This window comes from Rhinoraja longicauda, chromosome 7, assembly GCF_053455715.1.
Source record: "Rhinoraja longicauda isolate Sanriku21f chromosome 7, sRhiLon1.1, whole genome shotgun sequence".
NCBI classification, from domain to species: Eukaryota; Metazoa; Chordata; class Chondrichthyes; order Rajiformes; family Arhynchobatidae; genus Rhinoraja; species Rhinoraja longicauda.
This window is the reverse complement of record NC_135959.1, coordinates 10,228,022-10,478,400: the sequence shown is the minus strand read 5'-3', so window position 1 is coordinate 10,478,400 and position 250,379 is coordinate 10,228,022. Positions and strand designations below refer to the sequence as shown.

The following is a 250,379-nucleotide window of genomic DNA, read 5'->3' as shown; positions in this document are numbered from 1 at the left end:
GCCAAGTCGGCAAGTTGATGTAAATTTACAGCCGCAGTCTAAACCTGGTGGTGTGGATCATTGCTCATTGTAGTGGTTGGCCTATTTTGATCATCAGTTTAGCTTTACATCCATTCAGAAAAGTGAAAACAAATCCCAATAAGCTCTGAGAAACCAGGGACGGTGAAAATGCGTTGAAAATTAGATTATGTTGTCTGCATATTGGCTTCAATTTCTCAATCATGATCATCAAGTCGTTCAAGGTTTGTTTATTGTCACATGTACCAATTAAGGTACAGTGAAATTCAGATTGCCATACAGTCATGCTAATAAAGAGCAACAAGACACCCAAATAAATTTTGAACATGAACTTCCACCACAGCGACTCCCCCACATTCCTGTGGGGGATGTTATCCCACGCTAATGTTATCCCACTTTTTGCTAATGTTATCCCACTTTTTAAGAAAGGAGGGAGAGAGAAAACGGGAAATTATAGACCAGTTAGTCTGACATCAGTGGTGGGGAAGATGCTGGAGTCAATTATAAAAGACAAAATTGCAGAGCATTTCGATAGCAGTAACAGGATCGTTCCGAGTCAGCATGGATTTACGAAGGGGAAATCATGCTCGACTAATCTTCTGGAATTTTTGGAGGATGTAACTAGGAAAATTGACAGGGGAGAGCCGGTGGATGTGGTGTACCTCGACTTTCAGAAAGCCTTCGACAAGGTCCCACATAGGAGATTGGTGGGCAAAATTAGAGCACATGGTATTGGAGGTAGGGTACTGACATGGATAGAAAATTGGTTGACAGACAGAAAGCAAAGAGTGGGGATAAATGGGTCCCTTTCAGAATGGCAGGCAGTGACTAGTGGGGTACCGCAAGGCTCGGTGTTGGGACCGCAGCTATTTACAATATACATTAATGACTTAGATGAAGGGATTAAAAGTACCATTAGAAAATTTGCAGATGATACAAAGCTGGGTGGTAGTGTGAACTGTGAGAAAGATGCTTATGAGGTTGCAGGGTGACTTGGACAGGTTGTGTGAGTGGGCGGATGCATGGCAGATGCAGTTTAATGTGGATAAGTGTGAGGTTATCCACTTTGGAGGTAAGAATAGGAAGGCAGATTATTATCTGAATGGTGTCAAGTTAGGAAAAGGGGACATACAACGAGTTCTGGGTGTCCTAGTGCATCAGTCACTGAAAGGAAGCATGCAGGTACAGCAGGAAGTGAAGAAAGCCAATGGAATGTTGGCCTTCATAACAAGAGGACTTGAGTATAGGAGCAAAGAGGTCCTTCTGCAGTTGTACAGGGCCCTAATGAGACCGCACCTGGAGTACTGTGTGCAGTTTTGGTCACCAAATTTGAGGAAGGATATTCTTGCTGTTGAGGGCGTACTAGGTTAATTCCCGGAATGGTGGGACTGTCGTATGTTGAAAGACTGGAGCGACTAGGCTTGTATACACTGGAATTTAGAAGGATGAGAGGGGATCTTATTGAAACATATAAGATTATTAAGGGGTTGGACACGTTAGAGGCAGGAAACATGTTCCCAATGTTGGGGGAGTCCAGAACCAGGGGTCACAGTTTAAGAATAAGGGGTAGGCCATTTAGAACGGAGATGAAGAAAAACTTTTTCAGTCAGAGAGTTGTAAATCTGTGGAATTCTCTGCCTCAGAAGGCAGTGGAGGCCAATTCTCTGAATGCATTCAAGAGAGAGCTAGATAGAGCTCTTAAGGATAGCAGAATCAGGGGGTATGGGGAGAAGGCAGGAACATGGTACTGATTGAGAATGATCAGCCATGATCACATTGAATGGTGGTGCTGGCTCAAAGGGCCGAATGGCCTACTCCTGCACCTATTGTCTATTGTCTCACTGTGATGGAAGGCAAAAAAAGTTAAATCTCCTTCCCTTCTTTGTTCTCCCACGGTCAGGGCACTCGGACTTTCTGTTGTCGGGGCGCTCTTGGCTCCCGCAACCGGCGGTCGAGCCCTCCGCATCGGGGCGATCAAGCCTCATTGGGGGATCTCAGCTCCCCACGCCGGCGATCAGACTCCCGAGTCAGGTCCGGTCGAACCTCCTACAGCTTGGAGCTTCCCGATATCAGTCTCTACTCAAGACTACAAACTCCTCAATGTTGAAAACCGCAGGCCGCAGTTGGAGCGTCGATCCCAGGCAAGGGATCGCAGACTCCGATGGTAAGTCCACAGCCCCGCGGTGGGGCTTAAAGTCAGTCTCAAGCCAGGCCGCCAGCTCCATGAAGTTAGGCCGCAGAGCGACCGGAGATACGATCCAGAATAAAATCGCATCTCCCGCAAGGCAAGAGTTTGAAAAAAGGTCTCCCTGATGCTCCCTCCTCCAAAAAACAAATCAGAGAACACAAAAACATATGTTTTTTATCATATGCACAAGTACTATCAGGTACAGGTACAAGGAAAGTCTTGCTTGTAGCATCATAAAATGCACATCGACAAAATACAAAAACATGATATACAAATTACACATCTGTTCTTTAAGACAGTGAAAGGAAAAAAACACTGTAAAAGAGCAAGACATTATTGCAAACAAAATTAGAAATTTTGATTAGAGACCACCATGAGGTGGTCTGTAGTGTTCCATTGCTGAGGTAGGATTAGGGTTGTGTATAAGAAAATAACTGCAGATGCTGGTACAAATCAAAGGTATTTATTCACAAAATGCTGGAGTAACTCAGCGGGTCAGGCAACATCTCGGGAGAGAAGGAATGGGCGACGTTTCGGGTCGAGACCCTTCTTCAGACTGAGGGTTGTGTAGGTTAGTTCAAGATCTTGATGGTTAGAAGAATGCAGTTATTCCTAAACCTGATGGTGTGGGACTTAATGCCTCCTGCCCAACAGGATAAATGAGAAGAAGGCATGTCCTGAATTGGTGGTGATCCTTAGTTCAGTTTAGTTTAGATACAGCAATGAAACAGGCCCTTCGGCCCACCATCCACACTAGTTCTATGTTATCCCACTTCATAAGGTCATAAGTGATAGGAACAGAATTAGGCCATTTGGCCCATCATCTTCTCTGCCATTCAATCATGGCTGATCTATCTCTCCCTCCTAACCCCATTCTCCTGCCTTTTCCCCATAACCCGACACCCGTACTAATCAAGATTCTATCTATCTCTGCCTTAAAAATATCCATTGACTTGGCCTTCACAGCCTTCTGTGACAAATAATTCCACAGATTAACCACCCTCTGACTAAAGAAATTCCTTCTCATCTCCTTCCTAAAGGAACATCCTTTAATTCTGAAACTATGACCTAGAGAGTCCTAGATTCTCCCACTAGTGGAAACGTCCTTCTTTCCTCCACTCTATCCAAGCCTTTCACTATTCTGTACGTTCCAATGAAGTTCCCCCTCATTCTTCTAAACTTCTAATCTTCCACGGAGGCTAGTTGACTCACTGAGTTCTTCCATCGTTCTGGGTTTTTTTTAAACCGCTGGTCTGGTCGCTTATGTCGAAGAAAATTAAGAAAAGTCTGAAGAAGGGTCTCGACCCGAAACGTCACCCATTCCATCTCTCCAGCAGATGTTACCTGCCCCGCTGAGTTACTCCAGCATTTGGTCTCTACCTTCGATTTCAACCAGCATCTGCAGTTCTTTCCTACACAGAATTAAGAATCGACTTGTGTCTGGAGTTTTTCTGGCGAACACTGGGCGTGGTTTGCAGGTTCCTCTGGCCATGTGCTCATTGGTGAATTTGATACATTTTCACGCAAGTTTCAAGATTATTGCCCCTAATATCGAATTAACTTCGTTATTTGCATTTAATTATCCCAACTACTCCCGTGATCCTGGATCAATTGATCGAGCCTCTGTGGGGTTATTTGAAGGCCACCATGCAAAAGCCATCACTCTTTATGATTTGGATTTGACTCCTGGCATCTCTCTCTGGCTGGGCGCCACTTTGTATCAGCCTGCATTAATTTCCCTATTCCCAATGGCCCTAAAGATTACACTACATTTAATTGACTGGCTCTGGTCACGCAAACATTTTTTCCCCCCTCTCCCATTCACAAGAAATAAAATACCAACAAAGAGCGAAGCGAAAACAAAAAAACGAGGTCACAGTGTGCATCACAGCGGAAGCGCACGTTCGCAGTTTGTGCTAATTAAATTGAAATTCGCACACTAAACTAAAAATCGGCCTTGTGACACCCTGGTATTTTTCTTCTTCTGATGAACATTTTCATTTCTGCAAATCGCTTTCACTCCTTGCTTATCGTAATTCTCTGGGTGACAACACTGTTTTCTGGAAGTTTGGTCCTGTTAGGACTTGAAGCGAGATTCGACGAAACTTTCCCACAGAAAGTTCAGGTCAGTCACCTGCTCACATTTAAGGGTGAGCTTAAAAACCACTCATTTCCCTCACTACCCCCTCTTTTAGTCTTCCTCCTCATCTCCACTTTCCTCCCCCTCTCTCGCACACACTCACTGCCCTCCCACCTCGCTTTCTTTCTCACTCCTTCGCCCTCACTCTCTCTGCTGTCTTCCCAATCCAACTCTCTCTCTGTGATCTCCTCCCGTTCACACTCCCCTTCTCTGCAATTTGCCTTCCCGCACTCCCTGGTCCCCTTCCCTTCCACCTTACCATCTCCACCTCTTTGTTCCTTCCTCTGCTCTTTATTTCACTCCCTCATTTCCCCCCTCCGCAACATCCTCTCTCTCTCTCTCTCTCTCTCTCTCCCTCCGCCCCTCCTCAGCTCTCCCCTCCCTCGCACAAACGCCGCCTTTATCTGGGCGGGTTCCTGCTGCAGCCTTTCCACTCCCCCCTTTATTCGGATGACCGTCCCCAGGGTGTAATTTGCTCCTCTCTGCCTTCGGTTCTCCGCCGGCCTGCGAGCCGACAAGGGCCCACCTTAAAGGGGCACCGACGGGAAGAGACGCAGAATGCGAAGAGCAAAGAGGTAACGCAAAACAACCCCACCAAAGAAAAGGCAAGGAGCTGGTGCAATGAAGAGGCTCCATAGCAGGTATCTGTTCGTCATCGCCGCTTACTCTCTGCTGCTGCTGACCATTCCTTACATGCTGGACTGTCACAACGACCGCCGTGGCCCCAGTGAACCGTACCTGGTCGGGGTGGTCCCGAAGGAGGTGGAAGCCCCGAGGCCGAGGCTGGGGCAGGGCGGCAACGCGAGCACGGGGGTGAACAAGAAGCAGCACATTTACTTGCACGCTACCTGGAGGACGGGCTCGTCGTTCGCGGGAGAGCTGTACAACCAGCACCCGGGAGCGTTCTACCTGTACGAGCCCATGTGGCTGATGTGGCAGGCTCTCTACCCGGGGGACGCCGAGAGCTTGCAGGGGGCGGTCAGGGACATGCTGCGCTCCCTCTTCCACTGCGATTTCTCCGTGCTGAAACTTTACTCGCCGCCCGGCCCCTCCGGCTCGCTGACCACCCGCAACGTCTTCGGCTGGAGGAACAACAAAGTCATCTGCTCGGCCCCTCTGTGCGGCGCCTACAGCAAGGACAGGGTGGAGCTGGTGGACGGCGGCGTCTGCGAGAAGAAGTGCGCTCCCAGGGACATCAAGGAGTTGGAGAGCGAGTGCAGGAAGTACGACGTGATGGTGATCAAGGATGTCAGGGTGATGGACGCGGCCATACTGCTCCCGCTGATGCAGGACCCGTCCCTGAACGTCAAAGTCGTTCAGCTGGTGAGGGACCCCAGAGCGGTGCACAACTCCCGGATGAAATCGAAGCTGTCGCTAGTGAAGGAAAGCATCCAGGTCCTGAGGAGCCGGAGATCGGAGAAGAACCAGCGCGCCATCCCCAATAGGTCGCAGAGGGCGGACACCTACGTGTCCAACGCCCTGGAGGTGATCTGCGAGGCTTGGAGCCGAGACCAGACGCTGGTCAAAGGGGCCCCAGACTGGATCAGGAGAAGGTATCTCACCATTCGCTACGAGGACTTGGTTCTGGAGCCGGTGGAAGGTTTACGGACCCTCTACACCTTTGCCAACCTGACGGTCACGCCGGCCACCGAGCAGTACGTGTTGAACATGACGCGGGGGGTCGGCTACTCTTCGGACAATCCCTTCCTCATATCTTCCAGGGACGCCAAGGAAGCCATCGGCGCCTGGAAGAAAAGGCTGAGCTTGTGGCAGATCGAGCAGGTGGAGCAGAAGTGTCAAAAGGCCATGACATTGCTGGGCTACCAGACAAAAAACCAGGACAACACGTAGACCCACCAACCTGTTAGTATTCAGAGGTCGGACGAAGGTAAAAAAAAAAGAGATTCACACCACCCCGTGGTGAAACAGGAATAGAGTGGTGGTCTGTGCTTAAAACTTGATCACACTGTGCCATGTTTTTGTACACCCCTTGAAACAATGTCTGTAAATAAATAGTAATCCAAATCTGGGACTCGATGGGTACGCGTAAAGTTTGCAGTTTTCATTCCATATCTATGTTGTGCCTTACATCCACTTCAAGCGATAGAGGACCTCAAACGTTCAGAACAAGGGGTCACAGTTTAAGGATAAGGGGGAAGTCTTTTAGGACCGAGATGAGAAAGTTTTTTTTCACACAGAGTGGTGAATCTGTGGAATTCTCTGCCACAGAAGGTGGTTGAGGCCAGTTCATTGGCTATATTTAAGAGGGAGTTAGATGTGGCCCTTGTGGCTAAAGGGATCAGGGGGTATGGAGAGGAGGCAGGTACGGGATACTGAGTTGGATGATCAGCCATGATCATATTGAATGGTGGTGCAGGCTCGAAGGGCCGAATGGCCTACTCCTGCACCTATTTTCTATGTTTCTATGTTTCACAATGGTAGCCGATAAAATCTAGGCGCATTGTTTGGATATCAATGTGTAGTTTTCCATCACAACTAAACTTATATTTTGATAACACCCACCCCCCCTCCCTTTCTCCTATAAAGCCTGCTTTTACATTACTTAAAGGAAACCACTTAGAGCAATCTCGGGTAAGCAATGGCTATCTCCTTCAAATAATATTTAAGGGTCTTGGTCAAGTAGCCCACACTATCACTTCCAAATTCAAGAACTTTGAACATCATCTCACCAATTGATGTGTTCCTCAATCATCACTGCCCCCCCCCCCCATCCTAGTCACCACCCACCCCACCTGATCATCACACCCACAGACAATTGCTGACTATCCTCTGACTGCCAGACAGTTAAAATCCTCTGAGCAATAACCCCACCTCTCTGACTGCTGATTATACTCTGTCCAAACCATCACAAACAATTATTACCATCAATTTGCCACTGCTTCCAAACCTGCAACGACTACCACCAAAGCTGGCCAGGGCATCAGGTGCATGAGAAAACAACTACATGCTGGTTCTCCTCCAAAACACACACCTGATTTTGATTTACGTCACCATTCCTTCAACATTACTAATTCTCTCTCCTGGAACTTGACACTGAACGAAACCCTGGGAACACCATAATCAACAGTGGTTCAGAAAGGCAATTAACCACCACCTTCTCAAGAGTAATAGCTGGCCAAAAATTGAGGCCTTTCCAGTGATGGCGACATCTCATGATGAATCAAAATAAAGCTAATGTTTACTGTGTTCCCTGCCAACCAACCTAGGTCTGATCTATCTACTTATCGATCAGACCCAAAACATCACCCATTCCTTCTCTCCATAGATGCTGCCTGTCCCACTGAGTTACTCCAGCTTTTTGTGTCTATCTTCTTTATATTGTCTGATTAGTTTGTGGACTTTCTGGTTCCAGACGAATTGAGGAGCTCGGACTATCAATATCCTCTGACTTCCAGAGGATATTGCAGTCTGGCAGTATCAATATATATATATATATATATTAATATCCTTTAACAATCTTTCATATGCTCTATTTTGGCTCTGGACCAAAGGGTTGTGGGCAAAGACCTGGCACAAGCTTGTGCAAATTTAATACTGCCAAAGTGGACCCAGTTCACCTTCCAACTTCCCTGTCTGTGTAGATCTGAAAATTCTCAGGCATTAAAAAAGCAGGACCTTATGATCTACCCATCATCCAATTCTCAATCAATTCTAAAAACAAATTCTCAAGAAAAGTAATCTGAAATGGTAACTTTATTTCTCTGACCTGCTGGGCATTTCTGGCAATTATTGTTTTTAAATCAGATTTCCAGCATCTCAAGTTTCTTTGCTTTTCATTCTCAAAAACGTCTTAACGAGTCATTACTATTTCTGGGAACTTGTTTTATGAGCTACTCAGATTTGAGTGTCAAAGATTAATTGTCTTTCAGGAAACAATAAATACCTCATGACACAATTCAAAGAAGAACAGGGAGATCTGTAATCCCCAATCAACATCCTTAAAAACAGATTATCCGATTATTTGCCTGATTGGCATATATATTTATCCACATTCACTGTAAAGCTTTAGAATCGTAGAGTGACAGTAATTTACAGAAAGTAGGCATTAAGTCAATTGCGTGCATGCTTGCCAAACAAAAGAACCACTGACTAATCTCACTTTCAAACTCACAGTCTGGAGCCTTGTGAGTCTTGTACGTTATGTGCTCATTCAGGTACCAGTGTGATGAGTTTCTGCCTCAACCATCCATTTTAGTGATTTCCAAATGGCTGGCACAATTCCATTTCATCCTATCCACTGAGGGGAAATAGATCTTTCCTATTCACCCTATCTAAATCACTCGCAATTTTATGCACCTCTGGTAAATCTTCTTGTGGCCTCCAGTGTTCCAAAGAAAACAACATAAGTCTAGTCAATCTTCCCTTGTGAATAAACCTCTCTAACCGTGGCAATATTTTTGTAAATCTCTGAAACCTCTCTGGTGTATTCTTCCACGTGGTGATCTTAATTGTGCAGCTTTACTGCAGCCTTAATGGGTTTTTACGCTGATCCAGCATGACCTTTCTGCTTCAATATTCATATCCTGTACGTTGATTCAGGACTACAAGGTAACAATTCAAAATTTGCAGAAGAGACCAAGTTTGGGGTGCAGCAAGCAGTGAAAAAGACAAAGATAAACTGCTCGAGGACATAGATAAGCTGGCAATTGGTTGGACAAATGACAGATGAAATTTAATACAAAGAAACGTAAGGTGTTCCATTTTGGCAGAAAGAACAAGGAAAGAAAAAATAGGCCAAATGGAACAGTTTTAAATTGTGTACAAGGACAAAGAGACCTGGGTGTAGACATTCATAAATCTTTGAAAGTACCAGGACCTGATGAGAGGGAAGTTAATACATTATTTGGGATTTTGATTTTCAACCTCATTGTCATTTTTCCTGTTCATCCTAACTGGATCTCTGATGAATTTGTAGACCTAAATTAAATCTCTTTGCTTTCCCTTTTCCAGTACCATTCACATTGCCAAAAAGGGTGGTCGAGGCAGAGATCCCGATCATGTTTCAAAAAGTACCTAGAAGAGTCATAAATACAGATCTACTGATTGAGAGTTGTGAAATGGGGATAATCTAAATAATTTCACCCTTGACTGGAAACGATGGACCAAATACCCCTTTTATGAACCACAAATTTCTATGAACTATTTGGTGTACTTCAAGTTAGATGCCACACTCAAGTCCAATTCATGTATACATTTACTGTAACATTTGTTCAAATCTGCCTGAAACCATGTGCAACGTAAGCTACAGTATTTATCCTTTATGTTTGCAGGCACTGCTCCATAATCCTATCTTTATTAGTGTACAAAACCAACCAAACTCTGCTTTTTTGAAAAAAAATTGTCATTACATCCCATTACATAAGTCTGTAAACCATGGGAGATTTGGCTCTGTTTCCCTCCTCCAGGCCTTTTCAAGATCTTTGTCAACAGTTGTAACTTCTGAGCAGGTTGTTGGTTAGCCAGTTGATTGTACATTCTTTGCAAATTAAACACACAAACTCGAGCTTTGATTGGGCCCTTATTTTGTCAGGACATAAACAAGTATTCTCTCCAGGACTGGTTCTAAGCAATTTTTACATGGCATGTTTCTTCCATTTCATTCATTTTAACTCTGCATTTGTGTTTGTTGTCTGCACAAGGCAAATTGCTTTTGACAATGTTGTTACACAACTAGCAGGCATAGAATGAGAGCATCTGTGCTTTTGTGTTTTAAAATGAGGGCATAAACAATTAAGGCATATTCATTGGGGGATTTAGTTTCAGGGACAAAATAGGTTTGTGGAGCACAAATCTCAGGTTCTGGATTCTTAATAGTCTGAAGTTTGGCTTCAATCCATTGGCTTTCTAATGCAAATAGCGTTCATCTTGAACTCTATGAAACATATCTAAATATTCTCTTTTTTGTCAGGATTATCAGCAGATAGTGAATTGTACGGCATCCTTCTGCAAGATAAAAGTTACTTTAAAATGAAACATTTAGAGCATGATGCATCTGATTTGAACCCTATTCTTAAGAAAAGGCATGCCCTTGTGTATTGTGCACTGCATTTACACAGCAACGCAACATGGATGCTCTGCTATGCTATTCATACTTGGGAAGGCAGACTTATCTGTAGTTCACTAAATCCTGTGAGAATGGGAACTTATACAACATTGCCCCCAATGTGTAGGGAGTGGTTGCAAAAGTGGGATAACATTGAAATAGTGTGAACAAGATGGCCGTCGTGAACTCAGTGGGCCAAAGTGCCAGTTTCCATACTGTATCTTTCAATTCAACTCAACTCAACCCACAAACTCTTGGCTGCCGTTCCGAGCGCAGTAATAAGGATTGTTGCACAGAGAGACTATCTTTCAGGCTAAAATAATAAAACCATGTCCACTTTCCCAAGTGAAACATAAAAGATCCATGCCAGCATCTTAAAGAGCAGGTTAGTTCTTTTTTGTACCACCGTCATCATTTCACTATCATAACCTCATAGCAATTATGTACTGTGGCCCTGACCACGTTGGTGTTTGTTTGAGCTTGCTATGCTTAATTTAGCTGACACTTGCCCTTGGGATGAGTTCCTTGCAAGACCTTTTCAGAGGGCATTTAAAAATTAACCATACAAATGGTGTCAGATTTGGAGAATCATTAGCACAGAAGCACATACAAATACACAATGTACAGAGTGAGACACATGTCTTTAGAGTTATCGGGTGATACAGCACGGAAACAGGCCCATTAGCCTAACTTACCCATGCTGACCAAGATGCCCCATCTATGCTAGTCTCACCTGCCCATGTTTGGCCCATATCCTTCTTTACCATGTCTTGTCCGATAAAGCCGTTAAAAAAATGGGATATTGAATCTGCTTTGCTTAAACGACAAGGGCAACAGAACGTAAAGACTGTTTATATTCATTTTTATTTTTATGACAACATATACACAATTTTTTTGTACCATGCACGATGAGTCATGATTACATTAGTACATTAACCTGCACTGCTGTACACATCAGAATTAGGAAAACTACTTACTGACATTTGTATTTGAAACACAGGGTCAAGTTAGCTACCGTTCCACAAACGGATGCTGGTTATTTCAGTATTACTTTGGGTCCATGTGGTCCAGGTAATGGAATAGTTTCAAGGCATCATACCAGACATAGGATTTGTCGTCTTTAGTGGCACAAGCACGTGGATAAGCTCAGAGTCATCACACAGCAACCATTACACAGCGAATGACAACTTGCCAACATGACTGACCTTTGCTGCACTGAGTATTGATGAGATTGAGGCAAATTGCCATGTTCATAATGGACATAGTGCTTCCGCCTCCCCCCCTCCCCCCTATTACTTTTATCTCACATTTTATCAGAGAAAAAAAATCTCCCTTCCTTTCGGGTAATCAAAGCAAACCAAAGACATAACCCACAGTTTGCAAGGCAGACAATCAAACCCAATGCAAAGGGCTGCACAGCAAGGAGTTAACAACAATGTCACCTGGTGTGGGTGACTTTAACATCTCCAAATCTCCTGCACAGCAGAAAAATACAAATATCAAAAATCCAAGAATAAGTACTAAGGTGCAATGGGATTGGTCACAAAGTGCTTGTGATTGCCTATCCCCCCCCCCCAAACCCTCTCATGCTGGGGATGCTATTGGCTGGAATAGATCATCATGGGAGCTAATAAACAAAATCCTGTTGCATCAAATTGGACAGATAGCGCATCTTAAGCATATAAATGTATCCAGTTTTCTTCTCCCTGTTCATTTTGCCCTCCTTGTATAATGGGGTTGAACAGCGACAAGCCTGCCACGAGACTGGCTTCCTACGGCAATGAAGCAGACCAGGATAGAAATGGTAATCTCATTTTGCCTGAGCCCTTCATGAGCTTTTCAACACTCCCTAGAAACACTGGAAATACATTCTCAAAGACAGGAATATATTAGAGACACTAGTGGGCAAAAAAAAGCAGCCTTAGCAGACTTTGTTTTTTCTTCAATGGATGCGGAGAGGCATCAATAATCAAAAGGGTGACAATGGTAGAAATCACAGGAAGAGCACATGGATCGTTACTCTTTCTCCTTTTAATAAATTTGTAAATCGTCTGATTTAAAATCTGCCAATATTGTCTGTTTTTTGATGTCATGTTTCCAAACGATTTCCAAACGATCATATACACGTTCAAAACAAATTAGCATGTTGGAGAGGCAGGTGGGTCCAGGGTAGTTTTTTTTCTCCAATTTTCTCAACAATTAGTTCTGCCTAAGTAAAGGTAATCTCAGAAAATATAGCTACATGCTATTTGTACGTCTATGAACATCGAGGTGTTCCTGCAAGTAAAAGGACGAATTGGAAAAATTTGCTTGCCATATTAATACCTGGAAAAACATGGCAATCTCTGGGTCCCACTGTAAGGAAGCACAATAATGTTTTAAAACAACTGAAGGTAGTTGGTGTGTTGGTGAACGCTAATTAATAAAGGCCCAGGTTGCTAGATAAACTGGGATACCTCTTGACAACCTGAGCAACGTCAGTCAATAGAAGAAACAAATTCCTGGAACAGATACAAAATAAAAATTACACCGTTCCATCAAAATGGGTGTGTGCACCTAGTTTTTAGTATGCTAAGACAACTTTAAAGAATTACTGTCAACAATGATCCTCTCAGGGTGATCTCATGATTTTACAACATACTTGACCTTTGAGTGAGCATCTGACCCAAATCACATCATCACTAGGACTAGGTTTCTCAATATCACCTGTCACCACTCCATCTTTGTTTATCCACTGACACTTTCACCTATGCCCCTGTCAGCTATTCCAATTGTCCCCCTTGCAAGCCGTTCATAATGTATATCATCCAAAACTCTGCTGTTCATAACCTAAGCTGCAATAAGATGGAGGCACAAGAGACTGAAGATGCTGGAATCTTGAATAGAAAACAAAATGCTGGTGGAACTCAGCAGGTTGGGAAGCATCTGTGAAGGGAAATGGACAGACAATGCTTCAAGTCCAGACCCTTCACCTAATCTGTAGAGATCACTTCACTGGCCAACATTGGCTCCTAGTCAAAAGATCTGAAGAAGAGTTCCGACCGCAAACGTCACCCATCCTTTTTCTCCAGAGATGCTGCCTGGCCCGCTGAGTTACTCCAGCATTTTGTGTGTATATTCGGAGTTCTGGAGTTCCTTCCTACATAAAAGGATACAATGTGCCGGAGTAAGTCAGCAGGTCAGGACAGCATCTCTGGAGAAAAAGGATGGGTGACTTTTGAGGTTGGAACTCTTCTTCAGACTCTCCAGATATGCTGCCTGACCTGCTGAGTTACTCCAGCACTTTGTGTCATTTTGTGTATTAACCAGCATCTGCAATTTCTTTGTTTCCACACAATGGTTCCCGGTCCTTCGATAATTCCTCATTTATATCAGTGTATTCAAACCCCATACTGACCATCACATTAACCTCCTCCTTATCTCAGGGAACTGCACATCCTAACAAATGACCTCGCACATCCTTGACTTCTTTCACCCCACCATTGTTTGGCGTTATCTTCCATCTCTTTAGCCCTAACCTCTGCGCCTCTTTCTCTGCCTTCATCAAAACCCACTGGTGTGACCAAAACCCCCTTGGATTTAACTCCTGCTTTGGCTAAGCATGACTACTTGTCAGATTACACCAAGAAATATTTTATAAAGCAGTGCAAACAAATACAACATCAGTATATTAGTGATACAACTTTTCACATCTTTAACTTCTTGAGATAAAGTGGATATTTCCATTTTGTTTTCAGAGCAGGCTAGATTGTGAATTCCAGAAAACAAGTGTCATCAGCAATCAAAATTCTAACAATAAACACAAAATGAAATAGGCTCTGGAATCACAATTTGACTAACAAAATAACAATAATAACTTCATACAAACCACCAGCAAAAAAATGTTTAGCGAGCTTGTGTGTGCAAAAAAAAATGAGAGCCACTCAATGTGCCTGGAGTATGCTCATGATTTACAAGCTCAATGTTCCTGGAAGGTATTGACCAAAGCTGTCGCAATACTTCTGCATCCGGTTCGCTTATATTGGAAACAAATGTAATAGAGCTCTCAGGAAAAGAGATACCAATGTCCTTCATTATCATGACTACAGATACAGCCTGAACTGCGATGTCAAAAAATTTTGTGAACAGTTGTCATTCCGTTAGCTTCCTTTATCCATGCTTCCCTACATGGCTGGGAAACACTCCAGTGCTATCTGATACGATCATGTTCCAGCATTCACTTCAGATGCACGTTTCCAAAAGGTAAATGCTCCACCCTGCTTTTGACTTGGTTCAGCTCCATTTTCAGTGTGCATTATGTTGGTGGAATAGAGAGTAGAGGGAGGGCAGTCACAGAAATCAAGGATCATGTTTATGTCAAGCCAGCTTTCAAGGTTATACATTATTGTGACAATCCATGCCTAGGAAAGGAAAGCAATGTAAACACACTGCAGCTCAGCCACAATGACAAAAATAATGAAAGACACAAAGTGTGGATTAACTCAGGGGGGGGGGGGTCAGGCAGCATCTCTGGAGAACATGGATGGGTGACGTTTCGGGTAGGGCCCCTTTGTCAGGCTCTGAAGTTCTGAAGAAAGGTGCCGACTCGAAACATCACCTATCCAAGCTCTCCATAGATGAAGACCCTTCATCTGACCCACTGTTACTTCAGCACTTTGTGTCTTTTTTGGTAAACCAGCACCTGTAGTTCCTCGTATTGACAGGAATAATGACTTTGCCACACTCATTTACAGCTCCGTGGCAGCTTTGACTATTTTGTTCCCCGAAGCCCTTTCCCCATTTTCCAAACTACATTTGTGTGGGCACTCTTGCACTCCTTGTGAAATTAAAGCCTTTAAAAATCAACTGAAACATCTATAACAAGTCCTTCCATTGAGCTGAAAGATCATAGACACCTTCCCACTTTCATTAACGAATACCCTACACAATCAAAGCAACAGGTTTTGGTCCTATTTTTGGGCCATATTTTGTTAATTTAAATCAACTGATTGAGAACAACGCTCTTTTCCCTCTACATAATAAAATCTTCCTTGATTAAAATGAAACATGCAGGGCCCAGAAAGCCCTTGGCAAATAAAAGAAAACATGAATTCAAGGAATAAGTCTGTCCCGGTAATTCAAAACAATATTTTCCCGGAACTATCATAGACTTTAAAACTTCTTGTTCTTATCTCATGAGCAAATAAAAGTTTTAATGTAACATTCCATCCAGTGCAACTTTTAACTTTTATATAGCATCAAAATCGACAAAATGAAAATAAATAGATCAGGAGGTCTGATTGGGTGATGTCAATGTCTTCCAATTAATGAACTGCTGAACAAAATTGCTGAGAAACTGCCACGAAATGATCAGCTAAACAAACCTGTTGCAAAGGGCAGCAGCACAGTCTGCTGAATATTTGCCACTTTTTCTCCTCACATTATGTCTGCTGTATAAAAACATTCACTTCCTCCAGTCTACGGGCAAAAGAAACTGCCTCCAACAATACAATTTCAGTTTAACATGATATTCTGAACAGAAAGAAGTACATTCCTCAAGTTACCTTCTTCCAATAAAATAAGAGCAAGTTTGGAAATCTTAATCCTGAAGAATTCAATACGCAGCGTTACTTCCACAAATACTGAGACGGGCTTAAAGGACGCAAAGTGCTGGAGTAACTCAGCAGTTGGGCGGCATCTCTGGAGAACATAGATAGCAGATGTTTCTGGTCGAGACTGAAACTCGGTCTGAAGGGTCCCTTATCGTTACTTATCCATGTTCTTCAGAGATGTTTACTGAGCTGCTGAGTTACTCCAACACTTTGTGTCCTTTTGTGTATTAACCACCATCTGCAGTTCCTTCTACTGAGATGGGTTAGTTTGACCTGTGCCAAGGTTAAAAGCAGGTGAGATGTACATTCATTTCTGCCTGGAGAATGAATCAGTAACAACAGCACCTTTATGGATAGTTGATGTGTTCCGGTAGCAATGAGAAACCAGCCAAAAGTATTTCATTCATTTTCCGGGAAAACCCACACCATTATTCAACATTGTTTCATGGGTCCACTCGTCCAAAACAGCTTTGGAATATGGCTCCTTAAAGTGATAAGAAAAGGAATCAAAGGTCTAAATAACCCCGTGTTTGATGTCAGTCATTAAGGAAAAACTTTGGATTACTTGTTTATCTTCTTTGCCACTCCATTGTCCCAATTTATCAGCAACTCACAATCAGCAATCGCCACTTTTCAGAAATGACCAGGAGGAGATACAAATTCTGTACCTCACCACCCTGGGCAGATGAAAGAGAACTGGGAGAGATGGAAAATAAATACACAAAGTGCTGGAGTAACTCAGCGGGTCAGGCGGCATCTCTGGAAGATATGGATGGGTGATTTTTTGGGTCGAGACCCTTCTTCAGAGAAACGGATACTCAGTCATCTGTCCCAGGGTTAACACAACACTGTAAAAATGGGGTTATTATTATGGTGGCACATCGTAACAAAATCTGGTGAATGTAGTTAAATTCATATAATTTCTAAGCCTACATCTCCCATGTGTATCATGTGTCATGAGCTTTGCAGCTTTCTTTGTTTAAAGTAATCATTAGCTAACAGGTATCAGTATTAAGACAGTGAACATCTCATAATGACATTGAAAATATATTGACAGAAGGACACAACAGCGGCCACACAGTCCTGAAGCAAGCACACAGGTGAGCTCTGCTACAGCAAAACCAAAAGCAAGGAAACAATGTGCCTTCAGTGTAAGGAGTAAACTTATAGTCCTCTCTCTTGTCTCGCAGTCATTGAAGGATGAAATTCCATTTCACAGTTCACTGAGGTTTCGATATCCTATTCCTCACTCAAAGATGTTCCTCCTGTAAAGCCAGTAACCTGAAGATGGACCAACATGCAGTGCAGCTTCAACAGTGACACAAGCGCACACTTGTGATCGGAGTAACTGCTCACGTTGCTGGGGGGGAGAAGGGAGGTTAAAAAAAAAGTGCAAACTGAAACATGCGCCCAAAACTCTGCTCACTAGGAACTGAATTAGGTGTTATTTCTAGTGGCAGAGAAGAGAAAACTGACACTTCTCTCTGTGATTTGTCGTGTGTACGGCAGGTACACTTCATGCCCACTCTTTATTACTTTGAACCTGAAGGCTGTAAGGTTGGTGGAGCAGTTACTGTGGCTGCTGCAAGGTGCCGGGACCTGACAGCATCGTGAGACACGGTCGATTTCAGTGCAGTCATGTTGCACCAGCGTGTCTGCACTGCGACTGGGGTATTATGAGAAGCTTCACAGTGTTGAGGCTTATCAGTCAGTCGACGAGCTGATTATACAGCGATGGCACCAACAGTGAAGAGTCACGGCATTGCCATACCCAGGTTAAAGCTTAATGAAATGCCACACATAGATGTTTTCACATTCTTGTACTGTAAAAGCTGAGCCGAGGTGTTTGAGAGAGAGAAAGGGGGGGGGGGGGCGGGGGTGGAAAAAGAAATCACACAAGTAAACCAGTTCAGTCTCAATGCCGAAAACAAAAATAGGCTTTGATCCTTCTTAGGCCGTTCTGTGCCTCACTGATATTATTGTTGTCAAGCATGATCTTCCAAAGGGAAAACTAATCTGGTGCCTCGAGTAATGAGTTCATGGTCTTCTGTGCCGAGATCATGTTCCAGTGTATCTTCCGAGATGCTCTTGGTTCTCTTGCCGTCCGCACTGTTGGATGCGGTGCCCGAGCCAGAGGAGCCGTTAGCAGTCAGTGTACTCCCTCCGTAGGTCAAATTCAAGTCACCATCATTGAGTATGAGATCAGAGTCATCGTCTCGGAGCTGTTCTTGATTCTGAAAGATGAAGAAACAAGGCACTCAGGATGTAACAGGTTAGTAAGCCAACAAAAACTTCCATTTAAAACCATCACATACCGTACTATGTATATACACCAGAAATATTCCTTTGCGATCTGCCATTCAGAAAGAGGTGGGAATGTGGAATGAGCTGGCAGAGGAGGTGGTTGAGGCAGGAACTATAGAATCATTTCGACAGATACATGAATGGAAAGGGTATAGAGGGACATGGACCAATTGCAGGCAGGTGGGACTACCGTAGATGGGACATCTTGGTCCAAAGGGCCTGTTTCTGTGTTGCATGACTCTATGACTCATAAGTATTTCTACACAAGGGCTATGTACAAATAAATCGTCAAAGTGTGCATGAGTGTGAAGGACTATTGGACCAAGATTTCACTCTACTAAGCTGTGTGGTGGCTCCCACACGAAACTAAATCATGCACAAGCACCTTTCACTCTTCATTGTAGTTCAGGATTTGGAATGTCAAGAGCTTCCCAGACAACCCGAACAATGGCAGATCTGGAGATAGTTTCTCTGCTGCTATTGCCTGAGAACTCAGACACTCCCCCAAAGGCCTCATCGGTCACCCGAAAAGCCTCAAAAGTTATCTTAGACTTTGAGGAACTTAACAGCACAAAGACTTTGTGAATCAGGAAGTGAGCATGTATCTCAGAATACTTTATTTGTGTCATCACACAACTGTTTGCCAATAGCGAGCAAATTTCAGTGCCACGACGTTGGCCTATGCAAGATCCTTTACAGTGCATGTGTCCTGCAGCATGTCACAGCTCAGCAGATGGTCCAAAGTCTGGAGGCCCCGTCCGCACTCGCAGTCTGCCACACCATCAGTATATCCCACTTCAGCATGTTCGATTTGCTCCTCCCCATGCCTGTCCGCAGTCTGTTGAGACTGCACCAGGTTATCCACGGTTGTTCAGAACCTGGTGAGAGTTTCTCAGAGGGATCGATTGCCATGTGAATGTCTTCCGGAGATTTCTCCAGTCACTCTTCCCAGAGTTTGAGTCTCTGGACGATGCACTACAGTCCAGGGGATGGACAGAAGAGAGGAAACTTCTGCGTGATTTCAAACGCTGAGGTAGCAAAGGGTGGTCATGTAGGGGGTCTCTTTCATCCTCTGATTGTCTGAGACGTTCTTTTTGATTGGCTACAGCTCTTCTGATTCCAGGAGGAGCAATGCCATAGAGTGGGTAGATGTTGTCAGTCTTGGTAGGTTTCATGCATCCACTGATGCAGCAACAGCTTATGTTTAGCACAGGATCAATCTTCCTTGCCTGAGCTGAGCGCTCCTATACTGTGCAGGCAAACTTGGCAGTGGAGAAGCAGAGAGCCAGAGCTATTGATCGAATGGTCTTAGAATTTGCTCCCCATTTTGAAGTACTCAACTTGCTAAGAAGAGCATTTCTGGAACTGACTTTTCCTTTAAGCTTGGTGATATAGATCCAATAGACAATAGGTGCAGGAGGAGCCCATTCGGCCCTTCGAGCCAGCACCGCCATTCAATGTGATCATGGCTGATCATTCTCAATCAGTACCCCGTTCCTGCCTTCTCCCCATACCCCCTGACTCCGCTATCCTAAAGAGCTCTATCCAGCTCTCTCTTGAATGCATTCAGAGAATTGGCCTCCACTGCCTTCTGAGGCAGAGAATTCCACAGATTCACAACTCTCTGACTGAAAAAGTTTTTCCTCATCTCATTTCTAAATGGCCTACCCCATATTCTTAAACCGTGGCCCCTTGTTCTGGACTCCCCCAAACCTTTTGTAGGTCAGAGGTCTTTTGTAGCTTTTGTAGGTCAGAGATTGATCAAGAGTCACACTGAGATAGACTGGACAGTCTGGACTGGACTGGACCGATAGACAGGTTGACGAAAGCCTCACACAGAGTAGCTTCTGCCTCAAGGAAGTCAGCACTTTGGGTTGGAATGCACAGGTCATCAGCGTAAATGAAACTCCTGGTATTGGGATGGATAGGCTAGTCATTAACATAGATATTGAACAAGGTGGGTGCCAGGAAGCTTCCTTGAGGGAGGCCGTTTTTCTGCTTGTGCCAGGACTTTTAATACTGATCTACCTTCTTAACCACGGTATTTGCTGTGGGTGGTCGATGGTGATCCCCACCTCTCCATTTCCAAAACGTCACTGCATGTCAAGGCAATTGCCTTCTGGTGAAGGAAGTCTTTGCTTGGCGCTTGTATGCTTTACCATCCCAAGCCGGAACATTGTCTTTTCCTCCATGCAGACTAAGATTGGTTATTATCCACAAGGCTGTGAATGGGAAAATTGATTGATAAGGCTGCTGTGAAAAATGGGCCTTGTACAGTGTTTTGGAGAACTCCTGCTTTAAGGTCCTGGGGTGAGATGATTTGCTTCCAATAAAAATCCTGTTCTGTTTCTTGAGAATCACCAGAGAACCAGAATGTTATCATTTCTATTGACTTCAGTTTCAGATCAGATAAAGCGATACCAAAATATAATCAACTGAAACTCAAGTACAAGCGGTAAAGGGAAAGATACAGAGTGCAGAATCTAGTTCTCGGCATCGTAATGCATTAGTTCCACGGATAAAGTCCAATGTCCGCAATAGCGTAGAGGTGAATCGGACAGTACCCTAACACCTTGTTTGGGAGTGAGTTATGGGAAATGGCGGCTGCTACTTACTTCATATGCTTGAGGACTCGTCAGGCACCGTGCGATTGGACCACACCAGCCGGGCAGAGTAGCAGTGAGCGGTGGACCACTGTGTGTTAGGATAGGCTTCAGATAACTGCAGGATTGTCTGTTGAGGAAAAACTCCAAGAAACCAGAAAGACCTCACTATTTACTGAATGCAAGACATTTAACATCAAGTACTTTACGTGAGGTACTTAGGTTCACGAGACGTAGGTTCACGAGACGTATTCATTTACATTTTGGTTGCCTTGGTCCAAATTTCATTATTTTTGTCTGTCTCCGATCCGTTCGAAACTATAAATCTGACACAAACCTCGAGATGCCAGAACTAGATAAAACATCAGGAACTGTTCCTGTGTTTTATTTCCACTCTTCTGTGGTATTGGCACTGGGAATAGGGAGGCATGGTGGCACAGCAGTAGAGTTGCTGCCTTACAGCGCCAGAGACCTGGGTTTGATCCTGACTACGGGTGCTGTCTTTACGGAGTTTATACGTTTTCCCTGTGACCACATTGGTTTTCTCTGGATTCCTCCCATACTCCAAAGATATGCTGGCTTGTTGGTTAATTGGCTTTTGTAAAACTGTAAATTGTCCCTTGTGTAGGATAGTGCTAGTCGGCGTGGACTCAGTGGGCCGAAGGCCCTGTTTCCACACTGTATCTCTAAAGTCTAAATTCGACATACTGGGGACAAGGTGTGGGATGAGGAATGGCTGCATCCCCTTCCAAAGCTTCGCCCTTCAGATTCCACACTGGATTCCGATACTACCTCCAAATAATTCAATATTCCGATATCCATATCAGGGAGGGCCCAGGGAAGGGGGAGGGATCAGGATCTGAACATTCAATGTTCAGCAGCGAAGTAAAGAGCTTACAGGGAGCGGGAGGAACACAGACATAAAATCAAGGCTCTGCTGAGTACGTCAATGAACATGGAGCAAAAGCCACAATATGACTATAAAAAAAACATTTAACTATCACAGATGACAAACAGTAAGGCAAGCATTGATTAACAGGAAGGCAAGAGTTCACTTTGTATGTATTGATGGCATGTAATTAAGGATTTTATATCAAATGTTCATTTGTGTACTGTCAAGTGAGACAAAACCCTCTGGATTTTAATGGGCAGTTGCTGGCTTTTGAAAAGCACAGGAAGCCAAGTGATTCAGTCAATTAACCCACCAGCAGTAAACAGTGGCATGCGAGCTTTTGATGGAACTGACAAACCAGCAAGGAATACAACCCTGTATTAAAGTCGCAAGCTATTGGTTAATTTAGTATCACCATGCGAAAAGACATTGTTTACAGAACAAAGGTTGCTCATACTGAAAGGAAGTCAGAGTTACCATGCGACTCTTCAATCCGGAAACATCTGCAATGCAGCTGTGCTCGTGACAGTTTTCAATATAAATAATTTAAAGACCAGCTGGTTGGAAAACAACTTTTTTCCAGAGCTCTGCATTATTCACACAATCATATTTAGTCGCCTCAAAACTGTGCTTTTCCTTGCATTTGTAAGGGCTTTGAGTAACATTAGGAAAAGATATGACCCCAAACATCTATCGCATTGTTTTAAACATAAAAAACATTGCAGCTCACGGCCATTTTGTACAGATGACATTTTTAGAAGGAATAGTACAGAATGGGAACATGTACTCAACATGTCTCTTTCCCCGGACTCTCAGTCTGAAAAAGGGTCTTGAATCACAATGGCAACTATTCATTCCTTTTCTCCACAGATGCTGTCTGGCCTGCTGAGTTACTCCAGCTTTTTGTGTCTATCTCAACTGGACATGTTCCACGTAACAGAGAACATGAAGTTTGCAACACAATTCAATGTTTGAAAGCAGCAACTTTGATCATCAGTTATCTGTGATGAACAAGTTGAAATTATCTTGTAACAATATTACTTTATAATCAATTGTCACGGTGCAAGTGAAGCATGAGAGAGAGAAAACAAAACATTCATGACATAAGCTTCATATCAATTGAAGTCTATTCTCGAAAGGGAGAGAGTGAGTAGGCTATTTAGCCTACACCCTATTCCTTGGAGCGCAGGAGAATGAGGGGTGATTTTATTGAGGTGTATAAAATCATGACAGGAATAAATCGGGTAGATGCACAGAGTCTCTTGCCCAGAGTAGGAGAATCAAGGACCAGAGAACATAGGTTTAAGGTGAAGGGGAAAACTTTTAATAGAAATCTGAATGATAACTTTTTCCACACAAAGGGTGGTGGGTGTATGGAACAAGCTGGAAGAGGAGGTAGTTGAGGCAGGGACTATCCCAACATATAAGAAGCAGTTGGACAGGTACATGGATAGGACAGGTTTGGAGGGATATGGACCAAAATGTGGGCAGGTTGGACTAGTGTAGCTGGGACATGTTGGCCGGTTGGGCAAGTTGGGCCGAAGGGCCTGTTTCCACACTGCATCACCCTATGATTCTAGACCTGAAGGTGGATAAACATTCAATGTAACTGAACTGGAACACATTATTCAGATGCTAGGAAACAGGACAACAACAAAGATCTTTATCTCATTTAATTAAAAGAGTCACGTGTGCTGCCCAAAGGTTCCCTTTGTTTATCAGATGGTGCTTTCAACAGTGTCAATTTTTATTTTAATATTTTAAACTAAGCCCACTTGTTGCTGTGGCAAGAATGAGAACATATTGAAACCACAACCAGAAACAAGTCCTTTCCAAAGGCTTTTGGAGCGTTACAGGCAGGAGGAGCAAGCCAAGTAGAACCATCTAACGACTCTTATTTTTTTTCCCAGCAACACTTGCCAAAATAAAAGCACAACGATTCACGTCCATGTGCTTTTCCTGAGGAAAGTTCAAACAAATGTGACAAAAGGATGCAGTCTTTAACACATGGGAAAGCTGAGACAAGTCGGAAACAGTTGGTGCTCCAGTCTCTCAGTATTTGCAATCAGCTGCTCCTTTGGGAAAAATGAGTCTCCCCAGAAAGGATCTGTTTCTCCCCCAGAACAAATACCCAGAAACTGACCAACTTCAAAATGCAAACAGATCTGGGTAAAACCATAACACAGAAAAAAAATATTTCAAGGGAGCTCCCCCATTGTATTTAAGCTGATTTTCTGTTTGCTCAGGGATATTGAATCTGGAGCAGCCAGATGAAAATGAATAAGGGAGGAAAATTTAAATTAATGTGTAGTATAGTTTAGAGTAACAAAATGGAAACTGGCACTTTGGCCAACCGAGATCATGCCGACCATTGGTCACCCATTCATAATAGTTCTATGTTATCCCATGTTTGGGATAGAGCTCTTAGGATAGCGGAGTCAGGGGGTATGGGGAGAATGCAGGAACGGGGTACTGATTGAGAATGATCAGCCATGGTCACATTAAATGGCGGTGCTGGCTCGAAGGGCCAAATGGCCTCCTCCTGCACCTATTGTCTATTGTTTGCACCGACTCCCTATACACTAGGGACAATTTATAGAGGCCAAGTAACCTACAAACCTCCACGTCCTTGGGATATGGGAGGAAACTGGAGCACCCAGAGAAAACCTACGTGGTCACAGGGAGAACGAGCAAACTCCACACAGACAGCACCCGAGGTCAGAATCAAACCCGGGTCTCTGGCGCTGTGAGACAGCAGCTCTACCAGTTGCGCCACTGTGCTGCCCACTAAATTTGTAGACAGTTATTCTTTACCTAAATTCTTCGGAGATACCTGCAACGATCTATTTCCATCCTGCAAAAGTGGTTGGTAAAATCCCAATTCAAACTAGACTTCAGTAGAATTGTAAATGCTTTCTCTTTGTTGCAAATATCTAGTATTTTCAAACTTTACTTAATAACATTTTATATTTAACTCTTGGCCAAAAGTCAATGGAAACTGTGTTTGTAGACCTGTAATGCTGTCGCAAGTTAAAAAATTCTGAAGTCTGAAGAGACCAATACCACCCACCAATTGATTGTTATCCCCCCAGGATCCAAGGGAGCAAATGTCAACACAACTGATCAGTGCCGTGCCAGCCCACCGCTCCCCCATTGCAACTCTCCCACCGTTCTCTGAACCTCTCACAAGCTTTTCTCCGTACCTCCGTACACGTGATAATAAACTAAACTGAACTGAAGTCAAACTAAACTGAACTCACTCCCCCCCACAATGCACCAAAAACCGTGCACTGGACATAACACAAATCTTTGGTGAGCTTCGTTGCTGTAAAATCTTAGTTGCTGATCAATATGACGACATTTTAATTGAACTCGCTGTTCTGCAACATGTGGAAACATTCCAGATTTGAACTAGAGTGGGAATATTTTTCTGAAAATTGATGGGCTCTTGGGAATGTTCAGTGCCCAGAGTGCAAGGAAGGCCCACTCCCATTGCCTACCGATGCACCTCATGTTCTATTCACGTACCTGTCTGGTTGGAACCCCGTGACCTGTGGAATGGAAGGCCTCAGTTCCTCCTATCCTTAAATGCCACACATTATATTCTCCGTCCACTTACCTTCCAAGCCAAACATGCCCCTTGCTATCCCTCTACCCTGGCTCTGCATCCACAACTTACATCTCCTAACAACCTTGTCATCTTCCACCTGAAACCTCTTCCTAATCTTTTGAGAGAGACACAAGGAACTGCAGATGCTGGTTTACAAAATAACATATAAAGTACTGGAGTAACTCAGCGGGTCAGGCAGCAGCTCTGGAGGACATAGATAGGTGACTGTAATGTATTCATGCATATTCATGTGCCATGTTAATGAGTGGGTGTTCCTTTAGCCGAGAACGCTGGGTAAATAAAGGCTGGCGCGATTCAGGCCACTAGCAGTGAGTGTACTTTATCTTTATGCCGTGCTGAACATAACAAAATTGGCGACAAGGACGGGATTGTGGAGGAGACAGTTTGTTTTGCATAGCTAGCATAGCTTTTGTACTGCTAAGTTTTAGGTGCTTTGCTACACCAGAACAGGCAGGAAATCTGAGCTTGTGCAAGGAAAAAAACTCTCCTCGTTCCTTTGTTTAAAAAAAAAAGAGAAGGACAAAATGGCCACGTCCACGGGCTACATTGGAAGCCTGGGCATCTTTGACAAAAGTAGAGAGCCGTTCGGCTCCTATATAGAAAGAGCAAACATGTTCTTCATGGCAAACAACATCACGGAGACCAGTGGTGAAGGAGAGGTAGTGGCTGCGACAAATAAGGCCGTTCGTGAACGCATGAAAGCGATTCTGCTCTTGGAGATCGGACCTGAAGTGTACGGCACACTCGTGAATATCCTTGCGCCCATAAAGGCAAAAGATGTGCCTTTCAGTGACATTATAAAGAAGTTGGAGGAGCACTTCAACCCAAAGCCTCTGGAAATTGCAGAAAGCTACAAATTCGGCACGGAAACCAGAAGCAAAACGAGACAATCAGTGAGTACATTGTTGCCTTGAAAAACTTAACGTTGCACTGTAACTTTGGAACCTTTCTTGAACGCGCACTACGCGACAGATTTGTTTGTGGCCTAGTGGACGAAAGAATTCAGTCCAGACTCATGAGCACTCCTGATCTTAAGTTTGAGATGGCATGCAAGATTGCTACTACAATGGAGATGGCATCAAAGAATGCTCGCGAGTTTCGTTCACCACATACTGCAGTGGCCGTGTACACACACAAAGTAGCGCCTATGGCCAATCCAAAAGAGGCAAAACTGAAACCGAAGTATGGCGGGGAGCCGAGTGCAGCCAGTTGTTATCGTTGCAACGGTAAGCACCCATCCCAATCCTGTCAGTTCAAAACAGCTAAGTGCTATAACTGCCAGAAGAAAGGCCATATCGCCTCAGCATGTCGGGCCAAGCTTAAAGTGGGAAACACACGACAACACCAGAAAAGAGTTCACAACTTAGAGATGAACCCGGATGATAATGAACTTGGGTTGTACATCATTCATGCAACTGATGTCAATAAGCCTACAACCAGCCAAGACAAGGACTTTCGAATTAAACTATTGGTTAATGAACAGTTAATTGATATGTGCATTGACACGGCAGCAGACTGTTCGGTCATGAGCAAAGACCTGTACGAAACAAAGTTCTCACAGATACCATTGTCCGAGAATAAGGTCAAGCTGAGAACCTACTCGGGCGAAGCCTTGGAGATGTGCGGACAAATGAATTGCAAAGTTCAGTGTAATGGACAGTCAGTAACACTGCCCATCATAGTGGCCAGCTACAGAAATAAACCAACCCTCCTTGGAAAGGATTGGCTGAGTAAAATAAAATTAGACTGGAAGAACATTTTCAGCATTGATGTGTCCAAATCACGTCTTGAAAATGTCGTAAGCAAACACGCTGAAATATTTGCTGATAGTTACACGGGAATAACAGGGTACTCTGCACACATTCGACTGAAGCAAGATGTGAGACCTGTGTATTGTCGACCAAGACCAGTACCATATGCGCTAAAGCAACAAGTGGAGGAAGAACTCAACAGGTTGGAGCGGAATGGAGTACTCGTGAAGACAGACCAGAGCAACTGGGCAACGCCAGTTGTGGCCGTGCTCAAGGCTGACAAAACTGTTCGACTATGCGGTGACTACAAAGTCACAATCAACCAAGCCGATGACGACGAACAGTATCCTTTGCCAACCTCGCAGGATCTGTATGCAGAACTTAGCGGAGCAAGAGTCTTAACTAAGCTGGATTTGTCTCACGCTTATGCCCAACTCAATGTTGACAAAGAAAGTCAGCAGTGCCTGACCGTCAACACACATAAGGGCTTGTATTCATACACAAAGCTGCCCTATGGTGTGAAATCTTCCCCGAAAATCTTTCAGTCCGTCATGGACAAAATGTTGCAAGGCATTCCGCACTGTGTGTGCAACCAGGATGATCTACTGATATTCACAGTGGGCATGGAAGAACATCTGGAGATACTCGAGCAAGTTCTCACACGATTGAACTGCCACAACGTCAAACTGCGAAAGAGCAAATGTGCATTTGCACAATCAGAGGTAATCTACCTTGGACTCAAAGTAGATTCCAATGGACTGCGCCCTGTGAAGGCGAAAATTGAAGCAATTGTGAATGCTCCAACGCCCAACAATGTGTCAGAGCTATGATCATTCCTTGGGATGGTGCAGTTCTATGCACGATTCCTTCCAGATTTAGCAACCGTGCTAAAGCCACTACATCATCTGTTACAAAAGGATGAGAATTGGATGTGGGGAAAGGAACAACAACATGCATACGACATCTGCAAGAAAAACCTGACAAGTGACAAACTCCTTGTTCACTACGACACGACGCGCGAGATGAAACTTGCTTGTGATGCTTCAAGTTATGGTGTAGGTGCAGTGATTTGCCACGTAATGGATGACAGACAGGAAAAGCCTATTGCTTTTGCCTCCCGCACCCTATCACCAAGTGAGCGCAACTATGCACAGATAGAAAAGGAAGCACTCAGCATCGTGTTCGGAATCAAGAAATTCCACCAGTTTCTACTTGGCAGACCATTCACCCTTGTGACTGATCACAAACCACTACTCACGATACTGGGTCCCAAGTCAGCTATACCTTCCATGGCGGCATCAAGGATGCAGCGCTGGGCAATTCTGTTGTCCCAGTACGACTACAAGGTGGAGTACAGAAGCTCCAAATGTAACGCAGTGGCAGATGCGTTGTCCCGATTGCCCCATGAGAACTCTGATGTGGGAAGCGAGAACTCAATCTACACACTGCAAGTCGTAGATGAAGACTTTCCAGTGACTGCAACAGAAATTGCAGCTGAAACAGAGAAGGACACTGTGCTGAAGAGTGTTTATGAACAGAGATTGAATGTTTGGACTGAAATCGAGAGTGGATCAAACTCGGAACTGAAGCCTTTCTATAATCGACGACATGAATTATCATGTGAGCAGGGATGCATAAAGTGGGGTTACAGAGTGGTTGTACCAGAGTCTTTAAGAAACAAGATTATGTACGAACTTCATGCCGAACATCCTGGCATAGTTAGCATGAAGTCAATTGCTAGAAGCTTTGTATATTGGCCTGGTATAGACAGTGACATTGAGTCACTGGTGAGCAAATGTAGCGTGTGTCAAAATTGCCGCAGTAAACCACCAAAAACACCACTGCAACCCTGGTCATGGCCAAGTAGACCGTTTCAGAGAGTTCATGTAGACTTTTGTGAAAAGGGTAATGATAATTTTCTGGTACTAGTAGATAGTCATTCCAAATGGATTGAGGCTAAGCATATGGGGTCAAGCACTACTGCTGAGCGTACCATAGACGAGTTGAGATCGGTTTTTGCATGTCATGGTTTACCAGAAGAACTTGTTTCTGATAACGGACCTCAGTTTCGTTCAGAACAGTTCAAAGAGTTCATGCAGCGTAACGGGGTAAAACACACACTTGTTCCTCCATACCATCCAGCCTCCAATGGGGCGGCGGAAAGGTCTGTTAGAGTAGTCAAAGAGGCTCTCAAGAAACAGGTTTTGCAGGGTAGTTCAAAGCTCAGCATGAAACGTCGTTTGGCTAGTTTCTTGCTGAAGTACAGAACCACACCACACACAACTACGGGTTATTCACCTGCAGAACTGTTGATGAAGAGAAGGCTAAGAACACGCCTAAGTCTAGTTCAACCCAATTTGGCCTCAAGAGTTGAGCAAAAACAGTTAAGTCAAAAACACCACTTTGACTTCCACAAAAAGGAGAGGAACTTCAAGCCAGATGAGCAAGTTCGTGTGCTCAGTCCTCCCAACAAGTCCAGTCGAGACAAATGGGATGTTGGGAAAATAGTGGAAGTGTGTGGAACAAAAAGATACTTAGTGGATGTTGGAGACAAGATCAAAAGTGTTCATGTGGATCAAATGATTCCAGCCAAAGATGAACCAAAAACTGAGCATGAATTCCTAATCCCTGAGTATTCATCTGAAAGTGAGTTAGAAAAGACTATTGTGGTTGATACACAAAATTCAGTGAGTACAGATAAAGAAACAGACTTGTCTAGTCAAGGTCAGTGTACTAACATAGAGCCAAACAAGCCAACAGTTGAGTCTATACGTCCATCTGTTACGCCTGTTGCACCTGTTACTGTTAGACGATCAGGCAGGAACCGCAAACCAGTAATTAGGTTAAATTTGTGAGTTAGACAACTCACTCTACAACTAAAACGAAAATGTGTGAATATGTAAAATAAATGTATTATGTTTAGCATTTGAAATTTTGTGAATATGGTTAAAGGTATTGGTTTAAATCAAGTATCACAACATCAAAATTGTAACTGAGTACTTGGATTTAATACTTAAAAAAAGGGAGAGCAGTGTAATGATTCATGCATATTCATGTGCCATGTTAATGAGTGGGTGTTCCTTTAGCCGAGAACGCTGGGTAAATAAAGGCTGGCGCGATTCAGGCAACTAGCGGTGAGTGTACTTTATCTTTATACCGTGCTGAACATAACAGTGACGTTTCAAGTTGAAACCGAAGGGGCCCAACCTGAAACTCACCTTTATCCATGTTCTCCAGGGATGCTGCCTAATCCGTTGAGTTACTCCTGTACTTTATATCTTGCTCTTAATCTTTTGACCCATTTAAAATTGTTTGCAAGCATGGATAAAGCACACAGATCAGCCAAATGATAGAATATCACTTCTTTCATTCTGTTATGTGCTTTTATCAATGAAATGCATCCACTGTATTAAATAACACACTATAATGCCTAATGCACCCACGAACATGCTTTTTATCGTTTGATTAACTGTGAGAGTCACAAATGAATTTCCACCGATTCCTTTTCCATTCATTAGGATACAAAACAAGCTGGGAGAAGCAGGTGAGCACAGAGCATTATTCTTTGGTCTTTAGTCCTCAGCAAGAACATTAGATCAAACAAAAAGTCCAGAGATAAAAGTAACATTAGTTAAAATACTAAATATTAGCAATCGTGGAGTTATGCTGCATGGAAACAGGTCCTTTGCACATCGTGTATGTGAATGTGACAAATAAACTTGACTTGAGTGGATCCATTCTTTGATCATATGTCAGTCCCGCCATCCTGGAAATTAACCTGGTGAACCTACGTTGCACTCCCTCAACAGCAAGAATGTCCTTTCTCAAATTAGGAGACCAAAACTGCACACAATACCTCAGATGTGGTCTCGCCAGGGCCCTGTAAAACTGCAGTAGGACCTCTTTGTTCCTATACTCAAATCCTCTCGCTATGAAGGTCAACAGGCCATGTGCTTTCTTTACTGCCTGCTATACCTGCATGCTTACTTTCAGTGACTGATGTATAAGGGCACCCAGGTCTCTTTTCCTAATCTGACACCATTCAGATAATAATCTGCCTTCTTCTCTCATTTGATTTTGGTTTGGCGTTAATTGTAGTTTGCGTAAAGAACATAAAGGGACAAGACACTGAAGTTTCAGAGATGAGTGAATAGTGGGGCAGGGATTTTAGATTTTTTTTTTTAGATTTAGAGATACAGCATGGAAACAGGCCCTTCGGCCCACCGAGACCGCGCCGCCCAGCGATCCCCGCACATTAACACTATCCTACACACACCAGGGACAATTTTTACATTTACCCAGTCAATTAACCTACATACCTGTACGTCTTCGGAGTGAGGGAGGAAACCGAAGATCTCGGAGAAAACCCACGCAGGTCACGGGGAGAACGCACAAACTCCGTACAGACGGCGCCCGTAGTCAGGATCGAACCTGAATCTCCGGCGCTGCATTCGCTGTAAGGCAGCAACTCTACCGCTGCGCCACCGTGCCGCACGATATTACCACAGGTCCCCACAGAAGCTTTGGCAACATATGATTACAAGTTTTTACAAATGGCAAAGGAGGCACAAATATCCTAGATCAAATCCCCCAGTGACAATAAAACAAAGCGGGTAAAAAGTTAATGCCCTCGTCTCCTTCAGCTCATTGGGCAAATGGATTCCATAAAGGTGGTGTGTTTTCTTGTTAATTATCCTGGCCAGCCTCAAGATGCAGCAAGCGGCACCAAGAAAGTTGATTCATTTCTGGATCTAAGCCAGTTATCAAAATACCAATCATAATTAAATAGATCATTAGCAGTCAAAGCTGTGCTTGGAGAAAGAACAACATTTTCAGTTCTACTCTGCAGGAAATCACTTACAATGCTGCATCCTGCCAAGCCAAAATCTATTTTTGCAAAACGGTTCAAGATAACTAAATATTGAATCCACCAAAGCAAATAATCATTCTACTTCCCTGCTGAGCACATCTAATTATGTATGAAAGGATATTTGCAGAAAATGTTGCATAAATGCTTCACGGCTTTGATTATTAGATTCAGGATCAGTTCCTGTGGATTGGAGGGTAGCTAATATTATCCCACTTTTTAAGGATGGAGGGAGAGAGAAAACGGGAAATTATAGACCAGTTAGTCTGACATCAGTGGTGGGGAAGATGCTGGAGTCAATTATAAAAAACGAAATTGCGGAGCATTTGGATAGCAGTAACAGGATCATTCCGAGTCAGCATGGATTTACGAAGGGGAAATCATGCTTGACTAATCTTCTGGAATTTTTTGAGGATGTAACTAGGAAAATTGACAGGGTGGTGTACCTCGACTTTCAGAAAGCCTTCGACAAGGTCCCACATAGGAGATTAGTGGGCAAAATTAGAGCACATGGTATTGTGGGTAGGGTACTGACATGGATAGAAAATTGGTTGGCAGACAGAAAGCAAAGAGTGGGGATAAATGGGTCCCTTTCAGAATGGCAGGCAGTGACTAGTGGGGTACCGCAAGGCTCGGTGCTGGGACCGCAGCTATTTACAATAAACATTAATGACTTGGATGAAGGGATTAAAAGTACCATTAACAAATTTGCAGATTTGCATGATACAAAGCTGGGTGGCAGTGTGAACTGTGAGGAAGATGTTATGAGGTTGCAGGGTGACTTGGACAGGTTGTGGGCAGATGCATGGCAGATGCAGTTTAATGTGGACAAGTGTGAGGTTATCCACTTTGGTGGTAAGAATAAGAAGGCAGATTATTATCTGAATGGTGTCAAGTTAGGAAAAGGGGATGTACAATGAGATCTGGGTGTCCTAGTGCATCAGTCACTGAAAGGAAGCATGCAGGTACAGCAGGCAGTGAAGAAAGCCAATGGAATGTTGGCCTTCATAACAAGAGTAGTTGAGTATAGGAGCAAAGAGGTCCTTCTGCAGTTGTATAGGGCCCTAGTGAGACTGCACCTGGAATACTGTGTGCAGTTTTGGTTTCCAAATTTGAGGAAGGATATTCTTGCTATTGAGGGCGTGCAGCGTAGGTTTACTAGGTTAATTCCCGGAATGGCAGGACTGTCATATGTTGAAAGACTGGAGCGGCTAGGCTTGTATACACTGAAGGATGAGAGGGGATCTTATCGAAACATATAAGATTATTAAGGGGTTGGACACATTAGAGGCAGGAAACATATTCCCAATGTTGGGGGAGTCCAGAACCAGGGGCCTCAGTTTAAGAATAAGGGGTAGGCCTCTTAGAACGGAGATGAGGAAAAACTTTTTCAGTCAGATAATTGGAAATCTGTGGAATTCACTGCCTCAGAAGGCAGTGGAGGCGAATTCTCTGAATGCATTCAAGAGAGAGCTAGATAGAGCTCTTAAGGATAGCGGAGTCAGGGGGTATGGGGAGAAGGCAGGAATGGGGTACTGATTGAGAATGATCAGCCATGATCACATTGAATGGTGGTGCTGGCTCGAAGGGCCGAATGGCCTACTCCTGCACCTATTGTCGATTGTCTATTACACCAGTAGAGGCGACCATTCATCCCATCAAGTTCTTGCTGACTCCCTTACGGAAATCCAGTCAGTCTTATTTCCCTCTCTTTTCTCAGACTGTATTTCCCTAAACTACTCATCCAATTTCCTATTGGAATCACTGATGTCCAATTCCTCATAAGCTGGAGTTCCAGATTGTTACTAAATGAAGAACGTTCTTAATCACATCTCCCTACAAATCCCTTGCCCACAACCTTACACATGAATTCCCGCACACTCCCCCCTCCCCCCGAAGCAAAGGGCTAGAGTAACTCCGCGGGCCAGGCAGCATCTCTGAAGAACATGGATAGGTGATGTTTCGGGTCGGGACCATTCTTCAGATTCTCAGAAAAGGGTGGTCAAGCAGGTATCACAGAGGGGAGCAGTGAGAGAGGGTCTCACAGAATTCCCATTGTAGACCTTCAAATTAGGCATAACTTGAGGAGATCCCTCAGACCTTTTAAACTCACAGGGGGCCGTTTCCCTTGCTCCCTTTAAACTTACCTAGTCCACTGGAAAATGTATTAAACAACTGTGCATCATTTAAAATAATGTAAACTTAAACGTATGTTGGGTATTAATAGGAACATCATCCCAACATTCTCAAGACACTCCATTCACTGCCCCAAGTTCCTCTGTCCTCCTGCCTTTCTCCTTGGTAAATACAGAGAAGAAATGCTAATTGACGACCTTGCCCATCTCCTGTGGTTCCACACAGAGTTGACCGCTTTGATTCCTGAGTGGTCCCACTCTCTCTCTCTAGTTACCCTTTCCCCCCTTATATATTCATAAAATCTCTTGGGATTGCCCTTCATGCTATCTGCCAGAGCTATCTCCTGGCCCCTTTTTGCCCTTCAGTTTTCCTTTTTTACCTTGCTTCTTGAACCCAGCTGCCTATACGTGTCCCATGCGTCCTTCTTATTCTTGACCAATGCCTCAATTTCTCTTGTCAGCCAAGCTTCCTTACGTTTGCCTGCCTTGCCCTTCACTCTAACAGGGATGTGCATATCCTAGGGTTTTGTCAGGACATTTTTTAAAACATCCCACTTGGCTGATGTTCCTGTCCCCTGAATCAACCTGCCCCAATCAACTTGAGCGAGACTTTCGCTCATACCCTCAATGTTGGCCTTATCCCAATTTAGCATTTTAACACGTGGGCCCTCTCTGTCCCCATCCATAACTACCTTAACCCCAATCGAACGGTGGCCACTGGTCCCAAAAGGCTCCTCCACGAACACTTCATTCACCTTCCCAATTTCCCAAGACTGGATCAAGTGTTGCCTCTCACGCTTGGGGCCCTCTCCATGGTGCTGTAGAAAACTCTCCTGAACACCTTTAAGAAATTGCACCCCATTTAAACCTTTCACACTATGGGAATATTGGGAAAGTTAAAATTCCTTACAATAACAACCTTATTTGACTTGTAACTGTCTGCAATCTCCTGGCATACTTGTTCTTCTAATTCCCTTTGACTTTTTGAGGGTCTGTAGTACACCCCCAACAAGGTGATCATCCCTTTCTTGTTCCTCAACTCCACCCATATAGACTCACTAGACAAACCGTTTGTAATGTCACCTCTCACCACTGCCGTGACATCCTCCTTAACCAATAACGCAGCCCCCCTTCCTCTTTTACCCTCACCCCTGTCGCTCCTGAAGCATCTGTGTCCAGGAACATTGAGCTGCCAGTCCTGCCCCTCTCTTAACCAGGTTTCAGTAATGGCTACAACGGCTAGGAGCAGAATTCAGTTACAGAAGCAGAATTAGGCCATTTGGCCTATCAGTCTACACTGCCATTCAATCATGGCTGATCTATCATTCCCTCTCAACCCATTCTCCTGCCTTCTCCCCATAACCTACCCTTACTAATCTAGAATCTGTCAATCTCTGTCTTATAAATATAAATCGACTTGGCCTCCACAGTGGCAAAGAATTCCACAGATTCACTACCCTCTGACTAAAGAAATTCCTCCTCATCTCCTTTCTGAAAGTACATCCTTTTATTCTGAGGCTATGGCCTCTGAGCCTAAACTTTCCCACTAGTGGAAACATCCTCTCTTAGAAGTTATTTCAAATCAATCTACACTAGGTTGGAGTTAAATAGTACAGAAACCGGCCCTTCAGCCCAATTCAACCTAAGATACCCATCTAGGCTAGTCCCATTTGCCTGTGTTTGACCCACCTCCATCTAAAGCTTTCCTATTCATGTATCTGTCGCAACGAATAGGAACTGGCACAAAGCACCACGACTGAAACTCAAAGGACCCTGTGGAATTCAAAGGAGTTAGTTAATTGCCAGTGAAAAGGATACTTGTGGTCAAAGCTGTACCACAGTCTGAAGAGCCATGCGCTTTCCTGCTTTGTCGTGCTGGTCCTTTCAGGATGCGCAATGTCCTGGGAGGAAAGAACAGAAAGAACATTTTCACCAAGTTTAAATGCAACATGTTAAAATGACCCAGTTAATCAACAACCCTCTTGCATAGGAAGTGACCCCAAATGATTTTCACAGAGGAGCAAGTGGGGGAAATGATGTTATCAAGGGTAGCGCCAATGACATCCATCAATAGGGAGTCAATCAAGAGCAGAGACAGTAGGTGTCTCTTGCCCAGAGCAGGGGGACTCGAGGAGCAGAGGACATAGGTTTATGGTGAACGGGAAAAGATTTAATAGAAATCTGAGGGGTAACTTTTTCACACAAGGGGTGATAGGTGTATGGAACGAGCTGTCAGAGGAGGTTGTTGAGGTAGGGACTATCGCTATTGTTTAAGAAACAATTAGATAGGTTTGCGGATAGGACAGGTTTAGAGGGATATGGGCCAAATGCAGGCTGGTGGGTCCAGTATAGATGGGACATGTTGGCCAGTGTGGGCTGAAGGGCCTGGCTCCACACTGTATGACTCCATGACTTTCTCTATGACTCTATGATATGGCCTTCATAGATGGAGTTAGTTCTACTTGACTCATTGGGCTGAGTCTGTGTAGGCAGTGTGGATTGGGAGGGCAAAGACTGAAATCATTCTGGTTTTAGGAATGAGGGCGATGATTTTCTCATCCAAATCAGTGATATGGATGACAACAGCAATGGGCCCAGCACCGAATCCTGAGGCATTCTACTAGTCAGAGGCTCCAGTCTGAAAAGCAACTTTCCACCATCACCCTCTGCTTCCTTCCATGAAATATTGGAGAACAAGAATCCAATGCGGGTCAATAAGGGAAGGTTTTGGGAAGTACTGGGTCAAGGAAATGGCAGAGGTTTAGCCAGTCTGGACTGTTACAGAGTCTGGAGAACAAGGAGGCTGACCGGGCGGGGGACCTGGCTGACCTGGTTTCGGGACAATTGACAACAATCACTGGGTCACAGGGAGAACGTGCAAAGTCCACAAAGAATGCACTGGAAGACTAGATAAAATGTGCAATTAGAGCTGTGAAATGCAGTGGCATTCATTGCACTCCTGTGCTACTACCCAGACGTAGTGAGAGCACATTCACAGATTGTAGTAGTACAAAGAAGTACATTTGACAATAAACTCAACTAGACCTTGAACAGCTCATTAGGTGATAGAAAAGATCAACACCAAGTGCTGGAGTAACTCAGCTGGTCAGGTGGCATCTTTGAAAAAATATGATGGGTGACGTTTGGGGTCCAGACCCTTCTACAGACCCATTAGATGATAACCTAATCAGGCACGAGAATTTGATTTCTATTATCTGCTCAGCAGGTTTACAAACTGTAAAGTTACTGCATTTATGCCTGAGCATACATTTATATGTGGAATGCTTACAGCAGTAAAAAGTTACAAAACTAGAATTGTAAACCTCCCAAGGCAGAGAGGAAGTTAACAGGAAGAAAGAATTACTTATTTAGTTTAGTTTAGAGATGCAGCACGGAAACAGGCCCTTCGGCCCACTGAGTCCGCACCGACCAGCGATCCCTAAACACTAACACGATCCCACACACTAGGGACAATTTACATTTATACCAAGCCAATTAACCTACTGTACGTCTTTGAAGAGTGGGAGGAAACTGAAGATCTCGGAGAAAACTCACGCAGATCACGGGGAGAACATACAAACTCCGAACAGACAAGCACCCGTAGGCAGGATTGAACACGGGTCTCTGGCGCTACCGCTGCACCACCATGCCGCCCAATTGACTTATGAAATAGGTATCAGTGATACCAGATGAAACAGACATGTCTTGATTAAAAAAAAAAAATCCATCTCCAAAGACATACAGGTCAATTTTTTTAGATTTTAGATTTAGAGATACAGCGCAGAAACAGGCCCTTCGGCCCACCGGGTCCGCGCCGCCCAGCGATCCCCGCACATTAACACTATCCTACACCCACTAGGGACAATTTTTACATTTGCCCAGCCAATTAACCTACAAACCTGTACGTCTTTGGAGTGTTGGAGGAAACCGAAGATCTCGGAGAAAACCCACGCAGGTCACGGGGTGAACATACAAACTCCGTACAGTACAGCACCCGTAGTCAGGATGGAACCTGAGTCTCCGGCGCAGCATTCGTTGTAAGGCAGCAACTCTACCGCTGCGCCACCGTGTCGCTATTGGCTTGGTATAAATGTAAAATGTCCCGTGTCTGTGTAGGATAATGTTAATGTGCGCCGATCGCTGATCGGTGTGGACTCGGTGGGCCGAATGGCCTGTTTCCATGCTGTAACTCTAAACTAAGCTAACCTAAATCTGCCTGGTTACAAATTTGAGGTGGATTAAAACAAGATTTTGATTGTAGCCGATCCAACCAACATTCCCAATCCTTGTTGTTTAAAACTTTTGTTGCAAGGATAGAGAAGAAGGAACCATAACTGCTCATTCTATCATCCTACTCAAGTCTACACCAGTTCATAATACAACAACTCTGTCCATCCCACTTCCTTCCTCATTCTCCATGGTCCTGCAAATTATTTTCCCTCAATAATCTATTCCCTCAAGAAACCCCTGACTCATTCTGGACCCACCAACCTCAACGCAGTAAATTCCAGACTGTATCTAACCCTTGCTCAGAAATGTTTTTTACTCCTCAATATTCCCCTTCTATATTTTGCCTTCTTGTCTCCCTGGTCCATGAACCTAATCTTATTGGGAACAATAGGACACAAATTGCTGAAGAGACTCAGCAGGTGAGGCAGCATCTCTGGAGAACATGGATAGGTGTCGTTCTTCAGGTCTAAAGAAGGATCTCGACCCGAAATGTCACACATCCATGTTCTCCAGAGATGCTGCCTGACCTGCTGAGTAACTCCAGCACTTTGTCTCCTTTTGTGTATAAACCAGCATCTGCAGTTCCTTGTTTCTATGCTATTGGAAACAACTTCCTTCTATTTAAATCCAGCTAATCCAGTCATAATCTCATTGATGTTCGAGGTGTAGGTGTAAAGCACACTAGGCTTGGTATTGATACCAAAACTTTGGTAATGAATAAAGTTGGCAGCATAAATATTGCTATTAATTGACGTTATTTGATCTGCTGAACAACAAGTTTAAATCCTTCATTAATGCCAGTGAAGGAACCTGATACCACACCGATAAAGTCACCCAATCCCTCCTTGCTATGTTGCCCTCACGCACTGCGATCTGTCCTTTTGTCCAAGCCAGGCCTTAATCGCTCTGTCATAGTTTCCATGACCGGTCTCAGACCAGCTTCTTTGAACTACATTACACTACTTTCAAAAGCTGCCTCTTGATTCTTCTTCAGGAACAAGGAGCCCCTACATCCGATATCAAATTATGGCACAGCTGATCTAAACATCAACCCAGTAACCTACTTTTGCTCCACAACTGCTTGACACCATCATCCAACAAAATCATGCCTGCACATAGAAAATAGGTGCAGGAGTCGGCCATTTGGCCCTTCGAGCCAGCACCGCCATTCATTATGCGCATGGCTGCTCATCCAGAATCAGTATCCCGTTCCTGCTTTCTCCCCATTTCCCTTGATTCCATTAGCCCTAAGAGCTGTATCCAACTCTCTCTTGGATACATCCAGTCAATTGGCCCCCACTGCCTGCTGTGGCAGAGAATTTCACAGATTCACAACTCTCTGGGTGAAAAAGTTTTTCCTCCTCTCAGTTCTAAATGGCCTACCCCTTATTCTTAAACAGTGGCCCCTGGTTCTGGACTCCCCGAACATCGGGAACATTTTTCCTGCATCTAGCCTGTCCAATCCTTTAATAATTTAATATGTTTCTATAAGATCCCCTCTCATCCTTCTAAATTCCAGTGAATATAAGCCCAGTCGATCCATTCGTTCATCACATGTCCGTCCCACCATCCTGGAAATTAACCTGGTGAACCTAAGCTGCACTACCTCAATAGCAAGAATACTCTTGGTCATTCTTGTACACTCTTGGTCATTTTAATAATGGGTGGGGAGGTGTGATTAAGAATTAATTTTCAAAGAATAATATCCAGGTATTAACCACACTGCACAAAAGTGTGGTTCAGATTCTTTCCCATCTGGCTTTTAGTGTAGCTTCGTTTAGTTTGGAGATACAGAATGGAAACAGGCCCATATCTCTCAGGCCTTTTGAGCTTCAAAGTTCATGCCGACTATTGATCACCTCTAACTTAAAATATGGCAATTCACCACAAGTGTTACTCTCCATCGACCGTATCTTAACAAATTTGAATCTGTCATTTGGATAACCAATAACAGATTTAAGACGAGAGGGAAAATATTTTAAGGGGACCTGAGGGGCAACTTTTACACAGAGGGTGGTGGGTGTGTGGTATGAGCTGTCAGAGGAAGTGGGGGTGTCACTTGGATAGCTTCAGGGATAGGAAACTTTTGGAGAGATATGGGCCATGTGCTGGCAAGTGGGACCAGCCCAGATTGGCAGCTTGGTCAGCATGGCTAGATTGGGCCAAAGGACCCATTGCCATGCTGTACAGCACTTTGACTCCAAGGGACGAGAGGAAAACTTAGCACAGGTCTAGAGCTCATTATGTGATGGGGATCACAGAAGCAGAAACCTCACTATGCCTATTTGGATGTAATCTTCAGGTAAACTTGCTGGAAGCATCTTAACTGGGGCAGCACGGTGGCGCAGCGGTAGAGTTGCTGCTTCACAGAGCCAGAAAACCGGGTTCGACCCTGACTACAATTGCTGTCTGTACGGAGTTTGTACATTCTCCCCGTGACCTGCGTGGGTTTTCTCTGGGAGCTCCAGTTTCCTCCCACGCTTCAAAGACGTACAGGTTTGGCATGGTAAAATTGTAAATTGTCCCTCGTGTGTGTAGGATGGTGTTAATGTACAGGGATCGCTGGTCGGCACAGACTCTATACCCTGAAGGGCCTGTTTTCATGATATATCTCTAAATTAGACCAAACTAAACAGGTAACACCTCAACCTTCACTAATTTCCTCTAAGCTTCCAGCTTTGAAGGCTCTCTTTGCAAAAGGCCTTCTGGCAGTTGGCCAAGTTATAATTTCTGCCCTGCATTTTATGTCCATCTATGGTTACCATAACTAGATTTTCTTTATTCTGGTCTTTCCACTTAAATTTCCCAGTTGTCACAGAGGGATTCGAACTCAAGGCCCCAAATCACTCCTGGCTTCTGGATGCTACAATAATCTTATCCTCATTTTTTTTTGTTTTCCAAATACAGGATTTGAAAGAAAATGGAGGACTCAAAAATATCACAGTAAATGCAACCCATTTTCCAGATCCTTAACCGACGCTCACCCAGGTTGAACTCAGCCTTTGATTTCAGGAAATCTTCGCCAGATATCGGAAAAGAATTGCGTGGAACTATTGATCACGTGAGGAAAAACACCAACTCTCGGTAACCCATCTGCCAGTGATGGACTTGATGATTGCTCTGCGAATACTTACGTCTTGAATCACTTGGAAATTCTCGTTGCTGGGAGCGGGGTCCTGATCTGGATCGACTCCGACTCTGAAAGAGAGACGCACATAAAGAGAAAGGTCAAATGGCGGTGAGGTCAAGTTAAAGACTAGTCTGCAATTCTCAACACTGCACCTTCATTGAACAATGAAGCATCAACTGTGCAGGTGCTGTAGAGGGTCACGGATACTGTGATCTAGTTCTTCATGCACTCCCAGGGACAGTGTGGTTGGTAAAATGTCACATCCAGTACCACAGTCTACACAAAAATTTTAACTTTAAATTCAATTGGGAAAGAAGGACGAACTATGCCATATTCAAGCTAGTTCAGTGCGTCCTGGTGAGTGAACCTCACCTGTGGCAAGTTTGCAGCTGTTTTCTTTGAGACAGAAATGAGTAAGGGGGAGTCTTTACATAAAACAGTACAACACAGGAGCAGGCCCGTCATCCAACAATGACTGTGCCAAACACGATACCAGGAAAAACTAAGCTCATCTGCCTGCTCTGTCTGCACGTGATGCACATCCTTCCATACTCTGCATATCCATGCGTCCATCTAAAAGCCTCATAAACTTGGCTGGCATGGACATGGTGGGCTGAAGGGCCAGTTCAGTACAATCCAGGCACCCACCACGCTCTCTGTAAAAAAAAAAACGTACCCGACACATCTCCATCAAACTTTGCCTTTCTCACCGTAAAGCTGTGCACTCTCATCTTTGTCATTTCCACACTGGGAAAAAGGTTCTGCCCGTCTACCTTATCCATGCCTCTCATAATTCTATATGCTTCTTATTAATTCAACCTCTGGTGCTCCAGCGAAAATAATCCAGGTTTGTCCAACTTCTCCTTGTAACTCATGAACCATTAATCTAGGCAACACTCTGGTAAACCTCTTCTGCACCCTCGCCAAAACCTCCACAGAAGTGAGGTGTGTAGAATTATGAAGTGCCTAAATAGCAGAAGTAAGATGAATGATTTTTTTTAAATTCCCCCAAAAGGGCATGGATTTCAGGTTATTGGCAGGTTTACAAGTGTACAGGTATTGTTACAACTATGTAAGATGTTGACAAGGCACACTTGGAGTACTGTGTGCATTTCTGGTCGTCCTGCTATCTCATCAAAAGAAGGATGTCATTAAACTGGAAAGAGTACATAAAAGACTTGAGGATGCTACCAGGACTGGAGGGTTTGCGTTATAAGGAGAGACTGCCTATGGAACTCACTACCCCAAACCGTCAGAGACTCCTCCTCACTCACCACATTCAAAACATCACTGAAGTCTCACCTCTTCAGCACTGCCTTCAACCACTGAAGGTCACCTCACCTTCTGTCTCCTTTCTCTGTTCGTTTACTTATTTATCTATTTATTCACTTCTCTATGTTCTAGAAATCCCTGTAAAGCATCTTTGAGTGTTTGAAAAGCGCTATATAAATGTAATGCATTATTATTATTATTATTTTCTTTCCTTGCTACAGAGGAGGTTGTCAGGTGACCTTACAGCGGCATATCAAATCATGAGGGGTATAGACAAGGTGAACGTTTACAGACTTTTTCTGAGGGTAGGGAAGTCTTAAACTGGAGGACATAGATTTGAGGTGAAGGGGTAAGATTTTATGGTGACCTGGGGGGCAACTTTTACACAGAGGGTGGTGGGTATGTGGTGTGAGCTGTGAGAAGAAGTAGTAGAGCCAGGTGATCATGGCTGACCATCCAAAATTAGTACCCCGTTCCTCCTTTCTCCCCATATCCCTTGATTCTGTTGATTCTGAATGGACAGCTACATGGATAGGAAAAGTTTGGAGAGATATGGGCCACTAGCAGGCAAGGTGGACTTGCTCAGTTCGGCAGCTTGGTTGGCGTGGACGATTTGGGTTGAAAGGCAATTTCCATGCTATATCACTCTATGACTCTATGCGAGATGAAGAAAATCTGGATGAGGCATAGTCTGGAGCTCATTGCCTGATAAGGTCATAAAGGCATAAACCTCATCATACCTATTAAGTATTTAGATATGAATTGCAGATATATTTGGTTTAGTTTAGTTCATTGTCACGTGTACCGAAGGACAGTGGAAAGCTTTTGTTGCGTGCTAACCAGTCAGTGGGAAGACTATACATTATTACAATCGAGTCATTCACAGTGTATAGATACATGATTAGGGAATAATGTTTAATACAAAGTAAATCCTGTAAAGTCCGATCAAAGATAGTCCGACGGTCACCAATGAAGTGTCCTGAACTGCTCTCCAGTTGTGGTAGGATGGTTCAGTTGCCTGATAATAGCTGGGAAAAAACTGTCCCTGAATTTGGAGGTGTGCGTTTTGTGTCATTGCGTTATGGTACCCGTCACAACTACAATGACTGTATTGCAACCCAGCGGTATAAATATTGATTTCTTTATCTTCAAGTGACCCTTGCATTCCCCTCCCCCTCTCCGTCCCTCCGCCACCCTAGTCATCGTACTAGTTTCACTGTCGTCCTGTTGAGATTCACTGTCCGTATAACGTGTTATCATCTACCCCACATCCAACAATAGATCATTGTGGGCTCCACCTTTCCTTGATCAAAGTTGCTTTTTGCATATCTTTCATTCATTTGTTCTATTACCACCCTTTCCCCAGAATCTCATTTGTCGGCACCGGGCCTGAACTCGCTGGAGTTTAGACGAGTGAGGGGGGACCTTATTGAAACATTCAGAATAGTGAAAGGCTTGGATAGAGTGGTTCTGAAGAGGCTGTTTCCACTAGTGGGAGAGTCTAGGACTAGCGGTCATAGCGTCAGAATTGAAGGACATTTAGGAAGGAGATGAGGAGAAATTTCTTGTCAGACAGTGGTGAATCTGTGGAGTTCTTTGCCACAGAAGACTGTGGAGGCAAAGTCAGTGGATATTTTTAAGGCAGAGATAAATAGATTCTTGATTAATACGGGTGTCAGAGGTTATGAAGCAGGAGAATGGGGTTAGGAGGGAGAGATCGATCAGCCATGATTGAACGGCCGAGTAGACTTAATTAGCCAGATGACCTAATTCTACTTTTATCACTCATGACTCACTGATTTGGTAAAAAGCTTCCACGTGAAGCTCTTTCAAGTCCTTTAGTTGTGATTGAATATGAGGTGCAAGGTGCCACAGAAAACAATTAGTGCCAAATATCAGGTTAATCCATCAAGGGGGAGCCTGTGGCACAAACAGTTCCTTCAATCAGACTTTAATCAATGCAGCAGCAAGCTTCACTGATGTAAACACATGCATCACTGTTCCCATTTCCTCACTGTGTGCAAGACAAAGATCTTGTATTCTCTGCAGCACTTTGTAAAGGTTTGATGTGTAGGAAGGAACTACAGATGCTGGTTTACAATGAGGATGGACACAAAATGCTGGCGTAACTCAGCGGCTCAGGCAGCATCTCTGAAGAAAAGGAATTGGTGACCTTTCGGGTCGAGGCCCTTCATTAGACTGAGAGTCAGGGGGGGAAGGGAAACTAGAGGAGTGAAAAGTCAAAAAGAACAAATGAATGAAAGGTATGAAAGGAACAACTCAAAGCCAGCATAGATGATTAAGGAAAGGTGGAGCCCACTTTCATCCATTGTGGAGAAGGTGATAACGAGTGGAGACAAACAATGAAACTAAGCAGGACTGCAGTGAAACTTGCTGTGTAGAAAGGGGCTGCAGATCCTGGTTTAAACTGGATAGAGACAAAATACGAGTAACTCAGCGGGACAGGGAGCATCCCTGGAGAGAATGAATGGGTGACATTTTGGGTCAAGACCCTCTTCAGACTAGGATAGACACAAAATGCTGGAGTAACTCAGCGGGACAGGCAGCATCTCTGGCGAGAAGGAAAGGGGGACGTTTCGGGTCGAGACCCTTCTTCAGACTTAGGATAGACACAAAACGCTGGAGTAACTCAGCGGGACAGGCAGCATCTCTGGCGAGAAGGAAAGGGGGACGTTTTGGGTTGAGACCCTTCTTCAGACTAGTCAGGGGAAAGAGAAACGAGAGATATAGACGATAATGTAGATAAAGAACAATGAATGAAAGATACGCAAAAAAGTAACGATGATAAAGGAAACAGGCCATTGTTAGCTGATGGTTGCATGAAAACGAGAAGCTGGTGCGACTTGGGTGGGGAAGGGATGGAGAGACGGAATGCCAAAGTTACTTGAAGTTAGAGAAATCAATATTGATTGATACACTGGAATTTAGAAGGATGAGAGGAGATCTTATCGAAATGTATAAGATTATTAAGGGGTTGGACACGTTAGAGGCAGGAAACATGTTCCCAATGTTGGGGGAGTCCAGAACAAGGGGCCACAGTTTAAGAATAAGGGGTAGGCCATTTAGAACTGAGATGAGGAAAAACGTTTTCCGTCAGAGAGTTGTGAATCTGTGGAATTCTCTGCCTCAGAAGGCAGTGGAGACCAATTCTCTGAATGCATTCAAGAGAGAGCTGGATAGAGCTCTTAAGGATAGCGGAGTCATGGGGTATGGGGAGAAAGCAGGAACGGGGTACTGATTAAGAATGATCAGCCATGATCCCATTGAATGGCGGTGCTGGCTTGAAGGGCCGAATGGCCTCCTCCTGCACCAATTGTCTATTGTCTATTCATAACACTGGGCTGATGTTTGGGGCAAATTTGATGTTTACAAGAATGATACATGAAGAGATTGAAATGTATAAAATTCAGTGAGGGGTTGAGATAATTGATTTTGAGATGCTGCCGTTCCACAATTTCGAATCGGATAAGTTCAACTCGAACTGCCCTCTGTAAACTGGTCTAAAACTCTGCTGTGTCCTCACCCACGAATCCCCTTAACCTGTCCCCTTTCTCTCATGCAGTCTGTCAGGATCAAGGATGAACTTACTTCCACACCACTTTCTCTGAGTTGTCAGACCAATGAAGCCAATGCAGCAACTTGCCCACGCCGACCAACATGCCTCATTTACAATAGTACCACCTGCCCATGCTTGGCCCATAACCCTCTAAATCCTGTCCTATCCTGTCCAAACGTCTCTTAAGCGTTATGAACGTACCTGCCTCAACTACCTACTATGGCAGCTCGATCCACATACCCACCACCCTTTGTTTTTAAAAAGTTACCCCTCAGGTTCCCCTTACCCCCTCACCCTAAACCTATGTCCTTTGGTTCTCGATTAGACAATAGACAATAGGTGCAGGAGGAGGCCATTCGGCCCTTCGAGCTAGCACCGCCATTCAATGTGATCATGGCTGGTCATTCTCAATCAGTACCCCGTTCCTGCCTTCTCCCCATACCCCCTGACTCCGCTATCCTTAAGAGCTCTATCTAGCTCTCTCTTGAATGCATTCAGAGAATTGGCCTCTACTGCCTTCTGAGGCAGAGAATTCCACAGATTCACAACTCTCTGACTGAAAAAGTTTTTCCTCATCTCAGTTCTAAATGGCCTACCCCTTATTCTTAAACTGTGGCCCCTTGTTCTGGACTCCCCCAACATTGGGAACATGTTTCTTGCCTCTAACGTGTCCAACCCCTTAATAATCTTATACGTTTCGATACGATTCTCCTACTCTGGGCAAAAGACTTTGTGCATTTACCCAATCTATTCCTCTAATGATCTTGTACACCTCTATAAGATCACCCCTCATCCTCCTGCACTCCAGGAATAAAATCCTTGCCTGCTCAACCTCCCCGTGTTGTTCAGGCGCTCGAGTCCTGGCAACATCCTTGTAAAGCAGAATAAGAGCAAACCGATTAATCACTCTCTGCGATTGTATGGCGCTGAATTTAATACTCTATTCATAGATTGATGTGCAATTAAAACAAATCCAAGAAGTCAGTGTAGGATTTCAGTTGTGATCACATTCTCCTCAAGGTTATGTCTATGAAGCCGATCTTGACCAGTTGTACTGAGGGAGTGGTGCAGTGTTCCAAACAGCATAGACACAAAAAGCTGGAGTAACTCAGCGTGACAGGAAGCACCTCCGGGGAGAAGGAATGGGTGACGTTTCGGTCCGAGACCCTTCTTCAGACAAACAGCATGCTGGCTTCCTATACAGTGACTGATGGGTAGCATTAGTTATCCACCCGATCACCCTTTCAAACAACTAGAATGAACCCCAGAAACCATGCCAAGGTTGTTGCTTTCCTTTATGAATGGCACCATATTCCTCCGAGCTGTCAAGGCTCACAGAAGTCTAATTTAATCCTTTGAACAGTTTCTGTTCTTGGTTGTGTAGGAAAAAAACTGCAGATGCTGGTTTACCAGTCCGAAGAAGGGTCTCGACCCGAAACGTCACCCATTCCTTCTCTCCTGAGATGCTGCCTGACCCGCTGAGTTACTCCAGCATTTCGTGTATTTATTTTCCATTTCTCCCAGTTCTCTTTCATCTGCCCAGGGTGGTGAGGTACAGAATTTGTACCTTCTACTCTTGGTTGGTTTGGTTGGTGAGGTAGAGGAACACAGGGGCAGGATATGGATCATCGCAATAATGGAAGTGCATTAAAGCAAACAATTCAAATTATTAATAAGTGAAGCATTCACCTTTTTCCATTGGATTGCTGATCATTTTGAAATGAATGGGCCACTTTTGGCAAGCCAGCCCTTCATAGTTTTAAACTAAAGGCAAGGGATAAGGAGAACCCCACTCTGAAAGGCCAATTATTACTTGGGTGCTGGACTTAATGAGGGTCTGGTGGCAGAATGAGCTAGCTCGAACCGCACCATTTGGCCACCAGTCTTTGCTTCATCTTCTCACAGAGGGTAGTGGGTATATGGACCAAGCAGCCAGGAAAGAGCATAAGGTCATAACTGATAGGAGTAGAAACAGGCCATTCAGCCCATCAGGTCTACTCAGCCATTCAATCATGACTGATCTATCTGTCCCTCCTAACCCCATTCTCCTGTCTTCTCCCCATAGCTTTTGTCACTGGTACTAATCAAGAATCTATCTATCTCTGCTTTAAAAATATCCACTGACTTGGCCTCCACAGCCTTCTGTGGCAAAGAATTCCACAGATTCACCACCCTCTGACGAAAGACATTTCTCCTCATCTCCTTCCTAAATGAACGTCCTTTAATTCTGAGGCTATGATCTTTAGTCCTAGACTCTCCTACGAGTGGAAATCTCCAGATACTTGAGTTGGGTACTACAACACTATTACACAAAACGCACACCTCCAGATTTAGGGACAATTTCTACCCAGCTGTTATCAGGCAACTGAATCACCCTAGCATAACTAAAGAGCAGTCCTGAACTACTATCTACCTCATTGGTGACCCTCGGACTATCTTTGATTGGATTTCACTGTCTTGACCTTGCACAAAACGTTATTCCCTTATCATGTATCTGTGCACTGTAAATGGCTCGATTGTAACCATGCATGGTCTTTCCGCTGACTGGTTAGCACGCAACAAGAGCTTTTCATGGTACCTCAGCACACGTGACAATAAACTAAACTCAAAACAAAAAATTAAAAAAACATTTGGATAGGTACATGGATAGGAAAGGGTTAGACGTATATGGGCCAAACATGGGCAGATGGAATTAGTCTTGATGGGGCATCTTGGTCGGAGTGGGAAAGGCCTGTTTCGGAGCTTTATGACTCGATTGTCCGTACGAGATCCCAGACATGCCCAAGTGCAAGCAGCTGATGGCCAGTTTTCATTTGACCCACGATTATTGTTCAGTTCTACTCAAGCCGGCAGCTCTTCCCCTTCTCCCCAATGACGTCGATGGAACCACTGATCTTTTCTGGAACTTTCTGTCGCACAATTTGATATGCAGCTGCTTCCTCCTCCACTCCAAACTCACTAGAGCGCTCCTATTACATTACTGACGCAGGTAGAGTCACAGGGCAAAAGACGATCTGCCAGAGGAACTCAGCGGATCAGGCAGCATCTGCGGGGGGCAAGGGGATAATCGAGACACTTCATCAGGACTCGTCAGTTTTGCAAGCATATCTGTGCCAGGACTCAGGCTGATGTGTCGGAAGGAACAGCAGATGCTGGTTTAAACCGAAGATAGACACACAAAATGCTGGAGTAACTCAGCAGGACAGGCAGCATCTCTGGAGAGAAGGAATGGGCGATGTTTCGGGTTGCAGGGAGAACGTACAAACTCCATCCAGTCAGCAGCCAAAGTCAGGATCAAACCCGAGTCTCTGGCACTGCAAGGCAGCAACTCTACCGCTAAGCCACCATGCCGTAACTTCAGCTGTGATCAATCAAATTAGTATTGCAAAACCAGTGTTGTTATATCAGCTTAAAATCTGCCCTGTCATTACTGGCAAGCATTTCTTTGCCACATGGTATGGAGGGAGTCAGCATTACCACAAGTCATGGAGTGTTTCAATGGGCACCCCGCCAGTCATAACAGGGCAACCAACCACAATCAATAAATAACCGGCCCCTGTTGTGTCAACTTCAACAGGAAACACTGGGGAGCAGGTATAAGGAATAACAAGTTTAAAGTACCGCTTCAGATCACCTTACACCTCAAATTGTTGAAGGGAGTTCCAAACTCCTGGAATTCTAACAACACAAGACAAGTGGTTTAAAACTAGTGCCTCACAAAGAGTGCCAATAAATAATTTGACATGTGGTCACTGTTGTAAAACAGTTACCGTGACAACCTAATTGTAAACAATAAGCTCCAAACTCTAATACCCTACGGACATGAAGGGTCTCGACCCGAAACGTCACCCATTCCTACTCTCCAGAGATACTGCCTGTCCCGCTGAGTTACTCCAGCTTTTTTGTGTCTATATTCTTTTGAGCAATACTTGTTTAGGGATGTACTTCGAACCCGACACCAGAGAGAACCACCCAGCGGTCTCTGAAAATATTGGATATAGACACAAAATGCTGGAGTAACTCAGCGGGTCAGGCCGCATCTCTGACCACATTCCTGCTCTCAGAAATTACTGGGTGCTTTTTTGTCCATTTGAGAGACCTGGTGGCCCTGACTTAATGTGTAGGAACTGCAGATGCTGGTTTATGCTGAAGATAGACACAAACTGCTGGAGTATCTCAGCGGGTCAGGGAGCATCTCTGGAGGAAAAGGAATAGGTGACGTTTCGGGTGGGAAGCCTTCTTCAGACTGAAAGATCTGGCATCTCCTGCAGTGCAATGCTCCAGTGGAATTTCAGCTTGAATTTCTTTGCTCAAAATGGGGATTGGGACCGATGATCTTCTGAATGGGATGGGGTTGGGCTACTCAGTGGACCAAAGCTGGCTCTTTATTGGTCAACTATATTTTGCAAGCCACCATTTACCTGTAATGTCCCTTTCCCGAAAAATATTTTTTTGTAAAATAAACTTTTTAAACTGTTTGCTCTCATGGATCAGAAATAACCACTGCTTCCACTTTAAGTGCTGTTCTCCAAATGCCAATAATTGTTTAGACTCTAGAGATACTGTGCGGAAACAGGCACTTCAGCCCACCAAGTCAATAGTGACCACAGATCACCCCATACACTAACACAATCCTACACACTGGGCACAATTTTACAACTTACTGATGCTCATTAACCTACAAACCTGTACGTCTTTGGAGCGTGGGAGAAAATCGGAGGACCCAGTGAAAACCCACGCGGTCACGGGGAGAACGTACAAACTCCGTACAGACACCACCCATAGTCAGGATTGAAACCGGGTCTATTCTGAGTTGGATGATCAGCCATGATCATATTGAATGGCGGTGCAGGCTCGAAGGACCGAATGGCCTACTCCTGCACCTATTTTCTATGTTTCTATGTTTCTATGTCTCTGACGCTGTAGGCAGCAACTCTACCGCTGCGCCACCGCGCTACCCACTGACCAGCCTCATTCCACCAATTCCATTGACCAGGCTCAAACTGTTCACACAGCAGATTTTCCACTTAACATGCAGTTCATTACATAACTGTGAACAAAGAGGGAAGTTTTCTTTCCACGACCACTTCTTTATTCAGTGGCTTTCCAGGATGAAGAACAATCAACTTACTTCCTTTAGTCTTCATTAAGTCGTAAACGTGCCAAGTGTTTTGGATGTCTCCGTGGAATTTGACAATGAGAGTGTCGAATATTTAATCCCTGGCATGAGCCCTGTGTATCTAAACCATTTTTGGTGATAAAGAGCTTCAAATACACCTGATGTTTCTCAGACTAGTGTGGACGTGAACATCAGCCGAGGTCTGTGTTCCTAACTCGCAGGGAAATGCCTGTGACCGTGGCTATGAGAGGGTGGGAGAGAGCACCAGCCACTTCACAGCCCCTCTCCTCGCCCTCCCCCTTCGACATTCACACTCCTCTATCCCAGGAAATTGGTTCCATCTGGGAACATTTATAAAGTGGACACGAGAGGGAGTAATCACAAAGATTCATCCATGGAGGTGGAACCAGGGCGGTCAAGAGAGCAGATGTGAACATACCAAAAATTGTAAATGGCTCCAAATTCAATGCTGCAACTGGGTGCTGCACTGAACCAATGGGTCATAGACTCATCAGCCGTTGCATTGGTCGAGCTCCCACAATTAACAGAGAGGAGTTGAGTATAGGAGCAAAGAGGTCCTTCTACAGTTGTATCGGGCCCTGGTGAGACCGCACCTGGAGTACTGTGTGCAGTTTTGGTCTCCAAATTTGAGGAAGGATATTCTTGCTATTGAGGGCGTGCAGCGTAGGTTCACTAGGTTAATTCCCGGAATGGCGGAACTGTCGTATGTTGAAAGGCTGGAGCAATTAGGCTTGTATACACTGGAATTTAGAAGGATGAGGGGGGATCTTATTGAAACATATAAGATAATTAGGGGATTGGACACATTAGAGGCAGGAAACATGTTCCCAATGTTGGGGGAGTCCAGAACAAGGGGCCACAGTTTAAGAATAAGGGGTAGGCCATTTAGAACGAGATGAGGAGGAATTTTTTCAGTCAGAGAGTGGTGAAGGTGTGGAATTCTCTGCCTCAGAAGGCAGTGGAGGCCAGTTCGTTGGATGCTTTCAAGAGAGAGCTGGATAGAGCTCTTAAGGATAGCGGAGTGAGGGGGTATGGGGAGAAGGCAGGAACGGGGTACTGATTGAGAGTGATCAGCCATGATCGCATTGAATGGCGGTGCTGGCTCGAAGGGCTGAATGGCCTACTCCTGCACCTATTGTCTATTGTCTATTGTATCCCCTCCTCAAAGGTGAATATCGAGGAAGACGTGGTGAACAGGTATCGTTGGTGCATACACCACCACATTTGCGCCTCCTTCACTGCCAGTTAATCTCCAGCTCCATTTCCTGTGACTGCATGTGTGACTACAGCAACAGTGGCAGGGGATTGAGTGAGGGTGAAGGAAGGCTATGGACACAAGGAACTGTAGTTGCCGATCAACTAAAAAAAAAAGACACAAAGCGCTGAAGTGACTCAGCGGGTCAGGCAACATCTCTGGAGAAAGTGATAGGTGACATTTTGGGTCGGGACTCTTCTTCAGACTGAAGGAGGTCTGAAGAAGGATCCCGACCCGAAACGTCACCTATCCGTGTTCTCCAGAGATGCTGCCGGATCCGCTGTGTTAGTCCGGCACTTGCAAAGGAAGGCTTATTTGGTCCAGAGTGTGTGGATTCTATGTCCCCGACATGTATCTCAGCCGTTTGACACTTGGGAAGAGTATTTTGATGCAGAAATTATCCCCACTCTCAAGAAAAGCAGAGGCCGAAGGCAAAGAGAGACTCCACACAGCAGATGGTGGACAGGACAAGCACTGTAAGGAAGCCGTGTGAATGACTTTGCATTAGTTGAGACAGGGTGACAAAGAAAGGACTAACTCATCCAACAGTATAAGAAAATAACTGCAGATGCTGGTACAAATCGATTTATTCACAAAATGCTGGAGTAACTCAGCAGGTCAGGCAGCATCTCGGGAGAGAAGGAATGGGTGACGTTTCGGGTCGAGACCCTTCTTCAGACTGAAGTCTGAAGAAGGGTCTCGACCCGAAACGTCACCCATTCCTTCTCTCCCGAGATGCTGCCTGACCTGCTGAGTTACTCCAGCATTTTGTGAATAACTCATCCAACAGACAGGCCTGGAGATCAGTGCAGAGAACAGGTCACACTCGGCATCTTTTAAGACGGCAAGATACATTTGGGAAAAGCTGGAGAAGCACAGAAAGAAAGCCTCAGTCGGGATTAGAAGGGGATTGAAGATTAGCTGTCACTGGAAAAAGGAGCAGTGTTAATTTAGCAGGCGTTCTGAAGGTCACCTGAAGTAGCTCCAGCGATTGTCGCCCAGATCCTCAGTCGACGGAGGGGAGTCACCGACTCTGAGGGAGTACGTCACAAGAAGGGAAACATCAGAATTATGATAGCAACACCAACTTTGCAGTCCCCAGCAAACGGCTTGGAACAGCTGCAGACACAACTGTTTAATAAAGTGAAGTGGGCACTTGACTATTTATTTATTTTAAATTTAAGAAAAGAACTATTGGATTAAAAAAAAAGTCCATTACCAGTGAATTTTCCTTCCATCTACCCAGCCACATCATTTCATCGCAGGTTTTAAAATGTCGCTCCTGTACTGAGACAGGGCACATGATAAAGTACCGCACATTCTTCCTGTAACTGTTCTTCATTCAGAGTTCTGAAGCCACCAATATTGATGACCTTCAAGATGGCCGCAGCGATGGACGGAGGTAAGGAATGGTGCCAGGTGTGGGCTGGGGTCTCACCTCCCGCACCCTTAAAAGCTCTCTGGGTGTTCCCTGCCTGCTTTCTTTCTCAAATTCCACTATCTGTATCCTTTTGTCTTCTCAATTTAGACTTTAGAGCTACAGCCCGGAAATAGGCCCGGCCCACCGAGTCCATGTCGATCCAGGGGCCAGAACCAGGGGCCAGAGTTTAAGAATAAGGGGTAGGCCATTTAGAACAGAGATGAGGAAAAACGTTTTCAGCCAGAGAGTTGTGAATCTGTGGAATTCTCTGCCTCAGAAGGCAGTGGAGGCCAATTCTCTGAATGCATTCAAGAGAGACCGAGATAGAGCTCTTAAGGATAGCGGAGTCAGGGGGTATGGGGAGAAGGCAGGAACGGGGTACTGATTGAGAACGATCAGCCATGATCACATTGAATGGCGGTGCTGGCTCGAAGGGCCGAATGGCCTACTCCTGCACCTATTGTCTATTGATCCTGCACACACCAAGGACAATTTTACATCTAACCGTATTTTGTCTGGTGCTTACATTACAAACTTAATGGCAGCACAGTGGCACAGCTAATATAGCTGTTGCCTCACAGCACCAGAGACCCAGGTTCAATCTAAGTGGAGTTTGCACGTTCTCCCTGTGACCGTGTGGGTTTCCTCCAGGTGCTCCGGTTTCCTCCCACACCCCAAAGACGTGAAGGTTTGCACATTAAATGGCCTTTGTGAATTGTCCCTAACAGGTAGGGAGTGAATGAAAAAATGGGATAACATAGAACCAGAGTGAATGGGTCATCGATGGTCAGCATGGACATGTGGGCTGAAGGACCTGTTTGAATGCTGTATCTTTCAATAAATCAATAGTAAATGTGACTAGGTAAAACATAGAAATATAGGAAAAAAGGTGCAGGAGTAGACCATTCAGTCCTTCGATCTAGCACTGCCATTCAATATGATCATGAGTGATCATCCAAAATCAGTACCCCGTTCCTGCTTTCTCCCCATATCCCTTGATTCTGTGAGCCCTAAGAGCTATATCAGGGGAAAGGAAAATGGAACGATTAGTCTGAAATGGACACCTGTGAAAATTCTGAAACAATTAATTAAAACAACAGAAAGCTGATATATTTATCCCAATTTTTTATAGTAACTAAATACAAGTGATTATACCAAACAATGATGATGGAACAGAAATGGACAATAATTGTTGGTCGAACCATGACATTGACAACTAACTGGATTTAAAAAACTGACTTGTGGCTTGGTTTAGTTTACATTTTGACTATTTTGCCCCTCAGGACAGTTTACTGCATTAAATATATGATAGAAATGTGAGGAAGGAACTGCAGATGCTGGTTTACACTGAAGATAGACACAAAGTGCTGGAGTAACTCAACGGGACAGGCAGCATCTCTGAGTCTGAAGAAGGGTCTCGACCGGAAACGTCACCCATTCCTTCTCTCCAGAGATACTGCCTGTCCCGCTGAGTTGTTCCAGCATTTTGTGACTATCTTTGATAGAAATGCAACTTGTCTGGGAGTCAACTCCTTAATAGAAACTTGGTAAATTTGTGGACCATCTTCCTATGGAATTCATAATGGTAATCCCAACCAGAAGGGGGACGTATTTTTACTTCGTAAATCACCCAACGTCATTCACTCGATTTACGGTAAATTTACCCCAGATCAGTGCATGCATTAAGCAGCCTTCACACTAATAGATTTCCATACCACCACTTTACATTCAGTTCTTGGACTCTTTATTGAAGGGAAAAAAACCCGCAGATTAAAATGCAAATATACCCCTGATGACTGAACAAGATTAGAAGAGGAAGTTAAATCATTCAGTGACGAACAGCGGTGCCAAATTGAGTGTCATCTTGAGATTAAATGGCTGATTAACGGAAGTGAAGAGTACAACATGACCGCACAAAAAGACATGTTTAAATATTCCAGCTTATAAATGTTTGAAGACAATTTGCTACTGCAAACACCCTGCACGTTAAAACAGCAAGGAAACGGAACCTGTCGCATATAAACCAACATAGTTCCCAGGGAGTTACGACCAAATTAAAACAGCATTTCATTTATCAAAGATGATGTAGCCACTGCTGATTGCGCATAAAAATACACTTTCAGCAAAGAGACAACCCAACCACACAGCTCAGCCGTTGTTCCAAACATGATATTTTAAGCTCTTATCGCCACCTGGTTTTCCTGCAAGGAACTGCAATCTTGACTTAAACATAAGTGTCTGCTATTGCCTGCCTATCTGAAAGGAAGAGGGATGCAGGCAAGGGCAGTCAAGCAGCACATCAGTTTAGAGCCTTTTCTATCCATGTCTAAATCTCTTTGAAACATTGTAATCCTACCTGCCCCTACCACTTCCGCAGCTCATTCCACATACAGATTACCCCCGTGTGAAAAGATTGCCTTGCAGATTAGTTTAATTTAGTTTTAGAGATACAGTATGAAAACAGGCCCTTTGGCCCACTGAGTCTGCGCCGACCAACCATCGTTCGTACACTAGTTCTGTCCTACTCACTGGGGACAATTTACACAAGCCAATTAACCTACAAACCTGCACGTCTTTGGAATGTGCTAGGGAACCAGAGCATCCCACGTGGTCACTGAGTGAACGTACAAACTCCGTACAGCTAGCGCCCATTGTCTGGATCAAACCAGGGGTTCTGGCGCTTTATCTGTACCTCAGTGTGCTTGTGCATACGACAATAAACTCGACTTGACTTCACTATGGCCTTTTAACAGTGAACCAGATCACTACGTTAAAAAAAACCCAAAATGCTTGCTGGCCCATGCAGGACAGGACAGGAGAGCGGAATCAATTTGGAGAGGCTTCTCAAAGGCCCAGCACAGATATGATGGGCCAAATGGCCTCCCCCTCTGATGGATGAGCCTGCGATTTAAACACTCTTAATCTGAGAGTCATAAAGCACAGAAATGGGGCCCTTTAACGCACTCTCTCTGCACCAAACTCATCTATACTAATTGCATTTACCAGCACATGATCTGGAACCTTCCATGCCTTGCTTATTCTGGTGCTCATCTAGCCACCTGAATTTTGTGAGTTTTTGCCTCCAGCACCTTCCAGGCCACCTTGCATTCTAGCCTTCAAGTCTAGCCACTTTCTGAGTGAAAAAAAAAATCTTTATATTCCCTCTAGGTCTCATATTCACTGGAATTTAGAAGGATGAGAGGGTATCTTATAAAAAACATAAAAGGACTGGACAAGCTAGATGCAGGAAAAATGTTCCCAATGTTGGGGGAGTCCAGAACAGGGGCCACAGTCTAAGAATAAAGGGGAGACCATTTCAAACTGAGATGAGAAAGAACGTTTTCACCCAGAGAGTTGTGAATTTGTGGAATTCACAGAAGGCAGTCGAAGCCAATTCACTGGATGAATTTAAAAGAGAGTTAGATAGAGCTCTGAGGGCTCAAGGGATACGGGGAGAAGGCAGGCACGGATTACTGTTTGTGGATGATCAGCCATGATCACAATGAATGGCGGTGCTGGCTTGAAGGGCCAAATGGTCTCCTCCTGCACCTATTTTATATGTAAATCTAAACCTACAGTATGACCTCTAGTTATAGACTTCTCTGCCATAGCGAACAATTTATGACTATCGATGCTGTCTACATCCCTCACCATTTTGTACACGGCTATCAGATCCTTCCTCAGCCTTTTCCACACCAAGGAAAATACATCCAGTCTCTAAGTAACTGAGACATTCCACTCCAGGCAACATCCTGGTTAATCCTCCCTGCATTCTGGCCAGAGCAATCCATCGGCACATTACTTGCACTAAGTTATGACATGGTGTTCGCCAACTGAGGGGCTATGGGGAGAAATTGTGCAAAACGAGCCAATATTCATTGGTGTTCACAAGAATGAGAAGTGGTCCATTGAAACAAGGGAGATACAGAGAGGAGTTGATGTATTAAGAGACTACTTATTCTAAAATCTTTACAAGGGCCACATTCTGGATAAAAGGTCTGCCATTTGAGACTAAAGATGAGGATTAATGGCTTTATCCGAAAAGGGGCAATATTTGGAATTAACTAATCGGATAAAAGCATTCAAGAGAGAGCTTGATAGAGCTCTTAAGGATAGCGGAGTCAGGGGGTATGGGGAGAAGGCAGGAACGGGGCACTAATTGAGAATGATCAGCCATGATCACATTGAATGGTGGTGCTGGCTCGAAGGGCCGAATGGCCTACTCCCGCACCTATTGTCTATTGCATCACCGAATGGTTTGGGAACAGCTCCATCCAAGACCGCAAGAAACTGCAGAGAATTGTGGACACAGCCCAGACCGTCACACAAACCAACCTCCCTTCCATTGACTCCATCGATACTTCACGCTGCCTCGGCAATGCCACCAGCATAATCAAGGGTGTGTCACACCGCGGACACTCCCTCTTCTCCCCTCTCCGATCAGGCAAGAGGTACAGAAGTGTGAAAACGCACACATCCAGATTCAGGGACAGTGTCTGCCCAGCTGTTCTCAGGCAACTGAACGATCCTATCACCAACTAGAGAGCGATCCTGAGCTACCATCTCCCTCATTGGAGATCCTCGGACCATCATTAATTGGTCTTTACCTTGTACGAATCTTGTACTATTCCCTTTATCCTGTATCTGTACACAGCGGACGACGTGTTTGACACCACGTATAGTCTTTCCGCTGACTTGATAGCACACAATAAAAATGCTTTTCACTGTACCTTGATACACGTGATAATAAACTAAACTAACCTAAACCAGAGGCCTGTGATGCTGCACCATATATTATGGTCAAGGTTTATTTTTTAACATGGGAATCAGAGGATATGGAGATCAGGGAGGAGGGTGAATTTGGTTCAGGTGTGGCCATTTTGTTATAGAGTGCTTCACTGCTTCACTGACCTTATCCGTAGCCATGGCAACGTTGGTGTGGTGCCTCCACCAAAGACCCAAACGGTTTTCTCCCCGTTGGATTGCAACCTTGTCGTGGTCTGGGAGCTTGTGTGTCTCAGTGACCCCTAGAGCTATGCCAGCGGGAGATTCGTGTCCTGTTAGGGTTTCCCATGCTGGACAGGTCGAAGGGTAGAGACGAGACGAAGAGCGATCCACTGGTCCTCCAGGTTGGGGGTTGAGCACAGGGCTAACAAACCCGCCTCGTAAAACGAATATGTTACGGAAACAACAACTGAAGGAATCAACACTACTGGGCGTGACGGACTTCCAGGGCTATCGACAGACGCTAGGATGAATGTCAATGGTGAAAGCCGAAAGGAAGAAGAGAACCAGACAGCATCCCAAGAATAGCCCTGCACTGGACACCAGAAGGGAAAAGGAAAAGAGGGAGACGCAAAACCACATGGTGTCGAACTGTAGAGGAGGAAATGAAAACTATGGAATTGACCTGGGGTAGTGTCCAGAAACTAGCCCAGAACAGACAGGAGTGGTGGACCTTCGTTGTTGCCCTACATGCCAGGAGGCATAATGGGCAGTAAGTAAGTAAGTGGCCATTTTGTTATAGAGTGCTTCACTGCTTCACTGACCTGATCCGTAGCCATGACAACGTTGGTGTGGTGCCTCCACCAAAGACCCAAACGGTGAAGAACACGATGAGCAAGGTGGTGGTGAACATCATCTGTCTGGCATACGTCGCGGTGTCTCGGATCGCCAGGGCGAAGGCCATGGCTCCTCTCAAACCTGCAGGAAGGCAAGTACTGCGTTAATTTATTTTAGAACATGGAACAGTTCAGCCCAACAGCAGGCCCTTCGGCCCACCAGGTCTGTGCCAAACGTGATGCCAAGATCATTCTTGCCATTGAGGGCGTGCAGCGTAGGTTTACTAGGTTAATTCCCGGAATGGCGGGACTATCATATGTTGAAAGACTGGAGCGACTAGGCTTGTATACCCTGGAATTTAGACGGATGAGAGGCGATCTTCATATCATATCATATATATACAGCCGGAAACAGGCCTTTTCGGCCCACCAAGTCCGTGCCGCCCAGCGATCCCCGTACATTAACACTATCCTACACCCACTAGGGACAATTTTTACATTTACCCAGTCAATTAACCTACATACCTGTACGTCTTATCGAAACGTATAAGATTATTAAGGGGTTGGACACGTTAGAGGCAGGAAACATGTTCCCAATGTTGGGGGAGTCCAGAACAAGGAGCCACAGTTTAAGAATAAGGGGTAGGCCATTTAGAACGGAGATGAGGAAAAACCTTTTCAGTCAGAGAGTTGTGAATCTGTGGAATTCTCTGCCTCAGAAGGCAGTGGAGGCCAATTCTCTGAATGCATTCAAGAGAGAGCTAGATAGAGCTCTTAAGGACAGCGGAGTCAGGGGGTATGGGGAGAGGGCAGGAACGGGGTACTGATTGAGAATGATCAGCCATGATCACATTGAACGGCGGTGCTGGCTCGAAGGGCCGAATGGCCTCCTCCTGCACCTATTGTCTATTGTCTATAACTCTTATCTGCCTGCACACAATCCATATCCGTCAGTTTCCATGTGCCTATTCAAAATCCTGCAAAATGCCTCAACCACAACCTTTAGCAGTGCATTCCAGGTACTCACTACCGTACGTGTTAAGAACCTATGGGGCAGCACAGTGGCAGAGTTGCTGCCTTACAGCACCAGAGACCCGGCTTCGATCCTGACTATGATTGCTGTCTGTGTGGAGTTGGTACATTCTCCTTGTGACCGCGTGGGTTTTGTCCGGGTCCTCCCGCACTCCAAAGACCTACAGGTTTATCGGTTAATTGGCTTTGGTAAAAACTATAAACTGTCCCTAGTGTGTCAATAGACAATAGGTGCAGGAGTAGGCCATTCAGCCCTTCGAGCCAGCACCGCCATTCAATGTGATCATGGCTGATCATTCTCAATCAGTACCCCGTTCCTGCCTTCTCCCCATACCCCCTGACTCCGCTATCCTTAAGAGCTCTATCTAGCTCTCTCTTGAATGCTGTGTCATGTACAGGGTGATCGCTGGTCGGCGCGGGCACGGTGGGCCGAAGGACCTGTTTCTGCACTGTGTCTCTAAAGTCTAAACATTGCTCCTCTCACCTTAAAGCAATGTCTTCTAGTAGTTGATTTTGCCATCCTGTGGGAATGGGATTTTGACTGTCTACCCTATCGATGCCTCTGATAATTTAATATACTTGTATCAGGCCTCCCCGCCACCTCCGGCATTCCAAAGAAAACCATCCAAGTGTGTCCAGCCTCCCCCTGTAGTTTTTCCTTTTGAAAAGCAGGCTGTGGTAAACAGCGACAATTGGTCCTCATCTTAAATGGATTTCCGTGCAGTTCGGAGCTAATGCTGTGTGTGTGGGGTCACATATCAATTAGATCAGATAGATCTGTGCTTCCTCAAAGGAAATTAAAACGTCGGACAGTATATGATCATCACTAAGCCATCAATTCATTGGAAAAAAAGTCACGGGAAACATTTTTTTTTTTTAGAGATACAGCGCGGAAACAGGCCCTTCGGCCCACCGAGTCCACGCCGTCTAGCGATCCCCGCACATTAACACTATCCTATGCCCACTAGGGACAATTTTTACATTTACCCTGTCAATCAACCTACAAACCTGTACGTCTTTGGATTGTGGGAGGAAACCGAAGATCTCGGAAAAAAACCCACGCAGGTCATGGGGAGAACGTACAAACTCCGTACAGACGGCGCCCGTAGTCAGGATCGAACCTGAGTCTCTGGCGCTGCATTCGCTGTAAGGCAGCAACTCTACCGCTGCGCCACCGTGCCGCCACCGTCAGTTTTATTTATTTAAAAACTGAGGATATTTGTGCAGCATAGTGGCACAGCTGCTGCCTCACAGTGCCAGAGACCAGGGTTGCATCCCGACCTCAAGATGTAAAAATTGTAAATTGTCCTTGGTGTGTATCGTCTGTGTGGAGTTTGCACATTCCCTCCGTGACCGCGTGGCTTTCCTTCGGGTGCTCCGGTTTCCTCCCACATCCCAAAGATGTGCGGGTTTATAGGTTAATTGGCCACAGTAAAATTGCCCCCAATGTGTAGGGTGCCGATGCTAACCATAGATACATAGATCTAGTGTGAGCGGGTGATCAAGGAAAGACATAAAATACTGGAGTAATTCAGCGGGTCAGGCAGCAGCCCGGGAGAACATGGATAGGTGATTGTTTTGGGTCGAGACATTGCTCCACACTATGCCTGCCTGATCGATGGTGGACTTGTGGGCCGAAGAGCTTGTTTCTCTTGCTGTATCTCGAAATTAAACTCTAAACTAAAAACCTCAGGAAAAATCCACAACAAGGGCACGCATGATCCCACATCACAAAGTTAATGTGGGAAACAGCAGACAACTCGGGATTGGAGATTTAAAGACAAAACCAAAGTACAAATTGCAAGGACATGAGAGGCACTGCCCCACTATGGGAGTGTCATCTTCTAAATAGCACAAGGAGGCAAAGCAGTGCAGATTGCAGACCTGTTGCCTCACAGCAGAGACCAGAGTTCGATTCCGACCACAGGTGCAGTCTGTGTGGTTTCCAACACTCTCTGCGACCACATTGGTTTCCTCTGGTTTCCTGCTGCATGGCAAGGCCGTGCAGATTGGTGGTTTAATAATCACTGTAGATTGACCCTAAGAGCGCAGGCAAATGGTAAAATCTGGGGGGTGGGGGAAGAGGGGCTGAGAATGCAGGGAGGATAGGAAATAGGATTAATTCGGATGAACGTGAATGGGTGGTTGATGGTGTGCGCAGATTTGTTAGGCCGCAAAGCCTGTTTCCACGCCGTGTCCCTTGACTGCAGAAAACTTTCAGATGGCCACAAAAACATGTTTCAAAGCAAAAGCACACACTTCCTTCAGTTCGGATCTACGTCGCATACCAAAACCACAAGCACTAAAATAGATTTTGTCACCGTAATTGCATTTGCATTCGTGCTATGAAAATTGGCTGCAACGTTTACTACACTACCAAACAACCACACGTCAAAAGTACTTCTTTAATTGCTGTCTGATATCGTGGGGTAGTGAAAGATGAAAAAAAACCACATATCCTTCTTTAGTGGCATGCTCCATCCGTTTTGGGTAAATTTATTTCTGCTTTAACATTGCATTCTGCATTCGGGGCGGCACGGTGGTGCAGCGCTAGAGCTGTTGCCTTACAGCGCCAGAGACACGGGTTCCATCCTGACTACGGGTGCTGTCTGTACAGATTTTGTACGTTCTCCTCGTGACCGCGTGGGTTTTCTCCAGGTGTTCTGGTTTCCTCCCACACTCCAAAGACGTACCGGTTGTAAGTTAATTGACTTTGGTAAAAATTGTAAATTGTCCCGAGTGTGTAGGATAGTCCCAGTGTATGGGAACTGCTGATTGCTGCTGACTCAGTGGCCCGAAGGGCCTTTTTCCGCGCTGTATCTCCAAACTAAACTAAACAGGAGCAAAAAACCCCAAATAACTTGCATTTGGAAACTTTCATATCCTCAAAGCACCTTGTAATATGGAAAGACTTTCTCACTGCACAGCCCAGACATCGCACAAACCAACCTCCTTTCCATTGACTACATTTACATCGCACGCTGCCTCGTTAAGGCCAGCAGCACACTCAAGGACATACCGCTCTCTGGCCACTCCATCTTCTCCCCTCTCCAATTGGGCAAGTGGTACAGAAGTGTGAAAATGCACAACTCCAGATTCAGGGAGAGTTTCCTCCTCGCTATTATCAGGCAACTGAACATAGAAACATGGAAAAATAGGTGCAGGAGTAGGCCATTCGGCCCTTCGAGCCAGCACCGCCATTCAATATGATCATGGCTGATCATGTAAAATCAGTAAGCCTTTCCTGTTTTTCCCCCCATATCCCTTGATTCCTTTAGCTCTATGAGCTAAATCAAACTCTTTCTTGAAAACATCCAGTCAATTGGCCTCCACTTCCTTCTTTGGCACAGAATTCCACAGATTCACAACTCTCTGGGTGAAAAGGTTTTTCCTCATCTCAGTCTACCCTTATTCTCAAACTGTGACCCCTGGTTCTGGACTCCCCCAACTTCAGTAACATTTTTCCTGCATCTAGCCTGTCCAATCCTTTAAGAATTTGATATGTTTCTGGAAGATCTCCTCTCATCCTTCTAAATTCCAGTGAATACAAGTGCAGTCGACCCATTCTTTCATCATATGACAGTCCCGTCATCCTGGAAATTAACCTGGTTAACCTATGCTGTAACTTTGCTACACGCATCCCTAATTTCCTGCTTGATGCTTTCCCCAACCGCCCTACTGCTGTTTGGTGGTCTGTATACAACTCCAACAAGCATTTTCTGCCCTTGGCTATTTCACAGTTCTATCCATAATGATTCTACGGCATCCGAGCTAATGCCTCTCCTTGCGAATGCATTAATCTCCTCTTTAACCAGCAATGCCACCCCACCTCCTCTTCCTTTCTGTCTATCCTTCCTGAATATCGAATACGCCTGCATGTTTAGCTCCCAGCGTTGGTCACCCTGGAGCCATGTCTCCGTAATTCCAAATATATTATATTCCTTTATTACTAACTGTGCATTCAATTCATCCACCTTATTTTGAATGCTCCTCGCATTAAGACACAAAGCTTTCAGGTTTGTTTTTCTTATCTCCCTTCTACCTTTTGATTCTGTCCTCCTTTTATAGTCCTCTGTCTCCTTGCATTGGTTCCCATCCCCCTGCACTGTTAGTTTAAACGTGGCCATCTGAGACGACGACAAACCTTTTCAACCAGAGTTGTGAATCTGTAGAATTCTCTGCCACAGAGGGCAGTGGAGGCCAATTCACTGGATGTTTTCAAGAGTTAGATTTAGCTCTTAGGGCTAGCAGAATCAAGGGATATGGGGAAAATGCAGGAATGGGGTACTGATTTTGGATGATCAGTCATGATCATATTGAATGGTGGTGCCGGCTCGAAGGGCTGAAAGGTCTACTCCTTCTATGTTTCTGTGCTTCTATCCTACCACAACTAGAGAGCAGTCCTGATCTACTATCTACCTCATTGGAGAGCCTTGGACTATCTTTGATCGGACTTTGCTGGCTTTATCTTGCACTAAACGTTATTCACGTTATTCCATTTTTCATGTACCTGTACAATCTAAATGGCTCGACTGTAATCATGCATTGTCTTTCCGCTGAATGGTTAGCATGCTACAAAAGCTTTTCACTGTACCTCGCTACACATGACTATAAACAAAATCAAGGGGTTTTCGGCTGTGATCTCATGCCACTTGATCCGTACCTGCAATCATCATCATGTGTTGGAAGTTCCAGCCGATCTTGTGCTTTCTGCCCAAGTTCAGGAAAAAAGACAGTGGGTAGATATTTGCGGCTCTGCCCAGCAGGATAGCGATCTGGCCAACGGCAACTAAGGAACTTAAAATGGAGAGACACGAGAAATTGCAGAGGCTAGGATCTTGAATGAAGCACAAAGTGCTGGAACTAACTCAGCGGGCCAAACAGCAAACGTGCAGGGAATGGATAGGCGACGTTTCGGGTCAGGAGCCTTCTCCGGTGCTTACCCTGGCAAAAATGGGTCAATACTGAAGCGCCTTGCGGGGTCCACACTAAATCATTAACGATGCAGCAACAAGGCCATTCAGAATGCTCTGTATCCCAACCCCCTCTCCATACATGGACATGTGGGCTGGTGGGTTAACTGACCATGGTATATATTTGAATTTGTGCTTCATCTGAACCCCCTATCATCCTAAGATAAGACACAAAATGCTGATGTAACTTAGCGGGACAGGCAGCATCTCTGGAGAGAAGGAATCGGTGACGCTTCGGGTCGAGACCCTTCTTCAGACCCTAGGATGTTGCATATCATCCTATGCAACAAAAAAGCTATTCATTGTACCTCGGCACACGTGACAATAAACTAAACTAAACCAAGAATTTCCTCTTGGATTCAAAAATAGGGATTATTTCTGTACCCTTTTTTCATGAAAGTTCAACGCTGCCACTGAAGTTGAATTCTCTTGCACCACGAGTTTGAAAATCAAGCATTCTCCAAGTCTGTTCAGTGGCCTGGGGTTGGAGGGGGAGAAGACTTCTTTAAATATTATCTTTAACATGAAATTCACACAAGTTACAAAGGGAAAGGAAATATCTTTTCATTAAAAAGTACACTTGGCATTTTTCAATAAGGGACCTACACTTCACTGTATAGTTGTGGCTAAGTGACTGCACCTGCTTTACATAACTGACAGGAATTCAGTAAAGGATACAAAAGCCCCCAGAATGAAGATAGGGTTGAAGATGTGATTCTGAAATGTGAATAACGCCAAACCCATGTAGGCAAATATGAAGTTTTCAGCCAGGAAATTCAGAACTTCGAATAACTGCGGAAGAAAAACACAAAAATGCGTTAGGGTGCAAAGTAACACACTTCAGAAATGTCCAGTACTATAATGTACGCGGAGCGTTTGATGGCCCTGGGATTGTACTTGCTGGCGTTTACAAGGATGAGGGAGGATCTCATTGAAACCCACTGAATTATGAAAGGCCTAAATGGAGTGGCTGTGGAGAGGATGTTTCCAGTAGTGTGCATGTCTAGGACCAGAGGGCACAGCCTTAGAATAAAAGGACATACCTTTAAAATGAACGAGGTGGAAATTCTTTCACCAGAGAGTGGTGAATCTGTGGAATTCATTGCCACAGACGGCGGTGGAGGTCAAGTCATTTTTAAAAGCAGAGATTGATTAGTCTGGGTGCCAAAGATTACAGGGAGAAGGCAGGAGAATGGTGTTGAGGGTGAAAAATAGATCAGCCATGATCGAATGGTGGAGTAGACTTGATGGGCTGAATGGCCAAATTCTGCTCCTATGTCTTAGATCAACTGAAGATATTCGGTTTGGAAGATGCTCATTAAAACCTACCACTTTAAGCAAGCTTTTAGTCACCAGTCCTATTATCAACTTATATGCCTGGTGTTAAATGCTCTTTTGATTCATTCTTTCATGGGACATGATGGTGTGTTGTCTATGACTAACGGCCCCCCTAAAATGTGGAGGCAATTGAGCCAAACCACTGGTGGATTTAAACTCACATGCCATGTAGGGCAGCAGATTCCCATCCCTACAGTCTACTACTGAACCAGCTGGAATTCCAAAAAAGTAAATTCATGATTACTAATTACAAGTCTCTGTTCTTAAATTATAGTTGTTAAACTACTTGATTCAAAGTTCTCCAGCTGCAACGGAGGGATTTTAAGGGCAGCGGTAGAGTTGCTGCCTTCAAGCACTAGAGGCCCGGGTTCGATCCTGACTACGGATGCTGTTTGTACAGAGTTTGTACATTCATCCCGTGACCTGCGTTTTTTGTCCCCGGGTGCTCGGCTTTCTTCCCACACTCCAAAGATGTACAGGTTTGTAGGTTAACTGGTTTTGGTAAAAAAATGTAAATTGTCCCTATTGTGTCGGATAGTGAACGTGTACAGGGATCGCTGGTCGGTGCATACTCAGTGGGCTGAAGGGCCCGTTTCTGTGCTGTATCTCCAAACTAAACTAAAATTTTAATATGTTTCCGAATCAATGGTCCAGATCTCTGACTACAGGCCCAATAAATTAACCATTTCACTATCATTCTCCATCTGTATGTTTGATATTGTTCCTATGAAATATTTTACTGTATAAATGCAATTACACATCACAATTATGATCAATGTGCCTTACCCTAATTAGGAACATTAAGGTCAATTATTTTCACGGTCACGGGTAAACTCTGTGCAGACTGGAGTGGAAGTGCGAAGGCTGAAATCAAACTACAAACACTTCGAGAGACACAAGGGACTGCAGATGCTTTAATCTTGAGCAAAGCACAAAATGCTGGAGTATAGAAGTTGGGAGGTCATGCTGCAGTTATAGAAGACATTGGTGAGGCTGTATTTAGAATGTTGTGTTCAGTTCACTGAGGAAGACACAAACAATCTCCCAGAAATACTAAGGGACCGAGGATCTAGTGGGAGGGAGGAACTGAAGGGAATACACATTAGTCAGGAAATGGTGTTAGGTAAACTGTTGGAACTGAAGGCGGATAAATCCCCAGAGCCTGATGGTTTACATCCCAGATTTCTCAAGGAGGTGGCCCTTGAAATCATGGATGCATTGGTGATAATTTTCCAATGTTCTCTCGACACAGGATCAGTTCCTGTGAACTGGAGGATAGCCAATATAACTCCACTTTTTAAGAAAGGAGGGAGAGAGAAAACGGGAAATTATAGACCAGTTAGCCTTACATCGGAAGTGGGGAAGATGCTTGAGTCGATTATTAAAAATGTTATGGCAGCGCATTTGGAAAGCAGTGACAGGATCGGTCAATGTCAGCCGGATTTATGAAGGGGAAATCATGCTTAACTAATCTTCTGGACTTTTTTGAGGATGTAACAAGTAGAATTGATAAGGGAGAGCCAGTGGATGTGGTGTAACTGTACTTTCAAAAAGCCTTTGACAAGATCCCACACAAGATTAGTGTGCAAAATTAATTAATAGAGCACATGGTATTAGGGGTAGGGTATTGACATGGATAGAGAACTGCTTGGCAGACAGGAAGCAAAGAGTAGGAATTAACTGGTACTTTTCAGAATTGCAGGCAGTGAATAGCAGGGTACCGCAAGACTCGGTGCTAGGAACCCAGTTATTTACAATATATATATTAACATTTTAGACGAGGGAATTAAATGTGGCATCTCCAAGTTTCCAGATGACACAAAGCTGGGTGGCAGTGTGAGCTGCGAGGGGGATGCTGAGGCTGTAGGGTGACTTGGACAGGTTGGGTGAGTGGGAAGATGCAGTATAAAGTAGGTAAATGTGAGGTTATCCACTTTGGTGGCAAGAACAGGAAGGTAGATTATTATCTGAAATAGTGTCAGATTAGGAAAAAGGGGAGGTGCAACAAGACCTGGGTGTGCTTGTACATCAGTCACTGAAAGTAAGCATTCAGGTACAGCAGGCAGTGAAGAAAGCTAATGGCATGTTGGCCTTCATTGCGAGAGGATTTGAGTTTAGGAGGTCCTACTGCAATTGTACAGGGCCCTGGTGAGGCTCCACCTGGAGTATTGTGTGCAATTTTGGTCTACTAATTTGAGGGAGGACATTATTGCCATTGAGGGAGTGCAGCGTAGGTTCACCAGCTTAATTCCCGGGATGGCCGGACTGACATACGATGAGAGAATGGGTCAGCTGGGATGTATTCACTGGAATTTAGAAGGATGAGAGGGAATTTTAGAGAAACATACATAAATTCTTAAGGATTGGACAGGCTAGATGCAGGAAAAATGTTCCTGATGTTGGGGGAGTCCAGAACCAGGGGTCACAGTTTAAGACTAAGGGGTAGGCCATATAGGAATGAGATGAGGATTTTTTTTTCCACCCAGAGAGTTGCGAATCTGTGGAATTCTCTGCCACAGAAGGCAGTGGAGGCCAATTCACTGGATGTTTCCAAGCGAGGGTTAGATTTAGCTCTGAAGGCGAAATGAATCAAGAGATATGGGGAAAAAGCAGGAATGGGGTACTGATTTTAGATGATCAGCCATGATCATATTGAATGGCGGTGCTAGCTTGAAGGGCCGAAAGGCCTAATCCTGCATCTATTTTTCTCTGTTTCTGGGCACCATGTTATTGGAAATGTGTTGTTAAACTGGAAATGAGGATGTTGCCAGGACTTGAGGCCTGATCTATAGAGAGGTTGAGCGTCTAGGACTTGGAGCGCAGGAGGATGAGGGGTGAACCTACAGAGATGTACAAATCATGAGAGGAATAGATCCGATAGATGCACAGAGTTTCTTGCCCAGAGTAGGGGAATCGAAAACCAGTGGACATGTTTAGAGTGAGGGGGCAAAGATTTAATAGGAATCTAAGGGGTAACTTTTTCACACAATGTGTGGTGGGTGTATGTAACGACCTGCCAGAGGAGGAGTTGAGGCAGGTACTATCGCAATGTTTAAGAAACATTTAGAAAAGGAACATGGATAGGAAAGGTTTAGAGAGATATGGGCCAAATGCAAGCAGATGGGACTAATGTAGATGGGACATGTTGGTCCGTGTGGGCAGGTGGGGCCGAAGGGCCTGTTTCAACGTCGTATGACTCTAACTCTGCAGGTCAGGAGAATCTGTGGAGGGAATGGACACGCAAAACTTTGAGTCGGTACCCTCTACTTGGAAGAGCAGACAGAGGGGGGCAGTGAGAGAGGGTCTCATGGAACTCCTGTAAGAAAGAGTAGGACTTCTTCAAAGTAGCCATACTTCAAGAAGGTTGAGGCGCAAGAGATTGCAGATGCTGGATTCTTGAGCAAAACAACATTTTTGCAAGTACTGGAAGAACTCAGCGGGTCAGGCAGTATATAATAGAAATACTTCACAAGTTTTTAGAGTAGAATTAGGCCTTTCAGCCCATCGAGTCCACTCCGCCATTCAATCATGGCTGACCTCTGCCTCCTCATCCAATTTTCCTACCTTCTCCCCATAACCCTTGACACCCGTTCTAATCAAGAATGTGTCTATCTCTGCCTTAAAAATATCCACTGACTTGGCCTTCACAGCCCTCTGTGGCAATGAGTTCCACAGATTAACTGCCCTCTGACGAAAGACGTTCCTCCTCACCTCCTTTCTAAAAGATCGCCCATTAATTCTGCGACTATGACCTCTGGTCCTAGACTCTCGCACCAGTGGAATACATCCTGCCCACATCCACTCTATCTGTGCCTTTCATTATTCTGTAAGTTTCAATGAGGTCCCCCCCCTCAACTTTCTAAACAACCAGCGAGTAGAGGCCCAGTGCTGCCGAACGCCTAATTGTCCTGACTGCAAACTAACATTGCAAGTACAAGTACATTGAGGACGGACACCATTGGGACCCCATACCTGTTTTGTTCGATCTCTTGATTCTGGCGACAGGTTGTTGTAAGTATAATGAGCCTGTGTGATACCACAGAACAGAACTGAAACCACACCTGCATGTGAAGAAAGCAAAATTTGTGAAACTCTCTTCATTTTCGAAACCTCATCGGTGAAAACGTCTATGCAGGAAGATAGCAGGTGCAAGATCTCTGTACATGACACTGTCTCACAACAAACAATTCTCATTTCGCTATCTCCAGAACCTCTTTCTAGCGTTTAAATTTTCTCTTCTGGCACCTCCCTGCTTGTACTGTACCTGAAAAGCAGATAGGTGGATTGTTCCATGGTGCAATAATTAAAAAACTATTCTGAAAAGAATCACTCTCCTTTTCTGCATGGTCAGACATGCCACCTTTCGGTTGAAATATGAAACCAAGACCCAGTTCGCCCCGGGAAGAAAATAAAAGATCTCTCTTCACCAAATCAATATCAGGAATTTATGGGGAAATCTTGACAATCATAATGTTCCGAAATGTTTACATTTTTTGCACTAAACGTACACAAAATAAAATCATTGCATTGGAAAATATAACAGTGCACATATTCCAGTGCTAAAACATTGCATTTTAAAATTAAGGAACCATCATTAGAAATTGATTTCCAAAGATACACACTACATTTCCACCAAGCTTCTGACATTTCAGGTCCAACAGTTGGCAGTAAACTGGGACACGAAAGATTTTTTGTTGTGCAGGATGTGTAAGTTTGTAGGTTAATTGGCCTCTGTAAATTGCCCCTACTGTGTAAGGGGGTGGATGCAAAAGTAGTAAAAAATATAGAACGAGTGTGAACGGGTCATCGATGGTTGGCCTGGACTTGGGCTGATGGACCTGTTTCCATACTATATCTTTCAATAAATCATCCGTCGATAACTCTCAGTGTCAAGTGGATCTTGGCTTCAAACCTGCTAATCTCCTTCTGATGTCCCATTTTTTTTTCTCATGTTAAGCTCAGCTGTCAAAGGTTTTTTCCTTCCAACAAGCACAGAAGTGGTCTTATATTCGTGTGATAGGAGCAGAATTAGGCCATTCAGCCCATCAAGTCTACTCTGCCATTCAATCATGTCCGATCCATCTCTCCCTCCGAACCCCAGTCCCCTGCCTTCTCCCCAAATTTGTCCCGCACATCTTTTAAACGTTGCCAGTTTGACCTTTTTAAATGTCATTGCGTTTGTTCTGGGATCTCAGCCGGGGGCGGGGGGGGGGGGGGGGGGGAAGGGGCCTCAGTCTTAATCAGATGTTCGCGTGATGTGCCATCAGAGTGCATGCCTGGATTTTGTGCTGAATTCCCTGAAATTGAACTGTTCATTGAAATGGAAATCGATCTGTTCCTTTGAAGAGCTAAAGATCAAAGGATAGTTTGTCCCCTTGCATTTTACTTTGCAGAATCTGTTGTTGGGGTCCTTGTGTTCATAAGTTCATAAGTGATCGGAGCAGAATTAGGCCATTCAGCCCATCAATTCTACTCCACTATTCAATCATGGCTGATCTATCTTTCCCTTTTAACCCCAATCTCCTGCCTTCTCCCCATAACCCCTGACACCCGTACTAATCAAGAATCTACCAATTCTCTGCCTTACAAATATCCATTGACTTGGCCTCCGCAGTCTTCTGTGGCAATGAATTCCACAGATTCACTAGCCTCTGACTAAAGAAATTCCTCCTCATCCCCTTCCTAAAGGAATGTCCCTTAATTCTAAGGCCATGACTTCTGGTCCAAGACTCTCCCACTAATTGGAACCATCCTCTCCAAATCCACCCAATCCAAGCCTTTCACTATTCAGTAAGTTTCAGTGAGGTCCCCCCTCATCCTTCTAAAGTCCAGCGTGTACAGGCCCAGTGCCATCAAAGGATCATTATATGTTAACCCACTCATTCTTGTAAACCTCCTCTGGACCCTCTCCAGAGTCAGCACATCCTTCCTCAGCTATGGTGCCTAAAATTGCTCACAATACTGCAAATGTGGCCTGACCAGCACCTCTTAGAGCCTCAGCATTACATCCCTGTTTTTACAATCTAGCCCTCTTCAAATAAATGCTAGCATTGCCTCTTCTTTCTACTGGGCACACAGCATTTCCATCCCATATCTATCCTTTGTAGCAATCTCTCCTATTTGACCTTGCCAAAGGCCTGACTGGTCCATATGGGCAACCTCAACCACATTGCCTGCATCAATACACTTCAATACCTCTTTAAATAAAAAACAATCAATTTGATTAGACAGGATTTCCCCTGGGACAGCTGGGTTGACTATTATTGATTAATTCCTGCCTTTCCAAGCGCAGGTTAATCCTGTCCCTCATAAGTATGTTCCAATCACTTCTTTACCATTAACCTTAACGGTGGCACAGCGGTAGAGTTGCTGCCTTACAGCGCCAGAGACCCGGGTTCGATCCTGACTACGGGTGCTTGTCTGTGCAGAGTTTGTACATTCTCCCCGTGACCTGCGTAAGTTATCTCAGAGAACTTCAGTTTCCTCCCACACTCCAAAGAAGTAGAGATTGTACGTTAATTGGCTTGGTATAAAATGTAAATTGTCCCTGGTGAGTGTAGAATAGTGCGGATTCGGTGCGCCGAAGGGCCTGTTTCGGTGCTGTAACTCTAAACTAAATGAAACTAAACTAAACTTAGACTCACAGGCCTGTAAGTACCTGGCTTGTCCCTCCCTGGAGGATCTCAAATATGATGCCTACCATTCATCTGGGATCTCACTTCTGACTTACTTGGGGAAAGGCGAAGGGGTAAGGGTTTCGGCAGATGCGTATAAGAACTAAGATAGCAGCAAAACTTCCAGAGTGAATTCCTTCCGTTTAGCTCCAATGCTCTTCAGCCTAAAAAAACCTGCACCTCTACTATATGTAGTATGACATTGTCAGCACCCTTCAAATCTTGCTGCAGCGGTGACCAAGATAGGTGGACAGTTTAGTGCCAAGGGCTTTGAGCTCTGTCCATGATTCAACTTGATTGAGGTCAACTGTGGGTCCATTGACCCACATATCTCCGAAACTCTAATGACTTTTATCATATAAAACTCCATCAGTCTAATTTTCGAATGCCCCTGTTCCCTGTATTTTTCCTGAGTGTTGCAGCTTTTCACTTTTCCATGTCAGGAAGTGCTTCCCAACTCCTGAACGGTCCAGGTCCAACTTTAAGGCGGCTGTCAACTTTTCCTGGATTCTCCACAAGAGGAAGCAATTTGAGTCTCCGTTTATCAAGTCCGATAATCATCTCAACAATTCAATCAGATCATCCGTTAATCTTCAATGCTTGAGGGAATGCCATGTTTGTTTATAAAAGCTATCCTTAACGTATCAGTAATTGCGTCCTCTGGAGCAACATTCAGACAGCTCAGAGTTAACGTCACAAGGGCCACATGCGATGGTTACTTTTGCTTCATCAGTTTGGAGTTACTCAAAGCAATGCCAAAGCTACACCCAGCCTTAAACCGCTGCATTTCTGGGAGCCTGCTTTAATGCTTGTATACACCCACTGGCTCTGACAAGCTGGGAGCAGAGCTGTAGTATCATAGAATTTGTAATGGAGTGCTTTGGCCTGGTCCTACTTTTACCACGGAATGGATAGAGCACAGAATGCAGACATTCGGCCCATCACATCTGCCCTGGCTTTCTACCAGGCTTTCAATCCCACTGGATCTTTCTCCACAGCCTTCTCATCGAAACATATTCCTCTTTTGAGAATTTCCTCTTGAAAGCCACAATGGAGCCGACCTCCCCCACATATACACGGAGTGCTTTGCAGATTCCTCATGTCATTCTTTATTTTATACCCGTGATCTCTGGTCCTTAACCTCTTGAAAACAGGTACACCCTCTTGGAAGCTGTCGCGACCGAAGACGCTGCCAGTCTGAGCGGCGGGCAGGTCTGCGAGTCAAAACATGGCGCTGAGGCAAAGCCGAAGAGACCGACGTCAGGCAGAGCCTTGGTAGTAGGGGACTCCATAGTGAGAGGTACAGACAGGGGTTTCTGCGGCAACAGGTGGGATTCAAGGATGGTGTGTTACCTCCCTGGTGCCAGGGTCCAAGATGTCACGGACCGATTGCAGGGCATCCTCAAGGGGGCAGCCGGAAGTGGTAGTGCATGTCGGCACAAATGACGTTGGGAAAAAGAGGAAAGAGATTCTGCAGCATGACTTCAGAGAGCTCAGAAGAAGGTTGAAAACCAGGACCTCCAGGGTGGTTATCTTCCAGTTCCTCGTGCTGGTGAGGCCAGGAACAGGGAGATACAGGACCTGAATGTGTGTCTGAGGAGCTGGTGCAGGGGATAGGGATTTAGATTCTTAGACCACTGGGATCTGTTTTGGGGTAAGGGGGAATTGTACAAAAGGGACGGGTTGCACCTTAACAGGCGGGGACCAGCATTCTGGCAGGCAGGTTTGCCACTGCTACACGGGCGGGATTAAACTAACTGGGGGGGGGGGGGGGGGGGAGACAAATTTGAAATACAAGGATGGAGTTAAAGGGAAAGAGAGTATAGGAAAAGTTAAAGACACCAGAATTAACGGGACAGAAAGCTCACGAAGGGATAGGAGAGTATGGCCAAGTGTAATAGAAATCGATGTGAAAGGTGAGGTGAGTAATGGATTCAAAATATTATATATGAATGCGCGAAGTATAAGAAGTAAAGTGGATGAGCTTGAGGTTCAGTTAGAGATTGGCAGATATAACAATGTGGGGATTACAGAGACATGGTTGCAGGAGGATCAAGTCTGGGAACTGAATATTCAGGGTTATGCGTCCTATAGAAATGGGGGCAGGTGGACAGAGGAGGTGGGGTAGCTCTGTAGGTGAGGGATGAAATTCAGTCCCTTGCGAGGGGTAACATAGGGACTGACGAGGTAGAGTCACTGTGGATAGAATTGAGGAATTGTAAAGGTAAGAAGACACTAATGGGAGTTATCTACAAGCCCCCAAACAGCAGCCTGGATATGGGGTGCAAGTTGCAGCAGTTAAAATTGGCGTGTAACAAAGATAATGCCACTGTGGTGATGGGAGATTTTAATCTGCAGGAAGACTGGGAAAATCCCCCAAAAGGGGAGTTTGAAGAGTGCCTCCGAGATGGATTCTTAGAGCAGCTTGTACTGGAGCCTACCAGAGAAAAGGCAATTCTGGATTTAGTGTTGTCTAATGAACCAGATTTAATAAGGGAACTCAAGATAAAGGAACCGCTAGGAGGTAGTGACCATAATATGATAAGTTTTAATCTGCAATTTGAGAGGGAGAAGGTTAAATCAGAAGTGTCAGTGTTGCAGTTGAACAAAGGGGACTATGAAGGCATGAGAGAGGAGCTGGCCAAGGTCGACTGGAAAGGAATGACAGTGGAACAGCAATGGCAAGAATTTCGGGGCATAATCCAGAAGATGCAGGATCATTTCATTCCAAAGAGGAAGAACGATTCAAAGGGGAGGAAGAGACAACCGTGGCTGACAAGGGAAGTTAGCGATGGAATAAAACTAAAAGAAAAGATGTATAACATAGCAAAGTGGACCGGGAAGGCAGAGGATTGGGAAACTTTCAAAGGACATCAGAAGGTAATAAAAAGGGCAATATGGGGTGAAAAGATGAAGTACGAAGGTAAGCTTACCAAGAATAAGCAGAATTAGGCTATGAGGCCCATCAAGTCTATCATATCATATCATATCATATATATACAGCCGGAAACAGGCCTTTTCGGCCCTCCAAGTCCGTGCCGCCCAGCGATCCCCGTACATTAACACTATCCTACACCCACTAGGGACAATTTTTACATTTACCCAGCCAATTAACCTACATACCTGTACGTCTTTGGAGTGTGGGAGGAAACCGAAGATCTCGGAGAAAACCCACGCAGGTCACGGGGAGAACGTACAAACTCCTTACAGTGCAGCACCCGTAGTCAGGATCGAACCTGAGTCTCCGGCGCTGCATTCGCTGTAAAGCAGCAACTCTACCGCTGCGCTACCGTGCCGCCCATCTACTCCGCCATTCAATCCTAACTTTCCCTCCAAACCCTATTCTCCTGCCTTCTCCCTATAATCCCTGACACCCGTACTAATCAATCATTTATCCATCTTTGCCTTAAAAATATCCATTGACGGCGTCCACAGCCTTCTGTGGCAATGAATTCCACAGGTTCACCTCCCTCTGACTAAAGAAATTCCTCCTCATCTCCTTCCTAAAGGTACGTTCTTTAATTCTGAGGCCGTGCCCACTGGTCCTAGACTCTCCCACCAGAGGAACCATCCTCTCCATGTCCACTCCATCCAGGCCTGTGTCAACATCAAATGCATGGTTAATTTACCATTGGCCTGCCACTATCCACAAGGAATGAATTAATAAGGAATTGACTACCGATTCCATCTGACCTAGCACAACAATTTGCACATCTACACTTAGTTTATGTGTAGGAAGGAACTGCAGATCTGGGCGGCACGGTGGCGCAGCGGTAGAGTTGCTACCTTACAGCGAATGCAGTGCCGGAGACTCAGGTTCGATCCTGACTACGGGCGCCGTCTGTACGGAGTTTGTACGCTCTCCCCGTGACCTGCGTGGGATTTCTCCGAGATCTTCGGTTTCCTCCCACACTCCAAAGACGTACAGGTATGTAGGTTAATTGGCTGGGCAAATGTAAAAATTGTCCCTAGTGGGTGTAGGATAGTGTTAGTGTGCGGGGATTGCTGGGCGGCGCGGACCCGGTGGGCCGAAGGGCCTGTTTCTGCGCTGTATCTCTAAATCTAAATCCTGGTTTGCACGAAAAGAGACACAAAATGCTGCTGTAACTCAGTGGGCAGCATCTCAGAAGAGAAGGAATGGGTGACGTTTCGGGTTGAGACCCTTCTTCAGACTCAGGGTGGGAAAAAGGGTCTCGACCCAAAACGTCACCTATTCCTTCTCTCCAGAGATGCTTACACTGACTATATATCCGATTGCCACTCATGTTTGTCGTGCTTGCAAGCTTCTACTTACCGGTGAAGCCACAGGCTTCTGCCAACAGGAAGGTGCTCCAGGACATTAAGAAAAACAGCGCCGTCTCCAGGAGTGGGAAACAATGCAGTTTGGTGAACTTGGTGACGTGAGAAACAGCAGTTAAAGAAAGGTCTTAAAATTTGTAGCGTTCATAGAACCAAGCACAATGGCCCAACTCATCCACTCCAAACAAGTTAACTAAAGATGGACACGAAAAGCTGGCGGTAACTCAGCGGGAAAGGCAGCATCTCTGGAGAGTGATGTTTCGGGTCAAGACCCTTCTTCAGACGAACTAACTAACTTCAAGTTAACTGAGTTAATAGTTGCCTCCGCCAGGCCCAAATTCCTCCAAATCTTTCCGATCCATGGACCTGTCCAAGCATCTTTGAAATGTCATAATTGTACCAGCCTCTAGCAGCTCATTCTTTACATGCACAACTCTCTGCACGAAAGAAATTGTCCCTCACATTCACTTAAGGTGAACAAAGAGCAAACAACTGGCTTGCTTTATCATATTGAAAACAAAAGTGTTGCCACTGAGACGGCTTCTTGCACATTCTCATCAAATGCAGCACCTTTGGAGAGTAGAGACTGCCTCAGTGAGAAGCTAGGGTTCAATTCTGGTCTCAGATGTTGGCTGTGTGGAGTTTGCACGTTCTCCCTGTGACTGCCTGGGTGCTCGAGTTTCCTTGCATATGCTGATGTAGGGCGGCATGGTGGCGCAGCGGTAGAGTTGCTGCCTTACAGTGCCAGAGACCCGGGATTGATTCTGACTATGGGTGCTGTATGTACGGAGTTTGTGCGTTCTTCCCGTGACTGCGTGGGTTTTCCCCGGGTGCTCCGGTTTCCTCCCACACGCCAAAGAAGTACAGGTTTGGAGGTGAATTGGTTTCGGTAAAGATTGTCCCCCCGTGTGCGGGATAGTGCTAGGGGATCGATGGTCGGCGCAGACTCGGTGGGCACAAGGCCTGTTTCCGCGCCGTATCTCTAAACTAAAAAATCGTAACCTTTGGATTTGAAGAAAATATGGGGAGAATAAAAAATGGAATTCAATGGGTTGGCGTAAAAACGAATGGTTGACGGTCAGAGCAGACTCATTGGGCCGAAGGGCCCACATCTGTACGTTATCTCGCCCTGATTCTAAGTCGTTAAAGATCACGATAGGATCAGAATGAAAGACATCTCTAGATGGCATGGTAGCGCAGCGGTAGAGTTGCTGCTTTACAGCGAATGCAGCGCCGGAGACTCAGGTTCGATCCTGACTACGGGTGCTGCACTGTAAGGAGTTTGTACGTTCTCCCCGTGACCTGCGTGGGTTTTCTCCGAGATCTTCGGTTTCCTCCCACACTCCAAATACGTACAGGTATGTAGGTTAATTGGCTGGGTAAATGTCAAAATTGTCCCTAGTGGGTGTAGGATAGTGTTAATGTACGGGGATCACTGGGCGGCACGGACTTGGTGGGCCGAAAAGGCCTGTTTCCGGCTGTATATATATGATATGATATGATATGATGATATGTAATCAGTGTTATTATTAACGGAATATCCTATACCACATTTTGGACTTGTGGAATTACACTCTTAGTGTCAAAGTTTCCGCTTGAAGCCCTGTTACGTTGTTTCAAATTCTACAAATATTGCAACAATTTTGAAAAATATGCTTAGTCCTCCCCTTGGCCAGAGTTCCTGTCCCAAATTCCTTATTATTTTTATTCCCTTGTCGTGTATCTGACATGTAAATGTAAATGGCTCAACTGTAATCATGTATTGTCTTTCCTCTATCTGGTTAGCCACTCAACAAAAGCTTTTCACTGTACCTCGGTACACGTAACAATAACAATGAACTAAAAATTCAAGACAGCTTGCACAATCAGGCTGCATCTTAAAGGAAATTTGCTTTGGAAAGAAATATCCCTCACTGGATACGAATGTAACAAGGTTCAGTGTGATCACATTTTTTCTGCAGTAATAATCATAGTAAACAAACATATTTCAAAAATAATTCACCCTTTATGAATAAACCTTCTTTAAAAAATATATATATATAGTTTTACTGGTTAGATTGAGGCACAGTAAAAAAATCCTCAACTCATTCTCATAAAAAAAGGACAAACAAAAAGTGTATCAATGAGCATCTTTGACCAATACTAATCCCCCACTCAACATCAGTAAAGCAGATTATTTGTGCAGGAAGACTTTGATCAGACATTGACCATCTGCTTTGATCTGTCATTTTCACACCTTAGCCTTCCATATCTCCAGACTCCCTCTCCCCTGACTCTCAAACTGAAGAAGGGTCTCGAACCGAAACGTCACCCTCTCCCGCCGAGTTACTCCAGCATTATAGTGTTGAGAAGCAGATTATTTGGTTGTTTTCAAATCACTCTTAGTGGCAGGTCGCTGCTCACAAATTAGCGGCCACATTTCCTACATTGAAATAGTGCCTACATTCCAAAAGCAGTTCACTGGCAGCAAAACTGAGGGTATGTCATGAAATTATCTTTTCTCTTGAAGTCTATCTTCTTGCCACCACAGGGGGCAGTTTCATTTTTTGGAATGTCTTCTGAGACCCACAAAACCATCCACTCTTATGGGGAGGAACCTACTAACTCTACAATCTTTTAAACGATATGGAAACTTTTATCGTTGAATCGTATTCTGTAACATTTTGGATTAGATAAGCGGATATCGGGGAAATTTTTGCCACAAAAAAAAAAGAAAACCGGCAAGAAAAATCCTGTATCATTTGGGTGACACGGTGGAGCAGCGGTAAAGTTGCTGCCTTACAGCGCCGTAGAGACCCCGGTTCGATCTTGATTACGGGTGCTGTCTATGTGGAGTTAGCACGTTCTCCCTGTGACCATGTGGGTTTTCTCCGGGTGCTCCGGTTTCCTCCCGCACTCCAAAGACATAGTGGTTAATTGGCTTCTGTAAATTGTAAAATGTCCCCAGTATGTAAGATAGTGCTACTGTACGGGGTGATCGCTGGTCGGCTTAGGCTCAGTGGGCCGATGGCCCTGTTTCCATGATGTATCTATAAAGTCTAAAGTAAAAGTCTAATTTGGAACCAGACACAGCGAAATGTCGTTTTATCTTCCCGATCCTTTATGGAGACACAAGGAACAGCAAATAGGGAATCTTGAGCAAAATGAAAAGTTTAGATGGGGCATCTTGGTCGGCAAGGACAAGTCGGGCCGAAGGGCCTGTTTCCCTGCTGCATGACTCTAAGCAATGGAAGCCAGCCTGGCTCAGGTGGTCGCACGAGTCATGGGTCCAAGCCTCTCTCCGACATCAAGTGTGTATTTTCCAAGACGATCCCTCAGGATAGAACTGCTGGAATGCCAGACATCCCACCACTCAGATGAGCCATTAATCTGAGCGTCTGCCTACCCCCTCAGGAGGCTAATAGATCACAGAGAACTACTTGAGAGACAGCAGGATTCCTCCTGTGTAAGAAGGAACTACAGTTGCTGGTTGAGACCAAAGACCATAAGTGGGATATAAATGGAGTCCTTGGAAGGGAGACACAAAATGCTGGAGTAACTCAGTGGGACAGGCAGCATCTATAAGCTAGGAGTGGAATTAGGCCATTCGGCCCATCAAGTCTACTCTTCCATTCAACCATGGCTGACCTATCTCTCCCCCCTAACCCCATTCTCCTGCCTTCTCCCCGTAACCTCTGACACAATAGACACAACAAGCTGCAGTGACTCATCTCCTGTTGTTCTGGCCTCTGTCAAACACCATAAAGTATCATGCTTTCCACAATATTATAGTGTTGCACGCAGGTACCACATGTACACCTCTGCCACCATACTGAAAGGATATTAGAGCGGTCAGCACACCAGTCACTGCTCCCATGGCAAAGGAACCACTGAATATCCCAAGAAAGACTCCCACACACTTGAAGAAAGCAGCAGCATCAAAGGTGTGGCTGTTCTCCCCCGCCGGCTGGTAAGCGACAATCGACCTGAAGAACAAAGACAATGATCGAAAATATTAAACAAACATGGTTTCAATCTTCCGAACAGCTCCATCCAAGAAATTGCAGCGAATTTTGCACGCAGCCTAGACCATCACACTAATCAACCTCCCTTCCAAAGACGCGTAGGAAAGAACAGCAGGTGCTCGTTTTAAATCGAAGGTAGACACACAATGCTGGAGGTACTCAGCGGGACAGGCAGCATTTCTGGAGAGAAGGAATGGGTGACGTTTCGGGTCGAGGCCCTTCTTCAGACTGATAACCTCTCCAGAGATGCTGCCTGTCCCGCTGAGTTACTACAGCATTTTGTGTGTCCCTTTTCCAATGACTCCATTTATATCTCACGCTGCCTCGGCAAGGCCAGCAGCATAATCAAGGACGGGTCGCACCCTGGCCACTCCCTCTTCTTCCATCTCCCGTCGGGCAAAAGGTATAGAAGTGTGAAAACGCACACCTCCAGATTCAGGGACAGTTTCTTCCCAGCTGTTTTCAGGCAACCCAATCATCCTACCACAACCAGAGTGCAGTCCTGAACTACTATCTCCCTCATTGGTGACCTTCGAACTATCTTTGATCAGACTTTGCTGGCTTTACCTTGCACTTAACGTCATTCCCTTTATCATGTATCTCTACACTGTAAATGGCTCGATTGTAATCATATATTGTCTTTCCGCTGACTGGATAGCAAGCAAAAAAAGTTTTTCACTGTACCTCGGTACACATGACAATAAACTAAACTGAAACTGAAATCTACAAAAGCAACACTGTATATTTACGCAAAGGACTGCAAGTCTTGGTTTACAAAATAAGACACAAAGTGGTGAAGTAACATAGTGGGTCGTGCAGCATGTCCGGAAAACATCAATAGATGCCATTTTGAGTCAGCACCCTTCTTCAGACTGTTGTAGTGGGGTGGCGGGGGGGAAGAAGCTGGAAGAAAGACGATAGCTTGCTTTTTTTAAACGCTATAACAGCGGTAGAGTTGCTGCCTTACAGCGAATGCAGCGCCGGAGACTCAGGTTCGATCCTGACTACGGGTGCTGTCTGTACGGAGTTTGTACGTTCTCCCCGTGACCTGCGTGGGTTTTCTCCAAGATCTTCAGTTTCCTCCCACACTCCAAAGACGTACAGGTTTGTAGGTTAATTGGCTGGGCAAATGTAAAAAAATTGTCCCTAGTGGGTGTAGGATAGTGTTAATGTGCGGGGATCGCTGGGCGGCGCGGACCCGGTGGGTTGAAGGGCCTGTTTCTGCGCTGTATCTCTAAATCTAACAAAAAAATCGATTCCCACCCATTCCCAGTCTGACCTTTCTGTTCTGGGCCTCCTCCATTGTCAGGGTGAGTGAGGCCCAGCGCAAATTGGAGGAACAGCACCTCATATTTCGCTTGGACAGTTTACACCCCAGCCGTTTGAACATTGACTTCTCCAACTTCAGGAGAAGTCCCTGCTTCCCCTCTCTATCCCCTCCCCCTTCCCAGTTCTCCCACTAGCCTTCCTGTCTCCGACTACATCCTATCTTTGTCCCGCCCCCTCCCCTGACATCAGTCTGAAGAAGGGTCTCGACCCGACACGTCATCCATTCCTTCTCTCCTGAGATGCTGCCTGACTCGCTGAGTTACTCCAGCATTTTGTGTCTGCATCTGATTTTAACCAGCATCTGCAGTTATTTTCCTACATAATTTCCTCTCTCTCTCACTCACTCTCTCTCTCTCTCTCTCTACTTTTTGTAATTGCTCTTAACAGTTTAGTGTGTTCTTGCTACCAGTCATTACAATATTTCGGAGGTATTGTTATCGTAGTTTATACCTTTTCCGAATTATGGACAAAATTGACGTCAGGATGTCTGTAAAAACAGATCCCATTCATTATCTAGAAGTGACCTTTACTGGTGACTTATCAGTCCCCTGGGGACCAGCATTGAACTGATAACTAACTGACGTCATGGAAGCCTGTATGTGCCTGGTCATTCAGTTGCCAGGGGAAACCAATAGTCCTCTGGTATGTAATGTTCGTAAGTTTATAGGAGCAGTGTTAGGCCATTCGGCTGATTAAGTCTACCCCGCCATTCAATCATGGCTGATCAATATTTCCCTCTCAACACCATTCTCCTGCCTTGATTTGGGCTCCACGGCCTTCTGTGGCAATGAATTCCACAGGTTCACCACCATCTGACTAAAGAAATTCCTCCTCATCTCATTTATGAAAGTATATCCTTTTATTCTGAGGCTGTGTCCTCCGGTCCAAGACTCTCCCACTGGTAGAAACATCTTCTCCACAGTCCACTCTATCCAGGCCTTTCACTATTCGGGAAGGTTCATTGGGGTCCCCCACTCACTTTGATCATTTTTACCATCATCATTCGGACTAGTGCTCCTTCAACAATTCGCGCGTCTGTTCCACCCGTCGCGGAAAGGCAGCGTGGATCAGGCGGTGACAGAACAATTCTGAACAAACGTTGCCCCACTTACGATGAGAGCACAATGGCGACAGCGTCGTTCAGCACACTCTCTCCAAACAGCAGAGCATAAAGGTCAACGTCCACTTGAAGCTCATTGAAGATGGCAAGGACGGTCACTGTAACAACAGGAAACAATGCGAATGGGTGGCTTGAAGCAAAACACAACACCTTGCTTTACATTCAATAAAAAGAAATGAGCAAGGTTTCAGAGCGCAATTTTAGGGAGTTATTTTCTTTATCGTGCTTTTATTGCTTCAATTCTCTCTCCGCCAGCCTCTTTATTTCATCCTCTACCAACCTAAGTGCTTTCCAATCTCAGCAGTTTGTATCCTTTCTCATTCGAGAGTTTGCTGACATACTGTTGCAACAATGCTCCTGATTGAAATTCTCATCGTGTATCCACATTTCACCTTTCCTTCTCTCTCGATCATCCCCAGTTGCAAATCTCTTACAACTCTGCTCTCTTTTGGCTATTCGCACATCTCCAATTCCTTTACATAATCTCTCTGGCTGCTGTATGTTCAATTGTCTTGATTCATGGTCCCAGCATTCTTTTCCAAAACATCGCATCATCTCAAATATGCTCCTTGAAAGGCAACCAATCTTCTTGCCACTTGTCCCAGTATCTCATTATGTGGCTTGGTACCATTGAAGTCAGCACGGAATCTGCCCCTTCGACCCAACTTGCCCACTCTGACCAAGATGCCACCACCTACACTTATCCCACCTGCCTGAGTTTGGCCCATATCTCTCAAAACCTTTTCCTATCCATGCACCTGTCCGAATGCCTTTTAAATATTGTTATAGTACCTGCCTCAACTACCTCCTCTGGCAGCTCATTCCATACACAAACAACCCTCATAAATTCATAACTTTGAGGAACAGAATTAGGCCATTTGGTCCATCAAGTCTTCTCCACCATTCAATCATGGCTGATCTATCTTTCCCTCTCAACCCCATTCTCCTGCCTTCCCCCCATAACCCCCCGACACCTGTACCCTCTGTGTTAAGCCACATACTTTCTCCCGTAAATTATATATCAGGGCTGTATTAAAAAGGTCTGATATAAATGATAATGTTTCAGGAGCCATTTGGAACAAATTTAAACCAGGTTTCTATCTTGTTGACAAAGAAAGATTTATAAAAAATTTGGTTGCTCTTTAGGTAGTGTATCAAATTAAAAGTACCATCAATTAGTGCATTATCTGGTGACAGACCCCAGTTCCATGAAATGAAGGGAATGACATGGAAAACTATCATTGCAGGATCAATGTTTAAGTGCGCTTGTTACAAAAATGGAAAATGTCATCAGTTTTGTTTCCAATTTCCAAGTTCCCGCAGGTTAACCTGGTTCACCACAGCCACTCTCTCTTTCATGCCACTCTCTTTCGTGCTGTGGTCAGTAGCCAAGACAAGCTCACAATCTCTGCGCCTTCACAATCTTCCTTCCGCCCTTGATTCCATTCTCCCAGTTTTTGACACATTTGTTTGGAGACTGCCGCTTTGTACACTGCCAATTCCAATGAGACTTCTTGTCCGCTCAAGTGAGGCTTCTCCTTCTGTCTGGCTAACAGGATCTTTACTTCCTTTCCCTTCTCCTCTCCTCTTTCACCCCGCCACCTTCGGTACTATTTCAAATCCTTTCCGAAACAGAAAGGTTCATGTATAGAGTCACACAGTGTGGAAAAGAGGCCTAACTTCCCCCATCGACACGAGTCCCACCTGCCCGCGTTTTGGCCTATATCCCTCTAAACCTGTCCGATCTATGTACCTGTCCAAATGTCTCTTGCATATGAAATGCAATAGACAATAGACAATAGGTGCAGGAGTAGGCCATTCAGCCCTTCGAGCCAGCACCGCCATTCAATGCGATCATGGCTGATCACTCTCAATCAGTACCCCGTTCCTGCCTTCTCCCCATACCCCCTCACTCCGCTATCCTTAAGAGCTCTATCCAGCTCTCTCTTGAAAGCATCCAACGAACTGGCCTCCACTGCCTTCTGAGGCAGAGAATTCCACACCTTCACCACTCTCTGACTGAAAAAGTTCTTCCTCATCTCCGTTCTAAATGGTCTACCCCTTATTCTTAAACTGTGGCCCCTTGTTCTGGACTCCCCCAACATTGGGAACATGTTTCCTGCCTCTAATGTGTCCAATCCCCTAATTATCTTATAAGTTTCAATAAGATCCCCCCTCATCCTTCTAAATCTCCCACCCGACACCTCCCCCTGAAGGTTGCCAGACCAGCTGAACCTGGCTAGTCACCATGTTAGCCTGGGTTCTTTTTCATTCCAGAGTTTGCTGACCCACGACATAGAACATAGAACAGCACAGCACAGGAACGGGCCCTTCAGCCCACAATGTTTGTGCCGAACATGATGCCACGTTAAACTGGTTTTGTCTACCTGTACGTGATCCATATCCCTCTATTCTCTGCACTTCCATGTGCCTGTCTAAAAGCCTCTTAAACACCACTATCGTACCTGCCTCCACCAGCACCCCTGGCAATCACTCTATGTAAAAAAACTAGCTCCACTCATCTCCATTAAACGTTCCCTCTCACACTGTATAGCTATGCCCTCTCGTGTTGGACATTTCCACCATGGGGGGAAAAAGGTTCTGACTGTGTACCATGTCCACACCTCTTATAATTTTAAATAATTCTTTCAAGTCTCCCCTCAACTTCTGACGTTCCAAAGAAAATGATCCGGGTCCACCTTAGCTCTCCCTGTTGCTGAAACCCTCTAAATCCAAGAAACATCCTGGTAAAACACCAATGGAACGTCTCCAAAGCCTGCACATCTTTCCTGCAATGGGGAGACCAGAACTGCACGCAATACTCCAGCAATGCTTGCGATTTAACGTTCCCATCATGTTATAACAAACAAACAAACAAACAAACAAACAAACAAACAAACAAACAAACAAACAAACAATCTCTCTCTCTCTCTCTCTCTCTCTCTCTCTCTCTCTCTCTCTCTCTCTCTCTCTCTCTCTCTCTCTCTCTCTCTCTCTCTCTCTCTCTCTCTCTCTCTCTCTCTCTCTCTCTCTCTCTCTCTCTCTCTCTCTCTCTCTCTCTCTCTCTCTCTCTCTCTCTCTCTCTCCTCTCTCCTCTCTCTCTCTCTCTCCTTCTCTCTCTCTCTCTCTCTCTGTCTGTTAGATGCAGGAAACATGTTCCCAATGTTGGGGGAGTCCAGAACAAGGGGCCACAGTTTAAGAATAAGGGGTAGGCCATTTACAGCTGAGATGAGGAAAAACTTTTTCAGTCATAGAGTTGTGAATCTGTGCAATTCTCTGCCTCAGAGGGCAGTGGAGGCCAATTCTCTGAATGCATTCAAGAGAGAGCTAGATAGAGCTCTTAAGGATAGCGGAGTCAGGGGGTATGGGGAGAAGGCAGGAACGGGGTACTGATTGAGAATGATCAGCCATGATCACATTGAATGGTGGTGCTGGCTCGATGGGCCGAATGACCTCCTCCTGCACCTATTGCCTATTGTCTCTCTCTTTCTCTCTCAATCATCTCCAGCCTTAAATCTCCAAGGTCTCCCAATTTGCACATCCCCAATTCCTTTACATAATTTACTGGCAGCTGCTAGTCCTGATGGTTGGTTCATTATCATTCTGTGGCTTAGTGCCATTAAGCCACATACTTGCTCCTGTGAATTATATTTCAGGACACTTACTATACCAAAGAGGTCCGATTTAAATATTAATGTTTATGGAGCCTTTCAGGGCAAATTTAAATCAGGTTTCTATCTTGTTAACAAAGAAAAAGAAAAAGAATTAGGTTACTCTGTCGGCAGTGCTTTTAGTTTATTTGATTCCAACATCAATTTGTGTTCCTGCTGTTAATAATATTTTGCACTGTTACTCACCAGGATCAGTTGCAGAAATGATAGCACCAAAAAATAGGCAGTCTGTATAATAGAATTCATCTTCAAGCTGTCCCACTGCATACATTAGCTTCACAATGCCATACAAGAAGTTTCTGTAACAAGAACATGAATTAAAAAACACAACTGTGGAAATACAGGGGTGGAATTCCCACAAAGGCTCTCCCAATCCTCATTATAAACCAACCGCAGTACACTGGTCAATAGTACTTTTTTGTCACATGCACCCAAGTACAGTGACATTCTTTTTTGCATACAGTTTAGTTTAGTTTAGAGATACAGCATGGAAACAGGCCCTTCGGCCCTCCGACCCCATGCTAACCATTGAGCACCCATTCACAGTAGCTCTCTGTTACCCCACTCCCCACACACTAGAGGCAACTTCCAGAGGCCTGCCTGATCTCCCGGTTGCTAAACACTATAATTCCCCTCCCCATTCCCACACTGACCTTTCTGTCCTAGGCCTCCTCCATTGTCAGAGTGAGACTAAACGCAAATTGGAGGAACAGCATCTCATATTTTGTTTGGGCAGCTTACAGCCCAGTGGTATAAATACTGATTTCTCCAACTTCAAGTAACCCCTGCATTCCAATAGACAATAGGTGCAGGAGTAGGCCATTCGGCCCTTCGAGCCAGCACCACCATTCAATATGATCATGGCTGATCATTCTCAATCAGTACCCCGTTCCTGCCTTCTCCCCATACCCCCCGACTCTGCTATCCTTAAGAGCTCCATCTAGCTCTCTCTTGAATGCATTAAGAGAATTGGCCTCCACTGCCTTCTGAGGCAGAGAATTCCACAGATTTACAACTCTCTGACTGAAAAAGTCTTTCCTCATCTCTGTTCTAAATGGCCTACCCCTTACTCTTAAACTGTGGCCCCTGGTTCTGGACTCCCCCAACATTGGGAACATGTTTCCTGCCTCTAACGTGTCCAACCCCTTAATAATCTTATATGTTTCGATAAGAGACCCTCTCATCCTTCTAAATTCCAGTGTATGTTCCCTCTCTCCATCCCTCCCCACCTTAATCACACCAGCTTTACGTTCTCACCTAAGAAACCGCTAACAATGGCCTGTTTCCATTATAATCGGTACTTTCTTGCATAGCTTTCATTAATTTGTTCTATATCTCTCTTTATCACCGTCTATTCCTTTCGTTTCCCTTTCCCTCGACTCTCAGTCTGAAGAAGGGTCTCGACCCGAAATGTCACCTATTCCTTCTCTCCAGAGATGCTGCCTGACCTGCTGAGTTACTCCAGCACCGTGTCTATCTTCTGTTTAAACCAGCATCTGCAGTTCCTTCCTACACGTATCATACAGACCAGCATGTCTTTGGGATTTGGGAGATGACCGGAGCATGCGGAGGAAACTCACTCAGTCACAGGGAGAACGGGCAAACTTCACACAGACACCACCCAAGGTCAGGATTGAACAGGGGTCTCTTGACTCTGTGAGGTACCAGATCTACCAGCTGTGCAACTAGCGGTGCCACTGTGCTGTCCTGTTCAGTGACAATCCTACTATTCATTAGGTACAAAGCCATACATGTACCTAGTCAATGTACAAGAGTCATCATGTTTTAGTGGCCATCCATTACTCTTCAAGTGGGCGGCACAGTGGCACAACAGTAGAGTTGCTGCCACACAGCGCCAGAGACCCGGGTTTGATTCTGACTACAGGTGTTGACTGTGCAGAGTTTGTATCTCCCCATGACCGCATGGTTTTCTCCGGTTGTTCCGGTTTCCTCCCACATCCAAAAGACGTACAGGGTCGTAGGTTGATAGGCCTCTGTAAATTCTAAATTGTCCCTAGTGTGTAGGATAGTGCTAGTGTACCGGTGATTGCTGGTCGGCATGAACTCGGTTGGGCCCGTTTCCAGGCTGTATCTCTAAACTAAACACCGGTACACTCGCACTATCCTACACACTAGAGACAATTTTGAATGAAGCCTGGTTGTCCTGTTTATGAGATTCTCTGGGGTTTCTGGTGATCTTACGCCAAGTTACGGTGGGAGGTTCAGTGGAATTTCTACCTCATTCCCAGGGTGGAAATGTCAAACACTAGGGGGCGTTGCTTTAAGGTGAGCGGGGCAACGTTTAAAGTATAAATGATTTTTTTTTTCATCTTTACCCAGAGAGTGGTCCTATTTACAGCGTTACAAATCCACGATGAGCCACATTTAGTTCATCGTCCGATGTACATGAGGTAGACTGTGCAACGACACAACAAAAATGGACATTCTGAAGCTTGGAGACACTCAAGTGGGTCAAATAAATTTGGAACTTTCTTTAATAATAAAGGAAACCTGCTGATTATTTGCTAACTTTAAATCCGTGATTGTCCATTGGCGTACAAGGCGAAAGACATGCAAAAGACAAGGCAAAAGACAGGTCAGGAATAATTTCACAGAGCAACAAAACTGACTCAAGGGTCTAAATGGCTGGAAGAAAAAGACACAAAGTGCTGGAGTAACTCAGCAGCATCTCTAGAGAATGTGAATAGGTGAAGTTGCCTATCCATGTTCTCCAGGAATGCTGCCTAACCTGCCGAGTTACTCCAGCACTTCATGTCTTTTTTTATAAATCAGCATCTGCAGCTCCTTGTGGCCTGATCCTGATTTCTAAAGTCAGAGAGATTGTTATCATTGTATTCAGTAATTTGAAAATGATCTTCATTTCAATTAGGGCGGCACGGTGGCGCAGCGGTAGAGTTGCTGCCTCACAGCGCCAGAGACCTGGGTTCGATCCTGATTATGGGTGCTGTCTGTATGGAGTTTGTACGTTCTCCCCATGACCGCACGGGTTTTCTCCAGGCGCACCTGTTACCTCCCACACTCCAAAGAGACGTACAGGTTTGTAGATTCATTTGGGTTCTGTAAATCGTAAATTGTCCCTCGTGTGTAGGACAAGTGTCAGCGTACGGGGATTGCTGGTCGGCACGGACTCGGTGAGCGAAAGTCCCTGTTACTACGCTGGGTCTCCAAACTAAACTAAATAAAGCAACACCGGCCATCAACTTAATAAGCATGAATTTGACCACAGAATGGGAAATGTGCTGCAGTCATACTCACCCTATGACAAAACAGGACACTGCAGTTCCGATAAATGCATAAGCCAGGATAGAGCCAAGATTCCTGAAGAAGTGTCTCTGTAACAAAGGAATCACACCGTAAGATGCCAGCATTCATACAACACAAGAGACTTCCATTTGGCCCATTACACCTGTGCTGGCTCTGAGGTGCTTTATTAACTACCTTGTTCTACGCTTTTTATCCACCACACTCACAAAATACTGATCACCGAGATTAAAAGAAGCATTTCTATGTGTAAATAGGGATCCCAGAATCAGGTGGATTTAATCAGCTTTCATTTTATGCCAAATAGTCAGATTAAGCTCAAGGAACAATTTCCTTGTTCCGTTTCAAGACATATGACAGTAAAACACTCTTGACTTGATTTAAGTGGCATTGGAACACATAAAAGTGCACTTTGCTTCCATGTAGATACAGTAGCTAAACTTAAACAATTACACATTGTGAAGTTAGCTTGACTTATTCCATCCAGTTCATCAAGTCAATGGATACCTTTAAGGCAGAGATAGATAGATTCTTGATTAGTACGGGTGTCAGGGGATATGGGGAGAAGGCAGGAACGGGGTACTGATTGTGCATGATCAGCCATGATCACAGTGAATGGCAGTGCTGGCTCCAAGGGCCGAATGGCCTACTCCTGCACCTAATGTCTATTGAGAGATTGATCAGCCATGAGGCGATCAACTGGAAGTAGTTGTGCACGTGGGCACGAACGACGTCGGGAGGAAGAGGAAGGAGGTACTGCAACGTAAGTTTAGAGAGTTGGGTAGAAGACTGAGAAGTAGGATGTCGAGGGTGGTTATCTCTGGATTGCTTCCTGTACCTCGTGCTAGTGAGGGCAGGAACAGAGAGATCGGGGATTTGAATCTATGGCTGTGGGATTGGTGCAGGGAGCAGGGATTTAGATTTCTAGACCACTGGGATCTCTTCTGGTGTAGGGGTGACATGTACAAAAGGGACGGGTTACACCTTAACAGCAGGGGGACCAACATTCTGGCAGGCAGGTTTTCTAGTGTTACACATATGGGTTTAAACTAAGTAGTGGGGGGGGGGAGGGGTTGACAAATTGGGAATATGAAGATGGAGTTAAAGGGGAAGCGAATACAGGAGAAATTGCAAAGGACTCTAGAATAAATGGGAAGGAAAGTTCTAGATGGGATAAGAGAGTAAGGTCAGGGCCAATGAGAGGATGTAACTAGGAAAATGGACAGGGTGGAGTCGGTGGATGTAGTGTACCTTGACTTTCAGAAAGCCTTCGGCAAGGTCCCACATAGGAGATTAGTGTGCAAAATTAGAGCACATGGTATTGGGGGTAGGGTACTGACATGGATAGAAAATTGGTTGGCAGACAGAAAGCAAAGAGTGGGGATAAATGGGTCCCTTTCAGAATGGCAGGTAGTGACTAGTGGGGTACCGCAAGGATCGGTGCTGGGACCGCAGCTATTTACAAAATACATTAATGACTTGGATGAAGAGATTAAAAGTAACATTAACAAATTTGCAAATGACACAAAGCTGGGTGGCAGTGTGAACTGTGAGGAAGATGCTATGAGGTTACAGGGTGACTTGGACAGGTTGTGTGAGTGGGCGGATGCATGGCAGATGCAGTTTAATGTGGATAAGTTAATGAGGTTATCCACTTTGGTGGTACGAATAGGAAGGCAGAGTATTATCTGAATGGTGTCAAGTTAGGAAAAGGGGATGTACAACGAGATCTGGGTGTCCCAGTGCATCAGTCACTGAAAGGAAGCATGCAGGTACAGCAGGCAGTGAAGAAAGCCAATGGAATGTTGGCCTTCATAACAAGAGGAGTTGAGTATAGGAGCAAATAGGTCCTTCTACAGTTGTACAGGACCCTAGTGAGACCGCACCTGGAGTACTGTGTGCAGTTTTGGTCTCCAAATTTGAGGAAGGACATTCTTGCTATTGAGGGCGTGCAGCGTAAGTTTACTAGGTTAATTCCCGGAATGTCGGGACTGTCGTATGTTGAAAGACTGGAGTGACTAGGCTTGTATACACTGGAATTTAGAAGGATGAGAGGGGATCTTATTGAAATATAAGATTATTAAGGGGTTGGACACGTTAGAGGCAGGAAACATGCTCCCAATGTTGGGGGAGTCCAGAACAAGGGGCCACAGTTTAAGAATAAGGGGGATGCCATTTAGAACAGAGATGAGGAAATGCTTTTTCAGTCAGAGAGTTGTAAATCTGTGGAATTCTTTGCCTCAGAAGGCAGTGGAGGCCAGTTCTCTGAATGCTTTCAAGAGAGAACTAGATAGAGCTCTTAAGGATAGCGGAGTCAGGGGCTATGGGGAGAAGGCAGGAATGGGGTACTGATTGAGAATGATCAGCCCTGATCACATTGAATGGTGGTGCTGGCTCGAAGGGCTGAATGGCCTACTCCTGCACCTAGTGTCTATTGTCTACACAAGCACAGAGCTGCAGTGAGCAGAGGAGCTTATCTTGGACAAGACAAGGAGAGGTTAACTTTGATTTAGCTGCGGCATATTACCGCTAAGCTGCAGAGTGAACCTAAAGCTTCTTTAAAGGCACTGATCATGTCTAACATGAATCCTTCCCGAAACCAAACCAAGATAAATTGCACATAGCCAGATTAAATGACTGGATGTGAAGACTCATTTAGAAACAGAGAAGGCATTGCAAAGTTCCTATCAGTATTGATTTAAAAAATGAGGTGTTCATAAGGTCATAAGGAATAGGAGTAGAATTAGGCCATTCGGCCCATCAAGTCTACTCAGCCATTCAATCATCGCTGATCTATCTCTCCCTCCTAACCCCATTCTTCTGTCCCCATAACCTCTGACACCTGTACTAATCACTAATTATCTATCTGCCTTAAAAATATCCACTGACTTGGCCTCCACAGACTTCAGTGGCAAAGAATTCCATAGAATCACCACCCTCTGACTAAATAAATTTCTTCTCATCTCCTTCCTAAAAGAATATTCTTTAATTTTGAGGCAATGACCTCCAGTCCTAGACTCTCCCACAAGTGGAAATATCCTCTCCATATCCACTCTATCCAAGCTTTTCACTATTCTGTATTTCATTGAGGTCTCCCCCCCCCCCTCATTCTTCTAAACTCCAGCGAGTACAAGCCCAGTGCCAACAAACGCTCATCATAGGTTAACCTACTCATTCCTGGGATCATTCTTGCAAACCTCATCTGGAGCCAGAACATCCTTCCTCCGATAAGGTGCCCAAAATTGCTCACAATAGGTGTTCCAGAAAAGTTTTCATTGAGGAAAATAAGTGGAATAGTTTTTTTTAAATGGAAGCTATTGCATGCATGCAGCAGGTATTGAACGTCAATTTTAAAGATTCAGTGGCCTACTTCTGACTAAGCAGCCACTGCCCCAATACATCTGCAGACAGCTCTGGAGTCACAATTTGTTCAATTACTCGTGACTCTCTTTGTTAAAAAAGGTGCTATAGAAATGCAATCTGTGGTTGACAGCGGTTCTGGAATTTAAAAATTATTAATACAATGAATATAAATATAATTTATAATTTAAAAAATAGAGGCATTGGTTTCTCGTTGATGTTTTGTTTAATGATATCAAGACTTTGCATGATTAATTACCAATCTGACTTTCAAAACAACCATTAATTAGGCCTGCAAAACATGCATAGAATTGAATCCAAACACACTCAATAAATTCAAATTCATTGTCTTGTTTGAATTATTTCTGCCAAGTTAAACCAGTTTTTTTAATCTATAACAATAACCATTATGCCCTTGAATTAAAAGAAAGATGTCACAGACATGGAGAATGTGCAAGGAAGATTTGTCAGACTGGTAGTGAGGATGTGACATGTGAAGAGAGTAGAGAAGCAAGGAATTACAGCGGAAATAATTAGGCTGATATAACCAGTGGGTGGAATTATAGTTTATCATATTTAAAACTGGGTCAGGATATTTATATTATATTTAGAATTATATTTAGATTCATGATCTAACTCAAAAGAATCAGAGAGGAAAAAATAAGGACTTACTTTACACAGGGCCTACAATGGTTCAATGGTTCTTTATGATTCAATGGCATATATTATATTTAAATAAAATATAAATATTATATTTTATATTTATATAAAGGTAAAATGCAATCTCTGAATAGAGAATGAAAGCTGATTTAATCGCTGCTTTTAAAAAAAGGAATTGGATAAATAATTTTGTAAAATATTTTATAGCACGGCTGTGGGAAAGGAGGTGCATGCGAGACTAGTTGAATAGTCCTTTCAAAGAGATAATGGACCATATAGCCACCTTCTGTGCTGCAACGATCTATGATTTGATTATTCTGTTATTCAACAAACTAGTTATCATCTCAAGCACTTTTTTTTTAGTTTTAGTCACATTTAACACAGTATTGAAATTTTTCAATCTCATGGTGTCTCTTCATGCCGAGCGTTTGACAGCACTGGACCTGTGCTCGCTGGCGTTTAGAAGGATGAGGACGGACCTCGTTGAAATTTACAGAATAGTAAAAAGCTTGCGTAGAATGGATGTAAAGAGAGAAGGGTCTCGACCCGAAATATCACCCCTTCCTTCCCTGCCTGACCAGCTGAGTTACTCTGGCTTTTTTGTGCTTATCTTGGATGTAGAGGATGTTTCCACTAGTCCAAGAGTTGAGGACCAGAGACCATAGCCTCAGAAAAAAGGGACGTACCTTTAGAAAGGAGATGGGAAGGAATTTCTTTGGTCAGAGGGTCGTGAATCTGTGGAATTCATTGCCACAGACGGTTGTGGAGGACGTTATTAGGTAAGGCACAGATTGACAGATTCTTGATTAGCACGGGTGTCAGGTGTTATGGGGAGAAAGCAGGAGAATGAGGTCGAAGGAAAGATAGATTAAATGGCGGAACGGCCCATCCAAATAAGTTATAGGAGCAATTCTGCTCCTATAACTTATGAAGCAAAGCTACGAGCTTCGGAAACAGATCATCGTGTTTCTCAGAGCTCAATATCCATACTTAAAAATAAAAATGCGTCAATACAACAAATATGCCGTTCTAACTCTGAAGTAAAAGCAAGGTTGAACTCCATGTGATCCGACTTCTGTCCACATCCCAAAGATATGTTGGTGGGTGCATTGGCTATTCTAAATTGCTCCTTCACATAGCTTATTTCCAGAAAGGATTAAAGTGAAGATATGGGAATATGTGGGAAATAATTAGTTGCAGGTGGATGAGGAAATAAGGGGATGGGGAAGAACGAGGCTGAAGAATTATCTCCCAGGGAGCTAGCATGGACACAACAAGGTGAATGGCCTCCACTGTGTTGCTCCAAGAATTACGTTGGGGGATTTGTGAACTTGGAGGTTTTTACAGAAAGGACAAAGTGCTGGAGGAACTCAGAAGGTCAGGTAGCATCTGTGGAGGGAATGGACCAAGGGTCTTGACCCAAAACATTATTTGTCCATTCCCTCCACAGACGTTGCCTGACGCACTGAGCTCCTCCTACACCATGTGCTTTGCTCAAGATTCCAGCATCTGCAGTTCCCTGTGTCTCCACTTTAAAGCAAGGATCTGCCTGTAAAAGGGCCAGTCTCAATGACACAGCAAACTTGCCTGCTGGTCTCGATTGGACACCCTACACATTTGGGATAATTAACCAGCAAACCCTCACGTCTTTGGGATGCGGGAGGAAACTGGAGCACCCAGAGGAAACCTAGAGGAGCCAGCAGTGCTGGTTCGAAGGGCTGAATGGCCTACTCCTGCACCTATTGTCTATTGAAACCTACGCGGTCACAGGAAGAACGTGCAATCTACACAGACACTATTATAAGAGTGGCACAGTGGCTTAGCGATAGAGCTGCTGCCTTACAGCCCCAGCGATCCTGCTTTGATCTGGACTATGGGTGCTTGTCTGTACGGAGACCTGAGTGGGTTTTCTCCGAGATCTTCGGTTTCGTCCCACACTCCAAAGACGTACAGGTTTGCAAGTTATTTGGTTTGGTACAAATGTAAACTGTCCCTAGCATATTTAGGATAGTGTTAGTATGCGGGGATCACTGGTCGGTGCGGACTCGGTGGGCCGAAGGGCCTGTTTCCGCGCTGTATCTCTTACCTAAATCTAAACTAAACACACCCGAGGCCAGGATTGAACCTGGATCTCTGGCACTGTGAGGCAGCAGCTTTACCAGTTACGCCACTGTGCCAGCTGGCCAGCAAGGCTCGGAGGCACCTTGCCCTTTGCAGGCACATCATAAGTGTGGCCACCCAGAAGGCCAGCACAAGACAATCCCTGGTTTAAGTGGAATAACACGATAGTGTTTCAGTTCCCAGAAAACACGTGCAAATTGCATTATAGGCGATAGCAACACACAGCTATGGTGCTCAGAACGATTTGGAGATTAAGATTACAGCTAATAACAATGCAGACTGGGGGGGGGGAGGGGCTGCAGCCTATATTCAGTTCATAATACAATGGAAACAAGGACCTGCAGATACAGTACGGTGACTCTGTGCGAATATCTTTGCCTCTGAGCTGGAAGGTTATGCACTTAAGCCTTCGTAAATTTAGTTTCGTTTATTATTATGGACACGTCCACCGAGGTACAGTGAAAAGCGTTTAGGTTGCGTGCTATCCAGTGAAGACTATTTATATATACATGATTATAATCAAGCCGTCCACAGTGCAGATACAGGATAAAGGGACTAACGTTTAGTGCAAGACTAGACCAAGTGGACCTGTTGGGCCCAAACCTCTCCTGCATTGGTGCAGCACTCTCTCCTCCCCCTCTCCTCCCCCCCCCCCCTCCCCACCCCTCCCTCTCCACCCTCCCCTCCCCCCCTGGCACGTCGTTCATTGTGATCATGGCTGATCATCCACAAATATCTACAGAAGTTCTCTGACGACTCTGCCATCGTCGGCCTCATCACGGGCAACGATGACAGGGCGTACAGAGAACTGATCAAGGAGGTTGTGGACTGGTGCCAGCGGAACTGCCTCCAGATCAACGCGGGGAAAACCAGGGAGATGGTGGTAGATTTCCGCAGGCGCAGCCAGGTCCCCCCGACACCGGTGAACATCCAGGGAATGGACATCGGGAGGGTAGATTCTTATAAGTACTTAGGTGTCTACCTCAACAATAAACTGGACTGGACTGAAAACACCGATGCGCTATACAGAAAGGGCCAGAGCAGACTTTATCTGCTCAGGAGACTCAGGTCCTTTGGAGTGCAGGGGGGGGACTCCTAAGGACCTTCCACAACACGGTGGTTGCATCGGCCATTTTCTATGGAGTGGTCTGCTGGAGCAGCAGCATCTCAGCGGCAGAGGGGAAGAGACTCGACAAGCTGGTCAGGAAGGCCAGCTCTGTCCTTGACTCAGTGCAGGTGGTGGGAGAGAGGAGGGTGATGGCAAAGCTAACATCGCTGCTGGACAACGACTCCCACCCCATGCAGGACACTGTCACTGCACTGAATAGCTCCTTCAGTGACAGACTCCTTCACCCCAAGTGCGTGAAGGAGAGATATAGGAGGTCCTTCCTTCCCGCTGCTGTGAGACTGCACAACCAGCACCGCTCCCAGCAGACGAGTCAACAATAACAGTTAAGAACACAAAGAAAACTGATGACAATTTATGTATCTTATATTTATAATGAATGATCTCTTGCTCTCTTGCTATCCACTTTGCTGCTGCAACACTAAATTTCCCCGGTGCGGGACGAATAAAGGAATATATATTAGTAACCTGTGCCTGCCTTCTCCCCATATCCCTAGAATCCACTAGCCCCTAGAACTCTGTCTAACTCTCTTTTAAATTCATCCAGTGAATTGGCCTCCACTGCCTTCTGTGACAGAGAATTCCACAAATTCACAACTCTGGTTGAAAAGGTTTCTTCTCAACTCAGTTTTAAATGGCCTCCCCTTTATTCTTGGACTGTGGCCCCTGATTCTGGACTCCCCCAACATTGGGAACATTTTTCCTGCATCTAACTTGTCCAATCCTTTTATAATTTAATACGTTTCTATAAATACAGAAGTTAAAGTGTTGTACTTAAATGCGCGTAGTATAAAAAATAAAGTGGATGAGCTTGAGGCTCAGTTAGTCATGGGCAAGTATGATGTTGTAGGGATCACTGAGACATGGCTACAAGAGGACCAGGGCTGGGAACTGAATATTCAGGGGTACACAACGTATAGAAAAGACAGACAGGTGGGCAGAGGGGGTGGGGTTGCTCTGATGGTAAGGAATGATATTCATTCCCTTGCAAGGGGTGACATAGAATCAGGAGATGTTGAATCAGTATGGATAGAAATGAGAAATTGTAAGGGTAAAAAGACCCTAATGGGAGTTATCTATAGGCCCCCAAACAGTAGCCTCGACATAGGGTGCAAGTTGAATCAGGAGATAAAATTGGCGTGTCAAAAATGTAATGCTACGGTGGTTATGGGAGATTTCAACATGCAGGTAGACTGGGAAAATCAGGTTGGAAATGGACCCCAGGAAAGAGAGTTTGTAGAGTGCCTTCGAGATGGATTCTTAGAACAGCTTGTACTGGAGCCTACCAGGGAGAAGGCAATTCTGGATTTAGTGTTGTGTAATGATCCTGATCTGATAAGGGGACTAGAGGTAAAAGAGCCATTAGGAGGCAGTGATCACAACATGATAAGTTTTACTCTGCAAATGGAAAGGCAGAAGGGAAAATCGGAAGTGTCGGTATTACAGTATAGCAAAGGGGATTACAGAGGCATGAGGCGGGAGCTGGCCAAAATTGACTGGAAGGAGGCCCTAGCAGGGAAGACGGTAGAACAGCAATGGCAGGTATTCCTGGGAATAATGCAGAGGTTGCAGGATCAATTTATTCCAAAGAGGTGGAAAGACTCTAAGGGGAGTAAGAGACACCTGTGGCTGACAAGGGAAGTCAGGGACAGCATAAAAATTAAGGAGAGGAAGTATAACATAGCAAAGAAGAGTGGGAAGACAGAGGATTGGGACTCTTTTAAAGAGCAACAAAAGTTAACTAAAAAGGCAATACGGGGAGAAAAGATGAGGTACGAGGGTAAACTAGCCAATAATATAAAGGAGGATAGCAAAAGTTTTTTTAGGTACGTGAAGAGGAAAAAAACAGTCAAGGCAAATGTGGGTCCCTTGAAGACAGAAGCAGGGGAATTTATTATGGGGAACAAAGAAATGGCAGACGAGTTAAACCGTTACTTTGGATCTGTCTTCACTGAGGAAGATACACACAATCTCCCAAATGTTCTAGGGGCCGGAGAACCTAGGGTGATGGAGGAACTGAAGGAAATCCACATTAGGCAGGAAATGGTTTTGGGTAGACTGATGGGACTGAAGGCTGATAAATCCCCAGGGCCTGATGGTCTGCATCCCAGAGTACTTAAGGAGGTGGCTCTAGAAATAGTGGAAGCATTGGAGATCATTTTTCAATGTTCTATAGATTCAGGATCAGTTCCTGTGGATTGGAGGATAGCAAATGTTATCCCACTTTTTAAGAAAGGAGGGAGAGAGAAAACGGGTAATTATAGACCAGTTAGTCTGACATCAGTGGTGGGGAAGATGCTGGAGTCAATTATAAAAGACGAAATTGCTGAGCATTTGGATAGCAGTAACGGGATCATTCCGAGTCAGCATGGATTTACGAAGGGGAAATCATGCTTGACAAATCTACTGGAATTTTTTGAGGATGTAACTAGGAAAATTGACAAGGGAGAGTCAGTGGATGTGGTGTACCTCGACTTTCAGAAAGCCTTCGACAAGGTCCCACATAGGAGATTAGTGGGCAAAATTAGGGCACATGGTATTGGGGGTAGGGTACTGACATGGATAGAAAATTGGTTGACAGACAGAAAGCAAAGAGTGGGGATAAATGGGTCCCTTTCGGAATGGCAGGCAGTGACCAGTGGGGTACCGCAAGGTTCGGTGCTGGGACCCCAGCTATTTACGATATACATTAATGACTTAGACGAAGGGATTAAAAGTACCATTAGCAAATTTGCAGATGATACTAAGTTGGGGGGTAGTGTGAATTGTGTGGAAGATGCAATAAGGCTGCAGGGTGACTTGGACAGGTTGTGTGAGTGGGCGGATACATGGCAGATGCAGTTTAATGTAGATAAGTGTGAGGTTATTCACTTTGGAAGTAAGAATAGAAAGGCAGATTATTATCTGAATGGTGTCAAGTTAGGAGGAGGGGGAGTTCAACGAGATCTGGGTGTCCTAGTGCATCAGTCAATGAAAGGAAGCATGCAGGTACAGCAGGCAGTGAAGAAAGCCAATGGAATGTTGGCCTTCGTAACAAGAGGAGTTGAGTATAGGAGCAAAGAGGTCCTTCTACAGTTGTACCGGGCCCTGGTGAGACCGCACCTGGAGTACTGTGTGCAGTTTTGGTCTCCAAATTTGAGGAAGGATATTCTTGCTGTGGAGGGCGTGCAGCGTAGGTTCACTAGGTTAATTCCCGGAATGGCGGGACTGTCGTATGTTGAAAGGCTGGAGCGATTGGGCTTGTATACACTGGAATTTAGAAGGATGAGGGGGGATCTTATTGAAACATATAAGATAATTAGGGGATTGGACACATTAGAGGCAGATAACATGTTCCCAATGTTGGGGGAGTCCAGAACAAGGGGCCACAGTTTAAGAATAAGGGGTAGGCCATTTAGAACGGAGATGAGGAAGAACTTTTTCAGTCAGAGGGTGGTGAAGGTGTGGAATTCTCTGCCTCAGAAGGCAGTGGAGGCCAGTTCGTTGGATGCTTTCAAGAGAGAGCTGGATAGAGCTCTTAAGGATAGCGGAGTGAGGGGGTATGGGGAGAAGGCAGGAACGGGGTACTGATTGAGAGTGATCAGCCATGATCGCATTGAATGGCGGTGCTGGCTCGAAGGGCTGAATGGCCTACTCCTGCACCTATTGTCTATTGTCTATTGTCTATAAGATCCTCTCTTATCCTTCTAAATTCCAGTGAATACAAGTCTTTCCAGTCTTTCCTCATATGACAGTCCCGCCATCTCGGGGATTAACCTCGTGAACCTACCCTGCACTGCCTCAATAGCAAGGATGTCCTTCTTCAAATTAGGAGACCAAAACTGCACACAATACTCCAGATGTGATCTCACCAGGGCCCTATACAACTGCAGATGAACCTCTTTGCTCCTGTACTCAAATCCTCTCATTATGAAGGCCAACATGCTATTAGTTTTTTTCACTGCCTGCTGCACCTGCACGCTTACTTTCAGTGACTGGTGTACAAGGACACCCAGGTCTCGTTGCACTTCCCTTTTACCTAAACTGACACCATCGAGATAATAATCTGCCTCCTTGTTTTTGCTACCAAAGTGGATAACCTCACATTTATCTATATTATATTGCATCTGCCATGCATCTGCCCATTCACTCAACCTGTCCAAGTCACCCGGCAACCTCCTAACATCCTCTTCGCAGTTCACACTGCCACCCAGCTTTGTGTCATCTGCAAACTTGCTAGTGTTACTTCTAATTCCATCATCCAAATCATTAATATATATTGTAAATAGTTGCGGCCTCAGCACCGAGCCTTGCGGCACTCCACTCGCCACTGCCTGCTATTCTGATAAAGGAGTCATAGAGCCATACAGCACGGAAACAGACTCTTGGGCCCAACTTGCCCTTGCCGACAAATTGACGTGGCAAACATAAACGCCAAGCAACTTTTCCTGTTGAGACTGTGAAATCTATCCATGGAAAGGGTAAAAAATAACAAAATTAAAAGAATGAGGAAATAAGACAGACTGTAATTCGACTTTGCTCGCTTAAAATTTGTCTAGTTTCTCTTCCTCAAATAACAGAAAGAAACCAGCTTGTGAAGGAGTGTTCTTCATAATTTCTTACCTTTTTGAGGCTGTATCCTGCATAGAATATGATTGGAGGTAGCAAAATGTTGAAAAAGACATCCGGGTCAAAGGTTACCTGCAAACAACAACAACGAAAGCAGGTTTGAGGAAAGACAGAACAATCCCTGTCTCACGGCATTTCTACTGGGAGCATTCAATGTCACATGGACAGCAGAGCTAACGGGCAGTCATTGCAAAAACAGGGATCCATATAAAATGCACACACATCATAAGGTCATGTGATAGGAATAGAATTAGGCCATTCGGCCCATCAAGTCTACTCCGCCATTCAATCATGGCTGATCTATCTCTCCCTCCTAACCCCATTCTCCTGCCTTCTCCCCATGACCCCTGACACCCGTACTAATCAAGAAGTACTCCAAGTGATATCTAGAATAGTCATACTTCAACGCAGCGGTAGAGTTGATGCCTCACAGCGTCAGAGACCCGGGTTCAATCCTGACCACGGGTACTGTCTGTATGGAGTTTGTACGTTCTTCCCGTGACCTGCCTGGGTTTTCTCCAGGATCTCCGGTTTCCTCCCACACTCCAAAGTCGTACAGGTTTGTGGGTTAATTGGCTATAATTGAAAATTGTCCCTAGAGCGTGTAGGTGTTAGCGTGCGGGGATCGCAGGTCGGCTCAGACTCGGTGGGCCGAAGTGCCTGTTTCCGCGTTGTATCTCTGAACTAAACTAAACTTGCCACAAGCTCTCCAGATCTCATCCAAAATACTCTCACTCACAATATGAAGGGAGACACAAAATGCTGGAGTAACTCAGCGGGTCAGGCAGCATCTCAGGAGAGAAGGAATGGGTGACGTTTCGGGTCGAAACCCTTCTGCATCTTCCCGATCTGTTCCTCTCATGATTTTATACACTTCAATAAGATTACCCCTCATCCTCCTGCGCTCCAAGGAACAGAGACCCAGCCTTAATTAAGCATGTATGGCCTGATTTGACTGGATTGTACACAAAACAGTATTTTGCACTCTATCTTGGTACACATGGCAATAATAAACCAAAACCAATCCTATAATGGGATACTTAAAATAATGAGATTCACAATGGAGCCCTCTGTGGCTTGATGGGCTCCCGCCCTCTCACAGTTCCTTCGGTCCAACTCATGGATGGCACGGTGGCGCAGCGGTAGAGTTGCTGCCTTACAGCGCTTGCAGCGCCGGAGACCTGGGATCGATCCCTACTACGGACGCTGTCTGTATGGAGTTTGTACGTTCTCCCCCTGACCATGTGGGTTTTCTCCGAGATCTTCGGTTTCCTCCCACACTCCAAAGACGTACAGGTATGTAGGTTAATTGGCTTGGTATAAGGGTAAATCGTCCTGAGTGTGTATAAGATAGTGTTAATGTGCGGGGATCGCTGTTCGACGCAGACTCGGTGGGATGAAGGGCCTGTTTCCGCGCTGTATCTCTGAACTAAAAACGAAAAAAAACTAAACATGCTGTAAATGCCCAACTCAGCCAAGTACTAGAAAATTACCACTTTGTAACTCTATAAGAGCTCTGGGCCAGAAAAAGAGGAAGTTGGTTTTAGCTACTCGTTACGATGCCTTCCTAGTTTCTTACGGACTGTTAGGGGATATCCACTTCCCTTCAAATCTAACTTCTCGTGTAAAAACCCAAACCTCTGGTGATGTGAAACCCCTTGCTTGCCCCAGGTCTTCACAAGATTAATCACCTGACTGCTCTTCCGATACGACAGTGCAGCCAATGGCTCACTCATGGACACTGATCACGAATGAACACATGCACTTCCAACATTGGATGTGAGGGACCCGGGGTCAGGAGGTGGTGGTGGCAAAGAGTAGGCCGCCACCTCCTTGTTCAAGCCTGCCATGTCTGCCCATGATATCGGGTTTCCCCCACTACATTTTCAAGCATGTCCCTTAACATATTTGAATAACCAAACCCAAGAACAAAGGGGGACCTGGCGTGGGAGGGGGGACGAAGAAGTGATGAGTACTTTAGTTTAGTTTGGAGATACAGTGCGGAAACAGGCCCTTCGGCCCACTGAGGCCCCACCGACTAGCAATCCCCGCACATCAACACCACCCTACACATACTGGGGACAATTTTACATTTGCACCAAGCCAATTAACCTGCAAACCTGTGCGTCTTTGGAGTGTGGGCGAAAACTGAAGATCTCGGAGAAAACCCATGCAGGTCATGGGAAGAACGTACAAACTCCATACAGACAAGCACCCGTGGTCAGGACTGAACCCGGGTCTCTGGCGCTGTCAGGCAGTAGCTCTACTGCTATGCTACCATGCCACCCAAACCCGAGAACAAAGGGGGGGGGGGGGCAAGAACCAAAGGGGACCTGACATGGGAGGGGGGGTGGGATGAACAAAGAAGGGATGAGTATTTTTGTAACTTTCTCAGTACATTTGTGGCCACTGTTTTGTGTACTTTGTAGGTAAAAACAAAGAATTTAACTGCAGGTACAAGTGACAAACAAGAATCATCAAGTATCATCATCATTCCCATCAACCTCAGATTTTAGATCAGCAATTAGCCCAGCTACAATTATTAGTTAGGGAACAAAGTTGCAAAGCTCTGCTCTTGCTCCTCCTCCCCACATTCGTAACAAGAACAAAGTCCCCTTTGTCCGCAACTTCTACCCCATCAGCCGTCGCATACAGCATATAATCCTCCAACACTTTTGCCACCTCCAACGGGATCCCACTACTGGCTACATCTTCCCATCTCCACTCCTTTCTGCTTACCGCAGAGATCGTTCCCTCTGACACTCCCTGGTCAACTCGTCCCTTCCCACCCAAATCACCCCCTCCCCAGGCACTTTCCCTTGCAACCACAGGAGATGCAACACCTGTCCCTTTATCTCCCCCCTCGACTCCATCCAAGGGCACAAACAGTCTTTCCAGGTGAGGCAGAGGTTCACTTGCACCTCCTCCAACCTCATCAACTGTGTCCGCTGTTCCAGGTGTTAGCTTCTCTACATCGGCGAGATCAAGCGCAGGCTCGGCGATCGTTTCGCTGAACACCTCCGCTCAGTCCATTTTAACCTACCTGATCTCCCAGTGGCTCAGCACTTCAACTCCCCCTCCCATTCCCAATCTGACCTTTCTGTCCTGGGCCTCCTCCATTGTCAAAGTGAGGCCAAGCAGAAATTGGAGGGAAAACATCTCATATTTCGCTTGGGTGCTTTTCACCACAGCAGTATGAACAGTGACTTCTCTAACTTCAGATAGCCCTTGCTTTCCCTCTCTATCCCCTCCCCCTTCCCAGTTCTCCCACTAGTCTTCCTGTCTCCGACTACATTCTATCTTTGTCCCGCCCCCTCCGCTGTCATCAGTCTGAAGAAGGGTCTCGACCCGAAACGTCACCCATTCCTTCTCTCCAGAGATGCGGCCTGTCCCGCTGAGTTATTCCAGCATTCTGTGTCTACCGTCAAGTATAGAAATTGGGATGTAATGTGGCAGTTCTATTGGACGTCGGTGAGGCTGCACGTGGGGTATCGGAGATAGATACAAAGTGCTGGAGTAACTCAGCGGGTCTGGCAGCATCTCTGATGGGCGACAATTCGGGTTGTGACCCTTCTTCAAACCGACAACAGTGATATCTATCTAACAGAGTGGTTGATGCAGGTATCTAGATCACGAAGTTCATGTTCAAAGTGATTCGCAACACAAAGAGCTTCTGATCTTTTATGGACAATGTGGCAAGACGTTGGAGTGAAATCGCAGTTAACTCCATGTGAAAAGTCATTTTGACCAATTTAAACGCACATTTCTGAACAAGCAGATGGGGCAGCTGCCAGATGAGGTAGTTGAGGCTGGGATTATCCCAACGTTTAAGAAACAGTTGGACAGGTACATGGAAAGGACAGGTTTGGAGGGATATGGACCAAGCTCAGGCAGGTTGGACTAGTGCAGATGGGGCACGTTGGCCGGTGTGGACAAGGTGGGCCGAAGGGCCTGTTTCCACACTGTTTAACTCTATGACTCTATAACATTGAACATACCATTCAGGAACAAACCCAGCTTTCTGCTACAAATTTGATTTTAAAGAAGGGATGAAGGAGAAAAGAGTAAGTGTTCCGGTCAGTGCGTATTTAATAGCAATAGCCAACCACGTCAAATTCTGTTGTTTGGCAGGCTCTTTTGGAATACAAACGTCTCAAATTTGGTTGTGAAAGTTCCCCTTAAGAACAAACAATTTGGGACCCCTTCTTAAAAGCACTGGTTGCGGTAAATAGGGAAGAGCTGCTGCCTCACAGCTCCAGAGACCCGGGTTCGATCCTGACATCAGGTGATGTCCACGTGGAATGTACACATTCTGCTTCTGACTACGTGGGTTTCCTCCAGGTGCTCTAAATGTCCTCCCACATCCCAAAGACGTGTGGGATTGTAGGTTCATTGGCCTCTTTAAATTGTCCCTGGTGTGAAGGGAGTGGACGAGAAAGTGGGACAACATGGAACTAGCTTGAGCGGGATAGTCGATCGATGGTCGGCGTGGACTCGCTGGGCCGAAGGGTCTGTATCTCCAATCAATCACAAAAAAACCACGATGCTCCCATACCCCAAAGAATACAAAACTGCTTACCTTCCTCAACATGTCATCCTGTTCCACGTTGTTTATTTGCGCAGAATTAACTTCCCCTTTCAAGGAATATTCGTAGAACTTCCCACTGACGTTGACCAAGAGTGTGCTCACTGCCTTGTCCTGCAGTGCACAGCCAACAGGAATCTTGCCATGGCTGTTGGTGGATGGGATGCCGTATCTTAGGATCACCCCCACTAGTAGCCCTGAAAACAAAACACAACACGGACTGTTAAAGAGCCTGTGTTTATTACATGGCACATTTTAAAACAAAATGTTTTGTCAAGGCGGCACAATGGTGCCGCTGGTAGAACTGCTGCTTCACAGTGCCAGAGCTCCAGGTTCGATCCGAACTTCGGGTGCAGTCCGTACGGTGTGTGCACTTTCATTAGTTCATAAGATTATAGGAGCAGAATTAGGCCATTCAGCCCATCAAGTCCACTCCGCCATTCAATCATGGACGATCTATCTCTCGCTCTCAAACCCATTCTACTGCCTTCTCCCTACAACCCCGACACCTGTACTGATCAAGAATCTATCTATCTCTTGTCTTCAAAAGATCCACTGACTTGGCCTCCACAGCCTTCTTTGGTGATGAATTCCACTTTCTCCCTGTAACCAGTTCATTCCCACATCCTATGGATGTCCAGGTCAGTCAGTTAATTTGCCTGTAAACATGGAAGAGCAGTTGCCTGTAAACATGGAAGAGCAGTTGGTAGACCTGCTGCCTCACAGTTCCAGAGACCTGGTTTTGATCCTGACCTCGGGTGCTGGCCGTGCGGTGATTGCACGTTCTCCTTCTCACCGCGCACGTTTCCTCTGGGTGCTCTCCTTTCCGTCCACATCCCAGAGATATACGGGTGTGCAGGTTAATTTGCCTCTGTAAACCGCCCCGAGTGTGTCGGGAGTGAATGCAAAAGTGGGATAACAACAGGACTAGCGTGAACGGTGATCGATGGTCGGCGTGGAGTCGGTAGGCCAAAGGCCCCGTGTCCATGCTGTATTTTTCAATCAATGAATCAGCTCTGGGAATGCTTGGGTGTACGTTAGGATTACTACAATAACAGCAACAATACCAATTGCTCCTGTGTCCCATTCTGCAGCATTACCATCAATCTACAGTGCTGATTCCCAAACTTGGGTGGGCCATGGCGAAGAATTGAAATTGTGACAGGGCCCCAAAATATTATATTTCATGCTTTAATTTTGCCTTTGAATGATTTAATCTGATTTTTAATGCTGTAATTTTGTGATTGATAAGCTACAAATTGTACACTCCCCTTCCCAGTCTGACTTTTCTGCACTGGGCCTCTTCTACTGTCAGAGTGAGGCCCAGCGCAAACTGGAAGAACAGCACCTCATGTCATACCTGGTGATATGAATTTTGATTTCTCTCATTTGAAGTAACCCCTGCATTCCTTCTCTCTCCACCCCTCCCCCACCCTAATCATCCTGCCAGTTCTCCTGTTCGCATCCATTTATACCTTCATTACCACCTCTTAGACAATAGACAATAGGTGCAGGAGGAGGCCATTCGGCCCTTCGAGGCAGCACCGCCATTCAATGTGATCATGGCTGATCATTCTCAATCAGTACCCCGTTCCTGCCTTCTCCCCATACCCCCTGACTCCGCTATCCTTAAGAGCTCTATCTAGCTCTCTCTTGAATGCATTCAGAGAATTGGCCTCCACTGCCTTCTGAGGCAGACAATTCCACAGATTCATAACTCTCTGACTGAAAAGGTTTTTCCTCATCTCAGTTCTAAATGGCCTACCCCTTATTCTTAAACTGTGGCCCCTTGTTCTGGACTCCCCCAACATTGGATAAGATCTCCTCTCATCCTTCTGAATTCCAGTGTATACAAGCCGAGCCGCTCCAGTCTTTCAACATATGATAGTCCCGCCATTCCGGGAATAAACCTAGTAAACCTACGCTGCACGCCCTCAATAGCAAGAATATCCTTCCTCAAATTTGGAGACCAAAACTGCACACAGTACTCCAGGTGCGGTCTCACTAGGGCCCTGTACAACTGCAGAAGGACCTCTTTGCTCCTATACTCAACTCCTCTTGTTATGAAGGCCAACATTCCATTGGCTTTCTTCACTGCCTGCTATACCTGCATGCTTCCTTTCAGTGACTGATGCACTAGGACACCCAGATCTCGTTGTACGTCCCTTGTTCCTAACTTGACACCATTCAGATAATACTCTGCCTTCCTATTCTTACCACCAAAGTGGATAACCTCACACTTACCCACATTAAACTGCACACATTAAACTCTTCCACACCCAACAATGGACCATTGTGGTCTCCACCTTTCCTTGGTCATCAGTGCCGGCTCTGATTTGCTCTGAATCTTTTCATACCTCCAGATACCCCCCCCGACTCTCAATCTGAAGAAGGGTTTCGATCTGAAACGCCACCAATTCCTTTTTTCCAGAGATGCCGCCTGACCCGCTGATTTTTGTGTCTTTCTGGGGTAGTAAATGTTGGCTTTGCCAGCGCCACCAATATCCTCAACATGAACTGCAAGGACGAGGAGAAGCAGTCACGCGGGCACACACCGCCCATGACTTGACATCCTCAATGCAGGGGATGGCTTCCTGCCAGGTCTGGAAGAAATCCAAAGAGAAGACAGCTGCGGGGAGCTGACAGATGGCAAGAGCAGCATAAAGACACCTTGCGACATCAAAGGAAAATCTGGCCGGGATGACAGTTTTAAATCTTTAATCGACACAAGATGCTGGGGTAACTCATCAGGTCAGGCAGCATCTCCGGAGAAAATGAATGGGCGGCGTTTCGGGTCGGAACCCTTCTTCACACTGAAGGTAAATGTGTGTGTGAGGGGGGAGGGGAATAAAGTGGATGCGAGAAATCTCTGTCATCTACTTTAGGGTGGCACTTTGGCGCAGCGGTAGAGTTGCTGCCTTAAAGCGTCTGAGACCCGGGTTTGATCCTGACTATGGGTGCTGTCTGTACGGAGTTTGTACGTTCTCCCCGTGACCGTGTGGGCTTTCCCAGGGTGCTCTGGTTTCCTCCACACTCCAAAGACGTGCAGGTTGTGTAGGGAAAAAAACTGCAGATGCTGGTTAAAATCGAAGGTAGACACACAATGCTGGAGTAACTCAGCGGGTCAGGCAACATCTCGGGAGAGAAGGAATGGGTGATGTTTGGGTCGAGACCCTTCTTCAGACTGATGTCAGGGGAGGGGGCGGGACAAAGATAGGATGTAATCAGAAACAGGAAGACTAGTGGGAGAACTGGGAAGGGGAGGGGATAGAGAGGGAAAGCAGGGACTATCTGAAGTTAGAGAAGTCAATGTTCATACCGCTGGGGTGTAAACTAACCAAGCGAAATATGAGGTGCTGTTCCTCCAATTTGCGTTGGGCCTCACTCTGACAATGGAGGAGGCCCAGGGCAGAAAGGTCAGATAGGGAATGGGAGGTGAGTTGAAGTGCTGAGAAACCGGGAGATCAGGTTGGTTAAGACGGACTGAGCGGAGGTGTTCAGAGAAATGATCGCCGAGTCTGCGCTTGGTCTCGTCGATGTAGAGAAGTTGACACCTGGAACAGCGGGTACCGTAGATGAGGCTGAAGGAGATGCAGGTGAACCTCTACCTCACCTGGAAATATTGTTTGGGTCCTTGGATGGAGTCAAGGGGGAAGGTAAAGGGACAGGTGTTGCATCTCCAGCACTTTCAGGGGAAAGTACCTGGGGAGGGGGTGGTTCAGGTGGGAAGGGACGATTGGACCAAGGAGTTTTGGAGAGAACGGTCTCAGCGGAAAGCAGAAAGGGGTGGAGATGGGAAGATGTGGCCAGTAGTGGGATCCCATTGGAGGTGGCGGAAATGTTGGAGGATAATATGTTGTTTGCGATGGCTGATGGGGTGGAAGGTGAGGACAAGGGGGACTCTGTCCTTGTTGCGAATAGGGGAGGGGGGGGCAAGAGCGGAGCTGCGACACGTCGAGGAGACCCTAGTGAGAGCCTAATCTATAATGGAAGGGGGGAACCCCCATTTCCTAAAGAATGAGGACATCTCCTACGCCCTTGTATGGAACATCTCATCCTGGACGCAGTTGCGGCATAGACAGAGGAATTGGGAGTAGGGGATAGTCTTTGCAGAAAACTGTGTGGGAAGAAGTGTAGTCAAGATAGCTATGGGAGTCAGTAGGTTTGTAGACTACATCCTATCTTTGTCCCGCTCCCTCCCCTGACATCAGTCTGAAGAAGGGTCTCGACCCGAAACATCACCCATTCCTTCTCTCCCGAGATGCTGCATGACCCACTGAGTTACTCCAGCATTGTGTGTCTACCTTTAGGTTTGTAGGTTAATTCGCTTAGTAAATTGGTAAAAATTGTAGATTGTCCCCAGTGTGTGGGATAGTGCTAGTATATGGGTTGATTGCTGATCTGCATGGACTCGGTGAGCCAAAGGACCTGTTTCCACACTGTATCGCTAAAGTAATGTCTAGCTGGTTGGGCCAGGCAACTAACGTATTTGTGACACCCACTGCTATTCGAAGTGCGAAGGGACTGCACAAAAGTAGAAACGAGAAAGGGCAAGAGCAGGTTGAAACAATGGATCCATCAGGATGGTCTCACTTACGAACCTTACACGATACTATATGAAAGAACTTTATTTATCCCAGGAGGGAAATTGGTCTGCCAAAGGTCATAAAATACAACTAGGTACATGAAACATGAAATTAAAGTAACGAGTGGAAAGTCCAGGATTGGGAATGTGCAAAGATTGGGGAGGAGGGGGGGGGGGGGGGGGGGGAGTCAGTCTTCAGATCGAGAGTCAGGGAAAAGGAAATTGAGATATATAAATGGTGATAGAGAGAGATATAGAGTCAATGAATGAAATATATTCAAAAACATAATGATGATCAAGGAATGGTGGAGCCCACAATGGTCCATTGTTGGTTGGGGGGGCGAGGTTTAGTTTAATTGTTTAGTTTAGAGAAGAGCGCGGAAACAAGCCCTCCAGCCCACCAAGCCCGCTCCGACCAGCAATCCTTGCACACTAACACTAACCTACGCACACCAGGGACAATTTTACATTTATACCAAGCCAATTAACCTACAAACCTGTACGTCTTTGGAGTGATAGCGAGTTGATAATGTGACAACAAGTTATATAGACAATGAAACTGAACAGGACGACAGTGAAACTAGTACGATGCCTAGGGTGGGCGAGGGACGGAGAGAGAGGGGATGCAAGGGTTACTTGCCGTTGAGTTACTCCAGTGTTTTGTGTATTTCTTTAATCATTGAGTGAGTCTGTTTTTGGAGGGGAGAGAGTTTAAGTTACGAAGGGCGTGCAGCGTAGGATTACTAGGTTCATTCCCGGAATGGCGGGACTATCATATGTTGAAAGACTGGAGCGACTAGGCTTGTATACACTGGAATTTAGAATGATGAGAGGAGATCTTATCGAAATGTATAAGATTATTAAGGGGTTGGACACGTTAGAGGCAGGAAACATGTTCCCAATGTTGGGGGAGTCCAGAACAAGGGGCCACAGTTTAAGAATAAGGGGTAGGCCATTTAGAACTGAGATGAGAAAAAACTTTTTCAGTCAGAGAGTTGTGAATCTGTGGAATTCTCTGCCTCAGAAGGCAGTGGAGGCCAATTCTCTGAATGCATTCAAGAGAGAGCTGGATAGAGCCCTTAAGGATAGCGGAGTCAGGGTGTATGGGGAGAAGGCAGGAACTGGGTACTGATTGAGAATGATCAGCCATGATCACATTGAATGGCGGTGCTGGCTCGAAGGGCCGAATGGCCTCCTCCTGCACCTATTGTCTATTGAAGGAAATAATGCAAGTGCGGGCATTACAACGACGTGCCTGTGTGAGACCCAGTGTCAAGTTTTCAGTCTTTACCTCACTGCCATGTGACCACTATTTGATTTCACTTCCGTTCTAAGAATACTTCCTGCACCATTTACCTACAAAACACCAAAGGCTTACAGACAAATGACGTAACCACCAAGCCTCCTTTGTTTATTCTGACAAAGGAATAAGAAATGTACTTATCACCTGCACCAAACATTTCACACAGACTTTCTCCAGAAACCACATTACTGCTGATTAAGATCCTGCTTGTATCGGGGAGGGGTGGGTACAGTGTTGTGACTTAAAAATGACACTAATACAAATGTATTTTAAGACCCGAATGGGGAGGGCTATCAATCCAATACAGCTCTACTAGCGTCTGCTGTTGCATCAAGTTTAAACCAGCAGATAACTAGACGAGACACAAGAAACTACAGATACTGGAAACGGGAGCTGAACACAAGAGCTGGGGGAGCTGGAGGGTGACACGCTAGTGCAGCAGTAGAGTTGCTGCCTTACAGCACCCGAGACCCTGACTACAGGTGCTGTCTGCGCGGAGTTTGTACGTTTCCCCCGTGACCTGCGTGGGTTTTCTCCGAGGTCTTCGGTTTTCTCCCACACTCCAAAGACGTACAGGATTGTAGGTTAATTGGCTTGGTATAAATGTAAATTGTCCCTAGTGTGTGTAGGATATTGTTAGTGTGTGGGGTTCGCTGGTCGGTACGGACTCAGTGGGCTGAAGGGCCTGTTTCCACACTGAATCACTAAACTAAACTCAGTGCATCAGGCAGCATCTGTGGAGGGAATGGGCAGCTGACGTTTCAGGTCGGGACCCTTCTTCAGATGGATGAGGTTATAAGGTCATCAGTGATAGGAGTAGAATTAGGCCATTCGGCCCATCAAGCCTACTCCGTCATTCAATCATGGCTGATCTATCTCTCCCCTCCAAACCCCATTTTCCTGCCTTCTCCCCATAATCTCTGACACCTGTACTAATCATGAATCTATCTATCTCTGCCTTAAAAATATCCACTGACTTGGCCTCCACAGCTTTCTGCGGCAAAGAATTCCACAGATTCACCACCCTCTGACGAAAGAAGAAGCGGGGGGACGAGAAAGGTGAAGAAGAGAGGTGGAGGCTGAACAAATACAGTGATAGATACAGGCGAAGGGGAAATAGTTGACAGGTAAATGAGTGAAACAGCTCGGTGAAAGAGAACCTCCTGCAGATTCAGGCACTTGTCCTTTCAAATAAAGTCATATCTATCTATCTAAATATTGGGTGGAATCGTGGACTGCGCAAACGTCAGAGCTTGCAGGTGGACTAGGATGCTACCTAAATTTAGATGGATGAGAGGGGATCTTATCGAAACGTATAAGATTATTAAGGGGTTGGACACGTTAGAGGCAGGAAACATGTTCCCAATGTTGGGGGAGTCCAGAACCAGGGGCCACAGTTTAAGAATAAAGGGTAGGCCATTTAGAACTGAGATGAGGAAAAACTTTTTCAGTCAGAGAGTTGTGAATCTGTGGAATTCTCTGCCTCAGAAGGCAGTGGAGGCCAATTCTCTGAATGCATTCAAGAGAGAGCTGGATAGAGCTCTTAAGGATAGCGGAGTCAGAGGGTATGGGGAGAAGGCAGGAACGGGGTACTGATTGAGAATGATCAGCCATGATCACATTGAATGCCGGTGCTGGCTCGAAGGGCCGAATGGCTTCCTCCTGCACCTATTGTCGATTGTCTACCTGAAGTGGTGATTGCTGTCTGCGGGGCATGTGCGTTTTGAACCAGAGATGAACCAGGAGTGGGGTTCTGTTTGAAGTTCACAGAATGAAGAGGGCCGTAGCGAGACTAGAGACGTGAGAAACGTATCGCCTTCGCATAGGTTGCCATAATCGGAGGGCAAGCGCTTCAGATGGCGGGTAAGAGGACACGAATGGGAATCGTGTCAGATACCTTTCCGATTCATTTGGCTCAGTTACTCCCACAACGACCCATGGATCCTCAAAATGCATACAACCAGCTAGACTTTTCAGTCAACAATTCATAGAGAGGAGCTTGAAGACTGGCAGAGTGGAAGAGCAACGTGCAGTTGAGAAAATGTAGTCGTAGAGTCCAAGAGCGTGGAATCAGGCCCTCTGGCCCAACTTGCCCACACCAGCTAACATGTCCCAGCTACACTATTCCCTGCGTTTGGTCCATATCCCTCTAAACCTGTCTTATCCATGTACCTCTCCAACTGTTTCTTAAACGTTGCGATAGTACCTGCCTCAACTACCTCCTCAGACAGCTCTTTCCATACTCCTACCACCCTTAGTGTGAAAAAGTTAGATTCCTATTAAATCTTTTCCCCTTCCCCTTAAACCTATTTCCTCTGGTCCTCGATTCTCCTACTCTGGGCAAGAGACTCTGTGCATTTATCTGTCCGATTTATTCCTCTCATAAGGCCAAAACATTGGGTATTTTTAAAGCAGAGATTGATAGTCATTGCTTAAAGGCTAATCAAACCATGGTTGAATCAAGGAACTGAAATGTGTATTATTATACAGTATCTCCAGTCCATATTTCCCAAGACGGCGCTGGAGATTGTCGACTCTTTGCCTGCTGGTCCCAGAGGATGATCTGATATGATAGAGGATGATCTCCTATGAAATGAAAGGCCTATATAGAGTGGATGTGCAGAGGCTGTTTCCAGTAGTGGGGGAGTCTCGGACCAGAAGGCACAGCCTCAGAATAAAGCCGGTATATTTAAAACGGAGATAAGGAGGAATTTATTTTGCCAGAGGATGGTGAATCTGCGGAATTCATTGCCACAGATGGCTGTGGACGCCAGGTCATTGGGTATTTTTAAAACGGAGATTGATAATTTCTTGATTAGTAAGGGTGTTAAAGGTTACTGTCATAATTGAATGGTGGAGCAGACTCGATGGGCCAAATAGACTCATTTTGTTCCTCTGTCTTGCAGTCTACTACCATCCGGTACAATCCTACTCTCTTTTAAATCTCTTTTCCACTGGTAATTCTAGTAGCATTTTAACTAACAATATTATATTGTGCACCCTGGTATTTTTCTCTTCACTCTACCTACTGTACCTATGTATTGCTTGAATGTACTGACGTATAATATTATCTGATGTGACTGGATAACAGCTTTTCATTGTATCTCGGTACACGTGACAATAATAAACTAATACCAAAATCTGAATGTTAAGTGACTCCATTGAGTTATGAATAAATATAAGAATGCCTGAAAGTATTTACTTAAGAATTAAATTAAAATGATATTTAAACAATTATATTAAAACACTGATCCATTGAGAAAACAGTTGACACAGACTTCAGTAAGGTTTTTGACAAAGTACTGCATGGTTGGATGGTCTCGAAGATTAAGGCATGAGGCATCCAAGATGTATTGGCAAACTGGATCTATTTGGCTTGGTTTATTAGTGATACAGTGCAGAAACAGGCCCTCTGGCCCACCGAGTCCGCGCCGACCAGCGACATTTAGAACTGAGATGAGGAAAAACTTTTTCAGTCAGAGAGTTGTGAATCTGTGGAATTCCCTATGGCAGAAGGCAGTGGAGGCCAATTCTCTGAATGCATTCAAGAGATAGCGGAGTCAGGGGGTATGGGGAGAAGGCAGGAACGGGGTACTGATTGAGAATGATCAGCCATGATCACATTGAATGGCAATGCTGGCTCGAAGGGCTGAATGGCCTCCTCCTGCACCTATTGTCTACACATACTAGGGACATTTTTTCACAATGCCAATTATCCTACAAATCTATACGTCTTTGGAATGTGGGAGGAAACCCAAGATCTCGGAAAAAAAACCCACGTGGTCACGGGGAGAACGTACAAACTCCATACAGACAGCACCCGTGGTCAGGATCGAACCCGGGCCTCTGGCGCTGTTAGGCAGCAACTCTACCGCTGCGCCACCGTGCTGCCCTTGGTGAGAGGCAAAGTGAAGAGCTTGATGCGGAGGAAGGAACTGCAGATGTTGGTTTACCGAAGGTAGACACAAAATGCTGGAGTAACTCAATGGGACAGGCAGCATCTCTGGAGAGAAGGAATGGGTGACCCTTCTTCAGACAAAAAGACAACCCTTCAACGGGTGGTGCCTTACTGTTGCTTCCTTACAGCACTCCCAGCACCGGAGACCCGGGTTCGATCCCGACTACAGGTGCTGTCTGTGCGGAGTTTGCACATTCTCCCCGTGACCTGCGTGGGTTTTCTCCGAGATCTTCGGTGTCCTCCCACACTCCAAAGACATACAGGTTTGTTGGTTGATTGGCTTGGCGTATGTATAAATTGTCCCTCGTGTGTGTAGGATAGTATTAATGTGCGGGGATCGCTGGTCCTTGCGGACTTGGTGGGCCGAAGGGCCTGTTTCCACGCGGTGTCTCTATACTAAACTAAAAAGGTGCAATAGTATAGAACTCTGGAAATACACAATCCCCAGCAACCAATTTCCCGAGTCCAAAACTGCGTTTTGACTGCGATCTTCTCCCATTCTGCAACTCTCCATGATCTTTGTATGATTTCAACTCTTCTCTCTTCAGCCTCTGCCACTTCCTTGTTCCACCAATGGTAACCATGTCTTCGGCTGTCAAGGTTCAAAGCTGGACAATTCCCTTCATAAACCACCCTGTTCGGTTCTTGCTCTAATTCATTCCTTCAAACTAAACTTTCACTAAACTATGATAATTACTCCTTGCATGACTTGAATTTTTGTCTGCTAATGCTTCGAGCAGCCTTGGGCTCCTTCAAATAAAATTCACGGTTAAAATTAAAGAGATAAATTTGTATTTAACCGTTCAACTGGAACAGACACAAAATGCTGGAGTGACTCAGTGGGCGAGGCAGTATCTCTGGAGAAAATGAATTAAGTGATGTTTCAGGTCGAGACCCTTCTTCAGACCTGTAGACAGGGGTGAAGAAGGGTCTCGATTTGAAATGTCACCTATCCCTTTTCACCAGAGATGCTGCCTGACCCGCTGAGTTACTCCATCATTTTGGTCTACCTTCGGTGTAAACCAGCATCTGCAGCTCCTTCCTACAAATTCAACTGGAACAGTTTACCCACAAAAAGAATAATAACATTTATTTTTTGTGAACCAGCTCTGTCCTTCACATGTGGAACCAGGGAGTCACTGAGGGACTTTCCAACGTTTCAGAAACAATAGCACAACCTGGGGATGTTTGTACATTCTCCCCGTGACCTGCGTGGGTTTTCTCCGAGATCTTCGGTATCCTCCCACACTCCAAAACCAAGGGGTAGGCCATTTAGAACGGAGATGAGGAAAAACTTTTTCAGTCAGAGTTGTAAATCTGTGGAATGCACTGCCTCAGAAGGCAGTGGAGGCCAAGTCTCTGAATGCATTCAAGAGAGAACTAGATAGAGCTCTTAAGGATAGCGGAGTCAGGGGGTATGGGGAGAAGGCAGGAACGGGGTACTGATTGAGAATGATCAGCCATGATCACATTGAATGGCGGTGCTGGCTCGAAGGGCCTAATGGCCTACTCCTGCACCTATTGTCTATCCTTTGCAACAAGGAATTTGACTCATTTTAAGTTCAAAAGATCCACTGATAAGTTTGCCTTGACCACCATCACATGACGTTGCATTAGTCATACACAGTTGGCCACAAACCAGAGAAATCGTGAACAGAGAGAAAGTAGTCAGAAGATCAGTGTTAAAATAAATCTGATTCTAAGAGCGATTGAGTGCGTCATAGTCATACAGACTGGAAACAGACCCTTCAGCTCAACCGGCCCACACCGAACAACATGCCCTATCTACAGTAGTCCCATCTGCCTACGTTTGGCCCATATCCCTCCAAACCTATCCTATCCATGTACCTGTCCAAATGTATCCTAAACATTGCGATAGTATCTGCCTCAACTGCCTCCTCCGGCAGCTTGTTCCATACACCTAGTAGTACCCTTTGCGTGAAAAAGTTACCCCTCAGGTTCCTATCAAATCTTTCCACACTCACCTTAAACCTAGGTCCTCTGGTTCTCGATTCCCCTTCTCTGGGCAAGAGACTGCATTTATCCGGTCTATTACTCTTATGATTTTGTAAACCTCTATAAGATCACCCCTCATCTTCCTGTGCTGCAAGACATAAAGTCGTGGCCTGTTCCATCTCTCCCTATGGGTCAGGCCCTCAAATCCTGGCAGCATCCTCGTAAACCTTCCCTGCACCCTTTCCACCTTGACAACATCCTTCCTATAACATGGTGACCAAAATTGAACAATATACTCTCAATGCAGCCTCACTCATTTCTTATATAACTGCAACATGACCTCCCATCTTCTCTACTCAGTATTCGGACTGGTGAAGGCCAATGTGCCAAAAGCCTTTTTGATCGCCCTATATATTTGTGACGTCATTTAAAGCACTCATAATGGTATGTAGGAAGGAACTGCAGATGTGGGTTCACACCAAAAATAAACACAAAGTACTGCAGTAACTCAGTGGGACAGGCAGCATCTCTGGATAGAAGGAATGAGTGACATTTCGGGTTGAGACCCTTCTTCAGACCGATTCCTCACAATCATAAGTGATCTGAGCAGAATTAGGCCATTCTGCCCATCGAGTCCACTCCACCATTCATTCAACCCGACACCTGCACTAATCAAGAATCTATCTATCTCTACCTTAAATATATCCACTGACTTGGCCTCCACAGCCTTCTGTGGTAAAGAATTCCACAGATTTACCACCCTCTGACTAAAGAAATTCCTCCTCATCTCCTTCCTAAAAGAACGTCCTTTAATTCTGAGGCTATGACATCTAGTCCTGGACTCTCCCACTAGTGGAAATATCCTCGCCACATCTACTCTATCCAAGCCTTTCACAATTCTGTATGTTTCAATGTTCAAACTCCAACGAATATAGGCCCAGTGCCGACAAACGCTCATCATTTGTTAACCTACTCATTTTGGAATCATTCTTGTAAAATGGTGTGTTATATTACACACTTTGGGAAATACGTGCTGCACATTTAAAGTTCTTGGTGACATTGCAAACTGGACAAAAAGCAAATATGATGACATTTAGCAGGGAACCGGGGGTCAAATGAGATGGAGGAACTGAGTGAAATCCAGGTTAGTCGGGAAGTGGTGTTAGGTAAATTGAATGGATTAAAGGCCGATAAATCCCCAGGGCCAGATAGGCTGCATCCCAGAGTGCTTAAGGAGGTAGCCTCAGAAATAGTGGATGCATTAGTGTTAATTTTTCAAAACTCTTTAGATTCTGGAGTAGTTCCTGAGGATTGGAGGGTAGCTAATGTAACCCCACTTTTCAAAAAGGGAGAGAGAGAGAAAACGGGGAATTACAGGCCAGTTAGTCTAACATCGGTAGTGGGGAAAATGCTAGAGTCAGTTATTAAGGATGGGATAGCAGCACATTTGGAAAGTGGTGAAATCATTGGACAAAGTCAGCATGGATTTATGAAAGGTAAATCATGTCTGACGAATCTTATAGAATTTTTCGAGGATGTAACTAGTAGAGTGGATAAGGGAGAACCAGTGGATGTGTTATATCTGGACTTCCAGAAGGCTTTCGACAAGGTCCCACATAAGAGATTAGTATGCAAACTTAAAGCACACGGTATTGTGGGTTCAGTATTGATGTGGATAGAGAACTGGTTGGCAGACAGGAAGCAAAGAGTAGGAATAAACGGGTCCTTTTCAGAATGGCAGGCAGTGACTAGTGGGGTACCGCAAGGCTCAGTGCTGGGACCCCAGCTATTTACAATATATATTAATGATTTGGACGAGGGAATTGAATGCAACATCTCCAAGTTTGCGGATGACACGAAGCTGGGGGGCAGTGTTAGCTGTGAGGAGGATGCTAGGAGGCTAGGAGGAAAGACATTCTAGCCTTAGAGGGAGTACAGAGAAGGTTCATCAGATTGATCCCTGGGATGGCAGGACTTTCATATGAAGAAAGACTGGATAGACTAGGCTTATACTCGCTGGAATTTAGAAGACTGAGGGGGGATCTTATAGAAACATATAAAATTCTTAAGGGGTTGGAGAGGCTAGATACGGGAAGATTGTTCCCGATGTTGGGGAAGTCCAGAACCAGGGGTCACAGCTTAAGGATAAGGGGGAAGTCTTTTAGGACCGAGATGAGAAAACATTTCTTCACACAGAGAGTGGTGAATCTGTGGAATTCTCTGCCGCAGAAGGTAGTTGAGGCCAGTTCATTGGCTATATTTAAGAGGGAGTTAGATGTGGCCCTTGTGGCTAAAGGGATCAGGGGGTATGGAGAGAAGGCAGGTACGGGATACCGAGTTGGATGATCAGCCATGATCATATTGAATGGCGGTGCAGGCTCGAAGGGCCGAATGGCCTACTCCTGCACCTATTTTCTATGTTTCTATGTTGGTCAGTAACTTATAATTGTAATTAGTGAAATTGAATTCTGCACATAAAATATGATCTTTAGACTCCAAAAGCCAATTTTTAAATGTAACTTTGTCAAGCAGAAAACTGCTGTAGCCAATATATTTCTACTTCTTAACTTGCTGACTGAAGTGGCCAGTGAACAAGTCAAGAGCCATGCAGTCACATGGAGGAATGCAGCCCAGACAAAGGCCCTTCAGCCCAACTTGTTCATGATTCCCCCTCTATGCCAGTCCCTTTTGCCTGTATTTGACCCATGTCCCTCTTAGCCTTTCCTATGCATGTACCAGTCCACATATCTAAATGCTGTCGATTCTTCCTCATGTTGTTATTAACTCCCGCCTGCAATTGGGGATGAGTAGAAAACGGTGGTCTTTCAGGTAGCACCCACATATCAAAAATGATTTCATAAATATGCTTGATCACAACGCTGGCTGACTCAGTCAGCTGCCCAGAGTTCAAGAGGGCAGCCACTTCAATACTAGCAGGAAAACAATGCAACGATTGAAGCATAATGAGGCAGGGAGCGTCATGCTTCAATGCCACAGTCAAATAGTTTTGTAAAAAATCTGGCCGGACAACTTTGTAAAAGCAATGTGCAGCAAAGGACAACAGGGAAATACACCAACTGCAACCACAAAGAATTGATACCAAAGACATAAGAAACTGCAGATGCTGGAGTCTTAGGATCGTAAGACATAGAAGCAGAATCTAGCCATTCAGCGCATTTGGTCTGCTCCGCTGTTCAATTATGGCTGATCTATTTTTTCCCCTCAAGAACCTATCGAACTCAGCTTTAAAAACATCCAATGACTTGGCCTCCACCACTGTCTGCAGCAATGAATTCCACAGATTTACCACTCTCTGGCTATAGAAAGTCCTCCTCATCTCCATTCTAAAGGTGGGTTATTTTACCCCATTCTCTTGCCTTCTCCCCATAACCCCTGACACCCTTACTAATCAAGAATCTGTAAATCTCCGCTTTAAAAATACCCAATGACTTGGCCTCCACCGGCGTCTGTGGCAATGAATTGCCACAGAACAAGGGGCCACAGTTTAAGAATAAGGGGTAGGCCATTTAGAACTGAGATGAGGAAAAACTTTTTCAGTCAGAGTTGTGAATCTGTGGAATTCTCTGCCTCAGAAGGCAGTGGAGGCCAATTCTCTGAATGCATTCAAGAGAGTGCTAGATAGAGCTCTTAAGGATAGGGGAGTCAGGGGGTATGGGGAGAAGGCAGAAGTCTGGTCCCAGACTCTCCCACTGGTGGAAACACCCTCGTCACATCCACCCTATCTAGGCCTTTCATTATTAGGTACGTCTCAAAGAGGTTCCACCCTCACCTTTCTAAATTCCAGCGAGTGCAGGCCTGGAGCCATCTAACACTCCCGCGATCATTCTTGTAAATCTACACTGGACCCTCTCCAACCCCACCTCATGCTTCCTCAGATATGAAGCCCAAAACTGCTCACAATATTCTAAATGTGGTCTGACCAGCGCCTTATAAAGCTTCAGCATTAGATCCTTGCTTTTATATTCTTCAATTCTGAGCAAATCGCAAAAGTGTTGTTATAACTCCACGGGCCAGGTAGCATTTGTGGAGTGACAGATGACAATTCGGGTTGGGACCTTTCTTCAGACCAGAAGCACTGCCAGTCCATTCATTCCACAGATGCTGCCTGACCTGCTGAGCTACTCCAGCACTGTGTGTTTTGCTCAAGAATTTAACATCGGTCCAGCCTTCATCGAGGCACTAGGCTGCATGTACACACACACATGGTTTAGAAGGATGAGGAGGGATCTCATTGAAACATACCAAATAAAGAAAGGCCTCGCTAGAGTGGATGTGGAGAGGACGTTTTCAGTAGCGGGAGAGTCTGGGACCAGAGGGCAGTTTCAAAATAAAAGAATGGACCTTTAGAAATGGAGATGGAGAGGAATTTCTTTAACCAAAGAGCAGTGAATCTGTGGAATTCATTGCTGCAGACAGCAGTGGAGACCAAGTAATTCGGTATTTTTAAAGCAGAGATTGAGAGGTTCTTGATTAATAAGGGCGTCAAAGATCATGAGTAGAAGGCAGGGGAATGGGGTTGAGTGGTAAAGAGAGATAAGCCATGGGGGGAAGGGGGGGGGGGGGGTGACAGGAGGTGGTAGGCGATAGGTGGAACCATGTGAGGAAGACAGAGGAAGCCATTTGGGGTGGATGGGGCTCCTGGTATTGGTAACTACATCCAAGGGTGGAAACATAGAAAATAGGTGCAGGAGTAGGCCATTCGGCCCTTCGAGCCTGCACTGCCATTCAATATGATCATGGCTGATCATTCAGCTCAGTAACCTGTACCTGCCTTCTCTCCATACCCCCTGATCCCTTTAGCCACGAAGGCCACATCTAACTCCCTCTTAAATATAGCCAATGAACTGGCCTCCACTACCTTCTGTGGCAGAGAATTCCACAGACTCACCACTCTCTGTGTGAAGAAATGTTTTCTCATCACGGTCCTAAACGACTTCCCCCTTATCCTTAAGCTGTGACCCCTGGTTCTGGACTTCCCCAACATCGGGAACAATCTTCCCGCATCTAGCCTCTCCAACCCCTTAAGAATTTTATATGTTTCTATAAGATCCCCCCTCAGTCTTCTAAATTCCAGCGAGTATAAGCCTAGTCTATCCAGTCTCTAAATTCCAGTGAGTATAAGCCTAGTCTATCCAGTCTAATTCCAGCGAGTATAAGCCTAGTCTATCCGGTCTTAACTGGAACCAGTGGTCTCTTGTGTATTGTAGAAACAATACAGATGCTCCTCGATTTACAATGCTTCGACTTACGATATTTCGACTTTAAGACGGTGCAAAAGCGATACACATTCAGTAGAAACCGTACGTCGAATTTTGCATTTTGATCTTTTCCCGGGCTGGTGATATGCGGTACAATACTCTCTCGTGATGCTGGGCAACGGCAGCGAGCCTCAGCTCCCAGTCAGCCACGCGATCACGAGTGTAAACAAACGATAATCTACAGTGTACTGTGTTCCCAGCTTTTTTTGGATTTTGCCCAACTGTAGACTAATGTAAGTGTTCTGAGCACGTTTAAGTTAGGCTAGGCTAGGCTATGATGTTCGGTTGGTTAGGTGGCTATGATGTTCGGTAGGTTAGGTGGCTATGCTGTTTGGTAGGTTAGGTGTATTAAATGCATTTTCGACTTACGATATTTTCGATTTTACGATGGGTTTATCGGAACGTTAACCCCATCATAAAGCGAGTATCTGTATAATGAAGAAGGGTCTTGACCCACAAACGTCACCTGTCCACGTTCTCCAGAGATGCTGCCTAACCCGCTGAGTTACACCAACTCTTTGGTTCATTTTGCCTCTTGTTTAGATTGTATTTTTGTGAAATGGAAATGCAGCAACAGTGAAGAATGGGGACATGAAAGTGAAAGAAGATGGATCCAATGGCATTGGAAGGGATGAGGGGCAAGAGGCAAATAGACCAAATTCATCAATTTCACCACCGAGCTGGAAATTTCACAGTTTGGACTCTGCCAAGAAACACAGCATATTTTGTTCCAAAAAACATTTCTTGAATTAATTTTCGAATAAGGCTGTCTGCAACAGGGCATAAAAATGTCAACATTTTGAGATATGCAATGTATTTTCATTCACACCATTACATAGAGCTACATTGTAATATCATGGCACCTCTGTGTCAGTGCTTGCCCTCAGAAAAATACATAATACATGATTCACAGCAGGCAGTGAAGAAAGCCAATGAAATGTTGGCCTTCATAACAAGAGGAGTTGAGTATAGGAGCAAAGGGGTCCTTCTGCAGTTGTACAGGGCCCTAGTGAGACCGCACCTGGAGTACTGTGTGCAGTTTTGGTCTCCAAATTTGAGGAAGGATATTCTTGCCATTGAGGTCGTGCAGGGTAGGTTTACTAGGTTAATTCCCGGAATGGCGGGACTGTCATATGTTGAAAGACTGGAGCGGCTAGGCTTGTATACACTGGAATTTAGAAGGATGAGAGGATCTTATGGAAACATATAAGATTATTAAGGGGTTGGACACGTTAGAGGCAGGAAACATGTTCCCAATGTTGGGGGAGTCCAGAACCAGGGGCCACAGTTCAAGAATAAGGGGTAGGCCATTTAGAACCGAGATGAGGAAAAATGTTTTCAGTCAGAGTGTTGTAAATCTGTGGAATTCTCTGCCTCAGAGGGCAGTGGAGGCCAACCTTCTGAATGCATTCAAGAGAGAGCTAGATAGAGCTCTTAAGGGTAGCAGAGTCATGGGGTATGGGGAGAAGGCAGGAACGGGGTACTGATTGAGAATGATCAGCCATGATCACATTGAATGGTGGTGCTGGCTCCAAGGGCCAAATGGCCTACTCCTGCACCTATTGTCTATTCCTTACACTGTACCAGAGAACAAAGGTTTGCCTAATTTTGAAGGCCTCCATTCAAAATTCTTTTGCCGGCAACACATACAGAAATATTATCCAATCTTACCATTAACCTGTGCAACAAAAAGATTCAACTGCAATTTTGATTTATTTCTCCAAAAGTTGGCTGCCTTCTTGAGTGTCTCATTTCATTTGACCACTAATAGTTGCTGTACTTAGGTTTGGGAGGCATGATGGTGCAGCGGTAGAGTTGCTGCCTTACAGCGCCAGAGACCCGGGTTCGATCCTGACCACGGGTGCTGTCTGTCTGGAGTTTGTACATTCTCCCTGTGGCCGTGTGGGTTTCTGCAGTCCTCCGGTTTCCTCCCATACTCCAAAGACGTACAGGTTTGCAGACGAATTGTCTTGGTAAAACTGTAAATTGTCCCTTGTGTGTAGGATAGTGTTAGTGCACGGGGTGATCGCTGGTCAGTGCGGACTCAGTGGGCCGAAGGGCCCACTGTATCACCGCTGTATCTCTAAAGCCTAAAGACTTGATGGTCAACTATTAAGCTGCTTATTTTAAGCTCCATATTGTTATCAATTCTCCCTTGATTCTACCACTCACCTGCACACAAGAGGCAATTTACAGAGGGATGTGAGTGAAAATCAAAGGGCCGAATGGCCTCCTCCTGCATCTATTGTCTATTGTCTAAATCAAACCACTCGGAGAGAAAATCATGCGGTCACAAGGATAGCATGCAGATTCCACACAGGTGGCACCAGCGGTCCGGATTGAAACCGGGTTTCTGGCGCTACGAGGTAGCAGCTCTATAAGCAGGCTACTGTGCTGCCGGGACAAAGATAGGATGTAGTTAGACAGGAAGACTAGTTGGGGAACTGGGAAGGGGGAGGGGATAGAGAGGGGAAGCAGGGACGACCTGAAGTGGGAGAAGTCAATGTTCATAACGCTGGGGTGTAAACTGCACAAGCGAAATATGAGGTGCTGTTCCTCCAAATTGGAGGAACAGCACCTCCTACTTGTCTCCTAGACATACTAGTCTTCCTTCTCCTATCTTTGTCCCGCCCACTCCCCTGGCATCAGTCTGAAGAAACGTCACCCATTCCTTCTCTCCTGAGATGCTGCCTGACCCGCTGAGTTACTCCAGCATTTTGTGTCTACCTTTGATTTAAACCAGCATCTGCAGTTTCTTTTCCTGCTGTGCAGCCCCTCAATACAAAAAAAAAAATCAAATATTCTGCACGTTAAACAGATAACTACACGTAAGCAATAATGCCTGGAGCTGGAAAAACATGAGGCAATTCATTCCATTAAAAACCCAGGCTTAGTTGCCAAGAACTTTACTCAGTGTGCCATTTCATTTAATTGCTGCGGACATCCAGATTACTAATAGGTAAACCAGGTCTTCGTGAAAGTTCAAGAACGATCTTGATATACTGAGTGGGGAAAGTCGAGTGCAGTGGACAAGCATTTGATACTGCAGCAAAATCCACCAACAAGCAAGTTAAATTTGGAGACTTTGAGCCACTGATCTACAGTGTTAAAAGAAACTTTAAAAAAAAACGTAGATGCTGGAATTCCGAAATAGAAACGGAAAAACACAGCAGGTCAGGCAGCATCTGTGGAAAGAGAAACGGTTAATATTTCAAGACGAAGACCCTTCAGCAGAACAGATCTACAGGGATTGACACAAAATGCTGGAGCAACTCAGCAGGACAGGCAGCATCTCTGGAGAGAAGGAATGGGCGACGTTTCGGGTTGAGACCTTTCTTCAGACCCAAAACAACAAACGACTATTGATATTGATATTGACTATTGATTGATATTCCTTCTCTCCAGAGATGCTGCATATCCCGCTGAGTTACTCCAGCATTTTGTGTCTATCTAACAGTTTACACCAGCATCTGTAGTTCCTTCATGCACAGATCTACAAGGATATTTTGCTTGAGTATGAATCTAAAGCTGTGACAAGGGAAAGGAAGGCATGAATCTTCATTACACAGTTGCTAACTCAATGGCCTGATTGACGAGCAGAGAAGACAATTTACAGACATCAACACAACAAACTGTTGTAGATCATGAGGATTCCCTTCCCTTAGATTATGTACTCGCTAGACCTCAGAAGGAAAAACATCTTTCAATATGGATTATTTTCAATTCCCAATGGGCACAAAAGAATGTGCCTATTCCTTCAGATAGGCACATGGAAGTGCAGGGAATAGAGGGATATGGATCATGTACAGGCAGATGAGATCAGTTTAACTTGGCATTTCGTTTGACACAAACATTTTGGGGCACAGAGAGACAGGTGAATTTCCTTTGGACTGCTTCCAATTCTACTACATCTCTTTTTAATAGGTAAGGGCCGCACAGTGGTGCAGCCTGTAAGCCTGCTGCCTCACAGCACAGAGACTCGGGTTCGATCCTGACCTTGGGTGTTGTCTGTATGTAGTGTGCATATTCTCCCTGTGACCATGTGGATTTTATACGGGTGCTCCGGTTTCCTCCCACATCCCAAAGATGTGCTCTTTTGGAGGTTAATTGACCTATGGAAATTGCCCCCAGTGTGTCGGGCTTGGATGAATAAGTGGGATAACATCAATCGCAGGAATTCCCCAATATTCTAGGAAGGTTGAGGTGTTGATAAGCTCTCTCTGCGATGACACATGGGATTTACACGTCCAGGAAGTTTAGTTTAGTTTAGAGATACAGCGCGGAAACAATAAGCACTTGGATACATCTTAGTTAGATAAGCATCCCAGATATAGTACAAGTGCATAGCAGTAGTACACTGAGACAGTATACAGAGTCAACAGGGTTGGTGGAGAGAAGTGCTGGGGTAACTCAGCGGCTCTGAAGATGGATGGGCAACATTTTGGGTCGAGACTGACGAAGGGTGCTGACCTGAAACGCCTCCTGCTATAGCTTAAGTGTTTTTTACAATCCTATTCTCCAGAATGTTATTACTGTGGATCGGAGCAATTTGGAAAATGGTTCAGTCTTTGAACTTCCATCAGCAAATGTTGATCAGTCAGTAGCCCACATCCCAAGACAGAGTAAAACATAATAACAAAAAGCAAACCAGTTTGACAGCACTTTGATAGACACAAAATGCTGGAGTAACTCAGCCGGTCAGGCAGCATCTCTGGAGAAAAGGAATAGGTGACGTTTTGGGTTGGAACTCTTCTTCAGACTAGAAGTCTTCATCATTCTGAAGAAGGATTCTGACCCGAAATGTCACCTTTTCTCCAGAGATGCTGCCTGACCCGCTGAGTTACTCCAGCATTTTGTGTCTGTCTATCTTCGGTATAAACCAGCATCTGCAGTTCCTCCCTACACATTTTGACAGCACTTTGAGCCTCGAATTGAAAATTCACAACTTCAGTGCTAGTAGAGAAATTAGAAATAAAATTCTCAACTCACAAATGTAACTTGCATGTTTGTTGATTACAATCTACCTTCCCTTCTGAAGGAGGAGGGTGTTGATGGGCTACAGGTTTACACAACTTTCAGGTCCACAACGAGGAAATTCTCAAGAATATGATTGTGCAAAAACTTAAGCTATTGCAAAAGGGCATTCGGCTCAAAGCAAAACAGCATTGTTCCGTTTAGATCCATTTATTCTACTGATCCAAATTGTCCTTGATTCAGGACGATTGGGGGAGTCCAGAACAAGGGGCCACAGTTTAAAAATAAGGGGTAGGCCATTTAGAATGGAGATGAGGAAAAACCTTTTCAGTCAGAGAGTTGTGAATCTGTGGAATTCTCTGCCTCAGAAGGCAGTGGAGGCCAATTCTCTGAATGCATTCAAGAGAGAGCTAGATAGAGCTCTTAAGGATAGCGGAGTCAGGGGGTATGAGGAGAAGGCAGGAACGGCATACTGATTGAGAATGATCAGCCATGATCACATTGAATGGCGGTGCTGGCTCAAAGGGCCGAATGGCCTTCTCCTGCACCTATTGTCTATTGTCAAAGTCTGTTCTGCTTGAGAGACTTTAACCTATAAACTCAACCTTCTAACTAATAGATGCTGAGCGTATTAAGAGTGTTTTATGCAATATGTCCCGAAGTGGAACAATAAAATTCTTATTGCAGCAGCACAACAGATATGTGAAAATAAAAACAAACAGTAAAAGTGTGTGGGAAGGATCTGCAGGTGCTGGTTTACACCATAGACACAAAATGCTGGAATAACTCAGCAGGACAGGCAGCATCTCTGGACAGAAGGAATGGGTGACGTTTCAGGTCGAAACCCTTCTTCAGACTGTGGAAGTTTGACCCTTCTTCAGAACAATAATAGTGCCAATTTGCCCTCCCAATTATGAGATTCCTCTGCACAAGTTGGAGAAGCACGGCTGTTTTCTCAATGCTTGTTCTTATTTTAAAACTCTGAACCAATATCGCTTAATGGCTTCAAGTAGACACAAAATGCTGGAGTAACTCAACTGGTCAGGCAGCATCTCTGGAGTAAACGAGTAGGTGACGTTTCGGGTCGACCCTTCTTCACTCTTGAAGGAGGGTCTCAACCCGAAACATCACTTATTCCTTTTCTCCAGAGATGCTGCCTGACCCGCTGAGTTACTCCAGCATTTTGTGTCTATTTTCGGTGTAAACCAGCATCTGCAGTTCCTTCCTACACAGATATAATCATGCCAAACTCAAGTACAATAGGTCGACCAAAGGAAAAGACACAGAGCGCAGAATACAGTTCTCAGCATTGTAGTGCAACAGTTGCAGAGATCAAGTCCAATGTCCGCAATGGGGTCGAGGTGAATCAGACAGTGCCCTTACTTATGGAAGGTAGCTGAACTGACCCAAACACGTTTTAAAGCACCAATCCCATATTTCCATTGCTGTTTAGCTTATTAATTTGAGAGTTGGTGTTGCTTAGTTGAGTTTAGAGATACAGCATAGAAACAGGCCCATCGGCCCACCGAGTCCACAATGACCAGTGATCCCAATAAATGAACACTATCCTACACACACACTAGGGACAATTTACATTTTTTAACAAAGCCAATTAACCTACAAACCTGTACGTCTTTGGAGTGTGGGAGGAAACCGAAGCATACAAAATAAAGCCACATGGTCACGGGGAGAATGTACAAACTCCGTACAGACAGCAACCGTAGTCAGGATCGAACCTGGATCTCTGGCGCTGCAAGGTAGCGACTTTACCCTATGCCGTCCTCTATGTTTAATTAATAAAAATATAGAAGATGCCCTTCTATTCAATTTGGTCTCTTCCACAAAATTTGAATTTGTATGTGTGATCACACAGGCAAATGCCGGGTATAACTTTTAGTTTGCTGAGGAAATGTATAAATGTAAACAGTCTGCATATTTAACAGTTAGCTTGTGAAATGGCCTGATTACACCTTGTAAGGGAAAACAATAAGGTTGTGCTAATTTGCTCTGCTGACATTAAGTCATACGATGCAGTCTACCTTGATGGATTCGTATAAATGGTTCTTCACAGTATTTATTGACACGATATGGGTGTCACTTTCAAAGCTAACCCATCCCTAAATATTCTCCCAAGGAGTGGTGACAAATACAATTTTCTCTGCAACTGTGACTGGGTCATGGATCCACAAGTGACTGGAATCCATGGCAGCCATTGTTCACAGGCCATTCATTTTTGTGAGCAATCTGGCAGCCTATTTAATCACGGGCTCGGGTCGGGCATCCCAAGTAAAGCTTAGTTTAATTTTTTCTTAATTTAGAGACACAGCGTGGAAACTGGCCCTTCGGCCCTCCAAGTCCACGATCACCCCATATACTAGTTCTATCCCACACTCCAGAGACAATTTACAGAAGTCAATTAATCTACAAACCTGCCCGTCTTTGGGATGTGGGAGAAAACCGGAGGACCCGGATAAAAATCTACGTGGGCACAGGGAGAACGTGCAAACTCTGTACAGACAGCACCAGTGGTCAGGAACCCGTGTCTCTGGCGCTGTAAGGCAACAACTCTACTGCTGCGCCACCGTGCCGCCCAAAAACAGCTGGTTTCAGCAAAATACAGTAAGCTCTGGTTACTGGGGAACTGCAGATGCTGGTTTACAAAAAAAGAGACACAAAATGGTGGAGTAATTTAGCGGGTCAGGCAGCATCTCTGGAGAACATGGATTAGTGTGAAAAAGGGTCGAGGTTCAAATCGTCACCTATCCAAGTTCTCCAGAGATGCTGCTTGACCCGCCGAGTTACTCTAGTACTTAGTGTGGGTTTTTTTTTAATGGTTACTGGGCAGTGTTCAGTAAAGTGCAAGAATCGCAGGCAATCTTTCCATCTGATCTTGGGGGTCAGAGACCAACTTCTTCATTATCCTTGCATCAAATTGTAGATTGACATTAAATTGCCAATCGAAAAGGTCAAATGATTCTCAGCCAAGCAACTGAGGAACCTTCACAGAACAAAAACCATAAATAATAAGAACAGAAGTAGGCCATTCGGCCCATCAAGTCTAATCCGCGACACAGAACAGTACTGCGTAGGAACAGGCCTTAGGCCTGCAATGTCTGCGCTAACTCTGATCATAAGGTCATAAGTGATAAGAACAGAATTAGGCCATTCGGCCCATCAAGTCTACTCCGCTCTTCAATCATGGCTGATCTATCCTTCCCTCCTAACTCCATTCTCCTGCCTTCTCCCCATAACCCCTGACACACGTACCCATGATGCCAATTTAAACTGCATATCTCCAAAATCAATGGTTCCTAAATCACGGTCCAATCAACAAACTGTTCTAAGGTGACGTGATGACAAACATAGAACATGGACAAAGGGGAAGTCAGTACAAGTACAACAAATGTGCACACATTCCACTGCGTGTGTTCTATTATGGAAAATAGGTCAAAAATTAATGCCCGGGAGAGTTCTTTGCCCTAGGTTCCGTGTCATCTACACAGCTGTAGATATACATTTACAACACAAATAATTGTACCATCACAGAACTCCAGGAAGGGTTGTGTCATTCTATTGTTACTTGTTATTTACATACACCAAACTTACTCCAAGATATTAATATTCATATAAGCCTGTAATATTACTCGCAAAAGCTATATGTCACGGCTGCTGCCTGACGGATCCAGATACCACAGCTCAATCCTGCTCTCCAATGCTGCCCGTGTGGAGCTTGCACGTTCTCCCAGTGGTCAGGTGGGTTTCCTCCAGTTTCCTCCCACATCCCAAAGACATGCGGGTTGTTAGGTTATTTGGCTTCTGTAAAAATTGTCCCCAGTGTGTAGGGAGTGTATGAGAAAGTGGGATAACATAGAACCAGTGTGAGCAGGTGATCAATGGCCAAAGGGCCCGTTTCCATGCAGTTTCTCTAAACTACATTATCAAGTGGATCATGGATGTCCGTTCTTAATAGCTTATTCACTTTGTGAGAAATGGAAGATGCCAGGGATTGCCCACAGAAACCGAACCTACATTTTTCAGTCCATCATTCTGCCATTAGCAATGTTTAACTGTGTCAGGTTATGGTACCACAACAAAGAGCCCAAAGAGCTCTTGCAACTCAAGAATTCAATACTTAAGAGACTAAACTTCAAAGGGAAATTGTCAAAGATATTAATGGCATTCCAGCAGAGCTACTCATCTTGGATAAGTTGGCAGCACTCTCACCTGTGAGTCAGAAGGCTATATTTAAATCCTACTTCGTAAATATTTTAACACAATACTGAGGGACTACTTCATTCACCAAATGTTACCAACTTACAACCAGGACATCAAACGGAGAATCCCATCCTTTTGTACAAAGATGGCCAGAAAAGTTATTCTACTTTGCCAGTCAATATTAATATCTCAATATCTCGAGTGGCACGGGTAACGCAGCGGTAGCGTTGCTGCCTTGCAGCGCCAGAGATGGGGGTTCGACCCAGACTACGAGTGCTGTCTGTACGGAGTTTGTACGTTCTCCCAGTGACTGCGTGGGTTTTCGCTGAGATCGTCAGTTTCCTCCCACACTCCAAAGACTACAGGTTTGTAGGTTGATTGCCTTGAGTTTGTATGCTTGGTATAAATGTAAATTGTCCCTAGTACGTGTAGGATAGTGTTAACGTGCGGGGATCGCTGGCTGGCATGGACACGATGGGCCGAAGGGCCTAAACTAAACTAAATTAGAAGAAAATTAACTACTAAAAGCTCTCATTTTTGATTACAGCCCCTTGCTGCATACATATTGACATCAGCCATTCCCTATATTACAGCAGTCAGGGGTTCAGAAGTTATAGGAGCAGAATTAGGCCATTCGGCCCATCAAGTCTACTCCGCCATTCAATCATGGCTGATCTATCATTGCCTTTCAACCCCATTATCCTGCCTTCTCCCCATAACCCCTGAGACCCTTAATAAGCAAAGAGGTCCTTCTGCAGTTGTACAGGGCCCTAGTGAGACCGCACCTGGAGTACTGTGTTCAGTTTTGGTCTCCAAATTTGAGGAAAGATATTCATGCTATTGAGGGCGTGCAGCGTAGGTTTACTAGGTTAATTCCCGGAATGGCGGGACTGTCATATGTTGAAAGACTGGAGCGACTAGGCTTGTATACACTGGAATTTAGAAGGATGAGGGGATCTTATCGAAACGTATAAGATTATTAAGGGGTTGGACACGTTAGAGGCAGGAAACATGTTCCCAATGTTGGGGGAGTCCAGAACAAGGGGCCACAGTTTAAGAATAAGGGGTAGGCCATTTAGAACTGAGATGAGGAAAAACGTTTTCAGTCAGAGTTGTGAATCTGTGGAATTCTCTGCCTCAGAAGGCAGTGGAGGCCAATTCTCTGAATGCATTCAAGAGAGCTAGATAGAGCTCTTAAGGATAGCGGTCAGGGGGTATGGGGAGAAGGCAGGAACGGGGTACTGATTGAGAATGATCAGCCATGATCACATTGAATGGTGGTGGTGGTGCTGGCTCGAAGGGCCGAATGGCCTACTCCTGCACCTATTGTCTATTGTCTAATCGAGAATCTGTCAATCTCCGCCTTAAAAATATCCATTGACTTGGCCTCCACAGCCGTCTGTGGCAATGAATTCCACAGATTCATCACCCTCTTTCTAAAGAAATTCCACCTCATCTCATTTCTAAAGGTACGTCGTGTTATTCTGTGGCTATTGCCCCTGGTCCTAGACTCTCCCACTCATGGAAACATCCTCTCCACATCCACTCTATCCAGGCTCTGTCCCTCATCACTCTGTCCAGGGAGTTATGCACTCAAGTGTTTTTACTACAATTATTACATTTTAAATGCAATTCATTAGCTCTGGTACGTTCGAAAGACACAAAAAGGTGCTAAGCAAATGGCCTTTCTACATGTATGGAGAGTTCTGCTGAAATGCGTTTCCTTACCTTGAATTGCATATGAATTAGGGAACACTACTTGTATCATGTGAGCCAAAATTGGTTAAAACCAAATTTCGATTGGGAACTCGAAAAGCACTTAAAAAGTTTGTTTAGACAAAAAAAAGCAGAAAAAAACGCAGTGATGCAAAAAAACAAGTGCAGAGAAAGAAAATATTGTTTCGAGGTAACCTCCCTGCAGTAATCATTGTCTCTTAAGAACACAATCTGTCTGTTTCAGAGCAGGTGATGCTTGGAATTTACAAGCAATGGGTTCTAATGACACTTATGCAATGATACTCTATTGAATACCCTTTAGTATTTTTAGCTTGCAGCAACAAAAATAAATTTAAAGCTATTAAAAAAGACCTTCATTTCCGAAAATCTTGCGGGTGGGGAGGGGAATATTTCTTCATGCAAGTCTGAAATTCTTTAGCCCCCTAATCTCATCTCCTCCATTGGTACAATTGCTTTTCTAACACGTGTCAGAACTAAATTATCGCCATAGAGTCATAGTGATACAGCGTGGAAACAGGCTCTTGGGCCCAACATGCAAACACCGGCCAACATGGCCCAGCTGCACTAGTCCCACCTTCCTGCACTTGGTCCTTGTCCCTCCAAACCTGTCCTATCTATGTACTTGTCTAACTGTTAAACGTTGGGATTGTCCTTATCTGGCAGCTTGTTCCATACACCCATCACCCTTTGTGTGAAAAAGTTACCCCTCACGTTCCTATTAAATCTTTTCCCCTTCACCTTGAACCTATGTCCTCTGGTCCTAGATTCCCCTACTCTGGGCAAGAGACTCTGTGCATCTAATTGCACAGAACTGCAGCAGAACTGGCTGCACATCGTAATGTTGCAGTCATCCTAAAATGAATTTGACACGGAGGGAATGACTGGGCTCAAAACTTAAAAACATCATAAGACACAAAGTGTCTTAGTGGGTCAGCCCTCATCTCTGGAGCACATGGATTGGTGACATTTTGGGTCAGGGCACTTCTTCAGACTGATTGTGTGGGGTGGGGTGGGGTGGGTGGTTGGGAGGGGGGGGGGGGGGGAAAGAAAGCTGGGAGAGAGGAGAGGCAGGACTAAGCATGGCAGGAATAAGTGGACACAGGCGAGGCGGGTTTAAAACATTGTAATTTGACAGCATCGTGCAGTTATTTTGTATAAATTTACTTTATCCCTCAGATGCAATGCAAGTCACATTATTCCATCCACTTCAGTTTACAATGTGGACAGAAATATAATACTCGAAGCAAGATAGACAGAAAAATCTGGAGTAACTCAGCAGGGCAGGCAAACTGGTCTGAAGAAGGGTCTCAACCCGAAACGTCACCCATTCCTTCTCTCCAGAGATGCTGCCTGTCCTGCTGAGTTACTCCAGCTTTTTGGGTCTATCTTCGGTTTAATCAAGCATCTGCAGTTCCTTCCTACATAATACTAGAAGCAATGCCAGTACTAAAGGTCACTTTAAAGCAATTCCTTGAATTAAGGAAATAAAATCATCCTCTTTGTCAAATTTCTACCAATAGTCTCTCATGCTGCCCTTTCATTGCATTCTTATCTCACTTTACAATCATCAAAATATATCACTCTTTCAGCCAGGAGAACTGTTGCTTTGGAGCTACAGTGATCTGGGTTCAATCCTGACCTCTGGTATTATTTGTATGGAGCCATGATCACATTGAATGGCGGTGCTGGCTCAAAGGGCCGAATGGTCTACTCTTGCACTTATTGTCTATTGAGTTAGCAGGTTGGTTCTGTGACTGCAGGGGTTTCTTTTGGAAGTAGCCTCTCACATCCGAAAAATGTATCCGTAAGCAGATTAATTGGCCATTGTAAATTCCCCTTACTGTGTAGCTGATGTTAGGTGGAGGTGGAAGGAGGAGGCCTGGGGATCGTTGACAGGAATGTGGGGAGAATAAAATGGGATCAAATGTAGAATTAGTGTTGAATGGTACCTAATTGCTTGTACAAACTCTGTGGGGCAAAGGGCCTGTTTCTGTGCTGTATAATTCGACAATATCTGTACTGCCCCATATCCTGGCTTCTTGAGTGATTGATTTCAAGTAGCCCACTAATAGCTGAGGTACATTCAATTACCAAGGACCAAACTACTGGAATTCCATTTCTAAACCTCCGCAAAACCACCACTTTAAAAAAAAATCACTCAAAAACTCTCCTTCTGCACGGGCGCACAGTGACAAAGTGGTAGAGTTGCTGCCTTAAAGAGCTAGAAACCCAGGTTCAATCCTGACTACAGGTTCTGTCTGTACAGAGTTTGTACGTTCTCCCCGTGACCTGCGTGGGTTTTCTCTTAGATCTTCGGTTTCCTCCCACACTCCAGAAGGCATGCAGGTTTGTAGGCTAATTGGCGTGCTAAAATTGTAATTTGTCCCTCGTGTGTGTAGGATAGAGTTAGTGTGCATAGATCGCTGGTTGGCGTGGACTTGGTAGGCCAAAGGGCCTGTTTCCGCACTGCATCTCTAAACTAAAAAGCTACCAAGGCCCAAATACATCTGCGTCACCACCACTTTGGCCATTCTTTTAAAATTACACCAAAACTCTCCTCTGTGGCTCAGTGATATTTCCCCCTCAATCGGGGAACACTGCTGGCAGATTTATACTATCTTAAATTGTACCCTACAAATGTTAATAATTATTTAAAAGTTGAAATTTCCCCTTCGATGTGTGTAATTCTTTTAACTCTCAGATTGGTTCTTTTGTCAGTGCAGGGTTCACCCTGTTTCTATTTCAGTCAGGCATCTGTATTCAGTGCAATATTAATGACAGTCAAACAGCAGCTTTGTTAAAACATCCAGCCCTAACCAGCCAAGAAACTGGATAGCTTTGAAGGTGTAGGATTACTACGTTATTGGGAAAAGACACCTGCGCACTTTCACTACATCAATCCAGACCTCCCAACATTTGATTTTACAAATTCATAATTTTGATGTCCAAAATTCTGAATTTTACATCAAAAATCATAATATGGAGCATAATGCAACTTTTCAGCAAAAAAAAGTATGCACACCAAACGCGCATACGCGTTGCGCTCCATTCATGAGTGAAAAACGACTATTATTTACAGCAGGCTGTAGTTCTTGGACTACATGTGCAATGTCAGGCCTATCGCGAGTATATTCTGCTATTTATAGAAAGGTTATTGAACAGAAATACTTTTTACAACACAAAGAAAATATTGTTTTGTTTTGTTTTTTTCTTTGTTGCTTTTTCCTTACACATCCCAATTCTCTTGGTATTGAATAAAAGAACAATGATCATAAAATGCATGACTAAGTTATGAAGAAAAAGGTTTCATTTAAAACTGCTCATACCTAATTTCATTGAGGACATACTTGCTCCAGGGGTCTTCAACAGCAAATCACTACGGTCCATCCCCCCTCACAACCCCTGATCCCCCCCAACGACCCACTCCCCCACCCCCACCCCCCCAGCCCCCCACTCCCATTCTACCACTCCACCCCTCCCCCCCACTCACCCTCCCACTCACCCCCCCCACTCCAGCTCTCCCCTCCCCTCCCACTCCACTCCCCACCTCTTCCGCTCTCCCTTCCTCTGCCCACCCACCCCCACTCCCCTCACCCCCACTCCCCTCCCCCCCTACCCCCACTCCCCTCCCCCCCGACCCCCACCCCCCCTGACCCCCACTCCCCCCTCCCTCACCCCAACCCCCCCCCCCAATTCACCCACGCCATCCCATCTCAACATCAACGGGCCTCACGCTAAGCGGCGAGACCAGGCCAGCTATGGGGCGGGGCGAGGGGCGGGGCGAGGCAAAATTGGAATGGCGGAAATGAAATAAGGAAGTGGAAACCTCTCGCCAAATTCGGAAGGGATGGGAGGTCTGTCAATCCCTTACAGTCGTTTTCAATATGCGATATGCTATCAGCCTAAGAAGTGATGGTTTGGCTTAACTCATTGTTACACCTGAAAACAAAGAATATCAAAGAATATCAGGATATTGGTGATTTAAAACATGTTGTTTTCCATTGATCACATTTAGGGAAATTAGTCCTATTTTAATCGGTTGAATTTAATATTGTAGTTTTCTAATCCATTTGAACAACACAATAAAACCTATGAAAAGGTTTTAATTTGCATTTTAAAATATCATCGAGTCATTTACAAATGGTGATAGGGTACTGTTAGATTAATTCAGCTGAAATTCAGCTTAAGTTTACCTTTCTAGCTCAGTGTCTATGCGTAATGAGATTTTAATGTGATGGAAAACGACAGATCGCTGTCATTTGCAGTGATTCCCAGTTAATGGTTCAAAACAATAAAACAATAAAGCAATAAAGATATTTTCTCAAACAATTAAATATCATGGAACATCTTTAGGGGCGGCACAGTGGCACAACAGGTAGAGCTGCTGTATCACAGTGGTAGAGACCAAGGTTTGATCCTGACTACAGGTGCTGTCTGTGTGGAGTTTGCATGCTCTCCCTGTGCCTGTGTGGGTTTCCTCCAGGTGCTCCGGTTTCCTCCCACATCCCAAAAGACTTGAAGGTTTGTAGGTTTAGCCTCTGTAAAATTGTCCCCAAGTGCGTAGGGAGTGCTTGCAAATGTGGGAAAATAAAGCATTAGTGTGGACGGGTGATCGATGGTCTGCATTGACTCGGTGGGCTGAAGGGCCTGTTTCAATGCTGTTTCTCTAAACGCTAAGAGAATGATAAGACAACCTGCAATTGGTTGTGACCGAAAAAAAGGAGTATGACAAAGTTCTTCAAATGGCAACAAAAAACTCGCCATGTGCAATTTTTACACCCAGTGTGTGTAGTAATTCTGTGCACCTCCTTCACTAAAGTGAAAAATGGCACAATACTATTGGAGTTCAAGATTTTCCAATGTTTGGCATTGATTTGGTTGATTAAAATTTTTATTTTTTTTAGATTTAGAGATACAGCGCAGAAACAGGACCTTCGGCCCACCGGGTCCGCGCCGCCCAGCGATCCCCGCACACTAACACTATCCTACACCCACTAGGGACAATTTTTACATTTGCCCAGCCAATTAACCTACATACCTGTACGTCTTTGGAGTGTGGGAGGAAACCGAAGATCTCGGAGAAAACCCTCGCAGGCCACGGGGAGAACGTACAAACTCCGTACAGACGGCGCCCGTAGTCAGGATCGAACCTGAGTCTCCGGCGCTGCATTCGCTGTAAGGCAGCTACTCTACCGCTGCGCCACCCTGATTTGATCTGCTGGGTTTGTGTACACTGGAATTTAGAAGGATGAGAGGGGATCTTATAGAAACATAAAATTAAGGGATTGGACATGCTAGATGCAGGAAACATGTTCCCGATGTTTGGGGAATCCAGAACCAGGGCCAACAGTTTAAAAATAAGGGGTAGGCCATTTAGAACTGAGATGAGGAAAAACCTTCACACCCAGAGGGTTGTGAATTTGTGGAATTCTCTGCCTCAGAAGGCAATGGAGGCCGATTCATTAGATGCATTCAAAAGAGAGTTAGACAGAGCTCTTCGGGCGAGCAGAATCAAGGGGTATGGGGAGAAGGCAGGAACGGGATACCGATTGTGGATGATCAGCCATGATCACATTGAATGGCAGTGCTGGCTCGAAGGGCCGAATGGCCTACTCCAGCACCTATTGTCTATGTATCAATGTAACCTGCAAACTTGCACATTTTTCTGGATGTGGGAGGAAACCATAACACCTGGAGAAAACCCAGTAGTCACAAGGGAGAACGTACAAACTCCATACAGACAGCACCTGTAGTCAAGATTGAATCGGGACCTCTGGTCCTAGATGCTCCCACTAGTGGAAACATCCTCTCTATCCAGGCCTTTTACTAAGGTAAGGCAGCAACTCTTCCGTTGCACCACTGTGCCGCCCTGTTCGATGTTCAAACTGGCAGAATCTCTGCTCTTTGAATTGCTATGGTTGATGTTCATGAGCTCTCAGAGCAGAATTAAGCCACCTGGCCCACCAAGTCTACTGCGCCATTCAATCATGGCTGATCTGTCTTTCCCTCTCAACCCCATTCTCCTATCTTCTCGCCATAACCTCTGACAACCTTACTAATCAAGAATCTGTCAATCTCCACCTTCAAAATATCCATTGACTTGGCCTCCACAGCTATCTGCGGCAATGAATTCCACATATTCCACTCAAGAAATTGCTTCTCATCTTCTTTCTAAAGGTATGTCCTTTAATTCTGAGGCTATGGCCTCTGGTCCGAGATGCTCCCACTAGTGGAAACATCCTCTCCACATCCACTCTATCCAGGCCTGGTATCATGCATTAACCTAAAAGGTCGCTCAGAAAATTGGTTCCAAAGTTTGAATGAAAGCCCCTCCTGTTCACACTTCGTAGAATAAACTTCCCTTCGTAAATGTCAAAAGAGGTCACATGTCGCTTTTTGAGGAACTAGGCATTCCCAGGTGCCGTTAACAGGGTACAAAAAGTAATTCTGAATTTAATCTTTTTCTCACTCAAAAATTACCTAATGTACCTGTAAATCTCAGAATCAAATCACCACCATCTCAAACTGTGGTGGCAGGAAACCCCTGGATAGAATAGAATAGAATAGTTCCTTTATTGTCATTGTAACATGAGCCATGTACAACGAAATTGTAAAATGTCAGCCAGTCAGTGCACCATTCAAACATTTCTAAAAGCTAACGATACATACAAGGTAAAATATTTTAAAAAAGATAAACAACTAAAATAAATATCATGAAAATAGCACGCATAAACACCCAACCCTACATCCTTCTGTCGATTTCACAGTCTCTTATTATGTATCGCCCCTGCGTTCCTTGGCAAGATGAACAGCTTGTGACAGATTTTGTAATTACCACATCACCAGGCTACTTGAGATGGGGAAATGGTGCATACAAAAACACCCACAGACCTATCCTGGGTCACAAAGTGAGAGAGACACAGAGAAACACCCTTTTTGTCTCTACTCGCCTGTACTCGCTGGAGTTTAGGATGAGGGGGACCTCATTGAAGCTTACCGAATAGTGAATGGCTTGGATAGAGTGGATGTGGAGAGGATGTTTCCACTCGTGGGAGAGTCCAGGACTAGAGGTCATAGCCTCAGAATTAAAAGATGTTCCTTTAAGAAGGAGATGAGGAGGAATTTCTTTAGTCAGAGGGTGGTGAATCTGTGGAATTCCTTGCCACAGAAGGCTGTGGAGGCCAGGTCAATGGATATTTTTAAGGCATAGATAGATAGATTCTTGATTAGTACGAGTGTCAGGGGTTAGATTTAGCTCTTCGGGCCAAGGGAATCAAGGGATATGGGGAAAAAGCCGTAACGGGGTACTAATTTTGGATGATCAGCCATGATCATATTGAATGGCTGAAGGGCTGAATGGCCTACTCTTGCACCTATTTTCTATGTTATGGGGAGAAGGCTTGAGAATGGGGTGAGGTGAGGGAGATAGATCATCCATGATTGAATGGTGGAGCAGGTGATGGGCCGAGTGGCCTAATTCTGCTCCTATCACTTATGACCTTATGATTCTTTAAAAATTATAACATGTACGTTGTGACAGAAATATGTTTATGTATCTTTCATTTTCCAGAATCTTTTCCAGTCAATGTACTTTGTAAATATGCCTGACCCGCTTAGTTACCCCAGCACTTTGTATCTTTTTTTTTTAAAACCAGCTTCTGCAGTTCCTTGTGTCGACATTAGTACTGTTATTGCCGGTCTTCAGCGCAAACCAGCATCTGCAGTTCCTTTCTGCATAAAAAGTGCAACCTCCTTGTTTCACATAGGACACAGTGCTGGAGTAACTCAGCATGAAGTGTAGATGGAGTCAATGTGTGTAGAGTAGCTGGTCTGTGTGATAGATCAGGGTACGTCCACAACTCTCTTCCATTTCCTGGGGTCTTCGGAGAGCAGTTGCCAAACTAGACCACGATGCATCCCAGTAGGATGATTTCTACGGTGCAACCGTAGTTGGTATGGGTCATTGGAAACATGCCGAACCTCCTTTGTCTTCTGACTCTTCACACCCCTGCAACAGTCTGTTCGAATTTCTACCATCGGGCAGACGATACAAGGCCTTCTACGCCCGCACCTCCAGACTCAGGAACAGCTTCATCCCCAGGGCCATAGCTGCTATGAACCAGTCCTGCTGAGCCGGATGGTCACATCGCACAGTGAACCGGCACAGACCTACTTGCACTTTATTCTGTTTTAAAACTGTTCTAATTTGTTTCATTGGATTATGGGAGGCGCATTCCCAATCTCGTTGTACCCCTGTACAATGACAATAAAGATATATTGTATTGTATTGGTGTGCGTTCTTGGTTTAGCTTCAATGTGGCTGGTCCACAACAGATTGCTGATGATATTTACACCTTGGAACTTGAAGCTCTGGACCATGTCTGTTTTTCGTTAGTATATATATGGCCCCTTGATTCAGGGACAGTTCCTTCCCAGCTGTTATCAGGCAACTGAATCATCCTATCACAACCAGAGAGCAGTCATGAATTACTATCTACCTCATTGGTGACCCTTGGACTATCCTTGATTGGACTTTGCTGGCTTTACCTTGCTCTGAACATTATTCCCTGATCATGTATTTATACATTGTAAATGGCTTGATTATAATCGTGGACTGTCTTTCTGCTGACTGGATAGCTCGCAACAAAAGCTTTTCACTGTACCTCGGTACACGTGACACTAAACTAAACTGTATTACTGTACTGAACCCTCCCTATCTTCCAAAAAATGTCAGGAGTCTGAGGGTCAGATTTGCACATTTCCTCTTCCTGACCTTGATCCTGTAAACCCCAGAGCTGGGAAACACCTTTCTGACATTACTATGACCTACTCTTTTCTGCAGATTTCAAAGTTTACAACAAATGGGCACACACTAATATGCACAAAAAAAAATCAGTCCAAGCACTGAGACCTCCCTCCTGCAGCAACACCATCATTTATCTCCCTCTCCCCAGGTTCCACCACCATCTATCCCACTCACACCCTCGCACCACCATCACTAATCCCAGTTAACAAGTTAACTCTACCGTCTACCTCCATATCCCCTCTTCAGCAAAACACCACCATCTATCTCCCCCCATCCCTGTGTAACATCGCCGTCTTACCTCCATCCAGTTTTGGAACAATTACAATTATTACAACGTGTGGGAAAGAACTGCAAAGAACTGTAGGAAAGAACTGCAGAAATGCAAATCGAAGGGACACAAAATGCTAGAGTAACTCAGCGGGTCAGGCAGCATCTCTGGAGAGAAGGAATGGGTGACGTTTCGGGTCGAGACCCTTCTTCAGGATCTCAACCCGAAACATCACCCATTCCTTCTCTCCAGAGATGCTGTCTGACCCGCTGTGTTACTCCAGCATTTTGTGTCTACCGACATTTATCACAACCATGGTTTCTAAAAGCATCTTGTCACAAGTACCTACCAGATTTGCCCTTCTACTTGTTGCTGAACAAGGATGCTGCATTTACCATTCACCAGTATTCTCAATGCACATCTAGAAATTATTCCACCTACTTCAACTGAATGGTAGTTTTACTCATGGGTCAGGTTGGACAGAGTTAATAAGTTGGACAAGAGTGAAATCAAGTCTTTTGAAAGCACATTTAATTTAGCTTTGAATCTATAAAAGCCAAATGCAGAAAGAATAAGAAATGTTGTATTTAAAAAGGAATATTTAAGTAGCCTTTCATAGAATTAGAGAATCAAACAGCACTGAAGCAGGCCTTAGGCCCAATTTGCCCATGCTGACTAAGATATCTCATCTACACTAGTCCCACCTGCCTGCATTTGGCCTATATCCCTCACATCTTTCCGATCCATAGACCTGTCCAAATGTTTTATAAATATTGTTTATAGTACCTGCGTCAACTGCCTCCACTTGCAGCTCTTTCCGTATACCCACCACCCTCTGTGTGAAAAGGTTGTCCCTTGGGTTCCTATTAAATTTTTCCCTTCTCACCTTAAACCTTTGCCATCTGGCTCTTGATTCCCCTGCTCCAGTTAAAAGACTCTGTGCATTTACCCGATTTATTCCCCACATGATTTTGTACACCTCTATAAGATTACTGCTCAGACTAATGTGCTCCCAGGAATAAAGTCCTAACCTACGTAACCTCTCCCTATAACTCAGGCCCTCAAGTCCTGCAACATCCTCATAAATCATCTCTGTACTCTTTTCAACTTAATGATGTCCTCCTGAGAGCAGGGTGATCAAAACTGAACACAATAATCTAAACGAGGCCTCGCTTACATTTGTAGTGTGTAAGTGATTATATCAAGCCATCCGCCGAACTCCACAATCATTTCCTTCAGCATCTAGCAAGGGCAATATCTTTAAAGTGGCAAATCATATTAAAGCACATTGGACAGAAATAGACTCCTAACCAAAAAGGTACATGGGTGGGTGGGTAAAGGAATTTCTTAACAAGAGAACGAGAGACATGTGAACAATGTTAAAATGAGAGCAAAGCAACACCAAACTATCAATGTACTGTACAAACTACACCACACCTCTCTGCCTAGTCCGAGTAACTTTGTTCCAACATGAAAAATAACTCTCAGCAGGTCAATTTGTTTCACAGGAGAATGTGGCAGTCAATCAGTAGCAGACCACGGACAGAGCAATTGAACCCAAACAAACCTCATCTCCAGTGCACGCAGAAGACTATTCGTTTTAACTGTAACATTTCTTATTCATTTTGACTTTGTAGATGCAAAACAATATTGAACATGCCCGCGAAAAATTGGATTCCACACATCCAACGTTAACTCTGAAGATAAACTCTTTTGTTCCTTACTTCTGTGATTATGAGTGTTCTTCAGTATTGTAATGCTACATGGCACAAGTGTTTGTCCACCACTTTAAAGTCAAAACAGCTCCACCAAAAGAAAATCTGCTCAAAGATCGTCAGTCAACCCCTTGAGAAACTCTATGAATCAGCCTACCACAATAACATGCTAAGGTTGGCCAACAACATTGTTTCTGACCCCGACCATGTCCCGAACAGTAAATACGAATTGTTACCATCAAATCGGAGGTACAGGGTACCAAGATATAATAAGGTTAAACCGAAGCACTCTTTTGTGCACCAGTCAATCCTGAAACTAAACATAGAACTTAATCCCAGATCAAATGTACGCTGAAGGGTCTTGAATGTGTCATCATTTGTGCTTGTAATGTTATGGTGAATATATGTATCCTCGTTTCTTGTCTTACATTCTTTGTCTTTGTTGATGTTGCAAATGGAGCTACTGAGATGCAAGAAAAAATTTAGACTTGATCTGACAATAAAGTATTATCGTATCGTATAAACACAAAATGCTGGAGTAACTCAACTGGACAAGCTGGAGAACCTGACCCATGAATAAGGCTACCATTCAGGTGAAGTACACAGAATAATTCAAATTAATTGCTTACATTCTGATTTTTCATAAAATGGTAGGTTGTTTATACTCTAATAATATATTAAAGCTTTGAACACAGCACACTTTCTCTCAAAATATTCAACCTATTCAAACTGGCTGCCAAAATTGCTCATTTTGAACTGTGTTGATTAAAAAATCAAACACCATCGTCTACAACTCGATACAATACGTGAAGCAGCTTTCCTGAAAGAAAATAGGAGCGGGGAACAAATAGGAACATTTTGGATAGACATACAATCAGCCAATTTGAACCTCTGCACTGCATTATTTCCCGGGCAATCAAAGTGCAGTGGCACACAGATATCTCTGTAAATCATTAAACATTCAAGAGACAGGGTACATGCAAGTAAACCAGTTACACCCAATTCTCGGGGCGGCATGGTGAGAGAGCATTAGAGTTGCTGCCTCACAGCACCAGAGACCCGGGTTCAATCCTGACTGCGGGTCATGTCCGTACGGAGGTTGTACGTTCTCCCTGTGACCGTGTGGGTTTTCTCCAGGTGCTCCGGTTTCCTCCCACATTCCAAAGACGTGCGGATTTATCAGTTAAATGCCTTCTGTAAATTGCCCTGGTGGACTAGTGTATGAGTTATCGTTGGTCGGTGTGGACTCGGTGGGCCGAGGGGACTGTTTCCACACTGTATCTCTAAACCTAAAACTACTTATTTTGATGAATCTAAAAAAAGCACTGCAATGAGATGAGGTAATATTGAAGGATAAAAGAAATAAATGCCTTGAAAAATCAATAGAAATTCCAGCATAATTGTAATATATTATTTCCAGCTGAGCAGCACCAAGCAGAGTAATTGCTCAGTCCACTTGCTGCAGAGGTACATCACATGCACCTGTTATGCTGTTGCTGACCAGAAGAGTGCATTTAGTTGAGTTTAGTTTAGAGATACAGAGCAGAAACAGGCCCTTCAGCCCATCGAGTCCATGTTGACCTGTACCTGCCTTCTCTCCATACACCCTGATCCCTTTAGCCACAAGGGCCACATCTAACTCCCTCTTAAATATAGCCAATGAACTGGCCTCAACTACCTTCTGTGGCAGAGAATTCCACAGACTCTCCACTCTCTGTGTGAAGAAATATTTTCTCATCTCGGTCCTAAAAGACTTCCCCCTTATCCTTAAGCTGTGACCCCTGGTTCTGGACTTCCCCAACATCGGGAACAATCTTCCCGCATCTAGCCTCTCCAACCCCTTAAGAATTTTATATGTTTCAATAAGATCCCCCCTCAGTCTTCTAAATTCCAGCGAGTACAAGCCTAGTCTATCCAGTCTTTCTGTCAAACAGCAACTCTGCCATCGTACATCCTCCGAGATTTCTGTCTTTCCAACTATGTGTGCATCCCAACTCATATTCTGTACAAATGAATCACTTTACATCAAATATACATTGAAAAATATTTTCACAGTGGCGCAGCGGTAGAGTCGCTGCCTTACAGCGCCAGAGACCCGGGTTCGAACCCGACTAAGGGTGCTGTCAGTATGGAGTTTGTACCTTCTCCCTGTGACCACGTGGGTTTTCACCGGGTGCTCCGGTTTCCTCCCACACTCCAAGTCTGTTGGCGAATTGGCTATGGTAAAAAAATTGTAAATTGTCCCTCGTATGTGTAGGATGGTGGTAGTGTACGGGGAATCACTGAACAAGGCGGACCCGGTGGGCCGAAGGGCCTGTTTCCGTGCCGTATCGCTAACCTAAACTAGACCACCATAAACAAGACTTGGCATTTTTGTTGTACAGACGAAGGTCAGCAAAATCACTGCTGATACTCTGGAGGTGTTACCCCAATCTGGATCTGCTGCAGGAGATAACATGTCCTAATCCAGAGTGCCTCATTTTATGCCAACGCTATGTTAGTTGAACTCATATTCTCACATAATTATCCTTTCTCCTCCACTAACTGAATCTTACAAAAATAGACATGTTAACTTTTCATCCGTTTTTCAGCTGACAGGTTAAACCACGGAGAATCAGTGGATGTTGTTTACTTGGATTTTCTGAAGGCCTCTGATAAGAATAAGCACAGAGGATCTTGGTTTAATCTGTCAACGGAAGAAAAAGCATCACGGACACACTGTAATGTGCTCCTTTCCGTTCCTTTGTAACCCCCTACCCTGCGCGCTCCAATTTCACCCAGCTTCTTTCCCCTCCTTCATATTCTCATCTCCCAAATACAGGTCCTCCATTTCTCTCCCTCCCCCCATTTCTTACCCCTCCTGCATCTCCTTTCATCAACAATCCCTCCCTCCCTCCAACTTTACACTCTTCACTCCTCCTCTGGCGCCCTTTAATCTCCTTTTCATCTCTCACCTTTGTCATAGGGTGGCAAGGTGGCGCAGCGGTAGAGATGCTGCCTTACAGCGCCAGAGACCTGAGATCGATCCTGACTATGGGTGCTGTCTGTACGGAGTTTGTACGTTTTGCCTGTGACCTGTGTGGGTTTTCTCCGGGTGCTCCGGTTTCCTCGCATACTGCGAAGACGTACAGGTTTGTTGGCTAATTGGCTTGGTATAATTGTAAATGATCCCTACTGTGTTTAGGATAATGCTAGTGTGCGGGGATCTCTGGTCAGCGCGGACTCAGTGGGCCAAAGGACCTGTTTTTGCCTTGTATCTCTAATCTCACCCCACTCATATGCCAATCAAACACCTCTCACCTGTAATGGACACTAAAAGCTGGAGTAACTCAGCAGGTCAGTCAGCATCTCTGGAGAAAAGGAATGGATGACATTTCAGACCATAAGAAAAAGGAGCAGAATTAGGCCATTCGGCCCATCAAGCCCACTCCCCCATTCACTCATGGGTGATCTATCGCTCCCTCCTAACCCCATTCTCCTGCCTTCTCCCCCATAACCTCTGACACCTGTACTAATGAAGAAGTACTAGAAGTACAAGGAGGCGAAGAAGTATTAATCATCCAATTTGTCTGAAGAAGGATCTCGACCAGAAACGTCACCTAATACTTTTCTCCAGAGATGTTGAGTCACCCCAGCATTTTGTGTCTATCTTCGGTCTAAACCTGCATCTGCAGTTCCTTCTTACAAACCCCTCACCTGTATCCGTCTATCACTCGCCAGCCTTTATCCCGCCCCACCTCTCTTTTCCAACTTTCTCTCCCCGCTTCCAATCAGTCTGAAGATGGCCCGACCCAATATGTCACGTGTCCATTCCCTCTGCAGATGCTGCCTTACCCACTGAGACCCTCCAGTGCTTTGTTTTACCTCAGTCTAACGTAGTTGTGAATTTACAGCCAAACAATTATTGAAACAAAGAATGTTACTCATTGCACTCATCCAATTTCCCCTCCCCAGGATCTCCATTTGAAACGTTTACATGTCTCTTCCCCATTTAATGCTGTTACTTCTAGATTTTTTTTCTGGACTGTGTTTCATGGACAGTACGGGTGGACTAAAGAATTGAATGTACATCTAACAATGCCTACTTCGAAGGTAGACACAAAATGCAGGAGTAACTGAGTGGGCCAGGCAGCATCTCTGTAGAAAGGGAATAGGTGATGTTTGGGGTTGAGACCCTTCTTCAGACTGAGAGTCCTCCCTCTGCTTTGATCCGATATGCTGCAAGGCCAGAATTCTTTCACTGATTAACTCAAGTCTGTATTGTCTGATATTCCACCACAAAACCATTAATAAAACGCTTTTCCCCTGTCAGAGAATGAATGGCTTTCCTGTCGACACAAATGCTCTGATTTACTATAAAACAGCAAAAGCAGAAATTGCTGGAAATATTCAGCAGCTGATCCGATTTCATCCTACAATTCTTGCGTTGCATTTCACATCCAAGCATCTGCAATTTGTTTGTTTTTTGCTTTTCGAGCTAAAAACGTTTTGCTTTTTGCTGCTACCCGGGCCTCATTGAATCAACCAACAGGCAGTGTTGTGTTTCACAAGCAATGGCAACGTACAAGAACCACCAGGAAATAAAAATACAATTTCCATAAGGTTCGAGTGTGTTAAATCTGCCATAGATTACATTTTAGATTTTTATTCTGCAAACATTAGTGCAGTTTAGTTTAGAAATACAGCATAGAAACAGGGCCTTCACACTAGTTTTATGTCATCCCATTTTGGCCTCCACTCCCTGCACATTAGGGGCATTTTTTTAGATTATAGACAATATTTTTATAGATAAAAATATACTATTTTATACTTTTATAGATATATTTTATAGATATATACATATACAATTAACCTCTCAGCCCGCACGAATTTGGGATGGGGGTGGGGGAAATCAGAACAAACCGACGTGGTCACAGGGAGAACGTGCAATGTCCACGCACACACAAAACACCCGAGGTCGGGATCGAACCCGGCCGGGTTCTGTGGCGCTGTAAACAGCGGCTCTACGCCTTGCGCCACTGTGAAAGGCAACTGTAATATGGCAAAGCAGGCCAGCGAGTTGGATTGCAAACCCGACATGTCCGCCGATCTATTTTCACGATAAACGCTTCGTTAGTAAACAAAAAGGGAGCAGCGCCGTGGGTATGTTTTTTTAATGTGCTATACAAATAAAATAAAATTGACTTGACTTGACATTTGCTGAACGTGGAACCGACGGAGCGCTTGGCTGACATTTGCCGGCAGCCGAGACCAAATCGACCCAGGAAAGACCAATGCAATGGAAACGATGCAGCATTGAAACTCCGCCAAGGTTAGTGGGGTTCAGGCTGCCGGGTTCAGTGTAATTGACAAACACTGGCCATTCACGCACTAAAGTGCAACATGACATTCGGAACAACAGCGGGAAGAGATAGATACATGTGGAATTCCACAGGCGATTGTTCGCGGCTACATTGTTGCAGTATTTATACAACCACAATGGAGCCATGTTGCAAAATCACAAGGGTGGCACAAACTGATACATCGTGTCCTTACCGTAGATCATCCCCAGGCCAGTTTCGTGGATAAAGCGGAAACGGCGGTGTTTGAACAGCCATATAGTGAGGATGGTGAGTGTCAGCAGCAGGATGAAGAGCAGCAGGTTCGCGCTGTCTTGCCGGTGGCTCTCTTCCGCCTCTTTCTCCGTGGTGATCTCCGCCATGGCGTTGTCTGCCCGGGATCGCCAAACCAAGGCGCCGAACAGCCAGAAGACGGCGAGCAGAAGCTTCTGCAGGCCGGCCATGCGATACACCGAATCGCGGCGGCTGCTGCTGCACTTTGCCGGCTCCATTGCTTCCCCGAGCTGGTCTGTATGTGTAACCTCTGGGATTCAAACGCTGTCAAAACTGCGTAGCGTCGGAGAGAAGGGGGCGGGGAAAGCAAGCAGGAGACACCATTTAGCACAAACCCCGCCTTGCGCTTAAAAAGGAAATGCTTATTCTGATTTATATTTATTTACCTAACGCGCCGTGTCTTTACCCCCCTCATTTATGGATTTTATAATCCACCGTGCTCCAACTGATTATTTTTAAACCACTGCACGCTTCAAATTCACCTTTAACCCAAATAGGAACTGTTTCTCGCTGATGTAACGCTTACATTCTTCCTCTGTGCCACCCCCAGTCCTTTGTTCTTTGGCCCATCTCTGCAACTCAAAACATGCTTGTTTTCTAACTGTTCCCACTTCTCTCTAGATGCTGCCTGGCCTGCTACGTATTCGCAGCATTTATCGGTCCGAAGAAGGGTTTCGACCCGAAAAGTCACCCACTCCTTCTCTCCAGAGATGCTGCCTGTCCCGCTGAGTTACTCCAGCATTTTGTGTCTATCGTCGGTGCAAACCAGCACCCGCAGTTCCTTCCTCGGCATAAAGCATTTATCGCTGTTTTTGTGGACCTGGAGTTCAGCGATTACGAATCAGGGTTTGAAACTAGTTTTAAGCAAAATGCTGTGGAGACTGGAAATCTTAAAATTAGAAATAGAAAACAGGAGAGGTTCAGGCAGTAACTGTGGACAGACAAGCAGAATTAAAGTTTCAAGTGCATGGCCATTCACCAAAACCTATTTAAAAATAGAATTTTAACCCTAAATCGTGTATAGGCCTGTTATGTTGTTGGCAAGGTAAGAATTTCATCATTCCATATGACTGTTGAACAGTCATCATGACTCTAATAATGTATAATTAGATAGTAAAAGCTCAACGTCCACAATTTGCCTTCAATTGATTCAAATCCCAAAACAACTTGAGCATTAGCAGGCAAAAACTGAGAGGAAATAAAATTGGAATGATGGTAAATCTTAGGGTGTTTTAAAATGGCAATGAAAAATTATGATATTGGGAATTCTTATTCACAAGCCGTGGAAGGCGAGATCGTGTGGGTCTAATTAGGAGGTGGGATATGGGGGGGGGGGAGAAATGGAGGATATGTGGAGGGGGTTGAAATGGAGGATATGGGATGTGAGGGGGCATGGAGGGATGGAGGGGGTGGGATGGTGTGGGGGATGGGAGGGTCGGGATATGTTGGGAAAGGAGCGTGGTGGGGATAAGGGGGACAGAAGGGAGATTGGGGTGGGATGGTGGGGATTGGTGTGGGATGGTGGGGAATGGGGCAGGGGCATTGAGAGGGAATGGTTTGTGGGATCAGAGGAAACCACATTAATAGGGAAGGTATTAAAAATGAGGCAAACAACTTTAAACTGGAAATCAACAGAACAGGAGGGTTGATTTCTGTTCTATGGAAGGGAGGGGGGTAATATGTATGCTGGAACTGTAAGCAAAGAGATTGGAAAGGCTTTGATCCAGTTGAATCTTGAATACTGTGCTGTGCCAAGTCAGAAGGTGAGATATTGTTGCATGTGCCTTTGACGAGCTTCATTTGGACAAAGTAGGGTCCAAAGACATAAAGACCAGAGTTGGAGTTGAATGGAGAGTTAAGCTGGAGGACAACAGGAAGCTCTGGACTGCCCTTGATGATGTAGTAGAGTTGTTTGAAGAGGTAACAAATCTAGCAAATAGCAGAAGATGCAGAGGACATATTTTTACAAAAATATTGGGAAAGATTGCGATTAGTCTGGGAAAAAGATTCGTGAAACAAGGATGTAATGTCCCAGGCTGAAGCTTGGGAAAGCACTGGTCAGGCCGCATTTGGAGTATTGTGGGCTCCATATCTGAGGAAGGATGTGCTGGCGTTGGAGAGGGTCCAGAGGAGGTCTACGAGAATGATCCCAGGAATGATTGGGTTAACATATGCTGAGCATTTTACGGCACTGGGACTGTACTCACTGGAGTTTAGAAGGATGAGAGGGGGACCTCATTAAAACTTACCGGAAAGTGAAAGGCCTGGACAGAGTGGATGCGGAGAGGATGTCTCCACTGGTGGGAGAGTCTAGGACCAGAGGCCACAGCCTCAGAATAAAATGACGTACCTTTGGAAAGGAGATGAGGAGGGATTTCTTTAGTCAGTGGGTAATGAATCTGAGGAATTCATTGCCTCAGGAGTCTGTGAAGGCCAAGTCAATGGAGATTTTTAAGGTGGAGATTAATAGATTCTTGATTGATAAGGGTGCCAATGGTTATGGGGAGAAGGCTGGAGATGAGAATGTGGTTGAGGTAAAAATAATCAGCCATGGTAAAATTGATGGGCCTAATGGCCTAATTCTACTCATAGAACTTATGAAAGTAGTAATTAAGCACGGGACCACTCTTTTTGGTGTAGTAGTTGTTTGAAGAGGTGACAAATCTGGCAAATAGCAGAAAATGCAGTGGACATATTTTTACAAGAATATTTGGAAAGATTGGGATTAGTTTGGGAAAAGGAAGATTAGGAAAGTAGGAATTAAGCACAACTTTGACTGGAAATGACAAAGCATGTTCAATAGATCTTTGAGAAGGGGAGGGCCGCAACTCAGTACATAAAATGCTTTAAACGCAAGGATATCCCAGAGTTTAACTAGCTGGTAATGGAAGATACTGCTTTTGCATGCACGGTCTCTGTTTCATAATTTGATTAGTACCTTGAGTAGTATGGGTGTCAGAGGTTATGGGGAGAAGGCAGGAGAATGAGGTTAGGAGGGAGAGATAGATCGACCATGTTTGAGTGGCGGAGTAGACTTGATGGGCCAAATGTTCTAATTCTGCTCCCCTCACTTATGACCTTCTATGAACTGGTAATGGCTCAGAGGGAGAAAGACTTGCCTTACATTTGCCATTCTTGCCCTGTCCCGAGGTATTACAGAATCTGTGAACTTGTTGATTTTCTGCCAAATAAAGTGAACAATTTGAAGGCAGTAAGATGCCTGTAATGGATTGTTTACACTTCAAGAGGGAGAGGTAACCTAACTTCAGAGTCACGAGCATTGCACAAGTAATAAAAAATGAAGATGAGGATGTTTATGGAAAAGGCAGAAAAAGGTCAGTGAATGCAAGATCTTGATAAAGTAATTAGTAGTAATTATTTGTAATAATCATTTTTTTAAAATCTTTTATAATAATTAATAGTCACCTAAATGTGAATCTGCTGTAAAAAAGGGGAAAATTGGGTGATAAAAAAGGAGAGCCAGAATTGTTTTTTAATTTATTTGCTCGTTAGGCGTGGACATTATTGATATTTTTTTCATCGCTTAATGTTCTTGAAGATAATTCATCAACTACATTTGTGAGTCCAGAGTCACATATCAGCCAGAGCAAGTATGTGTGGAACAGACTCGATGGGCCAAATGGCCTAATTCTGCTCCTATGGTTAGTTTAGTTCAGTTGAGAGATCCAGTGCAGAAATAGGCCCTTCGGCCCACCGACTCCGTGCCGACCAGCGATCACCCCGTACACTAGCACTATCCTGCACATACTGGAGACAATTTACCAAAGCCAATTAACCTACAAACCTGTACGTCTTTGGAGCATGGGGGGAAACCGAAGATCTCGGAGAAAAAAACCCATGCGGTCACGGGGAGAGCGTACAAACTCTGTACAGACAGCACCCGAGGTCAGGATCGAACCCGGTAGACAGCAGCTGTAAGGCAGCAGCTCTACCGCTGCACCACTGTGCCACCCAACTTTATATCAAAATACAAGTGTTCTATTTCTGAAAGGAGGAGGGTTTTGTGAGGGTTCCTGAAAGATGTCACGAAGCTCAGACCCAACAAATCGCCCGTTTCATGACCTTAGTTAAGGAAATGTAATTCCAGATTTATTTAATTACTCTAATTGAATTCCTCCAGTTACCATGGTGGCATTCAAACCCGTGTCTCTAAATCGATGGACCACAACACTGTCTACTCATTCAGTAACCTAACCACTGCACTGCTGATGTTAAAGTTATGTAGAAACAAAGAACTGCAAATGCAGGTTTATATACAAAAGGACACACAAAGTGCTGGAATAGGTGACGTTTTGAGCCTGGACCCTTCTTCAGACCTATCCATGTTCTCCTGAGATGCTGCCTGACCTGCTGAATTACTCCAGCACTTCGTGTCCTTTAAGGTTATGTAGTTCAGGTTCACAATACAATAAAATTGCACCTTGTGGCAAAGTCTTTAAGATAATATTAATGGAATACTGGGTCTAATGGGAACAATTATTGATATAATCTTTGTCAGATTAGAGTAGAGTACAAGATGTACTTGGACTTCACATTATAGCAAAGCTAATAAGGCAAAACAGACATACTGGGATTTCACTTGCAATGAGAAGATATGATTTTTCAAAAAAGAAACAGACATTTCACAATGGATGTGGACAATTGCTGTGAAACACAAAGTTATGGAGTAAACTCAGTGGGTCAGGCAGCATCTGTGGAAGGTCATTTGCTGCGTTGCTTAAAAACATGATGGTCTCGGATAGCATTTGTGGAAACAAACTTATTGATACTGATTGATGGGTTAAAAATACGGGGATGTAAATAGGAGACTTTATAGAGAAAAGAAAAGCTGCCGTTTCAAATAAATATGTAAAATAACTCGGCGGGTCAGGCAGCATCACTGGAGGATACAGATCAATAGTCAATAGTCGTCAGAGGGGCTCTGACCCAAAACCACCTATTCATGTTCTTCCAGCACTTTGTGTCTTTTTTTTGTAAACCAGCATCTGCAGTCCCTTATGTCTACAAAGTTACTATATAAATAGCTTCTGAGATGTCCAAAGGTGTATTCATATATCATATCATATATAATACAGCCGAAAACAGGCCTTTTCGGCCCTCCAAGTCCGTGCCGCCCAGCGATCCCCGTACATTAACACTATCCTACACAATTTAGGGACAATTTTTACATTTACCCAGCCAATTAACCTACATACCTGTACGTCTTTGGAGTGTGGGAGGAAACCGAAGATCTCGGAGAAAACCCACGCAGGTCACGGGGAGAACGTACAAACTCCTTACAGTGCAGCACCCGTAGTCAGGATCGAACCTGAGTCTCCGGCGCTGCATTCGCTGTAAAGCAGCAACTCTACCGCTGCGCTACCGTGCCGATGTCCAAAGGTGTATTGTGACCAAGGTGGACATAGCATGCTCCTACAATGTGCTAAGACCAAATAATCTGGGACGTTATGAGGTGTTGACTGAGAGCTGAATTGCTGTGAAACATTGACTGTCATGGAGAAAATATCAAGGGAACTTCCTTTTGGAGAATGGAACATCTCACACAAAAGACACCACATCTGACAGCAAAAAAACCCCCAAAATGCTGGAGGTACTCAGCAGGCCAAGCAGTTTAGTTTAGTTTAGAGATACAGGAAATGGGCCCTTTGGCCCACTGTCCATGCCGACTAACAATCCCCAGACACTAGCACTATCCTACACACACTAGGGACAGTTTACAATTTTACCAAAACCAAATTAACCTACGAACCTGTATGTCTTTGGAACGTGGGAGGAAACCGGAGCATCCGGAGAAAACCCACGCGGTCACAGGGAGAACGTACAAACTCCGTGCAGACAGCACCAGTAGTCCGGATCGAACCCTGTAAGGAATCTGGCGCTGTAAGGTAACAACTTTACCACTGCGCCACCGTGCCGTCTCTGTGGATGGGAAATGGAAATGTACAGACAGTTTTAAGTCGAGACCCTTCCTCCTCTGTCCATTTCTCTTCACAGATGCTACCTGGCCTGTAGAATTCCTCCAGCACGATGACTCTGAATTCCAGCATCTGCAGTCTCTTATGTCTCCAACACACCTGACAGTACAGTTCTGCACTGCATGAGCCCCAGCATAGACAGTTGTGCTCAAGTTTCTGAAATGGGTTCGTGTGTTTTTACGACCTTCGGATTCCATGCCACGTGGCTGGTGATTAGTGGGTTTAAAGTGAGGAAACGTAACTGGGGCATGGCTGACTCACCGAAAGATTTTGAATAGATTGAAAGATTAAGAGAAACAGATAGGATTGTAAGTCGGGTGAATGCACTACAGGAGTGAGTGATTGAGTAAAGACACTGTACTAACATTGATAGGCTTCAAAGGAATGATAAACGTGGGAACAAAATGGGCAAATTAAGTTGGAGAAGAAGACACAGAGTGTTGGCTCAGGCAGCATCTCTGGAGAGCTTCCACAATTCTCCAAGACCTCAAGAAATTGCAGAGAATTGTGGACGCAGCCCAGACCGTCACACAAACCAATCTTCCATTGACATACTTCACGCTGTCTCGGAAAGGCCACCAGCATAACCAAGGATGAGTCTCACCCCGGTCACTCCCTCTTCTCCTCTCTTCCATCAGGCAAGATGTACAGGAGTGTGAAAACGCACATTCCAGATTCAGTAACAGTTTATTCCCAGCTGTTATCAGGCAACTTAACCATCTGACCAACAACTCGAGAGCGGTCATGAGATACTATCTACCTCATTGAAGACCCTCACACTATTTTTAATCGGACTTTACCTGGCACTAAACGATATTCCCTTTATCATGGATCTGTACACTGGATGGCTCAATTGTAATCATGTATAGTCTTTCCGCTGACTGGTTAGCACGTAACACAAAGCTTTTCACTGTACCTTGGTACATGCGAGAATAAACTAAACGGAACTAGTGCTGTCGGGGAGGATTTAAACTAATGTGGCAGGGGGATGGGAGCTGGAGCAGAGAGACAGAGGGGTGTAAAATGAGGGTAGAAGCAACAGGTAGCAAGGTGAAAAGTAAAAGTGGCAGGCAGACAAATCCAGGGCAAAAATCAAAAAGGGCCACTTTTCAACATAATCGTACAAGGGGTAAGAGAGTTGTAAAAACAAGCCTGAAGGCTTTGTGTCTCAATGCAAGGAGTATACGTAATAAGGTGGATGAATTAAATGTGGAGATAGTTATTAATGATTATGATATAGTTGGGATTACGGAGACATGGCTCCAGGGTGACCAAGGCTGGGAGCTCAACATCCAGGGATATTCTACATTCAGGCGGGATAGACAGAAAGGAAAAGGAGGTGGGGTAGCGTTACTGGTTAGAGAGGAGATTAAAGCAGTGGAAAGGAAGGACATTAGCTTGGAGGAAGTAGAATCGATATGGGTAGAGCTACGAAACACTAAGGGGCAGAAAACGCTAGTGGGAGTTGTGTACAGGCCACCTAACAGCAGTAGGGAGGTTGGGGATGGCATCAAGCAGGAAATTAGAAATGCATGCACTAAAGGCGCAGCAGTTATAATGGGTGACTTCAATCTACATATAGATTGGGTGAACCAAACTGGCAGGGGTGCTGAGGAAGAGGATTTCTTGGAATGTTTGAGAGATGGTTTTCTAAACCAACATGTCGAGGAACCAACGAGAGAACAGGCCATTCTAGACTGGGTATTGAGTAATGAGGAAGGGTTAGTTAGCACTCTTGTTGTGCGAGGCCCCTTGGGCAAGAGTGATCATAATATGGTAGAGTTCTTCATTAGGATGGAGAGTGACAAAGTCGATACAGAAACAAGTGTTCTGAACTTAAAGAAAGATAACTTTGAGGGTATGAGGCGTGAATTGTCCAAGATAGACTGGCGATTGATGCTGAAAGGGTTGACGGTGGACATGCAATGGAAGGCATTTAAAGGTCGCATGGATGAACTACAACAAGTGTTCATCCCAGTTTGGCAAAAGAACAAACCAGGAAAGGTAGTGCATCCGTGGCTAACAAGGGAAATCAAGGATAGTATTAAAACAAAAGATGAAGCATACAGATTAGCCAGAAAAAGTAGCATACCAGAGGACCAGAGAAATTCAGAGTCCAGCAGAGGAGGAAAGGGAAAATAGATTATGAGGGAAAACTGGCAAGGAACATAAAAACAGACTGCAAAAGCTTTTATAAATATGTCAAGAGAAAAAGATTAGTTAAGGCAAATGTAGGTCCCTTGCAGCCGGAAACAGGTGAATTGATCATAGGGAACAAGGAGATGGCAGACCAATTGAACAAATACTTTGGTTCTGTCTTCACTAAGGAAGACATAAACCGTCTGCCGGAAATAGCGGGGGACCGGGGGTCTAAAGAGATGGAGGAACTGAGGGAAATCCAGGTTAGTCGGGAAGTGGTGTTAGGTAAATTAAATGGATTAAAGGCAGATAAATCCCCAGGGCCAGATAGGCTGCATCCCAGAGTGCTTAAGGAAGTAGCCTCAGAAATAGTGGATGCATTAGTGATAATTTTTCAAAACTCTTTAGATTCTGGAGTAGTTCCTGAGGACTGGAGGGTAGCTAATGTAATCCCACTTTTTAAAAAGGGAGGGAGAGAGAAAACGGGGAATTATAGACCAGTTAGCCTAACATCGGTAGTGGGGAAAATGCTAGAGTCAGTTATTAAAGATGTGATAGCATTACATTTGGAAAGTGGAGAAATCATCGGACAAAGTCAGCATGGATTTACCAAAGGCAAATCATGTCTGACGAATCTTATAGAATTTTTCGAGGATGTAACTAGTAGAGTGGATAAGGGAGAACCAGTCGATGTGTTATATCTGGACTTTCAGAAGGCCTTCGACAAGGTCCCACATAGGAGATTGGTGTACAAACTTAAAGCACACGGTATTGAGGGTTCAGTGTTGAGGTGGATAGAAAATTGGTTGGCGGACAGGAAGCAAAGAGTAGGAATAAACGGGTCCTTTTCGGAATGGCAGGCAGTGACTAGTGGGGTACCGCAAGGCTCAGTGCTGGGACCCCAGTTATTTACAGTGTATATTAATGATTTGGACGAGGGAATTGAATGCAACATCTCTAAGTTTGCGGATGACACGAAGCTGGGTGGCAGTGTTAGCTGCGAGGAGGATGCTAGGAGGCTGCAGAGTGACTTGGATAGATTAGGCGAGTGGGCAAATGCATGGCAGATGCAATATAATGTGGATAAATGTGAGGTTATCCACTTTGGCGGCAAGAACAGGAAAGCAGAGTATTACCTGAATGGTGACCGATTGGGAGAAGGGGAGATGCAACGTGACCTGGGTGTCATGGTGCACCAGTCATTGAAAGCAAGCATGCAGGTGCAGCAGGCAGTGAAGAAAGCAAATGGTATGTTGGCATTCATAGCAAGAGGATTTGAGTTTAGGAGCAGGGAGGTTCTGCTGCAGTTGTACAGGGCCTTGGTGAGACCGCACCTGGAGTATTGTGTGCAGTTTTGGTCTCCTAACCTGAGGAAAGACGTTCTTGCCTTAGAGGGAGTACAGAGAAGGTTCACCAGATTGATCCCTGGGATGGCGGGACTTACATATGAGGAAAGACTAGATAGACTGGGCTTGTACTCGCTGGAATTTAGAAGACTGAGGGGGGATCTTATAGAAACATATAAAATTCTTAAGGGGTTGGAGAGGCTAGATGCGGGAAAATTGTTCCCGATGTTGGGGGAGTCCAGAACCAGGGGTCACAGCTTAAGGATAAGGGGGAAGTCTTTTAGGACCGAGATGAGAAAACATTTCTTCACACAGAGTGGTGAGTCTGTGGAATTCTCTGCCACAGAAGGTAGTTGAGGCCAGTTCATTGGCTATATTTAAGAGGGAGTTAGATGTGGCCCTTTTTGCTAAAGGGATCAGGGGGTATGGAGAGAAGGCAGGTACAGGCTACTGAGCTGAATGATCAGCCATGATCATATTGAATGGCGATGCAGGCTCGAAGGGCCGAATGGCCTACTCCTGCACCTATTTAAAAAAAACAAAAAAACTTGGATAGGTAACATTTTGGGTCCTTCTGTCCGTCTTGGCACATTATGTTAGTGGGTGTGGGGAAGGTTGGGGAGCATAAGATTATGAATACTGTTTGTGTTAAGGATAATCAACATATTCCCAAATGATGATTTTATATAAAATGAAGTTTTTTAATCAGTGGGAGATAGAAATATATATATATATATATATATATATATATATACACATACATATACACACACACACACAGACTTCTAACATTTCACAGAAGACAAAATGAAACTGATGACAAGTAAAGGATTTAGTTTAATTTAGAGATACAACATGGAAACAGGCCCTTCGGCCCACCAAGTCTGCACCAACCAACAACTAGTTCCATCCTAAAACACAAAGGACAATTTTCAGAAGCCAATTAACCTGCAAACCAGCACATCTTTGGAATGTGAATGGAAACCAGAGCACCCGGAGGAAACCCATGCAGGGAGAACCCACAGGGAGAATGAGCAAACTCCGTACAGACAGCACCGAACTCTGATCAGGATCAGGATCGAACCCAGGTCTCTAGCGTTGTAAGGCAGCAACTCTACCGCTGCTCTATGGTGCCGCCCACCTAACATAGTGTCTGATATCTGAGAAAAGAACAACATGATATCATGGCTGTATTCTGAGGGTTAATTCAACACGAAATATAAGTAAGACACAAAGTGTTGGAGGAACTCAGCAGGTCAGGCAACATCTATGGAAGGAATGGACAGATGATATTTCAGATTGGGACCCATCTTAAGACCGATTATTGGTGAGCTCCTTCAGCACTTTACGTTTTGCTCAAGTTTCCAGCATCTACGGTTCCTTTTGCCTCCATATCAAGCTGTCTGTCTCCATCAGCACAGCCGATGGTTGGAATCTATCAACCAAAATTCACCACTGGTAAATAATTTTATTTCGTCAGAGGTTGGTGAATCTGTGGAATTCATTGCCATAAACGGCCAAGTCAATGGATATTTGTAAGGTGGAGATTGACGGATTCTCGATTAGTAAGTGTGCCAGTGGCTATGGGGAGAAGGCAGGAGAATAGTGTTGAGAGAGAAAGATAGATCACCCATGATTGAATGTAGACTTGTTGGGTCGAATGGCCTAATTTTGCTCTTAGAACTTATGAACAAAAGTTATCTCTGTTCTGTCAACGGTTGAGTTTGAAGAAAGGTCCCGACCCAAAACACACAGTTTACGAATAAGGGGTAGGCCATTTAGAACTGAGATGAGGAAAAACTTTTTCAGTCAGAGAGTTGTGAATCTGTGGAATTCTCTGCCTCAGACGGCAGTGGAGGCCAATTCTCTGAATGCATTCAAGAGAGAGCTGGATAGAGCTCTTATGGATAGCGGAGTCAGGGGGTATGGGGAGAAGGCAGGAACGGGGTATTGATTGAGAATGATCAGCCATGATCACATTGAATGGCGGTGCTGGCTCGAAGGGCCGAATGGCCTCCTCCTGCATCTATTGTCTATCACCTATCCACCTTCTCCAGGAATGCTGCCTGACCTGTTGAGTTACTCCAGCTCTCAGTGTCTTTTTTTGGCCAAAGATAATGTTTGGCAATAATCACTGTTGTGGTTGCAAGAATGGGAATTTCCTAAAAAATACCATTCTGAAACAATATAATTTAAAACCTGCACAAGGAAGAGTCCAGGCAAACTGAGGAAGCCAAATATTGACTTTATTTTTAAATTCTCCTTTTTTCCCCCATTTCCTCCAAATTTATCTTTTCTTTTTGTTATAGAATTAGAAGAGTATTTTGCATTTATTAGAACATTGAATGAACAATTGTCAATGCATTGCGGTCTGTTGTCAACATCTTGAAACCTCTTGTAGTACATATGGATGTCAATTTTAAGTTGTGGCTTTCCGATTTGAAATCAATCCATATTAATTAATTATTACTGTCCAAGTCTTGTTGCCAAAACATTCCTATTTTAATTTCATTCACCTCAGGGGATCCATTTCTGAACACCAAAGTGAGATGGAGCCTGGTGGTTACTCTACCATTCTAATTTGATTATTTTTAAAATAATTTCAAAGTAAATTGGGCAGCACAGTAGAGTTGCTGTCTTCCAGCTCCAGAGAGCCTCGACCACGGGTGCTGTCTGTAGGGAGTTTGTACGTTCTCCCTGGAACCATGTGGGTTTTCTCCGGGTGCTCCGATTTCCTCGCACACTCAAAAGACGTACAGGTTTGTAGATTAATTGACATTGGTAAAATTGTAAATTGGCCCTAGTGTGTAGGATAGAGATTCTACAGGGTGATTACCGGTCGGCGTGGACTCGGTGGGCCAAAGCACCGGTTTCCATTTGGGCTGTATCTCTAAACTAAACTAAACAAATTAATTGTCAGTGAGGGAACAAGATGGGGGGGGGGGGGAAATCGGAGCAGGGACTCCAATTAAGGATTTGGGGGTGGGAAGGAGAATATTGTTAAGAGGATCTGATCTTTAGGTGATGTGAAATGAGAGTTCAGGAGACTCAATCAAATTTTTGGATGACTTACTAAAAGATTCACATATTAATTCAATATCTATATGTGCTCTGAAAGAAAATATCCTGCGACAGTTTACAGATAGATATAACATTGATCTTAAAACTTGTATAAAAATTTTCACTCCAAAAAATTAAAATAATGATCTTTTTAAATGACAAGTTCTTAAAGCCACAAATGAAAGAATGAAGTTCTTTTGCAATTACTACATCAACTGAATGACAATGAATACATAGTAGGTCTTTACGTAATAGTTTAGTAGAAAGAGCTGTGGGTTGCTGGATCATCAGTCAGCGATAGAGTTGCTGCCTTACAGTGCTTGCAAACCCGGAGTCCCGGGTTCAATCCCGACTAAGGGTGCTCTCTGTACGGAGTTTGTAGGTTCTCCCTGTGACCGCTTAGGTTTTCTCCGAGTTCTTCGTTTTTCTCCCACACTCCAAAGACGTACAGGTTTGTAGGTGAATTGGCTTGGTATAAGTGTAAATTGTCCCTAGTATGTGTAGGATAGAGCTAATGTGCAGGAATCGCTGGTCGGTGCGGATTCGGTGGGCTGAAGGGCCTGTTTCAGCGCTCTAACTAAACTAAACAAATAGAGCCTGGTGTCACATACAAGCCAGGCAAGAATGGAAGATGTGTTTCCTTCCATAAGACACGACAGTAGGACAAATGAGAATCCCATAATTATTCATGTGTTAGTTCCTCTATGAAACTGCACCCTGAGGCTTTGTTTAGGTTTGGTTTACGTTTAATATTATCGTGTACCAAGGTACAGTGAAAAGCTTTGTTTTGCATGCTCTCCAATCAGATCAGATAATATCATACATAAATGCAATCAAGTCAATTCAGTTTCAGTTTAGTTTATTGTCACCTGTACCGAGGAACAGTGAAAAGCTTTTGTTGTGTGCTAACCAGTCAGCAGAAAGACAATACACGATTACCACCATTGAGCCATTCACAGTGTACAGATACAGGATAAAGGAATAACGTTTAGTGCAAGATAAAGATAGTAAAGTCCGATCAAATATAGTCTTAGGGTCACCATTAGTAGAAAGTAGTTCAGGACGGCTCTCCAGTTGCGGTAGGATGGGTCAGTTGCCTGATAACAGCTGCGAAGAAACAGTCCCTGAATCTGGAGGTGTGCGTTTTCACACTTCTGTACCTTTTGTGTAATGGGAGAGGGGAGAAGAGGGAATCGCCAGGCTGCGACTCATCCTTGATTATGCTGCAGTCAAACTCAAATAGAATAGGTAGAGAAAAGGGGAATATACAGAGGCAGAATATAGTTTTTAGCATTGTAAAGCATCAGTTCCATAGATAAAGTCCAATATTGGCAATGAGTAGCAATAAATCTTATGATAGGACCTTAGCTTGGTTTGGAATAGCTCCATCCAAAACGGACGAAATTTCTGCAGGCTGATAACAGAGGGGAAGAAGCTGTTCCCGAGTCTGGTGGTTCACTCTTTCTGCATCTTCTGCAGGAAGGAATGACCGGGTCGGGACAAGTCTTTGATTATATCTCTTGCTTTGGACCACAACCACATACAAAGCTACCTTTTCCCCTTTTATCCTAACTCACATGTTCCTCAGTATCCTATTCTATCATTGGTAGAATGTAATATCGTAACCATCTATCAATAAAAGCAGGATTTTTCATTCGCGAAATGGTGTACATAGTTATGTGTTATTTCTATGTACACTCTCCATGACCCAAACCACTACAGCTTCTGAGGAATTTAAATTAACTAAAAGAAATCTGGAATAAAAAGCTGGTTAGTCGTGGTGAACATGAATAATCATAAAATTTTCATTTGGTTCACTGTTGTGTTCTCCTTCGACACAAAGAGCAAAGAGGTCCTTCTGCAGTAGGAGTAAAGAGGTCCTTCTGCAGTTGTACAGGGCCCTAGTGAGACCGCACCTGGAGTACTGTGTGCAGTTTTGGTCTCCAAATTTGAAGAAGGATATTCTTGCTATTGAGGGCGTGCAGCGTAGGTTTACTAGGTTAATTCCCGGAATGGCGGGACTGTCATATGTTGAAAGACTGGAGCGACTAGGTTTGTATACACTGGAATTTAGAAGGATGAGAGGGGATCTTATCGAAACGTATAAGATTATTAAGGGGTTGGACATGTTAGAGGCAGGAAACATGTTCCCAATGTTGGGGGAGTCCAGAACCTGGGGCCACAGTTTAAGAATAAGGGGTAGGCCGTTTAGAACAGAGATGAGGAAAAACTTTTTTAGTCAGAGTTGTGAATCTGTGGAATTCTCTGCCTCAGAGGGCAGTGGAGGCCAATTCTCTGAATACATTCAAGAGAGAGCTAGATAGAGCTCTTAAGGATAGCGGAGTCAGGGGGTATGGGGAGAAAGCAGGAACAGGGTACTGATTGAGAATGATCAGCCATGATCACATTGAATGGCGGTGCTGGCTCGAAGGGCCGAATGGCCTACTCCTGCACCTATTGTCTATTGTTATCCTTTCTTCACTGGCTCATATGTGACTTCAGCTCTACTTGTTCTCTGTGATTGTCCAGCAAACCACTGCTCTTTGTATTAAAATACTAGTTAAAAACAACCCCTAGTCATTTATAATCATGTCTTCAACTCACTACCCAACACAACACAAGTTACCTCTTGTCACGTTTCTCCTGATTCACAGCTGGGAAGATCTTTGGGAAGATCCTTTTTAAGAAAAGCTGCAAAAAAAAGTTAAACTTGTCAAAAAATCGTTCTTTGTTTCACTGTGCCCACCTTCTCAATCATAATCCCCCTCTTTCAAAAATGTTTAAACAGTGAAAGATTCGGAAATGTTGTTATTGGAATGACCAAGGGTGTTCTACATAAGTGCAACCTAAACCATAAGTACAAGACTACATGTAATTTTTGACGCCCTTGATTTGTAAGGGAGTCAAAGGTTTAGGGGTGAAGGCAGGAGAATGGGGTTGAGAGGGAAAAGTAGATCAGTCATGATCGAATGGCAGAGTAGACTCAGTGGGCCGAATGGCCTAATTCTGCTCCTATGTCTTATGGTCTGACAAGTTAGTAAAATGAGACATGTAGATGCAGCCTGTCTATGACAAATGCTATGTTGACCGTACCAAAATATTGTGTACAATGCTGGTCATTACCTGAAAAAGGATATGGTTCTATTGAGGGAATATCGCAAAGATTCACCAGTCTGTGTTTGCTTGGATGTTAGTTGGAGAGAGACTGAGTAGGTTGGAGCTGTGCTCTGTACCATTTAGAAGAATGTGCAGTAATCATATTGAAATATAGAAAATACTTAAGAGGTTCGACATGATAGATACAAAATTAGTTATGGAGTAAGTTTCCTTACGCTAAACTCAGTTTCAGTTTAGTTTATTGCCACATGAACCAAGATACAGTGATTAGCTTTTGTTGTGTGCTCATCAGTCAGCGGAAAGGCAATGCATGATTACAATCGAGCATTTTGCAGTGTATAGATACTCGATAGACAATAGGTGCAGGAGTAGGCCATTCGGCCCTTTGAGCCAGCACCACCATTCAATGTGATCATGGCTGATCATTCTCAATCAGTACCTCGTTCATGCCTTCTCCCCATACCCCCTGACTCCGCTATCCTTAAGAGCTCTATCTAGCTCTCTCTTGAATGCATTCAGAGAATTAGCCTCCACTGCCTTCTGAGGCAGAGAATTCCACAGATTTACAACTCTCTGACTGAAAAAGTTTTTCCTCATCTCCGTTCTAAATGGCCTACCTCTTATTCTTAAACTGTGGCCCCTAGTTCTGGACTCCCCCAACATTGGGAACATGTTTCCTGCCTCTAACATGTCCAACCCCTTAATAATCTTATATGTTTCGATAAGATCCCCTCTCATCCTTCTAAATTGCAGTGTATACAAGCCGAGTCGCTCCAGTCTTTCAACATATGATAGTCCCACCATTCCGGGAATCAACCTAGTAAACCTACGCTGCATGCCCTCAATAGCAAGAATATCCTTCTTCAAATTTGGAGACCAAAACTGCACACAGTACTCAAGGTGCGGTCTTACTAGGGCCCTGTACAACTGCAGAAGGACTTCTTTGCTCGATAAGGGAATAACATTTTGTGCAAGGTAAAGCCAGTAAAGTCCAATCAAAGATAGTCAGCGGGTCATCAATGAGGTAGACAGTAGCTCAGGACTGCTCTCTCTTTGTGGTATGATGATTCAGTTGCCTGATTCAGCGGCTAAGGACAAAGAATTACAAGCCATAACCTCAAGAGAGACCGCTGAAGAGAGAAATTCGGAAAAATTATTTCACTCCGAAGATGAAATCTTTGATTCATTTAGAAGCATTTAGTTCTGAATCAAAATATTGAAATTTGATTTGATACCTGCAAAATAAAAGAGCTGCAATCTCCAAGGCAGCATTAAAAGATGGCTGAATTGTTGAAACCTAGTCTTTTATGCTGGATTTTTAAAAAAAATTACCAAGGTAATTCAAAGAAGAACAATAATTGTTCATAATTATTTTTGTTATTCTGCATTGAATGACCAGAAAATATTCAGTTTTGTAAATAACTGTAAAGTTTGAGTTTCACAAATTTTCACCTGGATTAGACATAACCTATGTACAGATCCTCTGTAATAGATTATCCCTAATTGTTTAAAATTGTCAATATAAAGCACCATGTCAACCATTTGTTTCCTACATGACAAGAGCTGTGAAAAGTAAAGTGCTTTCCAGAACGTGAATTGTTTTGGGACATCATGAGAGGGACTATATAAATGCAAGCATTTTTTTAAATGTAGAAAGCATTTTACCAGGATGCATCACAGCTTGGTTTGGAAACAGCTCCATTCAAGACTACAAGAAATTGCAGCGAATTATGGACACAGCCCAGACTATCACACAAACCAACCTCTCTTCCATTGACTCCATTTATGCTTCAAGCTGCCTTGGCAAGGCCAACAGCATAATCACACCCTGGCCACTCCCTCTTCTCCCCACTCCCATAGGCAAAAGGTAAAGAAGTGTGAAAATGCACACCTCCAGACTCGGGGACAGTTTCTTCCCTGCTGTTACCAGGCAACTGAATCACCCTACCACAACCAGAGAGCAGTCCTGAACGACTATCTACCTCATTGGTGATCCTTGATTGGACTTTGCTGGCTTTACCTTGCACTAAATGTTATTCCCTTATCATGTATCGATACACTGTAAATGGCTCGATTGTAATTATGTATTGTCTTGCCAATGATTGGATAGCACGCAACAAAAGGCTTTTCACTGTACCTCACTACACGTGACAATAAACGAAACTAAAAAAGGGTACGTCACCAAACACCAGAGTTATCAGCCAATAATAATTTCCTTTGAAAGGGGCAGAACCAGTTCATTTAAGCAATAGAAAAAATATATATTAAGCATTATTAACATCAACCTGCACGATTGTTCTTTTTCCAGAAACACTTAGTCAAGGGGGTTTTATTGTCATATGTCCCAGAGAACAATGAAATTCTTACTTACAGCAGCACAACAGAATATGTAAACATAGTACTTTGAATACAATATAAATGAGAAAAGGTTCAGTGTGTGTTTATATACACACAACCATATATAAACACACAAAAACATGTATAGACATATAAATACAAACACATACACATTTATTTGCACATATATATACACGCACACACATACAGAAACACACGTATATATAATATATAGACAGTGTAGGAAAGAACTGCAGATGCTGGTTTAAATCGAAGATAGACCCAAAATGCTGGAGTAACTCAGCAGGTCAGGCAACATCTCTGGAGAAAAGAAATATATATATATATATATAAAGAAATATATAAAAACAAACAAACAATAATAGTGCAAAAACACAAACAATTCACCCAAGTCTATGTAGTTTAGAGCCAATTTGGAGGTTGTTGTGTTTAATAGCCTGAAGGGTGGGGGGAGGGGAGGGGGGCTATTCCTGAACCTGACCTTGGGCAGGCATCCAGAGGCGTTGTCATTGTTCTGGACAGGCGTAGATACCAAAACACCAAGCAAGACCTAACACATTTTGTTTTTACCCCAAATATATTATTACACCCTCCAGATTTCATCGATTCTTAATTGCCAATTAAGAATTAGTGGTCTAATTAGTTAAAACTATGCCTCCTTGAAAAAAGAAAAAAAATCAGGTGTTAATGAAAGGAAAAAATATATAGATGACTGTAACCCAGTCGCCCTGGCGCTTGTTACCCTTTCGTGTTGCACTTTCTGCCTGGGACAACATTCCATGAACCCACGCCTTCGGTGGAGAACTCATCCGTCTTGTGATTGGCAGAACCCAAATGAGACGCGCTCTCCAATTGGACGACTTGTCGTTCCGGTGCGTTCCGCTGTGATTGGAAGCCCATCGCCGATTGGTCGGTCGATACTTCCGGTCGGCTGCACCCCCACCGATGATTGGTTCCCAGAGCCCTCTTTTGTCCCATTGGCTGCAACGTTTCCCGTTCTGATCTGCCATTGGTCAAACCGCTGCCAAAAAGTTACATGAAGGAAAAATAATTAATTTTAACATAATTTTTTTCAGTTTTTAAAAGTAGGTAAAATCATTGATTTTAATATGTGATAAAATAATAAGTTTTTTTAAAAAAACGATTAAAAAATAAGATAAAATAAGGAACTGCAGATGCTAGAATCTTCAGCAAAATAAAAACTTCAAAATGTTAGAATAACTCAGTCCACAGATGCACCTGACCCTCTGACTTACTTACTTCTGCACTTTTGTTTTACATGTGCTTATGTTTTAATTATTAATCGAAAGTCTACGTTACGATTGGCATGTTTAGTTCTCGGTGACAGTTAACTTTAACGTGGAGAGGGTGACTGACCAGTTTGAAACACCGCAAAGATTCAATTGTATGACTTATGCAATGTGGGTTTGACTGGTGGAAATTGCACTCCCTGTTAAATATTAAGGGAAGGACAAGACCGCAGTAAGGTTGGTTAATGGGGTCCCTGCGCTGTTGACAGTCAGCAACCTTGTGACAGGCAGCATCTCTGGACTCTGGAGAGAAGGAATGGGTAACGTTAAGGGTCGAGACCCTACTTCAAACCCGAAACATTACCCATTCCTTCTCTCCAGAGATGCTGCCTGTCCCGCTGAGTTTTATTCCAACATTTTATGTCTATTTTCGGTGTAAACCAACATCTGCAGTTCCTTCCTACACAACCTTGTAAATGGCTTCGCCGGAGGTTTGCTAAGCGTTAAAAAATGGTGGGTAACAGCTACCTTGCAGTGATTGGCTTTGTGGTGCAGTAGAACGGAGAAGTGTAGAAACAAGGGACTGCAGATGCTGGTTAATACACAGAAAGACACAAAGTGCTTGAGTTTATCAGCAGGAGGCAGCATCTCTGAAGAATATGGCTAGGTGACGTTTTAGATCGAGTCCCTTCTTGGTGGGTTCAGTTGGCTGTTGCGTTTGCCTTGTACACATTGCCTCGTAGCAATTGGCGAAGAAGGTCTGAGACACGGTGATTTGTCAGCATAAATTTCTGAGCTGACACTAAGTAGGTGTGAACAGGCACTTTAAAATCAGTGAAAATATGACTGCTCCAATTTCCGTGCTGTATGAATCAATGAGGGGGCGGGGCCGGGGCCGGGGCCGGGGGAGGGGCTTCGATGCAGCGATTGGCGGGTCCGCCAGCGGTGATTGGTGTCCGCGAGCCGCCGCTGCCATTGGCGGGGAGGGAGGGTCGGCAGGGAAACGGGAAGCGGCGGCCGCGGGGCGGGGAGGAGGAGGAGAAGGAGGAGCGGCCACTCATTGGGACTGACCGGGTCGTGAGGAGGCGGCGGCTGGACTGTGGTCGCGGTCGCTCGGCCTTACCGTGAGGAGGCGGCGGTTGGACTGTGGTCGCTCGGCCTTACCGTGAGGAGGAGGAGGCGGCGGAGCACCGAACCTGTTCCTCAGCCTGACCGTGAGGCGGTGGCCGCCGAGGTCTGGGAGCGGGAACTGTTGCCCGGCGGAGCGGAGGCTGCCTGTGTACGGGCCGCAGCGACGGCGTTTCGCCGCTGAACCTTGAGGAAAATGGGCTGCCTGTTCTCCAGGGCTTCCAAAGGGAAAAAACAGAAAAAGCCGGCGGAGGAGGAAGAGTCGGCGAAGCAGTACAGCTGGGACAAGCGGGCGAAGGAGGTGAGGGGGGTGGGTGAGGGACGAGCTGGGGCCTGGGGGCGAGGGTGGAGAGCTGAGGGTGGAGGGGTGTCCAGGGGAGGGGGTGAGGGACGAGCTGGGCCTTGGGGGAGGGTGGAGAGCTGAGGGTGTCTAGGGGAGTGGGTGGGGTGGCGAAGGGAGGGTGCGGGGGGGGTGGCGAAGGGAGGGTAGGGGGGGTGGCGAAGGGAGGGTGGGGGGTGGCGAAGGGAGGGTGGGGGGGGTGGCGAAGGGAGGGTGGGGGGGTGGCGAAGGGAGGGTGTGGTGGGGTGGCGAAGGGAGGGGGGGTGGAGGGGTGAAAGTAGGGGTATGGAGGGGAGAGGGTGGGGGGTGTCGAGGGGAGTGGGTGGGAGGTGTCGAGGGGAGTGGGTGGGGGGTGTCGAGGGGAGTGGGTGGGAGATGTCGAGGGGATGGTGGGGTGGTGGAGGGGAGAGGGTGGGGGTGTCGAGGGGAGAGGGTGAGGGGTGTCGAGAGGGGAGGGTGGGGTGTCGAGGGGAGAGGGTGGGGGGTGTAGAGGGGAGAGGGTGGGAGGTGTCGAGGGGAGTGGGTGGGGGATGTCGAGGGTTGGATGAGATTGGTTCGTTTGTTGTCTTTTAAGGTTCAGTATATTCAGGACTAGGGTGAATGAATATTTGGCAGGGGAGGGGGAGAGAGGAACTGTAGACATTTAAAACAAATCAGAAATGAACATAACATGCCAGAGATTGTTAGCAAGTTTGGCAGTGACTGTGGATAGAAGTCGTCAACATGACCAAGACTGTCTTGGTCACCAGTATAGTCATGGGCGACACGTAAAGTGGAGGACGGGGCGAGGTTGACATCTTATTGCTTTGCGGAGTAGACTCTAGGGATAGTTTTTAAACCATAGGACTGGGTCAGAGTAGAGGGAAAGAGGTTTTCCTCTAGAGTTGAGACCTGTAGCATCAGAGTTAAAGAGTCATGCAGCATGATACCAAGCCCTGCAGTTCACCTCATCCATGCCAACCAATTAAGATGCCCCAACTAAGTTAGTCCTATTTGCCTGCCTTTGGCTTGTATTCCACTAACCCTTTCCTATCCATGACCACCTGTCCAAGTGTCCTTTAAATGTTATGTTATATGTCTCAACCACTTCCTCTGGCAGCTCATTCTATATAATTTTTCTTATTTGGTTTATTAATTTTCCTATTTATTTTGGTTGGCGATTGTTTAATTGTTGTTTCTGTGACTGTGTTCAGGTCGTTCATCTAACACTGTTTTTTCTTTATTTTAATATACATTTGTGGTATATGTAACCTCACACAGTTCCAAGATGAGTGAAAATCAGGTAACAAATTTCATGCCTGACTGTTTTGCAACTTTGACATTGTCACCATTTGAAGGCAGAGGCTTTATATAGAAACTGACATTAATTCCCAATTATTGTTTTTGACAACAACTGGATAGTTGCCCACTTTTAACACTCGCTCAGTATTGGCTCAGATATGATGCTATTCCATATCCTGTTTTCTGTAACAAAGCCCAAGGCTAATCTATTAATCTTATTTCCAAAAGACCTTTCCTTATCTTGCAAATAAATAATCATTGGTAAAATAATCCAGTTTCTTTAGAAAGGCTGTTGATAAAGCTCCTTGCTACAGTACTTTTCGGAATTTCAGAAGTGTGTGATATGGTAAATAGTGAGGATGGATATCAAAAATTACAGCAGGATCTTGATCAGTTGGACAAGTGGGCTGAGGAATGGTTAATGGAGTTCAATGCAGATAAATGCAAGATGTTTTTTAGGGAAGGATAATCAGGGCAGGACATTCACAGTGTATGGCAGGGCCCTGGGGACAGTTGTCGAGCAGAGGTGGTCTAGGAGTGCAGGTATATGGTTCCTTGAAAGTGGTGTCACCGATGGTTAGGGTGGTCAAGAAGGCGTTTGGCACATGGGCTTTCATCAGTCAGGGTATTGAGTATAGAAGTCTGAAGAAGGGTCTAGATCCGAAACGTCACCTATTCCTTCTCTCCAGAGGTGTTGCATGTCCCACTGAGTTACTTCAGCATTTTGTCTGTCTTCGGTTTCAACCAGTATTTGCAGTTCCCCTCTACACATGGAAGTTGGGATATCATGTTACAGTTGGTGAGGACACATTTGGAGAATTGTGTTCAGTTTTGGTCACTCTGCTTTTAGAAAGATGTTGTTAAGCGGGAAAGAGTACAGAGAAGATTTAAGAGGATGGGCAAGATTTGTTCAGTGTAGGCAAGTTGGGCCAAAGGGCCTGTTTCCATGCTGTATGGCTTTATGACTCTATAACTAATTATTTAGGAAATACATTTGTTTGTGAAATAATACACTTAACCTTTTTAAACAGTTGCCATGCCTGACCCAATTCAAATTACTTTAAGACTAAGGAAACTAGCTTGTATGTTGCTGAAAGTTTACACTTGTCAGATCAAAGAAATCAAAATTGCTATTTGATCTGTAGTTTATTTTAAAATACACTTGCCTGCTGCAGACCAGTTTGCTCCCATTTAGGGTTTGCTTCAACGGTATTGATGATCCAAAATGATTACAGCATAGAAGGAGACCATTTGGTCCTTCACATCTGAGCCAATTCTGCTTAAGAGCAATCCTGCTTGTTTTTTCGCCCCCACGCTCTCTCCCTGCTATTGTCCTGCTAATTCTGTCCTATATACTTGGCACCACCATTTTGAAATCTACAAGTTTATTTATTTGCATCTGTACTCCACAATTTGAGATTTGAGAAAAAATCGCATGTGATTAAAGTGCACATTGTCAGATTTTATTAAAGGGTATTTTTATATATTTTAGTTTCATCTTGTAGAAATTACAGCTGTGCTTATACATAGTCCCCCCATTTGAGGGCACCATAATGTTTGGGACACACGGCTTCATAGGTGTTTGTAATTGCTCAGGTGTGTTTAATTGCGTCCTTCATGCAGATATGAGAGAGCTCTCAGCAACTCGTCTTTCCTCCAGTCTTTCCATCACCTTTGGAAACTTTTATTGCTGTTTAACAACATGAGGACCAAAGTTGTGCCAATGAAAGTCAAAGAAGCCACTATGAGACTGAGAAACAAGAATAAAATTGTTAGGGACATCAGCCGAACCTTAGGCTTACCAAAATCAACTGTGGAACATCATTAAGAAGAAAGAGAGCACTGGTGAGCTTACTAATCGCAAAGGGACTGGCAGACCAAGGAAGACCTCCACAGCTGATGACAGAAGAATTCTCTCTATAATAAAGAAAGATCCCCAAACACCTGTCCGACAGATCAGAAACACTCTTCAGGAGTCAGGTGTGGATTTGTCAATGACCACTGTCCGCAAAAGACATCATGAACAGAAATACAGAGGCTACACTGCAAGATGCAAACCACTGGTTAGGCACAAACATAGGATGGCCAGGTTACAGTTTGTCAAGAAATACTTAAGAGCAACCACAGTTCTGGAAAAAGGTCTTGTGGACAGATGAGACGAATATTAACTTGTATCAGAGTAATGGCAAGAGCAAAGTATGGGGGAGAGACGGAACTGCCCAAGATCCAACGCATACCACCTCATCTGTGAAACACAGTGATGGGGGTGTTGTGGCTTGGGCATGTATGGCTATTAAAGGTAATGGCTCACTTATCTTCATTGATGATACAACTGCTGATGGTAATAGCATAATGAATTCTGAAGTGTATAGACACATCCTATCTGCTCAAGTTCAAACAAATGCCTCAAAACTCATTGGCTGGCAGTTCATTTTACAGCAAGACAATGATCACAAACGTACTGTTAAAGCAACAAAGGAGTTTTTCAAAGCTAAAAAATGGCCAATTCTTGAGTGGCCATCAATCACCCGATCTGAACCCAATTGAGAATGCCTTTTATATGCTGAAGAGAAAACTGAAGGGGACTAGCCCCCAAAACAAGCATAAGCTAAAGATGGCTGCAATACAGGCCTGACAGAGCATCACCAGAGAAGACACCCAGCAAATAGTGATGTCCATGAAACACAGACTTCAAGCAGTCATTGCATGCAAAGGATATGTAACAAAATACTAAACATGACTACTTTCATTTACATGACATCGCTGTGTCCCAGACATTATGGTGCCCTAGAATGGGGGTATGATGTATAAACACTGCGGTAATTTCTACATGGTGAAACCAAAATGTATAAAAATGGCCTTTATTAAAATCTGACAATGTGCACTTTAACCACATGTGATTTTTTTCTATTACAAATCTCAAGTTGTGGTGTACAGAGGCAATTAAATAAATGACGGGTTTTTGTCCCAAACATGATAGACCTTCACCATTAACCTTGGCAGCATGTTCCAACATCCCTCAGCTCCTGATTTCCACTTGACCTTGTGTGTAAAGCCTGCCTGGAATCTGCCTTTTGGGTACTAATTAGACAAACCAAACACTAGTCTGCACAGAAAATTTGTACATAATGAAAACTCGAGAGACTATTTTTTGTTTACTGCAATCAATTCTAATTTTTGCTCGGACAAAACAAACATTTGCAAAACTGCTACGATGTTTTTGTTAGTTTGTTATTTTGCCATGTAATAAACACACATTTTCTTAGAGTATTTATTTAAATTGGAAGAGAATGATATTTGGACAATAAAAGCAACATTTCACCAACATTTACAATTTTATTTGCCAGTAAAAATATAGGGGCCAAAAATGCAAGACACCAATTTTTTTTAGTTAAAACTTTGCTGGTTGACTCAACTTCAGAATTATGCACATGAAAATTGGAATAAAAATGAATTAAAATAATACAAATAATAATTAAAATAATATAAATAATAATATGGTTAGGATTGTGTTTATATTATCCATCATTTTGTTCTTTGTCAGTGCTTGCAATACAACTAGAAAGGAAACTATCTTTTAGTTTTGATTTTTATCATACAGTTTACAAGTTTTTAGTTGTTTTTTTTTATCCCTATATGGGGATAAATAACATTTAACAGTTCTAAGGTTGTGATGTTTTATTCTTATTTGAAGAGTCTAGCGGTAATGAAACAGCATCTGTCAAAAGCCATAGCTTGCTATTGAGTTTGTGTGCAAGGTCATTTTCTGGTGGAGTTTGTTTCCTGTGTTCAACGGAAAAATATTATCTCTGTTCCTATTTGGGGCACTTGTTTCACAAAGTGCAATAGGCTTGCGCTTACCACACGATTTCCTGCACTCTTCCCCAATTAAGGCAACCAACTGAACATTTGTAACATGTTTATTCCTGACACCAACTGTAATTTGGTCACTCAGTCTAAAATGTGATTTTTATTTTTCTTAATTTCTCACTTCCTCGGAAAAGCAGCCAACATAATCAAAAGAGATGCCTTGCCCTGGTCATTCATTTTTCTCTCTCTTCCCATCGGGCAGAAGGTACAGAAGCTTGAAAGCGTGCACCACCAGACTCGGGACAGCTTCTTCTCCTCTGTTATCATGCTTCTGAACAGTCCTATCAGTTGCGGTACTGTCCGATTCACCCCAACCCCATTGTGGAAAATGAACTTAGTGTATGGAACTGGTGCTTTACAATGCTGAGGAACTATATTCTGCATTCTGTATTTTTTCCTTGCTCCATCTATTGTACTTGAGTTTCGCTTGATTGTATTTGTATCTCATATCTGATTTGATTGGATGGTAGGCAAAAGCAAGCTTTTAACTACACCTTCGAACTCAGGAACAGCTTCATCCCCAGGGCCATAGTTGCTATGAACTGGTCCTGCTGAGCCGGATGGTCACAACGCATAGATCAACTTGCACTTTACCCTGTCTAAAACTGTTACAATTGTTTTGTTGGGTTGCTGTTGTCTAAATCACTTAAATTATTGCATCGTATGGGAGGCGCATTCCCAATCTCGTTGTACCCCTGGGTACAATGACAATAAAGATATATTGTATTGTATTGAACATGTGACAATAATAAACCTAAGCCTCAATGATTTTGCCATGTAGAGCACATTGCTTATTTGTTTTCCTGCTGGGCTGTATTTGAGTCCAAACCAGAAAGTGCATTTCACTTATTTAATAAGACCCTGGTGAAATGTTTAGCAAGTCTCAACCCTTCTGCACTGAGCTGCTTAGTGACACGGTGCAAAATTTGGTTCCTAATAATGGAAAATTGTATTGTTCTAATATTTCTAATCCCATTTGTTCAGTAAGTATATTCAAGAAGTTGTTCATGAGACAAAGTTGAGCATAAGATATATTGGTGATGCAAAAGGATTTGGGGGATTCTGAATGTTATGCTACCAAAATTAACTCGCTCTCTACACTATCTCATAAGATAGTCCTAAAAGCCGACTAAGATTTCGGTTCATCACTTCTACACTGTGTTTTGTTTCACCTTCTGCATGCCTCTGAACTGCCTTGGGATATTTCACTCTACCAAAGCACATCATAAATGCAAATAAAAATCTAAAAAAACTGCAGGTGTTGGAAATCCTGAAGTAAAAGCATAAAAATCTGGAAGAGCTCAGCAGGTTGAGCAGCATCTGTAGAAAGATGAATCCCCATTAATAACTTTAATTCTCTTTCCACAATACATGCAAATCGATCTTCACATAATTTCCTGTTTAACATTGTTTTGACTCTAATCATGCGCAGACTCAATCCATTTTATTCTTTGGACCAACCTTAAGACTTCCTCTGTACCCCTTCCATTGCTCTTTTATTCTACCTTCCTCCCAGGTGAAATATGGATGAGCTATTTTGATCCAGCCTTAATCTGGCTGCATCTCCTATCCACCTCTCTCAGGTTGAACCTAGCTGTGCAAATGAAATGGCACATTCCCCTCCTCTTTTATAAATATAATTGCCTTGTTGGGTGTTTTGCTGAATTCCAATTGAAGAACAGACAGGCCCTGTGTGTGCATCAGTTTATTTTCCCCCTGCAAGTGAGAAACGCCTGTTTTCTATAGCTAACCAAATCATATCACACTGTACACACTTGCTGTAATTCTTCAATTCCATCAAATATTCACCTTAACACTAATTCTTCTCTATAACTATCGGCTATTAAATGCTCCATCCTCCAAATAAACTGAACTACGTAGACTTGGGGGATTAATTTTGTCTTTTTGCACTTTTATTGGGGGTTTTTTGTGTGTATGTGTATATATACCCTTTATTATTTTTGCTTGTTTATTATATTGTTTACGGAGTACTGTGTTTACATAGCACTAAAGCACTAGGTAAACTCATGCCTTTGCAATCATGATCACTGCACCAGAGTATGGATGTGAATGTCTTTGAATGGATGTACCAATGAAGGATTTTAGCTATAAGGTTAGAATGGAGAAGTGGGGTTTGTTCCAAGACTAGTTTGACAATAGATTTATTAGAGATGTCCAATATCTTGATTAGGATTAGCAGAGGGGTTAAATATCAAGCAAGACAGATTTATTTGGGAAAAGATCCAGGGATAACATGCGGGAAAATCTTTGGTTATAGAGTGAATGATTGTGAACGGTTATGCACAAGCAGAAAGTGAACTCAGTCAAGGCTTTCAAAAGGTGTGCTTGAGCACTCATAGGTAAATATTTGCCAGACTGTTGGGAAAGAAGGAATTGGGACTGGTTGAATTGCTGTAAAGAGACTCTCTGTAATGAAGCAATTCTTTCAACAGCATAGGCATTGAAGGATAAATATTGGGATCCACAGGAAACCTTCAGAATGCTACAGAATCTAAATCAGCTGCCTGAGGAGACAGTTGTGGCTTCTGTTTAATATCTATTTCAAACAGCAATGCCTTTTATAGTACAGCACTTCCTCATTGTTGAAGTAATGCAAGCCTGTGCCATGTTATGTTTGAAAATCAACTGTGATTTAACTGACCAAGCTGATATTTAGCTAGCAATTATTTGATTACTGTCTGAATTCTGAAAGTATGACTCGTTGTTTTGATAGCACTGAGTAATAGCATCAGCATTATTAGCACTGAGTAATAGCATTATTTTGATATGTTTATGGGCATATTCTGTAATAGCTCCAATATATCAAACAGACTTTTTGATCTTTACCCAACATGAAAAGCACTCGTAATGAGCCTGTCATTGTCCACATTCAAATCATGCCACTAAAGAGGAGATAGACACAAAATGTTGGAGTATCTCAGCAGGACAAGCAGCATCTCTGGAGAGAAGGAATGGATGACGTTTCGGGTTGAGACAAAGGGTCTCGACCCAAAACGTCGCCCATTCCTTCTCTTCAGAGATGCTGCCTGTCCCGCAGAGTTACTCTAGCATTTTGTGTATCTTCGGTGTAAACCAGCATCTGCAGTTCCTTCCCACACATGCCACTGCATAGCACTGCATTCCTTGCCCCCACCACTCCTCCATTTTGTACTGCCTGGCTGTGATAGACTATTTCAATACAAACTGAATTGAACCAATTTACTTATCAGTTTTCACCTTTTTCTGTAGTTTCCTACATCTAATTTTCTCATTTGCTTAGTTTAGTTTAGAGATACAGTGCAAGTCTATGCCAACCAGCGATCCCCGCATATTAACTCTATCCTACACACACTAGGGACAATTTATATTTTAATACCAAGCTAATTAACCTGCAAACCTGTGCGTCTTTGGATTGTGGGGGGAACCCGAAGATCTTGGAGAAAACCCATGCAGGCCATGGGGAGAACGTACAAACTCCGTACAGACAAGCACCATAGTCAGGATCAAGCCCGGGTCCCTGGCTCTGTAAGGCAGCAACTCTACCGCTGCACCACCATGCTGCCCTTTGTGAAGATAATTAGCCCTCATTGCATAGGATCAGTGAAGATCTACTAATTATTCTTTAATGAGTAAACTATGTAGTCATTTGTGAGATTCTTCAATCCAACCTTGATTATTTTCTTTTTTGGTCATTTACATTTTTATCTAAACCACTAAACAGATATTGTAAATGGCATTTAAACACTTTTTTCCCCTTTACACCTCCAAGTTATACTTACTGTTTTTGTTTTTAGTTAGTTTAGATTATTGTCACGTGTACCGAGGTACAGTGAAAAACTTTTGTCGCGTGCTAACCAGTCATCGGAAAGACAATACATGACACAATCAACCCATTCACAGTGTAGAGATACATGATAAAGGGAATAAAGGGTTTATGTTTTGAATTTGTTGTTCATTATGAAGATAGACACAAAATGCTGGAGTAACTCAGCTGGTCAGGCAGGAGAAAAGGAAAAGGTGACCTTTCGGGTCGAGACCCTTCTTCAGACCCTTGTTTATTACTAAGTACGATGTTTCCATTGCTGGTGCAAGGAAGAAATTAATTGTTCCATTTCAGGACATAAGACTCTCTTGACTCCTTTCCATGTTACAGTTGAGGTCCAGCTAACAATAGTTCCAACCTGGACCTCTTCTTCCATGAGCCAATTTCATTAACTCATTTAAAAAGTGGTGAGGAACAAAGATTTTTCTCCCAAAGAAATCAAGCTGCCTGAAAAACTTCCAAAACTGGTGTGTATATTTGAGCATATTGCCTGTATGCTTTTAAAATAATTGGTGTATTTGTTCCAACAGATTGATGTTAAGGACTATATGCTGGTCGGATTAAAGGACCAGACCGTGGGACGGTTACCCGGTAAAGTTGCTGGCGAGCAGTTTGTCATTGAAGAATGTGAGAACTGCAACATATATATATTTGACCACTCTGCCACCATCACCATAGACGACTGCACCAACTGCAGGATATTTCTGGGACCTATCAAGGGCAGCGTGTTTTTCCGCAAATGCGTAGACTGCAAATGTATCGTGGCTTGTCAGCAATTCCGCACGCGGGATTGCAGAAAGATGGACATCTTCCTCTGCTGTGCCACGCAGCCCATCATTGAATCATCGACGAGCATGAAGTTTGGTTGCTTTCAATATTACTTCCCGGAGCTGGGCTATCAGTTCAAAGATGCTGGCTTGAGCATCTTCAACAACAACTGGAGCAACATCCATGACTTCACCCCTTCTTCAGATGAGAACAACTGGGTGTTGCTGGCCGAAGACGCGGTACCTCAAGATTGTGTTCCTCTTCCTGATTCCGAGGAACTGCAAGCGGTTCGGATCTCCACTGAGTTGAACAGGAGCATTGTTCCGGTCACGCGAGGCCAGAGACAAAAGAGCAGCGAGGAGTCCTGCTTAGTTGTGTTTTTTGCTGGAGATTACACAACAGCCAATGCCAGGAAGTTAATCGATGAGGTGAGAAAATCGTATATCTGTGCAGTGTTCTTTTGCCATAAAGGGCGTGTTCGGAATCGAACTGCAGCCCTGCTTAACGTAACCCGAACCTGTTGACTTTGCAGCATAAGGAAAAAACTATATACTTTGGCATCCTTCCACAGAGCTTGCTTCAGGACAAATTGGCAATCACCGGAGAGTTGCTTGCACTATCATTTGCAAAAGAATGCTGATCATCTTGATTAGTAAGGGTGTCAAGAGTTATGTGGAGAAGGCAGGAGAATGGGTTTGAGAGGGAATGATTGATCAGCCATGATTGATGACTGAGTAAAGTCGATGGGCCGAATGGCCTGATTCCCTCCTATGAACTTATGGAGTTCATAAGAAATGATTGAATGACAGAAATGGCAAATGATATGCTGGGTGCAGATTCCAGTGGAGTGAAAGGTGAGGAAAAAGGGAATTCTATCTAAAATAGACACAATGCTGGAGTAACACAGCAGGACAGGCAACATCTCTGGATAGATGGAATACATGATGTTTTGGGTTGAGACCCTTCAGACTTGGAGTCGGGAGAGGGAAACGAGAGCTATGGATGGATAAGGTGTGGAAACGAGACATCAAAAGGGAAGTTCAAGAAAAATGTAGAATGTAGCATTGTTAACTAGGGGAAGATGACAATGAGGCTTACAATGTAAAATTTAATCAGGAGGACAGTCAGACTGGTCGAAGATCTATGATGGGGAGGGATGGGGAGAGGGAAAGCAAGGGTTACTTGAGGTTCGAGAAGTCAATATTCATATCACTAGGTTGTAAGCTGCCCAAGCGAAATAGCCGACAAGGGAATTCTATCTGTTCGACCTGAGGAGAATGAATGGGGGAAGTGAGAGCAGATTTGCGGAATTGCATGAGGGGAAACCGCATTTCCTGAAGAAGGAGAACATTTCAGAAGAACTGAAAAGGGGAAGCCTCATCTTCAGGACGGATGCTGATTCAAATTAATTTGGTATCCAATCTTACTGAAAAAACTAATGGCAGCTGGGTTGAATTAAGTTGCAGATTTTTAATATGCTTATCTGTGAGAGTTCTTTGAATTATACTGAATCTTAAATTAAATTTGACTTACTGTGTTTGTGCTGCATCTTTGAAAGAGTTACGATTAGGTCTGTTCCATGCAGTCTTGCAAATTACTCAATTTCCAGAATTTCTATTGCTGCCAGCATCTTTTTTTCAGGCGGTGAATGCCACATCTTAATGAATAATTGTGTAATATTACACAAGAATGCTATTATACATTTGTGCGTTAGTTTTACTTTATGCCTTATTCTGAATTCCACTAAAGGTTGTACTTAATAGACAATAGGTGCAGGAGTAGGCCATTCGGCCCTTCAAGCCAGCACCACCATTCAATGTGATCATGGCTGTTCATTCTCAAATTTACTTATCATATCATATCATATCATATATATACAGCCGGAAACAGGCCTTTTCGGCCCTCCAAGTCCGTGCCGCCCAGTGATCCCCGCACATTAACACTATCCTATACCCACTAGGGACAATTTTTACATTTACCCAGCCAATTAACCTACATACCTGTACGTCTTTGGAGTGTGGGAGGAAACCGAAGATCTCGGAGAAAACCCACGCAGGTCACGGGGAGAACGTACAAACTCCTTGCAGTGCAGCACCCGTAGTCAGGATCGAACCTGAGTCTCCGGCGCTGCATTCGCTGTAAAGCAGCAACTCTACCGCTGCGCTACCGTGTTAGAATACTTATTCTTAAATTTTTGCTCTTTCTTGGTAGATAAAAATAAAATTGATAACCTGTTTCCAATTTGTTATTGGATGTTCCTGGCAGTAAAATTAATTGTTTTTCATTTCAAAAGATGGCTGCAAAGGATTTTGCTCTTGTTCAAACCAAAGAAATCTCAATGAGACCAGATGATGCCAACAGGGTATTCAAAGAGAAAGCAGCAGACTTCATTCCATTGCTTCAGCAAGGTAAAGTTATGAGTGGGAAGAATAACCTTAAGCAGTTTTAATTCCTTTGGTACATGTTAAACCATTGAGGTCTTTATTGCAAGTGATGAATGAGGAATTCATTGGATGACATAGTGCACATGGAATGGCGGCGCTGCCCTAGCAGCTGCGGCTACACCTGCGGTCCATTTGTCTTGTGTTTTTGTTGGTTTTTTTTTGTCTTAATTGTAGTTGTGATGTGGTGTTTTTGTGTTGTGTACTATGTGTGTATGTGGGGGGGAGGGGGGGAACTGTAACATTGTAAATATGTAAATATGTATCCCTTCCGAACGGAGACCCGACCTTTGTGTTCTGGGCCGTGTCTCCGTTCCATCTGCGGCCTACCATCGGCCCAACTCCTGGAGCTGGCGGCCTCCAGGGCTCTGGTTCGCAGAGCCCGCGGATCGGACTCACCATCGGCGGATCCGGCCGTCTTCGGAGGCTGCGGGAGCGGCTGCGACTCGCCTTAGGCTCGGGCCGCATGGATGCCGACATCGGGAGCTCCAGCAGCGGCAGCGTGTTCGCCCGCCCCGGATCACGGGGCTTGGGTCGCGGACATTTCACCGTCCGGCGCGGCCTAAGATAGGCCGCGGGATATTTCTCTGCTGGGCGGGGGCTTCAATGTCGGGAGCCACGACCGCTCCGACGTGCAGCAACAGCGGCAGCAGCAGCGTGTTCGCCCGCCCCGGATCGGACTTATCATCGGCGGAGCCGGCCGTTTTCGGAGGCTGCGGGAGCGGCTGCAACGCGACGCGCCTTAGGCTCGGGCCGCTGCGGACCGTCCGGTGCGGCCTGCAACCACAACAGCCTGACTGCGGGCGAGGACAGCAGGAGAAGGGAAAGACATTGTGGCCTTCCATCACAGTGAGGAGAGGACTGGAGGAGACTCACTGTGATGGATGTTTCTTTGATGGATGTTTCTTTTTTTGTGTGTTTTTGGGGTTGGGTAATTTTAATGCCTATTTAATGCTTTTATTGTTGGACTGTGTTTTGGGGGTTTTGGGGTTGTGTAATTTTAATGCCTATTTAATGCTTTTATTGTTAGACTGTGGGTGACCGAATTTCGTCCAATATTGGATGACAAATAAAAGCTATCTTGATCTATCTTGATCTTGATGGAACAGAAACAAACCATTTATCAAAACTTCCATGCCAGCCCTTTTAAGCTAACTGCACTTCTCTCAGCATAACCCTTGTATGACTGTTCAGCCTCCATTTAAATGCATATTTATTATTTACTTCGGTTAATCCCTGTTTCAAAAAGCCACTTTTTTGGGGGGAGGGGGGTGGGGGGAGATCTTCATCTGTTAATTGTTAATCTCACTCCTGCTACTGTCTTGAAGTCAGCTGCTGTTCCACCCTTGTACATTTTCATTGACCCAATGCAGTGCTTCTTTTGCAAATCTTGATAAATGACATCAGCTGCATTATTATGCATGCAGCTGCATTAAATTCAATCAGAATGGGTTTACAATTAATTATAATTACTCATCTGGGTATGTTTTTGTTCTATATTTTGACAGAAATTCCATTATTCATACCATAGATCGTATGGGGCTGCTTTATAGATCCCCGTCGATGATCTAACTCCTTTGAAAAACAAGTGTTAATGAGCCACTAGTCTCCATCTACACTTTTCTCTAATGAATTAATAAAATGCCATAATCCTTCCACCTCTCTACGAATTCTTTTAAAATGTGTGGATCAATCTCCCTGTGCTAAGCCTTTTTGTGTTCCAGCTTATTTTGCGCTTTTTGATTTTTTTTAAATGCACTCTTTTGTATATCATGACACTCAATGTCACATTCACCTGTTCTGTGTCCCTGGTAAATCTTGAAGCAAGATGAAAATTTACCCTTTCCCTGTCATTAATGCAGGTATTGTCAAGAATATTCGCATCAAAACTGTTCTTTAGTCTAATGCTGCTTGACCTGATTAGATTTTCCAGCATTTTCTGTTCCTGTTCTCTTTTCTTATTTTGTATCTATAGAAGAATTTACTACCTTTTTTTATGCACTCATAAAGTTACTGTTCGTTTCAGTGTAGTCACAATGATATAGGCAGTTTTGCCATCTCAGCAGTGATAAAATCTGGGTGTCTATTGAATATAATGTAATCTGAAAATAAAAACTGAATCATACCATTGTCAGTAATTAAATGACTCTGTACTCAAGAGATGGTGTTATCTTTTATATTTGAAGATACAGGAATGAAGCTCTTGTTTATTTTGATGTTTTTGCAGGCCCTGTTGTTGCTTTGGAATTTAATGGAGATGGTGCAGTGGAGGCCTGCCAGAATATAATCAGTTGTGTGTTCAGCACTTCTAAGGTAAAATAATCTTCTGAAGCTTAATATATCGTAAACACTTTTCTCATTATTGGGTAAACCATTCAGTAATCTATATGCAGTCTCAATAGACAATAGCTGCAGGAGTAGGCCATTCGGCCCTTCGAGCCAATGTGATCATGACTGATCATCCACAATCAGTACCCCATTCCTGCCCTCTCCCCATACCCCCTGACTCTGTTACCATTAAGAGCTCCATCTAACACTCTCTTGAAAGCATCCAGAGAATTGGCCTCCACTGCCTTCTGAGGCAGAGAATTCCACAGATTTACAACTCTCTGAGTGAAAAAGGTTTTTCCTCGTCTCCGTTCTAAATGGCCTACCCCTTATTCTTAAACACTGGCCCCTGGTTCTGGACTCCCCCAACATTGGGAACATGTTTTCTGCCTCTAGCGTGTCCAATCCCTTAATAATCTTATATTTCAAAAAGATCCCCTCTCATCCTTCTAAATTCCTGTGTATACAAGCCCAGTCGCTCCAGTCTTTCATCATACGACAGTCCCGCCATCCGGGAATTAACCTAGTGTACCTACGCTGCACTCCCTCAATAGCAAGAATGTTCTTCCTCAAATTTGGAGACCAAAACTGCACATGGTTCTCCAGGTGTGGTCTCACTTGGGCCCTGTACAACTGCAGAAGGACCACTTTGCTTCTATACTGAACTCCTCTTGTCATTAGGGCCAACATGCCATTAGCTTTCTTCACTGCCTGCTGTATCTACATGCTTAATTTCAGTGACTGATGAACAAGGACACCCAGATCTCTTTGTACTTCCCCTTTTCCTAACATTACACCATTCAGATAATAATCTGCCTTCCTGTTCTTGCCACCAAAGTGGATAATCTCACATTTATCCACATTAAACTGCATCTGCCATGCATCTGCCCACTCACACAACCTGTCCAAGTCACCCTGCATCCTCATAGCATCCTCCTCACAGTTCACACTGCCACCCAGCTTTGTGTTATCTGTAAATTTGCTAATGTTACTTTTAATCCATCTAAGTCATTAATATAAGAAAATAACTGCAGATGCTGGTACAAATCGATTTATTCACAAAATGCTGGAGTAACTCAGCAGGTCAGGCAGCATCTCCCGAGATGCTGCCTGACCTGCTGAGTTACTCCAGCATTTTGTGAATAAGTCATTAATATATATTGTAAATAGCTGCGGTTCCAGCTCCAAGCCTTGCAGTAACTAGAAAAATGGACAAGAGGGAGCCAGTGGATATAGTGTAGCTGGACTTTCAGAAAGCCTTTGATAAGGTCCCACATAGGAGATTAGTGGGCAAAATTAGAGCACATGGTATTGGGGGTAGGGTACTGATATGGATAGAAAATTGTTTGGCAGACAGGAAACAAAGAGTAGGGATTAATGGGTCCCTTTCAGAATGGCAGGCAGTGATTAGTGGGATACTGCAAGGCTTGGAGCTGGAACCGCAGCTATTTACAATATATATTAATGACTTATTCACAAAATGCTGTCCAAAATTATACCTCTTGCAGTAATTTCCTTCTAAGCATCTTCACATGGTAGAAAATAAAAACTTTATGACAAATTGTTTTTTTAAAATAAAGCAAATTATTGAATCAGAAAAGACTGAAAATGCTGGAATCTGCAGTGTGAGAAAAAGACAAACTGCTGGAGAAACTCTGGCAACGTGTGAAGGGAAATGGACCGTCGACAACTCTGATGGAGATCCTTAAACCTCTCTGAAAGACTAGAGGGGACATTAAGGTTGCCAACTGTCCCGTATTAGCTGCAACATCCCGTATATTGGGCAAAATTGGTTTGTCCCATACTGAACCGCCCTTGTCCCGCTTTAGGCCCGGGGACGCTGTGGGCCTGGACACAAGGCCCGCACACTATAGGCCCGGGGGCCGCTGTAGGCCCGGACATTGTAGGCCCGGACAGTGTAGGCTAACGGAGTGTGTTCGGGAAGCAGGGCTGAGTTTGTTCGCCGAACGGAGGTTGCGTAGCAACCCGTTTCCCGGCCCGGGCGGCTGCCATTGGTGGCGCGGGAGCACGTGGCCGCTGGCTGGGTGAGGTCACATGGGGCAAGGGCGGTGACGTCACCTTTTTTTCCCTTATTTGGGTGTTAGACAGTTGGCAACCCAGGGGAGATGTAAAGAGGCGAGGTGGAGGGGTAGGTTAAGAGCTGGCTAATGATGGAGTGTTTTCGGAAGGGATATATCCTTCATGGACTTCATCTAAAACTATTCAATTTCCTGTCATACTCAATACAAATGACTTTAATATAGAAAAATAAAAAGATCGCACCTACCACAAAATAACTGGGAAATATTGTTTTTTTAAATTAAATGGTTATAGAATGGTGGTTTGGTTCTGAAGGTAGTTTACCTTTTTATTTGTTATTGCTCGCCACGTGGACATTAATTTCAAATAACGTGCTTATTGTTTTCAAACAGGTGTTTGTTTCTGAAAGCAAATCTTCAGCATCCCAAGATGTGGACAATTTCTATAACTATGCTGATATACAGATGGGAATGTAAAAATGAACCAAGGATCATGTGTGAATACCTGATCTGTAGATTGTTATTTTCCTATTGTAGAATGACTTAACGTTGAACCACTGAATATAATATTGTGAAGTAAGAGATTTTAGCAAAGTTTTTAACATCCTGAATGTAATATTTTCAAGGTAATGCTAGTCAAAATATATAAATAATTTTATGCATTTTATGTATATTTTAAATGTTGCCTGTTTTTGCTGAAGAAATAATTGTTGTAAAGCAAGTAACAGTTTCCTGGAGTATTCATTTTTAAAATTTTGATGTAATTATAGTGTATTACTGTGGAAGATGAAAATATTTGGCCCATTACACCTTTATTGATGTTAATGCCCATTCTGCCCCTTTAAGGTTTATTCAGTTATTTCCTAAATAGAACATTGGCTGAAGAGAATTTGAGTGTGATACAGTGGTGCAGCTAATAGAACTGTTGCTTCATTGCCCTAACAACAAGGTTCAATCCTGATCCTGTGCTCTTTCTGAGGTTCACCCTGTGACAAAGTTGGTTTCGTCCATTTTCTCTGACTTCCTCCCACATCCCAAAGGCAAAGCCGTCAGTTGATTAAATGGGTACTATGAATCTCTCTGGTGTAGTGAGTGGGTTGTTGATTAGAATAAAATGGCGTCACGTAAATGGATACCTGATGGTTAACACGGATCCACATGGCCAGATAACCTATTTCCATGTCATATGAATATGACTTAAAAATAAATGAATTCAATTTAGTTTTCCTTTTTGTAGGTTATGCTACTTTTAGCAGTGACTTGGAGTTCTCCAGGATCTTTAAAGAAAAAGGTAGACTCAAATGCTGGAGAAAATAAAAAGGTTCATCAAAGGTTCACCCAGATAAATGTTTAGAAAACTGTAGGGACTTCAAACTCCTAAGAAATTTTGTTTTAAAATATCCAATAAAAAAGTGCTTATCACTTGGCTTTTCTTGTAGCCTGTGTAAGTATTATTTTTCATCTTTTACAGTGAAGTGATATTTACCTGATATTTGTGGTACTAACACAGTCATCTATAATAGCTTATTGTTAAGAGATTTAATCTTGGTTTAAGTTTTTTTATAATTCCAATTTAAAAAAAAAACCATGACATACTATAAATTCATTTTAACTAGAATGTGGCATTGTTAAGATAGGAGTCGGGGCTATATTATTGAATACTAGCTAATATTTTTAAGTGTTTCAGCTCTGGATGATTCTGGGCACTTTCTGTAGGAAACTCCAGCTTGCATTTATGACCATGTTTATAAAATTAACGCAATCAGCTTTTTTTATGTGATTACATTTTTAGTAAACTGTTCATTGTTGAGTTATTTGTACATGCCATAGGTCAGAAATTGTGGATAGTAGTTAGAACCGAATTCTCTGTGTACATAAGCAAAACACACAATAAAGAATCAAGTGAGAACAAAACTAGGTGGAGAAGGAGTGGTGGTAGAGGTAGAAAACTGCACATTGCAACTGAACAGAGGCCCTCCATATTTGCTACTACTGAAGGAACTCTGCACATCCGGCAGCATCTTTGGAGGGGAATGGACAGTTGTCATTTTGGATAAGACCGTTTCTCCAATCGGAAGAGAAGTCCCAGCCAGAAACACGCCTGTCCGTTTCCCTCCACGAATGCTGCCTGACCCACTGAGTTCCTTCAACAGTCTGTTATTCACTCAAGGTTCCAGCATCTGCAGTTTTTTGTGTCTCCATTTTACTGATTTCTGGTACAACACGAATAAGCCTATACTAAGGAGGTTTTCCCCTTTTTTGTTTTGCTGCAATAATTTGTCCTTTAGTTAATGACCCACTGAAAATTGGCAATTTGTTAACTAGAAACATGTGTAATGAGCAGCATTACAAGGAGACTGGATCTGAACCTCCGGCTTTATTTTGAATACATTTGATTTCAGTGTGATGCCAGATTAAGCACTAAGGTTAATAATTCTTTAAATGCAATGTTATCATGAGTTGACATCGCTGATTTAGCCTCTTCTGGAAGTACTACTTCCGTTTGGTCACAAATTTTTAATATTATTCTGTTACATTTGAGATCAAGCAATCAAACAAAACATATTCCTAATAATACTAATTCAGGAAGCTAGATTGTTAGATGGACATAAGTTGTACATGGAGCTAAAATGATCTGTTCCTCTTGCTTTATACCTTATCCAGGAGACAAATTAAAAAATATTTGTTTGGCTTCACCATAAATGGCATTTTCCCCATTGAATTGGATAATTTCTGGAAGAGTTATGATAGTAATGGTGTTGCAAATGGGGTCTGAAACAATCTTGTATTTGTCCCGACATTGATTCATCTTGTGTCCTTTACTGAAGGAAAGGATAATGACCCTTTTTGTTTTGTTGATGAGCTCTTGCTGCAATGTTAATCCTGAAATAAGTAATGAACAGGGCAAATTCACGATGTATAAATAATTTTCAAGTAATTTCTTACAAATTTTGGAGATTGAGTGTAAAAATCAACTTGCACAATGGTATAATTGACAGCAATAATGCACAAGAGAAATCACAGGCAAATGCTTGTAAGGGAAAAAAATTCTGCCTTACAGCTGTAGAGACCAGGATTCGATCATGACTACTGGTGTTGTGTATATTGAGTTTATACGTTGTCCCCGTGGCCTGCGTGGGTTTTCTCTGGGAGCTCCTGTTTCCTCCCACACTCCAAAGATATACAGGTTTGTAGGCTAATTGGCTTGGTAACATTGGAAATTGTCCTAGTCTGTACAGGATAGTGTTAGTGTGCAGGGATCGCTGGTCTGCATGGACTCCGTGGACCAAAGGGCCTGTTTGCGCACTGTATCTCTAAACTAAACTAAATGTGGTTACAGCACAAAAACTTAGTTCATCTAACAGCCAACATTGCCAGCAAATCTCGTGCCATTGTCCTCCTTGCTTATTACATCACTTAATTAGATAATTGCTTCAAAAATAATTTTCTTTTTAAAGAAATGACACCAGATCTGCAACTGTCTGTGACATACAATCCCACATTCAAACTATTGGATAGCCTGTTGTTGTATAGCTGTCTATAATTATTTGTCATTGTGGTTGGTAGAATTGATGCCTGATTCCGATTACGTAAATGTGGATGCCTTTATTACTTTCTCAAACATTTGCAACACTTGAACTGAAAGTAAATAGCAACTTCAATGGGGAAAAAGTCATTTTATCGTGAAGCTAAACAAATGTTTGTCTCCTTTGTATGACACAATGCAAGAAGAGGAACAGTTTGTTTTGGCTCCATGTTCAACTTGTGTCCATTCTACAATCTAGCTTCCTGAATTAGTTCATAAGTTGTTGGAGCAGAATTAGGCCATTCGGCCCATCAAGTCTACACCATTCAATCATGGCTGATCTATCTCCCTTCTAACCCTATTCTCCTGCTTTCTCCCCATAACCTCTGACATCCATACTAATCAAGAAATTAGGTGCTGCCACTCCCACTAGGTGCTGTCGCTCCCACTATTTCCTACTTTATTTTGGGTTTTTTGTGATGGCACAGTGGTGCAGCGGTAGAGCTGCTGCCTTACAGTGCCAGCCAGAGGCTCTGGTTAAATCCTGACTACAGGTGCTCTCAGTATGAAGTTTGTACGTCCTCCCTATGGTTTCCTCCGGGTGCTCTGCTTTCCTTCCTCATTCCAAAGACGTACAGGTTTGTAGGTTAATTGGCTTCTGTAAATGGTCCATAGTATGTACACTGGAATTAGTGTAGGGGTAATCGTTCAGCATGGACTCGATGGGCTGGTATATGGAAACTATATCTGGGTTGCTTCTCTGAATTTTGTGCTATTGTAATCCTTTCTGGTGGGCTCACCTAGGGGGAAGCGGTGGACAGTGAACCCACACTGGGAATCTGTGGACGTTGCGGGAAGTGTACCCACAATGGGAACTTTCAGCATTGAAAGAGTGAATGGATATTATGCCATATAAAAGGGAGATGTGAACATTGCGGCCTCATTGAGAATTATGTGGAACATCCCCCTCAACCCCATCTCCTGTCTTCTCCCCATAACCCTTTACACCCTTACCTATCAAGAACCTATCAATCTCCACCATAAAAATGTCCATTGACAGCCTCCATAGCCTTCTGTGGCAATGAATTCCACAGATTCACCACCTTCTGACGAAATAAATTCCTCATCTTTTTTCTAAAAGTATGTCCTTTTATTCTGAGGATATGGCTTCTGGTCCTAGATTCTTCCACTACTGGAAACATTCTCTCCACATCCACTCTATCCAAGCCATTCACTAGTATAATTAGGGATATGTTTGTCATATTGCTTGATCACAAATGTAATTGATTAATCCTGTAAACCTTTTGCCCTCCCATCAGTTTTTTAGCCTAGTTTCTGTGATTCTAGTAGGACTTGATTTAATACTTTTGAGTTTATGGATGTCTGTTACCACATATTCATGGACAATGGTAATTAATTTGTCTGTGGAACATGCAAATCTGCTGAAAATCTTTGAACCCCTTTCTGACTTGCTGAACTAATTAAGAATTTTGGAAGTTCAAACCTCGTTGTAAAACAGCTTGGTGTTATAGAGTTTATGTATTTTAGTGGTTGAACAGATTTACTTTCTCAATCATTAACAAGATCAGATATTTACTTGTAAATGTAATTTCCGTCCTTAAACTCTAATATTTGTGATTGTTCTTCATTTTGTAAAAGCAGTGCTGCGTTGCTTAGATGTTCCACAAATATTTGTAGTTATCTAGTACATTTTTAAACTTTTTAAACTTCCTCATTCCTATCCCAGCAACATTGAGAATAAATATGACGTCTGTAAATCTGCAGCAATTGAATTTGACGCTCCTTATTAATGTAATTCACTACTTTGAAATGTTTGGAACCACTAACATTTCTCACTGTTACTGTTGATTACAAAGTGATTTGATTAAAGTGTACCTTGCATGTTACTTTGCAGAATCAATGTCTTTCCATTTAGAAATTTCCTAAAAGTAGACTGAATTTCTTTTAAATCATTTTCAATCCTAATTGCAACTTCTCATTTATATATGCTGTTTTTTTTTTTTTTGGAATGCTTAAAATCAGATGCACCTAATTTCTGGCTGCATCATTTGTAACTGAATTGTAACCATTACTTTGCAAAACAACACATCCTTAAGATGGAGGCCATTGGCCCCATTAATTTGAAACGGTTGTATCAATGAGCAATTTGGGTAGTCCCACTTCCTCATTCTATATGGAAATTGACTTAAAATATAAAATAGACAAAATATTATTTATGGTCTCTGTTCGATGCATATCTGCTGCAGCTCATCTACTCTGTTATTACAGTTTTAGTAAAAGCATGTGCAGGATTATTGTATTGACACTGTGCCCACCAAGCAGTAAAAACTCAGTGGATATATATTTGTCACAGAATTTAAGTGTTGTTTCTATTTTCGTGAATTATGAATTTGTATGTGACTTGTAAATATTTTTATTAAACACTACTTCTGTACTATAATTTATGGTGCAATGGGAAAATGGATTTTTGCTTTGATTTTTATTGATTGAAAATAACATGCTAAACATTTCTTATCTATGTGTACACTAATTAATGATCTTTAAAGTAATAAAGGTGGAGAGGGTGAAGTGCACCAGTCACTTGACTGTTTGTTTCATAAATGTATTGTGATCTTAAACACACATTTTTGAATTTATCATTAATTCTGTAGATGTCATAAAGGTAGATACTGGTAACTTGTCCAAAGATTTAAAATACTGAGATATAATGTGATTTTTTAGAAAATGGCAAATCTGAGCTTCAACAACAAGTTGGGCCCCAATAACAAAGTGGCTATTGCTTTGCAGACTGGTAAACCTGATTCTCTGGTCCAAAAGAATTGCAAAACTGGAAGTGGAATGGTACTGGTACTACTTTAACATTTGAATATAAGTTAGGCCACAGCTGGGAAACTGAGAATTGTCCAGGCATTCTAGTATAAGAAAATATCCATAAAAATTACGTGAAGTTTCAGTGGGATTTGGAGTATAATGGGGAAGCAGGACTCTGGAACTCGTCATTGACAAATAAAGTTTTTAGGAGGAATCCAAAAATGGCTTCAAAATTAACAAATGTGCAAAGTTATTTTCCACTCGTTTCAAATCATTGATAAAGGAAGAGAGACTGGATTTGTTTTCATGTGACCATATATCAAGTAAGGAAATTTGAAAGGATGCTGCAAAGGGTAATAAAATGGATTAAAGTAGTTTCAGAGAAGAAAGAAGCACAATAACAGATGCAAATTAGCTTTCAGCCCTGTTTTTGGACTGTGTTGTAAAAATCTCTAAAATACTACATAAAGGGCAATATCACAGAAATTATGAATTGTGCAGAAGCAGAACCTCTAAAGCAGTAAATGGGAGGATTTGACCTATCCCTGCTCCTTGGGTTTTTGGACTTTATCTCAACCGTTTGCAGGGTATTTTGGCCTCCATCTCAGTTGTGCCTAGTGATGCTGGCCTCCATTTTTCTTTCTTGCTTCTGGGGCCTGTCAGCCAAACCTAGATCCCATCTGAAGAAGGGTCTCGACCCGAAACGTCACCCATTCCTTCTCTCCCGAGATGCTGCCTGACCTGCTGAGTTACTCCAGCATTTTGCGAATAAATACCTTCGATTTGTACCAGCATCTGCAATTATCTTCTTATACTAGATCCCATTGTACTCTTTGCAGCTGACTCAGCAAACCAAATATCCCTCATTGGAACAATGAGTTTAGTTTATTGTCACTCCTTCCAAGGTACAGTGAAAAGCTTTTGCTGTGTGAATTGTAGTGCACCAAGGAATAGGTAATGAAAAAATATTTAGCTGTAAAGGTATACTCAATGAAATGGGGTTGTTTTAAATGTTTCAACGGTGTCAATTGTTTATGAAGTTTAAGCTGTTTGTGCCCAAGAGAACTAACTTTTGCAAATTACTGCAATTAATACAAGCAAGTATTACTTTCCCCCTGATTTTTGTCTGTCTCACCTGGAACTTGGCCAGGTATTGTCAAAATTCATCTCTCAACTTCGATAGGGCTTTAATAGTCCCTTCAGTAAATGTCTTGGTGTACGTTTGGCTTAAAGTGAAGTATTCTACTTCCCTAGTGGATATATTCTTTCAAAAGTGGAATTGCACTAAAGAATTGATGTATTCCATTCTGTTCAAAAAAGAGAATGAAAGAGCCAGGCATTTAGGCACATTTTAAGCCTAACAGTCTTGAGCTGTGGTTCATATATTAGAACCCATAATATTTGAAACGGAATAGATGGATATTTTAATTTTCAGAAGATGGTTAATGCTAACCAGTCATCAGAAATTTGAGCCAGTGTACAGATACATGAGAAAGGGAATAGTGTTTAGTGCAAGGTAAAGTCCGATTTAAAGATAGTCCAAACATCTGCAGTTCCTTTTTCAAGTTGCCTCATTACCTATCCTGGGATTTCATTCTGAGCTGCATTCATCATTCTAACCAGCTTTCATTTTATAAACAGCAAGCAATATTTGAACCACAATCTTCCAGTGCACAATTCTAACTGACTGATTCCTAATTTACAGTATTAATGGCATAGATTCTGGCCTTGTAATTTTTGCCATTCCAAAATGTTCCAAATTATGAATTAATTATATACTTGCATTATTTCTGGAGCAATTTGTCAATAGGTATTATCATAGGGGTAAATTAAGTGCATGGATGAATCTTGCAATGCTTCTGATTAATTTGACGATGTGAGATCCCAAATGACTGAACATTTCTAGCCATTAGGGAAAAAGGTTAGTTGAGAAATATGTGTTGATGTCAGCCACTTGATGCCTTTCTATGGAAGATTTAATTAGTATCAGAACAAAAGACAGAAATCGCCTGCCGGAACTAATTTTGAGAACAGAAAACTGGGAAGGAGAATTGGAGTCGTTTGAAGTCTCGTAGAGAAGATTCGAGAGGGTGATATTATCAAGTGGGTGCTGAGTGGGAGAACGTGGATGGTCTGTATGAGAAACAACGAAAGCAGGTGAGCTGTGTTGAATCCAATGCAGTAATTTGAAACAATATTCATTGTATTATATAAAAATTCTTAACTTGTAAAAGTGTATTCTTATACTTAAAGGTCTCACTTCCTATGCAACGTGAAGATGTTACATTTCTCCTTTTTCTTGAACAGCTACAGTATTACTAAATAGTTAATGTTTTACCCAGAAACTTTGAAATGATGAAATGAGGGCGGCATGGTGGAGCAGCGGTTGAGTTGTTGCCTTACAGAGTTTGCAGCGCTGGAGACCCAGGTTCGATCCCGACTACGGGTGTTGTCTGTACGGAGTTTGTACGTTCTCCTCGTGACCTTGTGGGCTTTCTCTGAGATTTTCGGTTTTCTCCCACACTCTAAAGACGTACTGGTATGTAGGTAAATTGGCTTGGTATAAGTGTAAATTGTTCCTAGTGTGTAGGATAGTGTTAATGTGCGGGGATCGCTGGTTGGTGCAGACACAGTGGGCCGAAGGGCCTGTTTCCGCTCTGTATCTTTAAACTAAACTAAATATGTGTAAGAAAGAACTGCAGATGCTGGTTTAAATCAAAGGTATTTTGTGTCTACCTTAAACTAAATATGTGATGAATATAAGATGACGTTTTGTGTCTACCTTAAACTAAATATGTAATGAATATAAGATGGCGCATAACTTGGGATTAATTTGAAAGTGATTGTGTCCCATGGCTGTTGAAGGGAGCCAAAGGCATGATTGCGAAAATCAGGAATAAAGAGGTTTTGAAAATTGGAGAAATCAGAGTTGTTGATTTGGAAGTTGTTACAGATACAAGAACTTCATGGAAAGATTTAAAAACGGGTATAGTTATCAAAATACTGTCAGACTAGGAAACAATAAATGGAAATTAGACTAGGCGCAGTAGCCTTTTGGAACTACAGAGGCTATAAGATGGAAGGAGGCCAAGAGAGCATTGTAATACTCACGTGTGCTGATAACCATTACAATGCAACTATTCTCTGCACTCTGTATCTTCCCTTTTCTCTATCTATTGCACGTAAGCTTGAAATGATGACATCTATGTCTGGTATAGCCTATCTGGATGGCATGCAAAACAAGGCTTTTCACTGTACCTCCGAATTTGTGACAATAAGGGAGGCAGTGGCGCAGCGGTAGAGTTGCTGCCTTTCAGCGCTTGTAGCACTGGAGATACTGGTTCGATCCTGGCTACAGGTACTTGTTTGTATGGAATTTGTACATTATTGAACCTTAAATTCTTAAGGGATTGGACAGGCTGGATGCAGAAAAAATGTTCCCGATGTTGGGGGAGCCCAGAACCAGGGGTCACAGTTTAAGAATAAGGGGTAGGCCATTTAGGACTGAGATGAGTAAAAAAAACTTTTCACCCAGGGAGTTGTGAATCTATGGAATTCTCTGCCACAGAAGGCAGTGGAGGCTTTTCAAGAGCGAGTTAGATATAGCTCTGAGGACTAATGGAATCAAGGGATATGGGGAGAAAGCAGGAACAGGGCACTAATTTTGGATGATCAGCCAAGATCATATTGAATGGCGTTGCTGGCTCGAAGGGCTGAATGGCCTACTGCACCCATTTTCTTTGTTTCTATGTTCTCCCCGTGATCTGCGTGGTTTTCTCCGATAACTTTGTTTTTCTCCCACACTCCAAAGATGCACAGATTTGTTGGTTAATTGGCTTGGTATAAATGTAAATTATCCCTCGTGTGTGTAGGATAATTTAAATTTGCTGGTTGGTACACACTCGGTGGGCCGAAGGGCCAGTTTCCACACTGTATCTCTAAACAGTATCTCTGCAGGGACTTGAATACCACTGGGCTGAAGCTCTGATACTGTGTTGCAGTGTTTGGGGCACCATCTTTCGGAAGTACTGTAATCTCTCTGGCTGGGTGCAAGAGCTTACAAGGCTAAAGTGAAAGAGTAAATTATTCAAATTTCCAGATCAGACTATCTGTTTTTTATTGGAGTATTGATCTAGTTCCTAAACACACTGCACACTTAAGTGCTTCATTGGTGCTCTGGGATGTTTGGAGGTCCATGTGAAGACATGCACAGTAAATGGAAAGGCCTAGGAGACTATATAACAGAGGGATCTAGGAGTACCAGCACATAGTACTCCAACATTTTGTGTGTCTCCTCTGTTATGGAGCTGTTTGGCATAAACCGTGACAAGGATCCTTACATCCTTCTCCAGACTCTCTTCGCAAATCCACACTGCGAAGAAGAGGGCAGATTTTTTTTCTCCCTCAAACAAGTTGGTTAACAGTGCGCACTATTTTATTACTTTAAATCACAAACTTTATTCAGAATAAAAAGTGTATACAAAACAACCGTGCAAAAATTCTTCCGACATTCTCAGCAGCTGGACATTCATTTGCATTGTATTTGGTAGTGTTCGGTCTGAAGAAGGGTCTCGACCTGAAACGTCATCTATTCTCTCCAGAGATACTGCTTGTCCAGCTGAGTTATTCCAGCATTTTGTGTCTTATCTTCGGTTTAATCTGCAGTTCCTTCCTACACATCTGCAGTTCCATCTAATGTTTTCTCGACTCTGGCTACCCTCCAGTCCACAGGAACTGATCCAATGTAACTCCACTTTTTAAGAAAGGAGGGAGGGAAAGAACAGGGAATTATAGACCAGTTAGCCTTATATCGGTAATGGGAAAGATGCTTGAGTCGATTATTAAAGATGTTATAGCAGCGCATTTGGAAAGCAGTAACAGGATCGGTTAAAGTCAGCATGGATTTATGAAGGGGAAATCATGCTTGACTAATCTTCTGGAATTTTTTGAAGATGTAAAATTGAATGGATAAGGGAGAGCCAGTGGATGTGGTGTATCTGGACTTTCAAAAGGCCTTTGACAACGTCACACACAAGAGATTAATGTGCAAAATTAGAGCACATGGTATTGGTGCTGCAATATTGACATGGATAGAGAACTGGTTGGCAGACAGGAAGCAAAGAGTAGGAATTAACGGGTCCTTTTCAGAATGGCAGGCAGTGACTAGTGGGGTGCCGCAAGGCTCGGTGCTGGGACCCCAGTTATTTACAATATCTATTAACGATTTAAATGAGGGAATTAAATGTGACATCTCCAAGTTTGCGGATGACATAAAGCTGGGTGGCAGTGTGAGCAGCGATGAGGATGCTATGAGGCTGCAGGGTAACTTGAATAGGTTGGGTGAGTGAGCAGATGCAGTATAATGTGGATAAATGCGAGGTTATCCACTTTGGTGGCAAGAACAGGAAGGCAGATTATTATCTGATTGGTGTCAGATTAGGAAAAGGGGAGGTGCAATGAGACCTTGGTGTGCATGTACATCAGTCACTGAAAGTAAGCATGCAGGCAGTGAAGAAAGTTATTGGCACGTTGGCCTTCATTGTGAGAGAATTTGAGTTTAGGAGCAAGGAGGTCCTACTGCAGCTGTACAAGACCCTGGTGAGACCACACCTGGCATATTGTATTCAATAATGGCATATATAAAACATGTTCCATCCAAAACTCCATCTGACATTCTCTGAGGCTATACATACATTCAATTCAGATGTTCAATACACCAATTACACAAAATTACCCCCTACCCTCGTCACTCATGTGACCCTCTGGCGTGGAATCCCTTATTTTGAGGGGTGTTATTTTTTAAATATATATCAACAAAAATACTTTATTCCAGTAATAAATATTTACTATCCATTTTTCTTTTCAAAAACTCCATCCGACATTAAATAGACAATAGGTGCAGGAGGAGGCCATTCGGCCCTTTGAGTCATTCAATGTGATCATGGATGATCATTCTCAATCAGTACCCCGTTCCTGCCTTCTCCCCATACCCCCTGACCTTCCCGGAGGTTATACATTCAATACAGATATTCATTGTCAGATTTCCACAGAAACCCTTCCCCTATTTTGAGGGGGCGTTAGGAGAAGAAGTCTTGAGGAACAAAAAAATTCTCCTCCAAAAGAATTAAGGGGGTGTCTCTGCAAAGTCCTTGCCCTAGACACAGTTGCCTTTGGTCAAGGGTGACCGTTGTTTCCCCCGCCATGCTGTGCGGCGCGGCAAGGCGCCTGCGCACTGGCTTCTGTCAACACGAACAGGAGGCGGCGAGAGAGAGAGAGGAGAGAGAAAAAACACACACACACAGCGAGCGGCAGCAGCGGCCGCCGCCGCATAATAGGAGCCCTTGTTGGCCGCTTCGGCCGTGATGGAGCGGCGGGCCTCCCGGCCCAGCCCTGAACCCTCGGTGAGTGCATGCGGCGCTGAAGTGTCTCCTTTGTCTGCGGCTGAAGAAGGGGAGAGTGCCTCATAAATCGAGGCCGCGGCGGATCCATCGGCCTTCCCCTCCTCCATGCACAGCCCCCCCTCGGGCAAGGACAAGCGCCTTCACCTCAATGCGTTCTTCAATGGTGCACTTTACCAAGGGAATATTTAACGGGGAGTTGTGCAAGTTGTTAATGTTTTTTTGCGCGCGTTATTATTATTATTATTATTATTACTTGCATTTGCGAGCTTCCACACGGTGGTGTGTGTCTGCGTGCGTATGTATGTGCGTGTCTTTCAACGTTTTGTGCTGAGCAGAGAGAGGACTGCTTCATTGAGCTTTGGCGCCAAGGCCCCAGCAGAACTACATCCTTCCAGTTCCCATCACTACTCTATTATATTATGCCAGCTCGGCTTTCCTTCCGCTCTCCAGCTGGAAGAAATTTGCATAGGAAGTCTAAAAACTTTTTCTTTTCTTTAAAATTTTTTAAAAAACTACTCTTAAATTCAAAGACAGACACAAAGTCCTGGAGTAACTCAACGGATCGGGCAGCATCTCCAGAGAATGGAATAGGTCGAGACCCTTCTTCAGATTACATGTGTAGTAGGAAGGAACTGCAGATGCTGGTTTATACACCGAAGATAGACACAAAATACTGGAACAACTCAGCGGGTCAGGCAGCATCTCTGGAGAAAAGGAATAGGTGATGTTTTGAGCCAAGACCCTTCTTCAGATTGTCCTGTTTTTGGTATAGACCAGAATCTGTTCCTTCTTACACGTCTTGTCCTCTTAAATTCGGATTTATTGATTAGCTTGAAGTAGTTACTACTTAGTAATATATAATCAAAAGTTAAATAACATTGCATAATTATATTTTTTATAACTTTTGAGTTAGAAAGTTCTGGATTCTGTTTCTCATCTGTGGATTTGAGTGCAATAAGTGTAGTCCTGAGGGAATGGTGTATTGTCTCATATATTGGATGGGCACTGGAGTTGAAGTTCAATTTGTTCTCTTGGCGGCCAAGGAAGAAAATTGCTTTGTGCAGTTTCAGAGAAGGGGAAATAATCTAAATACAAGAGATTGTTGATGCTGGAATCTGGAGCAACAATCTGCTGGAGGAAATACGCATTTCAAGCCGCATCTGTCTGGGGACATTGGAATTGTCAAAATTTCAGGTTAATCCCTGCATCTGGACAGACAGGGAAATTAATAATGGTGCCTATATTTCTATATATCCTTCAATCAACATCATAGTATTGTTTCTTGGAAAATGTATTTTATGCAAATAGGGTGGCGCAGTGGACTTTGTAGATTCTCCCTGTGACCGCATGGGGTTTCTCCAGGTTCCTACCACACTCCAACGACGTAAAGATTTGTAGGTTAATTGGCTTCTGTAAATTTTCCCAAGTGTATAGGATAGTGCTTGTGTACACGGTGAACGCTCAGACTTGGTGGGCTGAAGGGCCTGTTTCCACACTGTATCTTTAAAAGCAAATTGTCAACAACATTTTGCATGTGCCGAGAGTAACTGATGAAGTAGCTAAAGTCACTTTGAGATGATCCTGGGTCCAGTTACACAGTATGTTGTTTTCTTTCTCTTTAAATACTTTAATCAAAGAGCCATAGACCTATACAGCATGGACACAGGTCCTTTGGCCTAACTTGGCCATGCCCTACGTTTGCTTACTGGGCTAGTGCCATTTGCCTGTATTTGATCTATCTCCCTAGAAACCCTTCCAATCTGTATATCAGTTCAAATGTCTTAAGAAAGTCATAATTGTATCTGCTTCTATAGCTTCTTCTCATAGCTGAATCTAGATATTGACTACTCCTTGAGTGGAAAATGTTTTTCCTGGGGTCCATCTTAAATTTCTCACCTTAAGCCTCTGCCCTCTATTTGTCTGTTCCCTCATGATTTTGCATGCTTCAATAAGGTGACCATGCATCCTCCAAACCTCCAAAGGAAAATAGTCCCAGCCTATCCAGCCACTCCCTATGACTAAAGCCTGCAAGTCTCGGTAACATCCTGATGAATCTCTTGTGCAACCGTTCCAACTTAATGAAATCCTTCCTTAACTGAGCGACCAGAACTGTTCACAGTAGGCCAAGTGTGGTCTCAAGCAACAGCTTGTACAGCTACATCATGATGTCCCATCTTTTGTGTACGATATGCCTCCCGATGAAGGTGAGCATGACAAAAGCCTTCTTCACCATCCTATCCACCTGGATTGCCACTTTTAGGAACCATGCACCTGTACTCAAGATCTCTTTGTTCTACATCCCTCTCCAGGGCTCATCCAGGCCCTTTATGGTCAGACCAAAGTGTAACACATCACTGCTCGGAGTTAAATTCCATTTGCTATTCCTTGGTCCACCTTCTCAACTGATCTAGATCTTGTTGTAGTCATTATTGATCAATGTAGCCATCTGCATTCATGGAAAGAAAACGTGAACAGCTCAATGTGCTTTACAACAATGGAGGTATGTTTGAGAAACGAGATTGCAGATGTGGGAATCTTGAGTAAAAATATAAATTTTAAGAGGAATTCAGTGAGTCATGTGGCATCTGTGGAGGAAAATTAATGGACTATGTTTTGGGTTGGGACTCTTCAGTCCGAAGGGTTCCAATCCTAAATGTTGTCTGTCCATTTCCATATGTGTACTTTTGAAATATGTTCTCATTTGTAATGAAGGAAACTTGATACAAACTGTTAATATTAGCTGTCTAATCAGCTGAGTATTTTTTTTCGCATTTTAAGTTTTTATATGTGATGGATAAACTGATAATTAAGCAATTTATATTAGCCAAGACTTTGGAAAACTCCTTTCTGCATCAAGATAGTCCAGTACGATATTTTACATTTACCCTGAGAGAGCAGACAGGAACTTAGTGGAACATCTTGCTGGAAATATGACATTTCTGGCAATGTTGCACTCCTTGGCTATTGAAATGTCAGCCTAGATTTTATGTTGAAGTCTTTGGATTCAAGATTAGCAGGTTTTTGATTTTCTCTCCCACCACCTTCTCCCAACCAGGAAACGTAAACACTAGATGTATGTGAAAAAAACAACTTTTGGACTTTGCTAAACTAGGTCATAGCCAAGTATTCTGGGTAAGCCTTCAACAAATGACCTCAGCAATTCTAGGCTGAAGGCATATGATATTGGGCAGGGTTTGAACTTGTAACTGCTGCTGGAAAAATATTCTTATGTGGGTTTAAGTCAAATAGGTGATTTTATTTTTTCCTTTTAAATGCTTACAACCAATGCATTCATTGGCACTGTGACTTCTATATAAAATGCCATGAGTCATGCTGCAGTTCAAGAAAAGAGCATTTGATTTAGTATGGCACGAAAACGGTGTGGTATGATTGGAATCATTGAAGCTTGGGTGGAAAAATTCAAATGCTGATGTTATAACTTTTACAAAGAAAGATAATGTTAAATCCCTAGTTGTTGGCGGGATAGCATCTTGGGTGTAGACAACTTTGAGTGTGCTTGTCACAGCCTTCCCTCTCTTGTGGAAAGCATGACTGTTTTCTGATGATGTACGCCTTTGCAATCATATTGCTGATCCTCTGATGATGAATTAATATGCAGGTAAGGATAACTTATTTCCATTCCAGGTTCTGAGTTGGGAAACCAGAGGTCACAGCGAAAACGTGCAAAGTCCAGACAGGCAACACCCATAGTCAGGATCGAACCTGATGCTATCTGGCACTGTAAGGCAGCAACTCTACCCTTGCACTGTTGTGCTGTCCTCTTTTTCCCTTTTGAGTTGTAAAAGACCAAAGATTTCCTCCACTTAATGAAGATGTTGCACATTTTTCAAGGCGGCTGTTAAAAACGGCTTCAATTGTTTCCTCGTTCCAGCTGATAATCTTTTGCCATGATGAAGCTTGGAGTGGTGACTTTGGGTGCCAGTGTTGTGTATGTGATAAATTGGCTTGCCCAATGGTATCAGCTAAGTGTAATTAAAGCCTCGTTGGGAATATTGACCTGACAGAGGACAATGACACTTGTGTATTTATCCTGCAACAGGATTTGGATAATTTTGCAGAGGTGGCATTGATGGTACCTCTCCAGTATTTTGAGATGCTATCTGCAGATATCTTGGAAGCTTATGGATCATGGCTACTTAGTTTGAGCATTATACTGGCTTTGACCCACTTCTTTTATGTGCCAAAACAGTGCACCGGCAACTTTAAACAGTTTAAAAATTAGATTTTCAAATTAGCAGTTTTATGACAAAAAATTACAAATGTTTGAAAATTAAAATGTATTTATTAAATTAGGCAGTCAGACCCTTAAACAGCTTAAGCAGCTTATAGGACAACAATCTGCCAAAGAAACACCAACAGCAGGGAATGATATGCATACCAGCACCTTGTTGACTAAAAAGCATGGCTTTGAGGTATTGTTCTTCAAATGCTGTTTTCTTCAGGTGATCAAAAGCTGTAGTGGCACTATGAAAGTAACAATGAATTTCATCTTTACTGTCTGTTTATTGGCAGTGGCATTCAGGAATGGGTAATGTGCCATTTGTTCCAGGATTTGTTGTGGGCCCTAATTATTGGGGTGTGTTTTGTAGCAAGGGTTGGTTGCCAGAGGACATTTGTTTCGTGGATGTTTGGTGTAAGGTCTATTCTGGTATGTTTCAGTGAATGAGTCAACAATAACTGGAGCTGAGTTGCCAAATATGCATATGCCAAATATGCATATGCCAAATATGCATATGTGAAAGCATTGTTTCCACACTGTAGCTCAAAACTCGGGTTCAAATTATTGTGTTTCTCTTTTAAAGGCAATGTAGGTTGAACAGCTTCCCATTTGTCTCATGAATTCCATCTCAGTGGGAATCTTAATGGAAGAAAAGTGCAGTATTGGGGCAGGACGAATGCTGAAAAGTACTGAGGTGATGGTCACATTGGACTTCCTTTTAATGTTCTTGCCTATGGGAGCCTTTTGTGCAACGGTTGATCTTGTCAGGATCATCACGCTGATCGATAAACTTTTGAATCTGTTGCATTTTTATCAACTATCTTCTGAGGCAATTCCTTGAGATTGTGGATGACTTCCATTCTGATTTTGTGTATACAGAAGGGGCCAGAACAATACATAGGAGAATCAGAACCTTCAGTCCCTGAGTCCGCCCCGACTATTGACGCTAATCCTCCAATAACCTATTTTATTCTCTCTTACTCTCCCTTCAGATTTTACATTCATCTCACAGTCGAGAAAATTTATAATGGCCAATCAATCTCAGTCCATACGTTTTAGGATGTGGGATGATTCCAGGAAACATGGGGGAAACCTATGTAATCACAGGGCAAATGTGCAAACTCCAGGCAGTCATCACCAAAGATTAGGAACGAACCTGGGTTGCTGAAGTTATGAAGAAATGGCTTTACTAGTTGCACTGCTATGCAGCCCCACAGATGTCATGGAACAGAGGTTCCCAGAGGTTTTTGGGGGATGTGCACGCTTGAAACTTTGGGTCCATGCTTGAAACCGTTTCTTTATCCTGCTGATAATCTCATCCCCAGGCAGAGAATAGAATAGTGTCCGCCCCAGGCGTCTGGTACCAGGTGCACAAATGAGGTGGCCTGTCCATTGCAGCCAACTAAGTTTAACCTGGGTTTCTGCAATGGGAACTTCTGGGAGAGGGTAATCCCTTTAAACGAAGGGATTAAAAGTACCATTAGCAAATTTGCAGATGATACTAAGTTGGGGGGTAGTGTGAATTGTGAGGAAGATGCAATAAGGCTGCAGGGTGACTTGGACAGGTTGTGTGAGTGGGCGGATACATGGCAGATGCAGTTTAATGTAGATAAGTGTGAGGTTATTCACTTTGGAAGTAAGAATAGAAAGGCAGATTATTATCTGAATGGTGTCAAGTTAGGAGGAGGGGGAGTTCAACGAGATCTGGGTGTCCTAGTGCATCAGTCAATGAAAGGAAGCATGCAGGTTCAGCAGGCAGTGAAGAAAGCCAATGGAATGTTGGCCTTCGTAACAAGAGGAGTTGAGTATAGGAGCAAAGAGGTCCTTCTACAGTTGTACCGGGCCCTGGTGAGACCGCACCTGGAGTACTGTGTGCAGTTTTGGTCTCCAAATTTGAGGAAGGATGTTCTTGCTATGGAGGGCGTGCAGCGTAGGTTCACTAGGTTAATTCCCGGAATGGCGGGACTGTCGTATGTTGAAAGGCTGGAGCGATTGGGCTTGTATACACTGGAATTTAGAAGGATGAGGGGGGATCTTATTGAAACATATAAGATAATTAGGGGATTGGACACATTAGAGGCAGATAACATGTTCCCAATGTTGGGGGAGTCCAGAACAAGGGGCCACAGTTTGAGAATAAGGGGTAGGCCATTTAGAACGGAGATGAGGAAGAACTTTTTCAGTCAGAGGGTGGTGAAGGTGTGGAATTCTCTGCCTCAGAAGGCAGTGGAGGCCAGTTCGTTGGATGCTTTCAAGAGAGTGCTGGATAGAGCTCTTAAGGATAGCGGAGTGAGGGGGTATGGGGAGAAGGCAGGAACGGGGTACTGATTGAGAGTGATCAGCCATGATCGCATTGAATGGCGGTGCTGGCTCGAAGGGCTGAATGGCCTACTCCTGCACCTATTGTCTATTGTCTATGGTTCAGTCAATTTGGACTATTTTATGAAGAAATCGTTGGTATTTTTGCAGGGGCTTGATACACCTGGTATGCTTAGTTGAAGAGTCAGAAGCAAAAAGGAGGGCAGAGCTCACTGCTTCCTGATGGAATATGAGTTTTGTGTCAGCTCTGAATTCTTGATCTTCTAATATCCTTTTCCTCAATTAGTCAGTCCAACGGCAATGCTGCACATTGAAGACAATGGTGAATTTCATCATTAATGTTTGCTTTGTCCGAGGGGCGACTCCCAAAATATGGGAAGTGGTCCATGTTTTTAAAGGGTTAAGAACGTTTATTGTCAAAGACAGTGTGGTGTGGCAGGAGCATGTTGGTAGAGGATTTTTGTCTTTGTATGTGTTGAGAGCAAGGCACACAGAGCATGGCCTTTGAGCATGTAAAAACACCAGCATTGCCTGCAGAGGGCACCTTGACTGGAGGTTTGAATAACTTTGTTCTGGAGGACAGTTGTCCCAGGATGAGCAGATTTCAACATGAAAGACTGCAAAATGTTGGGGCAATGATGCAGATTTGATTGACATGCAAGACGTGACATTAACCAATGGGTCTACAACAGAGCCATGCTCAGTGAAGGCTGGCGTCAAACATGGCTGCTTCATTTCAGCCACCGCCTGTTCTAGTTCACCCGTTTTCTGTCTTTTTGTGCCTATGGAGCTGTTTCTTTTCCCCTGAGGCTTGGTTGATTTCTCGTTGTTAGGGCACCTTGTGTTTGAGCTTAATTAGAGGGCATGTGAATATCTATTGGGGTGCAGACTTTAATGGGTAAGTTCAAACAGAGATCCATAAGCCACCTCATCCTCCCCCTAACCCTTTTGTTCCTTGTCGATGAATTTCCTCTCAAGCGCTAACCGGTACCACCCCCCCACCCCTGCTCCTCCACCACCACCCAACCTCCTATACTCCTCCCACCCTCCCTCTGGTCCCCTCCTCTCTGATCCACTTTTCACGTATCCTTCTGCTCTGCCTCCTTCCTGCTTTGAGCAGAAGCCAATACAGAGATGGGTGTAGCTGCACATGATCTTCCCCATACTCTTTTGAGGTTTCCTCCAACATTGCTTTCTGCTGAGTATTTGAAGCATTGGGAAGCTCCTGCAATAAAATTCTGCCTCCATTGAATGGGAAATCACATGCTTGATGCATCGACCTGATCGCAGGGCATTAGGAGAGTGATCTACTAACATCCAGGCAGTTATTTCCTGACCACCACCCTTTCCACCATCTGTAGAAATATTTTTAATTTTTTGCTTTGCAGGATATGCATGTCATTAGCAAAGGAAAAGACTAGTGAGTATATGGTCGGTCCTCTTACACACCGAGATAAGAGCATTTATAATTCAAAATGAGAAAATGGTAAGATAATGAATTACTTTGTGATTACATTTAAAGAAGTGATACAAAACTTGCTGGCCATATTAGAGAATCATGTTTCTAGTGGGAACATTTGGTAACGTTGGCCATTTTTGAGTTACATACATAATTTTTTTGGTTGAATTGTTAGTTAAATCCCAAGCTTGTTTCACATAATATGGGCATAAGAAAGTAAACTGAACCTTTAAAAACACAGATTAGGTCTTGGGTGTTTCAATTATGTGCATCATGCTTCAGGAAGGAAGTCAAGAACTTGGAGGAGGCAAGAGGAAGTTTACTGGAAAGGTGCCACAGAAGAGAGTCTTCTGTTCCGTGAAATTAATATTATAGGGATGTTGAATAGAAGCACAAAGTTGGATGATGCAGCTTTACAACTTTGGAAAGTTGCCAGAGGTGAAATGAGGAGAACTTTTTTTTGCACAGTAAGTTCTAACTTAAAATGCACTCTCTGAAAGGATAATGGAAACAGTTCAGTAATAACTTTCAAATAAAAATTGGCAAGATATGTAGGCTCTGTAGCCATTTCTCATCTATTACGTCATTTGGTCTCTATCTTCAACATCTCTTGGAAGGTGGAAAAGCAAAGGGTCATAAAGAAAAAATCAATTGCAAAGCTGTTTTAGTTGGCTAAATGGACTCCTATTGTAAGAAACCATTACTCTGAATAAACAACTGCTAAAATAACAGGCAGTCAAATCATTCCTTTTCTAATTTATTAGAGTCTTAAATGTGTTTGATGGCAATCAATGGAGTCAGTTCTTCATTTTATAAGGATCTTAATTAAACTATGTAGCCTGTTTTTATTGACTTTTTGGGTAAAATCTAAAGAAACATGCATCTTTGCTTTAGTATAGGATTATCAAAAATCATCGTTATCAAAATTACAGCAGGACCTTGATCAGTTAGGCAAGTGGGCTGAGGAATGGTTAATGGAGTTTAATGCAAATAAGTGCAAGGTATTGCACTTTGGGTCGACAAGCCAGGACAGGATCTTCACAGTGAATGGTGGAGGCCTGGGGAGTGTCATAGAATAGAGGGATGTTGGAATGCACACACTAGGTTGTTGGCTTTTTACTTGCGTAGCTTTTGACAGTATTCAATTGGCTGAATAATGAAAGTTACAATGATTATTGTCTAATGTCTGCAGAGATCAGACTAAAATCTCCAATTTAGTCCTAAGTTTTACTTTGCAAAATAGTTTTTTTCTCTAAGCAGACTTTTTTTAGTTCGAATTTCCATTTGTTGCTATGCCAAATTTAATGCAGAGGGCCATTACTACTGAAATCAAAGGATTATTGAAGAATCGCCTTAATTTCTTCAGAATCAGAATTACCTTTATTGTCATCCAAAAGTCCTTTGGACGAGATTTCGTCACCCACAGTCCAACAGTAAGAGCAATAAAATAAGCAATTACACAACCACAAACCAACAAAAAAAAAAAAAAAAGAAACATCTATCACAGTGAGTCTCCTCCAGTCCCCTCCTCACTGTGATGGAAGGCCAGAATGTCATTTCTCTTCCCCTGCCGTCTTCTCCCGCGGTCAGGCTGTTGAAGTTGCCAGGCTGCGCCGGACGGTGAAAGGTCCGCAGCGGGCCGACCCAAGCCCCGCGATCCGGGGCGGGCGAAAACTTCACCGCTGCACGTCGGGGCGGTCGTGGCTCCCGACATTGAAGCCCCCGCCGAGCAGAAAAAAAGCCCGCGGTCTATTTCAGGTCGCGCCGGATGGCGAAATGTCCGCGGCGGGCCGACCCAAGCCCCGCGATTCGGGGCGGGCGAAGACGCTGCCGCTGCCGGAGCTCCCAATGTCGGCCCCCACCTAGGGGGCTGCGAGCTTCAGACATCCACACGGCCCGCGCCGAAGCCTCCGAAGGCAAGTCGCAGCCGCTCCCGCAGCCTCCGAAGACAGCCAGCTCCGCAGATCATTGTGACTATTAAACAATTAAGTGATAATGTATACTCATTGATTACTTGTGTCATTGAGAAAGCAAAGGATTCATAAAATTAGCAACTTAATAGCTAAGAGGTGGAATCTTCAATGCTTTTATTCTTCTGAGGATATCAAATGTTGAAAACAGTTGCTTACTCATGAGGGGCCGGCGGAGGCACAGGTGGAGGGAGCCGCGAAGGGGGGCGACCTCACGGCCGAGGCTGGGTAACCAGCACCGACCGGCTGGTCAATGTCCAAATGTGCTGGCTTTAACCGGTCAATCGACCCGGCCTCCGGCCAGCCCCCCATGTCCAACACAAAGGTTGTCTGTCCGTGCTCCAGCACCCAGAATGGGCCCTCATGCGGCCTTTGGAGCGGCGTCCGGTGGGCATCACGGCACAGGAAAACATAGGGGCCGTCCCGGAGGGCCGATGGCACGTGTGGGCGGAATGTCCCATGGCGGGACGTCGGCACGGGCGCGAGCCTGCCAACTCTCTCGCAAAGGCACTGTAGGGTAGAAAACCCTCCGGCGCTAGGCAGCAGGGACGATGGGGCGCGGCTGACCGGACAACACATCGCAAAGTATTGTCGCTCCTCCAGGGCCGAGAGGGACATCCTCAAGGCGAAGGCTGGAGATGGCAGTCCGTGAGCTGAGCCTCTGCCAGGGCAGAATAGTCAATGCCGGGCGCCACCTCGAAAACGGCGTAGCCGGCGGGGCGGGACAACGCGTCAGCCACCCGGTTCTCCTTCCCCTCGATGAAGCGGATGGAGGTGGTGTACCACGGGTCGGAAACCTTTGCCAGGGCGAAGGTGAGCGGCTTGTGGTCCGTGTAAGCGGTGAATGGGCGGCCCTCCAGGAAGTAGCGGAAGTGACGTACCGCCAGGTACAGAGCAAGGAGCTCGCAGTCGAATGCGCTGTACTTCCTCTGGGCGTTGTTGAGTGCCGGCCGAAGAAGGCAAGGGGGCGCCAACCCCCGTCCGTCAGTTGCAGCACGGAACCAACCACCGACTCTGAGGCGTCCACCGTAAGGGCGGTTGGGGCATCCTCCCACGGGTGAACCAGCAGCGCAGCCCGAGCAAGGGCCTCCTTCGCGCCGTCGGTTCACTCGACGTCCTTACACCTACCTGCCAGAAGATGATACAATGGCCGCATGATGTGGGCCGCGGATGGCACAAAATGGTGCCGACGAACTCCTGCAGGCCGCGCACAGAGGATGGACGGGGAAACCGGCGGATGGCGTCAACCTTGTCCGGCATTCAGCCGCCAATAATCCCTGCAAGGTCGCCAGCCCCCGCTTGCCTTGGGGACCATGTAGAGTGGGGATGCCCATGGGCTGTTCGAAGGGCGGACGATCCCCAAGGACTCCATCGTGCGGGAACTCCTGCCGTGCCAGACGTAGCTTATCAGGCGTAAGTCGGCGTGCTCGTGCAGTGGGCCAGTAGTTGATATGAAATGCACCACCCCGTGCTTGGGGATCGACGACCGGAACTGTGGGGTGAGGATGTCCGGGAACTCGGCCAAGACTCGAGCAAAACAGGAATCCACGGACGACAGGGGGCGTGCGATCGGCAAATCCAGACGCAGCGCAATTGGCTCCATTGTGGCGGCGTGGACCAAGTGCTACCGCCTGATGTCCACCAGGAGGGAGTGTGCCCGGAGGAAGTCGGCACCGAGCAACGGCTGGGAGACATCGGCGATGGTAAACTGCCACGAGAAATGACTGGAGCCAAAAATGATAGGGACCGTGCGAACCACATATATACGGATGGGGCTGCCATTCGCTGCGGTGAGGACGGGCCCCCGCTTACCGGAACGAATGTCCACCAGCGAAGGGGGCAGGACGCTCAGCTCCGCCCCGGTATCCAGGAGGAAGTGACCCCCGGAGCGTCGATCCCGGGCGAAAAGGCGGTGAATCTGGCCGGCCGCCGCAGGGACTATTAGCAGCCGGCCCCGCCGTTTCCCGGGAACATGCACGGCTAGCGGCATTGTTGGGCTGCAGCAACCCAGCGCTGGTGGTAATGGCATCAGTGCCTTCTGCTAGTGCTGCCTGGAGCCTGCTGGTGCGGGACTGCAGGTGCGGGGGCCGCGGGGGGCGATCTCACAGGCCTCTGGGGCACGGCTGTCACTCTCTCCACAGCTCCCCCACCCAACCGGAGGAAATCTGGCGCTGCCGGAGTGACGGCCAGTGCGCTGACGTCATCCACAGCGCGCCAGCGCGCCTGCCCAGGGCCCGGGTGTCAGCGAACGAGGCGTCGGTGAGCTGCAGGCGGATGTCGGCCGGCAGCAGATGCAGGTAAGTATACTCAAACATGAGGCACGGCGTGTGCCCATCTAGCAGCGCCTAGGCCCTCCATGTGAAGGAGCCTGATCGCCCGTTCCGTCGGCTGATCCCGTAAATGTGGAGCAGAAACTCCTTAAGGGTGAGGTATTTATCGTCGGCCGGGGGGTCTTCGAGGAACTGGGTGACATCTCCGGCCGTATCCAAGTTGAGGGCCCCCACCAGGTAGAAATAGCGGGTGTCGTCCACCGTAATGCCCCACAGCTGAAATTGGGCCTCCACCTGCTGAAACCAGACTGAGGCCGGGCGGTCCAGAACGTCGGTAATTTAACGGAGACCGCGTCGAGAGACAGGGCCCGGTCGGCCTGTGGTGCGTACGGACGGGCGGCTCTGTGTTTTGACTCCATTACGACACCAATGGAGCGTTGGGGTCACCACCGTGGCTTGGCGATAAGCCCGAAATGAAGGCGAGGAGCCAGGTATTTCGGGAGGAATTTTATTAGCTGTTGTTCTCTTGCCCAGTCGGGTCTGCAAGAGAACGATCGCGCTTAAACCCCTGCCCTTTATCCCTGTAGCTAAGGGCTGCCCCGGACTAGTCCATTCCCGTGCCGAGGGGTTCGATAGTGGAATGGCCTGACCCTTGGGAGCCACCACAATCCTTTGTTTTAATGACATTTTGTGAATGTGTGAAGAAAAATCCTGGCGGAGATGGTTTCTCTCTTCTGTCATCTTCATGTTACAGTGAACATAGAGCTTTTCCTCATCATGCAAATGAACGTCTATCCTTCAAGTGAATTATTTAAGCATATTCTTCTGATCATGAATTTCCTATACTTTGACTGTGAAGTGCTTTGAAATATCCCGAGGTTGTAAGTTGTTTTGTTAATGTGCGTATTTTATTAATAGATATGTGTATATACTTTGAAAGGGATCAGTTAGCTAGATCAAAGCATGTCCCATTTGAACAGAATAAATACTAAGTTCTTGTCAACTACTTATTATGGAATAATAATAATTCAATGGAATAACTGTGCATTGTGTATTCGTTGCAGCATTAATTGCAAAAATTTGTGCCATTCCACATTTGTGACAGTTTCCGACAGGAAACAAGCAATTAAATCGCCATAGTTGCCTTAATAAGGAAAACAACTGCATAAGCTTACTCTATTTGTACCATTAATATGCTGCAATGACTACTGACTGGTAACACTAATGTCTGTGGTAATTAAGTGCTTTGATTACGGCATACATATCAACTCCTACCTTAGCAAGAACGTGGACCCACTACAATTTGCCTACCGCAACAATAGATTGACCAGAGGGTGCAATCTTGCTGGGTCTCCACTTTGCACTGGACTTGTGCAATAAGAACGTGTACACTAGGCTGTTGCTCATCGATCACATCTCAATGGCATTCATTCCATTATCCCCTCCAAACTTGTTATCAAGTTCAGGGAACCGGATCTCTGAGCATTCCTATGTAACTGGATCCTCAACTTCCTTATCAACAGACTACAATCAATATGAATTGGCAATTACACTTCCTCCTCGATAACCATCAGCACAGGAGCATCTCGGGGCTGTTCCCGATCCCCTGCTTGCGTGCTTGCTCTACGTCCGTGACTGTGAAGGCAGATACAAATCCAACGCTCTTTTTAAAAATTCGGCGACACCACTACTGTTGTTAGACGAATTGTGGGTAATGATGAGTCAGAATATAGGAGGGAATTGATCATCTGATTGAATGGTGCCAGAACACCAAACCTGCTCTCAATTTGAAGATATTTATTCACAAAATGCTAGAGTAACTCAGCAGGTCAGGCAGCATCTCAGGAGAGAAGGAATGGGTGACGTTTCGGGTCGATACCCTTCTTTAGACCTCTCAACGTCAGCAAGACCAAAGCACTGATTGTTGACATTGGAAGAGGGAAGCTGAGGATCCACAAACCCATTTTCATTGACATGTTGACGTGGAGCGAGTTGACTACTTTAAGGCCTGGCCGTGTATATTTCTGAAGGTCCTGTTGTGGGCCCAGCGCATTGATTGTATAATAAAAAAAGTCGAATCAACGCCTCTACATCCTTAGAAAATTGAGTAAATTTGGTATGTCAACGAATACTCTCTTGAATGCCTGCAAGTGTATGGTGGAGAACGTAGTGACTGGTAGGTTCACAGCCAAATCTCCCCACCATCATAGTGATCTGTAGGAGATGGTGCCTCATAAAAGCAGCCAGTATCGTCAAGGACCCACACCAGCCAGGCCACGCTCTCATTTCACTCCTAACAACAGGAAGCAGGTGTGGGAGTTTGATATCTGTGACCTTCTGGTTCGAAATATTTTTTCCAACTACATCTTGGTCTTGAACACGACAAAAACTATTTAAACTATGAACTGTCTTGTTTGTACTGAGGACTTCGGGCCTTTTGCATTAACATTAGGGTTTTAAATGAGTTCATTTTTTGCTGTTTTCTGTGTATACGGGTCTGTTATGCCTCATGAATTTCATTGTTCTGTTGTCAGTACATATGATTTAAGCACTTTAGCATTAATAACAGTATTGTTTATTAGGTTTGAAGTAGTAGGTGGTATACCCTCCCAGTTCAACATTAGACGTTCTCATTATTTTGCTGTCTTCAAGCGTGACTGGAGATATGATTTTTGTAAATTGTAGGAAATGTACAATGTATATAGAAGTTCCTTACAGATGGGTTTTAAATAAATAGATGGCTTTTGATTTCCTCTCGTGGATAAGCTATCATTGAAGCATAGAAAATAGGTGCAGGAGCAGGCCATTCGGCCCTTCGAGCCATTCAATATGATCATGGCTGATCATCCAAAATCAGTACCCCGTTCTGGCTTTTTCCCCATATCCCTTGATTCCCTTGGCCCTAAAAGCTAAATCTAACTCCTGCACAATGATGCAGATTTTACTCAAGTAATATCTCAAAAATAATTCCTTCCATATTCTCTACTTCTCATTGTGTTGGCAAGGAGTCCGGCCCTGTAGCTCAGAAGGGTAGGGAAAGGAAGAGGAGAGCAATAGTAATAGGGGACTCTATAGTGAGGGGGTCAGATAGGCGTTTCTGTGGACGCAGTCGGGAGACCCGGATGGTGGTTTGCCTCCCTGGTGCCGGTGTCCGGGATGTGTCTGAGCGTGTCCAGGATATCCTGAAAGGGGAGGGAGAGGAGCCAGAGGTCGTGGTACATATAGGTACCAACAATATAGGTAGGATAAGGGAAGAGGTCCTGAAAGGAGAATTTAGGGGGCTAGGAAGAGAGTTAAAAAAAAGGACTTCCAAAGCAATAATCTCAGGCTTACTGCCTGTGCCACGCGATAGTGAGAATAGGAATGGAGTGAGGTGGAGGATAAATACGTGGCTGAGGAACTGGTGCAGGGAGCAGGGTTTCAAGTTTCTGGATCATTGGGACCACTTCTGGGGGAAGTATGACCTGTACAAAAAGGACGGGTTGCATCTGAACCTGAGGGGAACCAATATCCTGGCGGGGAGATTTGCTAAAATAATTGCGGAGACTTTAAACTAGTACGGTTGGGGGGAGGGACTCAAACACAGATAGCTAACAGGCAGTGTGTGAGGCAGGAGGCAGAAAAGGGAAACACTCAGACCCAATATGTAGGAGAGAAAGAAGGGAAAAGAAATAAACTGAGAATAAGAAATGATGGGTCCCTTAAATGTGTATATTTTAATGCTAGGAGCATTGTAAGAAAGGTGGATGAGCTTAGAGCCTGGATTGACATCTGGAAGTATGATGTTGTGGCGATCAGTGAAACATGGTTGCAGGAGGGTTGCGATTGGCAATTAAATATTCCAGGATTTCATTGTTTCAGATGTGATAGAATCGGAGGGGCAAGAGGTGGGGGTGTTGCGTTGCTTGTCAGGGAGGATATCACAGCAGTGCTTTGGCAGGACAGACTAGAAGGCTCGATTAGGGAGGCTGTTTGGGTGGAACTCAGAAATGAGAAAGGTTTAGCAACACTTATAGGGGTGTATTATAGACCGCCAAATAGGGAACGAGAATTGGAAGAGCAAATATGTAAGTAGATAGCAGATATTAGTAGTAAGCACAGAGTAGTGATTGTGGGTGATTTCAATTTTCCGTATATAGACTGGGAATCACATTCTGTTAAAGGGCTGGATGGTTTGGAGTTTGTAAAATGTGTGCAGGATAGTTTTTTGCAGCAATACGTAGAGGTGCCTACCAGAGAAGGGGCAATGTTGGACCTCCTGTTAGGAAATGAGATGGGTCAGGTGACGGAGGTATATGTTGAGGAGCACTTTGGGTCTAGTGATCACAATGCCATTAGTTTCAATATCATTATGGAGAAGATCAAATCTGGACCAAGGGTTGAGATTTTGGATTGGAGAAAGGCTAATTTTGAGGAGATGAGAAAGGATTTAAAAGGAGTGAAATGGAAATTTTTGTTTTATGAAAAGGATATAATAGAGAAATGGAGGATATTTAAAGGTGAAATTTTGAGAGTACAGTCTTTATGTCCCTGTTCGGTGGAAAGGAAAGAATAATAATTAGAAAGAGCCGTGGTTTTCCAGGGAAATTAGACACGGTTCGGAAAAAGAGGGAGATATACAATAAATATAAGCGGCAGGGAGTAAATGAGGTTCTTGAGGAATATAAAGAATGTAAAAGGAATCTTAAGAAGGAAATTAGAAAAGCGAAAAAAAGATATGAGGCTGCTTTGGCAAGTAATGTAAAAGTAAACCCCAAGGGGTTCTACAGATATGTCAATAGCAAAAGGATAGTGAGGGATAAAATTGGTCCATTAGAGAGTCAGAGTGGACAACTATGTGCTGAGCCGGAAGAAATGGGGGAGATATTAAACAATTTCTTTTCTTCGGTATTTACCGAGGAGAAGGATATTGAATTATGTGAGGTAAGCGAAACAAGTAGAGTAGTGATGGAAATTAGGAGGATTAAAGAAGAGGAGGTACGGACACTTTTGAAAAATATAAAAGTGGATAAGTCTCCAGGTCCTGATAGGATATTCCCTAGGACATTGAGGGAAGTTAGTGCAGAAATAGCAGGGGCTATGACGGAAATATTTCAAAAGTCATTAGAAACGGGGATGGTGCCGGAAGATTGGCGCATAGCGCATGTTGTGCCTTTGTTTAAAAAAGGTTCTAAAAGTAAACCTAGCAATTATAGACCTATTAGTTTGACGTCTGTGGTGGGAAAATTAATGGAAAAGATACTTAGGGACAATATATATAATTATTTGGATAAACAAGGCCTGATTAGAAACAGTCAACATGAATTTGTGCCTGGAAGGTCATGTTTGACTAATCTTCTTGAATTTTTTTAAGAGGTTACCAGGGAAATTGATAAGGGCAAGGCTGTGGATGTTGTCCATATGGACTTCAGTAAGGCATTTGACAAGGTTCCACATGGAAGGTTGATTAAGAAGGTTAAATCGTTGGGTATTAATAGTGAGGTTGCAAGATGGATTCAACAATGGCTGAATGGAAGATACCAGAGGGTAACGGTTGACAATTGTATGTCAGGTTGGAGGCTAGTGTCTAGTGGAGTACCCCAAGGATCTGTGTTGGGTCCACTGTTGTTTGTCATTTACATTAATGATCTGGATGATGGTGTGGCAAATTGGATTAGTAAATATGCAGTTGATACTAAGATAGGTGGTGTAGTTGATAGTGAGGTAGATTTTCAAAGTCTACAGAGAGACTTGGGCCTTTTGGAAGGGTGGGCTGAAAGATGGCAGATGGAGTTTAATGCTGATAAGTGTGAGGTGCTGCATTTTGGTAGGACAAATCAAAATAGGACGTACAGGGTAAATGGTAGGGAATTGAGGAATGCAGTGGAACAGAGGGATCTGGGAATAACTGTGCATTGTTCCCTGAAGGTGGAATCTCATGTGGATAGGGTGGTGAAGAAGGCGTTTGGTATGCTTGCCTTTATAAATCAGAGCATCGAGTATAGAAGTTGGGATGTAATGTTAAAATTGTACAGGGCATTGGTGAGGCCGAATCTGGAGTATGGTGTGCAGTTCTGGTCGCCAAATTATAGGAAGGATGTCGACAAAATGGAGAGGGTACAGAGGAGATTTACTAGAATGTTGCCTGGGTTTCAGCACTTAGGCTACAGAGAGAGGTTGAACAGGTTGGGTCTTTATTCTTTGGAGCGTAGAAGGTTGAGGGGGGACTTGATAGAGGTTTTTAAAATTTTGAGAGGGACGGACAGAGTTGACGTGGGTAGGCTTTTCCCTTTGAGAGTGGGGAAGATTCCAACAAGGGGACATAGCTTCAGAATTGAGGGACAAAGGTTTAGGGGTAACATGAGGGGGAACTTCTTTACTCAGAGGGTGGTGGCTGTATGGAATGGGCTTCCGGTGGAAGTGGTGGAGGCTGGCTCGATTTTATTATTTAAGAGTAAATTGGATAGGTATATGGATAGGAGGGGATTAGAGGGTTATGGTCTGAGTGCAGGTAGATGAGACTAGGTCAGGGAGAATGGTCGGTGTGGACTGGTAGGGCCGGACAGGCCTGTTTCCATGCTGTAGTTGTTATATGGTTATATTATATATATTCATGCTGCTCTCTGGTAACTTGGGAAAATTCCCACAATATAAGATAATAGGGAAATCCAGGGTATTTTAGAGATACAGTGCGGAAACAGGCCCTTTGTCCCACCGAGTCCTCGCCGACTAGCGATTAACCCATACACTAGGGACAATTTTACAATTTTTACCACAGCCAATTAACCTACAAACATGTACACTCTGGAGTGTGGGAGGAAACCGGAGCACTCGAGAAAACACGCAGCCACAGGGGGAACGTACTTGTGCATCATTATAAACAAATTTACTCAATCTATCGGAAACCTACTTTACAGCAAGAAGTCTTGAAAGAAGAATGGAAACAACAATGGGTTTGAAACCCTTCATAGATCTCAGTTGTCACTCTGACACGGGTCAACTTACTTGGTATCGATTAATTGAACCAATAACCTTGCTGTTGTGAGTCAGCTCTGCAGAGAGTTAACTTAAATAGGCCATTAGAGGATTAAGTAGAAGCACGGAATTGTAGGTGCTGATTTACACAAAAGGACACCAAGTGCTGGAGTAACTCAGCAGGCCAGGCAGCATCTGTGGAGAACATGGATAGGTGATGTTTCGGGTTGGGACCGGACCTGTCTTCAAACAATAGAGAAATAAATCTCCTTTTAAACATTTTTAATGTGTTTTCACAAAAATGTTTAATCTTGGATGAGAGGGAAGCATCTGCATTTATTCCAGGAAGAATTCAAAATGTTTAATCATCCTTCACAGATTCCTATTTAGAACGGTGATGCATTGCCCCTTGCCACCCTGAACAGGAATATACAATTTATGCAGAAGTTGGGTGAATAGAGATTGACTGAAATGTCCACTGCATGTTACATTGATTGGATTTGCCTTTTTTTTGTAAACAGGGTGTGGGAAATTTTCCCCATTGTTGGTAAATGCCAATGCTATAAATGTATTTGAATGTCTTGGCTAGAGGTGGACTTAGTTTTGGTGTAATGAATTTTAGTGCATAAAACTCGATGTTGACAGGTCTGTTACTGATATGATTGTGCGAGAACAACAATGTAGGGTTGTTTAATTTAGTTTAGAGAGACGGATACAGTGCAGAAACAGGCCCTTCAGCCCATCAAGCCTGTGCCGACCAGCGATCCCCGCAGACTAACACTTACACGCATTAGGGACAATTTACAATTTTACCAAGCCAATTAGCCTATAATCCTGTATGTCTTTGGAGTGAGGGAGGAAACCGGAACACCCAGAAAAAAAACACGTAGGTCATGGGGAGAACATACCAACTCCGTACAGACAGCAACCGTAGTCAGGATCGAACCCGGGCGTCTGGCCCTGTAAGGCAGCAACTCTACCACTGTGCCGCCCGATGTTGCTTGTCTAGATTATGTGACAGCTTTCCCCACATGCTTGTGAAATAAAAATGTACAAATCAGCAGTATTGGGAGTAACGTTTGCTTTGACAGAATTTGGCGCATATGGTGATGCCAGTCTTTATATACTTAATCTGTTTTGACAGGTTACAGTCCAATTGAGTGGGTTGCTTCATCGTTTCACATAAGTGGATTTGGAGTCTTGTAGACACCAGAATGGAAAAAAAAGTGACAGATTTCCTCCCGTTAAGAACATTAGTGAACTAGATTCGTTTTTACAATGATCTGGTAATTTTGTAGTCGTCATTGATAATAACTAGATTCTTTGACATTTTGGATTGTGAATTAGGTTTAAATTCTACCGATGGGATCTTGACCTGAATCACCGAATTGTTCATCTGAATTTTTGGATTACTGTGCGGTAATTTTGCTGTTACACTGCCATCTTATTCTTCATCTTCCAATTCATGATTAAAAATTTTTTACACGCCACTTTGTTCCGGAGCTCTTCATTCCACTTGTTCATCTGATCTATGTGAAATCTAAATTATATCTTAATATCTCTGCACCTTACCTTGTAATCGTACGCCCACAACCATTGTTTAGATTTCTAATCCTGCTTATGCTTTGGATTCAAATAACATATTTATTCCCTAAAGAGAGACATATCATTGATTCTCTCCCCATAGCTGTGGGAAAATAACTGCAGATGCTGGTACAAATCGAAGGTATTTATTCACAAAATGCTGGAGTAACTCAGCAGGTCAGGCAGCATCTCAGGAGAGAAGGAATCCTTCTCTCCTGAGATGCTGCCTGACCTGGAGTTACTCCAGCATTTTGTGAATAAATACCTCTCCCCATAGCTAATTAGTTAACTATTAAGTTCCTTCCTTTGATACTATAAATGAATATTATGCAGACTATTCCAGATGTGATTATACTTATGATTCGTATGGAATCACTGTTTTCCTGCTCTAGCTCTCAATTTGCACAGCTTTCATTACCATGACTATACAGACACGCCCCGATGTACACATTAGGTGACTTAACGTAAACTCGCACTTAAACAATTCTGAACTTCATCCCTACTGCAATCAAGGCGGATTGTTTTTCCACAACACTACGATCACTCAAGTTTACAGCGAAAACAAGCAGGCAACGGTGGCGTTGCTTACCAAGAAGACCGTGCGCCACAGAAAGTGACCCAACGGCAAGACGCAACTCAAGTTTACAAGTAACTTGACAAGCTTCTGACTTCAGTAAAATCTGATTGATATAAGGGTTCACGGAACGTAACCAGTGGGTGGCACAGTGTTAGAGTTTCTGTCTTACAGCGCTTGTAGCGCCGGAGACCCTGGTTCGATCCCGACTACGGGTGCTGTCTGTACAGAGTTCGTATGTTCTCCCCATTATCACGTGGGTTTTCTCCGAGATCTTCGGATTCTTCCCACACTCGAAAGACGTACAGATTTGTAGGTTAATTGGCTTGGTATGTGTAAATTGTCCCTAGCGCGTGTAGGATAGTATTAATGTGCGGGGTTTGTTGGCGGTGTGGACACATTGGGCCGAAGAACCTGTTTTCACGATGTATCTGTGAACTAAAAAGTAAACTAAACTAAACTCCTACCAGTGTTTTCCAGTTATCACACTTGTGATTTGTTACAAGGTTATAGGGGATTAGTTTGTATTTTCAAAAATATTATGTTTTATAATAATATCGAAAAGTTGCATCGAATTGCTTCAACTAATTGCCACACCATGCATTTTTTCACAATGCAAGCAGTTTGTCTCTAGTTGGATAGAACATAGAACAGTACAGCACAGGAACAGGCCCTTCAGTCAAAGAAAGTCTGATGCCATGATAAACTCATCTCATCTGCCTGCATAAGGCGTTCGATAAGGTTCCGCATGGTAGGCTGCTCTGTTCTCTAGATCGCATGGGATCCAAGGAGAGATAGCTGAATGGATAGCAAATTGGCTCCATGGAAGGAAGCAGAGGGTAATGGTGGAAGGTTGCTTCTCGGACTGAATGTATGTGACTAGCGGTGTGCCTCAGGGTTTGGTGCTGGGTCTGTTACTGTTTGTCATCTGCATCAATCATTTGGATGAAAACATACAGGGCAAGATTAGCAAGTTTGCTGATGATACAAAAATTTAGTGGTGCAAATAGTGAAGATGGTTGTGAACGATTACACCAGGAACTGGATCGATTGGCCAGGTGAGCGGTGGAATAGTTGATGGAATTTAATACAGAGAAGTGTGAGGTGTTGCATTTTGGGATGTTGAACAAGGGCAGGGCCTACACAGTAAATGGTAGGTCTCCTCTGGGTAGTGTTATAGAGCAGAGGGATCAAGGAGTACAGGTGCATGGTTCCTTGAAGGTCGAGTCGCAGGTAGATAAGGTGATCAAAAAGGCTTTTGGCACTTTGGCCTTCATCAGTCAGAGTATTGAGTATAGAAGTTGGGAGGTCATGTTGCAGTTGTATAAGACTTTGATGGGAGCGCATTTAAAATATTGTGTTCAGTTCTGTGCACCATGTGAGAAGAAAGATATTGTCAAGCTTGAAAGGGTTCAGAAAAGATTTACGAGGATGGTTCCAGCACTAGAGGGTGTGAGCTATAGGGAGAGGTTGAGTAGGGTGGGTCTCTTTTCCATGGATTGCAGGAGGATGAGGGGAGATCTTATAGAAGTATACAAAATCATGAGAGGAATAGATCAGGTAGATGCACAGAGTCTCGTGTCTAGAGAACAGAGGTTCAAGCTGAAGGGGAAAAGATTTAATCGGAATCCGAGGGTAACTTTTTCAAACTAAGGTGGTGGGGTGTATGGAACAAGCTGCCAGAGGAGGTAGTTGAGGCTGGGACTATCCCATCATTTAAGAAACAGTTAGACAGGTACATTGATAGGACAGGTATGGAGGGATATGGACCAAGCGCAGGCAAGTGGAACTAGTGTAACTGGAACATTGTTGGCTGGTGTGGGCGAGTTGGGCCGAAGGGTTCATTTCCACACTAACACTCTATGACTCTATGCAAATGCATATCCATGTACTTATCTAAAAGCCTATTAAATGCCACTATCATATCTCTTTGATTTTCTCTTGCGTGTTCTCTATTGATTTAAACCCTGACATGTTTAGTGTAATTTATAAATGTAGAGGTTTTTGTTCTTTTCCTCTATTGGGTATTGTTATCCATAGGGTTTTCGCAACATGTGAACATCAATAATCTTGCTTTCACCTTGCAGCCATGGATTTGAAAAATGTGTTTCCATTGTTGTAATAAATCAACCTCGGAAATAAGATGGAATGATTGATCTTTAGGGGTCATATTTGCAAGGAAGGCAATTGAAATGAATTTGTTAGAAACACAACATAAATGCCAATTGAACACACTGATTTAGAGCAGGTAATATTTGCTTAAGGGGTGTCTGCACATTAACTATATTTTGATGGGTTTTAATGGTATGCGATGCATTTATGGTATATATAGGCATTGATAAATTCTCCTGTGCTAATTTTGTGCTATCCTGAACATTAAAATTGATACTAATCAAAGTTAATTTCCAAAATCGAGCATAAACTTTTCTCCATAATTATTAAAAATGAATATTATACCCGACTTATCCAGTAGTGAATGGTCCTAATAATGAATCGCATGGTTCCTTTCCATGTTTAAAAGCTGCTGGGGTTAGCCAATTTTTCTTCTAGCAGTTGGTTCCCTCTCCTTCAATGCCTTCCAGTCTTGTATATGAAACACCTGAGTTTGAAAGCATCAACATTTATTTTTGTTTCTCTAGCAGAAAAGACCACATACTCGTATTTTTATGGGAATGACTGTATTTTTGTGTTCAATTAATATGATTTTAATCTTACTGTATTTATATTGTGTGCTATTTTTGGACTCTCAGATTTTAAAATATCGCACGCCATCATAAGGTTATTGCAAGAAACTGGCTGAATGCTTGGTAAATCTAATTTTGGAGCAGTTGGGGGTAAAGTGGACTTTTCTTGGACAGTGGTTGTAACAAATTGTTTACTTTTGAGTGACTTATAATTGTTGTTGATCATATGTGAGCCATTGACTAACATGCTTAAAAAAAATCCAAGAATTAAAGCTTTTTTGCGTAGATGTACATCGGTGGTGGTAATATTAAAGAAGATTTGGTGATAGTTATTTTGGTCATCTTTATTTTAAAGTAATTTAAAACTTTTGAAGTAATTACTAATGCAGAAATATTGAGCAGCATGTGGGCATTAGTAATCCGTTGTCACACATGCAAAGCAAGCTTTCTTTTAATTTGCAATTACAAAGTAAGACATAAAGTTCCATTTCGCATGATGTTAGAATCCATAAAGTTTTACACCTGAAGCTATGACCGCAGTTTTTTAAGGGATACAGATAGTAACTGACAATAACCTAGAGGTAGATAGAATCTATTCCTTCCTAACCTGTTTCTAGTTTTGACACTATATAACATGCTGTTCCGCTTGTTTGTATTTGGCTACAACTGGCAACGAAGGAAGTCAAGGATGGACAGATTGTTGTAGAAATGGGAAGAGGAATTAAAATGGCCAGCAAATGGGAGATCCAGTTGGCCACAGCGAACAGAACACAGGTGCCCAGCAAAGCGGTCACCCACTCTGCATTTGGTCTTGCCAGTGTAAAGGAGATTACATCAAGAGCACCAAATGCAATGACTTCTTTGAAGAACACCTCTGTTTAATCTGCAAGGTTAACTGTGAGCTTACTCATTGCTTTAATTCTACACTTCATTCCATCTCTGAGCTTTACCTTCTGAAACTTGTAATGAGCCATAACTTTATCTTGACGAGCAGCCTCTAATCTCTGACTTTGTATTGAATTCAACAATGAGGTAACTGGCTATTTTAGCCTTTTTTTCCATCTTTTTTTTTCTTCCTTTTATGGTAATTATTAATTTTGCTTCTCCTATTCTCGTCTCCCCAGGCATACTTCTCCTTTTAGTTCACTATCTTTCACCATCACCCATCAACATACAACACTGCACATATTATTCACTTGCTCCTTTTGTTCCTTCACTTTTGTTCTTTCCACTTCTGCCCCTTACGTTTTGTATACTGCTATGATCAAGGTTCATCTCCTTCATTCTCCATTGGTGCTGCCCTTAACCTCACTATTTTTGTCATGTTCTATTGGTTTATTATTGTCACATATACTGTAATGTAGTGCAAAAAAAATAAATTTGCCTACTATCCAATCAAATCCTGCTTTTCACGAGGTCAATCAAGTTGCAATGTGGTGGATTGGGTTGGTCTACACCACTGGCTTATGAGAGGATTGTTCATTAGTCTGATAACAATGGGGAAGAAGCTGCTCCTGAAGTCGGCATTATGTGCTTTCAAGGTTTTGTAGTTTTTGTCCTCGGGACGGGGGAAGAAGAGGGAATGATATGGATGAACATTGGCTTTGAATACATTGTTTTTTTTCCTGAGGCAAAGTAAAGTACTGATGGGGTCAATGGGGATGGAACTGGTTTGTGTGATGGTCTGGGGTACATCCACATTTTTCTGCAATTTCTTGTGGTCTTGGGCAGAGCTGTTGCCAAACCAAGCTGTGATGCATCCTGATAGGGTGTTTTCTATGGCGCATCTGCAGAAGTTAGTAAGAGTCATTGGAAACTTCCTTAGATTTAAGAGTAAATAGAAGTATTGCTTTGTTTTCTTGGCCATAGCTTCAATGTGGTTGGTCCAGGATAAACAAATGAGTAATATTTAGGATGAGGAACTTGAAGCTCTGAACCATCTTCACTTCGGCATCGTTGATGCTGACTGGGGTATGTATATCACCTCGTTTTCTGAAATCAATAACTCGCTCCTTTATCTAGCTAATATCTAGCTGATATTAAGGGAGAGGCTGTTGCTTTGACACCTGCTAACTAAGCTCTCTAGTCATTGTTCGAGATCTGGCCCACCAAGGTAGTATAATCTGCAAACATGTAAATGGAGTCATTTGTACATACAAGTCCTTCCACATTCACCAGCTGCCCATATGTCATTGCATGAAGAATATGAAAACGAGATGTAATGAGGTAACTTTCATTGAATCTAAGTCTGATAGGGCAGGTTGCTAAACTATAATATACTATGTGTACTTGAGTCCAAATAACTCTTCTGAATAATATTTGTTAAAGTATCTCTGAAGTTAGATCATCGTAGTTGTGTTTAGTCCTTACTCTTTTCATGCCCAAATTCTTGGCATGTGAATTTTCTACTTTGTAATGGCTAAAATATAATTGTGCAACCTTGGATCCTGTGGACACAAGGAACTGCACATGCTGGTCCTGAGTTTTTTAAACTTATTTGCCTTTCCTCGGCCAGAAATTTTAAGGCTCTTTGTTAGTTATACCCCTGATTCTTTGCTGGCAGAGAACTGAAATAGTACAGAGTTCATTATTAAACCTGAGATTTTCAGGCTACTGCTGGAAGTATAGATTTCTTCTGTTGGACTATTGGATGAGTAATGGCATTATTTCTGTATTCAGCTAATGCTGCACTGATGGCTGACTTGCAATAGTGTATCGAGAATATGTGAATCCTGAAACATCAAAGATTTAAATTAGTTTTCTAAAATTGGAATAATGAAACTTTATTTTCTATCCCTTGTAGAGCTGATTTATTTGTATGATGGATTCACTGATTGCTTGCCAGCAATGAATTAATATGTGTATACACTTAGAATTTATGGTAAGTTCAATTTTACTCATTTTAAAAGATCTACTCATCTCCGAGATCGCACTGAGACTATATTTGTCATTCTGAATTGCAAATCTGAATCTCTTTCTTGTCTTCAAGGATATGACAGGATGAAACGCAACAGACATCTGAGCAGTAGTGACAGTTCAGACAATGAGAGTAAGTAAGATCAGCATGTGTTTTAGCAGTCGAATGCTTGTGATGCTGTAAATGTATCTTTCATCTGCTTAAGATCTCTTTGCATATCAAATCTGTATTATGTCAGATAACTATGTTGTGAGTTGGCATGTCCTCTGGGTTCATCCATAATGTAAAAAATTGCCCATTTAAAAAATCTGCCTAAATCTGACACTAATTAGCATCCTTGCAGGTGAGTGAAGCAGTAATGCAGTTTTGTGAAAATTGAAATGTTATATTGGGGGATTCTGTCTTTGTGAAATTATAGAATATTGCTACGGTTTTCTCAAATGTTTCCAAAAGGCCTGTGGGGTTCCATGTATTTGAAGCCAATTTTAACTGATCAAATATTCCGTGGAAAAAAAAATCAAAACCCTGCGGTCTCCTGTGCTTAAAAAAAAATTCTGGTGGTTTGCGTTGACCGGGCTGTGCGCACCTCTGGATAATCATCCAGGGAATGCACTTGAGAAACAGCTGTCCCTGTCACCACTGTGTCCTGTCTCCTGCAGATGATCTTCCCCAGATTATTGAAATGCAGACTCTGCAACATGTATGAATGCCACTCAAAGCTGGAATTAACACTTCATCTCTCTGCTCAGGAGTTTCTCCCCCCCCCCCTTCCCACCATTTATTCTTGTGATGTGAATGATAATAGAAATGCCCATTATGTCCATCTTTAGTTGCCAATCACTTAGTTTGAACTAAAGTCGCATTTAGCCCAAGCCACGTAGGAAAAGCAGGTTTCCTTCACTGAATAACGTTAGTGATTATATGTGTGGCATTTAAAGAACTGAATCCCAATTACATTTGCTAAATGCCCTTGTCAGTGTTGTTTGCTTCTTAATTATATTAGATTATTGTATTTATAGATTTTGGGCTGAAGAATTGCACTGTATGTTAATTGTGTTTTGGTATTTGATACTATATTTTCAAACTTTCTGTATAAAATGGCTGTTAATTTCTGGTCTTGTCCACGGTTTTATGTCAGACCACCATAATTTTTGTTATTATAACATAATTCACTTAAGATGGCACTTGGGTGGACCGTTGTTCAATGGGCCTGACTGGTCACTAATTCTCATTGTTGCTTTTGTAACTACCTGCGTAGGTCCTTCAACATCGTGGTCATCCCATTCCAAATATCGAAGGGACAGGCATGCCTCAGCAAGTGGAAAGAAGAAGTCTGCTGAGGTTAGTATTACTTAAGTTTTAAAAGTTTACTTTGTTAAAAAAAAAATCTCATTGAACTATCTTAGTTGTGAAAAATAAAAATTACTTGAGCTTCATTCCATGAAGAATAGATCTTGAGCATTTTTCCTAATGCTGTGTATGTTTATGTGATCCCAGACTATAAGGCCTTGGAGAATCTTTCCTCAAGTGAAAATGGATTTGCATGAAAACTACAATTGTTTTGGAGAGATTAGCTTTCACACACTAATTCTAGTAAATTTATAACACATTATCATTCTATTGCTGGAGGTTTTGTGCTTGTGGAAAGTTTTTTTTAACATTATGTTAAGGGCTTAAGTCTGAAAATGAAAATTATTTCTGCCTACAAATGAATTAAGGAGAGGAGCAGATCCCTTTGCTCCTCAAGCCTGCTTTGCCATTTAATAAGATCATAGCGAATCTGATTGCAACCCTAACTTTTGCATTCCTGGTAGCGCAGTGGTAGAGTTGCTGCCTTACAGCACATGCAGCGCCGGAGACTTGGGTTTAATCCCAACTATGGGTGCTGTCTGTACGGAATTTATACGTTCTCCCCGTGCGTTTTCTCCGAGATTTTCGGTTTCCTCCCGCACACCAGAAAGTACAGGTTTGTAGGTTAGTTGGTTTGGTATATATTGTCCCTAGTGTTTGTAGGGTGGTGTTAATGTGTGGGGATCACTGGTCGGTGCGGACTTGGTGGGCCGAAGGACCTGTTTCTGTGCTGTATCACTAAACTAAAATATCCACAATAATTTTCATTCCTTTGATCAAGTATCTGTCTATCTCTGACGTAAGGATATTCAAAAACACTGCTTCCACCACCCCTTGAGAAACAAAATTCCAACTACCCACAACCTTCAGAAAGAGAAAAAGTTTACCTTATCTCTGTCTCCAATGGGCCACCGCTTATTTTTAAATAGTGACTCCCTGTTCTAGGCTCTCCCATAAGAGGAAACATTCTCCATCTCCATCCTATCAAGATCCATCAGGATCTTCCATGGTTTAATCAAATCTCTGTTCACTCTTTCTTATTCATTCCAAGTTATGCACCTTGTTATTAACTTTATCTATCATCTGTGTCTTTCCGTTTTGTAATTCATGGAGAGAGTTTGATTTAGCTCTTGGGGCTAAGGGAATCAAGGGATATGGGGTAAAAGCTGGAAAGGGGTGCTGATTTTGGATGAACAGCCATGATCATATTGAATGGCGGTGCTGGCTCGAAGGGCCGAATGGCCTACTCTTGCACCTATTTTCTATGTTTCTATTCTCACCAGATAATTGAAACCATAAAGATGAGAATGAGATTACCGTATCAGATTTACCAATGTGAATTTGCTATTGGCATTGCCAACATTAGTAACATGGAAAACCTGTATTCAAGCATCATATAAGGAAAAGCAAAAGGTTTTAATTTATGCACTTTTCATTTTGAAATAAACTGGAATAATGTGCATACACGTATTTTTCTCGCCTTCTACCATTTCCTGGCTGAGTTGGTTGGTATCTCCTCCAATGTTATCTTAAAGGGCCTGTCCCATTTAGGCGATTTTAAAGCGACTGCCGGCGACTAGGCTGTCGCCGGGGTGTCGCGGGCATGATCGTGAGGAGTCTTCCAAAGATCATAGTGGATCTCGGCGCATCGCCGAGAAATCAAACGGCTTGAAATCTCTCAGCGACAGCTGGCTTGTCGCCAGGCATCGTAGCTTATTGCGGTCGCTGTCGCATGCTGTCCCCAGGTTTGATAGGTTCTCTTAAGATACATTTAGGAGCACATAATATTAAAATAAGTAAAGTCATTTCAAAATACCATAAAATGCTTGTGTTTAACTAATTTATTTACCGTCAGGACATTTGACATGTAGATTGGAGGCGACAGTTTGACAGTCAGGTAAGCATGGGAATTTTCGCGATGATTTTGGCCTCAGCCATTACATTTAAAATGGGCTCCAAACCCAGATATTCAACCCAGAAACCAGATATGCATCTCCCTTACATTTTCAAAGAATGCCCACACACTTTTCACAAAACTCCACTGAACCACTTATAAAATTATTTTTTTAAATACAGCTATTAGTAAACTGGAAGTAAATCCAGTTTATTCCTTGTTACAGTGAAGCTTGGTTTTTAAGTAACCCATACAAGGTGTTATAGTTCAAAACTCTCAAGTACTCACCGATTTGTCAGTGATTTCAGCGAAAACCAGGACGCCGGAGAAGCATTGACAGTGTGAGAATTTTCGCAATGTTTCAGAAGACGCTGTAATCTTGACCTGAATCGGCATTGTCGTCGGGTAAAAGAAAAGTTTGGCGATCTGCTACGACTTTGACAGTCGCCGGCTGTTGCCAAAAAGATCGCCTAAGTGGGACAGGCCCTTTACCCTGCATTTTATTTAACCACGAGATTATGCACTCGAGCTATTTTGGACAATATTCTGCTGTTGCCTCACTGAGAAACTGCAAGTATGAACTAGATTCTTGCCATGGTGTAATACAGTGCGTGACCACCCAAATGTGTTATGGTTGCCTCCTTTAATGTTCTTTTAATTATTTAAGTTTGGTTTTATAGGTATTCAGGAAGGATCTCATAAGTGCTATGAAGATTCCAGATTCTCATCATGTGAACCAGGATGACTGTTATCTCTTGGCTGATCAATGGAAACAGGAGTGGGAGAAAGGGGTACAAGTTCCAGCAAGTCCTGAAACAATTCCAAATCCATCTGTCAGGTATCAGCTGTTGCACTAAATGAATGCATCTTTAGAGTCATAAAATAATACAGCATAGAAACAGGCCCTTCAGCTCAACTCATCCACGCTGACCAAGTTACTTACATCCTAGCTCTTGTACTCAGCGCCCTGACTGACTGAAGGCAAGTGTGCCAAATGCCGCCTTCACTACCCTGAGTCACCACTTTTATGGAACTTTGTAACTGCATCCCTAGGTACCCCGCTGTTCTACACTACTCTGCAGGGGCCTGCCATTTACTGTGCAACTCTTATCCTGGTTTAACTTGCAAAGTACGACACTTTACATTTGTCTGAGTTAGATTCTGTATGCCATTCCATGGCCACTTTTCCAGTTGATCTGCATCCTGTTGTTATTTTAGATAAACTTCACTGTCCACTATACCACTAATTTTGGAGCCATCTGCCGACTTATCATTGTCTTCCAAATCCTTCATAAAGATGTCGAACGGAAATGGACCCAGCACCAATCCATGTGGCACACCTCTGGTCACAGGCCACCAATCTGAAAAACATCCCTCCACTACCACCCTCTCACTCTTCTCACAAGATACAAGCATATATTTTAATCAAAAAGGATTTATTATTGTACATTGCATGTGACCCCCCCCCTCCCCTCTTGTTTTTGGAGGGAAGCATTCCTAGAAAATTGTTCATATCGCAATTTTTATGTAACATCAAGGCGTAACTTCTCGTGTGAAGAAGCGAGAGTTTATAAAAAGTTGTTTTTCACATAAATTCATTGAATGCAAAATTTATTCTGTTTCTCCAAATTTGGAGAAGTGATTTGTGAATTCAATAAAGGCAAATTTCCATTATCCAAATGGCATGATGTGGGGGTTACCTGTATATTATTCATTTCTTTGTTCAACTTGGTCAGTTCTTCTCCATTAAATTAATTATTCCTACCGTTGACTGTGTAAACATTCAGCAGATTTGAAGATGTATACAGGAGTATTTTGTAAAAGGAAATATAAAAAATTGGGGAAGAAAACAACTTTTTGTCATGTTTCCCCACATATCTACTCCACCATTCAATGAAATTGTGAATGGTATGACGTTGGCCACTTCGTTGTCTGATTTACTTACATGTAAGGCTCCCATACAATGCAGAAATATCTCATCAATCTCAGCCTTGAACACATTCAGTGATTCAACTACCATTGGTATCTGGGGTACAGAATTCCAAAGGTTCGTAAACATTGAGAAAAGAAATTCTTACTTCTTTCCAACTTCAACTAAATTACCCTTATTCTGGAACTCTGCCCAACTAGTCCGAATACTTCTAAAACCTCCTCTCTGGATTTAATTTGCTGGGAGAGATTGGTTTTATTGTTGAAGAGTTAGTAGAAATTTCCATTCTGTTCTCCCATTTTAGTCTCCCACTTTGTAATTCAACGAACTCAGAAAATAAACAAATTGCCTGCTGATATCTCACACAGGAAGATCTAATATGTGCATTTTTTAAAGACTTTCGACAAAAAATATTTTGTGAAGTTTAAGTGTAGTGAGAAGACTTCCTTCCATTGTTTTGATTCTTGTCCTGTTTTGGCCTCTTGGTTTACCATTTTAGGGTTATTGTAGAAAAAGTGAAGGAGACTTTATTTACTAAACCACGGAAGTATATTCGATGTTCCACCACCGAATCCACAGATCCTGGATATATTAACATGTTGGAACTTGCAGACAGTGTATGCCGTTATGACTTGGATGATATGGATATTTACTGGTTGCAAGCAGCAAATGAAGAACTGAGAGAAATGGGTATGTAAAAGCCATTTTGTACAGCATTACAAAGGCACTTTGTTACCATACAAGGAGCAGTTATAATCTTAATGAATTGATCCAGAATTTAATATGGATGTTTTGTGGTAAATCCAAGCACACTTTATCTGGAAATAGGAGCTGTTATTTTGTCCTGCGACTAAGTTATATTGAAATATTGTTAACAGAGGGCAAAGCTATCTTGAAATTGGAAATTTGTGCATTGGACTGGTTAGATCTTTAGTCAGTCTGCTGAGGGTGCATCGTAACAGAGGACATGAGCTTGCTGATGGAGAACAAAGAAATTATTGATTTGTTTTTGAAATTTATTTTGTAGTTAATGTTCCATGTACTGTATAATATTGTTCATGTGTTTTTTGTAATAATAGGATTCAACAGAGCATGGCAGTGCAATGAAAACATTAAGATTTAAGGGAAGATCATTACGATCTCTGCATGATATTTAGTTTGAGTAAAGAAAACAAGGAATTGGGCTTGAAGTGTATTCTTTCCCAACAGAAATGTAATTTCACTGTAAAGAAAGATTTTAGTTATTGCTGAAGGCAACTGCAGCTTGGAACATTGGTTAAATGAGCATTTTTGAAAAAATAACGCAAGTAGAATGTAATTGAAAGATTTTAAGGAATTTTTAATTCATAAGATGTCTTTAAACAGGTCTTTTGATGCTGAATGATTTGTATATCTTACCAATAAGTCAAATTTGAATAAACCGAACGGTGAATTAGCAGCATTTTTTTTTCTGAACTTTTATCGATTCAGGTTGTAGCTTGATTCCTGAAAACACAATGGAGAGAACCATAGAAGCCCTGGAACGTCATTGCTATGAGAATATGAATCATGCCATAGAGACTGAGGAAGGATTGGGGATTGAGTATGATGAAGATGTTATCTGTGATGTATGTCGTTCTCCTGATAGTGAAGAAGGCAATGAGATGGTCTTCTGTGACAGATGTAATATCTGTGTTCATCAAGTAAGAATGTTATTTAATTAGAGTTAGGTTAACCCTAACCCTAATGCACAGAAATAATGTGTGATTCAAATTCAAATTTCTAACCTTTTCATGTTTCTAGTCTGTTAAACTATTGTAAAATATCTAATTTGTATGTGATAATACTCGTTTAGGTCATTGATATTTATACTGAAATTGCAGGTTTTATTACTAAGATCTTGAGTATTGGTCCTTTCCATTTTTTCAGTAGTGGAATACATACAAATAACTTTCTAATGAGTTTGCTGCACATAACATCCTTTTATGTTAATTCATCCAAACACGTTCTTGATCGTTTATCTTGGCAAACCTATTAGAAACAAAGAAAATAGGTGCAGGAGGAGGCCATTTGGCCCTTCGAGCCAGCACTGCCATTCATTGTGATCATGGCTGATCATCCACAATCAGTAACCTATGCCTGCCTTCTCCCTATATCCCTTGATTCCACTAGCCCCTAGAGCTCCATCTAACTCTCTTTTAAATTCATCCAATGTATTGGCCTCCATTGCCTTCTGTGGCAGAGAATTTCACAAATTCACAACTCTCGGGGTGAAAAAGTTTCTTCTCACCTCAGTTTTAAATGGTGTCCCCTTTATTCTTAGACTGTGGCCCCTGGTTCTGGACTCCCCCAACATTGGGAACATTTTTCCTGCATCTAGCTTGTCCAGTCCTTTTATAATTTTATGCGGAATATTTGTATGCATTCCACAATTGGAAAAATGGAGTAATAATAAACTCAATTTTCCTTGACTAATATCCATTCATGTAGGCTTTTATAAGGAATCAATGGAGTAAAGATCATACCTATGGTTCAGGATCCATAACTTGTTGGGTGGCTAGATTGCTGTTACATCACAGTTCATGGTCAGTGTCAAAATGTTGCAACAAGTTACAAGTTACATTTTATTTGACATCATTGTGTTTATTTAATTGAGTTTTACCTGATGTCCAGGAGCCGGCTTAGGGTTCAGAATTATAATTACAATGTGTTTTTAGCTCGTAATGTCCTTGAAATTGTTCTAAATTTGCGAGCGCCAAGCCCTTTCATCTTTCAAACAATGGTAAAACTAACTTCCATTTAAACCTGCTGATGAGCAACCAGAAATTGCAATGTTTTTGCACAATTCGAAGGTATTTATTCACAAAATGCTGGAGTAACTCAGCAGGTCAGGCAGCATCTCACGTCGGTTCCTTTGGAGTGATTTGCCTGAATCCTAAACAGGTCTGTGTAGGAAAGAACTGCAGATGCTGGTTTAAATCGAAGGTAGACACAAAATGCTGGAGTAACTCAGCGGGACAGGCAGCATCTCTGGAGAGAAGGAATGGGTGATGTTTCGGGTCGAGACCCTTCTTCAGACTTCCAAAACAGGTGTTTAACAGATGTTTAAGGCTTTCATTAATGATGCAAATCACAGGACCTTTTCCTTTGAAGGCCATTCACGGAAAAGTACATTTCCTCTGAATGTACTTCACAGGAAGAGTGCATTGTGCATTGAATCGCAGTAGTGTTGGAAGAAATGTCCAAACGTTAGGTTAAAGGCAAGTTTTGGAAGCAGTCTAAAACTTAAGGTTGGAAGGTAGAGACAAGAATAGGAGATGAATGTCAAATTCTGAGGACTTGGTAGCTGAAAGCATAGCCACCATTGGTGTAACAGAATTGAAAGAGAACAGATTTTTATATTTTAAGTTGACAGTTGATGTAATATATAGTTCATGAAAATTATACATGTTAATTTTTATTTACTTTTTTAAAAAATCCTTTACATTTAGGCTTGCTATGGGATTCTAAAAGTGCCTGAAGGTAGCTGGTTGTGCCGTACATGTGTCCTTGGACTTTATCCACAGTGTCTTCTGTGTCCAAAGCAAGGTGGGGCAATGAAAGCCACACGTGCTGGAACCAAGTGGGCACACGTAAGCTGTGCCTTGTGGATACCTGAGGTAAAAATGATATATTGAAAGTGTTTTGGTAAAAATCCCTGCATTTTCTTGCCTAAAATATCAATGTGAATGCAGAAAATGGACCGTATACTGCTGAAGCACAAAATATGTACAACAGAATAAATTATGAAAACCTATGAGATCAGGAAATATGGCAATACAACATGATTTGACTTATAATAAGACTTGCTTTAGAAACGTAGAAAAGAAGTGCAGGAGGAGGCCATTAGGCTCTTCGAGCCAGCACCGCCATTCATTGTTATCATGGCTGATCATCCACAATCAGTAACCTGTGCCTGCCTTGTCCCCGTATCCCTTGATTCCACTAGCCCCTAGAGCTCTATCTAACTCTCTTTTAAATTAATCCAGTGAATTGGCCTCCACTGCTTTCTGTGGCAGAGAATTCCACAAATTCACAACTCTCCGGGTGAAATTTCTCTTTGCACAACTCTCTTTGAAAGAGAAATTTCTATTTCTTTGAACTGGAATTTATTTAGTCTCCAAGAGTTGCAAATTGCACACATCGAGAAATTGTTTTGTAGTGTAAGTTCTTAACATTGTGAAATGATTGACTTCTAGCATAATATTATTCATTAAAGTAGTAGTGATCGATATAGCCTGTAGGATGCATAATATGTGTAGGAAGGAACTGTAGGTGCTGGTTTATACTGAAGATAGACACAAAATACTGGAGTAATTCAGCGGAACAGGCAGCATCTCTAGATAGAAGGAATGGGTGATGTTTCGGGTTGAGACACTGGAGACCCTTCAGTCTGAAGAAGGGTCTCAACCTGAAATGTCACCCATTCCTTCTATCCAGAGATGCTGCCTGTTCTGCTGGGTGCATAATAAAATTTTGTTTGTTGTTTTTCCCTGCCTGTGACATGCGAGCGCATGAAGCATGTGTGCAGATTATGCCAATCCATATGAAATCCCCAATTAGTTGCTCTCTGTGAAATTGGATTATGCAATTAAATAACATTTTTGTGCCTAATGCACAGCAGAGAAGTCAAAACAGCAGAAGCAAACCTTTCCACTCTGCTATTTAGGTTATCAATTATTTGTGGTTTTATTGAAGATTGAGTAAATGAGGGCATTCGATATCATTGAAGTATTTCTGGGAGCCAGTGAGAATGTTAATACCAAGGTGTATTTTTATTGTTGCTTATAATATTGCTTCAGTAACACCATCAGGCACAGGAGAAAGGTTGCAACCGAGACTGGAAGCAGTAGTGGGGTAGAAGGGTTCTTACTGGAGACTGGGGTTGTGCTCCTTTGTCTTTGAATAGCGTTGTAAATAACAGTGTTTCTAGAGACTATTTCCTCAGGCATTGCTGTCAGATATCTGCTATCTTCTGCAAGCGCAGATTCAGCCAAACGTGTTAGATTTGACTGCTCTGCTTGTAAAATTAAGGGTCATCGTTATGCCCTTACAAGCTACTGGATTGTTTCCAGGCTGCAGCAGCTGATATATATGTTTAGTTTTCAGTTTGCTACTGCAAGAGGGATTCATAGACACTGTGTTCAGGACAGGAATTTGTTGCTTCCTGGAATATCATGGGCAAGGAATTTGCAGGGTTGAGAGTCTTAGAAATTTGGGGTTTGATAGACAGCGAGCTTTCCAATCCATTGTTGCTGTTGTACCTTGATTGTCCTGTCAGAGGGCTAATTGAATAATAGAGAAACACATGCTGCTGAGCCTCCTCAGCTCCATTCTGATTTCCTGACGCATTAAATTTTGAATTTGAAGTGCAAAATTTTGAAGTGCAAAATTTATTTCCTACTTAAAATCTGAATCAGCAATTTCATCTTAATGTTCATTTTTTAGTGTGCAATGAAATTACTCACTTCACTTCTCAGTTTCTTTCTATGACGTTTCCAAATCTTAATAGTAGGCATTCATTGTTTCACACACTTCTTTTGATTTAGTGCATGAATCTTCATTAATACTTAAATCCTACCTGTTTAGGATGAAAGATTTCACCCTTTGAGGTACTTTGCTCGGTTTTTTTTAATGTGTACTGATGAGTTAGAAGCACTAATTTCAGCTCATCTTTTTTAAACAGCTGCACAATAAGGAAACTGCTGATGTGGAAATTTATGATTGATCAGTGTAATAGATTTTGAGAGAGAAAGTTATTTCAATTTTGATTGTGTTTTGCTGGCCCAATATTTGATGTTCATGAATTTGTACTTGAGTGTTATTCCTGCATTTTGTAAAATATAAAGCATCAAATGCAAGAGTAATATTGAATCATCTTTGATCGCTAAACATGATGTAATTATGGAAGCAGTTCTGTAGTTTGTTTCTCTTAAATGAAATTTAAATTCCTTCAGTAATTTAAGAGGTTGTCTTATAGGGAATTATTACAATTTTCAGATAGTACACACCTGCCATTTCCCAAAATAATTAATCTGCTCCAGTTATGAGAAAATGGCATACTGATAATGTTGCATTCATCGGTTCAATTTGACCCCTAACAAATTATGATTAACTATTTGACATTGATTTTGATTGTGTGCTTTCCTTTTATTATATCTTTAGGTCAGTATTGCCTGCCCCGAAAGGATGGAACCCATTACGAAGGTGTCTCACATTCCACCGAGCCGATGGTCATTAGTCTGTAGCCTTTGCAAATTGAAGACTGGGGCCTGCATTCAGGTAAGTCTCCTCCAGTAAACTGGGTAAATAATAGGTGTGATTGCATCTAGGTGAAATGAGACTACCGTTCTACTCTTGTGTACTCGTGTTCGAATATACTTATCAAGCTTTTTTATAGACAATAGACAATAGACAATAGGTGCAGGAGTAGGCCATTCAGCCCTTCGAGCCAGCACCGCCATTCAATGCGATCATGGCTGATCACTATCAATCAGTACCCCGTTCCTGCCTTCTCCCCATACCCCCTCACTCCGCTATCCTTAAGAGCTCTATCCAGCTCTCTCTTGAAAGCATCCAACGAACTGGCCTCCACTGCCTGCAGCATTCTTTTAATTACTTTGACCGGTGGCATTTGCTCAAACTCCAAGAATAGTACATTGAATCTTTTTTTTGCAGCAGACTTGAATAAATATTAATGTATTTGGAAGGGTAATTCAGTGAGCTGTGGTTGCTTTAGGGAACTTCACAGACAAGGGGCTACTTGCCCTTTCGTCAGCAATTAGTCTTGAAGAGTAGTTTAACTTTTGTTGTAAGCAGGATTTTTCAACTAGCTGTATAATATAGTCTTTGTATATTGATCAAGCACAAGAAATGAAAAATTCGGTGCAGAATTTCCCAACAGAGGTGCAGCTGAATTTTTCACAATACTTGGAATAGAGTTCACAGAGATTCTTTATTCTTGACAAGATAGGACATAATAGCACTACAGGATGGCATACATTAAAAGTGTTTCTACCTGTTGGGTTAGTACTTGTAGCATCACTTTGCCCTGTTTATGCACTCATTGATATCATTGATGGATATTCTCGTCTCCACCGGGCAGCATGATGGCGCAGCGGTAGAGTTGCTGCCTTGCAGTACTTGCAGCGCCAGAGACACGGGTTCGATCCCGACTACAGGTGCTGTCTTTACGGAGTTGTATGTACTCCCGTGACAACTTGGGTATTCTCCGCGATCTATGGTTACCTCCCATGCTCCAAAGACATACAGGTTTGTAGGTTAATTGGCTTGGGTTTGTAGACTTGGTATAAGTGTAAATTGTCCCTAGTATGTTATCAGTGTCAATGTGCGGGGATCGCTGGTCGGCGTGGACTTGGTGGGCCGAAGGGTCTGTTTCCGTTCTGTATCTCTAAACTAAACTAAAATCAAGTAAATCACAAAGTGCTAACAAATGTTAGCCCCTTCAGCCCTTTGTACACCAAATGGTGCATTGAAGATGTGAGGTGCCTTTACTTTCACGGTAACAATTTCATAAATTCTGCATAATTTCTTGAAGTAATTATAGCACTAAATAGTAGAACTTTGTCATGTTCTGAAGTGCTGCTGCCGGACTAAAACATGAATTATAAGAAAATATGAAAACTGTATAAACAAATTTGGGTAGCACACATGGAATTGGAAAATTAAAATTGTTTCACTTAAATACTCAGCTGGTCAATATATTTATCACGAGTTGTAAGTTTATTGTTTTCATTCATTTGTTATTTGTTTTCATACTTTAATCCTCAGTGCTCAGTGAAGAGCTGCATCACAGCCTTTCACGTAACTTGTGCTTTTGAACACAGTCTGGAGATGAAGACGATCCTGGATGATGGCGATGAGGTGAAGTTCAAGTCCTACTGTCTCAAGCACAGTAAAAACCGGCAGACTCAAGAAGGTGACTGTGAACAAACTGTGAAAATTAGTGAGCAAAAGCAGAAGCAAACCGAAACTGAGAAGAAAGGCCTTCGTGCACAGAAACTTCAGGAGCTGGAGGAAGAGTTTTATACCTTAGTGCGGGTGGCCGATGTGGCTTGTGAACTGCACTTCTCCGAGCAGGTGGTGGAGTATATATTTGAATATTGGAAACTGAAAAGGAAAAGTAACTTCAGTAAACCATTATTACCTCCGAAGGAAGATGAAGAAAATTGCTTGGGTCAGCAGAAAGAAGACCGAATCCATTCCAGGATGAAGATGTTCATGCATCTACGCCAAGACTTAGAAAGGGTTTGAATCTTTGCATTTTCTTTTGTTGTATGTTGCATGTCTCTAATAAAAGGCAATAATTTGGGGTTTGCAAATGCTAAGAAAGTACTGGAGCTGATGATCCCGTTTTGTTTCCTTTAGGTGAGGAATCTTTGTTACATGGTCAGCAGAAGAGAGAAACTGAAATTGTCACAGAGTAAAGTGCAAGAACAGCTTTTCAATTTACATATCCAAGTGATGAATCAGCATACTGCTTCAGGTAAATATATACAACTTCTGGTGCAATCTTCTGATCTTTACCGCTTACTGTTGTATTCCAACAATTTGTGTTGCTTAGGATAAGATGTAGGCCAGGCAATGTTTAAATATTCTTCTGAAGGATAGTTACATTTGGAGTGCACTGCCAGAACACACAAGCTAAATTCTCCAGAGGCTAGAAATCTGATTTGAAAACTGAACATTTTATCAATAATAATTCCAATAACATTTAAGGGCATTTGGACAGGTAGATGAATAAGCAAGGTTTAGAGGGATACGGGTCTGGCATGGACAAATGGAACTAGTTTGGATGGGATACCTTGGTGAGCGGAGGTGAGTTGGGCCGAAGGACCTGCTTCCGTGCTACATCACCCCACGACTATATACACCGCAGGTAAAGCAACATTTGTGGAAAAAGAAACATTTTTTGTTTTTGTTGCAGCTGAATTGGGAAAAGTTGGAAATAAAAGATTTTCAAATGCAGAGGAAATGGGGAGAGGCCCATACTTGGGAAAGGTGATTAATATCTTAAAAGGGGGCCTACTGGAGTAGAATTTGGAGAACATTTGAGGATTATATATATTAATAACAGTTTAAGTTTCATCTTTTTAGATGTTTCTTAAACTAAGGAATGACATGATGGGACCAATCTTTTATGGAATTATTACATTGACATTACAATGAGTGGGTCATTGTGACTGGTGCAACTTTCTTTCATTAGACTTCCATCTTGTGATTATTTTTCTGTTTTTATATTAATTTTAATATTTTAAAGACTATTCATGTTTCCCTTCATACTTCAGGTTTGAGAGCCACATTTCAATTGTGGGATGATTGAAGCAAAATTGATTTGAAGCAACTTATTCTCTACCTCATTGTCGCTGTGTGTTTGCTTCTGCGCATTCTCCTATCCATTTGCTTGCAGATGTTAATGTTATCTTCAAGCATCCACAAACTGCACATCGCTCTCATCTTCAGTTTTCAGATTTGTGCGAAACTTTCCACTTTTTTTCCTGGTTATCTCTTTCAGAATTGAAGTTCCCTAATTTTTATAATATTTTTTCATCTAAAGCTATCACCGCACGTCCATTGTACAAATAATCGAATTTTGTTTGTTGTTTTGACAGATTTTTCTAATGACATAAATGAACACATAATAATGTACATAAATCCACAAATAAATACTCTTCTCTCATATATTTAAACCTTCGCACTGTTTGATGAGAAAAAATGCTGGTTAACAGCAGATTAGAAGGTTTTATATTTATATAGAGAGTTCTCATATGAAATGTTCAGGGCCTGTATGATGGTAAGCTTGGTATCTCCAACCTACTGGGGATGTTTCTTTGATAAATCGGGCAGTTGTCAACTTCATTTTCCAGGTCTCCCAACGTTACATTAATTCTTAGGGAAATTCAATTTGACAAATGCACAAAATTGGATGAAGTAATCCCTGAGGGATAATGTCTCCACATTAGCTGTGTTTTGTTTGATTCATGCACTGGGATTTTAAGTCACTACAAATAAGACTGGCCAGTGTACATTTTCTAATCTGCTAGCGCCCTCAGCTAGTGGTATAAAAGCAAGATTGAGAGCATATGTTAGTATGTCTTTTGTTGAAATCTGGCTTTCGGGAAACAGTGTATGTGGTTCTTACATATATACTGCTGAAGATCTACAGTATGTCACCAGGCTGAGAAGTAAATGCTGAGCATGGACATTTTACTATAAAACATTTGCCGGGACTACTTATGAGATCAGATAGATTCAATGTGAGAGTGTCTAAATCATGAAAACTGCAGTGGTTTCTGGAAGTAGTTTACCAACATCTTTTGGCAATTAGAGCAGGCCATTTAGTGGTGGCCTTTTAGCGGTTGTCCACATTTTGTGAAGAAATGAATAAAAATGACATGCACCAGAACAGAATGGGTTGAATAATTGATGGCCCCATTATTGTCATCAAGGATATTGGCACCACAAATAAAAATAAAGCAGTTTTTTCCCATATCTCAAACCTTGAAAATGGCCTGTTAATTGTATTCTATCTATGATTCCTTATGTTGTTTACGGGTGTTAGGTTTCGTTTAGGAAAAAAGTGGGAATGGGGTATTGATTTTGGATGATTAGCCATGATCATATTAAATCATGGTGCTGGCTCAAAGGACCAATTGGCCTATTCCTGCACCTTGTTTCTATGTTTTCTTTTGTCCTGTTCCTGTCCACACCAATTGTAGCCGAGCAAGTGAATTACTTTCTCACTGATCTTCACTGTTACCTTGAACCACTGGGAGTTGAACACGAGTTGATATGTTTCTTACCCTCACCTTCACCCCCATCCTCAATTGGTACCTCCTCCCAAGGGTTTTACCAAAAGTAGTTTGGACACAGTGGGTAAAATGCTTCAACCTATTTTAAATTGGTATTCTGCATGTATGTATATTTAAAGCAGTAATCCTTTAGTATACTGAGGTAATTTTTGAACCATAATTATACTTGCATGTTAGTTTTGTAATAGATGAAGATATATTAGTATTTCACTAGCTCTAGATTTCTACTTCCATCATATTTCTTGGTTGTTAATATCTTGAGTTATTTGCTACTGTGTTTTTGGAGGAAGGCACTATGGGGTGCTTTGCTCTATTTGCAAAACTAGCTTCAAGTTTCAATATATTTTCTTATTTTAAGGACTGCCTTTGCCATTCCCGCGGGAAGGACTGATGTTCCATGACCCTCCAAGAATCACGATAAAGCTAAAAACAACTTCAAAACCTGCACGAAGTGTCAACAGTTGTTCTACCACTGCTGTCAATGGTCCACTGTCCCTCAATGCTGAACGTAGCTTGTACAGTAAAGACAATTCGCCAACACCACAAGGCTCCAGAACTAGCGAGAAGTTACAGTCTCATCACTGGCTTAAGCACGAGGAAAGAAGCAATGGACTATTGCTGTCAGGTAGCCACCACAGACAGGATCTTCAGGCAGATAGTTCTTTACCATCCCCTGAATGTCACGTGGAACAGGCATCTGGCAAGCCATCAGCACTTCATATACCATTTCGTGGACAATCAGCTAATGCCAACGGAAAGACTCGAGACAGCAATAATCCAGTGTTTCTTAAATCAAATGGCCTATCCAGCAGGTCAGGGATAGTAATTCAGAGAGATTGTTCCAGTCAAACCTACGATAAAGTGACAACTCTTACAAATCATTTTGCCAACCAGGGCACTTTCAGAAAATCAAAACTGGGAGAGTTTGGTCAGTCTTGTAAAGACAGATTGGACAGTTTAGTGAGGACTTCAGAAGACTTCCGAAACTCTGAAAAGCCTTTACGAAGATCATCTGCTAAGGACCGCCTGTGGAGTAAGCAGCTTTCTGAACATCAAACGACAGCAGCCTACCAGGATAACGATGGCTATTGTCCCGACGTTGAGTTGAGCGACTCGGAGACAGAAACTGACATTAGACAAGAGAGGAACAGGCTACGGAAAAGAAACTCTGACGAAGAAATTCCTAGCCAAGACTATGGGCGAGATTCTAGGTCAGAGCAACATAGTAAGGAGAGCAGAACTAGGTTAAACGTGCTTTGTCACATCAGTTCAGTGCAGAGGTGATGAATACTTGAATGAATGAGGATTTTGTGCTATATGTAATTGAGCCAATACTAGTCCTTTTTTTTTATTTACACAATGCTCTGTATGGGAAGGAAATTTTGAACTTACTGCAAATTGCACTCAAAAATGACCTGCCCCATGAACAGATGTATGACAAGTATGTTTTTATCAAGGTTTTTAAAGTTGCAAGTTTTCTTTAAAATGGAATGCTTTATAGTGGTCTGGGGCATTCTAATTAAACTATGAAGGAACCTTTTAATTATTTTTCCTGATGACTGGCATTGTTTTATTTGCAGCATGTTTTCAGACGCAACAGGCTGTACTAATTTTTTTTTGATAATCTTGTGAAAAAATTATTCTGCTAATAATTGGCTCCAACAAAAAAAGTGTGAAGGTTTCCCCAAACTGAAAGCACTTGGTTCAATGTCTTGCAATTGCAAATTGCATAGAAAGTATATGTGTTTCATGAAAGGTTCTACATTGCCACCCAGTCTCTTTTTAAAAAATTATTGTGGTTTACTGCCCATTAGACCAATCTGAATTCTGATTCGAGTCATAAGCTGCATTTCCCCACTCATCTTCTACATCCTAAACCTCCCATTGATAAGATATACTGTAATTTAACACTCCTGTCATACCCGAGTTCTTCTGGCCAGGTCTGATGTTCCCTCATATTTTCTTTGCTAGTTACAATCAATTATAAATTTCAACCTCTAACTTAAAACAGCACCATGTGTTCTAATTAACAACTTCTGCTGAGGTTAAATTTCCATGGCTTGATTGTCTCAGGCCAATAAAGTCGTTGCAGTCAATCGCTGCCCTTTCTAGGACATGTCAAAGATGGGAGTGAAGACGTTTGAGTCACTGATTTTGCCAAGGAGAAGAAGTGCATAGATTTTATTTTTAAACTTGGTAAAGATTTAGGATGTCTTTGTGTTGGAGAGGATTATGGCAGTGCATTACATCCAATTTAATACACAATGGTCATGCACATAAATTCCTGCTGCCTTTTTTTCTGACTTAACTACATGGAACATTACCTCAAATTTACAGCTTTTTTTCCCCCCTGTCAGCTCTAGGAGTCTTTAATCTTGTGATTTATTAGGATGTCCGCTGCTTTTTTATGTATTGTTCGTGTGCTTTTTAATGTTTTATTTCAACACTGCATCATCTTGCCTTACTTGCTCTTTTATGTGTAACCTGGGAGAACAAACCTTTTCAGCAGCCGGTTCTTCTGCCATCAGTATTTGTATTGGACTTGTACAACCAAAAGTTCAAAGTTTACCAAAAAGAGTACTTGATGGGAGAGCACAATAATTAACCCATTTAACAGTCTTAATATTGATGTTAGAAAATGCTAATTTAGTTCTCCTGTTTAAGCACTAAACTACAGTGAATTTGCACAAGCTATTTAATGCAGAAGTGACAAATCTTTTCCCTTATCCTTCCCCTATACATCAAACAACTCATTATGTCTCCATTGCAGTGTAGAGTGGAATATTTCAATTTGGGAAGCCAATTTAACACCCGAAGCTCGTCCCAAGTGGTTGTTGTACTTGAAGGCATTGTTAAAGCTGCATTTGTATTATCATAAGTTGCTCTTGGGGTAGGCCAGTTGGTTCCTTGGCCTGCAACCTCTGCAGTAAGATCGTGGCTGACCCACTACCTCAACTCAATGACTCCTGTTTCCTTCAGTTTCTTCAGTGTCCAAAAATCTATCAGTCTCAACCTTAAACACACCTGATTACTGAGATCAGATCATGTGATAGGAATAGAATTAGGCCATTTGGCCCATCAAGTCTAGTCTGCCATTCCATCATGGCTGATCTATCTCTCCCTCTTAACTCCATTCTCCTGCCTTCCCCACATTACCTCTGACACCTGTACTGATCAAAAATCTATCTATCTCTGCCATAAAAATATCCATTGACTTGGCCTCTACAGCCTTCTGTGGCAAAGAATTCCACAGATTCACCACTCGCTGACTAAAGAAATTCCTCCTCATCTCCTTCCTAAAAGAACGTTCTTTAATTCTAAGGCTATGACCTCTAATCCTAGAATCTCCATCTTCACATCCACTCACTAGCCTTTCACAATTCCGCAGGTTTCAATGAGGTTCCCCCTCATTCTTCTAAACTCAGCGACCCTCTGGGATACAGAATTCTAAACACCTGCAACCTTCTGACTGTCCTGGACATCTCCTTGGACAGTGCTTCCTAATTCTAAATTCCCATCCTAAGGGAACAACCACTTTAATATCCGACCCTTCAGATTCAATTACTTTACTTCTTATTTTCCCAAACTTTCTGACTCTGAATATAAGGTCATTCTTTATCTCTCTTCTTATGACAATGCCCTCATCATAAGAATTGGTCTAGTAAATCTGAACAACAATGCCCCAAGATAGGTATATCCTCAGAACACAGCTACACATGTGACCTTACCAAAGTCCTATAACATTTCACAAACATTTTTATTCTTGTACTCTAACCCTCTTGCTGTTGAGGCCAGTGTGTTACTCAGTTTTCTAATTGCTCTCAGTGCCTGTAAGTTTTCACATACTGCTTATCAAAATTCAACAACCTCAATCTTTCAAAATAATATTTAATTTGTCCCCACCTGGCTCAATCGCTCCTCCAGACTACTTCCTTTTGTAGACTAAATCGTCTCCACAGTTTACTTTCTAATCTGTTTTTTGAACTGTCAGGAAACCTGAATGCATTGCACTCTGTCCTTCCATTATAAATTATATATTGCACTAAACCCAGTGCCACTCCATATGCCCCGCTGGGAAAACATTCAGATTTGAAAAAGACCCATTTATTAGTTCAATCTGAAGAGTCCTGACCCGAAAGGTTGTCTGTCCACGGATGCTGCCTGACCCACTGAGTTCCTTCAGGAGTTTGTTTTTTGCTCAATATTCCAGCATCTTCAGTCTCGTGTGTGTCCATTTATTCCCACTGCTTTCTGCCCATTAATCAATCATCTGTCCAAGTTTACTCCAAAACCCCTCCCCCCCCCCCCCCCCCTCTTATTTTATGTAACATTCTTTTTGCAAATTATCAAAAACTTTTTGAAAATCCAGACTAATGTTCACTGTTGGGTGTATCCTCAAAGTAAAACCTGTCGAATCTACCAGACATAATTTCCTCTTCATGATATAATGAGAACTGCCAAAATCATTATGATTTTCAAAGCACCCTGGGACCATGTGCTCAATAATGAATTCCAGCCTTTTCTCCAATAACTATCGCCAGATCAACTGATCTTTAAATTCTCTACTTTTTTTTTGGACTCAACTCTTAATGCCTCCATTATGTATGCAGCCACCTTTTTGAAATTCTATAATGTACACCATCAGGTTGGGACGCAGCTTTTCATTGCCTTAATTTCACCAGTACTCTTATTTATTAATCTTTACTAATTTTAATTACATTCAGCTCTTATTAGACCCATGGCATAGCTTTAACGTGGGGGGGGGGGGGTGGGGGTAGGGAATTTCAAAGTGATGTCTGGAATAATTTTTTTTTCCACAAGAGTGGTGGGTGTGGGGTGGGTGGGGGTAGTGCTGGTAAAGGCAGGCGCTATAGTGATGTTCAGGAGGCATTTCGACAAGCACATGAACATGCGGGGGAATGAATGATTTAGGTCATGTGCAGTCCTATGGGGATAGTTTAAATTGGCATCATGGTCAGCAC

At 43.6% G+C, this 250,379-nt stretch overlaps 4 protein-coding genes across 4 annotated transcripts; 3 read left to right on the top strand and 1 right to left on the bottom strand.

Moving 5' to 3' along the window:
* The first annotated feature begins 4,287 nt into the window (after window positions 1–4,287).
* On the top strand, window positions 4,288–8,380 carry chst7 (carbohydrate (N-acetylglucosamine 6-O) sulfotransferase 7). Its single transcript, XM_078402084.1, has one exon. The coding sequence runs from the start codon at window positions 4,968–4,970 to the stop codon at window positions 6,195–6,197; it is 1,230 nt and encodes a 409-aa protein (XP_078258210.1). The 5' UTR covers window positions 4,288–4,967; the 3' UTR covers window positions 6,198–8,380.
* Window positions 8,381–11,261: 2,881 nt separating this feature from the next.
* On the bottom strand, window positions 11,262–171,118 carry slc9a7 (solute carrier family 9 member 7). The gene is made up of 20 exons (XM_078402083.1): window positions 170,857–171,118; window positions 167,527–167,591; window positions 158,130–158,299; window positions 152,283–152,632; window positions 107,946–108,148; window positions 103,361–103,438; window positions 91,486–91,562; window positions 88,396–88,508; window positions 84,531–84,636; window positions 81,909–82,050; window positions 78,081–78,186; window positions 71,085–71,173; window positions 66,453–66,566; window positions 65,465–65,576; window positions 59,758–59,911; window positions 53,762–53,821; window positions 41,549–41,612; window positions 36,003–36,085; window positions 20,921–21,026; window positions 11,262–18,235 (listed from the first exon to the last, which is right to left on the bottom strand). Exons 4-20 carry the CDS (start codon window positions 152,575–152,577, stop codon window positions 17,987–17,989), a joined length of 2,151 nt encoding a protein of 716 aa, XP_078258209.1. The 5' UTR covers window positions 152,578–152,632; window positions 158,130–158,299; window positions 167,527–167,591; window positions 170,857–171,118; the 3' UTR covers window positions 11,262–17,986.
* Window positions 171,119–172,659: 1,541 nt separating this feature from the next.
* rp2 (RP2 activator of ARL3 GTPase) lies at window positions 172,660–195,642 on the top strand. Its single transcript, XM_078402082.1, has 5 exons — window positions 172,660–173,054; window positions 182,598–183,263; window positions 185,129–185,243; window positions 187,504–187,589; window positions 190,037–195,642. Exons 1-5 carry the CDS (start codon window positions 172,950–172,952, stop codon window positions 190,118–190,120), a joined length of 1,056 nt encoding a protein of 351 aa, XP_078258208.1. The 5' UTR covers window positions 172,660–172,949; the 3' UTR covers window positions 190,121–195,642.
* Window positions 195,643–202,247: 6,605 nt separating this feature from the next.
* On the top strand, window positions 202,248–250,138 carry jade3 (jade family PHD finger 3). Its single transcript, XM_078402081.1, has 12 exons — window positions 202,248–202,402; window positions 229,260–229,337; window positions 229,446–229,505; window positions 230,632–230,714; window positions 233,298–233,455; window positions 235,047–235,237; window positions 236,018–236,229; window positions 238,018–238,185; window positions 240,731–240,847; window positions 242,357–242,833; window positions 242,954–243,071; window positions 245,756–250,138. Exons 3-12 carry the CDS (start codon window positions 229,457–229,459, stop codon window positions 246,679–246,681), a joined length of 2,499 nt encoding a protein of 832 aa, XP_078258207.1. The 5' UTR covers window positions 202,248–202,402; window positions 229,260–229,337; window positions 229,446–229,456; the 3' UTR covers window positions 246,682–250,138.
* Window positions 250,139–250,379: the final 241 nt, after the last annotated feature.

What these genes read in the sequence shown, in the direction of transcription:
- rp2 (XM_078402082.1), top strand. Translation starts at nt 172,950, where the DNA reads ATGGGCTGCCTGTTCTCCAGGGCTTCCAAAGGGAAAAAACAGAAAAAG. An exon ending in CATTCCATTGCTTCAGCAAG is followed by an intron (nt 185,244 to 187,503) that starts GTAAAGTTATGA and finishes ATGTTTTTGCAG; the next exon opens with GCCCTGTTGTTGCTTTGGAA. An exon ending in GTGTGTTCAGCACTTCTAAG is followed by an intron (nt 187,590 to 190,036) that starts GTAAAATAATCT and finishes GTTTTCAAACAG; the next exon opens with GTGTTTGTTTCTGAAAGCAA.
- slc9a7 (XM_078402083.1), bottom strand. Translation starts at nt 152,577, where the DNA reads ATGGAGCCGGCAAAGTGCAGCAGCAGCCGCCGCGATTCGGTGTATCGC. An exon ending in GTCGCCATTGTGCTCTCATC is followed by an intron (nt 82,051 to 84,530) that starts GTAAGTGGGGCA and finishes TTTGTTCTTCAG; the next exon opens with GTCGATTGTCGCTTACCAGC. An exon ending in CGAGTCCTCAAGCATATGAA is followed by an intron (nt 18,236 to 20,920) that starts GTAAGTAGCAGC and finishes TTCATCTTTCAG; the next exon opens with AATCAAGAACAGCTCCGAGA.
- jade3 (XM_078402081.1), top strand. Translation starts at nt 229,457, where the DNA reads ATGAAACGCAACAGACATCTGAGCAGTAGTGACAGTTCAGACAATGAG. An exon ending in GTAATATCTGTGTTCATCAA is followed by an intron (nt 236,230 to 238,017) that starts GTAAGAATGTTA and finishes CTTTACATTTAG; the next exon opens with GCTTGCTATGGGATTCTAAA. An exon ending in GTGCCTTGTGGATACCTGAG is followed by an intron (nt 238,186 to 240,730) that starts GTAAAAATGATA and finishes TTATATCTTTAG; the next exon opens with GTCAGTATTGCCTGCCCCGA.
- chst7 (XM_078402084.1), top strand. Translation starts at nt 4,968, where the DNA reads ATGAAGAGGCTCCATAGCAGGTATCTGTTCGTCATCGCCGCTTACTCT.